Genomic DNA, 288,358 nt, shown 5'->3' with positions numbered 1-288,358 from the left:
CTCCACGTCCACTCCAACTTGCTCATACATTTTCCATTATCCGCACCTCCCCTCAATTTACATCCTGGTAACTTCAAGCCTTCAGGAAAATAAAAAGTAACTCCTCTGTTCCAAAAGTTGGAGGACCACTGCCCCTAATAAGAAAGCATAGAGGGAAGAAATAGCAATCCTTCGAGTATACATCAGCCCTACACCTCACCTCCCACACCACTCCCGAGAGAACAGATTTATTCTTACTTACAGTGAGGGTGGTTTAAACTAAGAAAAGTGCCCTACAATAGTAGTTAATATTTATTAGACCTCTTTTACTCTTCACAATAAACCTAGAAGTAATCCCGTTTACTAAATGGCCATGAGTTCTCAGACCCAGAGAAGTCAAGTAATTTTCCTAAGGTCACATGGCTCATAATAATAGAGTGAAGATTTGAGCCGTGGTTCCCTAGAACAGAGTCTCAGCCACATCTGATTCTAACTCAAGGAAATATCCTCTAATTCTTCAGCGTGCTAGTCCGGACCAGAGCAGACTTCAGTTAAAGCATAAATCTGGTCCTCAGTTTCCTTTTGAGCACATTTTTTCCACCTCAGATATCCAATCCCTTTCCCACCCTCCACTAAGTCTGTTTTCTAGAAAAGAACCAGTCAGGAATTGTGAGTTGAAGCCACTACCTTGCCTCCACTGACAAATATTTGCATTTAAAACACCTTGCTCTTAATAGCGATGGTGGTTTCCCAAGGTGTATACTTATCTCCAAATGTAACAAGGTGTATACATTAAATATCTAGAGCTCTTTGTATGTCAATCATACCTCAATAAAGAAGTTTAGAAAAAAATGCCTTGCTCTATTTTTCAGCCTAACAGTTTCTCAGAAAGTTGCCATTAGACATCTCTGAGCAAATGTGGAGTGGAGGATGGGGCCAGAAATGTGTAGGCAGGGCAGAGGATTTTTCTTACTGCCTCAGAAAGCACACCACAAGCACCTGCCAATTCCACTCAGGGTTCCTTGCCTGGAGGTACCTCTTTCAGTGCCAAATGAGGAATGGAAATTGCACCCAAGCCTGTTTAATTCAGCTTCATTATTAACTTAGGACTCTATAGGATACCCAGATACAAAATAAACAGATGATGGTTGACACCCTTGGGCACATCACTACCACAGTGGACAGATGGAGCACACATATGAAGACGGGAACCAGAGAAAAACCAAAAGTGATATCCAATGATAGGATGTGCCGACATAATTAATGGAGGCAATAACTGCTGTAGAAGATTCAGAGACTGGAAAAAATCAGTCCACGCTACAGAATTTGGAGAGATTTCCAGGAAGAGCAATGATTTGGTATAAGCCTTGAAGGATCTGAAGAGAAAACAGAAGCATTAAAAGTAGGAGAATCAAAACACAATAGTGCACATATATACACTACTATATATAAAATAGATAATCAGAAAGGACCTACTATATAGCACAGGGAACTATACTCAATATTTTTGTAATAACCTATAAGGGAAAAGAATCTGAAAAAGAATATATATGTATGTATGTGTGTGTGTGTGTGTATATATATATATATATATTTATATATATATACGACTTTGCTGTGCCCCTGAAACTAACACAACACTGTAAATCAACTATGCTTCAATAAAAATAAATATTTAAAAAATAATAGTGCAGAAATGAGAACAAAAACTTGACCATGTTGAAACTAAGCATCTATAATTCTCCCCCTATCCTCTCTGCCTTTTCAGTTATTCCACAAACGTTCAATGAGCTTCTATTTTGTGCTAGACACCATTCTAGCATAAGGAAACTTACAGATGAAGACCCTTCATCCATAGAGCTTACATTTTGCTGGGGAAGACAGATAAATAAGCAAATAGAGGAATAACATAAACTCAGATAATGATAAATGCTAAGAAAAAATGGCACAATGGGATCGAGTTAATGAGGGAAGCTGTTATGGGCTGAAATGTGCCTCCCCCAAGAATTCATATATTGAAGTTCTAACCCCTAATACCTCCGAACGTGACTGTATTTGGAGATGGATATTTAAAGAGGTAATTAAGTTAAAATGAGGTCATCAAGATAGGCCCTAATCCAATTTTACTTGTGTCCTTATGAGAAGAGGAAATTTGGACGCAGACACACAGAGAGAAGACCATGTGAAGACTCAGGGAGAAGACAGACATCTACAAGCCAAGGAGGGAGGCCTCAGAAGAAACCAGTCCTGCCAACACCTCGATCTCAGACTTCTAGCCTCCAGGACTGTGAGAAAATAAATTTCTGTTGTTTAAGCTACCAAGTCTGTGGCACTTTGTTATGGTGGTCCTAGCAAATTAATACAGAAATCTACAATATTTACTGTGGTCAAGGAAGGCTTCTCTGAGGAGGTGACAGGTAACATCTGGGCTGAAACCTAAATGAACATTGTCCCAAGCAGAGAAAAGGGCCAGAGCAAGAGACCTGAGACAGCAATTTCAAAAGACAGAAATCAAGCCGATATATCTGCGGCTCACCAAATGGGAGTATGTGTGATAAATATTGTCTCCTGGAGAGCACAGAAATGTTCTCTCCTGTTTCACAGGGATGGTACACAAGTACAGATATTGGGACCAGGAGTGGGGAGCATTGTCCTTAGACAGGAACTAATAAAAGGAGGGAAGGCAAAATATGTGTGAGCAGACACGTTAGTTTTAGGTATTCTTTTTAAAATGTATTAGAAGACAAGGCCATCAGCTGAGGAAATCAGAAGAGAGACGGCGTCACCTCAATTCGTGGAAGAGTGAAGGTATGAAAGAAGTTTGTAGGACTGACAGTCTGTGTTGGTGCCCATTCGAGATCTGTGGCTACAATTTTAAAGGGAGAAAGTCAGCACAGTTGCTTGATTTTCTCCAAAACTGCTCAGCTGTTCCATCAGGCTTGGAATAGGCAGAGTTGAATGTAATTGGGCTTGTGATATTGCAGATGTGTATGACTGGGGACAAGGGAATAAAGGGTGATTTCAAGAGAGTGGTGATAGTATCAGGCCAAGGAATGTACACTTGTCCCTTCTCTGCTCCTCTGTGGACTCAGGTGCCCAGAGGGCTTTGTGCTGCTAGGAGTCCCAGCGGCTGGGTAGAATGACAAATCATGAAGAGTCTTAAATACCCAGAATGGAAAGTAGACTTGATCTTGAAGACAATGTGTAGTAATTCAGGATATTTTGAACAAGGAAATGATGATTTTTTTAATTTAATATGGTTCATAAAAAAAGGGAAACTAGGAGGGCTTCCCTGGTGGCGCAGTGGTTGGGAGTCCGCCTGCCGATTCAAGGGACGTGGGTTCGTGCCCCGGTCTGGGAAGATCCCACATGCCGCGGAGCAGCTGGCCACTGAGCCTGCGCGTCCGGAGCCTGTGCTCCGCAGAGGGAGAGGCCACAACAGTGAGAGGCCCGCGTACCACAAAAAAGAAAAAAAACGGAAACTAGAAAAGACCAGGAGGTTTCCTCTCCTCTCTTGAGAAATCAGGATTTGTGGCAGTTTGTATATACTTGAGTTTACACAATAGGACAGAAACACTATCATTAAAGAGCATCTTAGTAAATCAATTTTACCCACTGTGCAAAGTCTAGTAAAGAGAAATTAGTGACATGTGATTCTCATATCGTAGGGACTTTTATTATAAACATGATCAACAATGATGAATTTTCCAGAAAGTTTCACATTCAAGTATTCTTCCATTGTCCTGAATGATACCCTGGATATATATAAAACCACATGTCTTCACTGTTGTTTCAGAAAAAATATTATTACCATAACAACAAGGCCAAACACATTGACATTAAAAGAACAAAGACAGAATGCAGATTAAAACCTTATGTAAAAGAGATCCCAGAATATGGGCATAGGCAGTTTACTTGTTAAAAAGTCCACCATTTAAGAATCCAGAGGTCCTTCACAAAAAGGACAATTGACTCGATATGTTCAGACCAACAAGTGGCCCAACACTGATTTTGCCTAAAAAATTAAGGAAAAAAGTCATTGCTCAGCTATCCAGGCTCTTCCTGAGAGTCAAGGTACACAAGCTCAATTTGGGGACATTGACTGGGAGTTGAAGGGGAAAAGTCATTCTGTGTCCATTAGATCACCTTCTAGCCAATATATTATTTAGGATATGGGTAAGACGCTGTAGCAAAGAGTCGCCAAAGTACAAGTGGCTTGAACAAAATAGAGGAATATTATTCTTTCATATACCGTATCTGGAAGGAGGTTGCTGTGTCTAAGAGCTCACTCAGTGGTCCCAGTTGAGTCCAATGTGTAGCTCTGCCAAAACTGAAGGCAGGGGTTCTCAAATGTTTTGGTCTCAGGACACCTTTACACTCAAAAATTATTGAGGACCCCAGAGAAATTTGTTTATGTGGGTGGTATCTATTGATATTTACTGTGTTCAAAAATAGAACTGAAAATTATCAAAATATTTATCTATTAATTTCTTTTTCAAACAATTATAAACCCACTGAATGCTAACATAACTAATTTTTTAATTACGTCTTTTAAAAAGAGTGGCATTATTTGATATTTTTGAAACTCTTTAATGTCTGGCTGAATAATAGAAGACATGATGATGATGGTGTAGTGGTGATGACTGAACGTGTCTATATTCAATCTAGTGCAGTAGATTGTTTTAAAGTATGTGAAGAGAATCTAGCCTCACACAACTGTATAGCTGGGAAAAAGAAGAGTATTTTAATAGCCTTTTCAGATGGCTATGAATGTTGTTCTTTGATACTGCACCAAAACTCAAGTGGTAGTTTCTTAAAAGTTAGTTGCAGTATAGAATCTGAAACCGTATCAATGAACTTTTTATACTCTGTCACATCAAAATCCACTGGTGGTGATTGCACACTGAATACATTTGTCAAAAACTATCACACAAATAAACAAAAAAGCAAATTTTCTTATTTTATACTTCATGTTTTACACACATGGGATCTTTTACCCACGTGTGATTTCATAACATCATGCATCAGTCCTTTGGGAAATTATTGGTTCACTGAGTTATGCTGAACTTCCAAATGGTGATACATTTTCTTATACTATATCAGAAAATCACGTTCATCAATATCACCACCAATCTCATGAGAAAAGGTTTTAAATATTGAGTTGCTGTCAAGTTCATAGTGGCAGATACATATTTTCCAAAATTCAAATTTCTGTCCTCATCAGTGTGATTGATGTTCCCCAGGGGAAAGTGGGAACAATAACGTACAAAGCAAACACTTTCTAAGTAAGTGATCAAAAATGTAAACCCTAATATTCCATTAGTGAACTCGTAGTTCCATGGCTTTACCTAGCTGCAGGGTAGGTGGGAAAAAGTAGGCTCTAACTCTGAGGCAGCCATATCATCTGGAAGAGGGACAATAGATGTGGGCGTATAACTAACAATCACCACACTAGTCCAATTAATGAATAAGCACGCCAAGTGCAAGGACAGTCACAACCAAGGACCTGCAGACAATTGAGGACATAGCTACTTCAGCTTCGTGCCTGGTAACAGGGTGTAACACTGAACAGAGGGAGCCTGGAGGTGGTGGCACAGGAGCAGAGGAATTGCCCCAGCCACAGCTCCAAGCCTGTGGCCAGGGGGATGGAGTACCAGGAAGAGGGTCCTCGAAAGGAGTTACCAGTATTACAGACAGGAGAGGATCACCGGAGAGACCCAGAACAGGAGCAGCAGAGAGAACAGCAGGACCCTCGAGGTCAAAAAAGAGGGCAGATCACTCACAACCTTTGGTGAGTGTATGGTAGAGCACCCAGAAACCCCTTCAACTACAAAGAACTTTGGGTTGCAGGCGTATCACTAACTGAGCTGGGCCAGAAATCGGCTGCTCTGTAACTCTTATTGTGACCTCACTTTGTCCCCAGGCTGGAGAGCCACGGTAAATCTGGGTGGTTCTATGATGTTTTTATAGCTCTACTTTGTCAAAACATATTCCTATTTGAGAGATGAGTCCAAATATTTTATTTGTATTCCCTTCTCGATAGCAACAAGCAGAGAAGGGAAGAGCCAGTTCTGCAGAAAACACGCTGTTCTGTAGAAAACCGATGTGAACTTAGCACACACAGGTAAAGAAACTAGGGGTAAAGGTAGCTCTGGCCACAGAGAACAAAATCCTAATAATCACAGCAAGCGTACTGGGAGCCAAGACGAAACCGGCTTTGCAAATCTAGATAAGTGGTAAATATGGGACCAAAAAGCTTTTAACTGCTATGCCTTATCTGATACACTGGCAAATGTACACAGTGGCAAAAGGAAAGAGCTAGAAGGCATTTGTTTTGAGACTGGATCCAGGTCAACCAAGAGGTCATAGATCCTTGGGCTCCATTCCATCTGCAGCAAACAGAAAGTCTATTATTGTTACCTGGTTAAAGGGGTTTATGACAAAATAACTGTCTAGGGATCATCCTCATTCATGTCTTTCCTGATTGTCTCCCTCAGGGCTTCTATTTTTTTTCCTGTACTGGCACTCTCTACCCTACAAGGGAAAGCAGTTTTTTAACATATGCTTCTGGTATTTAGCTCAGATTACAGGACATACAGACAATAAAAAAATATAAATGAAAGGCACATCAGAACCAAAGAAGCGAGAAATAAACATATCCTAGCCTCAGGGATTTATGCATTCCCTGTGACTGGAAATGAATTTTGAATCCAAGATTTTGTGCAGGTGTGGCAAAAAAGCAAACAATTGTTTTCATGGTTCTCGATTGTAAGAAACGAGGAAGCAAAATTTTTGTGGGCTCTAAATCCTCACGTTTTTCTTATGAGTTCTTTAATGGGAGTCACTGAGTTACATTATGGACATTACCCTCAATACCAGTTCTGTCGTCAAGGCAAATCAAGGCTCATTTAGCCCTAAGCCTACGACGTAACGTTGCTGATTTTTTGTGCAGATTTTCCAAGAACCTGCAGGAGGGTAACAAATTCCATGTAGAGTAAACTAATAATTTTTAAATTATTTCAATTGACCTGAAATAAGTCTGACCTGGCAAATACCTGGCCATGCTGGGGGGACCAATGCTACCTTGGTGCTTGGTCAGGAAATGCTGCCTCCAAATAAATCAAAAGGTCCACCTCATCACAAAGGCTCTGGGCATCTCCACTGGCCTCTGTGACAAGTATTTGATTTTACATTATAGGCCTTAATATAAAGTCCTGCCTCTGCCAGCACATCACTTAACGTCTTGGCTGTGATGCCCCCATTTTTATTTTTTTTTATTTATTTTTTTTTTGCAGTACACGGGCCTCTCACTGTTGCGGCCTCTCCTGTTGCGGAGCACAGGCTCCTGACGCGCAGGCTCAACGGCTGTGGCTCACGGGCCCAGCCGCTCCGCGGCATGTGGGATCTTCCCGGACCGGGACACGAACCCGTGTCCCCTGCATCGGCAGGCGAATTCTCAACCACTGCGCCACCAGGGAAGCCCCCCCCCCCGTTTTTAAATGAATAATAAGATAGCTACCATTTTCTGAGCCCCTACTCTGTGCCTGTCACCATTTCATTTCTGTTTTCCCAGCTGGATTATAAGTTCCATGAGAACAAGGAGAGTATTTCTTTCCACCGCTGTATTCCCATCATCTCACAGAGGTCTGGCACATAGTAGATGCTTAATAAAATTTTTTTTAACTAACTAAATGTCCATTGTCAGGACAACCCCACAAGCAAGTGTTATTCCTATCTTATAGCTGAAGAAACCACAGCTCAGAAAGTCTAAGTAACTTTCAGAAAGTCACACACCTGGTTAAACAGAGTAGTCTGTCTAGCCCCAGAGGCTGCAGCAATGAAAACAGACCCGAGCAGGTCCCAAGGCTCCTCCTGGCTCCAAAGGCAATGAATCCCCACAACTCATGGGCAGCTAATACCCCTTAGCATGGCACTGCCTGCTGTGGAAAGAGCTCTTGCTTCATGAAATTCCTCAACACTTTTCACCACCTCAGGCCCCCAAAGCTGTGGCTCCAGCAACTTTGGGCATCAGCCAAGGTGGGGAGCTCTGGTGAGGCAGGGTAATCATCAGAGCAAGTCACCCTGGAGACCTCTTCACTTATCTAAGAGGCTCTGGTCAACGTCGCCCACTTCCTGCTGCTACCTGAGGGACATCAGTACTTCACCCTCACTCCACCCTGAGACTTAGCCAAGATGAGCATCACCTTGAAGCAAATCCATATAGTAAACGTACATTGATAAAGCAGTAGTCACGTGTGTGGAGGATGACCACATGAGCTAGTTTATGGTCATTGTGTTATAAAATTCAAAATAGAAACACGTTCAACTTAGCTAGAGCAACTTGCTTTGCTGGTGCTCTTAACCTTCTCATTCCTTCAGCCACCTGTTATTTATGGAGGATAAAATCCCTCAGTCACTTCCTTTTTTTAACATTTTTATTGGAGTATAATTGCTTTACAATGGTGTGTTAGTTTCTGCTTTATAACAAAGTGAATCGGTTATACATATACATATGTTCCCATATCTCTTCCCTCTTGCGTCTCCCTCCCTCCCACCCTCCCTATCCCAGCCCTCCAGGTGGACACAAAGCACTGAGCTGATCTCCCTGTGCTATGCGACTGCTTCCCACTAGCTATCTAGTTTACATTTGGTAGTGTATATATGTCCATGCCACTCTCTCTCTTTGTCCCAGCTTACCCTGCCCCCTCCCCGTGTCCTCAAGTCCATTCTCTAGTAGGTCTGTGTCTTTATTCCCGTCTTGCCCCTAGGTTCTTCATGACCAGTATTTTTTTTTTTAGATTCCATATATATGTGTTAGCATACAGTATCTGTTTTCCTCTTTCTGACTTACTTCACTCTGTATGACAGACTCTAGGTCCATCCACCTCACCACAAATAACTCAATTTTGTTTCTTTTTATGGCTGAGTAATATTCCATTGTATATATGTGCCACATCTTCTTTATCCCAACCTAAGTTGATGGACACTTAGGTTGCTTCCATGTCCTGGCTATTGTAAACAGAGCTGCAGTGAACATTGCGGTACATGACTCTTTTTGAATTATGGCTTTCTCAGGGTATATGCCCAGTAGTGGGATTGTCCTCAGTCACTTCTTAAAAATATGTTTCCCATTTGCTGAGGACTAGTGTAAAGCATGCAACAAATTTCACAGAGTGCTAATAGGGACAAGCCACGTGTTTCACTTTCTTCTCACCAAGCAAAATTGCTAACTTCCCTTTCATCAAATGCAGGAGATTCACCATTTCATCCTCCCATCAACACAACTTACACCCTGCCTGTGACTGGGATCTAGGAACTCAGGGCCTCATTGAAGCCAATATCACAATTCCTCATTTCTTTTGGGAAGGAAAGCTGTGATTATTGTCTTCAGTGAATTTCTAAACCAGGGGAAGAAATTGTTTCAGCACTAAATTCAAATCTCTGATGCCCTATACCCCTCCCATAATGTCTTTGTTGTAGGTTGTGTCTCACTTCTTCCTCCCACAAATTTCTATTTACTCCCACCTCAAAATCCCAGGTTTCATTTCACAGAAGTAAGGTGTCACCTTATCTTTGATAAAGGAGGCAGAAATGTACAGTGGAGAAAGGACAGCCTCTTCAATAAGTGGTGCTGGGAAAACTGGACAGGTACATGTAAAAGTATGAGTTTAGATCACTCCCTAACACCATACACAAAAATAAGCTCAAAATGGATTAAAGACCTAAACGTAAGGCCAGAAACTATCAAACTCTTAGAGGAAAACACAGGCAGAACACTCTATGACATAAATCACAGCAAGATCCTTTTTGACCCACCTCCTAGAGAAATGGAAATAAAAACAAAAATAAACAAATGGGACCTAATGAAACTTCAAAGCTTTTGCACAGCAAAGGAAACCATAAACGAGACCAAATGACAACCCTCAGAATGGGAGAAAATATTTGCAAATGAAGCAAATGACAAAGGATTAATCTCCAAAATTTACAAGCAGCCCATGCAGCTCAATAACAAAAAAACAAACAACCCAATCCAAAAACGGGCAGAAGACCTAAATAGACATTTCTCCAAAGAAGATATACAGATTGCCAACAAACACATGAAAGAATGCTCAACATCATTAATCATTAGAGAACTGCAAATCGAAACTACAATGAGATATCATCTCACACCGGTCAGAATGGCCATCATCAAAAAATCTAGAAACAATAAATGCTGGAGAGGGTGTGGAGAAAAAGGAACACTCTTGCACTGCTGGTGGGAATGTGAATTGGTACAGCCACTATGGAGAACAGTATGGAGGTTCCTCAAAAAACTTATAATAGAACTACCATACGACCCAGCAATCCCACTACTGGGCATATACCCGGAGAAAACCATAATTCAAAAAGAGTCATGTACCAGAATGTTCATTGCAGCTCTATTTACAATAGCCAGGAGATGGAAGCAACCTAAGTGTCCATCATCGGATGAATGGATAAAGAAGATGTGGCACATATACACAATGGAATATTACTCAGCCATAAAAAGAAACGAAATTGAGTTATTTGTAGTGAGGTGGATGGACCTAGAGTCTGTCACACAGAGTGAAGTAAGTCAGAAAGAGAAAGACCAACACCATATTCTAACACATACATATGGAATCTAAGGGGAAAAAAATGTCATGTAGAACCTAGGGGTAAGACGAATAAAGACACAGACCTACAAGAGAATGGACTTGAGGACACGGGGAGGGGGAAGGGGAAGCTGGGACAAAGTGAGAGAGTGGCATGGACATATATACACTACCAAACGTAAAACAGATAGCTAGTGGGAAGCAGCCGCATAGCATAGGGAGATCAACTCAGTGCTTTGTGACCACCTAGAGGGGCGGGATAGGAAGGATGGGAGGGAGGGAGGCAGAAGAGGGAAGAGATATGGGAGCATATGTATATGTATAACTGATTCACTTTGTTATAAAGCAGAAACTAACACATCATTGTAAAGCTATTATACTCCAATAAAGAAGTTAAAAAGGAAGGTGTCCTTAAAATCCACATTTATTGTGATTGTGTTTTGTCTGTGTGGTTCGGTATGAATCAGAAAGGGCTTTAGGATCTGCTCTCATCAAAGCTAAGTAGCCCTGTGGACATGGCAGTGAAGTTGAGATAGAGGAGGGATGAGAAGGGGTCTTACCGTCCTGCCTATGCCATGAGCCTCCTTATTCTCCCACCACATACCTACAAGCAGCGTGAACTCAGAAACTGAGGGTCTGCAGTAGCCTCTCCTATTCTCCACAGGCACAAGGCATTGGATCCAACACTGGACAGAGAGGAAGAAAGAAAGAAAGGTGGACAACAGTAGAGAAAAAAAGAGCAGTAAATAGAGGCAAAGGCAGCAGAGGGATGGGAGAGTGAGACAGAAACGAGGTAGTAAAACTTCAGATAGTGCCAACACTAGTTATTCATTCACAAATATTTGAAAGACAAGATCCATGCCCTCCTGCAGCTGTCACCCTAGTCAGGCAATAAGATAAATTAGTCAAATACACAGTACGTTAAAAGATAATCAGCGCTAAGGAGAAAAATGAAGCAGAGAAGAGGGATACTGCTTGTCTGGGTGTGAGAGAAGAGAAGTTGCTTTAGTATGGTGTCCAGAGGAGGTGCATTGAGAAGGTGACACTGGAGGAAGACTTCAAGGACAGCAACACCAGCTTTGCTCACTCTCAGGCATTTCTGCAACATTTTGAGGCCCCCAAAACATTTAGTTTTTGAGCCAGTTGTCCTTTGTTGGTTTTCTGAACTTTTCTCTTATGATATTTCATCTATCATTTCTATGTATGCAAGGTGGAAGGGATTATCCAAGTCTGAACCCTCTGCATCATTCAGACCTGTGGTCATTTCCGTGTACCAACTGTAAAAGGACTAAAGCCTTAGCCAAGAAGAGCCAACCTATCTTGTTTGGAAATCTTGTCCTGAGGAGGAAGGACCAGTGGGTGGTAGTAGTCTTCTGTGTTTCATCCTGCTGATGTTACACAATTTAACATAGGGAGCTTCAGACCATGAGAGGAAAAGCAGAAGACATTTCATGCGAAAGTTAACCCCCTTGTTATATCATTAAAAGGTCATTTGAATCATCTTACTTGCACTTGGAATCTTGTTCAAATGTTAGGAAGGCCTTGTATAAAACTGTGGCTGGTGTCACATTTGCATAGTTTTTCACCTTCTTGAAAAAAAAAAAACAAAATACATCCTCTCCATAGTAAGCTTGCACCAGGAAAATCTGTGAGGATTAACTGGAAGGAAGGGTTGACAGTGATGGGCTCATGTCTAGGGCGATTTTATTACTGATATATGAGTCAAGAGGCTGAGGAAAGCACGTTGAACAGACACGGCTCAAGAACCTTGAAAACATTAAGAAAACGTGGTTTGCCAAAACCCAAAATGAGAGCCTGAAATAGAATATCAATTTAAGTACATATAAATATCATATGTATGTGTACACACATAACACACACACACAACTGAGCCCTAAAATGAAATCTTTCACTTAACATCTGCATTTGAACTAGTAAGTAAAAGAGTTGAAAAGAAATAGCTTGAAAATTCATCAAGGAAGCACTGCCAGAGGAAATTATTTTTTTTTTTAGCTGCACCACTCTTGAGGGATCTTAATTCCCCGACTAGGGATCGAACCCAGGTCCCAGTGGTGAAAGCTTGGAGTCCTAACCACTGGACCGCCAGCGAATTCCCCCAGCGGAAATTTTCATTGCCTTTCCATTGGTCAACCTCAGAAGTGAGCTTGCACAATTTTGCTGTTTGATTAAAGGAGAGAAGCCAGCTCAGACTGGCTCGTGAGAGCTGATCGTTCACATCTCTTCCCAACTCATCCAGGATGGTAGCCTCACATAGGCCATGAGGGGAGGTTTACACTGTGGACATCACCAAATGCTACCAGTCAGGGCCAGAACACTGGTTTCTTCCCACTGAGAGCCTGATGACAAGCCTTTAGCAGCACACCACTAGGGAAGGGAGAGGCTGCTCTAGATAAACTAGGTGATTTGTGTCAACACTCAGAGGCAAGAAGGAGAGAAAGTGAAGTAAACGCGCTGATATTAAAGGCGCTCTAGGGAGTTGAGTGTCAAATTCATTTAAAGCTAAAGCATTCCATTTAGGTACAGGAGATTCCAAAAATCTATTCAACGCAGGATAATCTTGATTTCATTAAACAGAATGAGGACCAATAGCGCCAGCTGATCCACGAAGGATGAGGACTTCTGGGCAGTTTTCTCCAACAGCTCCAGAAGCCTCCCAAAACAAATGGCTGGCTTACTCCAAGACTTACGTCATAAAGTCAGGATCAATTTTCAACTTTAAACTTATTTTTAAAATACTCTTTAATTCCTAAAGGTAAGAGATGTGAAAAAAATATGTATATATGAAATCAGGTTGATCCCACGGCTTAGCCATATACATGTCACTGTCTAAATCACCAATACAAGCCACAAACATTCCCTAATTATCCTAATTATCCTCTCTCATCAAAGATCAAAGCTTTCATCAAAACTGAAGGACTTAAACAGTGTGGAGCAACAGTACAAAGAACCACAAGAAAACAAATGTCTGTCATAAAATCTCTGTGTTCCTAGCTTAGAAATGTGCATGCTGACAGAGCTCATGCAAGTTCTGAGAATATATTAAATGTGACTTCACTCAGTACTGAACTGGAAACTTGCTAATAAATAACGTAGAGCAGGAGGAGAGAGTTTATTTGCCCTCATTTATACACAACCCCAAAGTCATTGCCTGTGTTTTTCCAGACTCCTTCAACAAAACTTTTCTTGTGAATTCCTGTAACAGGAAGAATAAAAAACTGCTATCAACTAGGGAAAATGATCATATATTTACTCAAATGGAGACTTCATTTGTGATATCTGCATTCTCTCTGTAGCTGTAATTTTTTTGAGTTGTTAGATAGTCAAAAAGCCATTATTATAATATAGCAAGATGGTTAAAAATCAGGTCTTTGGAGGCAGCCAGATCTGGGGTTTTTCTTCCTCTGCTACTTTCTAGCACTGTGACCTTGAACAAGCTACTTAGAAGAGATATTTTCCCTTTGTATAAATGGGGCTACTAACGCCTAAGCTTCATAGTTACATTGAAGGTTAGATGAAAGACTGTATGTTAAGTGATTAACACAGGGATTGGCCCAGAATAAACCCTCTATAAATGTTAGTTATTGCAGCTCTCTTAGTCAATCTTCTCTTAATCAAGCCACTAGATTAACTGACACTTGCTGATGTCCATAGAACGCTGAGCACTTACAGCTGCTACATTCACCTTTGGTACCCTCCCACATGTTCACTCCTAACTGCTGTGTTGTCACTTGTTTTTAGGTTCTCAACATTACAAATTCTGATGACATTTTATCTTAATTATGTACAATCAATGAAATTTTATGTAAACCCATGAAATACGAATGGATAAAGCTGTATACCATTTCTCTGAAAACGAAAATGATAGCTTTCAAAAGATTCATAAACACAGGTCGCTAGAAAAACTACTGCTAATATGTGAGGTACGGATGCATTGACTAGGAATACTGAGAAAATTTTTTTGACACTTTAAAGACCTATCTGGAAGGTTGCTTGAAAATTATCAGCAAATTATCCTTCCCCTTAAAAATAACTAGCAATAGGAGAGGATGCATTGTGTGTGTATGTGTGTACGTGCGCATGTTGAATAAATGAATAAAACCGAAGGCTTTGACCGATGCTTGGGGAAGAGGGAGTGAGGGGCAAAGGGAGGAGACTTGGTGTGACTCTTCCACGTTCTAGTTCTAAGTCTTTAGGCAAGGTATAGAGCCTAAGACAGGGCTGTAAACCAAACTGAAAGGCATGCATCTGATTCAATCTTTGAGGGCCCTTTCGAACTCAGTGGTTCTTGATATCAGAGATTTTCATATGAAGTGATGATGCATGCAAAATGATGCATGCTTGGTGTCCTAGCAGATGAAACACTGATCAGGAATGGATAGTCACAAGAGGCTCCTTGATTTGCTGATGGGAATACAACAAGCACCCAAAGGACAGCAGCTCCTCAAGCAGGAACCAATAGGACAAAGCCAGAGCCGCGACCTAATCCTGCTATCGGGGCACAGGGCCAGGCCAGCTTACTTGCCTTGCTGCTTCCATTTCACGATGGTGCATTTAAGCAGTTCCTAGAGATCTAGAATTGAAATCTGATCTAATTTACTTAAATGTGTGTAGATAGATCTGGTGTTCAGCAAAGGCACTCATAACCTCAAGTGAGACAAGTGTCAGATGCAGCAGCAGCGCTTGTCAGAGTGCTTCTTTGGGCAGTCAATAAATCAAAATTTAAATTTTGTGAAAATCACTCTAGGGAAGGGTCCACCTTGTTCTATCTTTGCCTCACTACAATCAACAGAAAAGAGAGATGGTTTTCAAATGTTAGATTACTGCCATTTGGTAGAGATTATCATCTGAGTCCATTAACCAGAGTCTCAAGGCACTGGACAACCTACCAACAAAATAAGATAAGATGCATTAACATCAATTTGTTAATTTTTAGTGAGGCTTCAAAATGCCCTAGTAAATTACTGAATCATTTTAAGGATGTGTTGCTGCTTCTTCACTATTCCTCTTTGCTGTACATGAAAAAGCTGACTTATTTGTAATCAGTTCCGTTCCTCCTTTCATCCCATCGAAGATTACCTAATTCTCTGCTGTTACCGTCACTCAACAAAGCAGCCCATAAAATTGAAGATCAAATATAAACAAAGAGCATTAAATAGCATGGCAGGATTTTCAAAGCCATAGGATTCTTTAACAGAACTTACCCCCCAAAACTGGACTCACAGTATTAACACTGGGAGTTAACCTATTGCGTGTCTTCCCCTTTGGAAATAATGCTTTCAGTTACTTAGAGGATGTCACACACTACTGCACTTCCAATGAGTTAAGATTATATACAAAACTGCACTTTAATTGATCATTTTCTTAATCAACTAAACTTTAGAGCAAAGTTTAGCAAAATGAGGCAGAAAGGATTTAAAGTAGACTACAGGCACACCTTGGAGGTATAACAGGTTCGGTTCCACACCACTGCAATAAAGCAAATATCACAGGAAAGCGAGCCATATGAAGTCTTTGGTTTCCCAGCACAGATGTTTACACGAGACTGTAGTCTATGAAGTGTGCAACAGCAATATGTCTGAAAAAAATGTACACACCTTAATTTAAAACACTTTATTACTAAAAAATGCTAGCCATCACCTGGGCCTTCAGCGAGCTGTAGTCTTTTTGCTGGTGTAGGGTCTTGCCTTGAGGTTGACGGCGGCTGACCGATCAGGGCCGTGGCTGCTGAAGGTTGGGGAGGCTGTGGCAATTTCTTAAAATAAGACAACAGTAAAGTTGCCGCATTGATGGGCTCTTCCTCTCACAAACAGTTTCTCTGCAGCACGCAACACTACTTGATAGCATTTTACCCACAGAAGAACTTTTCTCACAATTGGAGTCAATCTTCTCAAACCCTGCCGCTGCTTTATCAACTAAATTTTTGTAATGTTCTAAATCCTTTGTTGTCATTTCAATAGTCTTCACAGCATCTTCACCAGGAGTAGATTCCATCTCAAGAAACCTCTTTCTTTGCTCATCATAAGAAGCAACTCCTTATCTGTGAAAGCTTTATAATGAGATTGCAGCAATTCAGGCACATCTTCAGGTTCCACTTCTAATTCTAGTTCTTTTGCTATTACTCATCTGCAATTATTTCCGCCACTGAAGTCTCAAAACCCTCAAAGTCATCCAGGAAGGCTGGAATCAACTTCTTCCAAACTCCTGTTACTGTTGATATTTTGACTTCTTCCCATGAATCATGAATGTTCTTAATGGCATCTAGAATGTAAATCCTTTCCAGAAGGTTTTCAATTTACTTTGCCCAGATCCACCAAAGGAATCACTACCTAAGGCACCTATATTCTTACAAAATATATTTCTTTTTTTTTTAATTAATTTATTTTTGACCTGTTTGGTTCTCTGTTGCTGTACTCGGCCTTCTCTAGCTGCGGAGAGCGGGGGCCACTCTTTGTTGCAGTATGTGGGCTTCTCATTGTGGTGGCTTCTCTTGCTGTGGAGCATGGGCTCTAGGCACGCGGGCTCAGTAGTTGTGGCTCGCGGGATCTAGAGTGCAGGCTCAGTAGTTGTGGCGCACAGGCTTAGTTGCCCTGCGGCATGTGGGATCTTCCCGGACCAGGGCTCGAACCCGTGTCCCCTGCACTGGCAGGCAGATTCTTAACCACTGCGCCACCAGGGAAGCCCCAAAATGTATTTCTTAATGAATAAGACTTGAAAGTTGAAATTACTCCTTGATCCATGGGCTGCAGAATGGATATTTTTGCTAGCAGGCATGAAAACAACATTAATCGCATTGTCCATCTCCATCAGAGCTCTTGGGTGACCAGTGCACTGTTAATGAGAGTACTATTTTCAAAGGAAACTTCTTTTCTGAGCAGTAGGTCTCAACAGTGGGCTCAAAATATTCAGTAAAACATGTTGTAAACAGATGTGCTGTCATCCAGGCTTTGTCGTTCCATTTATAGAGCACAGACAGAGTAGATTTCTCATAATTTTTAAGGGCCCTAGGATTTTCAGAATGGTAAATGAGCACTGACTTCAACTTAAAGTCACCAGCTGCATTAGCCCCTAACAGGAGAGTTAGCCTATCCTTTGAAGCCTTGAAGCCAGGCATTGGCTTCTCCTCTCTAGCTATGAAAGTCCTAGACGGCATCCTCTTCCATGATAAGGCTGTTTCATCTACATTGAAAATCTATGGTTTAGTATAGCCAGCTTTATTAGTTAATTTAGCTGGATCTTCTGGATGACTCGCTGCAGCTTCTATATCATCACCTTGCACTTTTACGTTATAGAGATGGCATCTTTCCTTCAACCTCATGAACCAATCTCTGCTAGCTTCAGACTTTTCTTCTGCAGCTTCCTCAACTCTCTCAGCCTTCACAGACTTGAAGAGAGTTAGAGCCTTGCTCTGGATTAGGCTTTGGCTTCAGGGGGTGTCGTGGCTGGTTTGATCTTCTCTCCAGACCACTAAAACTTTCTCCATACCAGCAATAAGCCTGTTTCGCTTTCGTATCATTCATGTATTCACTGAAGTAGCACTTTTAATTTCCTTCAAGAACTTTTCCTTCGCATTCGTAACTTGGCCGTTTGGTACAAGAGGCCTAGCTTGTGCCAGGCACACAAGAAATACTCAATAAATATATTTCTTTAATTATTCCTTTAAAGGAAATTTGCTTTTCCCAACAGTTGGGATCAGTTCAAAGAATTTAATGGAAATAAAAACAGCACAGGTTGAAGGCAGTTATCAAACCTGCAACTCCGAGACAGGAAACCAGGGCTTCCCTGGAATAAAAAACAAGGCTTACACATCTGATCGAAGCAAACATAACCCACAGAATGGGAGTCAGTCTTGCTCCAGCTCATGGCAGCACCATCTTTCCAAGCTGAGTAATACGCATCCCTACTAGAGAGGTCTGTAACTTACAAGTAAGATGCAGCACTTTCGGTGGCTCTTGAATATTAAATATTTGGAAGAGAATCTCTCATTTTCTATAACTCAAAAAGAGACAAGAAAAAGCTAAAACTTTTAGATCTTCTATTTCCATGGCCATAAATTAAAGATTCGCAAAAAACTTTTCACCAAAAAAGCCACTCTAAGGAACCACGTGGGGCATGTGACAATAGTCTTCAAAGTCGTCCCTGCTAGGATGCGAGCTAGGAGGACAGGGGTCTGCACCTGTCTGCCTGCCTGTTTCCCTAGCACCTAGAGCAACAGAACAAGCATTGGAATTAAATCAGTAGAAGTGGATTCAAATCCCAGCTCTACCTCTCACCAAGTGTAAAATGAAAGTCTCTCAGAACCTCAGTTTCCTTCTCCATAAAAAGAAAATAACCTCTCCTTCACAGGGTGCTGTGATAATTCAGGCCCAGGTACCTGCGTTTCAGACAAGCAGGCAAAATGATTCTCACTCAGGTTGTCTACATAGATAATATTCTAAGAAACACCGCCTTTATCCCAAACTTCATGTTCAGTGAGGAAACTGAGCCCCAAATCGTATCATCGAGTGATTTTCTAAAAGACCTTCAGTGATTCTGAAGAAGTCTTGAGGGGCAGGGAGTGGGGTTGGCAGAGAGCAGACAGATGGGTGCCCATGATGTAGCAAGCAGAAGGGTTGTTTTGCCTCCTTTAGATATTGTAGCCATGTCATCATAGAACTGACATCCCATTTCACTTCCAGATCCATACATACGATTACTTTAAAATAAATTTCTAGCACTGGAATTACTAGGTCACAGAATAAGAATTTTTGAACGCTTTTGATACATGTTTCCAAAATTGCCTTCTACAAGGCTTATTTCAATTTTTTCTCCCACCAGTAGAGTAAGAGAGAAGGGGGACCCTTTTCAACATCCCACCAAATAATGGCTCAGGAGATAATAGAGTGCTAGCTAGGGCTCCAGGTAGAGCTACAGATTTCTGCAGAGTCTCCCGTGGAATGTAATTTTCCAGGCAGAACATTCAGTTTTTGACACAGATCTGTGGTTGCATCTTGTGTTTACAATATATTTTTGGTCAGTTGGTTGCATCCTTAATCTTTGCTGCTAATTTGGGACTAAACTGGATTACTTCACAAGACCTGTGGTTTCATGAAATGAAACCACAAATTCTTACTCCCAAGAGAAGCAAATTAAAAATGTTGCTTTGGATGATGAGCTTTAGTCAGTGAGTCAGAACAGAGCACAAACTTAACATGAAAGGGAGTGGAAATAGAAAAACAGTCAATTCCAAAGGCTAAAGTGAAGAAGCCAAATAGCTGGAATTTAACCATTTCACATATTTATACCCATTGCTTGCTGAAGAGAGAACTGTTATGTCTATTCAGTCTGCTTGCAGTTTTTTGCCTGTTTTTTTTTTTCAAAATACAGCAACTCAGCATTTTCTGCAACATCTATGTACAATATTTGAGCTTACGTAGAACTATCTAAATCAATGCTACTCAAATTCTGATGTATGTACAAATCACCTGGGGGTCTTGTTAGAAATGCAAGTACTGATTCAGTAGGTCTGGGGTGGGGCCTGGCATTTTGCATTTCTAACAAACTCCCAGGTCATGCTGATACTGCTGGTTCCTGGATCACACCTTGAGTTGCAGGAATCAACGCTAAATGTGCTGAGAAAATATGAAGGACATCATCTGTTTTAAGCCAATGGCTGTCAGCCACAGTACAGTAGAATGACTATCTCCATGAGAAGCAAAGTGATAGAGTAAGTACCCGGACTTGAAACGACCCTCGTGCACCAAAGCCTATATTATCAATGACCCAACAATTTGTTACTGATGGGGTTGTGTGATGGGGTTGTGTCGCCCATAAGAAGTTGTGAATGGGTGGATGTGTGAGGGAGGGAGGGAGGCTCTTTCTGAGCCTACTGCATGTTCTCTGGATTTCTTTAAACCTTGAAGAATGGTTTGCAATTTTGAAAATGGCCCAAAGTCATTCGAAGCAAAGAGGCAGGACAACAAATACTCTTTGGAGAAAACAAAAATAAATAACGGGGACTGATTTTCTTCTGTGGCCAGTAAATGGGTTCTGAGTACGCCCTCAAGCTGGAGCCACAGACATGTTTGACAAATAGTATCACATTGTGACGACTTGGAAGGCTAACACGTATTTCAAGGTTATTTTGTTGAAAATTGACTCATTGCTCTTAATGGGGTGTCAGCACATCCGCAGGGCTTTCACAGATGTGTTTCAGTGGCGGGATGGAGGGGTTACAAAGTTCCTGCAATTGCATATAAAACGTGATGTGTATGTCCCTTGGGGTTTCTTTTTTTTGAATCAGAGGAAAGAACTTTCTGCTCTCATCAGATTTTCAGAGATTTTCATATCTGGCAAAAAGGCAGGTTGGGAAGTCATACAGATATGTGGGCTCAAGCTGTCCACCTACTTGCAGTGTAACCTTGAGCAAGTTACTTACACTCTCTAATCCTCAGTTTCTTCCTCTGTAAAATGGCGATTATACCTACCTTGAAGAATGTGAGGCACCAAATAATAATTCGACGAATGGTAATCTTATCGATACATAATTATACAACAATAATGCGACAATCTTGCAGATATCCTATTCCTTGCCAAATGGCCTTGATTCTCCCTGTGCCAGGAAATGCAGTCTCCTTTCTTGGAAATTGGGTCCTGCCCTGAAGACCCAAGTTTCTTGAGGCTGAGAGCAACTAAACTTGGAAACGTTCCAATTATGGTGAGGAGAAATCTCCAATATAAATAAATCAGAGCTTCAATAATGCTATATATAATTCTTCTAATAATGCTATCCATATTCATAAGCAAACTAGAGCTTCAAAAGGCCATTTCATCTCATTCTATACTATACATATCTATGTGTGTGATATATATATAATATGTACACATACATACATGCAATTATTCATTAGTCAAAGATTCACTGAGCAACTTCTACACTCACATTATGTTGCTAAGCAAATGGGATACCAAAGGTGACTAAGACACGGTCTCTGTCCTGGAAAGGTTCATTACTAGAGGAGACAAATATGTAAACAAATACTTGAAACAATATCAGCTGTACTAGCTAACCCTTGTTGTTCACTTCTTGTCAGCTAGACACTATGCTAAGTGCTTTACCTGAATATTTTTATTTAGTAGTTCACAATAATATCATAGGTAGGTACTATCACAGATGAGCAAACAGAGGCTCTAAAGACGCTGAGTGTCTTGTCCACATCCATAGGTGGCAAAGGGTTCAAACCCAAGTCTGTCTAACCTGGAATGTGAGCACAGAGCCAGCACATTTTCTTGTATCCAAAATGCTACAGGAGCAAAGAGACGAGAAGAATGCCTTGGCTTGGAGAGGAAAGGGGGTTGTTCATACTCCACAGCCACATGTGGGTTTACAAAGAAAAGGGAAGCTGACTGAGTACCTAGAGCCTAAAGAATAAAAGGAAGCAGGGAGCTGGGATCCTGCCAAAGTCAGAGGCAGGGCCCTGGGAATCACCCTGTCATGCAGCCCAAGCAGCTTGGACATGAGCGGTGGGCACATTAGGACTCCCCCTCCACCCTCTGTAGCTTTCAGTTAGGTTCACCAAGGGCTTAGACATTTTTATCTGGATGATCATTTCCGTTTCTCACTACGGTATGAGTCACTGCTTCTCCATACTGCTCCTTTGAAGAGGCAATGCACGTCACACCCATCTTACACTGGTCAGTGGCGCTGGTATTGAGGAACAACCAAGGACAGTTATGCAACTAAAATCTCTAATCCCATGGGCCTGATAGCTGCCTTGTAAAGCTGTTCTTAGAGGGAAAAAAAGAAAAAAATTAGGTGTTTTGAGAACCTTCAAAAGGGCATGCTGAATACCTAGTAACATTTGTGTACTTCTTATAAACACTTTTTGCTAACATACCAGTTCTTATGAAAGGTGCAACAGGTTCTTTATCTATTTAGTCTTTCATAAAATGTTTTCTGAGGGCCTACCACCTGCCTGGCACTGCTCCAAGCACTGGAGATATAGCTATGAAAACACAGACACAAAAAAATTAAAATATCTGACCTCAGAAAGCTTACATACTTGCAAATACAGCTGGACAGAAACATAAAAGGATAGCTCGATAAGGACCTAGTCCTGGCAACTAATTACGCAGAGTGATAAAGAGAAAAAAATTACCATTTCACTTATCAAAAGAGTTTCAAAATGAGTTGGTAAGTGGATGAAATTGTTTTTATCAATTTGTTTTTTTTACAAAAATAATTGTCTTTTGTTTATAAAGTCAAGCAACATAGAAAATCGGCCAGAGAGAAAGCAATATATCAACCATATCCCTTTTCCCAGATTAGCCCATATTATCTTTGTTGAACACAATTCTAGACACCTCTGGGCAGCTTTAGACATAGGTAGATAAAAGTGTTATATGATTAGGATCACACTATATGTGTGATTTTTAAAAACACAGTTAAAAAAAGTAAAACTGAATGGAATTACTGAACTCCAAATTAATGTTCTTAACAGACAGTAGTACAAATATTCATCAAAGGGAGGCCTGGAAAACACAATGCACTGGGGGTGGGGGGCAGGGGCTGGTTGAGGAAGGGCGAGTGAGGACACAAGTCCCTTAACAAGGGAGCAGCAGTTCTCAGGTCCAGAATGGGCTTAAGATGGATTCCAGTATTTTCTGATCTGGATTTTTGTGTAAAACTTGACCCAGAAACATGGGATTTTGTGTCAAACAAAAGATCCATTATATGACTTTAAAAAGTCATATTAAAACATTGCTGTCCTTTGCCGAAAACAACTAAGCACTTTTATTTTTTTAACGTTTTTTCATTGTGGTAAAAGGCACATAATGTAAAACATAGTATTTTAACCATATCTAACTGTACAGTTCAGTGGCACTAAGTACACTCACATTGTTGGGCAACTCTCACCATCATCCATCTCCTGAATTTTCCACCTTCCTAAACTGAAGCTCTGTCCCCGTTGAACACTAACTCCCCATTCCCCCTCCCCACTCCCCCCACCATCCCCCTTTGGCCCCTGGTATCTACCAACGTACTTTCTGACTCTATGAATTTGACTATTCTAGATACCTTGTGTAAGTGGAATCAAACAGTATTTGTCTGCACCTAATGTATACTGGAATGCATTTCTAAGGTTAATTTGATATGTGTCCTGCAAACAGATTGTAAGTGGATGGACCTAGAGACTGTCATATGGAGTGAAGGAAGTCAGAAAAACAAATATCGTATATTAACGCATATATGTGGAATTTAGAAAAACAGACGAACCTATTTGCAAAGCAGAAATAGAGACACAGACGTAGAGAACAAACGTATGGACACCAAGGGGGAAGGGGTGGTGGTGGGATGGGTTGGGAGATTGGCAATGATGTATGTACCCTACTGTCTATGAAGTAGTTGACAGTTGAGTGCCTACTGTATAGCACAGGTAAAAAAAAAAAAAAAACTAAGCACTTTTAGCGCCTTTTGTTTTTCAAGTATTTATCTCCAATTCCTAAAAATTATGCTTATGCTAGTATTTCTTGATTTAATCATTTTAGGTATATTCAGTTCTTAATATCAAAGATGACAATTAGTGTCCTTTCTTGTCACCCGATTATTTATGTTTAAATTACTATGGCATGGACATATATACACTACCAAATGTAAAATGGATAGCTAGTGGGAAGCAGCCGCATAGCACAGGGAGATCAGCTCGGGGCTTTGTGACCACCTAGAGGGGTGGGATAGGGAGGGTGGGAGACTCAAGAGGGAAGAGATATGGGAACATATGTATAACTGATTCACTTTGTTATAAAGCAGAAACTAACACACCATTGTAAAGCAATTATACTCCAATAAAGATGTAAAAAAAAAAATTACTATGGCTATGTAAACTGTTTGCTGCTAAACCAAGTAGTGAGCTATAATTACGTCCTTCGCGTTCAACTTTTATTTTTCCAGAAAATGACTCTTCAATTTTTTTAATTTATTTAGTTTAGTTTTCTATGCCACTATAAGGACATAGTGAGGAATTCCCTCACTTTGAAACATCCTCTCAAAACAATCCTCCACAAATGTATCAGGTAGTCTACTGATCCCATTTTTCCCACCTGGAGATTTCCACCCTAAAGCACTTTTTTTTGCTACAGTGTGTAACTGTTTATTCTGGACATGTTTCTTAAAGCCTAGATTATATTCTTCTGATGTAAGGAAAGGAAGAATAATACCTTCTTAAGAATTATTATTTAAAGAGATATCTTAAATATTGGCTGCCTTTGTTTCATTAGAATTAGGCAGTTTTGTTGTTTTCTTTTGTTTTGTTTTTTGCTGAGATGGTTCTTGCTGACCCTTCTAGGCTCTTGACCATCTATATATATGGGCAGCCCACACCTAATCCTCTTCAACTGCAGTAAGAAATAACCCTTTAGATTCAACATTTTTTTTTAAAGTGGCTCATTTTAGGGGTTCATTTTTTTTAAGAGAGAGCAGCAACTGCTCAATATTTTACTTTGTTTTTTTTTTCCAACATTAGTTTTGCTTCCTAATGTTTGAGGAAAGTTTGATGTTTGAGTTATTTTACAGCAGAGTTTAGCTCTCTGAAGTTCAATTCAAACATTCTGTAAAGGTTGTTGTGTGCATGCGTGTGTGTGTGTGTGTGTGTGTGCGCGCGCGTGTGTATCTTCTAAGCAATGGGTCTGTGGTCTTCATCAGATTCTCAAAGCAGTTCTTGATTCCAGAGTTAAAAACCTCTGCTTTATAGAAAAGGTGTGCTTGTGATTTGGAGAATCAAAATAATAAAGTTAGAAGGGACTAGAAGAAACCATCTGGCAGTTAAGGAATTAACTCACTCATCCAAGAGACAGAGTGAGTTATCCTTTTCTGGGAATGGCTCATCCGTGACTAAAGTACACAGCTCTTCACCTGTCAAAACCACTAGGCTTCAAGTCTGCCTCCGGACTTGGGAGCACAGTTAGGCTCTCTGACGAAGAGGCCTCTATTTTTCCTTATCACACAGCTTCAGAGGCCTCCTTACAGCTTTAGGCTGTTGAAAATGATTATGGGGCAACTGAACAGGGCCTGAAAAATGTGTCTGGTACAGTTACCTAAGGATGACCTTAACAAACAAAACCCACCAAGTAGGTTCTTCTGCCAACCAACTTGACGAGCATCCCCCATGACGCAGGTCACACAAGTTACAACCTATGCAGATGGGCATCTCTCACTGTACGTGAAGCTGGGTTTCTGGGAAGTGTGTGGGATGGTGAAAAATGCATTGGACGAGGAGGTAGAATATTTGGATTTGGTCTTATTCTGCTTTAAACTTACCATGTCCTGGGCTTCCCTGGTGGTGCAGTGGTTAAGAATCCGCCTGCCAATGCAGGGGACACAGGTTTGAGCCCTGGTCCGGGAAGATCCCACATGCTACGGAGCAACTAAGCCCATGCATCGCAACTACTGAGCCCTCACTCTAGAGCCCGCAAGCCACAACTACTGAGCCTGCGTGCTGCAACTACTGAAGCCCGCGCGCCTAGAGCCCGTGCTCTGCAACAAGAGAAGCCACCGCAATGAGAAACCCATGCACCACAACGAAGAGTAGCCCCCGCTTGCCGCAACTAGAGAAAGCCCACAGGCAGCAAGGAAGACCCAACACAGCCAAAAATAAATGAATTAACAAACAAACAAACAAACTTACCATGTCCCTCACATGCAACCTAAGGGCATTTAGGGGGAAAGGAACCAGCATTTTCTTTTTAGTACTCAAAAAGAGCCAAGAGAAAGAGATAAATAGTTATGTTCAGCTAATCTTCTCAATGTTGGTACGGGATCTATTATTATTTTCATTTTATGGACTAAAAGCCTAAGACTCAGAGAGACAACTTACTCAATATTAAACAAATAGTGAGTCACAGAGTTGAAATTCTAACTAACCCCCTTATCTTTTTATTAATAAACTTTATTTTTTAAGAGCAGTTTTGGTTCACAGCAAAATTGAGTAGAAACTAGAGTTCCTATTTATCCACAGTTCCTACACACACACACACCTCCCCCACTATTGACATCCATCAACCCTTTTGGTAAACACAAGAACACAGGCTTTTTTTTTTTTTCTACCATAATTCTGAGATTCTAAACCCATTCACCTAGCACCTAATGTGTTAGAAGAATATCAGATTTTAAAGGGCCTATTATTAATCTTATTAAGCAAAAGACATTTTTGTAAAGTGGATAATAACCACTTCATTTATTTTTGAGTAAATGTAGAGTTTCCTATATAGGATGTTCCTTAATGTAGCATAAACTCTATCAAAATCTAGTCCATGTGACAAAATGACTCTCCTGATACTTAAATTTATGCACTAGGTCATATTAAATTATCTATTTTGAAGAATTATGTGGGATATACTATTTCTAAACTGTCTTCATCTGCATAAAGCTCCATGAAAACCAGGAAATGGAAGTACCTGATCTTGCTTCCTAGCTGGAGCCAGTCAATGGCAAATACTCAACAAGAGTAGCAAGAATAGAGGCGGGGAAATAATAGGCAAGAGAAATAGAATTCAAAAGTGTGTTTGGTCAAATGTAGATTAAAAACTTCAAAAAGATGAATGGTTTTAGAAGATTTTGAATAACTTAGTTAATCTGTCAAAGCTTCAGTTTTCTCTTCTGTAAAATGTAGATAATAATCAGACCTGCCTCAAGGGACCCTGTGAGAAGGAAAGGAGATGGGTTGGGGGCCGGGTGAGCCAGTACCTTCCAGTGCACATGAGCGTTAGAGGTTATCACGGCTAGTGTGTCTGCCGCTTCAGGAGGAGAACTCATTTCCCTTTTTAGCTGAATGGAGTAGAAGTTGTATTTGTGAGAGGTGGTAACAAAGTGCTTACAACCCTGAAGGTAAAAAAAAAAAAAAGAAAGCAAATATGTGGATTCATCTTGACCTTCATTTCATTGTTTCCCGGAGAATCTACTGCTTGTTCCTTTCTTGAAACAACAGTATTTTAAGTTAAACTGAAAAATCTACGTAAGCCTTCCTTGGGAGGCAGAGCGGCCTGGGCAGCCACAGCCTTGGGTCTGAAGCCCATACTTCATTATTGGAGGCCTATCTTCCCTACCACATTAAAATCACATGGCAAAAACTCTATCCTATCTAAATAGAGAATCTTTTAGGCAGAGATTAAAAAATAACAGAACTATAACTTAAACTACTTGGGTCTCTGTTAAAACCTCAAGTCACGACTGTGATCTAGAAATTTTGTCTGTCTTTGCCCCACTTTCTTCATCAACAAAGTGGATTGTGAGTATACATATTAGAATCAGAGTATCTAAAATGTAACACATAAACTGGATTTCAGATGTCATTCAGTTTGACTTTTTCCCCCCAAAAAAGCTGGAAAGAATTCCTGAGAAAGAAAAATGTAACTAAGGTTTAATTTTTCTCTACAGAATTTTAAAATTCTGTCCACATTCCTAAGCCTTGAAGAAAGAGGCCTCAAACTGAAGTGTTAGAGCCAAGAATCACCCAACAGGGGCCAAACTAGGATGAGTACCAAAATCTCGTAACACCCAGCTCAGCGCCCTTTCCAGCACCCTCAAGCTGCCTGACTCACAAAATAACATTTTTAGAAGCTAGCACACTTTTTCCCCACTCCAGGCTGTCTGGGATCATTATGTTTTGAGGTAGGAACAAAGTCCAAGAACACCAACAATTCAGCTCCAACAACTCACCCAGAAGCAGAAAATGAGGAGCTCTCTACCAAGGTTATGTAAAACCTCCCCCCAAAACAATATCCCACTGACAGAAAAAGGCAGTAGTCAGAATCTTGGCATGTGGCCGTAAAGCTCAAAGATCAACCCCATTTCCAGATGTGCCTAAAGTTGCTCAGGGAATTCTCCCCAGATGCTTAAATTCAGCAATGGAGAAAGTCTTTAAGTTACATGGGAGTAATTATTCTTATCCTTTCAAAATATGTTGCCTTCTTTGAAATATAAATTACATATACCCACTGTAATTAAATTTCTCTGATGGAGAATGAATGGCGATTGGAATTTGGTTTTCCACTTGCTCTGTTTACCACAGGATACACTTACTCTGATAAATATTCTTCAAACTATTATTCTGAAGCTGATTGTGCCATTTTCCTTTACAAGACCAATGCTTGGGGGGAAAAAAGTTTTAAGTTAAAATGCCTAGGAAGGGTTTGTATAGTTCTAACTTTAAATGATCAGTATTCATTATTCTATTTAATTTAACTAGTAATGAAAATAAGTAAATGTCTTCCCAGGAGAGCCCAAAAGAGACCAAAGTTCAGTAAACTAGATTCTAAGAAGTGCTCTTTCACCTTCTAAGTAAGCCGTCTGCTTTCCTTCCCTTTCCCTTTCTCCTTCAGTCTTCTTTTCTCCATTTACATTGCCATCACCACTTTAATCACCTCAAAACCTCAAAAGGAGTTTTATCCCTTTGAAATACAATTTGTTCCTACCTTAGGATTGTTCTAAATGTGAATAACTCCGGAATCAAACATGATGGAAGCAAACTAATAAAAAGATTCTTTTGTCATGACTACCATCATTAATGTCATAATTTTGCTAAGATATAGGGCAAATTATGCATAGCAGGTACCTATTTTTAATATTTGCAATTATTTGGGAAGCTAGATTAAATTAAGTACAATAAGTACAATAAGATATAGTCTAAAAAGTGGACCCCTCTGCCCCAGTCCAGAAAACTCCATCCATCAGTCTGTCCACTTCAAATCAGAAGACCAGATACATACAGAACATTTCATCCAACAGCACCAGAATATACATTCTTCTCAAGCACTCCAGGATAGATCATATGTTAGGTCACAAAACAAGTCTTAACAAAGTGAAGACTGAAATCATATCAAGTATCTTTTCTGACCACAGTGGTATGAAACTAGAAATCAATAACAGGAGGAAAGCTGGAAAATTCACAAATGCATGGAAATTAAACACACTCCTAAACAACTAATGAGTTGAAGAAGTCAAAAGAGAAATCAAAAATATCTTGAAACAATGAAAATGGAAACACAATATACCAAAATTTACAGGATGCAGCAAAAGCATTTCTAAGAGAGAAAGCTATAGCAAGAAACACTTATATTAAGAAAAAAGAAAGATCCAAATAAACAATCTAACTTGACACCTCAAGGAACTAGAAATAGAGGAACAAACTAAGCTCAAAGTTAGCAAAAGGAAGGAAATAAAAAAGATCAGAGCAGAAAGAAATGAAATAGAGACCAGAAAAACAATATAAAAGATCACAGAAACTACAAATTGCTTTGTGAAAAGATAAACAAAATTCACAAACCATTAGCTAGACTAAAAAAGAGAAAACTCAAATAAGAAATAAAAGATGAGATGTTAAATCTGATAACACAGAAATGCAAAAGACAATAAGAGACAACTATGAACAATTATTAGCCAATAAATTGGACAACCTAGAAGAAATGGATAAATTCTTAGAACAAGCAACGTATAGAAGGTGAAAATATATTTGCAAACCATTTACCTGATAAGGGGTTAATATCCAAAATATACAAGGAACTTATATAACTCAATAGCAAAAAACCAAATAACCTGATTTAAAAATGGGCAAAGGATTTGAATAGACATTTCCCAAAGACATACAAACGTTCAACAGGTACATGAAAAGGTGCTGAACATCACTAATCATCAGGAAAATGCAAATCAAACCCACAATGAGATGTCACTTCACACCTGTTGTGATGGCTATCACCAAAAAGACAACGGATAGCAAATGCTGACCAGGATGTGGAGAAAAGGGAACCCTTGTACACTGTTGGTGGGAATGTAAATTGGTGCAGCCACTGTGGAAAACAGCATGGAAGTTTTTCAAAAAATTAAAACAGAACTACCGTCTGATCCAGCAATCCACTTCTGTATTATATCCAAAGGAAATGAAATAGTATCTTAAAAGAGATATCTGCACTCCTTATGTTCACTGCAGTATTATTTACAATAGCCAAGACATGGAAACAATGTAAGTAACCATCAACAAATGAATAAAGAGGGTGTGCTATGTATGTATATATGTATACATACATAAATTTATATACACACATATAATGCAATATTATTCAGCCATAGAAAAAGAAGGAAATGTTACTATTTTCAGCAACATGCATTACAAACTAAGTGAAATAAACCAAAGAAAGACATACTGTATAGTATCACTTGTATGTGGAATCCAAACCAAAAAAAAATCATAGAGAAACAAGAAAGTAGAACAACTACCAGGAACTAGCGGGTGGGAGGAATGGGGAGAGGTTGATCAGAGGTTACAAACTTTCAGTTAGAAGATGAATAAGTTCTGGAGATATAATGCATAGCATGGTGACTACAGTTAATAATACTCTGTTGTATACCTGAATTTGCTAAGAGAGTAAATTAAGCATTCTCACCATAAACCAAAAATAAAAGGTAATGTGATGAATGTTAATTAACTTAATTGTGTAATCATTCCACCATGTATGCATTTATCAAATCTTCATGTTTTACACCTTAAATATATTCAGTTTTGTCAATTATACCTCAATAAAGCTGGAAAAAATTTATCATTATCTGTGTAGGTGGAAACTAATTAGAATTTAGATTGACTTTCATTTACATTTATAGCAAATAAGTCAACGTGACCTGGTCTTCCCTGGGAAAAAAACTGTATTTTCTAACTGAATTTGATAGCCATGAAATGTTGGGCAGTTCCAATATAACTCTCTTCCTTTCTTTTTAAGATAAAAAAACAGCCATGGGCTCTGTTGGGCATGGTAAGGACATAAGTTTTTATGCCCATTTGTATTTTCCCATTGGTACTAAGGGCATGGAGTCTAGAGTCAGTGAGCCTGCTTCGTTTTAAATCCCAACTCCCTCGCTTACTATCTGTATCTCAGCAACTGTTTCCTCCCCCACTGCCCTTCTGCACCACAGAGAGCACAGCCCTGCCTTGTGCTGAGCTGAAGAACCCAGGAAATGCTTGACTGCAAGGCTGTTCTTTGTTCCCTAATTTATATTGAAGGAAAACAATTCTCCCACATTACAGAAAGGCAGGCAAGAATCCCGGGAGTCTCTTTACATCTTTATAACAACCCACCCTGGTGAGACCTGAGACCAGAATGAATTAAATCCAGTACCCAATACACACATCCCTACTACATGCAACAATTCTGTTTGCTATTCTAGAAAAGCCTTGCTAAACATATCTGCCTTATGATGACATCTGCTGGGAGTTTCTGGCACTGGAAGAAAAAAAGGCCAGATATTTGATATTAACAGCACTGCCCAGGGAGAAGAGAACTTAACAGGATCAAGAGTCAATGTCTTAAATGAGCTTTCAAACTGGGAATTGCATTGTTAAAAAATAATAAAATAGACCACAGGTGAGCCCAAAATACCAGATGCTGAGCTATGAAACTGAACACAAAACACAAATTAACATTCTAACACTGTTATCCAGCTTTTAAACATCCATCTAGAAAGAAAAGGATGAAATATATGACATTCTTCTTGGATGTGCTTGTACTTCAAAGAGTTTCTCACGCTAAAAATTGTCATTTTCTTTCAAAAAAATCAAAGTATTTATTGAGCTTGATTATTCTCCATATTTAAAGAACAACTGCTATAAGTTTAGGTCAGACATCTTCAAGGGTTGGTTAAAAGCATGCTCCTTCTAACCTCAGGCTTAAATTCCAGTTGAGGGTGTGGCCAAGGCAGAGAAAGGAAAGACCATGAGAATGAATCTTCCAGCAAGCCACTGACCTGTCCCTTCAGTGATGCTTAATTAAGATGATGCTTAAATTAAGATGAATACGAATGTTTCCCTGAAGAAGTAACCTAAGCTACAATAGAGCACACTGTTGGGATGGGGTCTCCTATCATTCTCTCCCATGGAAGAGCAGACACTTGAATGAAGGAGGAATTGTAGGAGTCCATAGATGAATCAGAAAGTCAAACTGTATTATAACATGGACAAGTTATAATTTGACTTAATTGTCCCCGCTAAGGCAGATTAACGTCAGATGCAATTAACCTATGTATTAGCTCAAAGTCCAATCTTCAGCTGCGGGTCAAAAGATTCATGTACCTAGATAGTTTTCATCATTCATTAAGGAAAATTCAAATTGGTATCATGTATTTGAGACGGTTAGACAAACTCTCTTTCTCCTGTTTTGTTCAGAGTAATAATTGGGACCATTCTTTAACATGTGATTGGAGATAAATTTAAACTAAGAAACGCCTGAACGTAATAACGCTGCAATCTTGGGATTTCCAAAAAGAATGAAAAAAGAAATTATAAGACAAATTGGACAAGTCTTCTGAGAAAATGCCCTGGGCTATAAGAAAACCTCATCCCATAGTCCTTTGCTTCTACTTTAAGAGCTAGCATCCCATAACTGTGATGTCCAGATTTCAGTTTCATGTTTGTATTTAAGGACATGAAGAAACACAGTATTGAATCTAATAAAGTCTGAAGGCTTTGCTTCTAGCAAGACTCAAGTTATTCATCCATGACCGGCATGGGGTGAAAGAATGTAATATATTAGTATACATTCTAAAATCCCCCTTTTTTTTTTTCCCATAAATTGAGCTCATTTTGAGGCAAGGCTGTATAAGACCAAAGACTGTGTCCAGCTTCATTCAGTGCCATATCCCCACTGCCTGTGCATGAATGTCTGTGGAACTGAACCGGAAGCCTCTTCCTATGAAATAGCTACTTTCATACTTTTCAGCTACTTTGTAAGCTGCAGACCTGATATATCCGCATCTCAAAGCAAATTTTTCCAAGTCCTTTCTGACTCTCACTGCTTCCCCATCCTTCTCCAAGATCTACAGATTCCAGACGTTCCCCCTCACCGTCCCCCTGCCCAGCTAGTCTGGGTCTCTCTTACACTACTCTGGTTGTAGAAAGAGGCCTCTGATTCTTACATAGGCCATCTGCTGCCTTGAACCAAAGACGTCTCTGCTGAATGAGTCCTTTGGCATCAGGACTCTGGGAGTGAGAGAAGAGGAACAAGGAGTAATTGCAGCCATCAGACTGGAGGCAAGCCATACAAAGGAGCCTCCAAGGAAAGAGTCACCCAAGAGGTAATTTTTGAAATGCCTCTTGAAAGATAAGTAGGGGCATGATGGGAGGAAGCCAGGAAAATTCTAGCCTGTCTGTTGAATCCATGTCAGACGTTACTATGTGCGTATAAATCATTTAAAAATTACAAACGGACTTCCTTGGTGGCGCAGTGGTTGAGAGTCCGCCTGCCGATGCAGGGGAGACGGGTTCGTGCCCCGGTCCGGGAAGACCCCACATGCCGCAGAGCGGCTAGGCCCACGAGCCGTGGCCGCTGAGCCTGCGCGTCCGAAGCCTGTGCTCCGCAACGGGAGAGGCCACAACAGTGAGAGGCCCGCGTACCGCAAAAAAAAAAAAAAAAATTACAAACATTATGCATCACGGAAGAAAAGACTATTCAAACAGCTTTACAGCTAAGTATACTCATTTCTCTTACCTGATTATTCACAATACTCAAATATCTGAATGCCTGTCCGCTTCCTATACAAACAAAAAACTAAAGTGACTGTATACTCAGATTAAGTTGAAAAAGTTTTACCTCTGAACATAATAAAAAATTTTGTTAATGCTGTGTCTGAAGCTTTTTGCTGATCAGTTTTAAAAGCAGCCAATTTGACTAAAGAAGTTATTTTGCAATTGTGCAGACAGTTATTTTATGCCTTCCTCTGCATGAGATGGTCTCTTCTTAAGGAGCAAATTTCTAAATAATCCTCAAAGGAAATAGTGTTCTTTTAGGCTACTTCTATACATATTTACCAAATCTGCCCTTCTGCTATTTCCCAGCCGCTACCAAATGCTATCTCCTTATTCTGCATTACTGCCACAGCCTTGGCCCCTGAACTTGAGCATACCCTACCAAAATAAAACGTTAGCCCTTTATTCCTGGGCACACACAAACATGTTGTAATGTTTCCCAATTTTTTGCAAGTTCAAGCCACTCCCTAGACCTCAATCCACTCTGTGCATTTTATTTTCCACTATTTCCCACTACATAGGCTTTGTTCTGTTACCACACTGTCCTACTAGCGTGGACGTCTAGGGTCCATTTTAATCACTTCACTCCTTCACTCACCTCACCTAGAATTCTCTGCTCTCCACTCCACTACCTATTCAGATACTACCCATACTTCAAGGTTCACCTTAAGCTATATCTGAGAGCTTCAAGTGTTGAAGATCTCTCCTGCCCTTCTCAACAAGACTTAGGCCCGTGACCAAATATCTACTGATCACATGCAGAAGCTAATCGTAAAACAGTGAAACGAACAATTTTAATCATCTTAATCAAACGAATATTATTTCTACAGAGGCAATTCAGCTTCACTTAGTACCCAATACTAGTAATCAGCACTTCTCCCCATTAGTATAACTCAGATTCTCAAAATAAACTGCCTTGCAAAATCAACTATAAAGCCTATAGAAGGATAGAGGTCGTGACCCCTCCCTAAGATCATGATTCAGAAGGTCTGGGGAAAATATATTTTCAAGTAGCTCCACAGGTGTTTCTGATATCCACCTAAGTCCAGGACATTATTTTTCTAAGAAAGATTCCAGCTGACTGTTTGTTGACACACAAATGACTCCCCAGGAGTCAAAGAAGCCATACAAACAACAGGAGATTGGGGTTGATCTACTGATTAAACAAAAAGCGAAAAGTTTTGCCTTTACATACCAAAATTCGGCAGACCCTACACGGGTGACCAAATAATTCAGGATAGTTACTTTGTTACTACAGTTACTCATACTGGCAGAGGTTCCCTATCATGACTGTGCCCAGAATAATCTGGAAACGAATGTATATACACACTGACCCACTGAACCAGAAACTCTCACAATGGGATCTGGGGATCTACACTCTCATTAATCTCCAGGCGATTCTTCTGAGAAGAAAGATTTGGAAATCTCAGGCCATTCCAAGTTAATAGCTATATTCCCTTGAGTCAGATTTTTGCCTTAAAAGAGCAGCCTGGTAAGTCTCCAGCCAATTCCACTAGACCTTCCTGCTATGAGTTCTTCCCAACGGCATTCCAGAAATCCATATTTGGACTGCTAACGACATAAGGAAGTAATAAACGATTGCTGTGGACAAATACAAAAATTTGGTTTTGGTTAGCTGATATTCTTTCATCTTTCCAATGGCCATCACAATGACTGCTTAACTAAGCTATTTTAATGGCATGAGCATTAGTGTGTTGTTCTAAAATCTTTCCATTGGCCATGACTCCAGTGTATATACCATTCCCCTTGCCTAGAAATAACCTAATATCCCGCTGTACAGATGACAGAAAAAAGCAGCTGAAAGGTTTACTTTAAGTGCTTCATAGAGTAAATATCTTAACTGGGTATTCATATCGTGAGCTATCCCCCTCTTGAAATTCACTTGGAGACAGTTTTCTCTCCATTGCAAAAATAACCATCATGTAACTTCTATTTTAATTACAACACAGGAGATATTTTGCTGTACACCAACCAACAAAGACGTGTGTTTGCCAGTTGGTATTTTGCCCTTATTATACAAAATTGGAAATGGAAACTGTGGCCTTGATGAAAACACTGAAATTCCAGTAAGTAGGATTAGTCATACTTTTTGGGTACCAGGGTTAGATTTCAAACGGCAAGTAAAAGTTCCCTGAGCTACTAGTAGAAGAAAACATTCTCAAAGGAAAATAACAAGAGCCAAAGCGGGATGAGTAACGCTGGACCTTTGAAAGGCCGGGATCTGAGCAAACGGCCTTCTCCCAGAGAAGAAGCTTCTCACCGAAGAGCTGGCCCACGGTGCTGTCTAGCTTGCTTTGAGGCAGCAAGCCTAAAATCTTCAGGGAGAAGGCAAGTTAATGAAAACCTTTTTGGCTTAACTCCTCACAGCCTGGGAACTGCGGCAATCAAATCAAGAAGCTCTGAGCAAGGGAGTTTTAAATTAGACCCTGGCCAGAGAAGGGGGAAGGGCACCAATTGTAACAGACTGCTGACAGGCCTGGGGGCCTCCAGCTGCCTCACTCACTCTTTTATTGAGTGTCTGGGGGCTTTTTACTTCCACTCTCAATAAGGGCTCATTTTGGGGAGGCAACATTTGGACCTCCTTCTTTGTTTTGTATATTAGGGCAGTTATCATTTTAACTGCAGAAAAAAATTTTCTTTATAAACAAAAGGGTAGGTAGGTAAAAGGCTAAGCCAGGGATCAAAAAATCTGCACTGTCACCCACATAATTCAGAGAGAGAAACAGACAAGCAGAGAGAGAAATAGGGTAGACATTTAGAAGTCCTAAGCATTTAATTAAAATAAGATTTATACATGTTCCATACACCTCATAATCCTTCAGAGCAATGGAGTATAAAAGAACCCTGCTTCAGTATGATACTAAGTGTCTTAAATGCCAATGGCAAAGGTTAGAGTATTTATGTGTTTTTCTTTCAAACCATCTATGCGCTCCAAGTAATCTCTTTCGAAGCCATCAAATCCCCTCACAACTCACACAGAAAATTCAAGTCTTACTGTACTTCTTCTACTAAATCCTTCTCAATCAGATGAGCAAAAATAGTAAGCTCTTGGTAAACCTGAGGCTAGGCCTGCTGCCGTGCCCTGTTCTGCTCTGTCTGGGTGGCATTTGTTCCCATCCATAGCAGGATAAATATGAGAACAGATTGCCCATCTATCTTAGAGTCTGACAGCGTCCACGAATTTTCATGGTGGCACACTGCTCCTTACACGCCTCCTCCTCTTACCGAGTCAATCTCTAATACGTAGTTCTGCATAAACGCTTGGGTCAGTTTCCTAGGGCTGCCATAACAAAGTACCACAAAATGGGCGGCTTAAAGCAGAGATTTATTGTCTCCCAGTTTTTGAGGCTAGAAGTCTGAGATCAAGGTGTTGGCAGGGTTGGTTCCTTCTGAGGGCTGTGAGGGAAGGCTCTGTTTCAGACCTCTCTCTCTGGTTTGTAATGGCCATCTTCTCCTTGTCTCTTCACATCATCTTCCCTCTACGTGTATCTCTATCCAAGTTCCCCCATTTTATCAGGACAAAAGTCACATTCGATTAGGGCCCACCTAATGACCTCACTTTTATTTGATTACCTCTAAAGATGCTATCTCCACATAAGGTCACATGTTGAGGTCCTGGGTGATAAGACTGCAATATATAAATTTTGGTCAAAATTCAACCCATAACAATCCTCTATCCAACCTTATACAGTAAACACTAATGCTAGGACTTCCCTGGTGGCCCAGTGGTTAAGACGCTGCACCTCCACTGCTCGGAGCATGGGTTCGATCCCTGGTCAGGAAACTAGGATCCCACATGCCACATGGCATAGCCAAAGAAATAAATTTTTTTAAAGTTTATAAAAAAAGAAAAGAAAAAAAAAAGATTCAAACAAAAAACTTAGTCCCCGGGGCTTCCCTGGTGGCGCAGTGGTTGAGAGTCCACCTGCCGATGCAGGGGACGTGCCCCTGGGAAGATCCCACATGCCACGGAGTGGCGAGGCCCGAGAGCCATGGCTGCTGAGCCTGCACGTCCGGAGCCTGTGCTCCGCAACGGGAGAGGCCACAACAGTGAGAGGCCCGCGTACCGCAAAAAAAAAAAAAAAAAACTTAGTCCCCAACCTGATCCAAAAATATTACTAGACATGAAAAGAGGCAGGGAAATATAAACCATACTGAGGAAAAAATCAGTCAGTAGAAACAGATAAAAAATACAGTATCAGAAATAAAAATTTTACTGGATGGAATCAACAGCAGATCAGACACTGCAGAAGAAAACATCAGCAAATGTGAAGACAGCAGTAGAAACTATCTAATATGAAGCATAAAGAGAAAAAAATACTAAAAAAAATCCCAAAGCTTTAGTGATCTATGGGACAATATTAACAGCTTTAATATAACTGTAGTTGGAGTCCCAGAAGGAGGAGGAAAAGTGAAAAGAATATTTGAAGAAATAATGGTTGAAAATATTCCAAAATTGATGAAAAGTATGAATTCACAAATTTAAGAGACTCAACAAAACCTAAGGAAAAATACAAAGAAAATCACACTGAAGGAAAACATAATCAAATTGCTTAAAGCCAGTAATAAAAAGGAAACATTTAAAAAGAGCCAGAGGAATAGACACATTAAATACAGAGGAACAAAGCTAAGAATATCACAGACTTCTCATCAGAAGCTATATAAACTAGAATCCAATGAAAGAGCATGTTAAAGTGCTAAAAGAATAAATGAATATTCACAGGAAACATAAGCAAAAATGGACAAATGGTCTGCATCAAACTTAAAAACTTTTTTTTTAACATCTTTATTGGTATATAACTGCTTTACAATGGTGTGTTAGTTTCTGCTGTATAACAAAGTGAATCAGCTATACATATACATATATCCTCATATCTCCTCCCTCTTGCATCTCCCTCCCACCGTCCCTATCCCACACCCCTAGGTGGTCACAAGGCACTGAGCTGACCTCCCTGTGCTATGCAGCTGCTTCCCACTAGCTATCTATTTTACATTTGGTAGTATATATAACTCCATACCACTCTCTCACTTTGTCCCAGCTTACCCTTCCCCATCAAGTCCATTCTCTACATCTGTGTCTTTACTCCTGTCCTGCCCCTGGGTTCTTCATAACCTTTTTTTTTTTTTTTAGATTTCATATATATGTGTTAGCATACAGCATTCATTTTTCTCTTTCTGACTTACTTCACTCTGTATGAGACTCTAGGTCCATCCACCTCACTACAAATAACTCAATTTCATTTCTTTTTATGGCTGAGTAATATTCCATTGTATATATGTGCCACATCTTCTTTATCCATTCATCTGTCGCTGGACACTTAGGTTGCCTCCAAGTCCTGGCTATTGTAAATAGAGCCACAGTGAACATTGTGGTACATGACTCTTTTTGAATTATGGTTTTCTCAGGGTATATGACCTGTATCAATTTACATTCCCACCAACAGTGCAAGAGGATTCCCTTTCCTCCACACCCTCTCCAGCATTTATTCTTTGTAGATTTTTTGATGATGGCCATTCTGACTGGTGTGAGGTGATACCTCATTAAACTTAAAAACTTTTATTCATCAAAGTACACAACAGAATAAAAAGGCAACCTATGGAATAGGAGAAAATATTAATATTTGAAAATCATTTATCTGATAAGAGGTAACCAGAAAGCCATTAAGACAGCTTCTATTAAACAAAGGAAACAAGTGTTGGTGGATATGTTGGAGATGTTGGAACCCTTGCTCCAACCCTGTTGATGAGACTGTAAAATGGTACAACTGCTACGGAAAAGAGTATGACAGTACCTAAAAAAATAAAGCTACCATATGACTCAGCAATCCCACTTCTGGGTACATATCCAAAAGAACTGAAAGCAGGGCCTCAAAGAGATATTTGCATACCTACACTCATAGCAGCCTTGTTTATAATAGCCAAGAAGTGGAAGCAACCCAAATGTCCATCAAAAGATAAATGGATAAATAAAATATGGTATATACATAGAATGGAATACTATGCAGCCTAAAAAAGAAAAGAAATCCTGTCACATGCTGCAACATGGATAAACCTTGAGGACATTATGTTAAGTGAAATAATCCAGTCACAAAAGGATGAATACTATATAATTCTACTTATGTGAGGTTCCTCAATAGTCAAAATCATAGAAATAGAAAGTAGAATGGGTTTAGGCTTGGGGGAGGAAGATAGGAAAACTCTTTTTAATGGGTACAGAATTTCAAATTTGCAAGAAGAAAAAGTTTTACAGTCATGTAAATATACTTAACACTACTGAACTATACACTTAAAATGGTTCAGATAGTAAAATTTACATGTTTTTTTAACCACAATAAAAAAAAGAATAAACAAATGTTAACCTAGAATTATATACCCTGTGAAAATATCTTTTAAAATGAAGGCAAGATAAAAAGCCTTTTTTGAAAAATAAAAGCTGAGAGAATCACTACCTAACCTGCACTTTAAGAAACATTAAAGCATATTTTTCAGGCAAAAAGAAAATGAGAGCTTCCCTGGTGGCACAGCGGTTGAGAGTCCTTCTGCCGATGCAGGGGACACGGGATCGTGCCCCGGTCTTGGAGGATACCACATGCCATGGAGCGGCTGGGCCCGTGAGCCATGGCCACTGAGCCTGCGCGCGTCTGGAGCCTGTGCTCCGCAATGGGAGAGGCCACAACAGTGAGAGGCCAGCGTACCGCAAAAAAAAAAAAAAAAAAAGAAAATGATACTAGATGGAAATCTGGATCCACACAAAGGAATAAAGAATGCCAGAAATAGTAAATATGCTGGTAAATAAAAAGCTCTTATTTCTCATTTGTTAATTTCTTTAAAAGATAATTGACTAAAGCAAAAACATTATAAGGATATACATAGAAATAAAATTTATGACAACAAAAGCATCAAGAATGGGAGAGAGAAATGAAAATATACTGCTGTGAGATTTATAAATTATATGCAGAGTGATATAACATTATTTGAAAGCTGGTTGTGATAAATTAAAAATGCATATTATAACTTGTAGAGTAACTTCTAAAAATATAAAACAGGAATAGCTAATAAGCCAATAGTGAAGATAAAACTGAATCCAGAAAAATACTCAATCCAAAAGAAGGCAGAAAAGAGGGGGAAAGAACAGATGGTACAAATAAAAACAAATAGCAAAATGGAATATTTAAAACTAATTCATATTGTTATTTGCATTAAATGTAAATAATCTAAACACTAATTAAATGGCAGAGATTATCAGACTAGATAAAAAATTATATGGTACCAAGAAATTCCTTTAAAATATAAAGATACAGATAGTGGGAAATAAAAGAAGGGAAATAGAGCTACCACACAAAAGCTACTCATAAGAAATCTGGAATCTATATAAATATTAGAATGGCTGTCAGTGGCTCCATTAGCTAAGCATTACCAAGGTTTCTGCCTCATTCTGTTTTACTAGTTCAACTTTGCAGGCGCACCTTCTTCTATTCACACCACAAATAGTAGCCAGCCTGGCTCAGCCTTAAAACGTGCACCCTGAACTTCCTAACCCCTAGTCAATTTTACTTTGAACCAGACCTCATGCCACTGCAGGGTCTTGTTAGGCCATTCTGCCTTGTCAGGGCCACATGTCTTCTTGGTTAAAAAAAGAACTAGCCCCACATTAAGTCAAACTCTCCATCTGTTCCCAACCATCCTTACTTCTCTAGCCCCAGGTATTGAGTTCTAGGTCAAAATCCACGTGGCTTTATCCTAGGTAGCACTGAAGTACTGCCATACTCTCTAGAAACACGCTACAGCAGGAATTAGTTTCTGCTTCCACCCCTATGGAAACAAATGAGAGACACGTGGAAAGACAGAAGGGCTCTATCCTTTGCCTAGCACTGCTCAAATTCTAACTAAGCTATTTCTACCAAGATGCCCACATTGGTAACCATATTTTCCTTATATCTGTATAGCACATTGCATGTTTCAGAATAGTTTTAGCTACTTCATCATTTCTAGTGTCCTCCTCAGACTAAGAGTGTAGAGGCAGATTGCCAGGGTTTAAACACAGGGTCTATCATTTATTAGCTTTGTAAACTTTGGCTAGTTACTTAAACTCTAGGTTTTAACTACTTGTATTGAGCAGTAGGTGAGCAGATTTTCAATTAAAAGTCAAAAAATGAAACCCAGAGGTATTATACAGGGTGCCTGAAGCTACCTACAGAACAATGGATCATGGATTACAACGCCAAGATTTTCTATGTATTTTGTTACCACTTCTCACCACTCCCATCACTACTTCTCTAGCATCATCTCTTGCCAAGGTTGTTAGTTTTTGAAATGGCTGGCAATGATTCCCACCTCCTGATATTCACACCCTTGTGCAAACTCTTCCCCTTCAGTGTGTGCTGGACTTATGTCTTATTTCTGACAAATATGACAAAACTAAAGGGATATCACTTCAGAGTTTAGGTTTTAAAATACTTTGACTTCCAAATGAATCTCTCTCTCTCTCCCCCCCCCACCCCACCCTCTGTCTCTCCTTACCCATTTGTTGCTCTCCTGAAGTAAGCTGCCATGTTCCTCCTGTAAGCTCTCCTACGAAGAGGATAGTATGGCAAGGAACCGAGGGTGGTCTTTGACCAATATCTAGGGATCAGTCCAACAACCCACAAAGAACTGACTTCCATATGAGTGAGCTTGGAAGCGAATCCTCCCCTAATCAAGCCTTGAGCTGACACCTTGATTGCATCTTTATGAGATACCTTGAGTTAGAGGACCCAGATAAGCCATGCCTAAATTCTTGACTCACAGAAACTGTGAAATAATAAATGTTTGTCATTTTAAACTAGCAAGTTTGGGGGTAACTTGTTATGCAGAAATAGATAACTAAGACACCTAGATGACTATAACAGCCTTCTAATTGGTCTCCTTACTTCTACTGTTGATCATCCAGAGAAGAGTCTAGCTTATCCTTATAAGCAAGCCTGATCAAGTTGTCCCTCAGCTCAAAATCCTGCAATGGCTCCCTTTTCTTTTAGAGTCAAAGTCCTTATGGGACCTAAAAGATCCTAAACTCCACTCTGCTCTGACCTCAAATCCTACTACGCCTTCACTTGCACACCAGCCCCACAGGCTTCTTGGCTGCTCTCACACATGCTGAGTGTGGCCGCACAGGGCCTTCTCATTCCCTGAAATGTTCATCCACCTCCCCCACCCGACCTAGATACCCACACGACTAACTCCCTTGCCTCCTTTAAATATCTGATCAAAAATCACCTTCTCAGGGAGGCCTAATCTGACCATCCTACTGTAAATTGCCATGTACCTCCCACCCCTCACTCCTAATTTCTCTTTCCCCATAATATCATTTTTTATTCTTAACACTCATCATCTTCTAACTTAGTGCATATTTTACTTATTTATTATGTCTATTGTTTATTGGCTTTTTCCTCTACAAAAATGTAGACTCCAAGAGAGAAATCTTTTTTTGTGTTTTTTTAGCAGAGGACTAATGAATATTATTCCTGTACAAAGATCACTATAGTTTTCTTTGAGCACGTAAAAATAGTTACCATGGACCCAAGTCAGATGCACTACTCTTTATAATTACTCTTTATTTAACATCACAGTTTTCAAGACTTTTGAAGCACTAATGAGATTTTATAGTGCCGAATTCTATAGAGTCTATGGTGATCGTGTGACAGAAGTAAAACATCTCTGCTATAATTCCCTTTCCAAGGGGCTTTTATCACCACCAGAACTTTAGAATTAAAAGGATAAAGATAGCTTAAAAACTAAAACCACTGATATAAACTAAAAGTTTGAATGACATGTCCTTATTAGATGTATTAAACAAAATAAAAGCTCACACTCACCTATGAGAATATATGATAAGAAAAAAAGATATTTGGCTGCCAGATGAATTTTGTACTATTACATACTTGCATTGCTGTGTGGACGTATGGAATAGTCCCAAAGCATCCTTTATGTTTATCAGAAACTTGATTGTGAAGCAGTAATTCAATTTCTTTGTCCAGTTTTTATGGGCTTATATCAAACCTTGATTCTAAAACCAATTTCCCTGGTAACAGAAGCAGGATTCAGCTTGTCAGGTACCCACAAATAAAGGCCTCTTTCATTCTTACTTCATTCTAAGTTGAAAGGCCCTCCCTCATCTGTGGTGAGCAACCTGATTCCCAAGGCAGCCTCTGTGTCCAAGTAGGGGTGCAGTATGTTACTTCCAAGTAGGTGAAGGGCAACGACCCCCCCCACTATGTGTGTTAATAGGCTGCAACGCTTAACAGTCCCAACTGAAGCGACACCTTTGCGTTTTGATACTTGAAACCTGACTGCCATGTATCTGTACCTCCATCCCTGCCCTTTCCCTCCCAACTAGGTACACAAGGCTGCAAACACCACACACCCCCCCCCCACACACACACAGAGAAGTAACGTGCTTTCCCAAAGATGCTGTTAGACTCGCTTACATTTCAACAGCTGTGTGGCAGTAAGAGAGAGCAGGGGAAATTGAATGTTTTATACCTAACTGTTTTTAATGCTAATGCAAATGCTTTCTGGGCCCAGCCACAATAATCCCTCTCCCTCTCCCTCTCCCTCCCCCTCTCTCACACACATACACACACACACACACACACAAAGGAGAAAATGAAGGCTTGTCCCCAGAGAGAGCTGTTTATGAGTGACATCAAATGAATACAGTATGAGTCAATGGAGGCCACACATTGTTTTGGGCTAAACAACTTGTAAGGCCCCGGGATGAGATCCAGGACACTGATCTGGGGACATGCAGGCCCTGCCGACATCACTAACTCAGCTAGCTGCGCATGAGAGGAATGCAGTTACCTGGATGTACAAGCAGATCCGCCTTGAGAAGCTTCTCCCAGAGCAGCCCCCGGTCCCCCGAAACCCCTACGTAGGTGAGGGAAGGGTGGACAGAAGGTGAAGAAGGGGAAGCACAGGTGTGAGGGATGGGGGCAGCCTGCGTATTATCCTTGAAAACAACAAATCACACCTGATTGCTTGAGAAGAAGCCGGTCCCAGTAGCTCGCCTCAGCCCCATCTCAATCTTTGATGGCCACTGCCCCTCCTCGAGGCAGGGACATCACATTGCAGGCTGATCATTCATCTATTCAGAAAATATTTATTGAGAGCTTAGTATGTGTTGGGGGTGGAGGCGCAGTAGGAAAGCAGGCAGTCGAGGTTCCTGCCCCCGTGAAGCCATAGGTGCAAATGCTGGAGCCACTCAGCCTGGGTTCCAATCATGACTCTCCCACTTATCAACGGTGTGAGTTTGGGGAAAGATTTGCTTGATTTTTCTAAGCTTCAGTTTTCTCCTTGATAAAATAGGGATTAAAATATTACTTATCGCCAAAGGCTATTGTGAGGATCAAGTGACATAAACTTCGCTTTAGAACACTGCCAGGCATGTGCAGTCAGTGTTAGCTACTGTCATCTATTACTGTCACTGTGGTCACCAGCCTAGGGGCTGGGTGTACAGAAGAAGACAAAGCACGTGGTCTGTGCCATTATGACGCTTATACTCCACTGGAGGTGACAGACAACAAAGAATCAAGGAAATATACAGTAGGTCAGCAATATGGATAAACATAAAGGAATAAAGAGAAATAAGGAAATGAAATGAAGCGACACTGGGCAAAAGGAAGGGAAACATGATTAGTACAAAGCACCTCCTCTTCTCTAACACACCAGACCTCCAACCGCTGAACAGAATCACCGGGCTCTGCCTTTTTTTTTCACGCAGAAGAAAATAACCCCCCTGGAAGCCACCCTACAGATTCCTGAGAGTTGACAGTATTGTCCTATTTATTTTCTCTTAGAAGATTACCATTATTGTGCCACTCAGCAACTATAACTGTCAATCTACTTGGTATCCAAGCAATTTCAAGACACTCCAGTTTAAGAAGTACTGCATGGAACGTGTAGTCGGGCACAGTTTTTTTCTTTTGACTCCATTCATGACAAAAGGCCTGAAAACGTGAGCACCAGCCAATGTCATATCCACCCCGTAGCCACACACCCTTGAAAAGACACGAGACCATAATGCTGCCCTGACTTTGTAAGAAACAGCAGGCAAAGCGGCTTCCAGTTGACGAGGTAAACCAACATACATGGTACATCTCATTGCTCTTACCAATATAATCCCCAGAGAGTACCTTTAAGTGGCCTCTAAAATTGTATTAATTATTAAATGGAAGCCTCAGGGGCAAGGAGAACCTTCCAATTACAGTTTTATTTACCCTCCTCACCCGCTGTTTGCTCAGGGTTTATTTAAAGTCATAATCACGTCTCCTGTGATGGAGGATTATGGGCAGCTTTGTGGTCACATGTGGAAAATATTATATATCCACATCAAATGTGCATGTGGTCTCCCTTAGTAGAAACCGCTGTCATGTCCCTTGAATTAGACCATGTTACCCCTGTGCGCATCTAAGACTGAAGTCCACGGGGAGTCCTCAAGAAAAAATAATTCCTTAAATGATCCACAAGGAGCGAAGAGTTACTTAGACCTTAAATAGCGCTGTGTAATCATTGCTCACCACCAAAACACAAACAAAAGAACAAAAACTTAGAGAGTAAAAGAATAAAAACATGTTCTGATTTGCAATATTATTTTGGTCCAAAAGTTTGTTCTGCTTTATCCATGCAAGAACAATGAGGAGATTCCTCAACACCTGTTAAACACTGAAAACCCCAAAGCTCCCTTTGTGTCTACTGGAGAGGAGAAAAAGGGATTTGTCCCTAGACTCCGGGCACGTTTCAGGGGCCTGTGACCAGTGTGGTCACACAGGATCTCTGGCTCAAAAGGTCCCAGAATTGGTATTTAATGCTTTTTAGTCACCATCTTGAATTTCCTCATAAGCTGGGCTTTAATTTTCCGCAGGTAATTTAGAGCCTCAGCTCACACAGAGTCCTGCCTCCTGCACCTCCCCACGGTTCCCGGATGGGCTCTCAGTCAGCTGCCCGACCCCTGACAGCCTAGACCCCATCCCTTTCCCCTTCTTCTTGCACCATCGGTCCACTGCGGCCCTCATACGCGGGCCACTGGGTCAAGTCCACAGAGCAGGGCTCGCATTCCACCACCGTGCTCCTCCCCCCAGGAGATGCCTGGGCGCTGGGAGGTCAGGGTCGGGCACACCCAAAGGCCCCAACTCCTCCGTCCACCGCCGCCCCAGCACACACACGTGGCCGGCAGCGCCACCGTGCACTGAGCAGGTGACTGCGAGGGCCAGCCTCTAGCCCACCGGGATCCAGCTCCTGCGTGCGCCCCAGGGCACAAGCTGCAACGCAGTACTCTTGGCGGTCTCCATTTCTGACACGGGGGATGTCCCCACAGAAGGCATAAATATTCCGTCTCTTCCAGGACCTCACTGTTTCCCTTCACCAACCCGACTTAAAAACTCCATCGCGGGCTTCCCTGGTGGTGCAGTGGTTGAGAGTCCGCCTGCCGATGCAGGGGACACGGGTTTGAGCCCTGGTCGGGGAGGATCCCACATGCCGCAGAGCAACTGGGCCTGTGAGCCATGGTCGCTGAGACTGCGCGTCCGGAGCCTGTGCTCCACAACGGGAGAGGCCACAACAGTGAGAGGCCCCCGCTCGCTGGCAACTAGAGAAAGCCCATGCACAGAAACGAAGACCAAACACGGCCAAAAATAAATAAATAAATAAATTTTTTTTTTTAAAAAAACAAAAACCCATTGCTATCACGAGCACGTGCCCGTCTCCTTTGGAGTCTGGTAACTGAATTCAGCCATAATGCAGCTGGGACTTAGGAAGCACCAAAGGGTATAGTTACCTCCATCTACGTTGCTTGAGAGAATTGTCGGCACAGGTGAAATACTGATGCATCTCAAGTGCATATATATTAATGCATCTGAGCCTAGTCAGGGTCAAGGTCGGTCAGGGGCCAACTCCAAGCCCTTCGCGATCCCCCCACCTCATACCACAGCCAGGAGAATCACATGCTACTTATGTGTTTCCGATGATCACAACCGGCCTTAGGTGAAATCCAGCCACAGAGAATTCTAAATATTCATCACTTTTCAGTTAAATGTAAGAACACCAAATCAACAAGGGAGTAGCAGTGATCAGACCAGGAGAAAATATCATCTCTTAAAGAGAAGCTAGTTCCTGTTTCTCAAAGCTTAATGTTCAGACATCTGCAGTACTGTATCTGGAGTAGGGGGGGCCCAGGAAAGGATGTTTATTAAAAATGCAGATTCCTGGCCTCCACCACAGACCCACTGGATCTTAAAGTCTCAGGGGAGCTCACTGAATCTGCATCTGTTCAGGCTTTCTAGTTGCTCTTCACCCCATTGTGTGTGGGTCATTCTCATCGTGAGCTTTCTATCACTGGAACAGCTATTCTCAAAAATTCAGTATTTATAGGAGTCGACTGGAATTCCTATTAAAAATCCAGATTCCTTGAGCACCAAGCCCCTCAGAGATCCTAACTGAGTAGGTCTGGAATCTCCGTCGTAACAAGCAGCTCTCCCCACCCCCATGCCATCCCATCGCCCACATTTCTGATGCAGGTCTCAGAACACACCTTGAAAAATACTAACATTTTAAAAATCCCCCAATTCTTAGCTTTCTATTATTTTAGCACAGCTACAATTAAACTTCAAATCTTTTGACATCCAACTAATGTTATTTCAACACCTTTTATATGCTAGAGCCAAGGATGGGAAGATGGATTGGTCCTTTTCTAAAGATTGGAGCTCAGGAAGGAAAAACTGCCAAGTAGGCCACAGCTGCCACACACTTTAAATGTGTAAAGCCATAAAATGTTGAATTACGTTATTGTTTACATACCATGAATTACAAGAGAGCAGAATCCAAGTTCGTACAGTAACAGTAGCTGCCATGTATTGAGTTCCCACTGTAGGCTAGGTACGGAGATAACAAACAGTAAGTACCCAACGATTTAAAAAGTAACTACCCAACGATTTATACATTTTTTGAGTTTACAATGTATCTTCAATTATAATGTTTTAGCTGATCTTTATTGCAACAGTAAAAGAAAAAATTATTTTTATTTCTATCTTGCTAATGAGAAAACATTTCTTAAAGGAGGAGCATGCCTATGAAACATGAAAGATCAAACTTGAAACCAAGGCTCTAGGAAATTGATGGAATTCCCATGACACCATATAAAATCAATCAGCTAATTTATGCTTGGTTGAAAACAAACAAACAAAATGATCCCATAATCTTTGCGGTTTATAACAACAAAGGTTTACTTCCTGCTCACATTAGTGTCTACTGCAGATGTTTTTCAGTTTCAACTGTCCATACCTTCTCATTCCAGGGCAGCCCTTCAACTGGGAGGTGAGGGCTGCTGTCGTGGCAAAAGGAGAAAAGCAACGGTGGATCACGCAACAGCTCACAAAGCTCCCACTTGGAAGTGACATATGTCACTTCTTGCTATTTAAATGGACAAAGCAAGTCACATGGCCAGGCTGCTGTTCAGGTGCTACTGAGAAGCGACACTTCTTTCCTGAGTGAATGGATCTGACATCGCTAAGCACTTCTGCCACTGAAATTCTGAGCTCTGAAGTAGCGTCATTCTCTGATGTCAGCAGGAACACTAGCTCTCAGTTTCCATGGCATTCAGACGTGGGTTATCAAGGATATGGGATGAGGGACAAGGAGAAGTGTTTCTCTAGAGACAGTGTCAATCACAAGAAAATCTGTTCGGATTTGCATGTTGCTCTCTGCCTGAGACAAAGGTACTCACAGGCTCTTTGTATTTGTCTGCGTAGTTTGCATTTGTGCGTGTATTTGTGGGGTCCAGCCTCAGAGTAGTATTACTAACCCAAGCACCGATTATTGCATAAATCAGCACCTTTCAACATCTAAACTGTGTGGGCAGTCAGTCGTGAAGTAATTCATTACTAAAGACAAAGTACCAGAGTTTTTAAAAAACTGGCATTTTAAAATAAATGTGAATAAATTTAAGGATATTCTTTAAATACTAGCATGCTTGTTCACTTGCATTCTGTTTTTGTGAACAGGAGAGAGGGGAATGGGGTTACAGCTACTTCCTAAAGAACTGTTTGACCATGATTACACACACGGATGTGCATCCCATCTGTGAACTTCAATTTACATGTGTTGAGGCAGAAAAAACAGGTGGAGAGCCACTTACCTAAACCACGGCCACATTTATCACTTCTATATCATCACAGATAATTCCATGTGTGTTCTCACTAGCCAAACAGTAAGCGTCCCAAGAACAAGAACCACATTTCCCCCTTTTCATCCTGAGCAAGTGAGGAAAGAGAGGACTTTTATTTTCTCTTAGAAAGCAGATGAGCCTCTGAAACCCTCCTCAAAACAGAAACCTGATGTATCTGTTACCATTCTTCCCTTTGAAGTCAATAGGAATTAAACCTCCAAGATACACGGTACAAAGCACGGAATTATCAGTATTCCAAGCTCGTACAGAAACAACCAAGCTCCAGACAGCTTTGCCTGGGAACAAAAAGGAGATAAATGATCCAAATACAGATTCTATTTCATCATGACACAGGCTTCTATTTCATTTTTACATTTATTTATACGCTGGCTGACTGACTACATGAAAGAGTTGAGTCAGATAAAGCCCTGCCTTTCTTTAAGAAGATAGGAGCTCCTATGCTAATTCTTCCTAAAGGCTCGGCCAACAGTGGCACATCTAATAAGTGAAAATGTATGAATAATAGAAAAATAATTTTAATTTCCAGGGAAAAAAAGCTCTTTGATTTTCTCAAGGGAATCAATTTCACACACATCCTTTAAAGTAGGATCAATGCCTGAAATTTATTTGGAAAGGCAGAGTGTTTAGGTTTCCTGGGAGGAAACTGATTTTTTCACTTAAGAAAGACTTCCACTTGAGAGAAGAAAAGAACATTCGTGCATTATTGGGTGTAATCATAGTGAGGTGACACTTTCCTATTAATTTGTATCAGGAAATGCCCCTTCTCCTTTAAACTATATCTTCCTGTCTCCTCTCTCTGGGGTTTGGCTGTACCTAAAGTTAAACCCCAATTTATACCAGTCCTTTAAAAAAAAAAACTCTGTATGACCCTTTCCATCAATCCTCTAACTAGTTTGATATGCACAAAACTGCTAGTTAATTAACCTCTCTCTCCCTCCAGCCAAACCTTTCACTGTGAACTTGGACCCAAGGTTAAAGACATGTGCATCAGTCACAGGCAGCGGGACAGAGAAAGTCACAACCATAGTGTGGAGGTAAGAAGTTTTGGGAAGCTAACACGCTCTGTAGGTGAAGACCATGCCATCATACAAGCTGTTTTCAGTGACAAGTACTTTGCATACATGACACTGTTTAATCCTCTCAGCCGGCCTAGCAGGCAAGATTATCGCCCCCATTTTAGAGTTGAGGAAACCGAGGCCTAGAGAGTTTGGATAACTTGCTTGCCCAAGTGTGGGCACATTTTTTGAGGCTAGATCTGTTAGAATTCAAATCCCCTATTTTTAACCACTCATTTTGTCCAAGGGGCTATGAGGAGGATACCTTTGAAAGGATAAACAAGAGATTGATAATAGCAGTTCCCTGAGGATTGGGAAGCAGGGAACTGGGAGAACTGGGGGGTCTGAGGATAGAGGAGAGGAGACAGACTTTTCATTGTCTGCCCCTTTGCACATTTTGAATTTTTTTGTTTTTACCCTGTACAGTTGGTCCTCATTATTCATAGATTTCATACCTGTGAATTTGCCTACTGGCTAAAATTTATCTATAACACCAAAATCAATACTTGCATGCGTTAATGGTCATTTGTAGACACGTGTCCAGTGTCGAAATATTTTGTTCACTGGAACGAGCACATTCCCAGCTGAGGTGGAACAGAGCCTGTGCTCTGCTTCTGGTTTCAGCTCTCAGAAAGCGATGAGTCGCTGAGCATGGAGCCGTAGAGAAGCTAAGAATTTAGGAATGCAACATGAAGGAGTCATGCTAGACCAGAGGCTCCTTTGTTTATGTAAATTTTTCTGGGGATAGAGTCACATCTGAAATCAAATTCTGAAAGGATTCCATGACCCAAAAAAACGTTAAGAATTTTACCAATAAAACGTACAAATACTTTTTTTTTTTAACTTCCATCATCAGTCTTAGTTCTCTTTTCCAAAAAAATTTCTGAAAAGAAACAAAGACTAACGTCGTCAACCTCCAGCTGTACGGTGTGTAATAGACAGTGACCCCAGCTGCTCTGAAATCCATTGTCATGTGTGCCATGAGGTCATGCTTCCCACTGGCTGCTTTGTGTGGGGCAGGGATACCGAGGTAGGCCTGTTCTTGGGAGACAGGGGACTTCTCAGATGGTCTCTCGGAACCTTCCTTAGGCTGGACTATGTCTAGGGCACTTCCACCTAACCTTACCTCCCATTTCTTGTCTCTCTGCATTAACGTCGCATCCCAGCCTGGTGGCCTCATCCAGCTCCATCCATTCCCTCTCCCAAGGCGGTTCCCTAATAAAACTCCTTGCATGTTTAATCCCAGCCTGGCGTCTGCTTCTCAAACGAGCAGGATTAACCAAAGAAGCCAATGTCTAAAGTTTCGCAAAAGTTACCAAGCTATGGCCCAAAAACTGGGAAGCTGCGCTCTGTGCTCTGTAGTCAGCTTGACTCACTCACTGCCCACAGGACACACTCTGCTTCCAAGACTGAAAGCCACCAAGGTTTAGATTCAAGTCTTGAACAAATTACAAGTTACTGTACGTTACACATTACGTGCATAATTAAAAGCCTTTAAAGATCACACGTAAATGAATTTAAATCCACAAATGCCATGAATCTATTCCACTGAGAATCTGGATACCTCAAAACCATGAATTAGTCTAATAGGTCCAGGTGTCAGTCAGCCTCTGAGTCATTCCACACGCACTTCCTCCACCTGGATGCACCTCCCTGCGATTTCTACCTCGTGGATTTCCACCTGTTCTTCAAAATGCAACTCAAAGTTTACCCCATGTAGGAAACCCTGCCTGATTTCCCCTGGCCAGATTACCTCCCTGTACTCTGTTTCTTTAAGGATTTGTACCTGACTTTAACGAAATACCTATCAATTAAGCTTTTTTATTTCAGGTGCTGGTAATTAATGACTGACCAAAAGTGCCTGAAACAGACAGACTGCTAGCATGATTACCTCACAGAACAAGGATGCCAGAGAAAGTCGGTGGTGCGGTTGATTCCGTCGCTCCACAGTGTCATTCAGAACTTTCTCCTGTTCCATCCGTCCACTCGATCATCCTCAGTGAGTTAGGAATACTGTCCCTCAAGCTCTAACCACTATCACCTCAAAAACCAACCCAAAGTTGGGAAGGGAAGAGGAAGCACCCTACACACTAGCCTCTCATTTTTGACTAATGAGAAACCCCTTTCCAGGTCCGCCCTTTTATCTCATTGGCCAGAAAGGGTCACGTGGCCATTCCAACCAATCACAGCAAAGAAAAATAGAATTACATGATTGGCTTAAAACAATAATGATTTATCCCTTGAATGGAGCCCACCTTCTCTGAGCACCTTGATGCCTCATGCCTAATTTCTTTTTTGAAGTCAAGGTCCTGTTAGCCAGGAAGCTGGAAAGAGTGGCTCTTGAGCAGAGAACCAGCAATGTCTGGCGCAGCCCCGAGTCAGAGTTCCCGAATGACCTGCCTCTGTCTGCCACTGCACGCTGTGGAGTCCCGTCTCCCGTCCGAAACTGGCCCACAGTAGCATTCAATAAAAGTTTGCCGAATACTGGAAACATTTATTTGTTTGTTGAAAAATAAATGCAGCACACATGAAAAACAATAGGAACGCTAAAAAATAAAAAGTGGCTTACAAAATAAAATACTAGATAAATTTTCCAACACCTCCCCTAAAAGATTAATAGGAATGCTATCACAATTGTAGACAGGAATAGACTGGGGCTCAAGAAGATAAATAACCAAGCTGAAATGACAACATGAACATTCTGACTCAGTTTCCGTAGTCAAAATCACAGACCCCTCAGCTCTCTGACTCACACTCCAAACATGGTTTTGGTGTCCCACACAGGAACACAACTATTTAAATGGGGGCCATAGAATACATGACACACTGGGAGGTGTTACACTAGATAAAAGAAACACCAATAAAATTTTACTGGTGATCACAGAAAATCACAATCAAAACATGGGTTTTGGTGTTACATAGGATGAGCTACTCACCGAAAACCTCTTGCAGTTCTCGGACTTCAGAGGTTATCAGCTAACAAATTGAATCGCTCTGTGTTGGTTTCCTGCAACAGTTCTGATCACACTCACCTGGCAGTTTTGTTTGCAATTGCATGTTTAGGTCACAGAAAAGATGGGTCTTATGAATTTGGGGGGATGAGAATTCAGGAAAAGGATACATAAGGACGCCCAAATTCCTAGCGTGAGCAACTAAGTGGATGGTGGATGGAGGAGCAAATCCGGAGAAAATCCTCTGCCTGGAACGCTCTCCCTGAAGAGAAACCATGACTCTCCCACTTACCTTGCACAAGTCTGGGCTCCAAGCTACCTCCTCCGAGAAGCCTTCCCTGACTCTACCTAAAATGTGAACACCATCATCCTCCATCCCCTTACCCTGCTTCATCCCTTCCCGACATTACACTCTATTGTTTTCTGTCCATCTCCTCCACTAGAATATAAGTTCCAAGGAGGGAGGAACCGTATCTCTCTTGTTCACTCCTGAGTCTCCAGAGACCAATACATCTGGCACATAGCAGCTGCTTGGTAAACAAGGCCTAAAATATAGAAGAGCCAAGAGGATGAGGATAGAAAAAATGTTCTGTGGTTTACACATATATAATACAATCTCTCTCTCTAATGGAAAATATCTAATGGAAAAAACGGCAAGATTGCAGAATCAAGTCATTTCCTTTTGATCGTTAATCATAATTCCACAGAATCAATCATTTCTTTACCTTGAAATTCATATCACTTATTCTCATTAAAGTTTCCAGCCTATGTATTACTGTATTTTACAAATGTATATCCATCCATAAATATATATAATACACACGTGGCAGGAGCAGCCTAAAACAATTACTCCTAATTCATTTTCAAAGAGACATTTTAGTTCTAGGTCAGAACTCCCAGGATCCCATATAAAAAGTTCTGGAGAAAAAAAACCCTGGAAAATATTTCTGACTCCACAGGCCTCACAAGGACACCTTTCAGACTGTCTGATTCAGAACTCCCGGGAGCAAAAAGCGATCCAGCACTTGTCCTTATAAAAGCCAAAACCCTTTCTTCAGAATGTAGCAGCCTTATCACATGACCTCAGCTGGCCTGGAGGAGAGCAGGTGGGTGTGACATTAAAATGCAATCCGAAGTTCACCGAGCCCTAGGGACACTGGGGAGGGACTGGATTTGCTTCCAAGCACGCTCATCCCTTTGAGGTGTAGATGGGGGTCGGCCCTGAGAGAATGATTAATCTCCAGAGCAGCTCAGAGCTGAATTCCTCTCCAGCAGAGGGCTTCCCAGGTCTTTGTTTCAGGATGAACTGGTGATGAGAACAAAGGAGAGGAGGGACAAGGTGGTGTCCTTCCAGCCTGTTACTTGCCTTTCGGTTCACAGTGGTGCTCAGGCTTGCTGTACATGGCAATCACCTGGCAGCTTTTAAAATGCTGCTGTCGAGGTATGGGGCCCAAATAGCAGTTTAAGCTTCCCAGGTGATTGCAGTGTGCAACCTGACTGAGACCTTTAATGCAACTGTCTAGCCTGAGATGGCTGCTGGGAGGACACTTGCCAGACTCAGGTATCACTGATTCCGCAGAGAGAGCCATGGTCACGGCCGAATGCAGGAACAGTCCCTGACCTTGTCATTGAATCCTGCAAGCTGCTGCAGTTTCATTTTCTGCATGACCCCCAGTCAGCCCAAAAGGGAAGCAGCCACTGTGGCTGCAATGCCGCTTAAGGCGAAGGAGCTTTCCCTTATGTTACTCGTTCATCCAAATAGAGCACACACTTTTCTGATCGATCCTAAAGAAAGGTCTGGGGTTTTGAGAATGCAGTCATTTTTCCATAAAGCCTTATGATTTAAAGGGTGGTCCTCTAGTATTGGCATTTGGGGGAAGCTTGGTGGAAATTCAGACCCACCCTGGACCCGTCTCAAACTATAAATCTGGCTAGATGGCGCAGAACGTATTAAAATATTTTTACTGTATTAAAACATACACAAGAGAGGGAGAAATACTCATAAACTGACAAATTTTGAGAGAGACTTGGGGAAAGAGGCAAAACAAGCATCTCAAAAAGGAGAAAAGTAACATAAACTTCGGTTCATCTGAAATTGACTTTTGTTGTTGTTATTTGTTTTTTTTTTGTTTTGCTTTATGATTACCGCCAGGAAGTGGCTAAATCTGGTAAAGGTTTCGTTAAACTTAAAGGAACAAAACTGGGTGAGCAACTAAAATCTTAAGAGCAAATAATTTAAGAATTTCTATAAATCATGTAATTAGTTTGGCGGGTCTAAAGGATTTTCCCTAAGTCACCATCTTCTCAGGCTCAGAAAAATACATTTAAATTGAATCATAATTATTGCCTCCGCTTGCTCAACGTTTTACCATCTGAAGATCCTTAAAATCAAATATCCCATCACAATAAAAGTATTTTTAAGTCACACAGTCTTAAGGATTATGTTACCACTAGGTGGCAATGTTGACCAAAAAGTGCTAGAAACCTAGGTAAACACCCTCCTTTTAACCATATTTTGCGGTTTATTTAAATTTGTTTTTCAAAGATCAAGACATCTGGAAAGGTTAGAAATTGCACAACTGTGCAGTGAAGACCAAGAACTGAAACATGTAAATGTAGAAAATCATCAATGAAAGACAACTGGAGGAGAAAGAAAGGGAGCTGCAGGAAGTAACAGACTGTCTGAAACAGCAGGCGGCCCGGGAATTCACGGGATGGACCTGAGAAAGAATTCAGTGAGTCTGGACAACCAGAGAATTTCTGATCGTGGTAATGTCCCCAAGGAGATCGCTGACCTGTGGAACTCGATGCTAATATATCTCCTTTGCTTAGTAGCTTGAGAGGGCCCAAGAGAGACATATATTATGAGGTCTGATTACAGGCAACCACACCATTCATCAGAATTTTCCTGACTTGCCCTGTACCTGATTCCTAGCTATTACCTTCAATGTCTGGCTTTGCCTGTGGATTCCTGACCTTGCTGTGCTCTAGGACTTAGGACTTCAGCCCTCCCCTAGGAATCCATGCTACTCCCCCTACAGCCTCACCTTGATGTTACCTCCCGGACCTTAGAAGAACTTGACCGTAACTCAGACGATACTTGCATCCCTCTCCGGACCCCACTCCTGCCAAATCTTGTTGCACCTTAAAACTCCCCACGCAGTTGCTTTGAGCAAAGAATCATCAATTGTTAGAGCTGGAAGTAATTTAGAGGTGTCATCACATCAATCCCTTTTACTTTTCAAGAGAAATCAAGGGGAGAGGAACAACAATAATAAATACTTAATAAATTTCAGGCAGAAGTGAATTTACTGTCTCCTGGAACAAAAGTCCTGATGCGGGCAGCTCCCAGGGGAGTTGATTCAGTGGCTCAGCCACATTATCAGAAGGCAGCTTGCCTCCACTTCCTCTACTCTGCTGTCCCCAGCGTGTTGCCTAAGATGTCTTTGTGGTACCAAGAAAGCTGTCTCTACTCCAAGCACCACATCCTCACACACTAATGGCCTAGGCCATTTTCCCCTTGCACATCTCTTACTAAAAATGAAGAAAACTTTCACAGAATCCCACTAGCTGATTTGCCTTCACAATTCATTAACCAGTACTGGGTCACCTGCCCAATCCTCCTTGAGTCTCAGATGAGGGAATGGAAGTATCATAATGGGTTGTGACAAATCAGAATCTGACTTACCTGGAGGAGGGGCGGGCGCTGGAAAACAATCTTAGGTACTGCCAGGATACAGAAAAGGGGAAATGCATCTTGGGTCAGTCGGCCGGCACTGACAGCTGCACCGGGGCAGTGAAACCAAGCACGAGGATATTGATGTACTTGAGAAATGGGAGAGATGAGAAAACAGGGACATCCAGGCAACTCAGAGTCAAAGAGCATCCCTTAACAAAGGGCATTAGTCCCACCATGACCTTCACTAGTCAGCCGATAGGAAGCTGACGGTCCCTGCTACGTTTCACATCAATTTCTCAGCACCGGCGTACATTGCTCAGTTGCATGCAGCATCATTCACTTGTCAAGCTGCCGTGAGCAGTAGTTTCTCACAATGAACCTGATGAGAGTGGAAGGTCAAAGGCAGGCTTCTAACAATTCATCCATTGATTCATGCACTGAGATTGGGCAGGCATTACTGCAGGCTCACTTAACAAGAGTGTAACTAAAAGCCCTATTTTATAGCTGAACCGACAAGTGTCAAGACTGAAAAGAAGCCCTCCTAGAACTCCCTCTAAGCCAGTGGTTCTCACACATGGACGTGCATCAGAAGCATCTGGAGGGCTGGTTAAAATACAGATCGCTGGATCCATGCCTAGAGTTTCTGATGTAGTGGGACTAGGATGGACCCCCAAATTTGCATTTCTCACAAGCTCCAGGAGATGCTTATGCTGTTGGTCCAGGGATCACACTTTGAGGACTACAGCTCTAGGAAAGTCTGAGAGACTCCAAAACTGTCCTTGGAGCCTAGAGCTACTACAGCCTTGGCTGTAACCATTAATGTAGTTGAAACTTTCTAAATCCCAAAGGCTGCCACAAGACCTAGCTCACTCACACACAGTTGATTTAACTTTTACATATTTCAAAGGCATTACATTATATCTGGTGGATCCTAAACCTTGGGTACATTTCTAACTCTCTCTCTCTCTCTGTCTCACACACGCACACACACACATACACACAATTATTCACTTATTTATTAATTAAAGAAAATATTTACTAAATCCTACTGTATGCCACACACTGTGCTAGGCTTTTCTAGAAGAAATTATTACACATATAGGCCCTTCCCAAAAGGCCTTATATGACATTAGAGAAGACCAAGGCCTTATATGACATTAGAGAAGACCAAGCATGTTCACACATAGTTACATGGATAACCACAAAATGCAAGCTTTCAATGAAAGCCATAAAGGAATTACAAAGTGATATGAAATTTTAGAAGGTGAAGCAGTGTTTTTAAGGAGAATAAAAGAAGATTTCAAGAAAAGATGTGATAGTTAAGCTGGACCTTTAAAGAAAGGGTAGAATTGGGACACAGGAGACCAGACAAAGGCCACTTCAAAGTGTAAACATGAGTCAACATAAGAAAAAGTGTTATAAGGAAGTATAAAAAGTATATAAGGAAGATAAGCAGCCAATATTACTGAGGTGAAGATGAAGATAAACTATATAAGGAAAGTGTTGGAAAGGCTTTTTAACACCAAGATAAGAAAATGAGTGAAAGTTTTAAAACAAGGAATTGAAATACTAAGGAATATTAACCCAGCAATAAATAATATGGGAAAGACACACTATATGAGGGAAGGACTTGGAGTCACTTGGGAGCTAGCTACTTTTAAAAAATAATCAAGATATAAGAATAAATAAAAAATTCAACTGAGAATTCCCTTGAGATAGTTAGGAAGTCATTCAATGCATGATACCTATTTTTAGATGAAAAAATTAATACTAAAATATCTATACCTGGCCCAGACATGCAAAGAAACCCTAGACTAAAATTTAACTTACTAAAAAAGGCATTTATTCAGGGCCACTATAATATAAAAGGACAGCATATCAGAAGTTAAAACCTTCTTGAATTTTAGAGGAAATCACGTATTTAATGCTTTTTTTTTTTTTTTTTAGCATTAAGTCAAATGAACGAGTTGTGACTTTCTCATGGTGATATCACAGTCAACCAGAAATGCCATTCTGTAAACAGCAGCTTTACACCTATGGGTTTTCAACTAAATTTCCCCAGAGCTTTTTTTTTTTTTTTTTTTTTTTTTTTTTTCGCAGTACTCAGGCCTCTCACTGTTGTGGCCTCTCTCGTTGTGGAGCACAGGCTCCGGACATGCAGGCTCAGCGGCCATGGCTCACAGGCCCAGCCGCTCCACGGCATGTGGGATCTTCCCGGACCGGGGCATGAACCCGTGTCCCCTGCATCGGCAGGCGGACTCTCAACCACTGCGCCACCAGGGAAGCCCGAGTAACTATATTTTTATTTTAATAGTTACATATTTATTTTAACATGTAATGAAAAAATATAACCAGCCTACCGAACCCCTTAGTTCACAGATATTATTTTTTTAAACATATATAATTTTAAAAGATGAGCCAACCTAGAGAAAACATTAAGTATATAGTAGTATTATAGACCTATTAAATACCAACTATTCCAGACCAGTTTTGTCAGACCTTTGACACCTCTGGGGATATCATATGGCCCTAAAACAAGAGTTGGAGATGGTCATTTTATCTCATGCCAGTATGGAGACCACGTAAAACAGGGATTCCACTTAAGGGCTGTGAAGGGGAAATTACCTTAAAGTTCTTTTAGTATTTTCTTTTTAAGCCTGATTTGATTGAGAAAAAAAAAAAATTGCGAAGACCTCTGGGTGTGCAAACATGTCCTGAAGCCCCTTGAGGTTGATGTTGCTGTTTCTCTTGACGAGGTTACTCCCAGGATAACAAACAAACAAGTCAATTAAAATAAAAAAATAATAAAAATTGTCATATTTTTTCAGAAGCAAATGCTGCTGTATAACACCAACTGTCCATGATTGGTGGACTGTTCAGTCCACCAGCCATGGAATTCACATGGAATTCACCCCATGAATTCCTGAAACTTAAAACACTTCACTGGTCCTCATATGACAAGACTCTATGTATTAGTCAGCTTGGGCTGCCATAATAAAATACCACAGACTGGGTGGTTTAAACAGCAGAATTTTTTTCTGACAGTATGGAAGCTGTAAATCCAAAATCAGGACGCTGGCCGTGGTTGGGTTCTAGCGAGGGCTCTGTTCCTCGCTTGCAGAAGACCACCTACTCACTGCGTCCTCAAATGGCCTTTCCTCAGTGTGCACATGAAGAGAGAGATTTCTCTCTCTCCCTCTTCTTATAAGGTCACCAGTCCTATAGAACTAGGATCTCATCTTCATGGCCTCATTTGACCTTCATTACCTCTTTAAAGGCCCTGTCTCCTCTACAGTCACATGGGGGTTGGGTCTTCAACATACGAATTTTAGGGGAACACAATTCAGTCCATAGCACCCAACTTTATAGCCTTGCTGTAATGTCCCAAGGACTCTACCTCCCTCTCAACACACACATGATTCTCCACCATCTGTCCCAATGAATCTGGGAGTCCATTTTTCCAGCTTGCTTTCCATTCACTTTGATAGAGTGAATTTTGATGAAGAGAACTACTGTACTTGGAACCACAGGATTCCAAAGGCTCTCCCAAGAGCTGTAAATCAGCAAGAATTCTAAGCTACTGCAGGTGTGAACTAACTGGCAGTTTTCCCCAACCCTTCTATGTCGTGGCAGCCACAGCGATTCTTGGAACACATTGAGATTCTCCACTTCTATCTGGTTTACAAACAAAACACTCAAACCCAGGAAGATAACCTTGTTGAAAATGGTGGTCACCTCAGCCAGTTCTCAGATGCCCACACTACCCTGACCCCATAAATTCAATAAATTGAAATCATTTTCCTGATGAAACAAGATAAAGCCACACTTGCCAGCCTTTCACTGCATTCATGATCTGCTCAGCTTTGATGCTAACCTGGGAGCTTCACCCTTTCTCTAATAGTATCTTAATGCGTAGTCAATTTATTCTCAAGCCTTTTTCAAAACACAGATATTCTCTGCTTACTTATAGGTCATTCAATACTGGCTGAAGGTTTAAGCATTTAATTGTGTTATTTGTATGGTGTGCTGGATTTTAAAATCAAATAGCTCTGTCTTTAATTCAACAACCTTGAGAAGTACATCAGGAAAAAAAGTAGATTGCTTTTATCTCTAAGTCATACAATACCCAACAAACAGTAGCTTAAGCAAAAGATAATAAATTATCCCATATAAGCCAAGACTGGAGAGAGGCAATACCTGGCATTCTTTGAACAGCCTTCACTGTGTTAGGACTGGTGCCTAAGATTCTCCTGGCCTCTTCTTTGGGGCCCCCAATATTAAATCTGGCCTTAGATTCTCTTTTGATCACTCAAAAAATATTGGTTGAACACTACTACATTCCAGGATGATGCTAGGCTTTTCTGGGGGAAATACACACAAAGGCCCTGCCAGTAAGGCCTTATAGGACAGCAGAGATGAGCAAACATGCACACACAGAACTTCAGTGAAAGATTGCATTGAGAACCAGAAAGAAGATATAGATAATATGTTGTGGAAGTATAGGAGCTGAAATATAATCACTTTATTCAGGAGGGCCAGGAAAAGGTTTCAAGGAAAGAGGTAATAGTTGAGATGAGCCCAGAAGTCTGAGTAGGATTGGGACATGGGTTGAGGGTGAGGATAGGGCAAAGGCCACTCCAGAGAGGATAAATGCCATGAGCCAATGAGCATCATGGGAAAAGCATTAGGGACACTGGGAGGAAAAGCTGCTCGGCATTGCAGGTGTGTGTTGCCTGAAGACACAGACATCCTCAAGACGGGAAGAAAAGGGTGATAAAATCTCCTGCAGAAGTTTCCATCACCCTCCTACTTGTCTCATAGCCAAACACTGTGTCCCTGGGCCACCCCTGGCCATCAGTGAGGCTGGGAAAGTGACTCTTTAGCATTTCCAGTCTTTACAAAGGAGACAGAGGTGAGAGAAAGAAGTGGGCGAGTGTTGGAGTTTAGAAGTCAGCGATGTCGATCACAAGAAGATACCTCATCTTTCCGGACCTCTGCTTCCTTGTCTGAAGCGGGGAATAATGGTGCCTTTGTGGGCCTATTATGAGGATTAAATAAAATGCAAAGCACCTGGGTGTCCCAGCACCTGGCGTATAACAGGGACTCCATGTGTTCCTCTTCTCTCCTAGTTTATGTCCCTCCATCATATATAGTTTCTGCTCCGGGTGAATATGGAACAATGTGACATTTATGATTATGACAGGTTAACTGACAGGCTAACTTATTTTGTTCTCACTACAGAGTGAGTCTTCTCTTTCTTATTCTAAGAGGGTAGTCAAGGTTTTTCTTTCCTTATCTCAGAGGTTTTGTGTTACATGGATGCATGCAGCATTGTCTGGTATCCCAAAATCCATGTCCCACCACCACCCTACCTCACTCCTACTGGCCTTGGATATTTCTTTATGGAAAACTCAACCCACTCAGAAGAATTATACCAGATAGTCTGAGGGGTAGAGGGTATGAAAGAATGGACTTGGACTAGAATACGTGGGCATGTCTGAAGGAGGCGTAAGATTTTGATGGTTTTATCTCAAGGTTGGGAAGGGGGTGGGGCTTTGCTGGTCTCTACAGTATACCTTAGTAAGGCTCCTTGTCTTAACTCAGCAAAGCCCATGATAAGGCTTGACCAAAAGGCAGACAAGCTAAGCAACTTAAATGTCCATCAACAGAGGAATAGATAAAGAAAATGTGGTACAAATGTACAATGGAATATTACTCAGCCATCAAGAAGAACAAAAGAATGCCATTTGCAGCAACGTGGATGGACTTACAGATTGTCATACTGAGTGAAGTCAGACACAGAAAGACAAATATCATATGATATTGCTTATATGTGGAATCTAAAAAAAAGGTACAACTGAGCTTATTTACAAAACAGAAGTAGAGTCACAGATATAGAAAACAAACTTATGGTTACCAGGGGATAAGTAGGGGAGGGATAAATTGGGAGATTGGGATTGACATATACATATATACATATTGTACATATCCCATATGTATAATATGTACATATCCCATACATATTGGGATTGACACATACACACTACTGTAATAAAATGGATAACTAATAAGAACCTACTGTATAGCACAGGGAAATCTACTCAATACTCTGTAATGGCCTACATGGGAAAAGAATCTAAAAAGAGTGGATATATGTATATGTAGAAGAGTGGATATATGTATATGTAGAAGAGTGGATATATGTATATGTAGAAGAGTGGATATATGTATATGTAGAAGAGTGGATATATGTATATGTAGAAGAGTGGATATATGTATATGTAGAAGAGTGGATATATGTATATGTAGAAGAGTGGATATATGTATATGTAGAAGAGTGGATATATGTATATGTAGAAGAGTGGATATATGTATATGTAGAAGAGTGGATATATGTATATGTAGAAGAGTGGATATATGTATATGTAGAAGAGTGGATATATGTATATGTAGAAGAGTGGATATATGTATATGTAGAAGAGTGGATATATGTATATGTAGAAGAGTGGATATATGTATATGTAGAAGAGTGGATATATGTATATGTAGAAGAGTGGATATATGTATATGTAGAAGAGTGGATATATGTATATGTAGAAGAGTGGATATATGTATATGTAGAAGAGTGGATATATGTATATGTAGAAGAGTGGATATATGTATATGTAGAAGAGTGGATATATGTATATGTAGAAGAGTGGATATATGTATATGTAGAAGAGTGGATATATGTATATGTAGAAGAGTGGATATATGTATATGTAGAAGAGTGGATATATGTATATGTAGGAGAGTGGATATATGTATATGTAGAAGAGTGGATATATGTATATGTAGAAGAGTGGATATATGTATATGTAGAAGAGTGGATATATGTATATGTAGAAGAGTGGATATATGTTAACTTTACTGCACACCTGAAACTAATACAACATTGTAAATCAGCTATACTCTAATAAAATGTTTTTTAATTTTTTTTAAAAAAGCTACTTACCTTCATGGAACCAAATAGGTCAAGATAATTTAAATACCAGTATTGAATACTATAAACTCAGGAGACCACAGGGCCTTATTTAAATGCTCTGGACAATAAAATGCACCTGGGATCACTCATATGACCCTGGGGTCAAGGTAAAGAAGACTCCAAATGACAGAGAAGTCCCTACCTACCTTGCTGAACAAGAAAATAAGTTAAATTTGATTTAAACAAATAAGAGAAGCATGACTTTTCTTATACCTTGTGTTATGAGTGACATTAATACCCCCTCCATTTTACGCATAGTCCCACTTTTTTATTTTTGTTTTTGTTGCCTTTGCTTTTGGTGTCAAATCCAAAAAATCATCAACAAGATTGCCTAAGTTTTTTTTCAGGAGTTTTATGGTTTTAGGTCTTACATTCAAGTGTTTGATCCATTTTGAGTTTATTTTTGTGTATGGAATAAGAGAGTGGTCCAGTTTCATTCTTTTGCATATGGCTGTCCAGTCTTTCCAACACCATTTATTGAAGACACTGTCTTTCCCCATTGTATATTCTTGGCCCCTTTGTCATAAGTTAATTAATCATACATGCATGGGTTATTTCTGGGCTCTCTGTTCTGTTCTGTTGGTCGATGTGTCTGTTTTTCATGCCAATCCCATACTGTTTTGATTACTATAGCTTTATAATATAGTTTGAAATTGGGACCCGTGATGCCTCCAACTTTGTTCTTCTTTTTCAAGATTGCTTTGGCTATCCAGGGTCTTTTGTGATTTCATACGAATTTTAGGATTGTTTATTCTATTTCAGAGAAAAATGCCATCAGAATTTTGATAGGGATTGTATTAAATCTATAGATTGCTTGGGTAATATGAACATTTTAATTGTTTCAGTCTATGAGCATGGTGTTTCTTTCCATTTGTTTGTGTCTCCTTCAGTTTATTTCATCAATGTCTTATAGTTTTCAGTGTACAGGTGTTTCAGTGTACAGGTTAAATTTATTCCTGGTTATTTTTTGATGCAATTATAAATGGAATTTTTTTCATAATTTGTTTCTGGTAGTTCATTATTAGTGTATAGAAGTGCATCGATTTCTGTATATTGATTTTGTATCCTGCAACATTACCAAATTTATTCATTAGTTCTAACAGTTTTTTTATGGACTCTTTAGGGTTTTCTATATATAGAATTATGTCGTCTGTAAGTAGTGACAGTTTTACTTCTTCCTTTGTAATTTGAGTGCCTTGTATTTCTTTTTCTTGCCTAATTGCTCTGACTAGAACTTCCAGTACTATGCTGAATAAAAGTGGTGAGAGTGGGCATTCTTTTCTTCTTCCTGATCTTAGAGGAAAAGCATTCAGTTTTTCATCGAGTATAATGTTAGCTGTAGGCTTGTCATATACAGCCTTTATTATGTTGGGGTAGGTTCCCACTTTGTTGAGTTTTTAGCATAAATGGATGTTAAATTGTGTCAAATGCTTTTTCTGCCTCTATTGAGATGATTGTGACTTTTCTCCTTTGTTTTGCTAATGTGGTGTATCACATTGATTGATTGTGGATGTTGAAACATACATCCCTGGAATAAACCCCACTTCATCATGATGTATGATCCTTTTACTATATTGTTGAATCTGGTTTGCTAATATTTTATTGAGGATTTTTGCATCTGTGTTCATCAGGGATATTGGCCTGTAATATTTTTCTTGCCATGTCCTTGTCTGGTTTTGATGTGAAGGTAATGCTGGGCTTGTAAAATGAGTTTGGAAATGTTCCCTCCTCTGCCATTTTTTGAAAGAGCTTGTGAAGGATTGGTATTATTTCTCCTTTGAATGTTTGGTAGAATATACCACTAAAGCAGTCTGGTCCTAAACTTTTGTTTGTTGGGAGTTTTTTGATTACTGATTCAATCTCTTTAATAGTAATATTTTTACTACTCAGATTTTCTATTTCTGTATTATTCAGTCTTGGAAAGTTGTATGTTTCTAGGAATCTATCCATTATAGGTTGTCCAATTTGCTGGCATAAAATTGTTCATAGTTGTCTCTTATGATCCTTTGCATTTTTGTGGTATGAGTTGTAATGCCTCCTCTTTCATTTCTGATTTTATTTATTTGAGTTCTCTCTTTTTTTTCTTGGTGAGTCTAGTTAAAGGATTGTCAGTTTTATTTATCTTTTCAAAAAGCCGTCTCTTGATTTTATTAATCTTTTCTATTGTCTTTTTAGTAAATATTTCATTTATTTCTGCTCTGATCTTCATTGTTTCATTCATTCTGATAACTTTGGGCTTCATTTATTCTTCTTTTCCTACTTCCTTGAGGTGTTAAATTAGGTTGTTTGAGATTTTTCTTATTTCTTGAGGTTACCATTTATTGCTGTGAACTTCTCTCTTAGAACTGTTTTTGCGGCATCCCATATGTTTTGGTATGTTATATTTCCATTTTTATGTGTCTTAAGGTATTTTTATTTCTCTTCTGATTTCTTCATTGATTCATTAGTTGTTCAGGAGTCTGTTGGTTAATCTCTGCGTATTTTCCAATAAATTTTCCTGTTTTCTTCTTGTAACTGATTTCCAGTTTCATACCATTGTGGTTGGAAAAGATGTTTGATATGATTTCAATCTTCAAGAAGGTAAGTCTTTATTCAGTTGCTAGGATTATCATTGTCAGTTTTATCTTTATGAAATAATGATTACAGATTTATCTCCTGGCTAATTTGGAACAGTAGCCACACATAAAAAGAATTCTCTCCTTTAAAGAATGTGTAAGTTAGAATAAATCCTTTATGCAATAAGATGTATTGGTGTGTTTTAAGGTGACGTCTGTCAGTATATGATTCCAAGACTTTCACCTGGAATACTTCCTTTTGGAAAACTTTCATCTGGCTTCTCTGAAACTCATTTTCCCCAGCTCCCAACCCCATCTGTCCTGAGACTACTCTAAGTTTCTATAGTTGATGAAAGCACAGTGGGCTAGAAAGAATAGCATAGGGAATGTGGTTTAGAAAGTCATTTCTAGAATTATTCTTGGCATGAAGCACCACTGGTATGGTAGGTATTCAGGACTGAATCTACCGGGTTTTCCTCATGCTGTGCACTCAGACAGGTCTGAGATGGGTGATCTAAAGCCACTGACACTGCACCGTGATAACATTACTTCTCATTATAGCTGCCATCCTGCTCAAGTAGTCCTCAAAAAACAGAACCATTTTTAGGTAGAAAAACATCTTCCTTGTTGTGGTCTAAAACCACCTCTCTCCTCTGGGTTCAGTTACAAGGCACAGGGGGAAGTGCATGTCTCTCCCACGCCCCACCCCCTACTCTGGCCCATCCCCCTTTATTACCTGACCTCTAGTCACACCCCCAGGTATTTTTATCCCAGACCAATTTAATGTCTTAAGGGAAGAAGAAATATTTTGGCAGTCACCTTCTGTCCAAAACAACAATGATAAAGCATACATACACAGGGCGTACAAAGTGCTCCCACACATACAATTACATTTGATCCTCACAATAACCCTATAACTTTCTTACCTGTAAGACTGTCTGTCATAAAATTCTTATATGTATATGTCCTTGCAGGCATATATCTGCCATGTGACAATCCTCCCCCTTGAGAGGGAAAACGATGCACTTGACATCACCAGAATGCATAATACTCCAAGGCTTGGGCCATTCCGTTTACAAGAGATAATTTATATATATATATAAAAAGGGAGGAGTGGAAAGTACACAATTACTGCAGTCTTTGCTTTGCCTTGTGTCATAAAAGTTTTTCCAGGCTCATGTCTCAGAGACCCACATGAGAAAGGAAAGCATTTCTAAGAAGATACCATCATGGTACATCAACTTAAGCACAAAGGAAGGAGGCAGTCACCTTACCCTGGGAAGAAGAAGTGAACAGGTCACATACCTGGAGCTGCACCGTGGATGACACTCTCCATGTGTGTCTCCCAAGACTGGTGGGTGGAGGGAAGATATTCGTTATTCCAACATGTGAACCAAAGTGGAGAAAACTTCACCAACAGAAGGCTGAGGAAACAGTATGGGCAATGTCTGATGTTAACTAATGTTTTTGAGTATTAAAGACTTTGTTTAAAATAAAAACCCTTCTACCTGATGTCTATCTTTTAGAATTCTGAACCTTTTATTCATGTCTTATATAAAGAACTTGCTAGTTAATTTAAGGCTTGACAAGAAGAGAGTCATGCTTGAGCTTTAGCCTAAACTAGTTACGAGCTATTACATTTATTTTGCAAATGAGAAAACTGAGGCTTACAAAGTCTAGAACTTCCTCTTTCCTCACATCCTTCTCCACATCAGGGGACACACAGAAATTGATCACTTCGGTACAGTTCTTCCTTTCTCTCATTGACACAGCAATACCAAATTCTCCAAAATAATGCAAGTTGACTTTCAAGACAAAACAAGTTTTTTACATCAAGTATTTACCGATAAAGATAAAGCTCTAACCTGCAGAGGTGCAGGCATTGTTAGAAGAGTCAGTGAGCATGAATCCTATTAAAATGACCCATCAGCCAAAATGGGACAGAAGTATCATAGATATGGAGAGAGTAATTAGAAACAGGCAGGTGGACCACTGCCCTCAGGAGTCCTACTCAGAACGCCCGTTCTAGCCCCACATCCTCCTGACCACCCACACCTTGGGCTGAGCTCTGTACATATTTGGGCATCTGGAACATGAACCACCCCTCTGCCACAGACCATGGGCCACTTGTCCATGATGGGCGTGGTCCTGCCTGTCCCCGGCTGCTGAAGAAGTCCTATTGGCGGTACACAGAGTGTGACAAAGGAGCCATGAATGATGACATAGCTGACAATGCTCACCTCCTGAGATACCGTGCACCTGGAACACTGTAGACTCTCTTAGGTCTGCCCTCGAGGTGGCCTGGACAAGCCTGTTGACAGTCAAAGCTGCTCTTCCTCGGGGCTTCAACCACCAGGGCCCTGAGTGACCCCAAGGGTGGGAGAGATCATTAATTTGAAAAACTACTTGTAACTCATTCAACACTGTGTTTGGGAGGCTCCAAGCTCTGTCTCACAGATAATAAGGGGTCGCTTTACGATCAATGTTTCTGATTTCTGATCTCATCTCTTTCCACTGCACCTTTATGCTACAAAGGTACTGAGAGTGAAGGCCAAGGTCAAAGGAGTGATGGTCTTGGAAGAACTACAAGAGTTGGCAAGAAGAAGAAAAGCCGAGTCTCCTTAGCAGACAGTGTGGCTCATAGCACCCAGTACATTGACTTCAGAAGCAACCCTGCATCAAGAGATGCAGTCAATCAGCAAATGTCAACTAGACAGTCACAACCGAGGGAGAGGTGTCATCCCTCTAAAGCCTCGGGGTAGGAGAGGCTATCAAGCGGGTTATATTAAGTCCCTCTCACAGCCGACACTTTCCTTTCCACACTACTTCTATCTTCTCTGGGTGTCTACAGTCGCACGCATTTCATTTAGTTCATCTCGTTTGTTTGTAGTTCAGAGGTGGTCACTTTCAAGTGTCCTGATCTTTCAAAGGAGGTAAATGGTTGTTGGACGAACTGAGCAAAGTCTTGAAGAATAAATAGGGATGGTCCCTTTCGGAAGAGACAGGTGAGATTTGCAGGCAGGTGTTGCTGAGCAGCCCCAGGTGCTCTCTCATAAGAAGAAACCCTCCGCTGTAGTCCACTTGGATTCTACAACGCTCCCTCGTGCAGAGCTGAGCTGTCACTCAAAGCAGATCCCCTTCTCCACGGGTTGGGCAAGGGTCCCCCCCAGCACAGGAGGCCATCGAGCCCCCTCACCTAACCTCTCATCTTTCTATTTTCATGCTTGTTGGTTTTGCTGTTTGGTTTTGCTCTTTTTATTATTGCTGCTATTATTATTATTATTACTGAAATATAATTCATATGCCATAAAAGTCTACCCTTTTAAAGTGTACAATTCAGTGACTTTTGCAGTATACGCACAAGGTTGTACAATCATCTCCACTGTCTAATTCTTGAATCTTTTCACCACCCCAAAAGAAATCCCTTACCCATTAGCAGTCACTTCTGCCATTCCCTGTCAACCAAGAATTTACTTTCTGTCTCTATTGATTTACCAGTTCTGGACATTTCATATAAGTAAAATCATACAATATGTGGTCTTTTATGTCTGCCTTCTTTCACTCAGCATAATATTTTCAAGGTTCACCCATGCTGTAACATGTATCAGTACTTCATTTTCTTTTATGGCTAAATAACATTCCACTGTATGGATATACCACATTTGTTTATCCATTCATCCATTACTATACATGTAGGTTGTTTCTACCTTTTCCCTAGGAAAAATAATGCTGCTATGAATGTTTGCATACAAGTTTTTGTGTAAATACTAAAAAACTTTCTGATTTGCTTTTTATTTGTTTACAAAATCTTTTTAAAATACACTCAAATAGAAAGCTTTAGCTTTTACATTATATTGTCGCTTAAGTTTCTTTTGGTCCTATTATCATGTCACAGCTGAGCAATCTTCCTTTCTTATTCTTAAGCATCTCTAGAAACGTTGTTTTCCCAAGGTAAGTGATTGAATTGAGGAAGATTTCCTATGGAGGCATTCACAAGAGAAAGGATATTAATATACTTCAAAATAGCATTAGACAATACATCAATGATGTTCTTTCAAAATGACACTTGTGTCCATTAAGCTAACCAGCAATTCTCAAATTGCAGAAAACTAACTAACTAGACACCAACTCCCATGCCTTAAATGCGCTTTTTAAGAAAAACCAAAGCAAGATGTACTTTTGATCTGCTCTACAACATTCATTACAAAGCCCAGCAGTGTGCCAAAATAAGTTTGGAATAAATAATTGTCAAATAAAAACATTAAAAATGAGTAAATGAATGTACATTTGATAGGTAGGAGACTCGTCATGGGGGAAATTAAAAACGATTTAGGCACAATTTCTTTAGAAAAATGCCAATCAAACACTAGGGATTTTTAAAATGTAAAATTTTATACGTTAAGGTAGTATTTCTAGAAATACAAAGTATTAAGGATTAGAGAATGTTGTTGTCTTTCAGATCAGTTTTGCTGATACTCTTTTATTGTTCGTAAGAATAACGATGAGCTGTACAAGCTTGTTAATACAAGCGGTAGGTCCTTCACCTCCCGGACCAACACAGGCTTCCTGATGGAAGAGCCATCACGCTTGCTGGGCCCAGCTCATTGCCAAGAGTTAAGAATCAATGAAACATAACATGGAAGACAAGAGGGAAGGGAACAGAAGAAGATACTGGGAGAAATGGAAGGCAGCTCGTCGTGATGTCAGGAGATGTTCACGTGTCACAGATACATTGTCTCTGCTCATTCTATTTGTTTTTAATTAATTTTTATTGGAGTATAGTTGATTTACAATGTTGTGGTAGTTTCAGGTGTACAGCAAAGTGACTCAGTTATACATATACATATATCCACTCTTTTTTTAGTTTCTTTTCCCATATAGGTCATTACAGAGTATTGAGTAGAGTTCCCTGTGCTACACAGCAGGTCCTCATTAGTTATCTGTTTTACATAGAGTCGGTGTGTATGTGTCAATGCTCATTCTATCCTTGACATGACCTGCAAGCTACTTGGTGGCACTGAACACATCACTTCAAGTTCTGTTGCCTCAGTTTCTTGGTGTATAAATTCAGGCTAACATCACTCCCACTTAACAAGTTCCAATAGCATGCGAGGAAGAAAGTTGGAAAGGCTCAACCTGTCCCTGTAAAGATTTACAGCTCCCTGGAGCGAGGCAGGTTGGAGCTAAAAGTATCATTATTTTTGTAGTTAGAAAGTCAGAATCCACCCTCCATCATGCTTTAAGCATTTGAAAGAGCTCTTTGTTTTTCTGCCTAAGCTTTGGCCCACCGGGAAAAATATGCTGTCTTTCAAAAAGTTTCTTTCATAAACAGGTCATTCTTTTTAAGTGGATTTCACTGACTGTGTTTATTAACATGTAGTAACACTTAAGGAAGGTTTCATTTGGTCCTGGGAATAAAGCGATGTGGGCAGCCTGCCACCCCTTAGCCTAAAAAGAAATATTGTCTAGAACAAGGCCTGAAGCGTTTGGGGAGGCCAGCACTGTTGCAGGTTGCCGCCTGGGTCTTGCATCACTCAAAGCAAAGCAGTGCAAACAATGATGCGTGTCCCGGGGGGGCCGTCATCCTGGATAAGGCCAGTGGAGGAAGGCTTTCTTAGTCACTGAAATGATCTCACCAGAGAGAAATCTCTATCAGTTAAAGGGAAGATGAAGATATTCGAGTTCACAAACAGCAGAAAATTTAGCTTAACAAGCTGTCGGTCCACGTTTTCTTTCTGTCTGCATTGTTAAATTCTTCCTCTGTTCTCTAAGTTAAACATTCCCATCTTCGATTTATGTCATGATTGAGTCTGTTAACTCTCCCTGTTATTTTTTTCTGATCTCACCTCTCACTACTTGTCTTAATTCAGGCCTTTTTTTCCCCCAACATACAGAAATCTTTTTGATGAAGGCCATCCTTAGAGATTCCTGGGACTTAATAAATCTTACAGTAGGGTTACCCATTAAATTCTTTACAAAGGTAAAGTCAGGTTAGAATGTGTCTCTAGAGCTCTCTGGAATGAAGACTGTAAGTGAGGAAGGGCAGCCTGTTGCCCAAGGGGTGTGTGGGAAGAGTGTGGGTACAGCAGAGGAGCTGAAAAGAGATGACCAGCTGGGAAGGCCCTTCGCTTCCTTTCCACTGGGTCTTTGTCTCCAAACCTAGTGTTTGAAGCAAATGTTCTGCGTCAATATAAGGATGTGCACTGCCTGTCCTTTCAAGCTCCCACCCCTTCCAGTTTCATTCCAGAATCATGAAATTCTGCCCTGCCATATGAGCTCAGAAACTGACAGAAGATTTACTGGAAGCCAGAAAGTTAAACTCTGACCAAGATTTTTATCCAACACCCTCCCAGGGCTGGATGAAGATCTTCAGAAGTCCTGAGCCTGAGACCTGATGCTCACCACCACCTACCATATGTAATAGCATATTTTTTTAAAGATCTAAACCCCGAAGTAAGTAAAAGGAGTTTCAACAAAGTTCAGAATGTTAACAAGATAATGCAATCCCTTCTCTAAAACATCCATTTCCCCCCAGTTTTTGTCTATTTGTTTGTATGTCCCTACCTACTGGTGATCTAAGCCTAAGCTTGGCCTTTCTACCGGGGATTCTCCATCCGCCAACACATACCCACCAAGTGTCTTTCATTTGATTGGTTATTTGTACCACAAGATTTTCCACTGGAACGACCATCCTTGGCATGACCATCTCTTTCTAGAAGGAACTCCAAAGAAGTAGGAGATTTTTTTTCTGACATTTTAAACATAGATTCAGTGTATTTATTTAATACATATTTCTTGAGCTCCCATGATGTTCCAAGGAGGACCCAGAAAGTCAGCTACATTACAAGGATCATTAATGCTAGGCACAATGTCACATGTGGACAAGATCTTGAAAGATGAGAAGTGAGTTAAGTGAAAACGGCGTATGACTCTCCCCAGTGCAGGGAAAAGCATCTGAAAGGAACTGTTTTAGTCTGCTTGAGCTGCTATAACAAATATATCACCCATAGTCCGGGTAACTTAAACAATAAACATTTTTTTCTCACAGTTCTGGAGGATAGTAAGTCCAAGATGAAGGTACAGGTCCATCATATGGGTTCAACCCTCATGACCTTACCTAAATCTAATTACCTCCCAAAGGTCCCACCTCCTAATACCATCACATTGAGGGTGGATAGGGCTTCAAAATATGAATTTGGGGAAGGGGGAAAACAAACATCAGTCCATAACAGAGGCAAAGATAACATGGAGCATTGAGGGACTGAGAAGAGATCCATAGAACTCAACAGCAGGGTATAAAAATGGAGCTCTGAAGACAATGGAGATGGCACCATATTAGGAATTATCTTACAGGCTTTCAAAGAAATGTTTTCTGAAAACAATGGGATGCAAAAGGATTTTAGGCAGGGCACACCATTAGCAAGTTTTGAGTTTTATAAGAATCATCCTGACCAGCTGCGTGTGAAGATGGATTGGTAGGATGTAATTGAACTAACCTAGTGGAAAGTTGGCCACAATTCTCCAAGAAACTTTTGTACCAATCAGAAAAAGTCACCAAGGCACCCTCTGTGGGCAGAGGAATTAGAGGAAAAGATCTTCTTTGAGCAACACAACACTGAAAAAGAGCCCCTTTGTGAAAAGAAAGATTGCCCTTCCTCCCACCCGAGACGGACTTGTGCCAGGTGCAGGGCTGGGTCGTGGCTTTCAGACACATTCACCCCGTCGCCCAGGTGACCTTGCACAGTACACACACTGTACACGTCTATGCACGGTGGTGAGGCTCACAGACAGAGGCAACAGGATGGAGTAGCTGAAGGATGGGGGGAGAACAGAGATGCCTGGGATGACTCACAAGTCCACAGCTTGGATTTCTGGGTGAGCCTGATGAGTCTAGACTTGTGTCACACTGCAGGTGACTGAGACATCCAAATGGGCCATCAGATATGATCTGCTCCCACTAGACTGTAAGCTCTGTGAGAGCAACGACAGTGTTTTATACGGGGTTGCCGAGTAAGGCTGTACAGTGGGCAACCCACATGACCCTGAGAAGCAGCCCTAGAAATGATTCTTAATACACGGCACTGAGTGAATAAATAAGTAAAAGGAAGCTCAGGAGAGAACTGGGCATTAACACCTTAATTCCTCATAATACATCATTGAACCAACCTCCAGTTTCCGATTCGGCCATACACACTTTTCAACCAGGGCTTGTGAAGTCTGGCCTTTTGACCAGACCTAAGCATTGGGAGATAGAGTGGGGAAATGGGGTAAAACAAACAAATATGGTCAATCTGGGGGAAAGATGATATAATTAGGTCAATTGGTAATTTTTAAAGCACACTTCAGTCAGCAACTTAAAAACAGACAGGGGAGGGCCTCCCCTGGTGGTCCAGCGGTTAAAACTTCACCTTCCAATGCAGGGGGTATGGAGTCAACCCCTGGTCGGGAGCTAAGATCCCACATGTCCCGGGGCTACAAAAACAAAACATAAAACAGAAGCAATAGTGTCACAAATTCAGTAAAGACTTTAAAAATTGTCCACATCAAAAAACAATCTTAAAAAAAAAAGAAACCCAAAACAGACAGGGTAGGGTGTAGGGGATGGCAAGAGACAGAACAGGAAAGCAAGAGGGAGAAGCACTCCTCTCCATTCCATAGTTTCAATACCCCCTTTCCTCTTGAGTAAGGCTCAAACACTGCAGAATACCCTCTCACTATTCCCTTGCTTAACCTTTCTTGACTTCTTACATCTTCATTCTTTTACAAATCAACGTTTTCAGGGGGAAGAAGGATAAGGCTCAGGGAATAGAGATTAAAAATGAGAGTCGGGCTTCCCTGGTGGCGCAGTGGTTGAGAGTCCGCCTGCCGATGCAGGGGACACGGGTTTGTGCCCAGGTCCGGGAAGATCCCACATGACGCAGAGCGGCTGGGCCCGTGAGCCGTGGCCGCTGAGCCTGCGCGTCCGGAGCCCGTGCTCCGCAACGGGAGAGGTCAAAACAGTGAGAGGCCCGCGTACCGCAAATAAATAAATAAAAATGAGAGTCAACTTTGATGGTTGAGAAACTCTCCATGTTCAAATGTTCATCACAATACCAGTCTATCAATTTGATGGAACTGCTACATAAGTGGCTGCTGCCTTTAAGGAGTTACATCCTGTCTTAACCTATAGCAATAACAGGGCTGAGCCAAGACACAGAGAAAAGGACTCCAAATCGTGTGCGTTAATAATTCCCGAGTTTCTCTGGTCCTCTGGTTTCTCGCCCACAGAAAGGAGTGGGAGTGACTCTGACAATAAACTGAAATCTACATCGATTTTCCTGCTTTCATGCATCTAGTCCATTTCCTGCTGTCATGAAGCATTCCTTACTAACACCACACCTGGTATTATTTAACTACACTCAATTGGCGAAACACCTTGAGGTTTTAGAAATCTAAGAAACATTAAATTACTGGGGGGATGGGGAGGCAGGTCGTGATTATGAGAACACCGGAAATGTTCTTGTTCTTTTAAGATAAAAACTTAATATCGGGGACTTTGTGAACCTGGGACGGCAATCTGTGGTAAAAACAGGTGGGTCACAAAATTTAGGTACCTGTTAGACTATACAGTTTTGTTATAAACAGACAGCAGCAGTGGCCCTGAGGGTACTTTTTCAAGCCGGTCATTTTTTGAGTTTTCCCACAAGAGGGCAGTGATGCGTAACAGTTGTAGCCTTTGTGTGGGACGTTGAGGGCAGGCTGGGCAACTGTGCCCACCTAGGTAAAACTGAAGACTTTGGTTTTGTCCGTGGCCATGTCTTAGGGAAAAATCTTAGCAAAAGTTACCTTTTGTCGTCTCAGAAATTGACAGAGTGATCCTGGCTTAATAAATAGCTACACATTCTCTTGCTTCAACGCTGGAAATGAAGAGAATTGAAAGAGTATCATTTGGTTAATGACAGGATAAGTTGCGTTACTGAAACCCTTTTTGGTGATCTAATGCACTTTATGGGCACTTTTGGAGACTGTAAAAATTCATGAGATACACATAAGTATCCCTGAGACATGAACCTATCCTCAGAGGAGAGCTAAAAAACATTTTACACAAGTACATTTTACAGGACAATTTAAACCTTATAACATTCTGACTATGTGAACAAAAGGAAAGTTACTAATCAAACTTCTGAGTTACAGTGACTGAAGTCTAAAGAATAAGACAGTTTCCAAATGCTTTTAGAAATGAAAGCTTTTGTGTGTCTCTCTTAGTGTGCACTAGCCACGATTATGTCACTGACAACTTACTACAAGGATGAATACATACGCTAGACCTCCTCTAAAAAGAGCAAATTCAATTTCAGAAGTATGAGTTCAAATTTTGAACAGTTACCAAAAATTACCTACGTGGCTTTAAGGTTCCCTCTAAATTCTTCATGTCACAACAATCACGTTTTCTGTTAAGCCATATTTGAGAGTGAATTTCTGAGGGCTATTTCTATCATATGTAAAGGTCATATCTGGTCAAAATAGAATGTGTTCTCCAGCAATGAACAATCCAAACCTTAAATTAAGGCAACTACTCCATTTATAATAGAATCAAAAACAATAAAATTTAACAAGTTAGGAATAAATTCAACAAAAGAATTGCTAGGCTTGTTCACTGAAAACTAGAAAATATTATTGGAAATTGAAGACCTTACTAAATAGAAAATTATCCCAAGTTCATGGGCTGGAAGACATTGTTAAGATCTTCCAAACTTCTTAAGATGGTAACACTTCACAAATTGGTCTACAAATTCAACACAATTCCTATAAAAATTTTAGCTGCATTTTTTGCAGGAATTGACAAGCTATTCCTAAAATCCATATAGACATGCAAGGGATCGAGAAGAGCCAAAGCAATCTTGAAAAAGAAGAACAAAGTTGGAGGTCTCACTTCTTGATTTTAAAATGTACTACAGAACTACAGTAATCAAAACTGTTATTGACATAAGGATAAACATCGAGTAATGGAAGAGAATTGAGAATTTGAAAATAAACTTATACACTTACGGTCAACTGATTTTGACAAGGGTGCCAAGATAATTCAATGAGGGAAGACAAGTGTTTTCAACAAATGGTGCTGAGACAACTGTTATCCACATACAAAACAATTAATTTGGAGACTTCCCTGGTGGCACAGTGGTTAAGAACCCACCGGCCAATGCAGGGAACACAGGTTTGATCCCTGTTCCAGGAAGATCCCACATTCTGCGGAGCAACTAAGCCCATGCACCACAACTACTGAGCCTGTGCTCTAGAGCCCGCGAGCCTCAACTACTGAGCCCACATACCACAACTGCTGAAGCCTGCACGCCCTAGAGCCCGTGTGCTTCAACTACTGAACCCACATGCCACAACTACTGAAGCCCATGTGCACTCTAGGGCCCACACGCCGCAACTACTGAAGCCCACGCACCTAGAGCCCATGCTCCACAATAAGAGAAGCCACCACAATGAGAAGCCCGTGCACCACAATGAAGAGTAGCCCCCGCTCACCTCAACTGGAGAAAGCCCGTGCACAGCAACGAAGACCCAAACACAACCAAAAATAAATTTTTTTAAAAAAAGAATGAAATTGGACCCTATTTCATACCATGTACAAAAATTAACTTAAAATGGATCCAAATGTAAGACCTAAATGTAAGAGCTAGAATGATAAAATTCTTAGAAGAAAACATAGGTATAAATCTTTGTGACCTTGAATTAGGCAATGATTTCAAAGATATATATCAAAGCACAAAATGCATAAAGAAAAAAAATACATACATTGACTTCATCAAAATTAAAAAGATTAGTGCTTCAAAAGGACACTATCAAGAAAGTGAGAAGACAACCCAGAGAATGTGAGAAAATAATCACAAATCATATATCTGATAAGGATCTAATGTCTGGCATAATTAAAGCACCCCTAGAACTCAACAATTAAAAGGCAAACAGCCCAATTTTAAAATGGGCAAAGGTTTTGAACAGAGATTCATCCAAGAAGATATACAAATGACCAATATATACACAATAAGATACCCAACATCATTACTTGTCATGAGGGAAATTAAAAACAAAACCACAAAGAAATACTACTTCACACCCACTAGAATGGCTATAATAATAGTTTTTAAGAAGACAGTAACAAGTGTTGACAAAGATGTGGAGAACTGGAAACCTTATGTTGCTGATGAGAATGTAAAATGGTACAAACACTTTAGAAAAAAGTTTGGCAGTTCCTCAAAATTTGAGCCCAGTAATTCCATTCCCTAGGTGTATACCCAAGATAGTTGGAAACATGTGTTCACACAAACACTTGTACACAAGTGTTCATAGCAGCATTATTTATAGTAGCCAAAAGGTGAAAACAACCCAAAAGTCCATCAACTGATGAATAGCTAAATATCGTATGATATATCCATACAATGGAATAGTACTCATCCATTAAAAAGTAATGAAGTGTTTATATATGCTACGACATAGATGAAGAATTGAGCTAAATGAAAGAAAGAATTTATTTTAAAAGGCCATATATTGCACTCCATTTAAATCAAATTTCCAGATTAGCCAAATCTGTAGAAACAGAAAGTAAACAAGGGCTGGGGGTAGGGTGGAATAGAAGTGACTACCGATGGATGTGGGATTTCCTTCTGGGGTGATGAAATGTTACAGAATTAAATAGTGGTGATGGTTGTATAATTTTGTAAATATACTAAAAACCATTGAATTTTATGCTCTAAAGAGTGACTTTTATGGTTTGAGAATTGTATTTCAATTAAGAGAGAGACAGAGAGAGAGAATGAACTTTGGCATAATACTGCCAACCGTGAAGGAGATGCAAGTGAAAATGAGGTCATTAAAATTTTTTAAATATGGCGCAGTGGATGAGAGTCCGCCTGCTGATGCAGGGGACACGGGTTCGTGCCCAGGTCTGGGAAGATCCCACATGCCACAGAGTGGCTGATCCTGTGAGCCATGGCCGCTGAGCCTGCACGTCCGGAGCCTGTGCTCCACAACGGGAGAGGCCACAACAGTGAGAGGCCCACACACCACAAAAAAAAAAAAAAAATTTAAATAAGGAATAGCACTGGAAATTTACTCTCAGTCCAGGTCCCAAGAACATTGTTTGCTGAAGACAAAAGCTTGACGTTTTTCAATGTATACTGATTAGAAAATGACAGCTATTGACCTAAACAAAAACCCAAAAATTGTATTATGGTTTCTCTTTTTTTCAGCAAATATTTCTCTTACTAGTTAAAATAAACAAATACTCCTGAACAGGAAAATTGATTAATATAATGTATTAATGTAATGGAGTATTATACAGCAGTGAAAATGAATAAATCTGTATTTCATCAACATAAACATGACCAAAAAGCAAATAACAGAAGAATATATATATACAGTATGAGATCATTTATATAAAAATTTTAAAATGAAAATCAATACTCTACACACAACACATATCACTTACAGAGTTATATATATATTATACAGTATTCACATATTTATATGCATACACTAACACATATATAGTATATATATTTACACTATATAACATATATAGTATTAAAGAATTAAGTAGTAAGGGTTATACATAGTAGATGGTATAATGTGTATATACTGAAAGATTAAGTTTTAGATATATATGTAAAGTATTAAGAAGTTCATGCAGTGATAAGCATCTAATTGAAGAAATGGATACTCTTGGAGGATAGAGGAGGGTTATGAGAAAAAGGAGTAGCACCCACAGGACTATTTCAAGAACATTAATAATATTGTTTTCCTTAATCTGGGTCATAGGCACATGAGTTTATATTACTTTATTCTTTATGGTTTTGGTCTGTCAGAAACTTTCTAAAATAAACTCAAAAAAATTTTTTTAATTTAAATAATTAGCATGACAGCTTTACTGTTCACCTTAAAATCACAGCCATCACGCTACAGATGAAGCACTAAGAGCTTCTCCAAAATACTTGGCAATTGTCCAGGGGCAAGTATCAAAGCTTCAGAATATTTTAAAAAACGAAAGCAAGAAACCATGAGGTGGCCTGTCTAGGGTTCTCTTTCCATTTTCATCTACTGAAAATATTTCTTAGTGCTTGAAAACCAATAAAGAGCTGGTACCCCAGAGCATCAAGTCAGTAGTCAGATCTCCTGGCCTGTGACTGGATTCGCTCCAGCTCTCTGGTGCTGTGTCCATCTCCTGCAACCCAATTCTCAGTCCCACACCCATTTGCAGCATTTTAGAGGACTGAGCCAGAATGTATCCAAACTTTCGATCAAGTGATGAAAAGACTGTTGTTAATCTAAGTGTTTGCAAATATATGAAAGACATGTGTGTACAAACTGTCTACATGAAACCAGTTCACAAAATTAAAATTTTTTTTTAATTCAGTGATCTACCATTTTAGCTTCTATGACAAATTATCTAACTGCTTGCATGATTTTTTTCTCCAAACTGACCAAATTTAATAATACTGGGGGATGTTTTAAAAAGTATTAATGTGTGTCTCTGTGTGTCTCTTATGAATGTTAATGGGTGTTTTTTTTTATATTTTTATATGACTACTCTGTAACGTATACTTTTTAAATCAATTCATTCAAGCTATTACTATGTAAGTAACCCCTAGAAGTAGCCATGGAAAAGTTAAACAGCAAAAATCCCAGGGCAGCAGCAAGTAGATAGCCTTGGCTGTCAGGGCTCTTGTCAGGGGCATATTTGTTAGCAATAGACTAGAAAACAACCGCAGCTGAAAGGACTTCTGGGTGATGCCCAGCCCAGAGGTATCTTTTTTCTTGTCGAAAGCTAGAGAGATTTATAAAATTTCCATCTTCCCAGCATTCTGAACCAGCAATTTTTCCCAAGACCTCAGTTGAGTGCAGTGGCACTGGGAAAGAGCCCCTCTTCCTGTAGGGATCTTGTTGACAGCTTTGCAAAGTAACAGTGATCAATGCAAACAGCCAGTACAGATGAAATCCAGCTGTTGATGTCTTCCTAATAAAACCCAAAAGGTATTTCTGTATTTCAACATCTCCAGCAATTACAAACCAGACCTCAAGTCCTTCCTGATTGAAGAGGTTGCCGACCTGATTGAGAGGGAAGGATGGAAGCAAATTAGAAGACAACACAGGGTCAAGTAAGAGTGGAAGAGAAATGAGACTAAAGCAAGATATTGATAGAATCCCTCTCTCAGTCTCTGTCCCAACTGAATTTTTCAACTATAGTTTTCATTAAAGTCTAACATGCATATAGAAAAGTACATAAATGATACAAGTAGCGCTTGATGAATTTTCTCAAATCAAACATACCCCATGACCACACGTAATCTAGCTGCCCGGAAGCCTCTTTCGTGCCTCATTCCAGTCACTTGTTCTTCTCCAAAGGCAACCACAATTCTGGTTTCCACCATCATCAGTCAGTTTCACCTTCCTTTGAAATTTAGTGCACTCTTTTGTATTGGGCTTCTTTGCTTGACATTATGTGAGTGAGATTCATCCATGACCTTCTGTGTGGCAAGTTTGGTCATTGTATGAACAAACCGCAGTGAATATCTTCATAGTCCTGTGGATGAGCATTTGCTCATCTCCGAAGAACCAAAGGTGCTGACACCCTAGATTTTCTAAGATCGGAGGATTTCTTCTGCAGTGCCAGAGCAGCCTTGATTTAGCAGGTTTGGGCCTCCAGGGTTGGAACAACAAAGAAGCATTTCTTTCCGTTTTTTAGTTTCAAAGGATTTCAAATGCACTGAGTCAAGTTGTTCTTAATATCCTCTCTCTCTTTAATGTCTGTGTAGTAATATCCTCTCTTCAGCCAATAGGTTGGTGAATTTTGCCTTCTCTAATTTATTCACGATCAATCTTACTAAGAGTTTGTCAATTTTGCTAGTTTTTTTTTAAAACAACTTTTGGCTTTATTGATTTTCTCTCTGATACATTGATTTTCATTGTCATTAATTAGTACTCTTGTCTTTAAAATTGTTTTCTTCTCCTTTCTTTAATTTGGTGATTTTCCTAACGTTTGAGATGGAAACTCAAAAGTTAGGAATGATGGAGATCACTGATTTTTCAGCCTTTCTGGTTTCTAATATTAAGTTTTCTAAATTAAGGTGTTCTTTTTTTCCATCTTCAAACTGTACTCTATGATGCTGGAACTTTTACTATGCAAATGACATTTCCCCTCCCCCAACAGGTTACACTCTGCAAATAGGGGGAGTTGGAGGAAGACAGCAAGACTGGAGAAGAAGGGCATCACTCCTTCCTGTCCCCTTGCTCTCCTGTCAGCATCTCCCCAGCAACAATGGCCTCTCATCCCAGCAGCACCCAAAAGCACCTGATTCTTTTTTTTTTTTTTTTTTTTGCGGTACGCGGGCCTCTCACTGTTGTGGCCTCTCGCGTTGCGAAGCACAGGCTCCGGGTGCACAGGCTCAGCGGCCATGGCTCATGGGCCCAGCCGCTCCGTGGCATGTGGGATCTTCCTGGACCGGGGCACGAACCCGTGTCCCCTGCATCGGCAGGCAGACTTTCAACCACTGCGCCACCAGGGAAGCCCAGCACCTGATTCTTTTCAGTTCTCCTGGTCCAGCCTCATGATCATTTCTCAGCCATCTATCTCGACTACATATAGCATCTCTTCCTTGGTCTAAAGTCTCCAATTTCTTCCCTTTGTTCTCTCAACCCTAGGATGGAAGCTGTTCCCTGCCATTGCTAGCCCTGTGTCACCTAAGTGTCCCTTATTAGCTTTTTCTTAAGTAATCCCTTTATTAATTTCTTTCCACTAAGATAATTGGTTTGGTTTCTGTTTTCTAACTGGACCCTCACTGCACTTGCCCCAAAACCACATGAAACAAAGTGAAGCATATTCAAAAGTGGACTCACAATCTCATTTTCCTCTCCCCCAAAATTGCTTTTCCTCCTCTGTTATGTATCTTTGTTGGGAAGCAGCCAACCAGAAATCTGGGAGTTTTTTCTCGTGTTTTTCTTCTCCCTTCCTCTGTATACCCAATGTCATCAAATTCCATTGACGTTGCCTCTTGTATATTTCCCTGGAATCTCTTCCCTCTTTTTATTTCCATTGCTACCACTTTAATTCAGGCTCAGGTCATTTCTCACCAGGCCCAGTTAATTAGTCTCTTGGCCTTAGGACTCACTATATACCAATCCCTATTTTGAGCTGTTCTCTTTAAAACACTCCAGAGGCGCCCCATGGCTACAGGGCAAAACTCAAATGCCACAGTAACACATTCATCTTCCAGCCTCTCGTGGGCTGATCTTCACCCACTCCCTCAGCTTCATCTGTCACTAATCCCCACCTCCCACCAGCGCAGCCTGCCCATCCCACCACACACACCCAGGACTCCTGTCTCACCGGGCTGTGGCTTTCTTGAGATAAGGAGCATCACACACACACAGCTTGGCAGTCACGGCATCAAGAAGCTTCCATGATGAGAAAATGATATTTTCCCTGTTTCTATATCGTCTTCATATTCATAATTTTGAATAACTATGATAGTTCACTAAACTGATGCCCACAAATTGATAAAACATTTCTCAGTTTTTAGGTATGTAACTATACTAGTTGTGATGATTAATGTTAAGTATCAACTTGTAGCCACAGTACCCAGATATTTGGTCAAGTATTAGTCTAGGTGTTTCTGTGAAGATATTTTTTATTTTATTTTATTTTTTTGAATTTTATTTTATTTATTTTTTATACAGCAGGTTCTTATTAGTCATCAATTTTATACACATCAGTGTATACATGTCAATCCCAATCGCCCAATTCATCAGGTATTTTTTAGATAAGATTAACATTTAAATCAGTAGACTTTGAGCAAAGCAAATTACTTTCCATATGTGGGTGGACCTCGTCTAATCAGTTGAAGGTCTTAATAGAAAAAACCCTAACTTTCCCACAAAAGGAGGGAATTCTGCCAGCAGACTATCTTTGGACTCAAATTGTGCGTCTTCCCTTGGTCTCTTGACTGATGGACTACCCTGCAGATTTTGGACTTGCCAAGCTTCCAAAGTCACAAGAGCCAATTTCCTAAAATCAATCAATATCTCTCCCCCATATATATGTATATGTACATGTATATGTATACACACATACACGCAACTTGATTCTGTTTCTCTGCAGAACCCTGATTAATACACTGGTCTTTATATTTTAGGTTGTTTAGTGTGTTTGCTATCATAAATACAATTTTATACTGGTGATGTTTATCTCAAATAATCATTTAGGATTACTATCTAGTACTAGGTTTCAATTTTAAAAGGATGAATGTTACAATGCTTTTAAATAAATATTCCTTGATTTCCCTCCAAAAATGATTGCACCAACATATGATGCCTCAGTGTTGTGTGATATATGTTGGTCCCCACAGTCTTGTCAGCACATTTCACATTTTAATTTATAATTCTTTAACTATTCTCTAGGTAGAATATGGCTCTGTGCATTTACTTATCGGGTATGTTTCCTATTACATAAACTACTTTTTTACATATCATTTGGTCATTCGTCCCTGGAGTTTTAGAGGTGTTATATGATTTCTTCACGGGAACATTTGTTATGAGAGAATAATCCTTATAAGCAATAGGTCTACATGTGTCATGGTTCAAGTACATGAGGAATCTGTTCTCTGCTTATGCAGGACACCTTCTATACAATGACTGGGACCCCAGGCCATAGAGGCTATGCCATCTTCAGCTCTAGGCTCCCAAGTTGCTTTGCAGTACATCTCCATTCCAGTCAGCCAGAAAAGGGAAAAGAAAAAGATGAGTATTCATAGGATAATTTTTTTTAGGTCAGGCCTGCATATGGAACACTTCTTTCCACCATCAATCCATTCAGTACACTCAGTCATACGGCCGACTCGGCACAGAGGTTCTGGGAAATGCAGTCCAGTTGTGTTCTTAGGAAAGAGAAGATAACATGGATCAAGTGAGCAGCTGATGGTCTGTACATGGTGTGGAACCTCTGTGCTTGGTGGTAAGAATGTAGACTCTACAGTCAGACACACCCATCTGACTATCGCATCAACTTTCTGGTCCTGAAGTTTTAATTTTTCCAATCTGGCCATAAAAATAGGGACTTGTGGGGCTTCCCTGGTGGTGCAGTGGTTGAGAGGCCGCCTGCCGATGCAGGGGACACAGGTTCGTGTCCCGGTCCGGGAAGATCCCACATGCCGCGGAGCGGCTGGGCCCATGAGCCATAGCCACTGAGCCTGCGCGTCCGGAGCCTGTGCTCCACAACGGGAGAGGCCACGACAGTGAGAGGCCCGCGTAACACACACACACACACACACACACACACACACACACACAATAGGGGCCTTGTAGGGCGATTGTAAGGACTCAGATAAATATGTGCAAATTCCTGGCCTATAGTATATATACATATATACTTATGTATGTCATATATATATACATATATGCATATATAATACATAAAATACGTATTAGACTCCTTTCATAATTTTTCAGTTATATTTTTGGTAAATGTGTGTTTATATTTTGAACTTTTTGTCATTTGCATTCATGTTCTTCTGTTTGGGGATGTTAAATTGTCATGTTTCTATGAAGTTTTTAGTCATCTTTCACTTCGTGATTTCTTATGTTATTTCTAAGAGTTCCAAGCTATCATTCCTCCACTGTGGAGTAGGATGTCTGCTCCGTTCCTTCCAGTTTGTCTACGGTTTGAATTTTTATTTTCTTCTTTGATTCCCGTGAACTGCATGTTCTGAAACACCATCAGGATCCTTCCAAATGGCAAATTCCAAGGGTCAACTATGAAATAAGTTGAGTATCTCTCCTACCAGACTATACCAGGTAAGTTTTTCCCTCCCTTTTTTCCTCCCTTGAGTGTTGTCCCATCTTCCCCCCGCCCCGTCCTGAGCGCCCTCTAGATCTCTTCCCCACCGAACATTTGCCCAGTTACAGCGGCCCAGTTATGACAAAATGACTACTAATGGATTGAAGTAGTAACAGTGATCTTGTTGGGAAAAAAAATCACCTGGGAGCTTGTTAAAACGTAGAATCCCAAACTTCTGATTCAGAGGGTTTTGGTACCAAATCTTTATTTTAACAAGTATCCTAGGTAACTTTAAAACAGCTAGTCCCACACTTAGAAAAAGTAGCTTACCTCCTTCCAGAGACATGTGTACATAAGATCTTAAACTATATAAAAGAAAAAGTAATACCATTATTTCAGGCACTTGACAATGAATAAGAACGCTTTTCTGAGGAGAGTGTAAGTCTCCTTTATGCCTTCAAAACTGCAGATTCTCTTCTTTATGCTTACCCAGTACTGTAACCACCTCTTTTTCTTATAGCTAAGAATAAGCACTCACTGTCTGTGGCCTTATCCACGATCAAACCACGTGTTTTCCAGTCAACCTCTTCATGGGCTATGTGATTTACTGCCTAAGAAAACTAAAACCACTAGACCTCTCAGTTGCTTTGTGATGTGCTATTCTTATAGCCAGGAGGGAAATCAAGCAGGAATAGCAAGTTACATGTCCAAATGTGTATTTCTCTGAATGCTGCAGCCACTTCAATCTTATTATTGAGTCCTCTAACAATTTTTCTCATTCTAAAGAAAAGATGTTCCTCTCATTTTCTTTTTTCTAAAAGAAAATACAGGTTTTAAAATAACACATGCTTGTTTTCTTTCTCACCACATGAGACTTACATTTCCCAAACCCCCTTACGGGGTTGAGTAGATAAAACAAAACCTTTCTTAATAGCACAGTGAGTGTGACCATAGAAGAATCGCAGGGCTTGACAGAGTCAAGTTACATGAGTGGCTTCGTATAGTACCAGAGGCGTTTCACCCCAAGTGACTGCCATTTCAAGCATCACCCAACAGAGGCCTGATCTTAAAAGCACTAAAGGAAAAGAACAATAATTTAAATAGTACCCCGATGTGGAAGAAAGTGCATACACGGTGCGCTAAGACCTGTGCTGCTGACAGAGTGAAAGAGGACTGAAGGCCGAGAGCCTGCGGGATATAAATATTCTTCTAAGGACCGTCTAAGACATCTCTAACAGAATTATTAGTGGCTCCGTTTGATCATCAAATGAAAGGCTGTCATAAATCAAGAAGATAAAGGACAGTTTTTATCCAGAGGACTGAGAAGTCTTCAAACATCTGGTCTGGAAAAGTTCAGTGCAGTGAGTGTAATTCGGATATCCTCTTGGAAAGTAGATTGAAGGATTGCAGTTGGCGCTTGTCTTTATTCAAGGTACAGGGATTAATGACCAGATAGGAGAGCTAATGACCCAGCCGGAGTGGATTATTATTCAGCCTGGCTGGCAGAAGTCCCTTTGAGGCTATCCTTTGTCCCACATTGTTCCATTTATTAAATTATCTCTTTTTTTTCCTTAAAAGGAAAATTCACCTGTATCCCCAGCCCCAATTATTTTTAGTTTTATTGTGGTAAAATACACATAACATAAAATTTACCATCTTAACCATTGTTAAGTGTACAGCTCACAGGCATTGAGTACAGTCACATTACCGTACCTCACCCTCCCCAATTTATTTTTAAATTATTAAGCAAACTACTGCACTGGTCAAGGACAAAAGAGAGGGTCCCAGTAACAGTGGAAAATGGTGTCTCTGTCTCTCTCTCCACCTGTGATCTTAGGACAAATAGACAGTTTTAAGTGCTTCCTCCCATATACCCTCCCCCCCACACACACACAGACACACACACATACACCCCACTACATAATGATGGAGTCCCAGGGGAGTCTCAGATGACACGGATGCCACTTGTTCTGTGTTCTGTCACTGCCAGAACTGCTGGCACCAGAGTTGCCAATCCACCAAAGCAAGGCTACAAGATTCCTTCTTCTATTTACACAGTTCCCAAAACATAGGCATCTCAAGTCCCTAATGGCTTGGTGAGACTTTCTGTGAACCCCTCTCTTTCTGCTCTGCTCAAAGCCTCTTCCCGTGAAATCAATTTTGTGGGCTGGGCTGGAAGAGACCCCAAATGACGGTTGCCATGTTATTGTCAGTTCTACCCTCCACTCCCAAACCAGAACCTTCTTATTAGAACAGACCTGTGTCTTCTGAATCTCTTACTACTCAGGATGAATACCTTTCTTCTCCTGCAACCACTCACTTCAGGACCCCCTGCCATAACCTTGGGTATTGCTAGGCATTCCAGAGCAAGGGGAGCCCGCCTAGGCACAAAGCTGATCTCCAGTCTGCTCACCTACCATGGGCTAGTGGTTGTGGATCTGAAGATGTGTGCTTCTAGCAGTCCTTTTACCCAGAATTGAAAGTAATTGTCAACATGAATTGATATTAATAATGACTTATTTGCTACCGGAAGAATAAAACTGAATCCTTGGACACTTTCCGGTTTTTAAATAAACAATGACTTGAAACAGTCACCATATGCCATCATCTCAAAGGTCAAACCTCACATTCACTCCGCAAGTGCTACTCCCCCAGCCACCAAAGTAAAAACTGTACGATGGAGTAGATACAGAAAACATACAATAACATCGTACTGCTCTGTAGCTACAGCAGTGACAGAGTGCCTTACATTTATTTCTTTAGGTCTTTGGAGTATCCCTGTTGCTTGTCTATAGATAGGCACAGTATAATTTAGCACCTTCGTCAAGGTGAGAGGGGAAATATGAGTACCTCCATTTTACAGATGTTGTGAAACAGAATCTGAGATAAAATAGCTGATAAGCAACCAGGCTAGGAGAATGGCAACCTCTTCAATCTCTGTAAAAATACGGTAATGCCTTAATGTGAGACTTGAAGACAGGAAAGTTGACCCCCAGATTATTCCACTCGTCTCTCCATCCCATTTCCCACGCATCCTCACCAGTTCACTCCCAACATTTTCAGTTTGGACCAACTGTTATTTATAGAGGTGAGACCTAAGGTAAGTGTATGAGTGTCGCCGAAAAAGATTTGCAACAAAGGTTTGACTTTGGGTTTTCCTCAAGAAACCACTGGGATCTGACCAGAAGTCCTCATTGCCTAAGAACAGCATTGTTTACACTTAAACCAACTGCAGTAGGTAAAAGGCCACTTGTGGCTGGCACATACACAAGAAAACAACCTAGTCAATGGGATTTGGTTTTGACATATTTAGGCTTGAGCAACAGAGCTACCACGTCATAAAATTCTTCTGACAGTTTTCTCTTTCTGATAATTTACTGGAAAACACCATAAACCTTGTAAACTTTCCACAGATGAGAACTGATCCTGTAAAATAATTCAATAAAAACAGAGTAAGAAAAATTGAAAAGGGTTTTAAGCATGCTATATAAAAATTTTGACCAAGTAATTACATTGAATTAAAGAAATTTGTGAAAGGTCTTCAATGTCGGTACAATTCCATTAAAATGTAATCATCGATCATTTCTTAAAACATTTTCATTGTGAAACTGGGGGTGTCCCAAACATGAATGTGTGAGCTTGATTACAATGGCTGGTGGGAAAAAATATTATAAATTTGCCCTGGGGAGGTGGCAAATGATATCTTTTAAAAACCAGTGCCTCAAGAACTGGAATCGCTAGGTGAGGTAGGTAGGGCTCGTTAAGTAAGAAGTCAACCTGGGAGAAGGCAGAGGGGACCTGGAGGATGTGTCGCACCAGAAGGAACTGGAGAAAAGACCTGAGTCATAGACTCTCACTCAATTCCCCAGGAAGAGGAAGTCGGCACGGTCAGCACCCTCCATTCTCCCACACACACAGTTTCAGGGGTCCTGCTTTTGAAGCAGGTGCCAGTACTTTTACAGCACTATTGTCATCAAATCCTGTGAGGGAGTAATTATTACCCTCACTTTATAGATGAGGAACTTGAGGCTCCTAAAGCTTAAGAAACCTGTCCCAGGCTAACAAAACAAAGCAAGACTCCATCCCATTAATCCCCTGGATTGCAACATCCTTTAAAATGTAGTGTTGAGAGAGCACCAAATCCTAACCACTGGACCACCAGGGACTTAGAGATTGTCATACTGAGTGAAGTAAGTCAGACACAGAAAGAAAAATATGATATGATATCCCTTATATGTGGAATCTAAAAAAAAAAGGGGGTACAAATGAACTTATTTACAAAACAGAAGTAGAGTCATGGATGTGGAAAACAAACTTATGGTTACCAGGAGATACAGGGGGTTGAGGGGTAAATTGGGAGATTGGGATTGACATATACACATTACTGTATATAAAATATGTAACTAATAAGAACCTGCTGTATAGCACAGGGAACTCTACTCAATACTCTGTAACGGCCTATATAGGAAAAGAATCTAAAAAAAAAAAAAAAAGAGTGGCTATAGGTATATGTATAACTGATTCACTTTCCTGTACACCTGAAACGAACACAACATTGTAAATCAACTATACTCCAATAAAAATTTTTAAATATATATAGTGTTGAAAGCTCCAAGATAAAAAGATCTTTAGCGTTATTCTAGGCTCTGGATTCCGTAATGATATTGATTAAATTAAGGAGATGCATCTTTTTTAAGAAGTTGATCTTACTTTCCAGTTGTCACCAAGAAGTGGAGAAATCAAGATTTTGTTTGTTTTGCTTTTAAATAACTGCTAGTGAATAATACATAGATCAAATAATTGTTGTTGACCATTGTGTTAAAGAGATACACTCAGAATAATAGGTACACTGCTGGCCATTTGATAAATGATTAAAATAACTTGAAAATTATGGGTGAGTCCACATGAACTTTACAACTGTGTTCTTATAACATAAAACTTAAAGGAAAAGTGCCAAGATACATCTGTGCTGGATTATAATGTAGCAGTTGTTTGTTACATGCAGAAAGAGGCCCAATTTAATAATGGCACTGAATAACGTTTGCTTAATGGTATCATTCTTATTGGTTATAAAATCATTAAAGACCATGGGAAGTCAAGATGTAAAGAGATCACATCAGCGCCTCTGGTTTGAACTAGGAGCCCAGTCTGGGGTGTGTGTGTGTGTGTATGTGTATTTAAGGGGACAAGCAGGGGTTGGGGGAGGGTCTGGAGGGGGGATGGGGGCACCCTGTGAAATGAAGCTCATCACTTCAAAGGGGTGGCTCTCAGAGAGCAGGTGGGCAGCTCTCTAGGGAATGTGCGGGGACAGTTGCTGTGCAGCAGCGCACATGTGGCCGGGCAGCAAATGAGGGGGGCTGGAAGATCAAAAGGAAACCTGAAAATCACAGGTCACCCCCAATCTGTACCTCTCAACTAGGATTACAATGTCAGACATTTGAAAGGGAGTGCCCGATCTTTACAAGGTCAAGAGCCACAGACTCCGGTGGGTCTGTAATGGATCTGATTCAGCAAGTTTCATTACTGCCGAGTACAGAATACATCCTGGCCTGAGAAATCAGGTAGTTCCCAAAGCCCTTTAAAGTTTGTGGAGGAAACCTGCATTCCACAGGCTTCCACAGGCTCTTTTGAAGTATCTCCAGGAGCTAAACAGCCTTTCCAGAAGGCTATGCTCATAAAAAGTGATGAAAGCTCTCTCGCTTGGCCCCATTTTGTTCCTCCAGTGCTGCCGTCCAGGTAGAAAGAGGACAATCTCCTGCCAGTTTGCCCTAAAACAAGGTCACCAGTCATGCAGTGATACCATTTCCAAATATTTCCTGTATAAGTGACATCCGATGTCAATATACTACTCTTTGAGCCCTGGTCTTTTTCGTTGGTTAGGGAAAAAAAAGACTATGTTTCTAGGTTTATGTAGATAGAATTTCTTATACGCAATTTTAGCAGAATCAAATCCATGAACAGCCCATCTTATGCCACTCTGTGGTTACAGCAAAGGGTCTGATGGGGATTGTTTCCTTATACATTATGAAAAACAAAATAGTCTAGTCATTGATTCTGTTAATTAACTTTATGAATACAAGCAATTCTCTATGGCCCTCTGTGTTCTGGTTTCTTCCTTTTGAAAGCCCCTTACCCAGTCTCAATGGAGGTATTTATGAAACATTTTGCCTAGTTCAACATAACATCTTAAATGCTGTGTTAAGGATTAAAAAGTCAGTTCAACGTTTTGTTCATGTAAGTCTTATAGATTCCATTTCCAAAATTACATTTTTCGATTGACTTCTACTGTTTTTCTTTAACTAAATACATTGAAAACATCTGCAAAATGTAGTCACAGTTTTGAGGTTCCTTGGAGAAAAACCCCTCCGGCTGAAAAGAATCCATTTTTTTCTAGCTGTAATCACACTTGTACGGGTAATATAAGCCAGCATTACTCAGGCCTTTTCCTCCTCAGGTGGTGCTAAAAAGTCTGGAAAGCTTAGATAAAAGTATATTTTGCTCTGTGGCTAATACGTGAAGTTTATTACATTTCATATCTCATCTTGCATGGTTCAGTTTGTCCATCAGCACAATTTCACAAAATAACAAATCCAGTCTAATAAATGTTTAGGTCATGTTCTCTCTGCTTGGGTACCTAGAAATGTTAGCTTATTTGATTTAATTACAAAAGAGCAAATCAATAAACACCATCACCAGAAAATTTTAAGCTATGCACACTCAATAAATGTATTCATTTAGTTGCCAACAAACATGCCAAATACTCTGGCAGAAAATTCAAATTATCTGATTATATTTGATTAAAACTGAAGTAAAACCAATGGGGAAAAAACATCAGTCGTTTGTAGTGAAACCCCAACAGGGAAAGAGCTTACATAATAATTAAGTTTCCTATTGGATAATGTTTAAGATTCATTGTTTGAAAAACCAGGTCTTTATAAACAACAGGGACTGAAAAAATTCAATTCAATTAAAAAGGTCTCTACTTCTGAAATGCAAGTATTATTGACTTTTTATGATTTTCAGCAAAGAGTAATGACGAGACATCATTACCCAATGGATGCGTGAGGCGGTTCGACATGGGGAGGGACGTGGCAGGAACAGTGGGGCCAGTTGTCTGGGGACAGGTACAAGGTGGCAAAGCTACCAGCAGTGATATCCTAGGTAGACCATCCTGTGTCAGAATTTTGGCTGTGATTTGCCTGTCATGGTTTTTGCCCAAGTTGTTTTTCCAGCTTCCCCATAGATTCTGTCAGCCTAGGTAGAGTTTTAATAAATTCAAGTTTTACTTAAGTTAGTCACAATTTTACCATCATTTGCAACAAAGCATCTTTTTTTTTCTTAACATTTTTATTGGAGTATAATTGCTTTACAATGGGATGTTAATTTCTGCTTTATAACAAAGTGAATCAGTTATACATATACATATGTTCCCATATCTCTTCCCTCTTGCGTCTCCCTCCCTACCACCCTCCCTATCCCACCCTTCTAGCTAGTCACAAAACACCAAGCTGATCTCCCTGTGCTATGCGACAGCTTCCCACTAGCTATCTATTTTACATTTGGTAGTGTATATATGTCCATATATACACTACCACTCTCTCACTTCGTCCCAGCTTACCCTTCCCCCTCCCCACGTCCTCAAGTCCATTCTCTAGTAGGTCTGCGTCTTTATTATTCCCATCTTGCCGCTAGGTTCTTCATGATCTTTCTTTTTAGATTCCATATATATGCGTTAGCATATGGTATTTGTTTTTCTTTCTGACTTACTTCACTCTGTATGACAGACTCTAGGTCCATCCACCTCACTACAAATAACTCAATTTTGTTTCTTTTTATGGCTGAGTAATATTCCATTCTATATATGTGCCACATCTTCTTTATCCATTCATCTGTCGATGGACACTTAGGTTGCTTCCATGTCCTGGCTATTGTAAATAGAGCTGCAATGAACATTGTGGTACATGACTCTTTTTGAATTATGGTTTTCTCAGGGTATATGACCAGTAGTGGGATTGCTGGGTCGTATGGTAGCTCTGTTTTTAGTTTTTCAAGGAACCTCCATACTGTTCTCCATAGTGGCTGTATCAATTTACATTCCCACCAACAGTGTTTGAGGGTTCCCTTTTCTCCACACCCTCTCCAGCATTTATTGTTTGTAGATTTTTTGATGAAGGCCATTCTGACTGGTGTGAGATGATATCGCATTGTAGTTTTGATTTGCATTTCTCTAATGATTAATGATGTTGAGCATTCTTTCATGTGTTTGTTGGCAATCTGTATATCTTCTTTGGGGAAATGTCTATTTAGGTCTTCTGCCCATTTTGGGATTGGGTTGTTTGTTTTTTTTAATATTGAGCTGCATGAGCTGCTTGTTAATTTTGGAGAGTAATCCTTTGTCAGTTGCTTCATTAGCAAATATTTTCTCCCATTCTGAGGGTTGTCTTTTCATCTTGTTTATGGTTTCCTTTGCTGTGCAAAAGCTTTTAAGTTTCATTAGGTCCCATTTGTTCATTTTTGTTTTTATTTCCATTTCTCTAGGAGCTGGGTCAAAAAGGATCTTGCTGTGATTTATGTCATAGGGTGTTCTGCCTATGTTTTCCTCTAAAAGCTTGATAGTGTCTGGCCTTACATTTAGGTCTTTAATCCATTTTGAGTTTATTTTTGTGTATGGTGTTAAGGAGTGTTCTAATTTCATTCTTTTACATGTACCTGTTCAGTTTTCCCAGCACCACTTATTGAAGAGGTTGTCTTTTCTCCATTGTATATTCTTGCCTCCTTTATCAAAGATAAGGTGACCATATGTGCGTGGGTTTATCTCTGGGCTTTCTATCCTGTCCTATTGATCTATATTTCTGTTTTTGTGCCAGTACCATACTGTCTTGATTACTGTAGCTTTGTAGTATAGTCTGAAATCAGGGAGCCTGATTCCTCCAGCTCCGTTTTTCTTTCCCATGATTGCTTTGGCTATTCGGGGTCTTTTGTGTTTCCATACAAATTGTGAAATTTTTGTTCTAGTTCTGTGAAAAATGCCAGTGGTAGTTTGATAGAGATTGCATTAAGTCTGTAGATTGCTTTGGATAGTATAGTCATTTTCACAACGTGCAACAAAGCATCTTAAATGTACAAAATATGATACAGGAAGAGGAGGTAAGGCAAATAAAGGAATGTAAAATGTGAATTTATTTGAGTGGAAAATGTAAGGAAGAAATAAATGAGAACCCAACTAATTTTTTAATCTGAGAAATTGGCAACTTATGAAGTTGTGAAACAGCTGACAAAACAGATTGATTTTTTAATCTTTAATCTGACAAAACAGATTGATTTTTTAATCTTAGGGTGACAAGGCTGATGTATAAAGAGAAATAGGAAAATTTTAGGATGTTGGAACATATGACATATGACTATTTCTCACAAAAAAAAAAGAGGAAGGAAGGAAGGAAGAAATCTGGGCAGATGGTAGCCTATTTGGAAGCAGAAAGCTTAAACATGTTTCAACTGCTGAATCCACCAACTTCTGGACTTTCTCTTACCTGAGTTAATACACTTCTGTAATGTTACACCAAATTGTTTTCAGTTACTTTTCATTGTCTATCTGAAGTGCCTCAGGCCCATAGCCCATGCCTCTTCCCTCCTCCCCCAACTTCGCCATTGCTGCTAAAGCGGGAGAAGCCAAGGACCTTCTTAAAGATCAAGCGAGTACACCCTGGAAATATGGAGTTAATATCTTGTGAAGAGTTAATATCCTGTGAGGTAAATCTTTGACCAATGGGAAATGGGGCTTATCAGATAAATTCTTTCCTAAAATGAAATGTGGCCAGCTCTGCAATGCACTTCCTGGCACTCCCCCGCCTCTCTTCCTCTGCCTCATTTTCTATTTTCCTCTCTCCTTCTTCTCTGGGATTGCACTCCCAAATAAAGTACAGTCTTCTCACATTGCTGGGGATGCGGGACCCGGGGAGGGGCGTTGGTGGGGAGGATGCGCCAGGCCAAGTGCGCTATGCTATTTTATAGAAGGGACTTGAGCATCCACAGAGTCGGGTATCTACTGGGGTCCTAGAACCAGTCCCCCCACGAATACCGATGGACAACTTGTATTCAAAGATGAAAGCGTCTGCTGCTTCTGTTTTCTACCAAGTTTGGGCTAAAATACCCCCAGATATTTAAAAATAGATCACATACTTCCAATCATCTTATAAAATTTCAACCTTGGCATCTAATTTGCCCCCTAAATTAAAAAATGTACAAGCAAGTTGGATCTGTCAGCTTTATATTGAAGGTTTACGTATATCTAATAATTTAGGGGACAGTCTGGGAACCAAAGCAGTATTTATGTGGGACCAGATCCCAGAAGAGGCCACAGGAAGGTGCCAACACTACCCGTTTACAGCCTTGGGTTGCTTGTCCCTGTGGTCAGGCTGTGCCACACACTCCACCCAAAGCTTTTGTATATGTGTTCCCAATTCTTGGAATGCTCTTTAACTACTCAAGACACTTCTTCTCCAGTCTTGCACACACATGTATTTCAACTAATTATTCCCAGGGTTCCTGACGGCTCACCACCCTACCCACCCCAGAGATAGACTCTGACCTTTGAAATTATATTAGCCTTTGGAACCCACATCCTGACCATCTTGTCTTTATTCATTAAATATTAGTCTGAACTGGGCTGATAGTGAGAGATTTCATCACCAGAAGCCACTATGGTGTCAGAGCTTCTTAATCTTTTCCAGTAGTTCAGAAGACAAATTTGTGAGTACGTGTATCAACTGCACTTTCTCTCCTCATTAACTTTTATTTTCCCGAGAACATTGATAAGAAATAATAAAGTGACTAACGTTTGTTGTTTGTTTGTTTTTAATATAAACACCTCTTGTCATAGGAGAGGTAAGGTTAGAGATAAGTTAAAAACAGCTTAAGATTTCTATACTTGAAGCATCTCATTTAATATGGGCCTGGTTATCCTTACCAAAACTTCTTTTACTGAGGCACTAACAGTACTTCTTTAGTTATTAAAGCCATTACACAATTAGAATACATTTGCCTGAAGTCTAAATAACATGCTCTTTTGGCCACATATTACATATTTTTGAGTCTAAATATCACCATCAATAACATATCAACAGATCTGAATCTCGGGGAAGAATCAACATTTCATTTCCAAATGATAGAGATTAACAAAGACATTGCTTTCACCAACAAATATTTGGACTAAATGGCTTCTTTCTCTCCAACATGTTGATGCTCCAAGTTTCTGCTAGAAACCATTTATCTCCAGATAGCAATTTCTATTTTCAGAAATAATCAGATACTGAAAGAGCTTAATTACTCCTACATAAAAACAAAACTCTGGTAATCAGTCCAAGAATTCAAGGAGTGGCATGACAAACTGCTAAAAAATAATACATGGTTGGCTCAATTTCGGAAATTGAGAGGAAGAGACTTATATAAAGTAGAAACTGTGCATAAAATCTTTGAAAAATCAAGGTCCTAAGTTATAGTGGGGCAGAAAATCACCATAGATGATGGCTGTTCTCTCAGCCATTCACACTGTATACATCCTGGGAAGAATCAACCAGCCCCAAACTCCCATCCTCAGAGAGCCTCCCTGCTTGGAAGCCAGCCATCAGGCTGAGAGCACACAGCAGGCAGATTTCCTGAGAAAATACCTTTCCTCTAAAGTGGACAGCAATACCTACTCTTGATTAGGCTGTTGATAGGATCAAATAAAATTCAAAAATGTAAAATAATAATCACAGAGCCTGGCACAAAGTAATTCTTCAATAAATTATACCTCTTTTATTATTGTTATGATTATGGAAAAATCACATATGCTCACAAAGTTTCTTATTTCAAATAATGTCCTTATTGCTAAGTGCTCTTGCCTGTCCCCTACCCTGCAGTTATGGTCTCATTTGGCTCACATTCTCTGTTTATATGGAAATAAAACAGATTACTCTTTTCTGGCCTTTCAAAGAGAACAACTAAAGCTACATGTTTTGACTCAAGTCTTCTTGATGGGCCAAAGCAGGGGATATACTAGTATTTATAATATAAATTAATCCAATATTTCTCAACAGGGACAGTGCCCTTCATGGAAAACTTTGGAAACTTGTAGACACGTTTTTTGTTTGCTTGTTTGTTTTGTTTTTTTGCGGTATGTGGGCCTCCCACTGTTGTAGCCTCTCCCGTTGCGGAGCACAGGTTCCGGATGCGCAGGCTCAGCGGCCATGGCTCACGGGCCCAGCCACTCTGCGGCATGTGGGATCTTCCCGGACCAGGGCATGAACCCATGTCCTCTGCATCGGCAGGCGGACTCTCAACCACTGTGCCACCAGGGAAGCCCTAGACACGTTTTTTGATTGTCCCAATGTCTGAGAAAGACTGTTGCTATTTAGTGTGGGACCAGGGATGCTAGACAGTCCAGCACTACAAAAAAGTTGTCCCACATTCCTCCAAATATTCAAATATTTCTCCAGACAGTCATGTGGATAAGAAAAAAATACATTATACCTGCTCACAAACATCTGAGCCCAGATTCTATTTCTGTTCTATATGTAAACACAAAGTATATCTGAACACACTGCTTTAAAAACTCTGAGACTCGGAACAGAGGTTATTTACCAACTGGAATGGGAATATTTCATTATTTAACAACTGCTATGTCCATATTGGAATAAACCAGCTCTCAGCTCTGCAAAAATAGCTGTGCTTTTTTCTGCATTTTTTTTTAATCTGAAGAAATGAACCTGACAAGATGAACTGAACATTTTATAAGAAACACATTAATAAAGTTGGCAAAAAAGTTATCAATCTTTGTAAGAATATAAAGAGAAGTTTGAAAACTGTAAATATTGCCACTGAAAGTTTTAAAAAATCTTCTAATCAGAAGGATCATCAAATAGCACAAAGGATCACGGATGGAATAAGGCACCCAATGTTGCAGAAAAGGTGATCCTACTGGGTGTATGATAGCCTTCTTAATGTGAAGGAGGAAAACAAATCTAAGTGAAATAATGTATTGTCTTCCATTAATGAATAGTACTGTTTTAAGAATAACCAATAACATGGTGAAAAATGGCAAAAGTCAGCTGTGTAATTAATAGTCAAATGAGCAAGACTTCTATGTAACAATGAGGACTTATACAACAGTTTTAAGGAGAAAAAGTAATAATAAGAAATGACTTTTTGATTACTAATAATATAGAAAAGCTGTCAATGTACAAAACCTTTACAATTAATTAACAGGGAAAGTATGTTACTTATACAAAAGGTAAAGTTGCACCTCATTGTTTAGCCACATAGGTTTACAGCAGCTTTTAAAAAGTAGAACCAAGTGTTTTACCAACTCTTAGTATTATGCCTTGACCATTAATTGCTAAGAATTGTAGTGAGAAACTCAACACATCAGTAGATGATATTAGTTTTATTCATAAAATTAAGAGTAACCCCTTAAATGATAGAGTATTTTGTAAAATACTCGAAGATATGAAGAAGAGTTTGTATATCTTATCCTACCAAAGGAAATAAGTTGATCCTCCAAAGAAAATTATTTGAGCTTGTTGGTTTCATGTTTGATACTACTGTTGAATACTATTGTTGATTTTTTATTCTATCAAATGAAAAATTAAGGAAAAGAATGAAAATGTTGTGAAATTACATGAATTCCTCTAAAATATATTTTAAAACTTAAATAAAATCCTTCTTAAGCTGGAAGGAAGTGAGATTATTAAAGTAAAAGAAAGTTTAATGGGAGTTAATAGAGAGTTTTACACAATTTTAAAGTTAGCTTGGCCACAGAATTCCCGGATCTTCTGTTTTTGCAATTAGAAAATGATTAGCTTAAACTATTGATTTGAAAATGCACTCCCAATTAAAAGCTCTTTAAAACATTTGATGATGACATTTAAACATCTATATGTCCTTTATAATACCATTTTCTGTGATTTATTCATTTTTTTAAAAAAATGGAACATATTAGCTAATATTTTCAAGAAGAATTAATTAAGTGAAAAATTGACTTTAGGAGTAAAGCATAATTTTACTAGGGTAACTGAAAAAGAATTGGATCCATTAAGACTTTTATACTTATTTCTTTAGAAAGAATCTAAATTATTTATTTGTAGCATTTTCCATTTACATATGTGGTTGAAAAAAAGTTTCACTGAAAAAGTGAAATTATTGCAAAATGCCAAAGCAATAGTGCATTGTAACAGAAGAGATAGGAGACTCCTTCTTTTACAGATTTACAACAAAATATTATTAAATTAGCACAAAATGCTGGGATATCATTGAGTTTTACTGCTAAGATTGCTTTTTAAATATTTCACATCATTGTCATACTTTAAAAATTTTTTGAAACATATAGAGAGGGTGTGGAGAAAAGGGAACCCTCCTGCACTGTTGGTAGAAATGTAAATTGGTACAGCCATTATGGAAAACAGTATGGAGGCTCCTTAAAAAACTAAAAATAGAGTTGCCAGATGATCCAGCAATCCCACTCCTGGGCAGGTATCTGGACAAAACTATAATTTAAAAAGATACAGGCACCCTATTTTCATAGCAGCACTATTTACAATAGCCAAGACATGGAAACAGCCTCAATGTCCATCAACAGATGAATGGATAATGAAGATGCAGTACATGTATATAATGGAATATTATTCAGCCATAAAAAAGAATGACATAATGCCATTTGCAGCAACATGGATGGACCTAGAGATGACCATGCTAAGCAAAGTAAATCAGAAAGAGAAAGACAAATACCACATGATACCATACATGTGGAATCTAAAATATGACACAAATGAACTTATCTAGGAAACAGAAACAGACTTGTGGTTGCCAGGGGCAAGGGGATGTGGGGAGGGATGGATTGGGAGTTTGGGACTAGCAGATGCAAACTTGTACATATAGGATGGATAAACCAACCAGGTCCTACTGTATAGCACAGGGAACTATATTCAATAGCCTGTGATCAACCATAACAGAAAAGAATATGAAAAAGAATGTATACACATATGTATAACTGAGTCACTTTGCTGTACGGCAGTAATTAACACAACACCGTAAACCAACAATGCATCAATTTTAAAAAATTAAAAATATTTTTTTGAAACATAATAAGCAACCTAAGTTGTGAAAATTCTATTTTGAGATTATTTCTTTGTATTACCCATTGTTTTTCAGTGTTGCTCCACTAACACTGGCGGGGACAGACGTTCGACCAGACAACTTTTCTATTTGTGCTTCCATTTCCTTCTCCAATCCACACTCTGTTCCCCATTACTTTTCAAAGGTTATGGTCCTCAAGGCCTTTTTCTTTTTTCATTTTTAAATACTTCTCTAACTGATAAATACATTTTAGAAATACAATCAATGCTCCATTACCACATCTAAAACTATGACCATAAATTGTTTGGTCAAATTTGATCATTTCGTTTTTCAAATATCCTGCGACATTATGGGTTTATTTCGTACACTTGTTCTGTTAGTTACTGAGCGAGATGTATTACAGTCTCCTACCATATCTGTGGATTTGTCTACTTTTGTCATTTGTCCTGTCAAGTTGGTTATATATACTTTTAAGCTGAGGCTATATTATTAGATGCATACAAATAAAAAGTATACAACTTCCTGGTGTATTGATCCTTTTATCATTAGGAGGTGTCCCTCTCTATCTCAAGAAACACCTTTACTAAAAGAAAAGTAAAAGAAGCTTCAGGAGATAAGCTTATCTGATATAAGTATAGCTACAACAGCTTTTTTTTTCTTGGTTACCATTTGCATGCACATCCTTTCATCCATTTATTTTCATTCTTTCTTTTTCTCCATACATAAGGTGTATTTCTTGAATGTAGTGTTTTATTTTTAAACCTAGCCTGATAATCCTTGACTTTTTATTGAATTGCATTTATATTTAATACAATATGTGTATTCAGGTTTGAGTCTAACATCTCACCTTTTTTATTCTATTTGGTCCATTTGTTTTGTTACTTTTTCCTTCCCTTGTTTGCCTTCTTTCGTATTAGTCAACTATTTTTATCCGTTCATTTTCCCCTTCTGTTAGCTTGTTAGTTATATATTATTTTAATCTGCCCTTATTTGTTATTAGAGACTATAGCATGCATCACTGACTTATTACCTTTATCAGTTCCCAGACATTTCAGGAATCTTACAACACCGCGACTCCATTATTCACTTTCCTGTCTTCTGTGCTGTAATTATCAGATATTTGCATTCTTCCAGTTTTAAGCCCCTAAAACATTATTCCTAAATGCTGTAAATAGTTATTTAAATTTACCCATCTATTTACCCTTTCTGTTATTCTACAATCCTTTTTGCACTTCCATCTTTTCACCTGGGATCATTTTCCCTCTTTCTGAAAACTCACTTTAAATTTTTCTTTTAGTGTAAGTCTAGTGGTACTGGCAAATCCTCTTTATTTGTGAATACATTCACTTTGCCTTCATTTTTGAAAGATCTATTCATTGAATATATTAGTCTAGGTGGGCATCTACTTCTTTTAGGACTTTAAAGGTGTTATTACCTTGTCTTCTGTTTACCATTTCTGTGGAGAAGCCAGCTTATCGTTTCTTCTGTGAAGGTAATATATTTTTTCTTTTGGCTTCTCTTAATATTTTCTCTTATTCTTTGGTATTTAACAGTTTTACTAGGATGTGCTGAGGTGTGATGTCTTTATATTTATCCTACTTGAGGTTAATAGAGCTTTTTTAATGTGTAGCTTGATATCTTTTATCTGTTTCACAGAATTCTCAGTCAGTGTCTTTCCAAATATTGCTTTTGTCCCATTTTGTTCTCTATTTTGGAGACTACTATTAAGTGTACATATCTTACACTTTTTCAGTGTGTCATGTACTTTCTATCTTTTTCCTCTTCACCTGTATGTTTTCTCCTATTTTATGTTTCTGTTCATTAATCCTGAGATGCCTTGTTAAACTCAGCTATAAAATTATTTTTCAATACTTGAATTTCCATTTTATTTTGTATAAACCTTTTATAAAAATAAAAGTTTTTGATGAAATACCCTCTCTTCTCTATTTTATTGAAATAATACGTACAGTTATTTTTAAATCTGTGTTGGAAACCTCCAATTGAATCACCTATTGATATCTAATATATTTTTCCTTTCTGTTTTTAGTCATTTATACTTTCTTGCACAATAAAATGAATGAATGGAATGATACATTCTAGAGATAATTTGAGCCTCTGGTTGACGTTTTATTCCTCCAGAGAGGATTTATTTTAGTTTTTGGAAGGGAGGACATGGAGATAGACATAGTATTGGTAGATCATCTTGGTCCAATCTGGGCTTTAACTGTTTCAAAGCTGGGTTTCACTCTTTATAAAGGCTGGTATTTTTCTAAATACCCTTACTCCTGGGTATAGTTCCTTTTGATATCCTTACTGGAAGTGTGGGTGTTTCCAGTGTTCCTACTTTTTGGTGGATGCTGAAATCTTCATTTTCATCTCTGCACCCTTGTGAGATAGCTCAAAGCTCTACTCCATTTTCTAGCCTCTTAGGAGCAGCTGTCTGACTTCTAAGCTTCTTGGTTTAGTGTCACAAATGCACTATGTTTTGAGGGGCAAGGTACACACCTCAGGGAGCTTCTCTTCTCCCTGGGCTCTTGGTGCCTCAATTTCTGATTGCCTCTGTAGTGATCTAATGTCTTAAAACCAACGTTTGTTTCTTTTGTCTAGCATTCCTAGATGTGCTCAGTGAGAGAGTTTGTCTTCAATTAACTACTCTGTTATTGCCAGGAGCCAAAGATCAGTCCTGCTGTTTTAGTCCCTACTGTTTTCACTTAGAAAGCTTCAGGATGGAGTCATGCTTTCTCTTACCATATCCAACAATAATGTGCACCAGGATCCTACAGACAGGCTTTATCACAAAGCAGTTCCTCAGCTCTGCCCGTTTATATCAGTGTATAAAGCATCTCTTTGACTCTCATCCTTTGGAATGGGGTTCAGTAAATCAAGTTTTCATGCTCATGGTTTAAAGGTTCTTCCATTCAGGGTCCAATTCAAGATCCCATCTTGCCATTTCATATGAAGATTTAATAATAAATTATACTGTGGAATAACACTGAAGGCTATCAAAGATTCTACTCTCAGGTTCACAGAGCAGTCACAACTTTAACGATAATAATGTATTTGTAGTTTGAAATTGCATTCTCATCTATTTTTATATTAATTTCTTATAGGGGAAATGAGACACAAAGAGCTTAAATTTTCTGATCACAAGGCTAGCTAGTGAGAGCTAAGACTGCAATCTATTTGATAGGCTGTTTTCCATATTCAGCTACACTCTATTTTTTGAACTGACAGTGTAGTTTGTTAGGTGGTCTCTGCTTCCATTTCAATAAATCTGCGTAAGAGGGCTGTGACATCTGTTATCTAATGGTAGTCACTGCAGGAGGTATCATGTGCACAGAGGCCTAGTACTTCTCAGACTCCAGCATCTCTTCCCTTTGTAATTCCTACCAGGGCTCCCAGTTAGGCTTCTGCAGCTCCGATGTTCTTGCCATTGCAGCACATACCAGTGCAAAGTGGGGAATCCCACGCACACAGCTTCAGTCTCCCATGCTGTCGCCAAACATTTTCTGGCTCTCTCAGTAGTGTCCCACACTTCCTTAAGTGATTTCACTGCCTTTGGCCATGATCTAAAAATGGAAGTGAAATCCCAGTGGGGCAATATGAACCAGGCTTTGTGCTCCCTACTCCTTTTGAATGCAACTCAGTGGCCCATGAAGAAGCCTTTGCCTTGCTTCCAGTACCATATAAACCTAGCCTGGCATTTTGTTGAAAGATAAGAATCTCTCTCTAAGCAAGTGGCATTCATAAACTACCCCTATTTGGGCTTCCAGTTCAGTTGTGCCAACATTCACATCTGTACGAACAGCAACCAAGCTGCGAGTTCTCAGCCCAAGGTTTGGTGTTGGGCGACACAGAGGTGAGACATTCAAAGGAAAACCGCAAGAATCTTTTCTGTGTAGGCAGGACTTTCTGCCCAATTGGGGTGTCCACATGTGTGTGCCATTATGAAAAGGGCCTCAAGTTCGTTCGATTTTTTTTTAAGGATTTAAAAATAATTTTTATTTTATATTGGAGTATAGTTGATTAACAATGTTGTGTTAATTTCAGGTGTACAGCAAAGTGATTCAGTTATACATTTACATGTATCTATTCTTTTTCAAATTCTTTTCCCCTTTGGGTTATTACTGAATATTAAGCAGAGTTCCCTGTGCTATACAGTAGGTGCTTATTGGTTATCAGTTTTAAATATAGCAGTGTATACATGTTAAGTTCATTCAAACACTGTTTTTTGGAAGGAAAGTAGAACATGCCCAGTACTGTTAATGCCAGTGGATACTTTTTAATATTTTCTCTTTGGTTTCGTGGCTCTGTCACTACCACCATGTGATAACTGGTTAGTCAGTAACTAAAATTGCTAAAAGTAAATGATCAAACACAGAGTCAAACTCTAACATTAACCTGTCAAAAACCAGGAACTGTTTTTACTTCTCCCCAGGCATTGCCATCAGGTTCAGATAGAAAAAAAAAGTGGATCCTGTATGCTCTGGATTAGCAGACTCTATGAGACCACATGGTCCCTTGGGACACATAAAAAGGAAAAGGTTTAATGAGTGATTGGTATTTTCATGCTTTATTGAGAAAGTTTAATTTTCACTTTTCTCAAGCTGTCCAGTTATAAGGATGGAGGTGGTAACAAGCAGAAAAGTTATGTGTGTGCAAAAATCCCTTGAAATTAAAAAAATTAATTTTCTTTTGCTTATTTATGGGTATCCCAAGAGAATTTTAATACTTTCTAGAAGGAGGAATATACCTCTAAAAAAAGATAATGGATTCATACCAACAGTGGGAAAAGGCAGTCATGTGTGGAGAAAAAAGTGTCAAATACATATTTTTATATTTAAATGTGCTATGGTTTATCATAAGAGATTTCACTCAGTTTGTTCCAGAGGTTTCCTTAAACCTTACTAATAGTTCATTTATCTGTGAATAAAAAGGATTTGCTCTTTCTCATTATTTCTGCAGATCAAGTTGAGCATTTCTCTTGAGAAACAACTCATGTTTTTAGGACCAGCTCTCACGTCATGGGAAATAAAAAACACCATGTTGCAAAACAAAACTCCTTCCACCAAATTTCTTTTCTAGATTAATTTACCCCTTGTTCTTGATTAGAGTCAAGAATTCCAGTCTCATGTGCATCCCCCAGTGTAAAAGCAGAAAGTATTCTGTTGAATTCCCTGAAGATAAGGAAAATGATTATTGGGACATAAAGTTTGGCTTCAAAAAATTCTAGAATTTCTGTCAGTGAACGTTTATGGGGACATTTTTAGTGTGTGTTTATTACAAAGTACGAGGTTTATAGGATAGCTTGTAAGTTAATTTTTGCACCAGTAGAAATTTAGAATTGCAGAGTAACTCAGAATGACAAAAGAAAAAACCCTGATATTCTGTCCTATGTATAAAAAGTTAACTTAAAATTTATACTCTCAAATACCATGATCTTCATTTCTAAGGACTTTTACACATTCATGCATCTAGAAAGCACTCGTAAAAATTTTGACAACCATGCTATTCTCTGCACTGCTAAAACATTATGGTAAATATTAACTGTTTATCTTTTTTTTTTTTCCCGACCGGGGCACGAACCCGTGTCCCCTGCATCGGCAGGCAGACTTTCAACCACTGCACCACCAGGGAAGCCCTTAACCGTTTATCTTAATCTATTTTTTATTAGCTTTGCAACAAAGAAGGGAAGAAAGGGTAGTGACATAAATATCAATGAAAATTTGGGGATCTGTTTATTTGGGATATGTACTTTAAGATTCGAATTGCTTTTATGCTTCCTATATAATGGTGACTGTTATGAAACTGTGGAAAATCAAACCTTCGTTGTTGGTTTTTTTCATTAAAAATGATGTATTTTCTCCCTAAAACATGAGGATCTTGAAGATATTGATATCAAGTTTACACGGTATCCTGTATGGATTGCATTACCAATTTATGTAAACTTGTATAGGAATCTCTCCACATGTACATAGGCTCAGTCATATCATATCTGGGATTGTGTTCATCAAAGTATGAAATAATGTTTTCCTCTGGTGGAAAGACTTGAGATGAATTCTAATTAAAATTTCCTATTTCTCTTGATTATTTGACTAGCTTTCAAAGGAAGACACATTATTTTTGTCAGTATAGTCAAACCATGTATTGGATGCCCCCAAATGAAAGTATCGTTCCTTGGGCCACTGCTGTGGTTTCCAACTTGAAGCAAGGCCTCCTGGTCTCCTCCTGAGACAACAGGTAGGGGTCAGCTTCTTGAACACAGTAGCTCTCTGAGCACCTCTGGGGCCAGAAATGTAATAATTTCCCGGGAGCTTCTTAGTTAGCAACGCCTGTTTGCAGGAACCTGTCAATTATCATCGGATTCTCTGCCCTTATCCCACCCAGCTGACAGCACCAGGCAATGATGCTCAGTTTTTGACTCTGTGTCTGGGGTGAGGTCTGGATATCTGTATTTTCAACAAGATTATCAGATGATACTGAAACACATGAAAATTCCAGAGCATTTGGACTCAGCTTTTCCCAGTGAATGTTCTCTGCCATGGAACAGAACTTTATATGTCCCACACATCAGTCCATCTCACCAAAGTCTTAGCAACCAATGAATAACTCCAGCATCCTGAGATGACTCCTCAATGAAGTGGTGAACCAGAGTCATGTCAGAATAATCTTAGAAGCCAGGCCTGACCATTAAGAAATAGCTCCCTCCCTAGCAGGTCTAAGACCACAAGTGCCTTGTAAAAGCTACCTCAGGTTCTCTCTCTAGCTCAGGAAAGCCTTATAGCATTAGAACATTCTGGTCAAGAATCCAGGCTTTGGATTTGACAGACTGCTTTTGAATTCTGGCTCCATCACTAGTTCATTTGGCCTTTGGGAAGGAGCAGTTATTTTGTCTATTCAATAGAAATAATACCTACAGCATAAGATTTTTTGAATTTTCATTTATTATCAGCTTTACTAATATATAATTTGCACATATAATCACACGTTTAAAGTGTACAATTCAGTGATTTTAGTATATTCACAGAGTTGTGCAACCATCACCACTAATTCCAGAACATTTTCATCACCCTGAAAGGGAACTCCATACCCATTAGCAGTCATCCTACAACTCCCTTTCTTCCCCCAGTCCCTGGTCACCACTAATCTACTTTCTGTCTCTATAGATTTCCCTATTTGGGGCATTTCATAAGAATGGAATCATGCATTATGTGGCCTTCTGTGACTACTTTCTTTCATTTTGTATGTTTTCAAGGTTTATCCATGTTGTAGCACATACCAATATTTATTCCTTGTTATTGCTGGATAATATTCCATTGTACGAATATGCCACATTTTGTTTATCTGTTCATCAGCTGATGGACATTCACGTTGCTTCCTACTTTGGGCTATTACGAATAATGCTGCTATGAACATTCATGTACAAGATTTTGTGTGGACATTCATTTTCATTTCTCTTGAGATTATACCTAGGAGTGGAATTACTGGGTCGTATGGTAACTCTATGTTTAACATTTTGAGCAACTGCCAAACTGTCTTCCAAAGTGGCCACATATATTCTCACGAGCACTGTATGAGAGTTCTAGTGTCTCCATATTTTGCTGTCTGTATTTTTGATTAAAGCTATTTTACAACTGAATATGAAGTGGTATCTCCTTGTGGGTTTTTTTTTGTGTGTGTGTGTGGTACACGGGCCTCTCACTGTTGTGGACTCTCCCGCTGCGGAGCACAGGCTCTGGATGTGCAGGCTCAGCGGCCATGGCTCACGGGCCCAGCCGCTCCGTGGCATGTGGGATCTTCCCGGACCGGGGCACGAACCCGTGTCCCCTGCATCGGCAGGCGGACTCTCAACCGCTGCGCCACCAGGGAAGCCCCTCTCCTTGTGGTTTTGATTTGCATTTCCCTAACGACTAATGATGTTGAGAATCTTTTCACATGCTATTGGCTATTTGTGTATCTTCTTCAGAACGATGTCTATTCAGATCCTCTGCCCATTTTTTATTTGGGTAATCTGTCTTTTTTTCAGTGAGTTCTTTATATTCTGTATACAAGTCTCTTATCAGATACATGATTTGCAAATATTTTCTCCTTGTGGGTTGTCTTTTCACTTTCTTGACAGTGCAAAACACTTAATTTGGATGAAGCTCAATTTATCTATTTTTGCCTTTGGTTTCTTATGTTTTTGGTACTGTTGCCTAATCCAAAGTCCTGAAGATTTATTTATTCCTCTGTCCTACAGAATTTTGGTGAAGATTAACTGAGATTATGTATGTAAATTCTAGACATGTAAATATCTGCAGAAAGTAGTTATCATATTTAATATTACTATTCAGAAAACTCTGGGCTCTGCCTTCCACCCTTATCTGGTTTCTCTTGTTCCCACCCCAGTGCCTTTCTCCTGGATTGTCTTCTTAGTTGGACTGGCTATCTGGCTTTGATTTCAGACTCTTTCTGAAACACTGCCTCTGGAAACCACATGACTTTTAACTTGAAGCAAGTGAGCTGACCCTTGCTTAATCTAAGTTCTGGACTGTCCAGGAGGGGGCATCAGACAACCAGAATAGAATCACCTGGAAAAATCAGCTTTAATCAAATAATACCTACTATTCACTGAGCACCTGCTGTGTGGCATACTCTTTACAAATATTATCTCATTGGAATAACTGTAGGCATTAAGTATTATCATCCCGGTGTTATAAATGAGCCAACTGATTTTAAGGAAGGTTTAGTAACTTTCCCAACATTTCTCACCTTAGTAATTGATGAGCTGAGATTTGACTGAATATGAAGCCTGTGGTCTTTCTTGCATGCCACCAAGTCTTGCTCTTACAGGGTGGCAAGAAATCTTGAAGCAGCATTAGAACTTCCTTCTTTCTTTAGTAGCTCTAAACAGTATGAAAATATTAATAAGAATGACTGAAGAGAATATGTCCTGGACTTGGAGGACACTGAAGAAACTGGAAATCAAATTCATGGACCTCAAGGACTTGCAGTATAAATTAGAATACAAAACACTAACAAGCAGCCTATCTGAAGGCAGTTACAAAAGGGTACTGCCTCAATGAACTCAGCATTTTCTCTTCTGGACTGGTTTAGGATGTTTGTTAAACACTGGCTTAACTTTTAAGAAACTTGAACCTGACCAATTTCTCTAAGTCACTATGCTTACAATTCAAATACACAGCCAGGGGACGGTTAGCAGTACTTTCTCAAATTCTTGTCTGACGCTTATTCAAGTGCAGATTCCAGAGCTGCTCTCCACATTTACTGACATCCAGGCCTCCTGCCTGTCATGCTGCCTTTCTAAGCAGCTCTTCACTAAAAAGCAAGAAGCAGCAAGTAAGAGAGTTATTTCCTCATCGCTGGATCCCACTTTTTGCCCTTAGAAAACAGCATCTCCCCGTTAAGTTCTCTTTTACTGAGAGTCCTAAACATTATGAAATCAGATGTTGATTATTTAAAGCCAGTAAAATGTATATTGTTTGGCACATAGTGACAATAACTAAGACTCCCATAGCAATTATCATGGGCCAGGTACGATTCTAAGTCCTTTACCTAGATATTATCACATTGAATCCTCACAAAAGTCTCATCTTGTTGATACTATTATCATCAAACCCATTACATACATGAGGAAACAGAGAGGTCCAAGGTCAAGGTCAAGCAGCTTGAAATTGATAATAGCCAAAATCGGAACCCACAGGCAATCTGGCTTCACAGTCTAAGCTCTTGAACATTACAATTCTTTTTCTTAAAAAATGATTTAAAGCAAAAGAGTAGAAAACAAACGCATATGTCCATTAATAGGGGACTGGGTAAAGAATTACATATTCCCCAAACAATGAAATACAGAGGGGAAAAGTATGAAGCAGCTACCACTTAAGTAAAAGTCAGATGCAGAATGTGTATCGTGTACTGCCTTTATGCGTAGAATAAATCTTCTTCAAATTCATTTTTGAAAGATCTTATGTACTGGGAATTTAGCCTTTGGTTGTTACAATTTTCTTTCCAGTTTATCATTTGATTTTTGATATGGTTATAGTATAATTTGCCATGAAAAGTTATTTTTACTTTATGTACTTGAGTTAATCTTTCCTTTTACAGCTTTTGGATTTTGAGTCATCACAAGAAAGACCTTCCTCACTTCAAGGATACAAAGAAATTCTCCCAATATTTTCTTGGTGCTTTTAAGGTTTGCTTTTTGGTTTTGTTTTTTTTTTTGCGGTACGAGGGCCTCTCACTGTTGTGGCCTCTCCCGCCGTGGAGCACAGGCTCCAGACACCCAGGCCCAGCGGGCATGGCTCACGGGCCCAGCCGCTCCGCGGCATGTGGGATCTTCCCCGACCGGGGCACGAACCCGTGTCCCCTGCATCGGCAGGTGGACTCTCAGCCACTGCGCCACCAGGGAAGCCCTAAGCTTTCTTTTTAAATATGGGACTTTTAATGTATTTTAAGTTTATCACGATACACAGGTGAGCTATGAACAAGCTATTTTTACAACACCCATTATTTTTTTTAATTAATTAATTTATTTATTTGTGGCTGCGTAGGATCTTCACTGCTGCGAGCGGGCTTTCTCTAGTTCTGGTGAACAGGGGCTACTCTTTCTTGTGGTGCGCGGGCTTCACATTGCGGTGGCTTCTCTTGTTGCGGAGCATGGGCTCTAGGCACGTGGGCTCAGTAGTTGTGGTGCACGGGCTCTAGAGCGCAGGCTCAGTAGTTGTGGCGCACGGGCTTAATTGCTCCTCGGCAATGTGGGATCTTCCCGGACCAGGGCTCGAACCCGTGTCCCCTGCATTGGCAGGCAGATTCTTAACCACTGCACCACCAGGGAAATCCCACAACACCCATTATTAAATTGCCTTCTTTGCCCCACTGGTGTGAGATGCCCTGTTTATCATAAGTTGAATTCTCTTATGTATTTTGTATTATTTGTGGATTTATTCTGTTCTTTTGGGGACAATGTTTTTGATTTACAGGGCAGCCAGAAGCCATTGCCTTTGTACTCAAATATTATTATTTCAGTCTTGGAGATAAATTTATGGCCTATTTAATGTACCATATTACTGCCAGCATCCCTCATGGTCCTGGGGAAGTTACAGAACTAACAAACAGTGGGTTTATAGTGATGGCTTCAGAAGCAAACAGATCTAGGGAAACACTGGCCCTGTTGATAAAGATATTGTGCCATTCCCCCGATGAGATTTTCTAATTCATATCATTCTGTCCACTCAACTCTACAGGTACCTTTGGACAATAGCAGCCACGAGGATTGGGATTAGATTCACATTGCCTGTGGCCCAGAAGAAAAAGAACCACCTCCATCCATTCGCATGTCCTTGGCATTGTGTGAAAGTGCAGGATCAAACGCAAACATTTCAAATTTCCAGACTCTTAATTTGGTGTGTGTGTCTGCTGTTGGCTTCCAGGATCTGCCCATATTCCCCCAAAACCACTACAAAATGGCAGCTTGACTCAAGAATATGGTGAGAATGCCACAGGGCCTACTTAACCTAAAATCACTTTTCATATCACAAAGCTCCTGCATGGGCCACTCTGTGACCCAAAGTCCCTTTAATCCCCTAGAAAGCCTGTTTGAATGGCATAGACTTTCTGACAGTTTTTGAACTTTACAGACTCCATATCATACCCCAAGTCTAAAGTTACCCACGAATAGTGGGACAAGGCAGTGGGAGAGCTGGGTCACAAGACCTGCATGTGATGGAGCCAATGTTCTTGGTTCAACCCCTGCCCTGTGTTAAGCTCCAATAACCCTGAATGAATGTGTGTGCCCTCTTTAGGCCTGAACAGCTGGGAGGAAGGGGGTCCGTCACAAATTGAGTAGGTGTAAAATGCTGTGGGAAGAAAAACAAACCAAGATGGCAAAAACAGGTGCCGAAGGGCATTTGTTCACAATTCCATCACAATTTCATTTCTTTGTATACGATAAGCAGCTAAGCTGCATTAAGGAAAATTTCATGCTTCTTTGACCCTTTGATGTCCTGAAGAGAGAAAGAAATAACACCTGTTGCTGAAAGATTTTACAAGAGAGTAGTAGGCTTTGTTCACCAGCAATCTCAAGTGCTTGACTATTCAGCACTGTGTATGAATTTAAAGATGTCTTTTTTTTTAATTTTTTTTTTTATCATCTTTATTGGGGTATAATTGCTTTACAATGGTGTGTTAGTTTCTGCTTCATAACAAAGTGAATCAGCTATACATATACATGTTCCCATATCTCTTCCCTCTTGCGTCTCCCTCCCTCCCTATCCCACCCCTCCAGGCGGTCACAAAGCACCTAGCCGATATCCCTGTGCCGTGCGGCTGCTTCCCACTAGCTATCTACCTTACGTTTGTTAGTGTGTACATGTCCATGACTCTCTCTCGCCCTCTCACAGCTCACCCTTCCCCCTCCCCATATCCTCAAGTCCGTTCTCCAGTAGGTCTGCATCTTTACTCCTGTCTTACCCCTAGGTTCTTCATGACATTTTTTTTTTCTTAGATTCCATATATGTGTTAGCATACGGTATTTGTCTTTCTCTTTCTGACTTACTTCACTCTGTATGACAGACTCTAGGTCCATCCACCTCATTGCAAATAGCTCAATTTCGTTTCTTTTTATGGCTGAGTAATATTCCATTGTATATATGTGCCACTAAAGACGTGTCTTTTAGATGTGTCTCTTGAAGCACTAGCTGAACAGTATAACTGTCCCTTTGTTATAATATTCCAATAGTCTGAGGATTATTTATTCTTAAGCCTGAACTTTTTATCAGAGAGACTTTAGAAAGTTTCAAGCTTACATCACAAGAGCACTGATTGGTCTGTCGTGGTCCAAAGCATCTCTCACAGGCCCCTGATGATTCATGAATTGTAAGTAGGAGACCCAAAGCGCAACACTTCTAGAGAACAGCCACACAGCTCTATTCCCAAAGAGCTTTGCCAGCACAGCCTGCAAGTAAACACTGGGTTGCAATATAGCCACTAGTGATTGGCTCTCTGGCTCCACTCACCCTTGCTGGGGGAGCTGCACATGCTTCAATTTTCCCTCAAATTGCTCTAGGAGGCATCTCATGTGTCCCTTGGCCTGGTCTTCCTGGCTACCCTCCAGCACTCAGCCTTTTCTTCCTTGCCCACTCAGCTGCTAATTAATGTCTGTAGAAGGTACCATCATGGCTGCAGAAGGTACCATCATGGCTGCAGAGGCCCTCATGGTCACATCTGTGTCCAGATTGCAAACCAATGAGCTCCACACTGAGAGGTTGCCTCTTGGTGCTGACACCCAAGTTCCTGACATTTCATGCCCTCAGGATCATGGGTTGATTAATTTTTGACCTGGTCTTTCATTATAGCCTTTACGTTCAGACTCAAAGTGGAAATAGGACTTGAGGGCCATCTAAATGAGTGATAGACATCCTACTTTTCCCTTGAACCCTTTACCCTTAGAAGAGGTTCTAAGAACTTTCTTCTGTCTCAGAAGGCTTCTCAGTCCTTCATGCCAAGGGAGCCCTGGCCAGCCTGTTCCCAGTCCTTTACGTAAGTCTGAGTCCCAGGACAAACTTATGTAGGCCTTCTGCTTTGAGATTAAAAGCAACACCGACATGAAACAACTTTGGAAATGTTATTTCTTCTTGAAACTGGCATTCTGAATATATAATCCTATGGGTGTAGAACAACAGTTTTATTTCCTTTCAAATCATTGGAGGGGAGCAAGAATCGGTAATTCAAAGGAAACGGTCTGCAACCATGACTGTCACTTCACAGAAATAGGCCCACTAATTGATATGCAGCATTAATGATGTGTACATTTCCCGTGTGCAGACCAGGTTTCTAGAAGATATTCTCTTTAAATATCAGATATTCACGTGGCCTCCCAGATCCATGAACCAGTCAACCTCATAGGCTCAGACCTCATGGGCCATGGGTTTTCTTGTCCTGGCCATTTGTCCCCACTGTGATTCATGATCCAGTCCTGTTTTCAAGCTTAACTTTCCACCCAGTGGCATTCACCTCACTACTCAGAAGCAAGATGGAATAGTGATTAAGAGCAACTTGGAATTCTTGGCTTAACCGAGTCTTAAATATATGACCTTGAACAGAGTACGTGCCTTGTCCCTGTAACTGAGTCTCTGCCGCTATACAGAATGGGGATAATAATAATAACAATAATAATACTTACCTCATGGAGATTTTTCAAGGATTACACAAGGCAAAATATGTAAAGCACTTCAAATGTCAAGCACTCACTAAATGTTAGTTAGGATTATTCCTCAGGAAAACGTAAGCCATAGCTATCGATAAAGAGCAGTCTTGTGAATCAACTCTGAAGGGCCACTCTGAAGTAGACAGTAAGAGGATATAATGTAAAAATAGCTAGTTATTTTTTTAATAGTTTGTGAACTGCTTCATGGTAAACTTATTTCCATGACAACTCAACAGAAATAAATGACTCCATAAGTTAAAGGCTGTATCATTGTACCCTTCACGCACCAGCGTGACAGGGTGGCTCTAAGTACCAGCTGCAGATGAAATGAAGGAGAACAGAATCACTCATTTCTTTACTGTTTATTATTTGATGCTGTTCTATCCACATAAGAAATCCCCCCCAAGTAATCTGTAAGCCCAGCAATAATTCAAGAAATAGAAATGGCTCTACAAAAGAATGTGTGGACATCATCTAGAAAACCTAGTTCCTAACAGGTGAAAAGTCTCGAAAGGAAAACAAATGATTTAGGCTAATAGGAAAATAACTCCTAAAGGAATGCACACAGGAAGAGCCAGGGCCCAGAGCTCTGCTGGGCCTTGCGTCCATCAGGGCTGTGCTTGCCAGTGGTTCACAGGTGCCCGAGAAGTGCTCTGATCTTTAGAGCCCCCAGCGCAACAAAGTGGTCCTGCTGAAGTTAGGGGAATTCATCTCAGCGCCGTTTCTGAGCTATGCTCTCAGCTACATGAGTCCCAGATAACTGTCTGTGACTCCAAGGTTTTGCAGAGATTTGGAAAGTTCCGTCTTTGAGATGCCCTTTCTGATCAATGGGTAATGGGCAATGTTATTTGACCAAGCTTCTAATCCAGCCTCCCTCTTCACTTGGGACACATTCTCTTCCAGCAGGTTCTTAAGGACTCTCCTTAAGTCAGTTACACATGCCTGAAAGCATCTGATTCGAGAATGAGCACAGCTGGGGCTCAAGCTGCCCCAGCCCCAGAACGGTTTTGTCAGTGACCAGGGTTACAGAGTCAGTGGGTTATAGAACTATTACTGAGAATCTTATCCCAACGTCCTTTCTCTCTGTTTTCCCCCACTGCATACTGCCTCACTCTGTGAAATATCACAAGGCAAGTACAAGTAGGAACAGTAGGCAGGAAGGAACAAGGTCTCACTACAGCTAATAAAGGAGTATCTTTCCCCTCAATTACCCTTCAGCAGAGGGGATTAATTAGTGAATTCCTTAAAAGCTGTTTTCTATGTACTGACTTCAGACAAGCGTAGCTTTGGTGGGATGTATGATGCTATTGTAATAGGAACCCAGACCTGGTGTCTAATCTACTAACTACATGATTGTATGTATCACTTAAACCATCCTCTGGCTCCTCAGAGGTAACTCTATCCTAATTCTACCTCATATAAATTCTAGGTAAAATGTAAGTAACTGTCTCCTATGAAGATATGGACACCCAGAGGATGGATGAGCTTCTCTACAATATTTCTGGGATTTAGGACAGGAGTATGAAAATTATCTTATTTCCCTCTCCCAAAACTGATTTTGGTTTTCCTACTTTGCCCTCCCTGGTAACCTGTATTGGACAGGAGTTTGCCATGCTTGGGATCCTGGCTGGCCATGCCTATGACATCTATCAGAAATCTCCTTGCCTCTGATGCCTGCTGAGACAATCAGCTATAGGCACTCATGCTCTATACTACAAAGCCCTGCCATAGATGACTGGACAAAGAATGGCTCCTGACCCAAGGCTAACTTCTGAGGTGGGCTGTCCTGAAATCTCCACCCAATAGGAATGCCCTAAACTGGATGCTGATTGGATGAATCAATCAAATCCTCTCTCCTGGACTGAACACAAAGAGACCAAGGAATGGAAACAAATCCCAGAAATGTGTTATGCACATAGACACATGCATGTCCACATACAAATCTAGACACATCATAGTCAAACTGCTGTAAAGCAAAGATAAAGAAAATAATCCTGAAGACAGTAAGCATTTTTTTAAAAGGATGCAATTGTATATAAAGAAACAACAAAAAAAGAATTACATCAGACTTCTCATCCCAAAACATGCAAGACTGACAACAGTGACATTTAAAAAAATTATTAATAGACTTTATTTTTGTTAGTAGTTTTAGATTTACAGAAGTGAGAGACAGTACGAAGAGTTCCATATACCCAGCCCCTCCTCAGCCTTACCCTCCAACTCTGCACACAGTTTTCCCTATTATTAACATCCTACATTAGTGTTGTACATTTGTTACAATTGCTTATTGTAATATAATAATTAATGTAGTTAAATATTATGTAATGTACATTATTAATGTACAATCATAACAATGTAAACGATGGACTACATTAACTATAGTTCATGGTTTATACTAAGGTTTACTCTTAATTGTTGTTCTGTGGGTTCTGACACATGCCTAATGACATGTATCACCATTTGATTTGTAAAAATTAATTTCCCTACCCTAAAATCCCCTCTGCTTCACCTATTTATCTCTCCTTTCCCTCCTCCCAAACTCCTGGCAACCACTGATCTTTCAACAGTCACATAGTAGCATAGTTAAAATTCTGGGTGAAAAGAAGCATAGTCAACCCAGAATTCTAAGCACAGTGAAAATACTGTTCAAAAATTAAGGTGAAATAAAGACTTTTGTAGACAACTCAATGACAGTAGATGTGTACCACAGCAATGTTAATTAAAAATTTTCAGGCAGGAGTATTATGACCAAATGGAAACTTGGATTTGCACAAAGAAATGAAAAGTACCGTAAATGGTAAAAATGAACATAAATATACTTTTTCTTCTTTTTAATTACTTTAAGAGATATTTGACTAACATAAAATAATTAACAGTTTACTGTAGGGCTTATAATATAGCTAAAAACAAAATGTACAACAACAGTGAAGGCAGAAGGAATTCAAAATATACTGTTGTATAATTTTTACACCACACATAAAGCAGTTTAATATTATTTTAAGGCAGCTACAGCTATGATAAGTTACAGTTATCCATTTTAAACCTTAGAGAAACCATTAATATTTTTAAGAGATAAAGCTAAAAGCCACAATAGAATATAAAATGGATTCATAAAAAAATAATGCAAAAGAAGAGGAAAGAGGGAATAAAGAACAAACGTGAAAAAATAAAAACCAGCAAGATGATAAATTCAAGCATTTAATAATTAAAGCAAATAAAAATGGTTTAAATACTCAAATTAAAAGGCAAAGATAAAAATACATAAAAAACCAACAATAACAACAAAAACAGTCAACTACGTCTTATCAACAAGAAACTTTCTAACACAGGGGTCAACAAGGATTAAGGATTTAGCTCATAGGCTAAATCTAGCCTGAAGTATTTTTTAAAGGCCTTTATTAATATTAGACAAAGTAGACATCAGAACAAAAGATATGAGCAGGGATAAAGAGGAATATTAAGCAATGATAAATGGGTCAATTCATTATATAGACATAAAAATCTTACATATGTATGAACAAAGCCTCAAAAACATGAAGCAAAACCTGAGAGAACCAAAAGGAAACATAGAATCACAACTGCAATCGGAGACTTCAGTACCAACACTCCTCTTTCAGTAACTGAAAGATAAAGCAGGAAAAAAGAGGTAAAGATATAGGCCTGAACACAACAACCAAACAACTTGACCTAACCAACAATCACTGAACACTCCACCCAATTACAACAGAATATACATTCTTTTCAAGTGCACACGAAAGATTCACCAAGATAGATCATATTCTGGGCCACAAAACAAACCTCAACAAAGTTAAAAGAATGGCAAGTATATAAAGTATGTTCTCTAACCAAAACACAAATAAACTAGAAATCAATAGCAGATATATGGAAAAATCCCAAAATGTTTAGAAATTAAATACACTTCTAAATAACCCATGGGTCAAAGAAGGAGTCAAATAGAAATATCTTTTTAATTGCATGAAAAAGAATAAAAAGCAAACCCAAATTTATGGGATGCAACTAAATCATACTTAGAGGAAAATTTATAGTATTAAATGAACATATTATGAAACGAAGTTTTCAAATTAATAATCTAAGCTTCCACCTTAAAGAACTAGAAAAAGAACAGCAAATTCAACCTAAATCAAGCAGAAGAACAGAAATAGTAAAGGGCAGAAATAAAACTAAAAGCAGAAAGTCAATGAAACCAAAAGTAGTTCTTTGCAAAGATTAATAAAATTAATTAAACTCTCTAGCCAATCTGATGAAAGAAAGAGAGAGGAGGTAGAGCAGGAAGAGGATGGAGAGAAGGAAAAGATACAAATTACCAATGTTATAAATAAAAAAGAGATCCCACAGATCTTACAATACATTAAAAGATCAGAGGGGAATACTAGGAGAAACTTTATGCCAATGAACTTGTTATCATAAGTCTGTGGTTCCCAACCAAGAGCAGACACTTGGCAAAAATATGTGAAGACACAAGTGGGGGACTTGCTCCTGGCATCTAGTGAGTAGAGGCCTGGGATGCTGCTAAACATCCCATCATGCACAGGACACCCTCCCACAACAAAGAATCATCCTGCCCAAACATCACTTTGGTTGAGAAACCCTGACTTAAATGAAATGGACAAATTCCTTGAAAGACATCAACCACCAAAGTTTTCTCAAAAGGAAACAAATAACCTGAATAATAATTCTATGAAAGACACTGAATTCTTAGTTTAATATTTTCCACCAAAAAAAAAAAAAAAATCCCACAAAACTCTAGGCCCTTCTGGCCTCACAGGTGAACTCTAACAATTAGGAAGAAATAATACCAATTTTATATACATTCTTTCAGAATGTAGAAAAAGAGAGAATACCTCCCAACTCATTTTATGAAACAATTACCCAGTTACCAAAACCAGACATTACAAGAAAACTAATGACTAATACCCTTCACGATCACAGGCATAAAAACAAATGTAATAATAGTGGTTCAAATCCAACAATTTATAAAAAGGATAATAAATTATGAGCAATTGGGATTAATCTCAGGAAGACAAGGAGTAGTCAACATTGGAAAATCATCAATGCAATTTGCCATGTCAACAGACTAAAAAAGAATAACCATGTGATCACTGAAAATGAGGCAGACAAAGCATTTGAAACCCTTCAACATCCATTCGTGATCAAAACTGTTAGCAAATAGGAATAAAAGGAATCTCCTGAGTCTGGTTAAGGGTATTTACAAAAAGCCTACAGCTCACCACCAAACTTAATGGTGAGAGAACAAGGAAGGGATATCCACTCTCATCATTCCTATTCAGTGTTATACTGGAATTCTTAGTCAGTGAAGTAAAGCAGAAGTGAGGGGGTGAGGGAGGGAGACGGGGAAAGGGGGCATACACATTGGAAATGAAGATTTAAAATGGCCTTTATTTTCTCCCTTTCCCCAAAATCTCAAAGAATCTTTAAGCAAGTTTAGCAAGGTCACAGAATATAAGGTCGATATAAAATATTGTATTTCTCTATACTAGTAATGAACAATGGGAAGTTAAATTATAGTACCATTTTCAATAACATAAAAAATGAAACACTGTTAAATCTAAAAAATGTAAAAAACTTGTTCAATGAAACTAGAAAACACTTATAAGTCATACCAATTCATGGACTGAAAGATTCAATATTAAGATGTCAATTCCTACCAAATTGAGCTAGTGATTAAATACAATCCCTATCAAAACTCTAAGAGGGTTTTTTGGTTTTGTTCGTTTTGTTTTACAGACAAGCTGATTCTAAAATTTGTACAGAGAAGCAAAGCAGTCCAAACAACTAAAACTATTTTGAAAACTAAAACCAAGTTTAAGGACTCATACAACTTAATTTCAAGACTTACTATAAAGCTACTCAGTATTGACATAAAACAGATATATATAGCTCCTTGGAACAGAAATCTAGAAATAGAACCACACATGTATGGTCAATTTATATTCAAAAAAGGTGCCAAGGTAATTCAATGGGGGACAGGATGGTCTCTGCAACAATGATGAAGGAATAATTGGTCACTGATATGCTAAAAAACTTCAATTCATACCTCACACCATATATAAAACTTAATTTGAGATGTACCAAAGACCTAAATGTAAAACCTAAAACTATATAAAACTTCTGAAAGAAAACACAAGAGAACATCTTTGTGGTATTGAATTAAGTAAGGAAAGCTTTCTTAGACAAGACAGAAGAAACAAAAAGGAAAATTTGATAAACCACACTGCATCAAAATTTTAAAATCATGTTAGCTGAAAGACACTGTTAAGGAAATTAAAAGATAAAGCATAGACTGGGAGAAAACCTTTGCAAAACACACATCTGTTAAAGAACACGCTTCCAGAATATAAAAGAATTCTTAGGACTTATTAATAAGAAACCAAACAACCCTATTAAAAAGAAATGAGCAGAAGATTTGAACACACAATTCACCAAAGAGATAGGATGGCAAATAAGCATATGAAAAGATGCACCAAATATTAGTCATCGGGAAAATACATATTTAAATCACAAAAATGAGACAACCATACACATATTAGAATGACCACACTTAAAAAATAAATAAATAAAAACCTTATAATACCAAATGCTGACAAAAATACAGGGAAACTGAAACTCTTGTAAATTGCTAATGGAAGCGCAAAATGCTACAACTACTTTAGAAAATAGTTTGGCAGTTTCTAATAAAATTAAATATATACTTATCATATAGCCTAGCAATCCCTCTCCTGGGAATTTACCCAAGAGAATGAAAGCATATCTCTACACGTAGACTTGTACTGACTGCTTATTCTGACACCAGCTGGTGTACTGCAGTACAATTTTGGTGCTAGCCACTAACAGTTAACATCACATTCCACAGGTTTAAAGGCACAGTCTCCAACCTGACTGCCCTTACTCCTGATGCCAGCCACACTTGGGGGTGCCCAGGCCACTGGTACTTTTGATTAATTGGCTACAAATCCAGGGGTTACCACAATTCCCTCAGGTTTGGTAATTCACTAGAACAGTTCACAGAGTTCAGAAAAGCAACAAATTATGATTACGGCTTTACTATAAAGGATAAAAATTAGAACCAGTCAAGTGAGAAGACACAAAGAGTGAGGTCTGGGAGGTCCCACAATATGGAGCTTCCATGCTCTCTTCCCTTCCCATGGAATCAGGGTGGGTGGTCACACTTACTGGCACAGCAATGTGCTCTCCAACCAGGATGCTCTACTGAACTTCGATGTCCAGAGTTCTTATTGAGGTCATCACAGACAGAGATGATTGAAATCACTGGCCATTGACTGAATTCAATCTCTAGTCCTCCTCCTCTCCCCACAGGCCAGCTGGCTCAAAGCCCCAAACCTCTAATCACATGGTTGATCTTTCTGGTGACAAACCCCATCCTAAGTCAACTCATCTCCTTAGCATAAACTCAAAGGATTGAAGGAGCTCATGAACAGCAAAGACAATCCTAATGCTCACAAAATTCCATGGATTTAGAGTACACCTCCCAGGAACCAAATTCTTTATTATACAACAATATTTATAGCAGCTTCATTCATAATTACCAAAACTCTTAAAATAACCAAATGTCCTTTAACTGGTGAGTGGATAAAATAATTGTAGTATGTCCATATTATGGAATAGTATTAACAAGAAAAAGGATGAATTATGGATACATGTTAACAACATACGTGAATTTCAAAAGCAATATGACAGTTTTTTTTTACATAGGCATTGTAAATGCAATAACTATCTACATAGCATTGTCTTATGATCTGTAGCATCCGAGGAACATATCCTTTTTCTATAATAATTACATTTAGTTCAGGATTTTGCAACCTCAGTGCTATTGACAATTTGGACCAGATAATTCTTTGTTGTGGGGTGCCATATATAGGATATTTAGCAGCATCCCTAGCCCTACTAATTAAGATGCTAACAGTAATTTCTCCAGCCCTGACAGTCAAAAATGTCCAGATATTCCCAAATGGTCCATGAGGGGTAATTCACCCCCAGTTCAAAACTGCTAATTCAGTCAAACACAGTTTTCATAATCTTAAATATTTTGTGGAGACAAACATAACTTACATCAATGTAGGAAGTTGATAGCATTCAAATTATGCTTTCCATTGGAAAACTCATCCAAATTTTGTATAAGTTGGAAACTTTAGAATAATGTTACTTTTCACACCAGAGCAAAAACATAGTCATTTTAAACCAAAATTATTAAAACTGTCTAATTTGTCCAAGTATTCCCTTTGTTTAGTAATATTATCTCATATTTTTCTACATTTACATACCTAATTATTAAAACAAGGACTAGCACTTTTCTTATTTCTTCCTGTTATACACATACAACATATGTATACTTTTGTTTCTTATGTTGTATCCTAGGCAATCAAGGCCATTAATTTAATGAACGGCTAACTTTTTTCACTCACCTCCTTCAACAAGTATTTGAGTTTCATTAAAGTGCTAGCAAACTTGCCCACTGGACTTCTTTGCTTTCTCTCTGAAAATTATTTTGTTCTTTCATTTTCAATTTATTTAAGTCTGGATTAGTTTATTTATGCAATCAAAGCAAGAGCTCCATTAACTTTAAGAGACTTTATAATTAACTTATTATCTATGGAGATAGGCAAAGGCATGTAAGTCTATCAACAAATACATTTAGAAAATACTTCATACTCATGTGATAAAAGAATTTCATCCAACTTTGAGCAAGCTGAGGGGACTCTAGAGGAGGTGACTGATGGATTTCTTGTTACTTCAGTATATATGCGTGTGTATTTTGTTTTGTTTGTTTTTAACACAAAGCTCTTTTTCATGTTTTTACCTGGCTTATCATGGAGTTTTGTTTTTAAAGAAATGAGAAAGAAAAATCAGGCTACTCAGCACTCTTCAGGTTGCATAGAAAGTCATGAAGCTTGTAACAAACCAGAAGTAATCTTTTCCATTCAACCTGCAGTCCCATTCCACCATACATACAGACCCATTTATAAAACTGTTATAAAAACCAAGAAAAATGCTTAATTTCAACCACTCTTACTCTAAAACCACATAAAACTAATTTCAATTTTCCTTAAATTTTTGTATGAACTCTCTATTTGATGGTTAATCTGTATATCTGAATTAGATATCCTCAGTAGTGCATATAAATGATCAATTGTTGTGCTCACTCAATTCCCAGAACTTGAGACAATTAAGTGGATGAATGCCACCGGCGTATATAGTATTACAATTATATAGAGACCATTTGTAAAAGGCTAATTACTTCTCTTCTACAAAGACAGAAAAGGTTCCCCCCCCACTTACACACACACACACACACACACACAAGTAGCAGGCTTACTTTACAACTTTATCCGTGAATCAAAAATAAAGAAAAAAACTCACCGATTTGTTGTAGCAGCTTTGGAAGGAGGGAGGTCAGAAACACAAAGGATTGCAAGGAGCCACCATCTTTCAAGCAGGCACAAAAACTTTTTTTCTTTCATGTCTTTTTTAGCTTTTTGTGCTGTGCAAATAAGACAAACAACATGGAGGATTCTATCTGTGGCAGAAGAAACACCATTACTGGTGTAGCCTGCAACGTGAACTTCTTAATCCCAAGGCGAGACCTGCTATTGGCCAGACTAAACCTATGTCTGAAATGCCAGTACGTTTTCTTAAGAATCCTCAAGACGTGCAAACAAAAAAAGCAAATGGCTGCTTGACAGAGAATCAGAAGGTCAGACCACAAAAAAATCAGCCTCCCAACATTGCTTCCACAAATAGAGAAATAAAAAATCTGTGCACTAATCAAAATCAGAACCAGATTGATCTAGACTCAGAAAAAGAACCAGAGGGAAGAAAAGTAGGAAACAGTCAGCAAGGGTGAAAGCTCTAATTGTTGAAAGAGGTTCATCCCTGGAGGCAAACTCAGTTCACCTGGGCATCCCAGGGGAACTTTCACTTGTCAAAGGAAAACGTAGATACAAGAGCACTTTAGGAAAGCTTTTACTTATAAAGAAGACTGCAAAAGAATTTTCAGGCTCTAGAAAGACTGACTCACAAAATAAAAAGGACAAGAGTTGAAAGTAAAATATTCCACCAGTATCAACGTTACTGAGTTAATAGCCTGGTCATGGGAGTAAAACAGCAATTTTCTCATGTAATCATCTCACATCTTTAAACATCAAGAAAAACCCTGCTTTTCTTGTTTATCTCAGTTGCAAAGTCCCTCTCTTCCCTTCCCCTTCTTCCCAACTATGGGATGCCTACTTAAATCAAGACAAGTTAAAATATTTGGTTTTGCTGCCTCTAGCTCTAGCCTTCTCCTCCTCTTAAAGCAGGGCTAGGCATCCCATTTACATTCTCCCTGTGACCACCTAGAGGGCTGGGATAGGGAGGGTGGGAGGGAGGGAGATGCAAGAGGGAAGAGATATGGGAACATATGTATAACTGATTCACTTTGTTATAAAGCAGAAACTAACACACCATCGTAAAGAATTATACTTCAATAAAGATGTTAAAAAAAAAACACAAAGAATTCTGTAACAGAAAAAAAAAAAAAAAAAAAAACTAGCCGCAGATTCGTCAGGTGTTAGCTTGTAGAGAAAAAACAATACCCAGAACTTAAGTCTTCAGTTCCTACTTTATTTTGTAAGTGAGAGCACAGATCAGTGGTTCTCAGCTGGCGGCAACTTTGCCCCCAGACATAATTTGGCAACGTCTGGAGACATTTCTGGTTGTCATAGCTGGCGTTGGGGGAAGTGCTAGTGGCATTATGTAGTAGGTAGAGCCCAAGAATGCCACTGAACATCTTTAATGCACAGAACAGCTCCCACAACGAAGAATTATATGCAGCCCAAAATATCAATAACGCCAGTTGAGAAAGCGTGGCACAGACTCGAGTAAGATCACCTGTGTTGACATTTCAGCCTAATCACTTACCAGCTCTAAAACTTTGGTATGCTTGAGTTTTCCCATCTATAAACTGAAGAAGGTAATAGTATCTACACCTCAAAAAGTTGATTAGTAAGTGCTGTATAACTGTTGCTACGGGAATCTTTATTGGAAATACACAAATATGTTCCTCCAGCTTCTTGGATTGCAACATACTTTCATAACATTATCACCATCTTTTCCCCTTTCATCTGCATCTGAATTGTCATGTTTCCACTTCCAGGTGTGGAGGCTTCTACACAAGGATAAATCTTAAAGATCTTCAGTGCAACCCATTGCTTTCTGTTAGCCATTTCTTTGAATCAAGGGGTTTAGTTGTGTAGAAAAGAGTTAACATAGCAGGTATGACTGCTGTCCTTTGAAAGGCCTGCTTATGAGGTTGGCCTTTGTTCTCAGCTATCTGAGAACTTAGATTTTGGGAGTACCCCTACCATTCCCAAAACTGATAGAAGTGGCTCAGTATGCATAAACCGTTTGTACAAAATATATGGTTTATGTGGAACACATGCTTTCCTTCCAGGAGTCCAGAATTTTGGTGTCAAGCAGAGAGTGCCTACATGACCTGCCCCCAATAAAAACTGTAGGCAGGGCTTCCCTGGTGGCGCAGTGGCTGAGAGTCCGCCTGCCGATGCAGGGGACACGGGTTCATGCCCCGGTCCGGGAAGATCCCACATGACGCGGAGCGGCTGGGCCCGTGAGCCATGGCCGCTGAGCCTGCGTGTCCGGAGCCTGTGCTCCGCAATGGGAGTGGCCGCCAACAGTGAGAGGCCCGCGTACAGCAAAAAAAAACCCAAAAAACAAAAACTGTAGGCAGTCTTGAATTAGCTTCCTTGATTGGCCATGTTTCACACGTGCTGTCACAACTCATTGCTGGGGGGAATTAAGTGTATCCTGCAAGACTGCATTGGGAGAGGAACTTCGGAATCTCGTGCCTGGTTTCCCTCAAACTTCACCCCATGCACCCTTTCCCTTTCATCTTGTTCTATATCCTTTTGCTGTAAGAAATCTTTGCTGTATGACTAAAGGACGAACCCTGAGAGGCCTCCTGGTGAATCACCAGGGGGGTGGTCTTGCAGTTTTCCAACAATTAGACCTACTGTTTTATTCCACTCAATTATATGTAAAAGTTCATGTTTGCCAACTTAAAATGTCACATTTCATACAATTCTCATACACCGTGCATTGGGAAACAGACGTTAAATATAATTTCCATTCTATTAATTGTTTTTCTTGTGAAGTACTAGGTTCTTAGCTGCTGCCATTGTTCCTAGATCAAACATAGCATCTCCCTATTATATATGGATTAATGTCTGGCACATAGTTTAAAATCTGACCTATATTACATTTCTCTCTCCTCTTTGCATTTCCTAGTTACTACTATTTTGATCACATCAGCAAGATAAGGATCTTTAAGAAGTAGCAAGTATTTTTCCTGCTTCTCAGGAGACATAACTCTATTATCCCTCACTGAGTTCATTATTCTGGTATCCAGGGCCAAATTCAACTCCAATATCTCCTGTTAATTTTTCTAACTGTCCTTTTTCTTTCAAACACTGAACTTCGTATATGAATGACAAGCTAAAAAAACAGGAAAAAAAAAAACCCAAAACACCATCTCCCAAATTCATGGGTTTTTCTATATAGAGTTTAACTAAAGATGCCTCACCTTTTTTTCTCCCCTACTAAGATTTTTTTTTTTTTTTTTAACCACGTTCCTTGGGAACACTATCCTCAAGCTATTAATAGGTATTTATGACAAAAGATTCTGTAGTTAACTAAGTTTGGGAAGTCAGGAAAACAAAGTTAAACAGAGTTATTCATTATAGAACTTTTCAGAACCTTTGATACAATCATTTGAATTGTGAAGGAACATTTTAGGGTTTTGAATAGCATGTAGATTTACGTTAAGTTACATAAAAGTATAAACTTATTCCTTCAGGAACATCTTAAAGGGACCACTATTTTACAGTATGCATTTTGAGAAACACTATGCCTGCCCCTGGTAGGGTAGGAGTAATCACACCGATGTCTGAGAAGTCTTTGGATATAGATCCAAGAAGCCTGCAAAGACTATCGCCAACTAGGCAGAGCTACATTTCTGAGTATTGAGTCTATTGCCTTTAGAAACGAAACCTCTAAAATAGCAGGCAGGCTATGAATTTAAAATGAGATCAAACAAAAATTGTTAATGGATTACTTATAGATCTTCCTCTCTATGAGAAAATTATAATTTTGCATGTAGGGAAGTATGAAGTTTCTTTAACAAGTGGTAGTAAATTAGCTGCCCCATAAAAGGAAAAATTAAATTCAGCTAGCTGTAAGTCAGTAATCATTCAATAGTTCATCTATCAACCTGGAACTTGAATTGCTTGATTTCTAAAATGAAAGGAAAATACACACAGATAATAAAGACAAGACAAGTGAGCAAGCATTTCTTCAAGTAATAAAAATACATCACTACTAAATAAAATTCAACAAAAAGGTTTGTTAATACTTTATTAGTATTTTCTAATGGACAAAACATAACGCAAACCAAATAAAATTTTTAATCTTCTTTTTAGTTCAATAAAAATAACTGACATTCTGATTGTTGTTCCTTCTTTGTTAAAGAAGTATTGATAGAATAGCTAGGCACACAGTTGACACTTACTGTACAATGAATGATATACACAAGTTATCTTTTAACACTTATAATCCTAAAATGTGCTCTTTATATTTTTCCCTTGTAATACAGGAGCCATGCTCCTATAAGCAAAATTTACTAATAACAAAAGAATTTTACAAGGAGTGACAAAAAGACTTTTAAAACAAGTCCTTAAATAAAAGGATGCAGCAACAATGGAACGTAAGTTGTTGGGTTAAGAAGACAGCTTAAACTGGATCTCAAAACATTAAAAATTCATTTATTTTACAATTACTCAAATACACATGCATTAAATGAAAATATTGCACAAATTAAAATTTTAGATTGTGAAATTTTATATTGTTCTTAATTTTTTTAAAAATTGGTACACTTTCCTGGTAGCACTTAACTGTTTTTTTCCAAACACCAAAGCACAAACTTAAAATGAAGGAAGTGAAATATTCAAGGTTTTAAATTTAAAAAGAAAAAAAATTAAGGCTAACCAAGTGCATCCATTAGTCAATGGCACAATTGTTTTCAGCAACTATCAGAAAACCCTAATCATAGGAAATGCCCATCTAACCCTTATATATAAATCATACAATCAATTTTTTAGGTGAATTAACTGTAAGTTAGTAGTGATGGTTTCTAAAGTCTGTTACCTGAAAAGTCAGAAAACCCAAACAAAGAATGATTAATTTAGAAGGTTCTTGCCTAAAGGCACCACTGACTTAAAAACACATTCAAAAATCAAATATCAGAAGACATAAAGCCTCTTCATGTATATATTCATATATGCAGTAAATGCATTAAATGTAATAACTTTATTAAACGTAGTACACTGTACTTGACTTATGGGTTAAATATTTTACACACAGCTCGACCAAGTCATTCAAAAAGTATCTCTAATTTTAGCATGACCACGGCTCTCTCTGATGTAAAACATAGATGTGCAAGGAGAAGATGCATAACCATTTACACAGACTACCATTTGACATTTCTGCTTTTGAAATATAAACTCTTTTAAACAAAAATTATTTTAAAAACCCATTTACTCAAATAGTTTTTGGTATGATTGCAGTTCTCTTGCAGGGCTCCATGAAAATTCACAATCCTGCATGACCTTTCTTTCCCTGGTTGATGGCCAGCGTTCCTCACATTATCTAGAAATGCTTTCTCACATGTATACACTAGGCTCTTACTCTTAGATTTATTTATGGCAAAAATATACTTGAAATGGGCAGGGGTATATCTGAAAATCATTGCACTTACGGCCATGCTGATGCTTCCTACAGACATGTTTCACATATCTTTTCTTCCAAAGCCTGGGGCATGAGGAGAGACCAGGGCAGGAAGACACATTGAGAAGAAGAAATATTATATCTTCCACCAGAGTCAATATGGATCTTTTCTCATTTGGAAATTTAAATGAAAGGGATTTCATTTATGTAATTCTGAAGACATGCAACACAGGCTGAAAATATGCATACTACAAGTATGCACAACAGCATTATTAATAAATATGATTATTATTATAAAGCTTTAAAGGAAGGCTTTATTCTATTCGGCTTCACTTTGTAAGTAGGATCTCAGTGACAAGACAATAACATCTTGTTCCAATCTTAAAGCTCCCAAACAACTGGGATACCAATACTCTGTCCCTTTATCTTAAGCACCCAGACGTTCTTTTAATACCAGCATCTTGGCTCAGTGGTCTGATAAATAGCTTCACTATTTTAAGGTTTTAGTGTTAAATATTTTTAAAACAAAAAACGCTGACACACCCAAACCCTTAGTCAGTGGAAGTATTTAAAACTATGCAGAAATCCTGCATACAAAACATATGAAGACTTCCAAGATTGACAAATGGAGAATGAGAAAACTATAGGAAATGCAGAGGCTCCAAAACTGGAAAAGGTATTTCGTTGTTGTTGGTATAAAATTATTTTAGGGACTTAAATGTATACACCGAGGGGTTTTGCCAACTTGCTTTATTTAGTAGAATTTTACATTATGCAAAATATAAATAAAGCCTATTTTAAAAAATATTATAGTTCTGTTTATTTTCATATATGTACACTATAATAGAGTTAAGAATTTGTATGTTTACATACGACTAATAAACTCATTTAATCCTTTGATTTGCTATTTTTGCAATCACCTAACGTATGTCTAGATCACACAGTTTAAAATCATCATATAGTAACTTTCAATAGAGTACTGTTTCTTAAATTTCCACAATTTTAGAAGTATTTGGCAGTTCTTTCAACAAATTATAGCCCCTATTATATAATCAGTAATCTCTTAAAGATAAAGAAAACTGTAATAATTTTGTAACTTAGCTAAGAGCCATCATCTGCTTCTTTTTACACACAGAATGCCAAAATAAAGCTTATGACTGAGTACCGTTAAGAGCAAAATAGAGCCCTTAAGACACATAAGAATCAATTAAAATCTGTTTTCTACCAATGAATAATAAATCCAATGAAATTTTTGTTTTGACTGGTTTTATTTTATACTAGGTTTTTACTTTATGTCACAAAACTGTAATTTGGATATAATGTTACTTCATACTTTAAGGGCATTCTGTCACTTTCCCTAGACCTGAAAGAGATGTTCCAAAGATCACTCACCTGGCTATCTACACTATATCAAAATTCTGAAAAAGACCTATAAAATCATTATGCAAAACAAATCCCTCCAAACAGTACATTGCACAGTTTCCCACTGTTAAACAAATCAGCCAATTTATCTGTGAACTCTTGTTCTGTGCTTTCCTTAGCTCTCATATCTACACTCTGGCATTTTGTCATTGCTGGAGAATGCTGATTAGCTTGAAACAGAAGAGACCAACGTCATTCTTGCTTGAGATGGGGGCAGTATCCTCTCAGTGTTGCAAAAATATGCACCAAATCATTTAAGACACAGAAATCTCTCTTGGTAGTGGCTGGATTATAGACAAGGATGAGAAGAACCACAGTCTTATGGATGTATTAATAATCTATTTTGAGACACTAAAAGACTGGTGCAGACACAACAGTATATGAGTTAAGCCCCAGAAGATCCGTCCATACCATCAGTCCTGGACAAAACGAACACCAGCTTCATAGATTGGAGTGTCACCTTTTCTGTAAAGAAGGCGCTTGAGTAGTATGAAGTTTCTGTTTATATTTCTGCATCTGCTTTGACCGTGAATGCAGTCTGTTGAAAAGTTCACGGAATTTATACTGTGGAAATAAGCTTTCCAAAAAGCCTTCCAAAAAGACATAAACCATCCTCCTATTTAACTGGTTGTGCTGAAACATTTCAAATACACGAAGAATACCTTTCCGTGTTGTCTCAGCCCCAATAATGTGCTTCAGTTCATCTAAATGAAGCGGGGGAGAGGGGAAATAAACACAATTCATTATTCAAAGGAAATCCAAGGCCTAAACTATGCTAAGTATGTAAAGTACAAAGCAGAGTAACTGATAAGTAGCAAGTATTCAGTTAATGACCTTAATGTAAGTTTAATAACTGACTTAAAACTTATATACGTTTGCAAGCATGCATGCACTTACACAATAGATACTGTGAGACAAATACAGCACAGGAGAAAGCAGGAAACCCCAAATTAGAGTTGTGATCTTGTCCCTTAATACCTATATGATAACTTACCCACCCTGAGTTTGCATCCTCATCTGTAAAAATGGGAATTTATAATAACCAATATTATTATAACTGTAAGAATTTATAAAGCCTTGATGAGATAATGTGAAAAGTGATCTGTAAACTCTAAAACACTATACACATACTTTTACTACATTTAATGCAGTCAGAAATACTATAAGAAAATGTGTGAAAGTTGATCTATGATTTCAAAAAACTTGCAACACAGAAACAGTGCCATTAAAATACTAAAAGCATAAAGACACTTACAAGGAGGGAATGCAACATGAGATAATAAGGAAAGGTTCCCTTCAAGGAAGTAACAACTGAAGTAGATTTTGCTACCTGGGCAGTATTTTCATAGGTGCAAACAGATGAAGGATTTAAGAACAGGAATGAGCAAATGAGCACCAAGTGGAAACAAAAACAAGACAGGCTCAAGAAATGGGGTAGTAAAGTTTGGTTGAATTTTAGGATTCCTGTAAGAGAAAGTGGTGAAAAAAATGGAAAACTGACAGTGCTGTGACTGTCAGGGTAAGCAAGTTTGGAGTTTACTCATAGGCAACATGAAGTTACTAGAGACACGTAAATATGGAAGCACCAAGTATTATTCTTTTTTTTTTTCTCTTTTATTCTTGAATTTCATTTTATATTTTATACAGCAGGTTCTTATTAGTTATACATTTTATACACATCAGTGTGTACATGTCAATCCCAACAGCCCAATTCATCACACCACCACCACCCCCCCCCCACTCCTTTCCCCCCTTGGTGTCCATACATTTGTTCTCTGCATCTGTGTCTCTATTTCTGCCCTGCAAACCAGTTCATCTGTACCATTTTTCTAGGTTCCACACATATGCGTTAATATACGATATTTGCTTTTCTCTTTCTGACTTACTTCACTCTGTATGAGTCTCTAGATCCATCCACGTCTCTACAAATGACCCAATTTCGTTTCTTTTTATGGCTGAGTAATATTCCATTGTATATATGTACCAGCTCTTCTTTACCCATTCGTCTGTCACTGGGCATTTAGGTTGCTTCCATAACCTGGATATTGTAAATAGTGCTGCAATGAACATTGGGGTGCATGTGTCTTTTTGAATTGTTTTTCTCAGGGTATATGCCCAGTAGTGGGATTGCTGGGTCATATGGTAATTCTATTTTTAGTTTTTCAAGGAACCTCCATACTGTTCTCCATAGTGACTGTATCAATTTACGCTCCTACCAAGAGTGCAAGAGCGTTCCCTTTTCTCCACACCCTCTCCAGCATTTGTTTCTTGTAGATTTTCTGATGATGCCCATTCTGATTGGTGTGAGGTGATACCTCATTGTACTTTTGATTTGCATTTCTCTAATAATTAGTGATGTTGAGCAGCTTTGCATGTGCTTCTTGGCCATCTGTATGTCTTCTTTGGAGAAATGTCTATTTAGGTCTTCTGTCCATTTTTGGATTGTGTGGTTTGTTATTTTAATATTGAGCTGCATGAGCTGTTCATGTATTTTGGAGATTAATCCTTTGTCCATTGATTTCTTTGCAAACATTTTCTCCCATTCTGAGGGTTGCCTTTTTGTCTTGTTTATGTTTCCCTTTGCTGTGCAAAAGCTTTGAAGTTTCATTAGGTCCCATTTGTTTCTTTTTGTTTTTATTTCCATTTCTCTAGTAGATGGGTCAAAAAGGATCTTGCTGTGATTTATGTCATAGAGTGTTCTGTCTATGTTTTCCTCTAAGAGTTTGATAGTGCATTTTGTAGTGCATATAGTGGTCTTGCATTTAGGTCTCTAATCCATTTTGAGTTTATTTTTGTGTATGGTGTTAGGGAGTGTTCTAATTTCATTTTTTATGTGCAGCTGTCCAGTTCTCTCAGCACCACTTATGGAAGAGACTGTCGTTTCTCCGTTGCATATCCTTGCCTCCTTTGTCATAGATTAGTTGACTATTGGTGAATGGGTTTATCTCTGGGATTTCTATACTGTTCCATTGATCTATATTTCTGTCTTTGTGCCAGTACCATATTTCCTTGATTACTGTAGCTTTGTAGTATAGATTGAAGTCCAGGAGCCTGATTCCTCCAGCTCCGTTTTTTTCCCTCAAGACCGCTTTGGCTATTCGGGGTCTTTTGTGTCCCTATACAAATTTTAAGATTTTTTGTTCTAGTTCTGTAAAAACTGCCATTGGTAATTTGATAGGGATTGCACTGAATCTGTACATTGCTTTGGGTAGTATAGCCATTTTCACAGTATTGATTCTTCCAATCCAATGACATGGTATATCTCTCCATTTGTTTGTATCGTCTTTAATTTCTTTCATTAGTGTCTTATAGTTTTCTGCATACAGGTCTTTTGTCTCCTTAGCTAGGTTTATTCTGAGGTATTTTATTCTTTTTGCTGCAATGGTAAATGGGAGTGTTTCCTTAATTTCTCTTTCAGGTTTTTCATCATTAGTGTATAGGAATGCAAGAGATTTCTGTGCATTAATTTTGTATCCTGCAACTTTACCAAATTCATTGGTTAGCTCTAGTAGTTTTCTGGTAGCATCTTTAGGATTCTCTATGTGTAGTATCATGTCAACTGCAAACAGTGACAGCTTTACTTCTTCTTTTCTGATTTGGATTCCTTTTATTTCTTTTTCTTCTCTGATTGCCATGGCTAGGACTTCCAAAACTATGTTGAATAATAGTGGTGACAGTGGACATCCTTGTCTTGTTCTGATCTTAGAGGAAATGCTTTCAGTTTTTCACGATTGATAATGATGTCTGCTGTGGGTTTGTTGTATATGGCCTTTATTATGTTGAGGTAGGTTCCCTCTGGGGAGTTTTTATCATAAATGGGCGTTGAATTTTGTCAAAAGTTTTTTCTGCATCTAGAGATGATCATATGGTTTTTCTTTTTCAGTTTGTTAATATGGTGTATCATATTGATTGATTTGCGTATACTGAAGAATCCTTGCATCCCTGGGATAAATCCCACTTGATCATGGTATATGATCCTTTTAATGTGTTGTTGGATTCTGCTTGCTAGTATTTTGTTGAGGATTTCTGCATCTCTACTCATCAGTGATATTGGTCTGTAATTTTCCTTTTTTGTATTATTTTTGTCTGGTTTTGGTATCAGGGTGATGGTGGCCTTGTAGAATGAGTTTGGGAGTGTTCATTCCTCTGCAATTTTTTGGAAGAGTTTGAGAAGGATGGGTGTTAACTCTTCTCTAAATGTCTGATAGAATTCAACTGTGAAGCCATCTGGTCCTGGACTTTTGTTAGTTGGAAGATTTTTAATCAGAGTTTAAATTTCATTACTTTGTGATTGGTCTGGTCATGTTTTCTATTTCTTCCTGGTTCAGTCTTGGAAGGTTATACCTTTCTAAGAATTTGTCCATTTCTTCCAGGTTGTCCATTTTATTGGCACAGAGCTGCTTGTAGTAGTCTCTTAGGATGCTTTGTATTTCTGTGGTGTCTGTGGTAACTTCTCCTTTCTCATTTCTAATTTTAATGATATGAGTCTTCTCCATCTTTTTCTTGATGAGTCTGGCTAATGGTTTATCAATTTTGTTTATCTTCTCAAAGAACCAGCTTTTAGTTTTATTGATCTTTGCTATTGTTTCCTTTGTTTCTATTTCATTTATTTCTGCTCTGATCTTTATGATTTCTTTCCTTCTACTAACTTTGTGTTTTGTTTGTTCTTCTTTCTCTAGTTCTTTTAGGTGTGAGGTTAGATTGTTTATATGAGATGGCTGTTGTTTCTTGAGGTAGGATTGTACTGCTATAGACTTCCCTCTTAGAACTGCTTTTGCTGCATCCCACAGGTTTTGGATCGTAATGTTTTCACTGTCATTTGTTTCTAGGTATTTTTTTATTTCCTCTGTGACCTCTTGCTTATTTAGTAACATATTGTTTAGCCTCCATGTTTGTGTTTTTTATGGTTTTTTTCCCTTAATTGATATCTAATCTCATAGCGTTGTGATCAGAAAAGGTGCTTGATATGATTTCAATTTTCTTAAATTTACTGAGGCTTGATTTGTGACCCAAGATGTGATCCTGGAGAATGTTCCGTGCACACTTGAGAAGAAAGTGTAATCTGCTGTTTTTGGATGAAATGTCCTATAAATATCAATTAAATCTATCTGGTCTATTGTGTAGTTTAAAGCTTGTGCTTCCTTATTAATTTTCTGTTTGGATGATCTGTCCAATGGTGTAAGTGAGGTGTTAAACTCCTGCACTATTACTGTGTTACTGTCAATTTCCTCTTTTATAGCTGTTAGCAGTTGCCTTATGTATTGAGGTGCTCCTATGTTGGGTGCAAATATATTTATAATTGTTATATCTTCTTCTTGGATTGATCCCTCGATCATTATGTAGTGTCCTTCCTTGTCTCTTGTAACATTCTTTACAGTCTATTTTATCTGATATGAGTATTGCTACTCCAGCTTTCTTTTGATTTCCTTGCATGGAATATCTTTTTCTATCCCCTCACTTTCAGTCTAGATGTGTCCCTAGGTCTGAAGTGGGTCTCCTGTAGACAGCACATATATGGGTCTTATTTTTGTATCCATTCAGTGAGCCTGTGTCTTTTGGTTGGAGCATTTAATCCCTTCACATTTAAGGTAGTTATTGATATGTATGTTCCTATTACCATTTTCTTAATTGTTTTGGGTCTGTTTTTATAGGTTCTTTTCTTCACTTGTGTTTCCCATTTAGAGAAGTTCCTTTAGCATTTGTTGTAGAGCTGGTTTGGTGGTGCTAAATTCTCTTAGCTTTTGCTTGTCTGTAAAGATTTTGATTTCTCCATCGAATCTGAATGAGTTCTTTGCCAGGTAGAGTAATCTTGGTTGTGTGTTCTTCCGTTTCATCACTTTAAATATGTCATGCCACTCCCTTCTGGCTTGTAGAGTTTCTGCTGAGAAATCAGCTGTTAACCTTATGGGAGTTCCCTTGTATATCATTTGTTGTTTTTCCCTTGCTGCTTTCAGTAATTTTTCTTTGTCTTTAATTTTTGCTCTCTGAGCTTCCTGGACTTCGGTGGCTATTTCCTTTCCCATGTTAGGGAAGTTTTCGACTATAATCTCTTCAAATATTTTCTCGGGTCCTTTCTCTCTCTCTTCTCCTTCTGGGACCCCTGTAATGTGAATGTTGTTGCGTTTAATGTTGTCTCAGAGGTCTCTTAAGCTGTCTTCATTTCTTTTCATTCTTTTTTCTTTACTCTGTTCTGCAGCAGCGAATTCCACCATTCTGTCTTCCAGGTCACCTATCCGTTCTTCTGCCTCAGTTATTCTGCTATTAATTCCTTCCAGTATGTTTTTCATTTCAGTTATTCTATTGTTCATCCCTGTATGTTTGTTCTTTAATTCTTCTAGGTCTTCGTTAAACATTTCTTGCATCTTCTCGATCTTGGCCTCCATTCTTTTTCCGAGATCCTGGATCATCTTCACTACCATTATTGTGAATTCTTGTTTAGGAAGGTTGCCTATCTCCACTTCATTTAATTATTTTTCTGGGGTTTTATCTTGTTCCTTCATCTGGTACACAGTCCTCTGCCTTTTCATCTTGTCAGTCTTTCTGTGAATGTGGTTTTTGTTCCACAGGCTGCAGGATTGTAGTTCTTCTTGCTTCTACTGTCTGCCCTCTGGTGGATGAGGCTATCTACGAGGCTTGTACAAGTTCCTGTTGGGAGGGACTTGCCCACCAGAACAAAAGAGCTGGCTTTTCCTCTGGTGGGAAGAGCTCAGTAAAACTTTAATCTGCTTGTCTGTTGATGGGTGGGGCTGCGTTCCCTCCCTGTTGATTGTTTGGCCTAAGGCGACCCTACACTGGAGCCTACCTGGGCTCTTTGGTGGGGCTAATGGCGGACTCTGGAAGGGCTCACGCCAAGGAGTACTTCCCAGAACTTCTGATTCCAGTGTCCTTGTCCTCACGGTGAGCCACAGCCACCCGCCACCTCTGCAGGAGACCCTCCAACACTAGCAGGTAGGTCTGGTTCAGTCTTCTACGGGGTCGCTGCTCCTTCCCCTGGGTCCCGATGCGCACACTACTTTGTATGTGGAGTCTCTGTTTCCTCCAGTCCTGTCGAGGTCCTGTAATCAAATCCCGCCAGTCTTCAAAGTCTGATTCTCTAGGAATTCCTCCTCCTGTTGCCAGACCCCCAGGTTGGGAAGCCTGACACGGGGCTCAGAACCTTCACTCCAATGCGTGGACTTCTGTGGTATAAGTGTCCTCCAGTATGTGAGTCACCCACCCAGCAGTTATGGGATTTGATCTTATTGTGATTGCGCCCCTCCTACCATCTCATTATGGCTTCTCCTTTGTCTGTGGATGTGGGGTATCTTTTTTGGTGAGTTCCAGTGTCTTCCTGTTGATGACTGTTCAGCAGTTAGTTGGGACTCTGATACTCTCACAAGAGGGAGTGAGACCATGTCCTTCTACTCCGCCATCTTGAACCAATCTCCTATTATTCTTAATTATTCATAGTCAGGACCGTACAGCAGGGGCCTCAAAAGCAATACTTTATTGCTCTTGAAAGAAACATGCAACTTCCAAAATGTATACTTCTAACTAGGGTACAATATAATTTAAAGCAAATAGTTTTTAAATTTACTAAAAAACAGGTAAGGGATTATGTATATATAAATATATATGCTTTTACATCTATCCTCACTTCCTTCAAGTCTTCACATAAGTGTCATCATCTCAGGGAGGCCCCCAATGGCTACCCTATCTGCAACTGCAACTCAACTGACACCTCCCTTTTCCTGCACTATCTGTCTCCTCAGCACTTACCACTATCCAACATGCTGTGCTTTATCTATTTCTTTCATCTGTTTCCTGTGTCTCCCTAGTAGAATGTAAACTCCAAGAAGGCAACGATAAGTGTAAAGAATAGTGTCTGGCTCATGAAAGGCTCTCAATAAATATTTACTGTATAAATGCATTAAGATTTCTTCCAGCCACATAACTGAGTCAGTCTATAGCACCATCTGGTTTATTCTAACAGTATATTAATATCTTACATTATTGTTTCTTTTTATTTTTCTAAAATGTTATTTCTGTCACTTGCTTTTTATCTCCAAATGCAACAGTATAGTCTATAGGGCAGAATAAATAGCTATGTGGCAAATTTCCAACTTGTTAGAAGACAAAGTTGATTAAAATCTATGATGAAAATATAGTTTAAATTAAAAGTAAAATTATATGAAAAGAAATAGATATTGAGAACTTAAATATTTTTCTATTCTCTACATCCACAATTAAAATGTGGAGAAGAGATATCTAGGTATTTTCAAAGATATTTATAACCAAAGAAGAGATCAAACAACCACCCAACTACACAAAACTGCTCTTATTGAGAGAAGACAAAACGGACAAAGTGAATCTAAATTAGTGAGACAGCAGTGTTCTAAAGTAACTCAAATTAGACCAACAGAATGCCACTATGTACACTTTCTTTAGGATCATGTTTTAGTAAAGATTAAGAATGGGCCAATCAACTGTTTCAAAGGGATTCTTTGAAAAAATGTGTTTGTTCTCTTAAGTAGAACAAATATTCTTCCTGAAAACCTCATACTTCATATACTTTTATCAGCCCTTTCATCTGTCACAGAATTTATCATCAACTTCATTCTCAAAATGTTTCAAGGCAGCAAAGTGAAGTGGTTAAAAGCAACACTTTTTCTTCAAGTGGTTGAAAGCAATGGCTTTCGGGGAACTCAGAGCTGAGTCAGAGTCCCAACACTCACTTACTAGCTATAAACCTTGGGTGACTCATTTAACCCCTTTGAGCTTCTGTTTCCTCACATATAAAGCTGTGATGTTAACAGTACCTAGGCTTCATAATGTTATGTGGGTTAGTTAAAGATATATGAGAAATGCCTAGCACAGTGCCTAGTATATGATAAGCCATCAAATGATAGTTATTATAGTCAAAAGGCAGCTATACTTAGCATGCTCGATGCCTTAAATTCAGAAGAAGTACAAATTAATAAGATTTACACTAAAAATGTTCACTTACCTGGCATAATTGAAAGTAATTTAGTTTTTCCTGCAACTCTTGTTCTCATTCGAATAGCTTTATCTCTGCATGGAACAGTCTCTGCTAAAATGCCATTTGGCCAAAAGGCATCTCTATTTAAGAAGATTAAATAAATTTTGTAAACATTTTCATTTTCTAATGATACAAGTTGGTAAAATTATTCCAATTTTCTAGAGAAAACACAAATGTAAACAGAAAAAGGAAACACTTCTGCAATTTTATATAGGTGTGATATTCAACAAACAGTAACTACATACAGGGTTCAATTTTAGGTGTAAAAGGATATATACAAGACAAAATAACAGAAGTATGCCCTGGGACAACTTAAAACTAAGCCAATATAAAACAAATTCTGCACCCACACCTTAGAGCTGTATTGATTACAATGTTTCTTTCACATACTTAATTCATTCTCCTTTACTTTCACAGTGTGCTTGATTCCTGTTCCCTAGTTCTCAGGCCAAAGGTAGGAATTGAGCACTGTAACTAAGCTTCCATCTGGGAATTTGGTCTGAGAGAAAGAGACTGCCCAGAGTAGTCCTTCTTAACTCTGACTGCACATTAGAAAACACCTGGGAGCTTTAAAAGAGCTTAAGGACCAGGGCCTCCACCAGATTAATTAAATCAGACTGTTTGCAGATGGGACCTAAGCATTAGTACTTTTTAAAGCTCTCCAAGTGACTCCAGTGTGCAGGCAAGGTTGAGAATCAGTGCTCCAGAAGAACAATATTTACCCACCCTGAAACAGAATGAAGGTGCCAGGGCAGGTGGTACAGCTTTTATAAACAGTATGGTATTGTGAGGAGAAATTTAGCTTCAGATTAGAGAGTCCTGTTCCCCACTGTCCAGCACACGAGGCTTTGGGCAAGCTGCTTAACTTCTCAAACCCTCAATTTCCTTGTAACAAAACGGAGACAAAAATCCCTATCTCATAAAATAGGATAAAATCAGAAAGTGTACATAAAGTAGTTAGACAGTGCCAAGTAAACAGTGTTCGTAGTTCCCTTCTTTCTGTTACTTCAAAGTACGTGATGCCATGAATGTTTATGCCTTGCTTATCTCTCGCTTTTAGAAAAGTTGTTTATTTGTCTGCCATGGCATGCTTTCCTTGAAGGGACTGAACCTTACCTCTCAGTTCCTGGTAAGAGGGCTAGACACAGAGAAGGGGTTCAGAATATTTTCGTAGAATGAACATATGAATTGGAGTATCACTACTATTAATCTGAACCTTTTCAGAGGCTCAAATAGTTAATAAAAATTTAGACCATGGACATACATATTTCTAAAATTCTTCATTTAAAATCAAGGTTAGCAGGGACTTCCCTGGTAGTGCAGTGGTTAAGAATCCGCCTGCCAATGCAGGGGATATGGGTTCGATCCCTGGTCTGGGAAGATCCCACATGCCATGGAGCAACTAAGCCCATGTGCCGCAACTACTGAGCCCACGTGCCGCAACTACTGAAGCCTGCCCACCTAGAGCACATGCTCCGTAACAAGAGAAGCCACTGCAATGAGAAGCCTACGCACCACAATGAAGAGTAGTCCCCACTTGCGGCAACTAGAGAAAGCCAGCATGCAGCAATGAAGACCCCATGCAGCCAGCCAGCCAGCCAATCAATCAATCAACCAATCAATCAAATCAAGGTTAGCAAATACAACTGAGAAAAATTAATCCTGGAAACTAGGTAACCTGATTATATGACCATGCCATGTCTACATTAATATTTCAATTATTTTAAAGCCACATTACTATGATAAAATATAGCCTAACATCTTAAAGATTTTTCATTTACACTTTTTTCTATTCTGGTTTTAAAAAAACAAAGATGAATAGGTCCATGGGACAAATATTTATAATTCTTGCAAGTCTTTTTGCTCATCAGTGATGACTAAAACCAACTTTAAGGCCAGGAAGAGAAGGAATGCAATGAAAGTTAGTGATAACAATGCTCAACTCTGTACTATCTAAAAGAAGTGACTGTGTCTTAAGACATACCTGAAACGTTTCACTAAGTCGGCTACTTGCTCAGGTGAGGTCATCCAGTCAACATGGTCAACTATTTTTCTGAAAGTAAAGAAATTCAAATGAGTACGGTCAAGATTTTAGAAGGTGAATAAAATAAAGAAACATTACTTTCATGAAGTAAGCAACTTAATTTGTATGAAGATTATCTCTGAGAGCAATAGTCTGCTTTAATGATCTTCAAAGACCCAGAGAAGGAAATTCACCTACAAAAGGTTGAGCAATCTACTTCCAGAAGTAAAACTTCAAAAGCTAAGTAAGATCAGCTCTAAGTAGTTTAAGAAAAAAAAGTGGTACCTATTAATAGTATCACCATATGTGGCTCTAATAAGCTGTTGAAGTAGGTTTTTGATATTCCTTCGCAACCACTGATTTCTCTCTTTTAAGTCGAATACTTCATCCATGAGAAGCAGCATTACCCTAAGTGGAATATTGTCATCCACCTGACAAAATATGGGAAGAAATAAGGATACGTTTATTTGAGTTACCTATCTACTACGAATGGCTAATTTTGCTGCTTTTACCAAATGACTGTTACTATTTACAGGTTGGAGAACAAGTTCTACTATAGCCTTTGTAACCAACATTTCATTCTAATTTAGAAAAAATATTTTTAACAGCCATTTTGACAGAATACAGAATTTTACAACTCTACAATGATGAGTAAATTCCAAGGCTGTAGTGAAACAAACTTCTCAAACTGGGTTCATGATGGTCTTAGGAAAATATGATTTGGGATCTTGCAGTAGAATCTGTATTAGTTTATAAGGCAAAGGCTAGCCCCTTTGCCTATTCTCTGGGGCATCTTTTTCAAATGAACAAAATATTCTCAACATTTCTCTTTATTTAATAGAACAAAATACAATCTACACAGAGCAATCTGTTTTGCTCGGTTACTGCGTTGTATGTATATAGGTATTTTCATGAAAAAGAAGCTGAAATAAAATCCAGCTAACATTACAAAAGGCAACTAGATTACTAGAATTTTCTTTTTATTTTTAAGAAGTAAAAATTTGTACACTTTCATCATGGGAATATTCAATTAATGATATAAAAAGTAAAGAAAGACAACTAGAATGCTTTGATGTCGAAATATATCAATATACAATAGGGTGCAGGTTTAGATATGCAACAAAACTGCCATAATTGCCAGTAATTTTGTAATTCTTTCATCACTAAGCTACTCTTTCCAATTATTTCTTCATCAATGTTATAATTTAAATACTTAAATTTTTTCATGAGAAAACAGCATGAGTCATACATTTTTCACTGTGTTGTAAACATTTTCTTAGCATACCTTCTCTTTCACATATTTTTCAATAGCTTAACCACTTTGGAGGCAAAAACCACTACTGCTCTATTCTCTGATCAAGTATAGTCATGAGTCTGATGCCACATGACAATTCTAATAAACAGTTAAATTATAAAAACCCTTAACAAAAAGTATAATGTTATGGATATTACAACAGTACAATGCATAATAAACATTCTAAAATATTCTTGAAAAAACAAAAATATTATCTTTAAGACAGTTTATTATAAAGAAATTCAATGAGAAACTGAAGAGAGATAATTATAACTTTAAAATAACTCTGCCTAATAGAATAGAATAGAAAGCCCAGACCCAAATATATAAAATAAAAAGATTTGTGACAAGGAAAAAACATACACTGGGAAAAGAGGGTCTTCTCAGTAAATGGTGCTTAGGTCAACTGGACCCCTACCTCATTCCATACACAACAATTGAGCCTAGATGAATGGCAAATCTAAGTTTTGGCACGGTAAACAAAAACAACTTTTTTTTTTTTTTTGCGGTACACGGGCCTCTCACTGTTGTGGCCTCTCCCGTTGCGGAGCACAGGCTCCGGACGTGCAGGCTCGGCAGCCATGGCTCATGGGCCTAGCCGCTCCACGGCATGTGGGATCTTCCCGGACCGGGGCACGAACCCGTGTCCCCTGCATCGGCAGGCGGACTCTCAACCACTGAGCCACCAGGGAAGCCCAACAAAAACAATTTTTAAAGAAAATCATAGGAGAACATCTTTGTGACCTTGCAGTAGGCACAGATTGTACACAGAGCATAAAAGCACACAAAGCAGAAGATATTCACAATACACAAATACTTATATCTGACAAAGAAACAATATTCAGATTATACAACGCACTCTTACTAATCAAAGACAACCAAGCCAACAGAAAAAAAATGGGGGAAAGAGACAGACATGTAAGACAGGACACCCAAATGGCCAATAAACTTATGAAAAGAGGTTCAACATTTTAACAGTCATCAGAGAAATGGAAATCCGCATGAGATACAACAAAGAGAATGGCTAAAATTAAAAAGGCATTAACATATTGAGTTTTGGCAGGCTGTGAACCACTGATTCTCATGCATTCCTGATGGCAGCGGAAGCGGTACACACACTTCGGCAAATTATTTGACAGTATCTATTAAAAATGAATTTTTGCATGACCCCTGACCAAGCAATTCCATTCCTGGGTACAGAAAGAAATACGTACTTATTTGTTTAATCAAAAGACAAGTACCAGAATGTTCAGAGGAGTACAGTTCGTAATATAGCAAACATATTGTACTATATTTACAAAATGTAATTGTACTATAATTACAAAATTGGACTGTAAGGCCACAAAAATGAAGAAACCACAATCACACGAAACAAACATGGAAGATTATCACAATGTTGAGCAAAAAATGCCAGACTTAAAGGAGTACATACCTCACCGTTTCATTTATATAAAGTATAAATGCAGGGTAGAAGTCAGGATAATGTTTATCCTTGGCAGGGGAGAGGACAGTGACAGGAAGAGAGCATTAGGGGCTTTCTGGGGTACTGGTAATATTCTGTTTCTTGTTTACAGTGCTGATTACACGGATATGTTCAGTTTGTAAGAATTCATCAAACAATGTTTACAATATATGTACATTAATGACAGACATACATATTATACTATATTGAAAAGTTAAAAAGATCTGCCAAGTATGATGTGAATTTCAACTGAATGCTACCAAAATAAAATTAACTCACAGTATCATCAAGTTGAGCTGAAACTCGACAATGTTCAGGATCTGAATCAGTCTTTGGAATTAAAGGAGGAACCTAATATTTAAAAAAACAAAGTAAACACACTAAAGCAGAAAATGAAAGAATACAATAAACTAAAATTAGTAGTATCAAATATAATGAACAGCATTTGATTTGATTTGGGGGACAATATATAAACAAAATTTATATAGCATTAACAAAGTATTGACAATCTACAGTTAGAAACCCAATATAAAAGGGTAATTATTTCATTACCAACAGATTTTCTTTCCTTTAAAAAAGGATTCATTTTGAGGTGGATGGAGATATTACTCAAACTCCCATACTTTTTAGAATTTAAAGCTAAGTAAGATTAAATGATTTAAAGACCAAAAGTTAGTAGCACAGTAGGGGAACAGAACTCCAATCTTTTTTCTTTACCATAAAGAGCCTGACAGTATGCTAAGAGGCTTAAAGGAACTAATTAACTGACTGTTATATAATGTAAGTTATGGGGGAAAAGGACAGAAAGACCAGTGCTAGTTGATAACCATTTCTCAGCACAGGAAGGACCATCAAGATCACCTGTTATAACCCCTTCACATTACTGGTGAGGAAAAAGAAGCCTGGAAAAGTTCAGTGACTCTTGTAGGAAGTCCTATGGGTAGCTATCAGCAGAAGCAGCACAAGACAACCCTCACTGCAGTGTTAGTGTACTTCCCCATGATTAGAAATTAGGATGAAACACCCGAAAAGGTATGAGAATCAATAGAAAGTATGATTTACACACACTATATTTCAGGAGTTGCCTCTTACAATAAAGAAATTCTATCAGTGTTTATATATATTTCCTCTTCACTGAAACATTCTAATAGTTACATGATTTCTTTTATAGTCTTGATTATAACCTTAAACAACTAGGTCAAAATTATTTAAAAAATGTAAATTAGGAAGCAAAAAACTACTTGGTCAACTACCTATTCTGCTAGCAAAATGAATAAGCTTCCCAGGAAACTCTTCTATGCCTCTCACAGGTATATACACAGTAAGATATGGCTGCAGAGATTGATGATGTTGAAAGACTTTTCCTCTCTTTGATCTCGTGAATCTTGATCGTGTGACTCAGGAGAAATTAGACTTTATGTCTGCTGATGAATACTAGTAAAACTAATTCACACAACAGCACATACCTGTTTTGTTATAAATTTTAATGACACTATAGAATAAACATGGCTAAATGGAATAAAAGAGTACAAAGAATGTTAACTTTACTAATTTTAAATATGTGCTTTAAATGGATTTAAAAATTCTACTGTAGTAGAGACTGAGGAGTGACTGGATTTTACAGTATCCATTTTCGATAAGAATTAATTCTCTTTAGTTTTTTAATTCTTTATGAGACTATGTGTCTATAGGGCTTTGGACTTATAAAGTAAAATAAGGTAAATCTAAGCAAGAGCTCAGTAAATCTTAGTTGACCTAAAAATAGTTTCCTTTAGGCATTACTGAAAACATCTTACCTTGAAAAATGATTGCCTTATGTCTTGACCTAATCTCTCTGACATTTTGCCCATGTTGTCTGACATTTTAGTCATTCCCTCTGCGAAGCTATCAGGAAGGGATTTAACTGCATTTGAAACATTCCTCATAGAATTTCGAAGCGGATTTACAAAAGTGTCCATCTAAAGGGGAAAAGATATTATATATCATGACTTCACTGTAAAAGATTTTTTATTCAACTGAGAAGCATGGGAAAATACAGAGTGTAACACATGAAAGATGTAATAATTTTCCAGTCTATATTATCTCACTGCATTTTAAAAGGATAAAACTGTTGTCTTCAGTGTGTCTTTAAAATCTATTTTCAGACATAAATATATGAATAAAATTTTTGAGTGATATGGTTATTGGTAGAAATGAATATAAACCTTGGGTTGCCTTCTTATTAAGAAAAACCCTGAAAAAATGAAAATGTTTCCAAACTAGAAATTGATGCAAGTATAAACAGCTACAACATACTTCTGGCACAAATTCAAGGCAACAATGACATAGATATTTTGAGGTGATATTAAAAAGCAAACAAGCAGATAAACAAACAGCTCAAATAACTAACAAGATTTATTTTTAAAAAAATAATTTTTAGGATATGTTACATGCTCAATTACAATATATGGAAGGAATCTGGAATCCATTAGGAAGAAAAGAAGCTGCAAATCAGACACGTAAGCCATACTTTATTAAGGGAGAATAGAAAAACCATAAAGAAAATATGACAACAGATATAAAAAGAAATGATCTCAGAGGGACAGGAAGCTTTAAAATTGACATTCTGAGAGGAACTTCAAGATGGCGGAAGAGTACGACGTGGAGATCACTTTCTTCCCCACAAATACATCAGAAATACAATGAACTACATGTGGAACAACTCCTACATAACACCTACTGAACACTGGCAGAAGACCTCAGACCTCCCAAAAGGCAAGAAACTCCCCACGTACCAGGGCAGAGCAACAGAAAAAAGAAAAAACAGAAAAAGAATAGGGACTGGATCCGCACCAGTGGGAGGGAGCTGTGAAGGAGGAGAGGTTTCCACACACTAGGAAGCCCCTCCACAGGCAGAGACTGCGGGTGGCGGGTGACGGGGGAAGCTTCGGAGCCACGGAGGAGAGTGCAGCAACAGGGGTGTGGACGGCAAAGCGGAGAGATTCCCGCACAGAGAATCGGTGCTGACCAGCACTCACCAGCCCAAGAGACTTTTCTGCTCACCCGCCAGGACGGGCGGAGGCTGGGAGCTGAGGCTCGGGATTCGGAGGTCAGACCCCAGGGAGAGGACTGGGGTTGCTGCGTGAACACAGCCTAAAGGGGCTAGTGTGCCACAGCTAGCCGGAGGGAGCCTGAGAAAAGGTCTGGAGCTGCCGAAGAGGCAAGAGACTTTTTCTTGCCTCTTTGTTTCCTGGTGAACGAGGAAAGGGGATTCAGAACACCGCTTAACGGAGCTCCAGAGACGGGCGCGAGCCGTGGCTATCAGCGTGGACCCCAGAGACAGGCATGAGATGCTAAAGCTGCTGCTACAGCCACCAAAAAGCCTGTGTGCAAGCACAGGTCACTATCCACACCTCCCCTGCTGGGAGCCTGTGCAGCCCGCCACTGCCAGGGTCCCAGGATCCAGGGACAACTTCTCCAGGAGAACACACGGCGCGCCACAGGCTGGTGCAACGTCATGATGGCCTCGCTGCCGCAGGCTTGCCCCACACTAGGTACCCCTCCCTCCCCCCGGCCTGAGTGAGCCAGAGCCCCCCGAATCAGCTGCTCCTTTAACCCTGTCCTGTCTGAGCGAAGAAGAGACGCCCTCAGGCGACCTATATGCAGAGGTGGGTCCAAATCCAAAGATGAACCCCGGAAGCTAGGTGAACAAAGAAGAGAAAGGGAAATCTCTCCCAGCAGCCTGAGGAGCAGCGGATTAAATCTCCACAATCAACTTGATGTACCCTGCATCTGTGAAATACCTGAATAGACAACGAATCATCCCAAACTGAGGAGGTGGACTTTGGGAGCAAAGATATATATATATATATATTTTTTTTTTTTTCCCTTTTCCTCTTTTTGTGAGTGTGTATGTGTATGCTTCTGAGTGTGATTTTGTCTGTATAGCTTCGCTTTTACCATCTGTCCTAGGGTTCTGTCTGACCGTTTTTGGTTTTTTTTTTTTTTTACTTTTAAAAATTTCTTTCTTAATAATTATCTTTTCCTTTTTATTTTAATAAATTTATTTTATTTTATCTTTCTTTCTATTTTTTTCTCCCTTCTATTCTCACCCGTGTGAATGAAAGGCTCTTGGTGCTCCAGCCAGGGATCAGGGCTGTGCCTCTGAGGTGGGAGAGCCAACTTCAAGACACTAATTCACAAGAGACCTCCCAGCTCCACGTAATATGAAATGGCAAAAATCTCCCAGAGATCTCCATCTTAACGCCAAGACCCAGCTTCACTCAACGACCAGCAATCTACAGTGCTGGACACCCTTTGCCAAACAACTAGCAAGACAGGAAAAAAACCCCATCCATTAGCAGAGAGGCTGCCTAAAATCATAATAAGGCCACAGACACAGACACCCCGAACACACCACCAGATGTGGACCTGCCCACCAGAAAGACAAGATCCAGCCTCATCCACCAGAACACAGGCACTAGTCCCCTCCACCAGGAAGCTTACACAACCCACTGAACCAACTTTAGCCACTAGGGACAGACACCAAAAACAACGGGAACTATGAACCTGCAGCCTGCGAAAAGGAGACCCCAAACACAGTAAGATAAGCAAAATGAGAAGACAGAGAAACACACAGCAGAAGAAGGAGCAAGGCAAAAACCCACCAGACTTAACAAATGAAGAGGAAATAGGCGGTCTACCTGAAAAAAAAATCAGAATAATGATAGTAAAGATGATCCAAAATCTTGGAAAGAGAAGAGACGAAATAGAAGAAACGCTTTACAAGGACCCAGAAGAACTAAAGAGCAAACAAACAATGACAAACAACACAATAAATGAAATAAAAAATTCTCTAGAAGGGATCAATAGCAGAATAACTGAGGCAGAAGAATAGATAAGTGACCTGAAAGATAAAATAGTGGAAATAACTAGTGCAGAGCAAAATAAAGAAAAAAGAATGAAAAGAACTGAGGACAGTCTCAGAGACCTCTGGGACAATATTAAATGCACCAACATTCTAATTATAGGGGTCCCATAAGAAGAAGAGAAAAAGAAAGGGACTGAGAAAATATTTGAAGAGATTATAGTTGAAAACGTCCCTAATAAGGGAAAGGAAATAGTTAATCAAGTCCAGGAAGCACAGAGAGTCTCATACAGGATAAATCCAAGGAGAAACACACAAAGACACATATTAATCAAACTATCAAAAATTAAATACAAAGAAAAAATATTAAAAGTAGCAAGAGAAAAATAACACACAAGGGAATCCCCGTAAGGTTAACAGCTGATCTTTCAGCAGAAACTCTGCAAGCCAGAAGGGACTGGCAGGACATATTTAAAGTGATGAAGGAGGAAAACCTAAAACCAAGATTACTCTACCCAGCAAGGATCTCATTCAGATTTCATGAAGAAATTAAATGCTTTATAGACAAGCAAAAGCTAAGAAAATTCAGCACCACCAAACCAGTTTTACAACAAATGCTAAAGGAACTTCTCTAGGCAGGAAACACAAGAGAAGGAAAAGACCTACAATAACAAACCCAAAACAATTAAGAAAATGGTCATAGGAACATACATATCGAAAATTACCTTTAATGTAAATGGACTAAATGCTCCCACCAAAAGACACAGACTGGCTGAATGGGTACAAAAACAAGACCCATATATGTGCTGTCTACAAGACACCAACTTCAGACCTAGGGACACATACAGACTGAAAGTGAGGGGATGGAAAAAGATATTCCATGCAAATGGAAATCAAAAGAAAGCTGTAGGAGCAATTCTCATATCAGATAAAATAGACTTTAAAATAAAGACTATTATAAGAGACAAAGAAGGACACTACATAAAGCTCAAGGGATCGATCCAAGAAGAAGATATAACAACTGTAAATATTTATGCACCCAACATAGGAGCACCTCAATACATAAGGCAAATACTAACAGTCATAAAACGGGAAATCAACAGTAACACAATCATATTGGGGACTTTAACACCCCACTTTCACCAATGGACAGATCATCCAAAATAAAAATAAATAAGGAAACACAAGCTTTAAATGATACATTAAACAAGATGGACTTAATTGATATTTATAGAACATTCATCCAAAAGCAACAGAATACACATTCTTCTCAAGTGCTCATGGAACATTCTCCAGGATAGATCATATCTTGGGTCACAAATCAAGCCTTGGTAAATGTAAGACAATTGAAATAAATCAAGCATCTTTTCCAACCACAATGCCATGAGACTAGATATCAATTACAGGAAAAAATCTGTAAAAAAAAAAATACAAACACATGGAGGCTAAACAATACCCTACTAAATAACCAAGAGATCACTGAAGAAATCAAAGAGGAAATCAAAAAATACCTAGAAACAAATGACAATGAAAATACGATGACCCAAAACCTTTGGGATGCAGCAAAAGCAGTTCTAAGAGAGAAGTTTATAGCAATACAATCCTACCTTAGGAAACAAGAAACATCTCTAATAAGCAACTTAACGTTACACCTAAAGCAATTAGAGAAAGAAGAACAAGATAACCCTAAAGTTAGCAGAAGGAAAGAAATCATAAAGATCAGATCAGAAATAAATGAAGAAGAAATGAAGGAAACAATAGCAAAGATCAATAAAACTAAAACCTGGTTCTTTGAGAAGGTAAAGAAAATTGATAAACCATTAGCCAGACTCATCATTAAGAAAAGGGAGAAGACTCAAATCAATAGAATTAGAAATGAAAAAAGGAGAAGTAACAACTGACACTGCAGAAATAAAAAGGATCATGAGAGATTACTACAAGCAACTCCATGTCAATAAAATGGACAGCCTGGAAGAAATGGACAAATTCTTAGAAATACGCAACACTCTGAGACTGAACCAGGAAGAAGTATAAAATATGAACAGATCGATCACAAGCACTGAAATTGAAACTGTGATTATAAATCTTCCAACAAACAAAACCCCATTACCAGATGGCTTCACAGGCGAATTCCATCAAACATTTAGAGAAGAGCTAACACCTATCCTTCTCAAACTCTTCCAAAATATAGCAGAGGGAGGAACACTCCCAAACTCATTCTATGAGGCCACCATGAGCCTGATACCAAAACATGACAAGGATGTCACAGAGAAAGAAAACTACAGACCAATATCACTGGTGAACATAGATGCAAAACTCCTCAACAAAATACTAGCAAACAGAATCCAACAGTACATTAAAAGGATCATACACCATGATCAAGTGGGGTTTATCCCAGGAATGCAAGGATTCTTCAGTATACACAAATCAATCAATGTGATACACCATAACAACAAATTGAAGGAGAAAAACCGTATGATCATCTCAATGGATGCAGAGAAAGCTTTCGAGAAAATTCAACACCCATTTATGATAAAAACCCTGCAGAAAGTAGGCATAGAGGGAATTTTTCTCAACATAATAAAGGCTATATATGACAAACGCACAGCCAACACCATCCTCAATCGTGAAAAACTGAAACCATTTCCACTAAGATCAGGAAAAATACAAGGTTGCCCACTCTCACCACTATTATTCAACATAGTTTTGGAAGTTTTAGCCACAGCAATCAGAGAAGAAAAAGAAATAAAAGGAATCCAAATCAGAAAAGAAGTAAAGCTGTCACTGTTTGCAGATGACATGATACCACACATAGAGAATCCTGAAGATGCTAACAGAAAACTACTAGAGCTAATCAATGAATCTGGTGAAGTAGCAGGATACAAAACTAATGCACAGATATCTCTTGTATTCCTATACACTAATGATGAAAAATCTGAAAGTGAAATTAAGAAAACACTCCCATTTACCATTGCCACAAACAGAATAAAATACCTAGAGGTAAACTACCTAAGGAGAAAATAGACTTGTATGCACAAAATTATACGACACTGATGAAAGTAATTAAAGATGATAGAAATAGATGGAGAGATACACCATGTTCTTGGATTACAAGAATCAACACTGTGAATATGACTCTACTGCCCAAAGCAATCTACAGATTCAACACAATCCCTATCAAACTACCATTGGCATTTTCCTCAGAACTAGAACAAAAAATTTCACAATTTGTATGGAAACACAAAAGACTCCGAATAGCCAAAGCAATCTTGAGAACAAAAAATGGAGCTGGAGGAATCAGGCTCCTGGACTTCAGACTATACTACAAAGCTACAGTAATCAAGACAGTATGGTACTGGCACAAAAAAACCAGAAATATAGATCAATGGAATAGGATAGAAAGCCCAGAGATAAACCCACACACATATGGTCACCTTATCTTTGATAAAGTAGGCAAGAATATACAGTGGAGAAAACACAGCCTCTTCAGTAAGTGGTGCTGGGAAAACTGAACAGGTACATGTAAAAGTATGAAATTAGAACACTCCCTAACACCATACACAAAAATAAGCTCAAAATGGATTAAAGACCTAAATGTAAGGCCAGAAACCATCAAACTCTTAGAGGAAAACATAGGCAGAACACTCTATGACATAAATCACAGCAAGATCCTTTTTTGACCCACCTCTTAGAGAAATGGAAATAAAAACAAAAATAAACAAATGGGACCTCATGAAATTTAAAAGCTTTTGCACAGCAAAGGAAACCATAAAGACGAAAAGACAACCCTCAAAATGGGAGAAAATATTTGCAAATGAAGCAACTGACAAAGGATTAATCTCCAAAATTTACAAGCAGCTCATGCAGCTCAATATCAAAAAAACAAATAACCCAATCCAAAACTGGGCAGAGGACCTAAACAGACATTTCCCCAAAGAAGATATACAGATTGCCAACAAACACATGAGAGAATGCTCAACATCATTAATGATTAGAGAAATGCAAATCAAAACTACAATGAGATATCAACTCACACTGGCCAGAATGGCCATCATCAAAAAATCTAGAAACAATAAATGCTGGAGAGGGTGTGGAGAAAAGGGAACCCTCTTGCACTACTGGTGGGAATGTAAATTGATACAGCCACTATGGAGAGCATTATGGAGGTTCCTTAAAAGACTAACAACAGAACTACCGTACAACCCAGCAATCCCACTACTGGGCATATACCCTGAGAAAACCATAATTCAAAAAGAGTCATGTACCAAAATTTTCACTGCAGCTCTATTTACAAAAGCCAGGACATGGAAGCAACCTAAGTGTCCATCAACAGATGAATGGATAAAGAACATGTAGCACATATACAGAATGGAATATTACTCAGCCATAAAAAGAAATGAAATTGAGTTATTTGTAGTGAGGAGGATAAACCTAGAGTCTGTCATACAGAGTGAAGTAAGTCAGAAAGAGAAAAACAAATACCGTATGCTAACACATATATATAGAATCTAAGAAAGAAAGAAAAAAATAGGTCATGAAGAACCTAGGGCAAGACAGGAATAAAGACACAGACCTACTAGAGAATGGACTTGAGGATACGGGGAGGGGGAAGGGTAAGCTGTGACAAAGTGAGATCATGGCATGGACATATATACACTACCAAACGTAAAATAGATAGTTAGTGGGAAGCAGCCGCATAGCACAGGGAGATCAGCTTGGTGCTTTGTGACCACCTAGAGGGGTGGGATAGGGAGGGTGGGATGGAGGGAGACGCAAGAGGGAAGAGATATGGGAAAATATGTATATGTATAGCTGATTCACTTTGTTATAAAGCAGAAACTAACACACCATTGTAAAGCAGGTATACTCCAATAAAGATGCTAAAAAATAAATAAAATAAAATTGACCTTCTGACTATACAAGTGTCAGATAATTTCAATTAAGAGAGCCATCTAAAGAAACCAAAGTAGATGCATATGGATCTCTCTGAGATTTTTAACAGACTAAAACAAACAAAACAAATGAAAGAAAGAGAGAAAAAGGAAGGGAGGGAGGGAGGGGGGAAAAGAAAAAGGGGACACAATAACCAAAGTCAAACAAAACTGTAAGACTATTTTCCAGAAAGTACTGAATCTCATAAAAACTACCACAGAAATGAGTTATGTTGTATGCAAAAAGAAAAAAAAATAAAAGCATTAAGAGCAAAAAAATGGAACCCCACTGCTTAAGGAACACAATGTTAACAGATGATATCAAGAAGATAAAATTCTTTAATATGCTTTCATGGTTTCCAACAAGAAAAATTAGAAAAGGTGAAATAGGTACTGTAATAAACAATAACAACAAAGAGTTTACTTCAAGATAACTGTAAAAGTTTTATTAATTCCTTGGGTTAAGCAGAGCCAACAGTCTTATAGATATGCTTGCTGGAATATACAACCTTTAGGAGGGACACTATCACAGTACAACAAATTTAAAGAAGAACCAAAGGACAGAAAGGAAGAAGAAGGGCTTGAAAACCACTACCACTGGTGAAGAGAGATACAGAGATTACAAAGGGTAAAAAAGATGAAGTTAACTCTCTTGTGTGTGCACACACTTATGTGTACAATTATATATATATATTTGGGTGTAAAATTATATATATGTGTGTGTGTAATTCTAATTCTATATACAGTAGTTCTGAGTTAACCAGAACAGTGTGTTCAAATCAATCAGGACATTATTTCCAACATTGACATTACTGCCAAGTGTTTTTTTTAACTGTAATAACTCTAAGTCATAAGAACACAAGTAGAATTTTTAAGAGAGGTAAACATGAGAATACCACACTTAAAATATACATTTTGTATGACGTAGAATTTCAGAAGCATAAATGGCAAGAATTTCACTTTAATCTTAACCTACATTAAAAACTGAACACCGTCAAAAATATTTTAGAATTTTATGTATCTTACACTTCGCAGTAGAAACATGGGTTCAACTAACATAACCTTAAATTGGTTAAATGAATACAACCTCAAATCCTATCTAGGCACAGGGCTAACTACCACTGACACTCTTTCAAAATAAGAGAACTTAAATCTATATCATGAATTAGATAACTGAAAAGAGTTGCCTGTGCACCAGTCCCAGACCTACAGAATCCATTTTTTTTCTTTCCTTTTCTTTCTTCCATGTTTTTTCCCTCCAATTCCTGAGGACAAAGCTTAATCATCTGTGTTGGGGGTGGGGAGTGGGGGAACCAAGGGGAGTGGAAAAACCTCCATACGTGATTATGACGCTCAACCCTGAAAGCAGCAGAATTTAGAAGCATAAAAGCAGCCCATCACAATATGATGTTTCCAGAATCAGGATTTGTCTTAGATGTTTAAAGCAAAAAAAAAAGAAAGAAAATTGCAAAATTACCAAGCAGGTGTAAATTATGGATTGCCAGCAAAAGTGTACACTTAGCCTGACATACATAGATGTTGTCTATTCATTCAATTATCACCTCAGTTATCTGTATTGGTAAAAACACGAACAAAGGAATTTTAACTTAAATTTAGGTCCCTATCTATAGCTTAAAACTGCCATCACACCATGATACAAAACTGGATAGAAAGATACTGTGTACATGGAGGAAGACTGCTTGTCAATTACTTCTTCTAGGAATTGGCCCATAAATTTTGCAAAGCTAGACAAATTGTGTGGCCAAGTTAATGTGTTATAAAGTATTATTTCTCAACCTGAGTAGCTACTAATAAAATGTTTACAGGTGATTTTCTCTAACAGCTATTTCATTTCCAATGAAATATAATTAAGGAAAATATTAAACTACAATTTAGCCAAAAAGGAAATGTAGCTGAAAACTCCTAATTCTTGATATGCATGAAAATTATTCTGACAATCTAAAAGAGGTCAAGGTGAACTTGGTAATTACCAATATGATTTATGAAAAATGTATGTTACTGTGGATTTCCAGAAATGATTGAGAAGGATTTTTAGACTCAATTTTTAGACTCTAATGTGTATATGTGTGTGTGTGTATATATATATATATATTGGGTTGGCCAAAAAGTTCCTTCAGTTTCTAAGTAAAAATAAAAGCCGTATTTTTCATTTTCACCAAGAACTTTATTGAACAACGTACTTATTATCCTTTTGTTCCACTACCTTTTGCCATTTTTCAGGCAACTTCATAATTCCATCCTCCCAAAACTTTTTATCTTTTTGAGCAAAGAACTGTTCCAGGTGACTTTTACAGTCTTCCAGGGAATTGAAATTTTTTCCATTAAGAGAATTTTGTAATGATCTAAATAAATGGAAAGCTGAAGGGGCAGATGAATCAGAATTTCCCAGCCAAGCCGTAACAGTTTTTGCCTGGTCATCAAAGAAACATGCGGTCTTGCATTATCCTCATGGAAAATTATGCATTTCCTGTTGACTAATTCTGGATGCTTTTTGCCAAATGTTGCTTTCAGGTGGTCTAACTGGGAGCAGTACTTGTTGGAATTAATCGTTTGGTTTTCTGGAAGGAGGACCTAATAGAGGACTCCCTTCCAATCCCTCCATATACACAACTTCACCTTCTTTGGATGAAAACCGGCCTTTAGTTGATTGGTGGTGGTTCATTTCGCTTGCCCCACGATCTGTTCTGTTCCACATTATTGTACAGTATCCACTTTTCATTGCCCATCACAATTTGTTTTAAAACCGGAACATTTTCGTTGTGTTCAAGTAGAGAATCACACATGGAAATATGGTCAAGAGGGTTTCTTTCTCTCAACTTATGTGGAACCCAAACATCAAAGCAGTTAACATAACCAAGCTGGTGCAAATGATTTTCAGTGCTTGATTTAGATACTCTGAGTGTGTCAGCTATCTCCCACATGGTACAACGTCGACTGCTCTCAATTAATGTCTCAATTTGATAGCTATCAACTTCAATTGCTCTAACAGACCCGACTGTGGAGCATCGTCCAGCGACAAATCTCCAGAACAAAACTTCGCAAACCACTTTTGACCCATTTAGTCACAGCACTTTCTCCATACACTGCACAAATCTTTATTTGCGTTTCAGTTGTGTTTTTACCTTTCTTGAAATAATAAAGCATAATATGCAAAAAGTGCTGCTATTTTTCTTCCATCTTTAGTATTAAAATGGCTACACAAAAATTTACCAATTTTGATGTTTTTTTTTTAATGCACGCTGATATGACAGTTGTCACAATACAATCTAACGAAGTTGTTTTGAATGAAGTTAAAGACAACTAAGCACTACTAGAGCCATCTTACGGAAAAAACAAATGAACTTTTTGGCCTACCCATTACATATACACATGCACAACTGCTGGATGGTAAAAAAGACATTGTCTACATTTAATATAATGCTTCTTTTATCTCAAAAAGCTCTTATCAATTTATTAGTTTATCTTAAAATTGATACAACCTTGAGAGAAGATAAGGTAAACATAAAAAAGATGGAATACTGAAATGCATCTCTATTGACAATAAAGCCATTTAGAGCTGGAATTTAAACTCAATCACTTCAATCACGAAATACAAAGATAATGCCACCATATTTTTTTCCTACCATTATAAGGTACATAACCTGGAATTTCTTATTAAAATAAAACATTCCACTTAGAAATGTTAACATTCACTTGGATGTTAAACCGTAGTATCCTTGAGAAATCACATGAAGTTCTTATGCTTACAGTTGTTAATCTTATTTTGTACCAATTCCTTAATCTTTTTTAAGCAAGTTAGCCTTTTCAGAAGAACGAGTGGTGGGGAAGTCTTTTACTTTTACTTTTCATTTTGAAATAATTTCAGACTTTTAAGAAGTTGCAAAAATAATCCACAGAATTCCCACTTCCAGCTTTCCCAACTGCTGCTACAGCTCCTGCTACTACTGTTACTACTTCTAAGAGCCAACATTTATTCAGACAGGCACTGTAATACATAGATTATCTCATTTGATCCATACATGCTCTACACTGAGGATTAACACCTTCAATCTTTAGAAAATTAAAAGCCCAGAAGGTTAAGTAACATTTTGCAGGACACAGCTAATAAGTGGCAGAACAGAAATTGGGCTATCTTGCCCAATTTGAGCAGTAAATCATTTATTGCCTCAAGCTAGCATCTTAATAGGTCTTGTGTCCGCAGAATTTTAAACAATACATACTTCACTCAAAAGGCACAAATACTTTCAGGAACATATCCTATTTAACATTTTTCTTATCCTTACTCCAAATAAAAGACATTTCCTCCCAATAAGAAGTAGCTCCTACTCAAGCTAACGAAAGCTTGTGACCTGTCTTAGGCCAACTCTCCTTACTGTATCATTTCAAAAGCTTTTTTTTCTTGCAAGCTTTTGCTACTTTTTAATCAATATGTAAAGACAGGAGTTTATATTTATTAGATATACTTCTATAGTAGGCTTAATAAAGCATAGAAGATAAACATGCCAAGCTGCATTTAATAAAGTTTTCTAGTTTTAAAACATACACACAAATACAAATTTATCTTCTTTTATTAAAAACAAAGTATGAAAACAGACCTATAAAGAAAACCAATGCAATGGTCTGCTTACCTTACGAGCAAAATCCCCTTTCCCTTTACTGTAGGCTTTGTTCTCAAGGAAATCATACACATAGTGAGCCAAAGCCGGGGATGCTTTCATCATTTCAGGAGTTAACAGTAACTAACAGGAAAAGAAAAGAGGTATCTTATATTGATAGGGTACTGAAAATTAACTATTATTTATAATTTCATCTGCTAGAAAGTTAAGAATGTATAGTAAAAATGTTATTTTTTTAAAAAAGTTTTAACACATTTTTCTATCTACCTGCCTATCTATCTATTGATTTTGGCTGTGCCACGTGGCATGTGGGATCTTAGTTCCCTAACTAGGAATCGAACCCACACCCCCTGCAGTGGAATCACGGAGTCGTAACCACTAGACGGCCAGGGAATTCCCCCAAATGTTATTTACTATTCCATTTTCAGGTTTTATAGCTTATACTAAGAAGACCCACATCAGTAAACTGTTATGTTTTTCACATTCTAATTTTAAAGTTAACATTAATAGAAAGTATATAAAATAACTCAAACAAATTTTTTTAAGTATTAGAAGGCCCAAAACAAAGTATTGCTTTTACACTGTTAATGATACAGTCTAACATTCTACCTTAATCTCTTCAATTAAAGATGTTTTGACATATTGAGATCATTACCTAAGAAGTAGACAGTATAGCCACAATTAAAATACACATTTATGGCCCCAGATTTGGAAGAAACGTGCTTATGTTCTAAATTTTATAAATAACTGATATAGATTTTAATGCAACTCAAGTTAATATTTTAAAAAATCAAAATGTTTGACAAGAGTCATATAAATGATTTCAGATATTTAGCCTTAAGCCAGAAGACAAAGGTGGATAATAGCAGATGTATACGTTTATCCTACCCTTTCAGTAAATTATAATGCCATGGAATTACAATTATGGTTATAAACAAACCCAATTAAACCTATAAATGTTTAAGAGAGAGAAACCTTCCAAACAAAATATCAAGTACAGTACTAGCTAAGTTTCACTAAATATAATACTAAGACATGGTCAGCAAATTTTTCCTGTAAAGGTTCATATAATAATTATTTTAGGTTTTGTGATGCATGGAGTCTGCTGCAACTACTCAACTCTGCTGTAGTAGTGTAAAAGCAGTCATAGACAGCAGTAAACTAAATGGGTGGCTGTGTTCTAATAATAAAATAAACTCTTAATGAAACAGGTGGCAGGCTGGATATGGTCTGCTGGCTGGAATTTGCTGACCCCTGTTCTAAAGAGAGAAGTGGGGAGCTAATAGATGAAAAAAGTTTATAAATCATTCATTACTATAAAAAACCATAAAGTGATACTATTAAAATCTGGCATTTGGGTACCCAGGTCTAAAACAAAGTTATTTCTGATAGTCCCAATGGCTTATGCAGTACATAACCTATGAGACACGTTTTATTATCCCATTATTCCAGAAGAGAAATCTACATGCTTAGCATGCTACACTTCTGAAAAGTCCCTTGGACCTATTCCTCTCTTGAATTATCCTGTAATTTTAGAAGCTTTAGAATCATTCTGGACCATGGCAGGCAGCTATTCACTTTATCTGAGAATAAAAATCTATACAAGGGACTATATTTAATACCATGTAATAAGCCATATGGAAAAGAAAAAAAATCTACTAGCTTTGGATACATCATGAAGAGCAACTATTTACTGAACTGGGAACATTTAACTGTCTGCTGTAAAATACCTAGACTTCCTAGACTTTACAGTAGTGTAGAATGGATGTGTGCCTGCCGGTGTGTGTGTATATTCATCCAAACCTGAAGAAGCAAAATTCCTAGCACTGAGTGTCCAGAAAACTTCTAAGTTAATAAACAGAGAAATAATATTTATAAATTACTGAGCAGATTGCATGTCACATCTCAGCACCTCAAAAGTGGCTGCTATCCCACTACTATAGTACAAACATTCTCTAATAAAGAAATCAGCTATATTTCTATGCTACAATGAAATGAAAATCTATGGGTAATAATAATGAACTTACCTGCAAATATGCATTTAGATCCTTTTTTCTCTTTTCTAAAAAATCTCTATCCATATTATTAAAAGTCTTTTTACCGGGAAGCTTTAATATGCTTGACAGATTTTCAAACTAGAAAACAAAATACATTCAGTAATCTTAATTTTTTTTTCAAAAACAGAAAAGTATTTTCCAACTGACAATTTCTCTACATATCAAAAGCATCTAGAACAGATTCTGCAATATATTAAGCCAAAACCAGAAAATATAAAATACTGTCCAAATATGTCCAAACCACAGTTCGAATGTTATTTATTATAAAGAAGTTATTTTCTAAGAATGACAAACATGGATTGCTGATGAAGATGGGTGATATCCACATGGAGTTTCATTTTATACTCTCTCTGATTTTAAGATTGTTCAAAATTTTCATAACAAAAGGTTTTAAAAAATATTTTGCTATTCAATTGGCTAAAAAGAACTTATGATACAGTACTGAATACTCTATTATTATTTGTAAATTATGTGTCTTTAATATTATTAAAATTAATAATAAACATAAAAAAATATCTTGTTTAACAACGCTTTAACTTGTGAATAAAGTATTAGCCAGTAAATTTTTAATAATCAAAGTTATGAGTTCCTGGTTTGGTAAAAAAAACTCAAAGAAATATTTTATATAGATGACTTCTAATCAGTTAATCACTGTAATAGCTAATTATTAAAGGAAGAAAAATCATATTTCAAAATATAGATTACAGCTATATCATAACTCTCTATATACAAACAGTACAACACATACTTCTCCTACATGAAACTGCATGAAAAATAAACTCATAGATAACTAAGAAAAAAAAAAATTAAAAGCTATCAAGTATGTATCTTATCTTTGTAAAGCCACAAACAAAAAAAACTAAGTGTACATACTTGAAATCTAGCATTTACAGACTCCACCTTCAAAAGTCCAGATATGTACGAATCTACTGTGCCTTGACGAAGCACAGATTTTAACCATACTAGCTGCTAACAAAGTGGAAGAGCAAAGTCACTGAGCGAAGACTTGTGCTTGGCCAGCAATACCTAGTATCTAAAACTTGAATGAGCAGCCTCATTGCTTTTCCTTTGTGATACACATTCAGAAGTGCAACAAACTTTCTAAAACCATTCTTTGTTTAAAAACAACAATGCTTCTGTAAAGAAAACTCATTCCTGGTGCAGAGATTGAAGAAAAGAGGAAATGAAAAGGTATAGGATAATTTTCATCCCTAAACTGGAAGATTCTGATAAATTATTAAATGGAATGGCAAATCAGATGGTCGCCTGGAGCTATAATGAGAACAAGTTCATTACATGTTAATGCATGAAACTTAAAAGCAGTTCTTTCGTCCTAGCCAAGGCAAAAAAAAAAGGGGGGGGCGAGTGGGAGGTCATTTACAGCAGCGGTCCCCAACCTTTTTGGCAGCAGGGACCAGTTTCACAGAAGACAATTTTTCCACAGACCAGGGCGGGGTGGATGGGGGTATAGTTCAGGCGGTAATGCAAGCGATGGGGAGTGGCAGATGAAACTTCACTCCCTTGCCCTCTGCTCACCTCCTGCTGTGCGGCCCGGTGGCAGACCAATAGTGATCTGCGGCCTGGGGGATGGGGACACCTGATTTATAGGGCAAATGTTATGCTGTAGTAATAGTCACAAGTTTGGTGGTTCACAAAATATTACAATGGGTCAACAATGAATGAATGTACAATATAGAGTACCTGGTTTTATGAATTAATTTTTTTTAAAAATGACACCTTATAGAAGTACATTTACAGTTTTCAAGGTGTCCTAAAAGATATTTAGTTTCCTAGAATAGGACTTATCCATGGTATCTTAAACTACTGACTCAATGTTATAGAATGCATAGTTTATTCAGGCATTACCAGTATGTTTTATTCCCTCAAAAATCGTATGTTGAAACCTTAACCCCCAATACTCCAGAATGTGGCTGTATTTGGAGACAGGGCCTTTAGAGAGGTAGTTAAATCAAATCAAAGCCCTTATAAGAGGGAATTTGGACATACAAAGAGACACAAAGGATGCGAGCACACAAAGAAAAAGTCATGTGAGGCCACATCAAGAAGGGGGCCATCTGAAAGACAAGGAGACATGCCTCAAGAGAAACCAAACTTGCCAACACCTTGATCTTGGGCTTCTAGCTCCCAGAACTACGGAAAAATAAATTTCTGCTGTTTAAGCTACTCAGTCTATGTTATTTTGTTATGGCAGCTCTAGCAAACTAATACACCAAAGCAATATAACAGTACTCAGCAAAACAACAATTTATTTCCAAAACTTTAAAACATTAAAACTTATTAATAAAAAATTAAATGTAACAGTTATTTTGTTAGAGTCTAAATTAACCAAACTCCTCTTAAAATTCTCTGTCTGGAACAGAAAAAAATTACAAGTATTCACAGAAAGAAAATTTCATATTATACCAAATTCCCATAAATTTGCAAGTAAATAAAAAAAGAGATATATGAGCTATGTGATGTTTTTTACACTGTATATCTTAATTTAATTTTACTTTTTTAACATCTTTATTGGACTATAATTGCTTTACAATGGTGTATTAGTTTCTGCTTTATAATAAAGTGAATCAGCTATACATATACATATATCCCCATATCTCTTCCTTTTGCATCTCCCTCCCATCCTCCCTATCCCACCCCTCTAGATGGTCCAAAGCACCAAGCTGACCTCCTTGTGCTATGCGGCTTCTGCCCACTAGCTATCAGTTTTACATTTGGTAGTGTATATATGTATATGCCACTCTCTCATTTTGTCCCAGCTTTCCCTTCCCCCTCCCCGTGTCCTTAAGTCCATTCTCTAGTAGGTCTGTGTCTTTATTCCCGTCCGGCCCCTAGGTTCTTCATGACCAATTTTTTTTTTTTTTTTTAGATTCCATATATATGTGTATGCATATGGTATTTGCTTTTCTCTTTCTGACTTACTTGACTCTGTATGACAGACTCTAGGTCTATCCACCTCACTACAAATAACTCAATTTCATTTCTTTTTATGGCTGAGTAATATTCCATTGTATATATGTGTCACATCTTCTTTATCCATTCATCTGTTGATGGACACTGAGGTTGCTTCCATGTCCTGGGTATTGTAAATAATGCTGCAATGAACATGGTGGTACATGACTATTTTTGAATTACGGTTTTCTCAGGGGATATGCCCAGTAGTGGGATTGCTGGGTCTATGGTAGTTCTATTTGTAGTTTTTAAAGGGACCGCCATACTGTTCTCCATAGTGGCTGTACCAATTCACATTCCCACCAGCAGTGCAAGAGTGCTCCCTTTTCTCCACACCCTCTCCAGCATTTATTGTTTCTAGATTTTTTGATGATGGCCATTCTGACTGGTGTGAGATGATATCTCATTGTAGCTTTGATTTGCATTTCTCTAATCATTAATGATGTTGAGCATTCTTTCATGTGTTTGCTGGCAGTCTGTATATCTTCTTTGGAGAAATGTCTGTTTAGGTCTTCTCCCCATTTTTGGATTGGGTTATTTGTTTTCTTGATATTGAGCTGCATGAGCTGGTTGTAAATTTTGGAGATTAATCCTTTGTCAGTTGCTTCATTTGCAAATATTTTCTCCCATTCTGAGGGTTGTCTTTTGGTCTTGTTTATGGTTTCCTTTGCTGTGCAAAAGCTTTGAAGTTTCATTAGGTCCCACTTTTTTACTTTTGTTTTTATTTCCATTTCTCTAGGAGGTGGGTCAAAAAGGATCTTGCTGTTATTTATGTCATAGAGTGTTCTGCCTATGTTTTCCTCTAAGAGTTTGATGGTTTCTGGCCTTACATTTAGGTCTTTAATCCATTTTGAGCTTATTTTTGTGTATGGTGTTAGGGAGTGTTCTAATTTCATACTTTTACATGTACCTGTTCAGTTTTCCCAGCACCACTTACTGAAGAGGCTGTGTTTTCTCCACTGTATATTCTTGCCTACTTTATCAAAGATAAGGTGACCATATGTGTGTGGGTTTATCTCTGGGCTTTCTAACCTGTTCCATTGATCTATCTTTCTGTTTATGTGCCAGTACCATACTGTCTTGATTACTGTAGCTTTGTAGTATAGTCTGAAGTCAGGGAGCCTGATTCCTCCAGCTCCGTTTTTCGTTCTCAAGATTGTTTTGGCTATTCAGGGTCTTTTGTGTTTCCATACAAATTGTGAAAGTTTTTGTTCTAGTTCTGTAAAAAAATGCCAGTGGTAGTTTGATAGGGATTGCATTGAATTTGTAGATTGCTTTGGGTAGTAGAGTCATTTTCACAATGCTGATTCTTCCAATCCAAGAACATGGTATATCTCTCCATCTATTTGTATCATCTTTAATTTCTTTCATCTGTGTCTTATAATTTTCTGCATACAGGTCTTCTGTCTCCTTAGGTAGGTTGATTCCTATGTATTTTATTCTTTTTGTTGCAATGGTAAACGGGAGTGTTTTCTTGACTTTACTTTCAGATTTTTCATCATTAGTGTATAGGAATGCCAGAGATTCCTGTGCATTAGTTTTGTATCCTGCAACTTTACAAAATTCATTGATTAGCTCTAGTAGTTTTCTGCTAGCATCTTTAGCATTCTCTATGTACAGTATCATGTCATCTGCAAACAGTGACAGCTTTACTTCTTCTTTTCCGATTTGGATTCCTTTTATTTCCTTTTCTTCTCTGATTGCTGTGGCTAAAACTTCCAAAACTATGGTGAATTAAGAGTGGTGAGAGTGGCCAACCTTGCCTTCTTCCTGATCTTAGTGTAAATGCTTTCAGTTTTTCACCACTGAGGATGATGAGGGCTATGGGTTTGTCATATATGGCCTTTATTATGTTGAGGAAAGTTCCCTCTATGCCTACTTTCTGCAGGGTTTTTATCATAAATGGGTGTTGAATTTTGTCAAAAGCTTTCTCTGCATCTATTGAGATGACCATATGGTTTTTCTCCTTCAATTTGTTAATATGGTTTATCACATTAATTGATTTGCATATATTGAAGAATCCTTGCATTCCTGGAATAAACCCCACTTGGTCATGGTGTATGGTCCTTTTAATGTGCTGTTGGATTCTGTTTGCTAGTATTTTGTGGAGGACTTTTGCATCTATGTTCCCCAGTGATATTGGCCTGTAGTTTTCTTTCTTTGTGACATCCTTGTCTGGTTTTGGTATCAAGGTGATGGTGGCCTCGTAGAAGGAATTTGGGAGTGTTCATCCCTCTGCTATATTTTGGAAGAGTTTGAGAAGGATAGGTGTTAGCTCATCTCTAAATGTTTGATGGAATTCGCCTGTGAAGCCATCTGGTCCTGGGCTTTTGTTTGTGGGAAGATTTTTAATCACAGTTTCAATTTCAGTGCTTGTGATTGGTCTGTTCATGTTTTCTATTTCTTTCTGATTCAGTCTTGGCAGGTTGTGCATTTCTAAGAATTTGTCCATTTCTTCCAGGTTGTCCATTTTATTGGCATAGAGTTGCTTGTAGTAATCTCTCATGATCTTTTGTATTTCTGCAGTGTCAGTTGTTACTTCTCCTTTTTCATTTCTAATTCTACTGATTTGAGTCATCCCGCTTTTTTCTTGATGACTCTCGCTAACGGTTTATCAATTTTGTTTCTCTTCTCAAAGAACCAGCTTTTAGTTTTATTGATCTTTCCTACTGTTTCATTTCTTTCTCATTTATTTCTGATCTGAAATTTATGATTTCTTTCTTGTCGGTCTCCTGTAGACAGCATATATACCAGGTCTTGTTTTGGTACCCATTCAGCCAGTCTATGTCTTTTGGTTAGAGCATTTAATCCATTTACATTTAAGGTAGTTATCAACATATATGTTCCTATTACCATTTTCTTAATTGCTTTGGGTTAGTTATTGTAGGTCTTTTCCTTGTCTGTGTTTTCTGCCTAGAGAAGTTCCTTTAGCATTTGTTGTAAAGCTGATTTGGTGGTGCTGAATTCTCTTAGCTTTTGCTTGTCTGTAAAGGTTTTAATTTCTCCATTGAATCTGAATGAATCCTTGCTGGGTGGAGTAAAGCGTTGTAGGTTTTTTCCTTTCATCACTTTTAATATGTCCTGCCTCTCCCTTCTGGCTTGCAGACTTTCTGCTGGAAAGTCAGCTGTTAACCTCATGGGGATTTCCTTGTATGTTATTTTTCCCCTGTTGCTCTTTTTTCTTTTGTGGTACACAGGCCTCTCACTGCTGCGGCCCCTCCCACTGTGGAGCACAGGCTCTGGACGCGCAGGCCCAGCAGCCATGGCTCACGGGCCCAGCCGCTCTGCGGCATGTGGGATCCTCCCGGACTGGGGCACAAACCCATGTCCCCTGCACCGGCAGGCGGACTCCCAACCACTGCACCACCAGGGAAGCCCCCTTGCTTTTAATATTTTTTCTTTGTATTTAATTTTTGATAGTTTGATTAATATGTGTCTTGGCGTGTTTCTCCTTGGGTTTATCCTGTATAGGCCTCTGCGCTTCCTGGACTTGATTGACTATTTCCTTTCGCATATTAGGGAAGTTTTCAACTATAATGTATTCAAATATTTTCTCAGTCCCTTTCATTTCTCTTCTTCTTCTGGGACCCCTATAATTCGAATGTTGGTGCCTTTAATGTTGTCCCAGAGGTCTCTGAGACTGTCCTCAGTTCTTTTCATTCTTTGTTCTGTATTCTGCTCTGTGGTAGTTTTTTCCACTATTTTATCTTCCAGGTCACTTATCCGTTCTTCTCCCTCAGTTATTCTGCTATTGATTCCTTCTAGAGAATTTTTAATTTCATTTATTGTGTTGTTCGTCATTGTTTGTTTGACCTTTAGTTCTTCTAGGTCCTTGTTAAACGTTTCTTGTATTTTCTCCATTCTATTTCCAAGTTTTTGGATCATCTTTACTATCATTACTCTGAATTTTTTTTCAGGTAGACTGCCTATTTCCTCTTCATTTGTTTGGTCTGGTGGGTTTTTATTTGCTCCTTCATCTGCTGTGTGTTTCTCTGTCTGCTCATTTTGCTTAACTTACTGTGTTTGGGGTCTCCTTTTCAATGCAGGTTCATAGTTCTCGTTGTTTTTGGTTTCTGCCCCCAGTGGGTAAGGTTGGTTTGGTGGGTTGTGTAGGCTTCCTGGTGAGGGTACTGGTGACTCTGTTCTGGTGGATGAGGCTGGATCTTGTCTTTCTGGTGGGCAGGACCATGTCTGGTGGTGTGTTTTGGGGTCTCTGTGACCTTATTATGACTTTAGGCAGCCTCTCTACTAATGGGAGGGGTTGTGCTCCTGTCTTGTTAGTTGTTTGGCATAGGGTGTCCAGCACTGTAGCTTGCTGGTCGTTGAGTGGAGCAGGGTCTTAGCGTTGAGATGGAGATCTCTGGGAGAGCTTTCACCATTTGGTATTACATGGAGCCAGGAGTTCTTGGTGGACCTATGTCCTGAACTCGTCTCTCCCACCTCAGAGGCACAGGCCTGACACCCAGCCAGAGAACGAAGACCCTGTCAGCCACACGGTCTGTTCCAGGCTGTTTTTGGTGCAGGTGACAGAATGGAGTACAAGAGAGATGAGATCCTTGCCTCAGGGAGCTCATGGTCTCATGGGCAAGATGGGTAGGAAAATCTGGAATACAAGACAGTGGAGCAAGGGAAGTTCTCAAACTCAGGAGATGAGCCTCTTGGTTACTTAAATCGAGCTCTGAGAAGCAGTGGCAGGCTGGCATGTGATCTGGGAGGAATGTAGGACATCAGTAGCACTGGTGATGTTCTAAGCCAGGGGTCAGAAGACGTTTTTAGATTGCTGGTTTGTCGTAAAAGGATATAACTCAAAAACAGCCAGATGGACAAGATGAATAAGGCAAGATATGGAAAAGGGCATGGAGCATCGATGCCCTGTCTGAGCATACCACGTGTTTGCCAACCAAGAAGCTCCAAGCTATGTGATTTTAAAACAATATGAAACAGGTAATAATATAAAAAGTAAATAAAGCAATTATTTCTTCAACGTGGGGCAGAAAATTCTTTCACCTCTACAAGCTAAACATGAAGAAAAGATCTATTCAACAAGAACAATAGAACAGTTATGTCCAAAGTTATTAATTTCCTTATGAATATATAAAAACAGTCCTGTTAATATGGGCTCAAAAGTGTTTAGAGACCAGGCTTAACGTTTAAGTTAAGTTTATCTCCCTCTATTCACGAAGTACTTTAATGAGATTATCATGGTGGCAACCATATATTTTCCACTACCCTAATTGAAAAATATACTTTCTGGGGCTTCCCTGGTGGCGCAGTGCTTGAGAGTTCGCCTGCCGATGCAAGGGACATGGGTTCGTGCCCCAGTCTGGGAAGATCCCACATGCCGCGGAGTGGCTGGGCCCATGAGCCATGGCCACTGAGCCTGCACGTCCGGAGCCTGTGCTCTGCAACAGCAGAGGTCACAACAGTGAGAGGCCCACGTATAACAACAACAACAAAATATATATATATATATATATATATATATATATATATACTTTCTGATTACTTAAGTAGTAAACTGTCATTTCAAAGCTTTAGTCCACCCAATCAAATGTCACCATTAATTATTATTATTTTATTGGCTTAATAATAATTGTTTATTTTAAAACCCTGAAAGAAAGATTCTCATGACTTAAAATAAATGTCACAGAACACCTATTCCAATTTATCCTGTGATAAGTTATTTTGTTCTAAGTTAAAAAGAAAAGAATATTTAATAAAAAATAAAACAGAGAGGGCTTCCCTGGTGGCGCAGTGGTTGAGAGTCCGCCTGCCGATGCAGGGGACACGGGTTCGTGCCCCGGTCCAGGAAGATCCCACATGCCGTGGAGCGGCTAGGCCCGTGAGCCATGGCCGCTGAGCCTGCGCATCCAGAGCCTGTGCTCCGCAACAGGAGAGGCCACAACAGTGAGAGGCCCACGTACCGCAAAAAATAAAATAAAAATAAAATAAAACAGAGAAATAGTTTGTTTACATTCATTATGTTTAAGAGTCCTCATACTTCTATGAAACAAGAGGGTTATATTTGGTAAGAATTAAAAACATTATTTGGTTAATGTTAAACTTAATTTAGATTTTGGTTCTTCATAACTTAATGGATCAAGGATTTAACTGTTAACACTTGGAAAAGGACGCCATTTTAAATAACCATAGCTTTAAATTATACTGCCAAAAATAAAACCACCAAATGTCCAGTGATCCCCATCCCTACTTTCAACCAAACCCAAATACCTCTGCAAAGCACAGCACATACACACACTCTTAATATCAGAAATATACACTTACTCTAATTTTCCAAGGTATACCACTGATACTTCGTAACTAGTCCACAATGGTTAAGACTGGTTAAAATTTGATTTATTGGTTAAATGTGCAAAATCATTATAACATTCATGTTGCTTATAAAAAAGTTCTTACCTTATTTACTTAGCTTTGGTCAATACCTTAGCATCCCTCAGAGCTATTTAGAATCAAACATGGAATCAAGAAACAATGTAAAGTACACAAACTTTAAAAACCTCATTACCTGTTCGGTGATCCTCATGTGGAAGTCGTGGAAGTCACTATAACGACGGTAGGTTTTCCACATCTCCTCACTGTTTAGACTGCGCCGGTGTACAGTGATGGCATATAATGCGTATGTCTTGCCATGATCATTACAAACGCCTGCCACAGCATATGGGTCATAGTCAGCATATACTAGTCATTTAAAACAAAATGAAAAGGAACAAAAGACACAGAAAGGAGGAAGATGAAGAACAAAAACAAACAAAAAGGACAACATGAAATGAAGAAGAATTTGAAATGACAGACTGAGACAAAAGGATGTCACCAAAGGATAAAATAGATTCTCATCCTCTGTACTCACATCCATAATGCGTTATATATGATGGCTACATTACAAAATGACCTACAAGTTTATGATGATACTGCCAACCACACAGTGATGTCTACTTTGGACTCTCTTCCCAATGAGCTTTTATTTATTATCAGTTATGATAACACAGTACCACCTCATACTATAGTATTAGAGTCTCTTAAATTTAATAGAAGAAAAACAACAGAAACAAAATAATAACCTCTGTACTAACCTTCACTATTCAGCTCTAACTCGATAGCTTTTTAACTGAACAGCAAGCAAAAGCTATAGGATAAGACCTATCTTCTCTTTTGGCAAATCTCTTTCTTGTTTAAAATATTCAACAATTTACAAGTGTAATTTATTCTGAAGACTGTTCTAAATAGTTATTTTCCTACTTAATTGACACAAACCATCCAAGTCAGGTAGTCTCAAAAATCAAAACCTATTCCTATTCTGTACTAATCTTAAGTAAAAAGACATATTTTGAATCATTTTGTCTTTCTCATGTTCCATTTTTTCCCTCTGTGTTGTATTCTATTCTAGATCATCTCTTCAGGTCTCTAAAAGTTTATCAGTCTCCACTCATTTGTACCTGGTCTATTTCTTAATTCAGCCACTCACCTTAATTTCAAAAAGTAATTTTTTTTACTTGTATAATTTCATATGGTTCTTTTTTGATAGTGTGGTATTCTTGCCTCGTTTTATCTCTACAAATATTTTTAACATACTCTTGGGCTAGGAAACCCTGTGGTACACAACCACTTCAGGATGGCTGAATCTAGACACACCAGTATCGCGATACAAGACAGGCTTTCAATTTCATATGGGTGATAGATACCATTCCCAACCACAACCTTGACATTCTTTGTTCTTTCCTTTGACAGTAGGCTAAGTTCTGGTTCCTCTTTCACATCAAGCCACCTCTGTGACTCTGGGCTTTATGCAAATGACAGTGTTCCAGCTTCTCCTTGTCTTAGCCCATCCTGCCTCTTCTAAACTTGAGGGCATGAAAATGCTGTCAAAATCAAGACAGCAGTCTTCACGCTCCTATAAGCTCCTTGGCTTCAACTCCTCTTCATTTCCCTAAATTTGCTTTTCCTCATGGTCTATTACACCTGTAGATTTCCCCTTTTAGCTATTTTTATTCTGTTGTTTTCAGCCCTTAGATGTGTGGGAAGCAAGATTTCCCACAGCAGTTTAGACTACCATGTTGACCAGAAGTATAAACTGCTCTTCTAATAATAGATTATACTGATCCATAATTACAAAAAAAAAAGTGGCCAAGCTTTGGAGCTGACTAAATATTTGTATTTTGTATATAATTAGGCAAAGAAGGGTCTGTGCAGCTTCTTAGTAAATTATTTTAATAATATAATAGCTACAAATCTATACTGGCAAACGTAGTTGGACAGGAACCTCTCCCAGCCTTTCATTAAAATTTTTCTAAGATTTGCACTTTCTATTCAAAATTGTCCTTCATTCCCTTACCATCTAATATCAGTGTTCCTGACTTGACAAAATAGAAGACTAGGGATAGACCTGGGTCATCTTGCTGTCAGAGGCTTTAACTCTAATATTCACTGTTCACCTCTTTCAAATATCCTTCACTCGGAGACCTATGTGGAACAAAGTGTACAGCAATTTTTCATCACCCAAGAGAACCACCATCACTCAACAGAGTTAGCAAGGCAACAAGGGAATGGATTCACCTGTTGTGTTCAAGATACGTTTGGGAAAGGATAATAGGAAGCAGGGGCCAATTAGGCAGCAAACCATAACCAATTAGGAGTTAATAAGAACAAGGAGAATAGCAAGAAATAGAAAAGGAAAGAAGAAAGGAATGTAAGAAAGCATTCTAAAAAAGAATGATCAGATTTGTCACAAATTGATAGGCAAGGGAGATCATGACTAGGATGCATGCACAATAGGAAGAATAATGGGGCTATTATAAAAGAAGCACTAAGACAGAAAGGTAGTTTGATTTTAAAAGATAATGAGGTTACATATATTTTGAGATGATGGTGAGATATTACAGTGGAAATAACAGGTTTTGTTTGCATTAGGACAATGTTACTACTCATAACAGGTGATGTGCAACCTCTTTGTTCCTAATCCATAACCAGACAAGGAACTAGGATCAGAATATAAATAAATCTCATCACTAAACAAATTGCCTAACATAGCCAATATTTTTTAAAACAAGATTTCTCAGTGAAGAAGCCAGTACACTGTAGTCTATGGATCACTCCTTAAATAGCACTGCATTGGACTCTTAAGTTCTACTTCCCGTCATACAGATGTTAAGGACATGGGATCCAGACTCAAAGAGACTCTGAAGTCCAACTCATAAAAGAAATCTTTATTGAACAAACACTAATATATAATGCCCACCATGTAATTATGAATACAGTTAATTAGTCCCATAACAATCCTATGAGGCAAGTATTATTATTATTATCATTAATATCCCATTTCACAGATGGGGAAATTGAGATACAGAGATGTTAAGGAACTCATCCAAGTTCACCCAACTATTAGGTGGAAGAGCTGGAGTTTGAACCCAAGCAATTTGGACAAAAAGCTGTGCTCTTAACCACTATACTATGCTGCCCCTTTAGTGTTTATACATAAATTTGTCTGACAGAAATTACAATTTATTAAAAATGCTTAGTATTATGCTTCCGTATCTTTTAAGAAGCTAATAAATACTTGTTGAATGAATGGACAAAGCAGCTAGAAAACTAGAACCCTCAGAGAAGAGAAAGATCCACATAAGAAAGATGGACATTAGTATCTTCTTCTACACACAAAAGTTTAAGGACTTGAAGAAAGAAAGAAAAGGACAAATTCTAAATGTTGCACTTTAACAAAGGCTTTCTTTCATATTTCAAAGACAACTCAACAAAGAAGATAGTTTTTTAAAAGAATTTTAAAATTTTAAGGAAGGAAAAAGTGAGACAAATGTATCAAAAGCTAGAAAGAAACGCAACTAGACCCTCTGGTTTTATTGACAACAAGGTATGCACCAACTATTTGTAAAAGATAAAGGAAAAACTGAAAGAGCAATTATAGATAACTTATTACAGAAATCTGGCAGAAAACACAATGGAAAATTAGACTCCAGCTCCAGTGAAAAGAAAACAAGATCTTAAAAAAATAGATGCAAATGATCTTTTTAAAACTACACTTGTACTATTAAATCTCTTTCCAAATTATCTAAATTATAAGTATGAAATTGAACTCAGGTATTTATCTGTACGTTTATACTTCAGTATGTAATCTGACAAACACACTCTTATATTGTAGGAATACTGAGAAGCCAAATAAGAAAATCGGCATTGGCATTATCTAATAACCCAATAACAATGATGGAAATTGATTTTTTTCCTCAGTTCACTAGCCACTTTGCACATATGCTGATTCAGTCATGAATCTCACCTCATCTAAGCATTTGTTGAACTTCTATAAACTCCTATACCAAAAAGCTTCATTTATCCAGATATCTACTCTGACTTTGCATGTATGAAAACAAATATTAAACTAAAATCTGCCCCAAGACAATTTAATAAGAATTATGCAGACAATTATCAGCTAGACTCAAAGAAAAAGAAGATTGGTTTCAAAGTTTACTAGCCATGACAAAATGCTTAAAATTTAACCTTTTTCAAATGATAACAGTGACAACCTTAAAGAAAGGAAACACCCATGTAATAAACATCATAGAATTTAATGAAGAACATGTTACAGAAAAAAAGTAATTTGAAAACATGACTACAGAACAGAAAAATGGTTTATAAAAATAAATGTGGAAAATAATGTAGGAGTAATAATAGTCAATAGTTTTTAAGTAATAATTAAACCACGAAGTCTCTTACCAGTGTCTGAAATGTAAGCATGAAGTTGTACTGAGTCATCAGAAGATACATTTGAAAGGTCATCTAAAGACTGGGTGATGGAGGGGGGGAATCAGAACACAAAATTGTTAAATTTTACAGGAAAAAAAAATGTTAAAGAATTCTACATCATATACAACATTACTCATCTTTGCCCTATGTAAGCTTTATATTATTTGTATCTTTCCCCCCAAACAATAATCTTCTTTATTTATACTAATAGGAGAGAGAGAACCTAAGATTAAGAACTATAAAACAAAGTAATTTAGTAATCAACTTAATACATCAGATTATTTCTTCCTTCATTACCTGTCCACATACTATAATTTGTTTCTTCTCAATTATATATATTCAATACATGGCAAAAAAAAAATGTGGATAAAAATAAGCAGACATATTCTTAAATCAACATTTCAATTTTAATGCTGAAATATACTAGAGCCAACTTTGTATTCTTTAACTTAACACTTTTGTTAACTTAGAAATAGTTTTAGTAAATTTAGATTCCTTATCTATAAAATGAGAACAATCGTACCTACATCAAAGGGTTATGTGAGGACTAAAGGAAAAGACATGTAAAACATTTAGAAAACTGCCTAACATAAAAAATGTTAGCCATTATTATGATTACTTACTAAATGAAGTGAATCCACAGTTTAAGATATTTTAAATAATTTTCAAAAATTATTCCATAAACAAAAAGTATTACTGATCGATTCAGAATAAATCTTTTGTAACTATGAACTTCAGCTCTAAACTTAAAACTTTTTTGCTACATATCCATACACCCACACATACAAAGAAGGGAACACAACGCATATAATGAAGGCAGACTGTATGGAAAAGAACTAACACAACAGACTTGAAGTTGCTCTCGTTAGAAAGGACTGCTTTCAAGGTTGGCCCTTGGACAATATCTGGGAAGTCAGATTTAGAAAAGGTTCCCTCCATTCCCTAACTGCTAAGAGTGGCTCACTCTACGTAACTATCTGCACAAACAATGTGGTTTATGCTGAATACCTGCTTTCCTTCTGGGAGTCATTTTAGTATATGCTAGGCAGAGGGTGTCTGTGTGATCCACCTCCAATAAAAACCCTGGGCACTTAGTATCAGATGAGCCTTCCTGGTGGCAACATTTCACACATGTTGTCATATTCATTGCTGGTGAAATTAAGTCTGTCCTATGTGATTTCCATGGAAGAGGATTCTTGGAAACTTGTGTCTGGTTTTCTCTGCACTTTGCCCCATGCACCTTTTCCCTTTCTTGATTTTGCTTTATATCCTTTTGCTGTAATAAATTCTAGCCATGGGTATGACTATGCCGGGACCTGTGAGTCCTCTTAGTAAATCAATAAACATAGGAGTGGTCTTGGGGACCTATAACACACAGACATTATATGATTCAGACGTATTTTACACTTAGAAAACCATAGGATTGAATGAACTTTGGAGTATTAATGTGATATTACCAGTTATTACTAAGAGTCATCTAAATGACTTAAATGAAGCCATGCATATGACATAAAGCCATTTAAATTAAGCAATTACAGTCTAAGAAGAAAGCCAAAACTCTATCTACTAAAGACTGATCATCAGGAGAAGCAAAATTTGATAATTCCATACAGATTAACCACAAATCAAGTGGGAGAACCATTCAATTAAATTAGGTCTAGTCCAGGCTTCACCACTGATACCTTAAGAGACTTTAGCCATATCAACTAGTCTTTCCTGTTTCTCAGTTTTCCCAATGTTATAATGGTGTAATACCTGTTCTACAATTCTATCAGGATATAAAGTGAATGAAAATACTTTGAAAAGAAATAGAATGCACTTATTTTTTTAAGTGCTCACCTGACCTACAATAAAACATTTTGACAGAAACAGCACAACTTTTGTTTTAGTATTATTTTTACATGATAGAAGCCCCAGAGGAAATGGAATATTCTACAAAATTTAAGATTGTTATCTACTGTAATCTTCTTCTAATTACAAGCTAGCACCGAGAATATAAAACAATCACCTTTTTCAAAAAAAAACATCATTATTATTGGTAACCTTCCCTTGCAGGTAACATTTAAAAAGCTAAATGCCGCTTACTTATTACTTTAAACATGTTAGCATCTTATATACTATGCAACCCAGAAGTTGTTGAAAAACTCTGTGTAATATATAAATGTCTTTTTAGCACATTTAAAATATGCAAGTAATATTATTTTCATTAAATATGATTTAAAAAATCCAATGAGGTATCTCTTAACCATTAGTCACAGTTACAATGCATATGTAACTATCAACTAGACTACATAAAGTTACAACTGGTGAAATAATAACTACAGAACTACATTGTGATTTAGAACTATAAGTATTGATTAGTCATAGAAAACTGTGATTTCAAAAAAAGTGCATTAATGCTGTCCTGAAATAAAATCAGTTTGTAAAGTAATTCTTGGGTTAAGATTCTTGAATTCCTTGCCAAAAAAAAAAAAAAAGTGGTGTTTTTTTTAACACTATGCTAAGATAAAAACCAAAAATTCTAATTTACTATGATAATCAATTGAGCAAACACAACTACAATGGCACTTCTAAAAATGTTTATAATTTATGTGTCAGCTTCAATCACAAAATGAGTAACCACCACATTAAATATTTTCTTTACTTAGTATACTGGAATAAACAATTATGATCTAGTTTATAATTTTAATACAATTAATAAATGTTATCTTCATCAAACATGAAAAATATCTGATGGTTTTTAAAACAATTCTTTATAATCTTAAACTATTTTTTAAAATGCAGCTGTTCATTAAAATCTATGTATTAAAAAAAAGAATTGAAAACAGTCTAGCTACTTAAAAGCTTAGATTTAACAGATGTGAAAACCAAAAAACTGTAAGTCACTGACCTCAAGTGTGACCTTTTTCAATCCACACTGTTCTGGTTTATATCACTATGTGATAAAAGGGATCTCTTTTACTTGAAAAAGCATTTATTCCCAATAGGGAATGAAGAAAAAAAATATTTTTTACTAGTGTTCAAACACTTGTACAAGCACTACAAATGTGAATATTAAAAAACTTCAAACCAAGGAAAAGTTTCATCACATTTGGAAACTTTCTATATAATGGGCATTATATTGCTAACACTCTTCATTCTCTAGGACCTATTCCTTTTCATTATAACTCTGTGGAATATGAGAAGTAAATGGTAATGATACCAAATAATTTAGGAAAACATTTAAAATGTTACTAAATATATGACGTAACGCTATGGCTGATTTGCTTTAGTGTTTTGTTAAAGGTTATACTTTGCACAATAATAGAACATTTATACAATAAAGTAATTTTAGAAATAAATGTAGTAGTGAGGAACATAAGACAATGGACCTCTAAACTTTTTAGCTATCACAAAAAGTTTGAAAGAAAATGTGTTGTAGGTAGAAGGAAAAACAAAGCAAACAATCTCCGCCCATCCCCCACAAATTCTGGACTGAAACTTTCATAGAACACTAATATTTCTTTCCAGCAGCATTTTATGAAATAAGGTATTCAATGGCAAGGATGGATATATAAAAGAACTGAAATGTTCATTGTTTCACACTTCACCTTGAATATATGAAATGTCAATGACAGTTTATATGCTAAAAACATGCCATTCTTAAACCTGTAATCATAGAATACAGTTGCTTAATTCTTGTAAAATCCTCTAAGCTTAAAAAAAGGGTTTTTTTACAATAACTTGAATCTTTTATAGTGTAGACTTTAAAGAAATATCTTTTAAGTTTTCAGATATCCCAACTAATTTTATATTTCTTTTCTAAATACAAGAAGAAAAAACTAATTCCAGTGTAAACATTTATATGTCACAAATTTACTGCCCATCATAGCACTGATCAGAGTCATTTTCAAATATTAAATACTGGGGTTGAAAATAATAAAATCATTTTTTATCACCTGCAACTAAATCATTCAGGTGTGGCTTAAGCACATTTTTTAAAATGAAAAAAAATTTCATGTCATTTTTAAGTTCTAATTAACAGATCCCTTATTTGTGAATTTAATATTTCTTTAAAAGCATAACAACTTCTTACAAAGGATGACTTGGGGACTTCTAATACATCACTTATTTACATGTTAAGGCTCAGTCTTTCATATTGTTTTCAGGCCACCGTATTAATTAAAGTACTCATAACAGTACTTACCAAATTTATGCTTCCTGTAGGAGACCCATTAAAAGATTCTGTGAGAAGGGAAATTCAACTTAGTATACAGTAAAAAACTTTTGAAACAGTGCTTTATCTATCTAAGGTTCAAACACCAAGAACAAAAGTCACACAAGCCAAGATATAACAGAACAGTAAATTGTGGTACACTATTCCCAAACACCTATTCCCATTGTTTTCCAAGCCAGATATTTCAGTGAAAATAGTTATGTACCTAAGTTGCTCCCCGCCCCCCCAAAAAAGGTATTTATGTACAGGAAAGCAATTATTATATATTTTATTCTCACAGTATCATATTAAGTTGTCTAATACAATGTAGATATGAGGTAAACACTGCAAAGTGAAGTCCACTAGGAAATGTCAGAGGTATTTTGCTATTTCTGTCCCACTGGATTAATATTACAAATAAAATTATTCTTTAATATGAAGGATAAATAGATTGACTTTTAATATATCTATAAAGTCTACTTATTCTTGGTTGATCTGGATCAAAAATATTCAAAATCTAGATTCTTAAATGAATATACAATTAATAGAACAAAAGATACATAAAATCCCATGTGTAATGTCATTTAATTAAAAAGCAACTAAAATTATTTTTAAAAATTAACGTTAGAGAGTAAGTAAATTATTAAAATTAACATCTTTCCCTCAGAATTTTAGTCTATATCTGAGCAAATTAGGTTACCAATTAAGATATCCGCCTGTTAAAAACACAAATGAACATATGGTAAAGCAATATTCATAAACAGTTTAAAGTTAATGTATGGCTTGTAGCCCTTAAGAGATTATTTATAATTTGGATCTCTAGATGGGTCTTCAAAGGAAATTTCTATTACTCTTGAAATAGGCAGTTGGTGTTGCTTTCCAACTTCAACAACTCTAAATGCCCAAGAACATTTCTCGGTTCCTCAAAACTTTGGTCACAAAAATAGGAAATCCCACCTAGGATTACCCCTTGGTTAACAGCAAGGTGAAAATTAAAATGAGTAAACAAACAGTTCTCTAACCTCCTTATTCAATTATATGCCTCCTACCTCCTTCTGTGGTCTGCCCACCTCTTAAGTCTTCCCACCAAAGACATGTCAAATTAAAAGAGAAACTAGGAGTAAAACAAGGCATAGTTTACTTTCTTGATCAATAATAAGATCCAGAAATAGAGTCTAAAGCCAATCTAGGTCCACATTTAATCAAAACTTTAATAACTGGTTATTAATATTAGAAAACAAAAGAAACTATTGTTTGACATGATGAGAAACGTGACTGAAATTAAAATTTAAAACAGCACAATTTAAATATTTTTAAAAGGCTGTGAAAGTATGTAGGAAAAAATATCTACTCTTAAAGTAATTTAAAGCTGAACTAACTAAAGAAGGCAATTACGAACAAAGAAAAAGAAAAGGAAGAAAGGGGAGCAGAGGAGGACAGAGAGCATGGGTTAGCACGCCATCCAGCCACCCACCTACCTACCTACAGAAGTCTAGTTAAATAGGAATGAAATTTCTTCCACAGCAAAGAAAAACCACCAGCAAATACTATTACACATGGTAAGATTTGGCCCACTAATTCTGTGCTCAGTTTAGGCTGCATTTTCTTAAAATCAGCTACGCATTAAACACTAGATTAGGTAATTATTTCAAAATGTCTAAAAAGTAGCCAAAACTTCAGGACTTTAAAAAATACACAAAGTGCCAGGAAGCTTAATTTGAAAAGTCAGACAATAAATTTATAACCAGAAGATTTAAGAAAGGCCTATTTTTAATTAAACAATCTTATAAAGACAAGAAAATCATAAGCATCACTATTTGAAAAAGTTGTCACAAGTGCCTAAAACCTAAACACTGACAAAGATAATATACCTAACTGCCATTTTTAATAATAATGTTTCATATTATACCCATCATTCCACGTACTTTTTTCAAAGCATTTCAAAAAAGGGTTAGGCAATTTCTCAGTTATAAAATATATAAAAGCTCATCAATTAGGACACAGAATGTTAAAAAGCAATGTCCTAGAAAGACGAAAGAGATATATATATATATACACTAATTCCAAACTACAATCAATGATTCCGATGTGAGGGACTACTCAATGACTGATATATAATAGAAGTACATTTACTTCAGATCAAAACTAGTTGCAGAAAAAAAACTTTTAAGCTACTCTGTGTTTTAAATAAGTATGAGGTTTTGAGAAGTTTGAGACAACATAAATAATTTGCTTCCATTAGTTGCATACAAGACAAATATAAATGGAAGCTAGAAGTCAATTTAGAAGATTTTGAAGTTCTTACACTATAGGATCAAAACCTACTCCCAGAGAATATACTGTTACTGCCATCATTATATAATATTTAGACACTCATACATTAGCTGATTATGATTCAATTTATCCTCTTTCATTCTGGGTCAGAAAGCAAATCTGGTTCACAATACTAAGGAAACTTCTAAAGTAGACAAAATCAAAATAAACAATAAAAACATTTTAAATAGTCCTTTCTGGAAGTAGAGTTCCTACTGCAAATTTCATAGCAGCTATGCAAAAGATTTTTCAAGAGACAGTAAATAGATATACTATATAACATACTTGAGGTACACTGAATTTTACTATTCATCTCCCACAGAAGTGTTCTTAAAAAAAAAAAAACACTTCCTCAATTATGCAATCAAATCCAGTTAATAAAATATTATCCCCATTTTACAAATAACCAAGATATTAGATCAACAATCAATATAAAAGTTATTACAACATGGAAACTTCTGTAACTAGATTTCTTAGATTATTTAAAAAGTAAAATCTTGCTGGAGAGGGTGTGGAGAAATGGGAACCCTCTTGCACTGTTCGTGGGAATGTAAATTGATACAGCCACTATGGAGAACAGTATGGAGGTTCCTTAAAAAACTAAAAATAGAACTACCATACGACCCAGTAATCCCAGTACTGGGCACATACCCTGAGAAAACCATAATTCAAAAAGAGTCATGTACCACAATGTTCATTGCAGCTCTATTTACAATAGCCAGGACATGGAGGCAACCTAATTGTCCATCAACAGATGAATGGATAAAGAAGATATGGCACATATATACAATGGAATATTACTCAGCCATGAAAAGAAACGAAATTGAGCTATTTGTAGTGAGGTGGATGGACTAGAGTCTGTCATACAGAGTGAAGTAAGTCAGAAAGAAAAAAACAAATACCGTATGCTAACACATATATATGGAATCTAAAAAAAAAAAAAAATTGTTCTGAAGAACCTAGGAGCAGGACAGGAATAAAGACGCAGACGTAGAGAATGGCCTTGAGGACACAGGGTAGGGGAAAGGGAAGCTGCGACGAAGTGAGAGAGTGGCATGGACATATATACACTACCAAATGTAAAACAGATAGCCAGCGGGAAGCAGCCACATAGCGCAGGAAAATTAGCTCGGTGCTTTGTGTCCACTTAGAGGGGTGGGATAGGGAGGGTGGGAGGGAGATGCAAGAGGGAGGGCATATGGGGATATATGTATATGTATAGCTGATTCACTTTGTTATAAAGCAGAAATTAACACACCATTGTAAAGCAGAAATTAACACACCATTGTAAAGCAATTATACTCTAACAAAGATGTTAAAAAAATATATAGAAAAAAAATTTTTTAATAAACAGTAAAATCTCACTAATATAGACTAGGGAGTGGGGAGGATAGGTAGCGAAGAGGGGAGGCTGGAAAGCTTCCATAATAGAGGTATTTTTTAAAGCAGTGCTCACTATCTAATACATCTATTATATCTCCAACTTCAAGTGGTCCTGTCCATAAAATCTATTCATAAGTAAATAAGCATAATTAAAGCACTCTCTTAAAATAATTCCTTAGTTCAATCTTTCCCATTTACTTTGTATTTACATTGCTTATTTGCTGGAAAGTTTATCAAATACTAGATATTTAATTAGAGTTTAATAAGTACTTCTGAATTGAATCACAAGTAAAATGGTCATCGGGTCTAAAATCTGCAAACTGTACTCTAAGTGCTGCCTCTCCCATTATCCTTAAATAACAAATTATTTACTACTAATAAAAACTGATATTTGCATTTTAGTTTATATTTCATTTTTATATACAGAATTCCATTAAAATATGACAACTCTGAGGTAAGATATTATTATGAGAGAATATTATTCCAGATTTACAGCTGAGAAAGAGGCTTAAAGAAATTGTTTGGCCAACATCACACAGGCAATAAGAAAAGGATTAAAATCTAAGTATTATGACAAAGTCTGCTTTCTTTACTATAACATGTAGATAGACAAAAACTGAACGATTGGAATAAATGACTCTTACAGCTTCTCCCAGCTTATACTGGGCAGGATTTGGAAAAGGGTACAATTAAAGAGGGAAAAAACTGTATTTTTATGTTTTATAGTTTATGGTACACTCTCAGATTCATTACTTGTTATTTCATTTAATCTTCTCAATAATCCTATTGCTAGTCATGACTATTATTACTTATAAACAAAAGGGAAACTACCATAAAAACATTGGGGTGACACAACTCAAGAAAACACGCTTCTTTAAGAATTCTATTTTCAACAGTTACATTCAAATTTGTTATTAAATTTTAACATTTTAATTTAGTATAGTAAGTAAACTTTGTCATTTAATTACAGATTTTTAAATATACTACAATTTATATTTGGGTTTCAAGAACATTTTTTATCTTATTTGAAAGGACTTTTTTTGGTAAGCAGAATATATACAGGAATATACATATACACATAAATGTACAACGTGTGCCACCTTACCTCCATCACCATCATCTGATCCTCTGAAACTAGGATCTTTTAACATATCCAGCTCAGCTAACATGCGCACATAAAGTGCATTCTGCCTGAAGGAAGGATAAAATCTTTCATCTCGTAGCATCAATTCATATACCTTATTGAAAAATCAAGATATTCAATCATTAATGCAGATAATGCAGTGATTTCCACTAATAAGATTTCAACAAAAGCTAGATAGAGGTCTTACTGTAATAAATTACAGGTTCCATATTAACAAGATGTCAGTAATAAGACTATGTCACAACCAATAATTTTTTTCTGGTCCCTCCAGCACCCAAATTGTACTGAAACAGGTCCTACTGCAACACAAGGCACACGACAACAGGTTACATAAAATGTTCCAGAAAGTAGTACTCTCTAAGAAACAAGTACACATAAGGCTCAAGACATATATTCAAATAAATGAATCATGTTATTCATACATCATCAATTCATAAAATTCTAGAATCTGTATCTGGCCCTTCAGTCAGATTCAAATTAAACAACCCAGCTAAGGATTTTCCTCATTTGTCAATTAAATAAACAAAGAAAAACTGGCCTACCTTTTTTGTAATTGTGAAGTACTGATATTATTACCATAACTCATCTTTTTAGTTACCACTGTACTTTCTTAATGCTTCAATAACCTTTTATAAACAAATTCCATGCATATAGAAATATACATTGTTTTCGAGAAAGATATAATGATAAACGTTGTACATAATACCTTCCTTTGAATGTCATCAAAGATTTCAGGTGTTGGATCTTCATGATTCAAAGTATCTGCTAATTTTGCTACCAAATAATCATCAACAGTAACTCTTGGAGATGCCTGACAAACAGAAAAATAACAGTAGTATTGATCTTTGGAATTTCTAAATACAAGTTAAGCCTTAATAGTAGGAGAATAATGGAATCATATTATTGAAAGTAAATGCCAGAAAATCCTTGGTTTGTAAATGACACCCTGATGATTAAAGGCTGAAATAAGAGCTAGAACCTTCTTGTCATCAGGTACTACACAGTCGACCGTTCGACAAACATGGATTTAAATCTTGACTTTTGCCGAGCAACTTACCTCTCACTAGGCTTCACTTAATCTGCAAAATGGTGGTAAATACCACATATGGTTATTATGAGAATGAAAAGAGATTTACGTAAGGCATATGTGTCTAGCACATAGGAAACTCTGTCATTAGGAGATAGTGTTGAGCACTCAGTAGTCCTAGATGTGTATTTAATAGAATACCAAAAGAATAATCCATTTGTTATTTATCATTTAACGTTAGAAACAATCCTTTTGAATGGCATTTAAAAGAGACTATGCTTATCTTAATTTGGTTCTATAATACTGCAGCAAAGTTCCCACATGATACAGGATGGAAAAAATCTGAAAAGTTAATTTGTTCCAACAATTTCCATCTCAAGGTGCATAATGTGACAGATACTACACAGAAATATAAAATATCATGTTCAATGTGAAAAATTACTGAAAGAAAATAACGCTGAGAAGCTAGAAATATTGTCATCTTTGGCATGTCAACTTTTGTATTTTTAGTTCTGAAGGCTCTAGAGAATAAATGAGCAACAAGGATGGTAACTTTTAGAGAAAGTACCAAAAGAATGCATTGTTCAAGTGATTTCTCTATGCTAATAGACTATCTAAGGAACAGAAAAGAAGATATATCAAGAAAAGAAGAAAAAGTAAAAGTAAGTAAGTAACCTGGGTATATATACAGACAAAACTATAATTTTAAAAGGTACATGCACCCCATGTTCAAAGCAGCACTATTCACAATAGCTAAGACATGGAAACAACCTCAAAGTCCAACAACAGATGAATTGATAAAGATGTGATAAATATATACAATGGAATACAACTTGGCCAAAAAAAAGAATGAAATATGCCATTTGCAGCAATGTGGATAAATCTAGAGACTATCGTACTAAGTGAAGTTAAGTCAGAAAGAGAAAGACAAATACCATATGATATCACTTATATGCAGAAGATAAAATATGACACAAATGAACTTATCAACAAAACAGAAACAGACTCATAGACATAGTGAACAGACTTGTGATTGCCAAAGGGGAGGGGGGGTGGGGGAGGGATGGATTGGAAGTTTGGCATTAGCAGATGCAAGCTATTATATATAGAATGATAAACAACAAAGTCCTACTGTATACCACAGGGAACCATATTCAATATCCTGTGCTAAACCATAATGGAAAAGAATATGAAAAAGAATGTGTATATGTATAACTGAATCACTTTGCTGTATAGCAGAAATTAACACAACACTGTATATCAACTACACTCGAACAAAATTTTTTTTAGTTTTCTTTCAAGTAAGTAAACAGGAGGCAAACGGCTACACAACTTCTAATGCTCCCTTGTTAATTCAACACTCCTGGTAGTAAACCCAAGTAGGTTGTGTGGTGGTTGTTTTTTGGTTTGTGTGGGGTTTTTCTGGAGGAGGAAGAGGATACGTACCTACTATTTGTTTGTGTACGAGTGTGGTGTTTCGTTTTTTTTTTTTTTTTGCGGTACGCGGGCCCCTCACTGCTGTGGCCTCTCCCGTCGCGGAGCACAGGCTCCGGACGCGCAGACTCAGCGGCCATGGCTCGTGGGCCCAGCCGCTCCGTGGCATGTGGGATCTTCCCGGACCGGGGCAGGAACCCGTGTCCGCTGCATCAGCAGGCGGACTCTCAACCACTGCGCCACCAGGGAAACCCATGAGTGTGGTGTTTTTTTGTTTCCCCCGAACTAAGAACAGGAGAACTAAACTTCAACTATGTGACAAAGATCAGAGAGGAACAAGATTTAAGTTAGTTTTGTCCTTTCATTTGCCCTCTAAGCTCAGTAAAACTCAGTTTCTAGGAAATAAGAGAAAAATTTGAAAATAACATTATCTATTTATCTAGTTTAATTTTTTCTATAATCTCTGGAATACAGAATTGGATTAAGCCTCATCCTTGGAAGAGGGTGACCAAAACTTTCAGAGAGCCCACCTTTCAAAAAAAGTAATGTGGAAGAAATATTAATACATATGTTACTTCTTTAACATAAAGATACAAAAATGGGTGTTTTTCCAAAATTATCTATTAATCTGTATTCTTTACTTTTCTGTTACACAAATGTAGTTACACAAAAGGACTAGTTAACAGTGGCAATTAGTAATTAATTGGACTAATCAAAAAAATAATGTCTGAGAATATTAAACAATATACTTAATGTTTCTGTACTCTGATACAGCAACTTATTTTAACATATTTTAAACTTTTTACTTTTAAATTTAAATATTGGAGGCGCTATATTGTATCTTCTTAAAATATAAAAATGTAAGACTTTTTAAAAGATTATACCTATAATAGGACTAATTAAATAGATATATCTATATTTAATAAAAAGTAAACAATTACTTTTCTTTTTATTCCATGATCTTGTAGGGTATTTTTGTGTTGCCCTTTTAAACGATACTTCTCTGATTTGCCTGCAGCCTTCAGGATATTATTTTACGCAGTGGTATAACTAAGTACAATCAACTATAAAATAAAATTCACTATGACTTTCAGCTCTGCTCTTAAGGCTATATATCACACAATTATTTCTCTAACCAGTGCAATGTCATGACATCAAGTTAAATATCCCTTCAATAAAACCATTTAGGCAAAGAATAATGGGATTTTACTCACTAAAAACAGCAGGTTTTTAGACCTGTAGGGATTTGTATCTCCAGATTTGTTTCATAGACTAGCTGTTTGTCTATCAGGTCCTTTGCATCTATGAATTCATCATACAGGATACCCATGTCTAAAATGCCCATTTTTAAGTACTTCGAAGCATAATGAATGTCATAAGTTAAACCTCTCCTTTTCAAGGAAAATGGTTTTAAAACACACAGATCATTTAAATGTGGTAAAGGTGCATTCCAAATAAATTATAGTTTTAGTAAAGAAAGTGAGAAAATCCTCTTTAAACTAGCTGTTCCCTTCTGGTGATATTTGAGTTCTCAATAGCCTTAGTTCCAAAAAGTGAGTCATTTTTTTCATTATATGAGTTTTTGTTACAGCCTACACATAAAAAACTCAGTTCAGTCCATCCATTTCAAGGTTTATTTTAGTCCCTCCAAAAATCATTCAATAGTTTTAGAGAAAGCATATAAATTTCTGTTTACATTCATTTATTTCACCATACTCATTCTTGATGCATTTTCAAATGAGAGGACATTATTCTTGTCCCATTCTTTGAAAATATGATTTACCGCAGGCCATTGTTGGCATCTTTACTGTGACTGGCAACAATGATAGCCATCTGGAAGGCAAATGTCTAAAGTTTTCTCCTGACATTTTGGTAATGTCAAAAATCTCAGAAAGCTGAAGCAATAATATTGTTCAGAACATACAGGTATAATAAAACTGTATGGGAAAGCAAGTGAATAATTACAGAAAATGGGCTTCATCAGGAAGCAAGGAGAGGTAAAGAATATATAGAGATCTTTAAAACTATAATGAATGTTCTACTTCTAAAGCTGGATGGGGTATAAAGGTGTTTGCTCTACTATTATTCTAAAAACTGTGTACTCTTTTAAGTAGGGTATATTTCATAAGGCAAAAATGTAAGCAAATGCACAAATAAGCAGTTTCCAAGTAACATTCATACTTAAAATTCAAATACAATTTGTGTGTTAAGTATAAATTAAAAGGTTATTATAGCATAGCCATTAAAAGTACTGGAGTGTGAGTAACCTTGAATCTTGAGGATTTTTGTGTCCATATTCATGAGGGATATTAGTCTGTAGTTTTCTAAATGATGTCTTTGTCTGACTTTGATATGAGAATGACACAACTCATAAAATGAGTTGGGAAATGTTAATTTTTCTCTATTTTCTGGAAGAGTTTGTCAAGTATTGGTATTATTTCTTCTTGAAATGTACGACAGAATTCATACCTAGTGAAACCAGTTAGGCCTGGGCTTTTCTTTGAAAGATGATTTTTAATTATTAATTAAATTTATTTACTATATTTTCTGTTTCTTCTTAAGTCAGTTTGGCAATTAGTGTCTCCCCAGGAATTTGTCCATTTCATCTAAGTTGCCAAATTTGTTGTTTTAAAGTTGTTTGTAATATTTCCTTATAGGCCCTTTAATTTCTATAGAGTTGGCAGTGATGCCTCCTCTTTCATTCATGATTTTGGTGATCTGTATCTTTTTTCTGGGCCAATCTAGCTAAAGGTCTGTCAATTTTGTTGCTCTTTTCCCAACTTTTGGTCGTACTGATTTTTCACTATTGTTTTTTCTGTTTTCTATTTCACTGATTTCCATTTTGATCTTTACTATTTTATTTCCTTCCTTCTGTTTGCTTGGGTTTGTCTTGCTTTTCTTGTCTTGCTTGTCTTGCTTTTCTTTTCCTAGATTTTTAAGGTGAAAACGTAGATTGTTGATCTGAGATCTTTCTTCTTTCTAATTAGGCACTTAAGGCTACACGTTTCCCTGTAAGCACTTCTTTAATTGCATCCCATAAGTTTTGATGTACCGTGTTTTCTTTTTCTTTTCCTTTTTGGCTGCGTTGTCTTCGTTGCTGCATGCAGGCTTTCTCTAGTTGTAGCGAGTGGGGGCTACTCTTCTTTGTGGTACGCAGGCTTCTCGTTGAGGTGTCTTCTGTTGTCGCGGAGCAGGGGCTCTAGGCGCGCGGGCTTCAGTAGTTGTGGCTCACAGGCTCTAGAGCTCAGGCTCAGTAGCTGTTGCACACGGGCTTAGTTGCTTTGAGGCGTGTGGGATCATCCTGGACCAGGGCTCGAACCCGTGTCCCCTGCATTGGCAGGAGGATTCTTAAACACTGCGCCACCAGGGAAGCCCCGGAAGTCACTTTAAAATAAATGTCTTTAAGAATAAAGGAGTCTGGAAGCCTGGGTCACCCTATTATTCACTGCTTCTCACTCTCCACTCCTCACCCTGCCTCACTGACTTTCATTGGACTCTGGCATGAAAGAGAAATAAACCTTTGTTGAGTTAAGCCACTGAGAATGTGGAGAGTTCTAACGGGTTTATAGGGCTGTTCAATTCTTGTATATCCTTGGTCATTTTCTGTATAATTGTTTTATCAGTTTTCGAGAGTGAGTATTGAAGTCTCCAACTATTATTGCTGAATTGTCTACTTCTCCCTCAATTCTGTCAGTTTGTGCTTCATTTATGTGGGGGCTTTGTTGTTTTATCATCCTCATCAACTGACCCTTTTAGAATTATAAAATGTTCCTCGTTTCTCTAGTAACAATTTTTTGTCTTAAAATCTATTACGAATATTGGTGTAGCCACTCCAGCTCTATTTTAGTTACTGTTTGCATGGTTTACCTTTTACCATCCTTTTACTTTCTACCTATTATCTACAGTGTGTGTGACCTTGAATTTTAACTGTCACTTTGTAGCTGCATGACCCTGGACAAGTGAATTCAATTTTCTAACTGAATCAGTTTCTTCACCTATAAAATGAGGATAATACACAATAATACTATTACCAGGATTAAATAAGGCAATGTAAGGCAGTTGTGCATAGCAGCATGAATAATGGATATTTACAAGTACTACAAAAATCATTATCAATGATACTGCCAGAGAAGATAAGAAAAAAGTAATCAAAATATATTCTCACCTTTTCTGATAAATACTGTTCATAAATTCCAACAGCAGCTGCTCTTAAAAGACCTTTGGTTTGGTTGGTTTGATGTCTTCCATCTTTCTGACGACTTGATAAAACTTCTAGCTGTTGTTGGGCTGTAACCCGGTATCCTTCCACTGTCATCCAAAAGAAGAGATGTGCCTGACCTCCAGTTTGCTGCATGTAATCTACCAAAATCCATAACAACATAGATATTAAAGTCACACATTTTGGGGTGCATACAGCTGTATGACAAGTTAAGAAGGATTAAAGTTTCAAATACTTAAAACTCCACATTTTGAACATGTTTAGAAAACGCTTGAGGTTAAAAAAAAATAGTTATATCATAAACTGGTTAGGCTGAGAAGACCAGTTATGCAGAAAAAACAAATGGAAGCACATATTTTTTTTAAAAAATCTGATTTTTCACTAAAATATCTCTAGGGGATAAAACTGCCAGGGAAGGTTTCATCAGAAATAAACTACTTCACCAACATTCAGCTTCCATTCTCAACAAAGATTATTAATCACAATATTACTATTATCATAAATATTAAAAATAACGTTTGGGCTCTTCAATAAGCCATGCATTTGTTTTTGATCGTGAAATGAAGAATCAGGGAGTTTTGCTGGAAATGTCCCCCAGATAAAAGCAATTTTGATGTAATATTAATAAAATTAATAAATATTTATATATTAAAATGGCATAAAAACAAAGCCCTCTCCCATTCATGCACCAAAATGATATACACAGGTTATACACACCAAGTATTCCTGATAAAGTATTCTTTCTCAAATAACTTAAATTTAAATTCATAGTAGAATCTCCTGGGGTTTATTTAAAAGCAGATTAGCAAATGCACATTGGAGTTAAAATAAGCATTTATTTCCTCGACAACAAAATAAATCTCTGGTTTCCAAAGAAAAGGAAGTATTTCAGAGAATGAGGGGTGGAAGAGAGATATATATGCCACACCTAATACCAGGTATTTAAAATTTAACAATATTTACAATTATTAAAAATTTCAAGGGTTATATTATTTTTATAAAATGGATTTACCTACCCATAAAAAATTGTAGTGCAACATTGTCTACAAGAATGCTGTCCAGGGGGACTGTGCAAAGTTTCCCAAAGTTTGCTGCCAGTTTCACAGTATTTATTTCCTACAAATAAAAGTCAATGTAAATTAATACTTCATCTATTCACTCACTAGGTTAAAGATCTTTACACAGATGTAAAAATTTAAGTTAAAATGGAATAAAAATAAAGGTTTCTCTTCTTGTACATGTGGGTGCCCAATAAAAAGTATCAGCTCACTGAATTTCCTAGAGTTATTTTAAGAGCTGCTTAGTAAATACACATTAAAAGTATGATAAGCACTCATTTCTTCTAATAAAAAAATAAATCTAAATGTATTTTCATGGATTCTCTATCTCTATATATTCCAAACAAAAATGAACATTTTAGGAGCTAAAGGGGATATCTGGATCACCTTAATATGTTCAAGAATAAACAAATCCCAGTATTTTCAAGTACAGATTGAAGTCTATCTACTGGGAAAACAGAAAATATTCCCGAGTTAATCTGCTCCTAATGGAGTAAAAATTCTATAATCTTTATAGAAAGTGTAATTCTTTTCAGTCTACCTAAACAGTAAATTACATATACTTCAAAGCAAGAGAGCAGGTAACTACCTACATAGGGTGAAAAAAAAATTTGTTAACAGGTTCAAATTTAGAGAATCTACATGTCCAGCATTGTGCTAGGTGCCTTATACACATTAATCTCCACAGCAATCCTATTGGATAAATATTACCAATCCCACTCAACAGATAAGAAAGTTGAGGATCGGAAATGTTGCCTGGGGTGACAAGGCTGGTTAGAATGAGTCAGTGTCCTCAAAACCTGCTGCCCCTTCCACAAAGAGCCATAGTGTTTCCAGGAATGATTTTCACCAGCTTCTCTGCGTTCCCAAATCCATGTCTCACAATCCTCTATTTTTAAAAAAAGATAGACAGGTTTTCTGAAAGTTAGATAGGCTGCCTTATTCAGGAGCAGATACTAAATTAGGCATAGGAAAAGGAAGATGTTTTGAAAAAAGGAGAAAAAAGCTTTCTCTGTAATTAGTATCTCTCCTTCATATAAGTACTTAATAATAACAGATTACCAACTTAAAATGTCTGGGGTAAAGCAGTCTAGTCCCAGCGCATGATTTCTCCTAAGTCTGCCTTCCTCAGATTTTATCACCTCTTTTTCCTGTCCGGCAGCACCTCTATAGATAGGGAATGGAAAAGAGTATTCACTATCACTTTATTTCTGATAAAAAGAACAAAGCACCTCCTAAGACTTTAAGATAAGTAGCATGGTTAAAAAACTACATCTCTGCGAAGAGTGTGAGTTTTCTTCCAAAGGAAAACACTATGACTTGAGCTATTAAAAAAGGTAAAGCTTGATATTCAAAATAGAATTGACAAGCTTCCAAACAAGGTTTCAAAATTTCAAAAGGATTCAATATCGGAAAGTGTTTAGGCAAACAGACTTTAAATAATGATGGGTACGGATCATTAACTCTTAAGATCTAGGTAAGGTAACTAGATAAAGAAACAGTAAGAACAAGTGAAACCATATTATTCTTCTATTCTGAATTTACATGCATGTATAAACTCACTTTAAAATATAGTTAACTGAAACAAAGACAGACAGACATACACCCGCACACACATATAAATAACAAATGTGGGCCTCAAGTAATGTAAGTTATAATTAAACTAGCAAACTGAACTCAAGATTTTTAAAAATAAGTCTTCCATTCCTCAAGGAATTTAAGTACAGTGCAAAATTACAAGACCAGAGAGTCACAAATAAATTTCCAATAGAAAACCAGCGTGAAAAAGGTGACTACACTAAAAACTAAAGGTAGTAAAAAATGTTTTTGTTACGTTTTAAAGCCCCAAATCTCTGCTTCTCCCTTACAATGAAACTCTTCCAAACAGCTACCTATAATCACAGTTTCTAATTCACTTCTTCCCATTTTCTCCTGGACTGACTCCAGTCAGGGTTTCTCTCCACTATTCCACCAAAATGCTATCATCAGATCACCAATAATTCCCCTGCTGGCAAACCCAATAGTCAATTCTAAATCTTCATCTTACTCAACTTATTAGTCGCCTTTGATATACCTGATCTCTCACTTCTTTAAACATTTTCTACACTTGGCTTCTAGGATATCACACTCCCAGGTTTTCCTTCAATCTCACCAGTCACTCTGTTTCTTTGGCTAGATCTTTCACTTTGTCTTAAACACTAAGTAACTGCAGGGCCTCAGGACTAAGTCCTTGATATCTTCTTACTTAAACTCATTCTTTTAGGTAACCTCATCCAGTCTCTTAACTTTAAATAAACATCTGATAATCCTGAGGATTCTCAAAGTTTGTTCCATCACTAAACATTCCCTTGAACTCGAGTTTACGAATTAGCATGTGTACTTGAATGTCAAACCGGGATCTCAAACTAAAACATTCAAAACTTGATTCTCTCTTCCAGACTTCCTCCTCCCTCAGCTGTATCCATTTTAGTAAACAACAACATTGTTCATATAGTTGCTCAGGCCAAAATACTCTGGAATCATCCTTGGGTCCTTTTTTCCTCTCTCACCCTGTATTTAAAACCATTAGCAAATCCTGTTAGCACTATATCTAGTCTCTAATTACTTCTCACATGAACCTCCACAGCCATCTCTTATGGAACTAATGCAACAGTCTTGTAAGTGATCTGTTTCCATTCTTGTCCCCACCACTCCACCACAATCTATTCATCACAGAGTCCAAGTAATCATTTTAACTCATAAGTCACATCATGTCACTTGCCAGGGCAAATCTCCAATGAATTCCTATCACAATTAGAATTTTTTAAAATCTTACTATGGCAGTAAACCCCAAGGTTCCTCTCTAATTTCATTCCTCCTACTACAATCCTTTTCATGCATTCCATACCAGACACAATGACTTCCTCTAACTCACCAGGCACTTTCCTATTCCAGGGCTTTTGCATGCTCTCACCTTTGCCTGCAAGATTCCTTTAAAAAAAAAAAAAAAATTCACAGGACCCTCTCCTTATTCACATCTCTCTCTGCTCAAATGTCACCAAATCTCTCAGCATATATCTAAAACACTCCCAGACATTCTCTATCACCCTACTTTGCTTTACTGATTTTTTTCACATTTACTTATTTTTTACATTTTTTACATAATACATCAATTTATATATTGGTTAATTTTCTGATTCTACAACTACTGGGTTGGCCAAAAACTTCGTCCGGGTTTTCCTGTAAGATGTTATGGAAATGTAAGCTCCATGAGAGAGATTTCTGTTAGGTCCATCTAAAAAAAGGTGCCCAATGTACAAAATATAATAAATGTTGAATTTTGAATAAATAATACATGAGTAGATAAATATATAAATCAAGAAATAAAATCTTTAATTACTTCAGTATTTTTCATGCAGCATTTTTATCTCTTTAGTTTGTTTTAACAAATACACTACATTGTGTAAGATAAACTTTTTTCTAAATTCTTAGTTCTTTTGTAGAGTGCTACACTGGTTAATATTCTACCTTTTGTCATTTGCTAGACGTTTTAATGAATATAAAGTATTTATAACTAAATATTAATTCAAAAGTACTTTACTTACCTTGCCTGACTGCAACCGTTGTATTCTTGAGTCACATACTTTCTTTACAAATAATAAGCTATTTATTTGATTTTTGATGGTGTTGATATCTAAAAACAAACAAATTGATTATGAGGTAGAAAGTGGCAGTGTTACTTGTGAAATACTTTAAACATACATTTACTAAAATTTAACATAATAACCAATGAATAGAGCAATTATTTTATTTAATAAAAGAAATAACTGGAAATTTTACAGTGAAATTATTTAATTAAAATTAAACCATGCCAATTATCTTTACTTCAGAGATAACTGCAATAATAAGAGTCTCATATTCAGAAAATTATCGTGCTTTAGTCTCAGCACATATTAGCATAATAAAAGTCAGATTTACTTAAGGTGAAAACAACTAATAGCATCAAATGACACTTAGGTAAATTAAAGTTTTGTTTGAAGACACAGTAATCATTAAAGAAGTAAAACATTCTTATGCTTAAATAAATTATCAATACTTACCATCACCAGCTGTATCTAGAGATCGAAGATATTGTAATTCTTCTGCTGCTTTATCTCGGACTGCTTCTAGCTCTCCAATATTGTCACTCAATTTAATAATGTTCATAAAGGCCTCATAGTTGCAGTTAGAATCACGGATCTGAAAATAAAGTTTAAAATACAGATGGGAGGGAGACTCGCTTAGGTGAAAACAGAATCTTGAGTGCCTACCATGGGCCAGGCACAACTTTCCTCTATATCCCCACTGTTTATAACAAAACAAAATGAAAATCTCTGTACTCTTGGTACTTAAATTTTCCTGTGGGTCACAGACTATTAAGAAAGTAAGTAAGATATATAGCACACTACAAAGTAAAGAGCATGCTCAGAATGTCTGATAATAGCAAGGAAGCCATGATGGCTAGAGCTAAACTAAAGAAGTGTAGAAGAGTAATGGAGATCAGTGGTAATGGAGGGCAAATATGGTAGGGTTTAGTAAATATTTTGGCTTTCACTCTGAATGGAATAGTTACTGGAGAGTTTTAAACAGAAGAGTGGCATTCTCTGACATAAATTTAACAGAATCACATAAATAACATCACATAAATAACTGTTACTTCATCTTTTTTCTCCAGCCACTTGCTATTTAAGAATAGGAACGGAGTAGAAGGTTAAGTTGGATTTAACCAGAGTGTGGTTTCACCAAGCAAATAATAAAGTGAGAGAGAGAGGAAGGTAGTTGAGGATGTTGTGAAGGAATGTATGACTGCCAACAAAATTTAAGCTAAGTGAAACAGTAAGGGGAGCTATGAAAAGGTAGTCAACTTGGGATACTGTCCATTCTAAACAAGGAGTCAAAGCACTGGGGATTTGTGTAAGTCCGGAGCTACGGAAAAAAAAAAAAAAAAAGGCCAATAAACACATGAAAAAATGCTCAAAATCATTAGTCGTCAAGGATGTGCAAGTTAACCATAACAAAATGACAATGCCAAATGTCTATCAGAATGTGGAGAGACCAAACTCTCAAACAGTGTGAGTGGAAGTACGGAATTATAACACAACTTTGTAGGACTACTTGGCAGTTTCTCTCACTTGGTATAAATTTTACTTCAATAATACAACAAGAAGTAGGCTTTTAAAGACCTGATTTTTCTAAGAATACATTAAGAAACAAGTTACGTAGCTGTTCACTTATCTGCTCTGTGGGGGGGTGGTAACAATATGAACCAATTAGGTACTCTATTCCACAGTCAGAGATAGGACTTAACATTAACTAGTTTGTCTTAAAAAGAAATAAAATATATATTTCGAGATGAATAATGCAAATCCGTCCACACTGTTTTTAGAAATGACTTAAAAATTTTAAACTATTGTTGGGTAACACGAACACTTTATATAGAGAAGATGTATGTTACTACTACACTGCTCTAAACTTTTCCTTTCAAATAGAAATAAACTATACAATTAGATATCATTAATATGAAATTTAACTGGGTGAAAGAGTAAGAACTGAGCCAATTTTAATCTTTATAATACCTACACGTGTAAAGGGTTTTCCACACAAATAATGCCAAAAGTGTGCAAACCAGACAACAAAGTAGGCTAAAGATCCTTTATTGATATATTCTTCTCTTTTAAATATATTTTCTGATATTTTATAGCTAAGTACAATAGTGATCAATTCCTGTTCATTAAATAACAAAAAGACCCACCCATCATACACAATAATAGTACCAGCCCAACTGTGGGGAGAACAAGTAAAAATTTGATGGTCTGAATTCTTTTTTGAGTATGTGTTAAATCCCCCCAAAACATTTTTCCCATATAACTAATTATATACTTAATATAAGCTTAGCAAAAGAAATATTGAAAACTGAAGAAAAATATAAATAGGAATAAAAATAATTCCTAACCTCATGAGTGAGAGATAACTATAAGCATGCATCCTTTTCTGTACTATAGGTAAGATTATACAGTACTGTACCCTGATTATTTAAGGTAAGTATACAATATCCATTTTTGTGTTACAAAAAAAATTTTTTTAATGTCATTTACTCTTGCTTTATTACTTGTTTTTAAATTTGACCTGTGTTTCCTACTTCTTAAAAAATCATTTTGTTACATAACCAATACTCCTTGTGAGTAAAGTGAAATATATAAACAAAAGAGAAAAATTAAAACTTTCAGGATCCTACCTCTCTATTAACATTTCAGTCAGTATACATCTTATCAGAATCACAGTCATTCATAAATATATAATTACTTATATGTTTATTTTTTAAAAGATTAGCTATCTATACCTACATCATATTTAATTATGCTTTTCACATAAAAATATGCATATCTTTTCATATTCATAAAGATACACTACCATAATAATGGCGGCATAGTATTTTATTCTATCAATATGCCTAAATTATCCCTCTATGTGGGACAATTAAATTGCTTTCAATTTTTTAGTATTACTAGCAACACTGTCATTAATGACCTTAAATCGGATTGTTGCAAACTTGCTTATTAGCACTTTAGAATAAATTTCAGGAGTAGAATTCCTAAGCAAAGGACATGTATTGTTTAAAATTTTAATTAAGCGGATATGCATATTTTTAAAGCTCTTAGTAAAGCCTAGCAGGACTCTGAAGAAGCTGACAAAGGAAAGGAAAAATCAAGTTCTGTGCCCTCCATGAAAGGCTCTAGGAACACAAAGATAGTAAGATAATTTCTGCCTGCAGGTAACCCACCATCTGATGGGAGAGAGAAATACTGCAACAGGAACAGCAATAAAAAATGGCAAGTCTGATAATGGATATGGTTAAACAAAGAACAATCAAGTAGTTCCTTCCTAGGAAAGCTAGACTGAGTTAACAGAAGACACTGTGGGGAAGAAATTTCAGATTCAAAAAAAATGAATCAAAGACCTAGAAGTACCTATCAAAGTATTCCCAGTAATAGCCCATTTACACTCTTCCTCAGCCATGAATTTATTGAAAGCATATATAACCAGAAAAAAAAAATCAGAGCTAGTAAACTTAATAACCACTAACCAACCCTTTGATATATCTGACGAATAAGAAAACTGAGTTATCTTATAGACATACTAAGCAACTTACAGAAACAAATTTAGAATAAAATGTAAAGTACATACTATTTAAGTAGTTCAGAACACAGCTGTATTTAAAATCAAATAGTTTTTAAAAATACTCATCATCTATATACACAAAGACAATAAAATATCCTTTTTTAAATTTAAATAAGTAGAAACAGCACCAAAATTGTAAGGAAGATTACCTTATCAACAAACTTTCTTACAGAGAATTTGGCTGGTACATTCAACACATAAGCAAATAGAAATACTGAAAATATAAAGATTATCTTTAGATGTATTTTTACTTAATTTCTTGAATAAATTATTGCTTAATCATCCTGACCTCCAAATCATATTTGTACATTTTAAAATACTGTTTTAAAAACAAGAGTTGTAATTTTACAAAGTACATACCATCCATATGATATATTGATTAATATAATCAGGATCACTGAGTTGATTTATTAATGGAAGAAGAATTCCTCGTGCAAGGATTTCCTGGACAAAAATTTTAAAAACAAACTTAATCTAATATACTTCTCAAATCAAGAGCACAAAGTAAATTTCCTAACACAATGCTGTTACTTAAGAAAGGTAAGGTACATGTAAAAGCAAAACTTGATAAATGACATGATTTTACAAAAAGGTGAGCTAGTACACCTCATTTAAATGAGATGAAGCCACCTATATCAACTTGGATACATGGCTACAATGATAAGTAGAGTTGAGTGAAAAAAAGCAAAAGGATACTTCTAATATGTTAGCATTTATACTCATTTTTAAAAGGCAAAACATGGCACTATAAGTGTTTATGGATTCCTACATCTACATTAAAAGTATAAAAACAAAAAAGAAAAGGAAAAGATACCAATCTTAGAATAGTGATTGCCTTCAAGGGAGGGACAGAGCAACTACAGCAAAATATTAAGTGGTTAAATCTGGGTTGTTGGTACATAAATGTCTATTGTATTATTCTCTATACCTGTCTGAGTTTGAAATTTACCTAATAGAAGATAATAAAAATAAAATAACATATGTTAAAACAATTACTCAACATTCTTTAGAATATACCTTCCCATTCTTTGCAGCTGTTTATGCTCCTACCTATTAAGATTCTGCCTCTCCTTCAAGGACTGAATACAGAATTAATTTTCCAATTAAATAAACCCTGATCATTCTAGCTGAACACTTTTTCACTTATATGTTTAAAATACACTAATGCCCTGTATTTAAGCCATTTATCACATACCATTCTCTATGTAATTTTGTGTCTTCTACTTCTTTCATACACTACAGCTCTTCAGGAACTTTTTGTATATGAGTGAGATTAGTTAATCTATTGATTTATGTATCTTCAAAAATATTTAGCCTCTTCTTCTCAAGGTCATTGTCTTAAACATGGCTGGAATTTTATAAATATTAAATGATAGAAATAAAGGAACTAAGAATTTAATGCTGATTCTACTAAGACAATATTTTTACCTGTTATTACTCTTCAGTCCTTTATGCCTGTGAAATCTAAATTTATGAAATATCATTTCTTATGAATACTGGAGAGGCTAAATAGCTACAAGTTTAACAGGATGTTTCACTTTTCTAAGTAAAGGACCAATTTATTTACTTATTTCTTTCCAGATCTCTAATTTATCTGTGCCATTTTCTGGTGTAAGTTCACAGAAGGTAGCCTTCACTTTATTTTCCTTTAAAGAAATATGTTATTTAAATTCTACTTTTGTAAGTTGTACAAGTCTTTTGACAACGTTTCCCCCACGATGAATTCGTATTTCCAAAAGGCACTAATGGAGGCTCCAGTAACTTTCTGAAATCTCTTTTGAGACACCGTACAGTCTCAAAGTAGAAGAAATTGCTTATTCTTTCAAGGTTAGCTTTAACTCTAACTTCTTAAAAATTATATTTATTTATAGAATCCCTTCCTTCAAATTATGTATCTGACCACAGAAGCTCACATTTTAAAATGTACTTTGTAAGGAGAAAATTCACCAACAAGTATTTTTTGAAAGTTTCTTTTCAAAGTGAGAGAAAAAAACACGTGGACAAAATTTTTGAATAAATCTAGTGCTTCTTATTAGTTAATGCAAACAGTCAATATATCTCAGAAAACTACACTGATCTCCTAATCTGCCTCATGAAAGGGTTTGGTTAGTCAAGATGTAATCATATGACTCAACAATTCCTCTACAGGTTCTAGTGAGAGTTCTAAATATTCCAAAATATGTAGCAATTTCCAGATAATTTTCATATACTTTAAGACAAGCACCAGCTGCCAAATATGAAGGCTCAAAAGATAGAGTCAATGAGGCCATGAATCTCTAAATCAATAAAACACGGTAATGGAAGAAAGGAGTAGCAATTAAACAGCAATTATCTCAGTCAAATACTGTGATCTGTACAATCCATACAAAGGATCCATCATATAAAGGAAAGAACTAAGAACTCTCTAAACTGTTATTTAATCTGAACAAAATGTCTTTTGGGAAAACCTAGATTTAATTATCAACAAAAGAAAATTGATAAAGAACTATCAAGTTAAAAGAAAAACAAACTGATTGCAGTGCTCTAACAATTATACTCAACTCAATTAGACTCAAGCAAAAATAAATAAAATATTGGTCTAAAAGAACAATCTATGGCAAAACATATTTGCTCTTTAAACAGTCCTACTTATTTTAAACTATAACCCCATGTAACAAGACTCATCTTCATTCCTGTCTCCTAAAAGTCAATTTAATCTTTAAGGAGCAGCAATAGCATGTCCACCACAGCCAGCAAGAAGGACAAACAGGTTTCCTTTGGCATTAAACCCAATTCTCTGATTGGGTATGTGCTATGTGGCAGGTACTGTGATAACCACTAAGTACATAACCATGATAAATACAAAATATGGTCCCTGTCTTTATAGGACTTAGGATTCTACTAGGGGAAAGAGGCATCAAGCAAGTAAATGCAACAACCAAATTGTCATTTTAAAATATGGTAAATGTTATGAAGGAAAACAGTACTTACCTACACTAATAGGGAATTATGAGGGGGCTTTTAGATTGGAGGCCTTTCTGAGGAAGTGAGATATGTGGGACAAATACAACTTAGCCAAGAGAAGAAGGAGAATCATTCTAAGCAGATGAAAAACAGTACAAGAGTACAAGTCCTATGCTGGGGAGAAATGGCACTTCTGGAGAAGCCAATGTAGCTGGAACATAGTGACGGCATGGCATGAAGGCCAGAGAGGTACACAAAGCCACATCATGCACAGTCTTATTGTAAGCCTTTTAAAAGGACTTGAGATTTAAAACATTTCCTGGATAGTTATGAAGATGGGATGAAGAAAAGACTTATAAAAGGTAGACAGGATTTGGAGGCAAGAATAAGATTTCCATCTTGGGCATTTAAAGTTTACAAGGGCTGTGAATCTATCAAATAGTGATTTTAGTGGGCAGCTGTCAGAGGGGCCTAGAGCTCAGAAGGGAATCTGGCCTATAGACATAAATTTTTATTAGCATTTGGCTGGTGTTTAAAGCCATGGGAATGGATGAGCAAGAAGAGGGCTAAGAACTGAACAACTTGGATATCTAAAAGTTAAGAAGAGGAATTAAAGCATATAGAGGTGACTAAAAAAGAGACCGAAGGAGGAGAAAAAGAGAAGACAGTAATGACGTGGAACCCAAGAAAAGACAGAGTTTCAAGAAGGAAGACATGGCCAGCCATGTGAAATGCTGCTGAGATACTGCCTAGCAGTGGCTATCTGGAGTACCAGGCAAAGACTCTGGTGCCAAATAATCAGCATGAATGAGTATGATGACTGATTAGAAGTATCTTCCTTCAGTGGTAGGTGTGAATCTAGTGATAGACATGCCAGATATTTACTTCCCTTGATAATGACTAGCCCAAATGATTGGTCTTCACTATATATAATCTATCAGACTCTTCCCATCAAAATCAAGCATTTTCTTCTCACTTCACAGTACCATTACCCTACCTGAGAAGTGCACTGAACTCAAGTTAGAGAGCTATTAGGAAATTGATACTGCTTAAATAATAACAAACAAGCATTAAATAACAACAGACACCTTAGGAATTGGTGTATCTGTTCTGCAGAATGGTAGACTAAAGAGATCATAAGCTTTCATTTTTAGAAAAATTAGAAACTTCAATTTTACCCATTCAGCCAGGGTAAGGGCTAATGTTAGCATTAGCTAGCATTTCTCAATCACAACCAGTAGCCAAAGCCAAAATGTTATTCCTTTACCTGTGCACAAAGAATTTTACTCCGAAGGTTTATACCCAGGGAATAAATGAGTCCAAGACTACTGCTCTCATCTGACTTATTTTCCAATGACAAGAAGTAGAATCTTAGCTACCCAGGTTTTTTTGAAAGTTTCTATCCAGAAGTGTTACTTTAGTCAGTCTAATTTAAGTAAATTTATAGGTGAAGCTATATTAAAGAAAATTTAAAACATGTCTTTGTTATAACACAAAATCCAAGTATCTAACTCTAACTCAGGCAGCTTTCAAGGTGTTGTCCAGGAACCTCTGGGGTGTAGGGGGAGACAAGCATACAGTGATATTTTCAAAAAGGAACATGATGGTGTGATGATACCATTAATGGAATGTGGGCTTGTGTATTTGTGTTCTAAAATTTCTTAGTTTTAATTTACAATACAATAAATACTGATAGATAAAGCCCACATAAACAGAAGCTCTTTGGGGCCCTCGATAATTTTTAAGAGCGTAACAGGGTCCTGGGACAAAAATTTTAATAATTACTACTCTAAGTTTCTTTACAGCCATGTATTTTGTATGAGCTTAGGCTTACCCTGACAAAGTATCGCATGATCTTGTTCTGGAAATCTCCAGGAGGTAGCAATAAATATAATAAGACCTCACACAAATCCCTTAGGAATCCTAGAAATAAAAGAAGTAGCTATAACAACATTAGAAAATATGAAGTCTCCACCTACTCTTGATATAAAACACAAATAAAGGTAGAAATAAGCAGTTGCCTGATTATACCAGCTTATTACCTTAGTAATCAGTATTCACTAAAAATTCCTTTATTGTTCTCCAAATAGCAACTATTCATTAATCAAATGAATACATATTTTTTATTCTGCCCAATTCTAACCCACATTTTGAATTGTTGAGAAACTTCAATTACAAAAGTGTTTCCCCCAAAAAGTTTTAGTTGTACCATGTATTCTACACTTCTACCACACATCTTTGCATACTTAAAAGTTATTTGCACATTTAAAAATACACTTGTAACTATTTTTTCAGGAAAGAACTTCCCACTGTCTTGGCAGGTAATAACAAGAAGAGTATGCGCTTCTATTGGGTTGGTCAAAATGTTCGTTTGGGTTTTTCTGTAACATTATGGAAAAACCCGAACGAACATTTTGGCCAACCCAATATTTTACTGATTGAGGAGGGCTTGATTTACATAAAAGGACTGTACATTATTATATCTATTTCTTACATTTAGTTATTTCATATTAGTGCTAATGAAGTAGCAGTTAAGAACTGAATTGCACAATAAATATAAAAAGGAAAGAAGGAAAAAGAGAAAAAGCGGAAAGGAAGGCAAAGAAAAAAGCTGAGCACATTTTTAAAAATCTAAGAAAACAATTTCCACAACGAGAAATGCGTTTCTGAATTGTTCATATACTGACACTTCCCGGGAATATAATTATTGGGTCAGAACGAACTTTTTGGCCAATGCAATAAACAGCTAATCAGAAAAATGTGCCAAGTAGCACAGACTCCTAGTTGTTGTAAAACTAGGAAAAGACAACATCCTCAGCTAAAGCTTATCGGGTCTAACCTCTCAAAAAGAAAAGTACATTCAACTCTATAAATTTCATTTGAAATATTATAATCATTCCCTTAGGAAATATTCAGGGTAACAGGTGTACTCTTGAAATAGAAATAATAAATTCAAGGGGAAGATAAATTACTATAGATCAAAAAAAGTAAATTTATAATTATATAATGTTTCAGTTTGCTGTATTTTAAAAGATGATGAAAGAGGTACTCTTTAATTGCCATCTTTAAATTTTAAAGATGACCCTTAAAAAAGAAAAAAGAATCTGGAAACTATTTTTAAGAATTAAAAAATACAATAAAGTGAATAGTAGCAGTGTCTTTACCATGCTGCCTGTCCTGTAAGAATAATTTCACTCTTAGATTTTACACTTATATTTGTTCACTGATTCTGCTAACTTGTCTCCAACCAATGTGAACAGTTACTGTTCTGAAAAAAGTTAAACTGAAAAGAAAACCTTCTTCATCTTTGGGAGATGTGCACACTAGGTCACGGCAAACGTCCTTCTCCATTTCAACTTCAACTTCAAAGAAGGTATCTACAAGATCTTCTGCTGTACCTGGACAAAGAAGGAACAATTCAAGACATACAAAATAATAAAGAAAAACAGATTTAAAAATCCAAATTTTCAAAGGGGATAAAGATATTACCTTTTACTTGATCATCTTTCTCTGTTATCTTCTGTTGAGCCTTTCTGAATACTCGTAGGTGTGTGCCAAAATCATCTACAATGCGTGTAGTAAAATAAGGTTGCCAGTCTATTTCTTTTGACCTTACAAAAAACACATGACATAAAAGCATTATATAAATGCTTTTTTAAATCAAAAAATAAGTTTATTTAATGACTACTGAAAGACATGATTATCAAAAGAGACTGAATTTATTTATACTGAGATTTTACTCATTTAACCACTATTACACCTTAGCATTCCCTTTCAAGAGACCCAGTTTATCAAATCTACTTAAACGCTCGAACAATATTCTTTGAAGTATTTTATATGCCAAAGCTTAAAAGTACTATCTAAGTGCTTAAAATAAATAAGAGAAAAAACAACAGGTATATTATGCAATTTCTCATCCCAGACATAACAATATATTAGGAATTCAGAATGTTTTTTGCTTGCTTTTAAAAGAGCAGTTGAGATATTTCTTGGTTCCTTCTGAACCCTTTCTGAATTCTCCACATTCTTCCTTTTAGTTATACGGTCCAAGTTTTGAACCAAATATCTTTGGTATGAGCCTGACTGGTTTCTGTTTGCATATACAAACACTTAAAAACTTAACTATTTGAAATAACTATAGTCACATGGAAATGGTTTAAAGAGTAATGTAAAATACCACACTTACCCATGAAAAAGGTGATTACTAAGTTTATTAAATTACCTAGTACTCTTATCTCTAAAGCAACAGACCTCAACAAACATCACTAATTTAGTAAACCAGTGAAACAGATAACAAATACAACAGATAAACCCAGATTATACATCTCCTTGGATTAAGTGATATTTTTAAACAAACATGTTATTCAATGCTGTTTTCCTTAAGTTAGCACTAAAATTAATTCACCCCTTTAGGAACATACCAAATGAATAGAAGATAAAGAGGCTACTCATGAAGATGCTAGACAATGGGGGAGCAAAAAAAAGTTACCATAATTCATTATGCTAATTCACCATACCTGTATAATAAAGAAGCTAGTGAAAAAGTTGACTTGATTACTGTCTTTTGAGAAAAAACTTTTAAATGTGGTAATGGCATTGAGGAATATAACAGCTATTTTCAAACAAAAACATAAATTATTAACACTCATAATTTCTAATGCACAATTATGATTTTGTTATATACATGGAAAGAAAGAGTAAATTATAAGTACATGAATAGAAACAATTTAACAAAAATAAATGTAACCTGAGCTCTGGGATCTGAGGAGGAGTTACCATTACTCAGAATGTAAGAGCTATGTATATAAGCATACACTAAACTCGGTAACAATATTGAGTCTCAACATAAAACCTAAAATAAAAACTTAAACCTAGAGGTCTCTAGAGTCTCTTTTTGCCCTTATTTTAAAAAGAAAAGCACAATCTGTGTAAGCATCTTTCAAAACTCTTTACATGAATATTTGTACAAAATCATCCAAACCTGAAAATTTTATAAGAACCAAATTTAGAAGAAAGCAGAATACATAATCTTTCAAATTACATATGTTCTGTTTCATGGTACAGTGCTATTTATAGAATTTACTGAAATTTTCAAACAAAACAAAATTTATTAATTTTAGAAGGCATTTTAAAACCTATCTCAATTCATTATGGAGGATGTAATGACATTTAAAATGACTGAAAGTTAACAAGTAATGCAAATACATGAAAATTATTTTAAGTATTAAATACAGATTTCTACTTTCAATATACAAATATATTGAGGGTGGGGAAAACAGGGAACACAGTATTTCATATTCTCTATCCAAGGTCATCATTTTCCCTCTGCTTGACTCATTTACCCTGAATACATGCAAATCTATTGTAAATCTCAACTCAAAGGAACTGTTCTAGGTTAGGAAGATAAGAACAACAGTAGTACATGACTTCTCATTTACATAATTAGGAAAATATCTACTAACAATTTCTAGTAGTATTTGTCTTAAAATTTGAAAGGCACACTTCCTTCTATTGATCCACAGGTAGTTTTCTATTAGAGCTCTTAATATTATTTATTCTTAAATCATGCCTACAGTCAAGGCTCTTTTTCACTTTGTTTAAAATATTCCCCCACATGACTCCTAGTGAAAACACCTGGATTATTACACAATGAATCCTATTATCTACACTTTCATTTTATTATTACTTAGAGGCTTTCACTTCTTGAATTTAAAAATGAGAGCATACTTCCTATATGACCAAGAGAATAAGGGATATATTCAACCCTACCCTGAGAATATACAATTTGTATTAGGCCCCTGAAGCTTATATATCTTGACAGAATGCTTGTAAGAATTACGATGGTTAATTAGGAATGCAAATAAGCAATGAAGTCTTAATTAAAGAACAAAAGGAAAAGTCAAACTACTGAGTGTAGCTCTCTGATACATTTGGCATGCCTTATCTTCATCTCTAACACCATCATCTTATTCCTGGCCTTTTAATTGATCTCCCACGTCCACTCTAGTCTACCCTCCATTCTAGTTTCCATACAGCAGCCAGACTGATCTTTTTAAAAATACAAATATGATAATACAAAACAAGAGCCGTAAAAACCCTTTAGTGACTCTCCAATCATACATAGCTGGGACCCTGCTTACTTCCTCATCATTTGTTCCACTGTCCTTCCTTTTCTGTTCTGTGTTTACCTCAATGCCTCTGGACAGACTATTCCCTCTGCCAAGTTTGCTCACCCTGTCCACTTTCCATAAATTTACCTTCGCTCCCCCACATTCCTTTGACAATTCTCACTTATAGAGTTCACCTACAATGTCAATTCCACATGGCACTCTTCGTTGACCCTCACCCTTTGCTTTATTCCTTCAGACTAGGTCTGGATCTCTGGTTACATATTCTCATAGCAGCACATTTTTCACTTTTTATAGCACTTACAACCTGCAGTTAAATAATTCAACTGCTGAGATAAAAATCTCAGGAAGTCAGGGATTTTGTCTGTTTTATTCCACTATGTTTTATTCACTACTGGTGTTCCCCAATGGCTAAATAATATGTTAAACACTGGAGGCACTTGATACATACTGATTTATTGATTTCTCTTTCAGGGTCAGAACACTGTTAATAGGTGCTTGGAGAATGGCCACATGAACCACATACAGCAACTGCTTCTTTACTCCTTAAAGTTCTGAAATAGGACATATACTGAGAAGCTCTTTTTGCATCTCTAAACCCCAAAGCTACTTAATGCTAATGCCAAAAAAAGGCAATGAATGTCCCAAATATGTGGGCTGAGACTGAGATTACATAAATTGCTTCACTGGGGCCATCTATTGTAAGCAGTATACAGCTCATCATCAGTAACACAAAAAACACATCAAAATCAACTAAGACTGAACTGGACTGAATACATGTCCTTGATTCAAGTAAAAGATACACCATTTCATTAGCTGTGAAATTCAGCAAGTCACGTCACCGCCCATGGTTTTTCTCTAGGGACACTTACAGCTTTAAGAACCTATGATTAACTACATACCCATCCCAACACACACACACACACACACGCGCACGGGCGTGCGTGCGCAGGAACACAACACAGAAAAGTGGTAACTGGTAAGTAAATAGAAATATTTGATCACTCTCACCACTCTTATTCAACATAGTTTTGGAAGTTTTAGCCACAGCAATCAGAGAAGAAAAGGAAATAAAAGGAATCCAAATCGGAAAAGAAGAAGTAAAGCTGTCACTGTTTGCAGATGACATGATACTATACATAGAGAATCCTAAAGATGCTACCAGAAAACTACTAGAGCTAATCAATGAATTTGGTAAAGTAGCAGGATACAAAATTAATGCACAGAAATCTCTGGCATTCCTATATACTAATGATGAAAAATCTGAAAGTGAAATCAAGAAAACACTCCCATTTACCATTGCAACAAAAAGAATAAAATATCTAGGAATAAACCTACCTAAGGAGACGAAAGACCTGTATGCAGAAAATTATAAGACACTGATGAAAGAAATTAAAGATGATACAAATAGATGGAGAGATATACCATGTTCTTGGATGGGAAGAATCAACATTGTGAAAATGACTCTACTACCCAAAGCAATCTACAGATTCAAAGCAATCCCTATCAAACTACCACTGGCATTTTTCACAGAACTAGAACAAAAAATTTCGCAATTTGTATGGAAACACAAAAGACCCCGAATAGCCAAAGCAATCTTGAGAACGAAAAAAGGAGCTGGAGGAATCAGGCTCCCTGACTTCAGACTATACTACAAAGCAACAGTAATCAAGACAGTATGGTACTGGCACAAAAACAGAAAGATAGATCAGTGGAACAGGATAGAAAGCCCAGAGATAAACCCACGCACATATGGACACCTTATCTTTGATAAAGGAGGCAGGAATGTACAGTGGAGAAAGGACAGCCTCTTCAATAAATGATGCTGGGAAAACTGGACAGGTACATGTAAAAGTATGAGATTAGATCACTCCCTAACACCATACACAAAAATAAGCTCAAAATGGATTAAAGACCTAAATGTAAGGCCAGAAACTATCAAACTCTTAGAGGAAAACATAGGAAAAACACTCTATGACATAAATCACAGCAAGATCCTTTCTGACCCACCTCCTAGAGTAATGGAAATAAAAACAAAAATAAACAAATGGGACCTAATGAAACTTCAAAGCTTTTGCACAGCAAAGGAAACCGTAATCAAGACCAAAAGACAACCCTCAGAATGGGAGAAAACATTTGCAAATGAAGCAACTGACAAAGGATTAATCTCCAAAATTTACAAGCAGCTCATGCAGCTCAATAACAAAAACAAACAACCCAATCCAAAAATGGGCAGAAGACCTAAACAGACATTTCTTCAAATGTCTATTTGAAGATATACAGATTGCCAACATACACACGAAAGGATGCTCAACATCATTAATCATTAGAGAAATGCAAATCAAAACTACAATGAGATATCATCTCACACCAGTCAGAATGGCCATCGTCAAAAAATCTAGAAACAATAAATGCTGGAGAGGGTGTGGAGAAAAGGGAACACTCTTGCACTGCTGGTGGGAATGTGAATTGGTTCAGCCACTACGGAGAACAGTATGGAGGTTCCTTAAAAAACTACAAATAGAATTACCATATGACCCAGCAATCCCACTACTGGGCATATACCCTGAGAAAACCAAAATTCAAAAAGAGTCATGTACCAAAATGTTCATTGCAGCTCTATTTACAATAGCCCGGAGATGGAAAGAACCTAAGCGCCCATCATCGGACGAATGGATAAAGAAGATGTGGCACATATACACAATGGAATATTACTCAGCCTTAAAAAGAAATGAAATTGAGATATTTGTAATGAGATGGATAGACCTAGAGTCTGTCATACAGAGTGAAGTAAGTCAGAAAGACAAAGACAAATACCGTATGCTAACACATATATATGGAATTTAAGGGGAAAAAATGTCATGAAGAACCTAGGGATAAGACAGGAATAGAGGCGCAGACCTACTGGAGAACGGACTTGAGGATATGGGGAGGGGGAAGGGTGAGTTTTGACAGGGCGAGAGAGAGTCATGGACATATACACACTAACAAACGTAGTAAGGTAGATAGCTAGGGGGAAGCAGCCGCAAGGCACAGGGATATTAGCTCGGGGCTTTGGGACAGCCTGGAGGGGTGGGAGGGGGAGAGTGGGAGGGAGGGAGACGCAAGAGGGAAGACACAAGGGAGCACATGTATATGTATAGCTGATTCACTTTGTTATAAATCAGAAACTAACACACCATTGTAAAGCAATTATACCCCAATAAAGATGTTAAAAAATAAATAAATAAATAAATAAAAAGAAATATTTGATCAAAAGAAGGAATCATGAATGTATTTCATTTTAACTTAAATCATATAAATCTTTCAGTGTAAGACTAAGATAAGACCTTTTGATTAATGTTTTGCTAAGTGTTATTAATGTGGCCTTTGTCTTGAATAAACCATTCTCACATTGAGGAAGTTATGGTTTCCAGTTTCTTTTAAATGGCATTAACAACTAACGACATCTGTGAACAAATCCAAATGCAGAGTAAGAGTCTTTCAAGGCTTTTCACCAACATTTTATAGTTGTCTTTTACACACCTAATCCTACTGTGATCTATTTAGCAACTAGCTGAGTAAATTCTAAAGCAAGTGACCTCTTTTTCATAGGAACTACCCTGTCATACTCATATTCTTTAAACTATGTAGAAGTAAATTAAATTATATGATTATAATAAAAAGTATAAGCAGAGTACACAGGTTCAGAAACAAATACAACTTCCTTTTTTAACACACTCAATTGTCTTCCTCCTCTAAAGCATCCATGCTCAGCTCATACCACAAAACAATTATATCAGACTTTCTGTGCCCAGGAATCGACAACTAACTTCTGATAAGTTTAAAAGTCAAAAGGTAGGGACAGAAGTGGACAGAAGTACTAGAACATAGCCTATTAGCCTAGCTTTAATGCTAAGGGCATGAGTCAGTATGTCTTACAAAGGGAATGGAGAATAACTGGCTAACTAAAGAGAATTTCTATTACAGTAGTACAGAATTGGTACCATTCCAAAAATAGCTTACAATTTTTTTTGATGATACCCACACACAGAAATAAGTAGAAGTTAGTTAAGTGCTATGTCATAAGTCAAAAAGGATTAAGAGGCCACACTACAAACATACTTTGATGAATGACTAGTATTTAAATGGGGTAAAGAAGGATATAGGAACAGACAAAAGAGGGATATGAGCATGGCCTATGCAAGAGTCATCATGTAGACCTGCCGAACTAAAGAAGTGGGTGACCATTTGGCAATAGAGGCAATCTTCACACACTGGGCAGAATACTGCCCTGGAAAGGTCCTTTATGTCAAAACGATAAAAGTAAAAACTGATTTTCCCACAGAAACAATCCTATAATAAATGTTACATTCCTGATGCTGTATTATTTTTTCACAGAAATGACTACTAAGACCTTATTTTAAAACAGAATGACATAGTAGGGACCTCCCTGGCGGTCCCAGTGGTTAAGACTCTGCACTTCCACTGCAGGGGGCATGGGTTCGATCCCTGGTTGGGCAGCTAAAGATCCCACGTGCCGTGTGGTGCGGCCAATAAATTAATTAATTAACTAATTAAATAAAAAAAGAATGACACTGTATCTGCATAGTATGTATGTACGTATATGTATGTGTGTGTATATATATATATATACACACACACACGCATATATAAAGACTTTTTAAATGTGTATTAATCAATAAAGGTGATATAATAACCAACTGCATAAAATTACAATAATATGTATTAATCTCCTATATGAGGTCTTTTACCTTCTAATTACAAAATTCAGACATTTAAAAAAAATCATTAGTATAGTAAAATTCCTATACTAATGATTCCTAGTTTTTCTGGGTAGATTTTGACAAGCATCTTTGAAGACATTTTGAGAAGTTTTATTCCACTAGAGGATTTTTAGATCGCTGACTCAGACATCTTTTGCTGAAAGTGGGTGTCCTATCTGTGAAAGAAAAAATTCCTTCCTTGAGTCACGGAATCAGACAGTAACTTCCCCCTCAGACTTCACTATTATAAAGGATATACTCTTTAAAATACATAAACCTTTACACGTTTCCATCCTTCAAGAGTCCTTGAGGGAGTACGTTGTTAGCGTCAAAAGCTTCGGCCTAAAATTGAATTTGAGTAATATTTTAAAAGCAGAGAATTGTAAACTTGCTCCTAAATCCATTAAAAGATTTCCCCTTCTTCCAGTCTCAATTTGCTCATATTATAAATACTTCACGTTACCATAACCACCTCCCTAGAGCACCTTTGTTTCCCTTTTAAAATCTACTTTAAGGATGTAGTTATAAGGATTGAGTATAAGATAATGAAACTGAACTTACATTAAATTTACTATTACTCTATACCATAATTCTTAAAAATATATGGAGAATTACTCTTTCATGGGAGCTAAATTAGCAACCACACGAGGTAACAACTTTCATTACTTCATGGTTGCTAACCTGTCTGCTCCCTTCCCTTGGCTGCACTGTTGTATGCTGAGTGGGAGAGCCAAATGTGCACATCTCTCTCCTAACTCCACATTCAGTGACTTCATACTGACAGCTTAAAATCAACCATGGTGGGAGTATTTACACTTCACAAAACTTAAAGTAGTCGACTTATAAAACTACAAATTTATTGTTTTCAGTATTCAGTACAGAATAGTACTAGTTTGGATAATCAAATAAAAATTTTTAAAGTTTCACTGATACAAGACTTTTAACTACAGAGAAAAGACTGGTCTAGTAAATATCTTTCACGTTTAAGTCTTGTATCCTTTCTGACCATGCAGAAATACAATAAAAGGTTTAAATAAAGTTTATCATCACCCTACTCTAAGATCTCCTATCCGTAAAACAACAGACTACAGGAGTACTTTAATCCCGAAGTAAATTAAATCTAATTAGCCACACACTATAATAACTCCCCAAATGGTATTCAAAATGTGGGGTGTGATAGAGAATGTGAGTGAATGTTTTGAAGAGGAAATATGAGTGAAAACAAACAAATCAAGATTAGTACCAACCATACCAGGGAATCTCAGTCTTTTAGAACTGAAAGAAATCTGAAATAATTACCACAAACCCCTATAATTACAGAGCCAAAACTTAAATTACTTATTCTAGATTATATAGTTATTGAGATCAAGGCTTTGTTTAAAAAAAAAAAAAAACAGGGCTCCTAACTTTCAATTTGGTGTTTTCTCTGCTATACCTTAACAACACAAAACCTTTTGACTCATAAATGTTATAAACAAATTGGTAGAAATGGAGAAAAATTTAGGCATGCAGTTTTATATAACCATAGTAAAGGAAATGGTATTTAGTGAACTATAACTCCACCTAAGAAATCCATCCAGTTCTACAACCTGTGCCCCAATGCTTCAAAGAGGTCAAGGATGCATAACTTTTAAAGAACTTGGATCTTCAAATATAAAGAAAAACTTAGATAGAGGAACACACATGAAGCACACTCTATTTTAGGGGTTGATTATAAAGAACACAGAGCGGGAAGCCTTAATCAAGCTACAGGAAAAGAAAAAAAATAACCTGGGGCTAAGTGTGAATCTTCTTAAGTATAATGTTAAGTATTAAATATTAAATTCATGCTATTAAGTATTTTAATAAATAAGGTTTTCAGTAAAATTTACCTGATAAATGAAAAATTCCTAGACCCAACAGTGAAATATATTAAATTTTGTGGAGAAAAATTACCAAGGAAGTCATAAATGGAAACTCGATTAACAATAATTTATTGAGTATTCACTACCTTATCATGTACAAAACACTATATTTAAGCATTAGTTTCAAGATAACTTCCCAAGGAAATAAAGATTCATTGGCTACCTATACAAAACATGTCATCTACAGCTGAAAAACGGTTTCTTTTATTTATGTGTTCGCAAGAATATAAAAAACAGAGAAACAGGAAAAGGAATTTAGTTGCAAAGTCATTCTAGATATTTTTATTGCTGAGCAACAAATGTTTCTGTCTTGGGCTATAAGAATAATACATGCCCGTTTTGTAAAATGTAATTTCCTTCTTTAGATTTTCTGTATCAGCTACAAATTAGCCTTAAATCCACAATCCAAAGATCACTGTTAATATTTTAGTGTTTTTCTTTTAGTCTCTTTGCTATGCTCACATACTTACAACTTTTTACACAGCTAAAATCATATAGCGTACACTACTTTGTGTGCTTTTTATTCTAATGTATTTCCTACTTCTTTAATACTACATAATATTTTAATGTATGCAAATCTATGTATTCCAGGGGTCAGCAAACTCTTTCTCTAAAAGAGCCAATTAGCAACTATTTTAGGTTTTGCAGGCCACATCATCTCAGTCAACTCTGTCACTGTAGCACAAAAGCAGCCATCGACAAAATGCAAACAAATGAGCACAACTGTCCAATAAAACTGTACTTACAAAACCAGGCAGCAGTACAGTACACTCAATAATAAAATGACAAATAACCTAATTTTAAAATAGGGAAAAGATCTGACAGACATTCTCTATATACAAATGACTAATTTGCACATGAAAAGATGTTCGACATCGTTAGCTATCAAGGAAACGCAAATCAAAACCATCATGAAATACCGCTTCACACCCACTAGGATGGATATAATCAAAAAGACAGACAATAACAAGTACAGGAAAGGATGTGGAGAAACTGGAACCCTCATACATTGTTGGTGGTAATGTGTAGCCACTTTTTAAAAGTTTGCAGTTCCTCTAAAGGTTAAACTAAGTTACCATACGACCAGAAACTCTACTCCTAGGTGCACATCTAAAAGAAATGAGAACATTAAGTCCACACAAAAACATGTACATGAGTGCTCATAGTAGCATTCTTTATAAAATCCAAAAGATAGACGCAACCCTACTGTCTGCCAACTGATGAATGGATAAACAAACTGTGGTGTATCCATACAATGGAAAATTATTCAGCAATAAGAAGCAATAAGTAATAATATATGCTACAACAAGGATGAACCTTGAAAACATTACGCTAAGTGAAAGAAGCCAGTCACTAAAGACCACATATTGTATTATTTCATTCATGTAAAATGTCCAAATGCATAGAGAGAAAAAGTATATAATTGACTGCCCAGAGCTAGAAGCTTTGTGGGGGATACGGGGAGAGACTGATAGCGGATATCAGGTCCCTTGCGGGGTCATTAAAATGTTCTTAGGGCTTCCTTGGTGGTGCAGTGGTTGAGGATCCACCTGCCAATGCAGGGGACACGGGCTCGATCCCTGGCCCAGGAAGATCCCACATGGCACGGAGCAACTAAGTCCATGAGCTGCAACTACTGAGCCTGTGCTCTAGAGCCCACAAGCCACAACTACTGTGCCCACGTGCTGCAACTACTGAAGCCCGCCACACCTAGAGCCCATGCTCTGCAGCAGGAGAAGCCAATGCTGAGAAGCCTGCACACTGCAAGGAAGAGTAGCCCCGGCTCACCCCAACTAGATAAAGCCTGTGCGCAGCAACAAAGACCCAACACAGTCAAAAATAAATTAATTAAATTTATTTTTTAAAAAAAGTTCTTAAATTGACTGTGATGAAGGCTGCACAACTCTGTGAATATACTGAAAGCCAATGACTTTAAGTGGGTGAACTGTACAATATATGAATTATAAAAATATACAGTTAAGCACCCCTGGTCTGTTCTATAGATATAAAAACTTTAACTTTTTCTCCCCTTTTAAATATTTAGATGGTTCCTAATTCTTTCTGCATCTTTCTGATTAACATCTCTTTTGAGCTAAGTTTTCAAATGGCAAAGAATATAAAATGACAATAGTATAAAACTTCACTGTTGCAAATGTCCATTACTGTCCATTATTGTACTTGCCTTTTGGACAAGTCTAGGAACATATGATTTACATTTCTATGGCAAAAGGGAGTGAGAAAAATGGAAAGCAAACTAAAATCAAGCAGGACCCTTGGGACCTTCCCTAGACAGATCCCACCACCACCACCATGTCTTCCACCTGCCTCTTGTCTGGAGAAAAACTTCAGGCAAAGAATAAATTTAATCAAAGAAATGAGAAAATACAGAAACAAAGGAAAATAGTCAAACAGGACAAAATAATAATAGTTCAGTCCTTAAAGTCAAGGACCTTTAGTTCCTCCTCAAGGGCTACAGATAATATTGAGCCATATCCTCTGAGCTGTTTTACAGATATTAAAACCCCCACCAGGTGGAAAAAGTTAACTACTTGATGACCAGACTGTAGCCCTGACATAAGCTGCTCCATCTTACACAATTCTAAGAACTGACCTCAAGGAAATGGGAACAAACTGACCCTGGAACTGAAGATTCACTGTACTTAAAGCAATCAAGATGATGCTAATCAGACCACCTCATGACCAATTTCAAGATGACTGTCAGAGCTTACTATGCTGCTCTGCACAAAGCCCCCTCCCTCTGCCTATACACCCCTGAAACTCCCTTTTAAAAGCTCTTGCCCCCTGATCAGCAATGGGGAGTTGGCTTCTGGACATGAGTCCACCTTCTCCCCGGGTTGCCAGCTTCCTGAATAAAACAACCTTTCCTTTCCAACCAAAATTTGTCTCTCAAGCAGCGAGCAGTGGGACCTGAGTTCAGTAGCAAAACCCCCTGTCATTCCAGGAACAGTGATACCATCAGCATCAGAACCACTGAATCTCAGAACCTACATTTCTTATGTCCTTACACCATGGGAAAACCCTTCAGGAAGGAACACAGTAGCATTAGAATATATCTCCTTTCCACTAACCCTAGGGTTCAGGGAAACAGATGTGTAGAGTTAGTAACCACATTTCACTTTTGAGAACAACAAGGTTCCTTGTTCACTTGTACCTCCACATACACTAACCTTATCCCCCTTCTGAGAACTGTGCTCAGATTATTCCTTTTGCCTAACATGTCCTTTATCCCTCCCTCTCCATCTCAATACACCCATTCTTGAAGTCCAGTTTTGGCCTCAATCCACATGAGGTCTTCATCAGTGACTCTGGTCCATTCTATCTCTAAATGAAATCCTCTAAATGCCACACAAATCACCACTTTATTTCTCTCCATTTCATGTGCTTTAATTTTGTCTCCCTTTCCCTTCCCCCTCAAAAAAAAAAAATAGAGCTAAGAAGACAAGGTCAAAGAATCTGTGTATATATCCTAGGAATGTAACAAAGACAACAATAATAACAAAGAAGTTAACATTCACTGAACACATACTATGTGCCAGATCCTATGATGTTTTACATGCATTTTTCCCCCATATAATCATTACAACAATCCTATGAGAAAATTACCCCATTTTACTGATGCAGAGATTTAGGCACAGAAAGTCAAATAACTGGCTCAAAAAGTCATTTATTGGTCGACAAATACTTTATGAAATATTTCATGCACATCATCTCCTTTGCCCCTCACAACTCAGAGTGTGCTACAAGTTCAGCATCACTGCTGTACAGAGTTGTTAAGAAATTTTCTTTTAAGTACACTGTAACTTAATGGTACAGGTAGAATTATAATACAAATCTCCCAGGGCTTTCTATCCTATATCATATTATTTGAAGAGAGAATAAAAATACATGGGTTATCACAGATTCATCTGCTAAAGCTCCAGCCTAATTTATGCCCAGGCTCCACAGAGAACTCAAGTGCTATGGGAAGGTTTCCTTCCCTAAACTGTTACTAGAATAACAGGTACTAATGTTAGTATGAAGTATTATCATTACAAAGTACTCTCTCACATGCGGTATCATTTAATTCTAACAACAACCTGATAAGCAGACATGGGTTATCACTAGACTCAAAGAGTTTATGGTTTTTACCCATTCAAGGCCATAGAGCTTAATAAATAATAGAGCTAAAGCTCAAAACCAGAACTTCACACTCTAAGTATATCCTTTTCTTCCTGTTATATCTCAAAATGAGTATTTTTTTTTATGTTGATGTTCTGTAACTGTTTCCCCAAGCTGATGAATAAATATGAACACTAGAATTTGGTGGTTCTAAATCTCTTCTGGGTTCATAGGCCCTTTTTGAAAATAAAATCTATGGAATCACTCAATAGGAAAAATAACAGACAATTTTGCTTACATCTTCAGGGCTTCATGGGCTGTTGGTTAAGAACCCTATGCAAGATTGTAATTTGAAGGAGAGAAGTGATAACTTATGCTTCACAGTGCACAGCAGACAAGAATAAGAATGTTTAAATTATTTGAGAGATTATAACCAGGCTTAATTTTCTTGATATTCACATTGGAAATAGTCAAGGAGCCTCTGTGAAGACATACATTTTAGTAGTAACAGAAAAAGCCAATGACGGACAAAAATAAAGTCATTCACAGAAAAGGCACAAACAATAACTGAGCTTTACTGTATGCTACAGGTTTTACATCATACTGTTTTTTAACCTGAAAGCAGCCTCAAAAGTAGCTTATTATCAGCTCTTTACAAATAAGGAAACTAAAGCTCAGGAGAGGCTGATTAATTTGCCCAAAAACTTAAGACCAATGAACAAGCAAAGATATAAATTCGTATCAGTCTAGTATGGAAGAAACCTGGCTCTTCCTGTAATCACCCAAATACTTAGCTTGAAAGCACAGAATATTAGAGAAGGGGGAAAAAAAAACTTACGACAGGAAGTTTAAAGAAAAGGTGGTTATAAGATCAAAAACAGGGAAAGCATTGCAATGATATGAAAGAAAGGCGGGAGAAACTAAGATGAATAATCTAGATCATAATATATCTGATAGCGAGTGGAGGAAAAATACTAACTATTAAGAACAATCTGATTCTAATTCTCGCTCTGCCCCCAACTCAACAGATAATCCTACACTAATCGCTTAATCTTTCTGGAATTTAGCTTCCTTGTCTGTGAAATTATGGATGTTGGATGGCATAAAAACTTAAACTTCTAAATTCCTTCACAACTTTGAAAACATTTTCACAAGGACTATTTTCATTACATTCCACTGAGCAGGGATTTTGCTTTATTCATTGCTGTATCTGTAGCACCTGGCTGGTACAAAGTAGACACAAAATATTAGTTGAATGAATAGATGAATTTGATCATGACAATAACCCTGTGAGGAATGCAGTACTGGGCAGGTATTTATTATTAGGCTTATTTCACATGTGAGAAAAACCAAGATCCAAAAAATTTTTTAATACTTGCTCACAGTACTGCGGCTAAATGGTAGAGCAGGATACAAACTCAAGTCTTCCAATTACTAGTTCAAAGTTCTTTCTAGGTCTAAAATTTTTTATATTTTCATATACTCTTAAGCAGACACAAGAATAATGAACTCTTCTTATTCCCACTCTTCCAAAGGGAGAAAAACATCATTAGGATGGTGTTACCATAAAAAGCAGTGAATGACCGATTCAAAAGAATGATCTTAAAAAATACCTAACACACAATAATGTTACATATATGAAATAAGGAGATAAAATCCAATTTCTGACTTCTTTGATTATACTTTATTATATTTTCTGTGTTCCACAGTTAAGTCTACACTCCTAATTATGACTGGCTACTTTACAATGTTTGCTGTTAATCATAAGGGAGAAGGAGCTCAAATCTATCTAAGTAAGGTTAAAATTCAAACCATGAAACTTACTGTAGGCCTCCTCAGTGACCTCAGGCTGAGGAACTCACCTCACACTCTAAAGCGTAAGATCAACTGAATTATAGAAGAAAAAGTCTTGACAGGGCAGCATGAGCTAGAAATATCTAGCTAGAAATTTCTAGCATGACCTAGAAATAGCTATGTGAACAGAGATGGAAACAAAGTAACAGCCCTAGGGCAAAGCTCTATTCTCCAAGCCTCTCAAAAGTACAAAAGTATATTTCAAGAACCTAATTAGGGAAGAAGAGGGGTTGGTTGGAGAATAATACCTTCAGATTAGACAGTGTACTCCTGGCATAGCAATGCAGCCTCCTGCCTTGAGGCCACAGGCTCATAGGAAAATCACTCTGTGTACTGGGTAGCAAACTCTTTTATTTAAAAAAAAAAAAGATTGCAAATTCGCCCAAAGATAGAATCCTTTCTTTCAAAAATAAGTAATTTCTGCATATGAAATGCCCTCCCCAAAATCAAGCAGTTTAAATACAAGGATATAGACCAAAATATTTTGTCATATGGGAGGCAGTATGTAAGGGGTGTTTGTAAAGTGAGAATTTTTGTATACCTCAGAAAAGTTTCTTAAAGGAAACTCATTAAAATACACTTCTTTTCTGAAAGTAAACAAATAAACTGAATACGTATTCTCCACTGACTTATGCTCCTTTGGTTTCTTCTTCCTCTAAGAGGACCCCGCTAGATATGTGCCAAAAGTGAGCAGTTATGCTGAACTATTTTCAGAGCGTTTGAATAAAACAGAGTATCTGGGGTCATGACCTTGGCATCTCAGTGAGCCCCAGTCTATGCTGTACCGGGAACCGCCACCATGGCCACCTACAAGGTGGTGCTGATCCCACACAGGAAAAGCACATGGAACCTGTAGAACAGCTTCAGTGGCTGGAGCAAAGCCAACATGAGCCCAGGAGGCGTGAGGAGGTGAAGCACCACATGCAGGTGCTACAAGATGCTGGCTAGGAGTTTGACATCTCCTTCACCACGGGGCAGAAGAAAGCCATTTGGATCTTCTGGACAGCACTGGATGCCAATGACCAAGTGTGGCCGCCAATAGTGATGACTTGACTTCAATAAAGCAGAAACTGCTGCCAAGCATGATGAAACCCAGGTAAAGATCTGGACATGCTATTATGTCCTACCACCTCTTATGAAGCTCAACCATCCTTCTACAGCAACATCAATAAAGACTGAGGTATGCAGACCTCACTGAAGATCAGCTACCCTCCTGTGAGAGTCTGAAGGACACTATTGCCAGGGCTCTGCCCTTTTGGAATGAAAAAATAGTTCCCCAGATGGAGGAGGGGATGGGGGTACTGAATACAGCCCACGGCAATAGCCTTCAGGGCACTGTCAACCCTCTGGAGGGTCTCTCTGAAGAGGCTACTGTGGAGCTGCACCTGCCCACTGGTAGTCCCACCGTCTATGAACTGGACAAGAAGCCCATGGAGTTCCTGGGAAATGAAGAGCCCATGTGTGAAGTCATGGAGGCTATGGCTGCCCAGGGCAAGGCCAAGAAGTGAAGGCAAGCAAGCAGCCTACTTTCCCAAGGACACCCCCCTCCCACCCCATTCCTCTGCACCTCTTCCCTGCACATGTCTGTGGGCATCTTAAGTTGTAGCTCCAGATGGGGATCAGTGGCTCCCAATTTTCTTTTAGCCATTTTGTCTCCTGCTCCCATTTCCTTCATACAATCTAGTCAGAACAGCACCTATGGGGCAAAGGGTCCTCAGTCCAAGCCAAGGGAAGACTTATTCAAGAGGGTGGAGAGGAAGTAACTCTGGGACTTTTTGCTAGTGCTTTGTTTATTACTAAGGCCCTGCTTGAGTAGAAGATAGGCAAGAACCATGCTAAGATGTGACCAATGAGGAGGAACAAGAGAGCTTATTTGTGTTCCCAAAAGCTAATCCTGTACTATTTTATAGTCATGTGACTGTCTGGGAGGCTCTAGTTATTCCAGTAGAAGATGAATATAACCTGCATGGTGATTCAAACAAACATTTCCTCCATTACACCAGAGGAACTCGCTCCAGAAGATTAGGATCAATCCTGAATGTTTAAGTGCTGCATTTACTTTTACAAAATATATATATATAATACACATATGTTGTGTCTATATTTGTACATATTATATATATTTCATATATTATTTATATATAAATATTAATATTAAAAATACCAACAACAACAAAAAGCTTCCAGGGATTTTAGTGGTGGTTAACAGAAAACAAACTATTCCTTGCACCAATATGAGATAAGCTCCCCGACTCCTAAGGTACAGGACTTCACCCTGTTGTATGGTTCAGAACCCCTCCCCTGCCTTATTGTTTTATGGCCATAAAATGCCTCTTGATCATGTCCAAGCATGTCTTTCACTGTGTCAGATTTCCGAATCATGTTCCAGTTGTTTGGCGCTGCCACTTGGCCCAGTACTCATTTTGAGCATAACTGTACTAAATCCTATTTCCAGAACAGTATAATAAGGGAGTGATGCAACTAAAAACAAAATAAAACAGAACAAGAGTATCTGGGTAAGAGGGGGAAAAAGTATTATCGGTAAGTGGGATGAAAGACTTTGAACAGTCACGATTGGACAACTGGACCCTGAGGAAGAAACAGACGTACAGACTAAGAGAACAGGGATTAGTCAAGATAAACATTCTGTAAATGTAAAGGAACAAAGGTTTTTATGACTCTAGTTCTATAATCTAAGAGTTATCCCACAATAATAATCTACTGTTCTACTTACCATGTAATAAATCAATTTTCTCCTTCCATTTGAAAGTTATTTTCCCTATTGATACAAACAATATTTAAATTTTTCTGCATAAATACAATGCAGTGACCTTACCTAGTAGCAAACTGAATGAGTGCATTCTGAAGAGTCTGCCTAATTTCAAGAAGAAAAGATTCATCATCACTTAGTGTATAATACCAATACTGGACATAATCCCTCAAGGAAAATTGGATAACCTAAAACAAAAATATGGAAAAAAATACAATTTTTTAGGATTTAAAAAGTAACAGTGGCAAAGTAAAACCTGAAAGGATTATTTGCGATTTATATTTACTTGCTACATACTAAATTGTAGTGGTAAATAACTGCCTTCATTAAGAAAGCATCCGTATACTAAAACACATTTCAAAAATTTTTCAATTATTTTGGTAGCCCAATTCATCCACTGCCCAAATTTTTTTTTAATTTAAAGAATTATCTATGGCGAAGCCCCACCCAATTTCAGGTAAAGATGAAGCCTGCAGAAAAAATAAATTTCCAATGCTATAACATAATGAAGTTTTAATCAGTTTGATGGAATGAGATGCAAAATAATGTCAAGAGACGCTAATAATCTTGGAAATATGTTTTCTTTTGAGAATATCATCAGATTCATTGCATCAAATTATAAAAATGACAATTCACTTAATTCTAATACCGGTGATGCTGCCAACAGCACTGTTAGCCAATAAATAGCAAATAATACAGTTTAATGTATTATGTTTTTGCAAATCAGACAAAGTAAATATGGGTTCATCTAAAAAATGGTATTACATTTTAAAGTATACATTATTTGTAATAATCACAAAATCAAGAATCGATGAAAAATATTTTGGAGAAGAATAATTTTAATTCTAATTTTTAAAATATTTTTGAATGAAACCATAAATATCCATTTAAAAAAGTAATTAAACTAGTAGGAAAAACATCTGATTTATCAAACCACTAAGCTTGTTCATTAGCTGAAGAGTAACATTTGAACTATAAAATAATTAGAAACATTATCAGATGTCAGTAAAACCTTTTTTTCCTAAATGTAAATTCAACCAAAAGGCTTTAACATCGTATTAAGCAAACACCTTATTATAAATAAGTTCATAAGTAAGGCAGCGTCTTTATGTACAGACTCCAAGGACAGCATTATAATGAGTTTCCAGCATATTACACAAATAGCAAAAATTCTTCTTTAGTATTTTCAAAAGAAATGCACCTAGCACACAACATATGGAATTCAAATACCACATACTGAAACTCACTTGCTGGAGAGGTTCATCAATTATATTGGCACCTGTCAATCTTCTATCGATCTTTATAGTCCTGGCTTCCCGTTTCATTTCTTCTAAGCACTGAAAGGAAACCATAACATTCTATAACATCGTTTCTTGATTTAAAGTCTCTGTAGTTTACTTCTAACTAAATATTCATTGTAACTTCCCTGTCATTATCTTCAATTTAATAAATAACCTTATTTCTTGAGACTCGGGTATAAAGCAAACACTATTTCTCAAATTAACAAAACTAGACATCTAGAAAAAAAATCTTGTGTCATCACCAAAAACAATTATCAGCAAACATTATTTAGAATGTGAGAAATTGAAAATATCAGATATAATACTGCCATATTTCAATGAAACTTTAAAATCATAAGTTAGTGTTTCAGGTGAGTCAAATAATTGTCTTTATTAAACACACCCCTATTTCCTCCTTCTCCCTCCCAGCCCAAAACAGTATACCAGCTGCCAAATGAATATATTTTAAATTAATTTTACTTAGGGATGGTTTTTAGCAACTAAAGAAAATGAATATTTCTCTGTAGTCTTCAGAAAGACCAGTGACCTGGAAATCGGGTGAAAAGTAGTAAGACACTCTTCAATTAAAAATACAAACCAAAGCACACATACATATAAAAAACATATGCCTCGAGTTAACACATGCAACCTCTAAGATTTTTTCATAAAATATACTTAGGAATCATTTTAGAAATAGCAATCAAAATCACCATTTTTATACCATATACTAAAAAACAGATTATAAAGACTTAACCAGTCTTGACTATGATTTATTACTGTTTAGGATCTTAATTCTTAAAATATTTTGCATCCTATGTACCACTCAAGTGAGTGGAAAATATGGATGGCTAGGAAATGATTCAAAAAGAAAAGGCAAAAAAGCAAACAACCCAATAGAAAAATGGGCAGAAGATCTTAATAGAGATTTCTCCAAAGAAGACACACAGATGGCCAGTAGGCACATGAAAAGATGCTCATCACTAATTATTAGAGAAATGCAAATCAAAACTACAATGAGGTACCACCCACCTTACACCAGTCAGAATGGCCATTATTAAAAAGTCTACAAATAACAAATGCTGGAGAGGGCATGAAGAAAATGGAACCCTCCTACACTGTTGATAGGAATGAAAGTTGGTGTAGCCACTATGGAAAACAGTATGGAGGTTCCTCAGAAAACTAAAAATAAAGTTACCATATGATCCAGCAATCCCAATCGTGGGCATATACCTAGACAAAACTACAATTCAAAAACATACACGCACCCCTACGTTCACTGCAGCACTATTCACAATAGCCAAGACATGTAAACAACCTAAATGTCCATCAACAGATGAATGGATAAAGATGTGGTACATATATACAACGGAATACTCCTCAGCCATCAAAAAGAATGAAATTATGCCATTTGCAGCAACATGGATGCAACTAGAGATTTTCTTATTATATAAATGAAGTAAATCAGAAAGAGAAAGACAAATAGTATATGGTATCACTTATATGTGCAATCTAAAATATAGCACAAATGAACCTATCTCTAAAACAGAAACAAAAATCACAGACAGAGAGAACAGATTTGTGGTTGCCAAGAGGGAGCGGAGGAGGGAGGTGGGTGGACTGGGAGTTTTGGGTTAGTAGATGCAAGCTATTACACTTAGAATGGGTAAGCAACAAGGTCCTACTGAAGAGCACAGGGAACTATGTCCAATCTCCTGGGATAAACCATAATGGAAAAGAATATTTAAAAAAAGAATGTACGTATGTGTATAACTGAGTCACTTTGCTGTACAGCAGAAATTAACACAACATTGTAAGTCAACTATACCTCAATTAAAAAAAAAAAGGTTCATTTCCTCAGAAAGATCTGTGAGCAAACTCAAAGAATACACACTAAAGGGAGTTTTAAAGGGAGACAGAAGTAAGTTTCAGAGATTACTTTAAAAGTTACAGTAAGTATTAGAAAAAAATGTATTTATTTATCAATATGAAAGTCTTATTAGCACATAATGGATAAGATAATAATTGTAAAATTCAGTTACTGGCATCAACTCCACACCATTTGCCTCTCTTCAGACAAGAAAAAACATCCTAATTCGACAGTAATAATTGAAGGCAATGAGAATCTGAAGCCTACTTCTAGTACACAATTCCAATTTTATTTAGAGTATGATATTGAAAACAAAAGAATATGAAAGATAATATAAAATTGGACTTGAATTATTAAAATTATAGAAACTGCACAGCCTAATCGCAAGCTCTATTTTTCAAGTGAGTTAAAGAGAAAGTGCCCATTTTCCTCCTTCTGGTTCCGATGCATTTATTTCATTCAAAACAGTATATTCATTGACATTTCCACAAGTCATACACACGATGCACTGAAATTCTAAGTTAAGACAGCAGGAAAAGACCCCAAATTTCTATCTTTTCCTCAAATTTGCATTCTCACCTTTAACATCTAACATGCATTTTCTAAGCCTGATCAGAGAGACGCTCATAAATTTACAGTGAGCATTAGTGAATTATAGGAAAATCTGTCAAGCCATATAAAGATGATCACATATCATCACTGCATACAGCAGGACTTTAAGGTTTCATATTCCTTTACTCTTCTTACCTTAGGAATCCCAGTTGATGTTGGAGGAAGAAATGAGTGTTCACACTGCTCTAGGTCCTTCTCTGAGTTTGTTTTTCCAAAGAGGAGAGTAACCACAAAACCCCTGAAAGAAATTTAATTATAGACACAAAAACAAAACTTCACTACAATTTAACACATCTATTTATTACCAAATATATTTTTCAGATTTAATTGATGGCTTACCATTCACTAAAAAGTCAGTTTGTGACTTTGACGAGGCGCAAGGAATTGACAGATTTTGTTAAGTTCTCAAGTTTAAAACAACTATAAACATTTTGTGAATTTATACAATAATGCCTTTACAAGTTTTCATCCAATATATTTCATAAAGAATCTCAGGCAACATTTTCAAACTTTAGAAAAATAAACCTTCATTAAATAAGTAGGCAAGCTAATAACCAAAGACAAATGAGATGTACATCTATAGCTATACCCACATTTCTATAATTCTGTTAACTAATTAAAGAGAGATATAACTTGCCACTATGAATACAGAATAAACAAAGGCTATACAAGGAAAAAATAAAGATCCAATTTACGATTTGTTTAAAATAAGACTGGAATTTTAAAAATATATCCCCAAAAGTTAATTATTTTTAAAACAATTATGGAGTCAAGGTAAGATAAAATACTGGTTTAGAATACTTTGTATTGACTAAATGCTATCAGTATTTCCTACATTTAAAGTTTCCCAAATACATCTAAGCACTACTAAGTAGATAGGAAATCCATAAAAGAATGTTAAATTTTAATTTTATAATGATTTACAGTAATCTTACAATGATTGAAAGAGTGTAGTTGGGGACTTCCCTGGTGGCGCAGTGGTTAAGAATCCGTCTGTCAATGCAGGGGACACAGGTTCGATCCCTGGTCCAGGAAGATCCCACATGCCGCGGAGCAACTAAGCTCGTGTGCCACAACTACTGAGCCCGCGTGACACAGCTACTGAAGCCCGTGTGCCCTAGAGCCCGTGCTCCACAACAAAAGAGGCTACTGCAATGAGAAGCCCACACACTGCAACAAAGAGTAGCCCCCGCTCACCACAACTAGAGAAAGCCCATGTGCAGCAACGAAGACCCAACAGGGACGGACGGACGGAAGGAAGGAAGAAACGAAGGAAGGAAGGGTGCAGTGACAAGAAAGGAACAGTAAAAAATTAAACACAGTCAGCCTTAGCTATTGAAAGGAAGATTCTCAAGGTCCTCTGCTTTTTGTGGCTATCTGCCATTTCACCACTCTTCAGTACAGGCACCACATAAGCAAGGAGGAGGTTGGAGAAACAGATAAAGTCAAATCAACTCATGTCATCAATTCTGTTTCTGTTTCTTTTTTAAAAGGCTGACCTCAGAATTATCAGTAAATTTCACATATCTGTGTTGTATCTGACATTATTACTAAGAATCAGGTTGGCCTTGTATTTCAGTTTTACCTAGCTGTAAGCATATTTAGACACAATAAAATGCTGATATTAAGTTAACAATGCATTTCTAAAAACATTATCATAAAATAAACTGATAAAACGTTCACCTTTGCCCACAGTGTGACAGTAGGAAGGTAAGCTAAGGAACAGTATGATCTTAGAAAGAACCTAATTAATAGCTTCAGCCTTGAGGTTTAAGTAAAAACAGGTGCTACGAATGACTGCATAACCAAACAAACATAACGGGAATGCCATTAAATAACTCATATCAGTATTGAAGGTATCCCAAAATAACCAGAAAAAAAAAACCCACCAAAATTCAAAAAAACAAAAACCAAAAACTTCTGAGTGGTTTTCTTTCCAAAGGGTTTCTTTATTTTAGAAAATAAGGGATTACCATTGACTATAAGCAAAACATATACATTATCAACACTGTATACAGGTAAACTGCAGAACTCAAAAACTTAACTTTTACTAGCCAAAAAAAAAAAAAAAAGATAGTTTCCATAAGAAAATGTATTAATTCCTCTCTGACTTGCATTTTAACTAGGAAAAAGAACAAAAACAAATCTTTAAAACTTACACAACAAAAACAAAAAAACACTAAAACTAAGAAATGATTTTTAGTTATATGTAATATAACTACTTTATTTAAGATTGATATATAAAAGCCTATTTTTGATCTTAAAATTCATAAGGCACTAAACTATATAAATAAAGCTACATTAAAGAAAGGACAATCATTCTTCATAATTAGAGCCAAAATTAGAAAGATTTTTGACTCAGGAATTGTGATACTCACTGACTGTAACTGAGTAACCTGGGAATGCTTAATTAACTAATCCTCTGAGATGTTTCTGGATGCTTGTTAGTATATAAATTGAAGTCCCCTTACTGTGGCACTATATTTCCTGACATCAGTAGTCTGGAACAGAATATCAAATCAATTTATGACATAACATGAACTTGGAATTTCAGATCCTTCCATGTGACTTAATATTATCTAAAGAGTTTATAGTGGCCCTCCCACACCTACCAATATCCCAACTTATCTAAAAAAATTCACAGAACTTTACAAATATCCAAAAACTTTCTTGAAATTATTCCTTAATAAATTAGCAGACTCAAAAAGGGAACAACAAAGGTTCCTGAGACTTCGAAATGAATGGACTCGTGACCCTTTTCCCTTTCCCAAATTTTATATGGAGCAGTTGAGTCTAAGAGAAAGGATTCTCACCCCTCTACCTTCATCTATAACGCTGCAATTTCTTCCCTTTCTAAAGTATTGTAAAATATTCTGAAATCCTTCCTCACTTTTGCCAAAGGCTTATTCAATTAGTGAAATAAAAGAAATCTTTCCTTTGTGAGAGAAACATCTCCTCAATTTCCTTTCCAATCAATAAAAGTAGCCATGACCTTGTTGGGGAGTGGTGCAACCATGCAGCTCTGGCCTTGATTAGTGACTAAAGAATGTAATTTAGGAAGCCCAAATGGCTGCAGATCTGTAAGTCTTCAATCATCTTTATAATCAATAAAGATATTCAGAACTCCATTTATCTGATTCCTATGGCTTATTTCTTAATTGTCTCAGTATATAATACCATATCCAAGCAATTATAAGGAAAATATTAAATCTAATATAAAATACAGTTTTATGAATAGTCCTCGATGTAGCTTCCCAGTTAAATTAATTCTCACTTGTTCAACAATCAGTGGGTGACCTCCCTATAAAATGGTTACACATGATTTTCAAACTCATAACCTGAAAAATGTGACAGGTGGTATATATATTCAGAAGCCATCCCTTCAGTGTCTTACACAGTCTCTCTCAGGCCACAGTTTATATATGCTATTCAATTCAGCTAAGTCCTCTAAACCTATAGGCTCAAACAATTCCTCCAAATATTTGGGGTCTCAAAAGATTTTTCTGAAAGAACTCATAGGTATTCACTGCACAAATAATTACATAAGTGTATTATACATATACAAATACACATATATATACATACACACATAAACATTAACAACAAAATGCTCATTTCAGCTAAACTACCTTGTTCAGAGTACCTAAGTAGCAAGCATCTCTCTTGTTTATACATTTTCTTACATATAATTCATATCTGATACCAAACATTCTACATAGGAAGCTATACTAAATCATGACTGAAACCTCTCCTGTAAAGTTTCATCAACTCAAGGTAAAGCATAAACACTGTAAACCAAATAACCATGAAGAGAAAAATGGCAAAATCAGGTGTTTGTTGGAATTTTCTAGAACAAAATGACAGCATTCACTAAGGGAAATAATTAACACAATAATTAACATTAACATAATAATTAACATTAGTGTCTGAAATCTAATCAATGAAACAGTATCTTCTAGTCTGTAAAACTTGATGTGTCATCTCAATTTAACTTATTTATCTTATTATTATAATAGATAAGGAAATTTCAACCTTAAAGGGGAAATAACACCAAAAGGAATAAAAAAATCTTAAAAAACTTTTCAAGTTACACAAAAAAGTTTATATCATCAGAAATTGAAATTTATTTTTAAAGATGATGACCCATATTGCTGGTACAAATCATAACCATCATCGTTTTTATTTCTATAGTTATCTTAATTTTACTATTTTTAACTCTGGTAAAAACAATTTGCAAAAATAGCATTCACAAATAAATCATACTGCCATTTCTCATGATCATTTTTTTCCTTATTGAGGTCTCATGGTCATTTGTTTCCATTTTGAACAACTGAATATGACATGAATTATAAAATTATCATTGAGAATACTTACCCACCCACAAAGCAGAGGATATAAAATGCCAAATAAAATATTACAAAGGGTCCAAACGTTATTAGAGAAAGGACAATGCCAAGGCTTCCCCATCCCCATATGGACAGACTGGTCTGAAATAAAGCAGGAAAAAAATCTTTTTAATAAATAAATAATTTTCCATAGGAACTAGAAAAGAACCAACAAAACTTTTACATAGTTTATGTTTCTCCTTTTAAGCATTCATGGTATTGTTTCAGTAATTTTAAAAATATTTACTTTTGAAAGTGTTAAGTACATTCTTGGAAATTTATCTCCCAGAAACAATATACAAAATCTATATGTAGAAACAAATTTATAGCATATCAGCAACGATTTTAAAAAACAATCTATTGGCAATATAAATGAACAAATTACATAAATTGTTGAATGACATGAAAAGTGATAACGTATTTATAATAAAAACATTTATACATTTATATATGCAAAAGCATGTATGAAAGCTTAAGTAGACAACAGATTGTACTTGTTTATATTTCATCTTAAAACTACAGCATGAGACTTTCTAAAAATTAAAATTTCAAGGTTAAAAAACCCATGTCTCACTAAAAATTATATTTTTATTTACTCAAATTATTTGCAGAAATTTGTAAAATTATAACTGCACAACTTCCAACTTCCCGTTACCAAAATTTACCACGAGTTCAACAAAACATCTCTAAAAATTCTCCATCCTGTTTCCCTATTTCATTTAGAATTATACTGTATTATCTATTAAAAATACTCCTTTTGTTGAAGGCAAACTGAATTTTAGCAATTTAAGTCATTATGAAATAAATAAATGTATTCAGTTCAACAAGTTCCTATATCCATTTGCCTTGTACTGTGAGGTATACAAAGGATGCATCTGTCCCACTCCTGCCATCAAGAAGCCCAGAGAAGAATGTCTTAGAGGAATGAAACAATTAGACACTGAACCAAAAGAAAATAATAGAAAGCATTATAAGATGCTAAACTGAACGAAATTAATGACAAAAAAACTACGGAATAGACAATAAGTGCTATGGACTATGAGAGAAAGCACAGTTTTACTTATTTATTCATTCATTCATTCATTCATTCACCAGTCATTGACTGCTTCCTATGTGCTGTAAGTTCAAAGTGCTGGGGATATCACAAGGAATAAAGTATACCCTCATAAATCTACATTTTAGTAAGGGAAGAACAACAAGCACACCCTCATGAATTTACATACCTCCGTAAGTTTACATTCCAGAAGAGGAAAAAAGACATATAAATAATATATATCAGATGGGGATAAATGCTATAGAGAAAAATAAAACAATTGCATGTGGTTGATCTAAGAAGTTTTCAATGATTACGTGACACATGAATAGAAATCTTAGGTAAGATATACGGAAAATTTATAATACTCTTCCTACCCCCAAATAATATTTTTCCATTTATTCATATCTTCTACGTCCCTCAGTGAAGGGTTTTTTTTAATTTCTTCTATATAAGGCCTTCACAACTCTTGTTCATTTGTATTTTTATTACCTTTTTTTCCTCATCCTGGCCACATCTTTTTAACCAGAGGACAGAATGCCTACTGATGTTTCTACCCTGCCTTCATGATCTCCTCCTTGAATCAGATGGGGATACTATTGCACCTATGAAGTGGTCTCCCCTGACTTCTTTCCAAGAGCTGAAAGTAAGCCATGGTGGTTTAGAATAAAGTACAGAACATTTCAGTCCCTCTGACAATAGTTCTGCTGAACATCTGGGACCTGATCCACACTATAGTACCACCAGATGGCCAACTATAAAAAACAGATGTGATTTCCCAAGATTCATTCAAAACCTTTTCCACTGACTTTCCTGAAAAGAGTTCCTACAAACTCTCAGGAAAGCTCAGACCAGACTATGACCCAGATACTTTATCCAGCCTACCTTCTTCAATGATATTTGACCTAATATTAGCAATATTACTCTTTCTTTACAAAGTTATATTTATGCTTGCTCGCCATTTTTCACAGCTAAACAACTTACTGTTTAAGGATCTATTCAGAGGTTTGAACAATGAAACCAAGCAAAATGGCTATCTCTGGAGATAAAGGAAAGAAGGGAGCATGCAACTGGAAGACAATACACAGGGGGCTTCTCAAATACTCAATACTCAAATGTTCTATATTTTTTAACCAGGTGTTTGCTCTAAACTCTATAAATGTGTTATGGCTCCAACTGTATGACTATCAATTAAAGAAATTTAAAAATTAAATTTTCAGGGCTTCCCTGGTGGTGCAGTGGTTGAGAGTCCGCCTGCCGATGCAGGAGACACGGGTTCGTGCCCTGGTCCGGGAAGATCCCACACGCCGCGGAGCGGCTGGGCCCGTGAGCCATGGTCGCTGAGCCTGCACATCTGGAGCCTGTGCTCCGCAATGGGAGAGGCCACAACAGTGAGAGACCCGCGTACCGCAAAAAATAATAATAAATTTTCAAAAAACAATCACAATTATATAATGTGGGAAAGATTATTAACTCAATTATTTAACACGGGGAGATGCTCAATTGTCTAAAAGCTCAAATTTTCAGAATCTTACAAGTCTCTTCTTACTCATTTGAAAATGGCAGCAAAAATCATCAAAAAACAAACTCTTATTCATTCAACAAATATTTGGGAATAGCTACGTGCCAGATGCTAGTGATTTAACAGTGAACAAAACAGACATTACCGTCACATGAAAAAACAAAAAAATCTATGGAGAAGAACCTTTCCTTAATTAAGTCTGAGAGGAATTTCTATATTCCAGGGACTAATAAAATTAAACATTTCTAATCAAGCAAGTCAGGTGCTCATTTGTTTTGTGGTTAATTTCATAATATTTAACTTCAAATGTTAAACTATTCAATGAAATATCAGAATAGAGAATTGTCCAAAATTGAGAAAGTTTCATGTTATATTTAGTGTTCCCATTTACATATTTAGCTAATATTATAATCTTAACTGGTGAGATTAAGAAGAACATTTGATCTAAAACAATTTAAAATTTTTGAGTTCTAATTATTTCCTAAGATGATACAGGATGATAAAATTTACAAAAATTTTGCACTACATCAGAAACTTTTTACAAATTCAGAACGGAAGCCAAAAAATATAAATAAATCCACTTCACAGTGATTTACATTAAAATAATACTTGATATGTTACTATTTTCTTCTCCAAACACAACAATCAACACTGAAATATTCATGTGTCTGGTTCCCTAAAATCACCGACACACCAACTGTGAGATGGAAGAAACCTTCGTGATCATCTACTGCAGTACTTCTCAGACTTTAAGAATCTTAAATGCAGGTTCTTAAAATGCAGATTCTGATCCATTATATCTGGGATGGGGTCTGTGATACTTTTATTTCTAATAAGCTACCAAAACTTTCAGAACTAAGGACAATTATATATTTATAATTCTCCTAAATTAGCCTCTAGGTCCACAAAACCTTACAATTCGAGAACCCAAAACCTCTGAAAATCAAAATTGTACAAAGTATTCTACATACCTATCTCATTTACTCCTCAGAACTTATGAAGTAATCAAGAAGGTAATACAGCATAGTGCTCAAAAAATATGAACCCTGGAGTTTAACTGAGTGCAAATCTCACGTTTACTATTTATTAGCTGTGTAACCACTCCACGCCTTCATTTCCTCACCTACATTACGTGGTTTTTTGGAGAGTAAATAAGCCCATGGTCTAGTGGTCGATTTTAGCTTAATCGTTATTATTATCCCTAGTTTAACAACATAGAAACTAAAATACAGAGAAGTTTTTTTAAAAATGGCCCAAGGTCACACAGTTAGTATGAGAATGGGATTTGATCCTATTCAAATCCTGACTCCTTAATGAACCTTAAAATTTGTCAGCTGACAACTGCCTGAAATTAAAACTCACAATAAGAAAAAAATGTTAAAATCATAAATGAGTGCTTTCTTTTATTTAAATATTCATCAGCTTAATATGCCTCCCAAGAAATTAGTCAGAACACTACTTGTAATGAATGTTATAAATTCCTGGTTTGAGTATCAAGTACATAAATATAAAGTGTAATTTTTATTAGACAATCAGTTTATCTATAAATAATGAAAATAATTTCAGTTTCAAAGGGTATCAATTTTATTAGCATGCCCTGGTTCTTATATGTATCAGTTTGGCCTTGAGCAGAGGGACACACAGACATAAAAAATGACTCCTGCTGCCAAGATGCTTAAAATCGAGAAGTGACAATGTAAAAAATCTTAAATGCCTCCTGACAGTAGAAAGCAAATAGAAATAATTTACATTGATATGTAAAATAATTTACATTGATTATGCCTATCAATTCATACTACCATTTATCTTATTTCATCCTCATCACAGACTTTTATTGGGCTGGCCAAAAGGTTCATTCAGTTTTTTCCGTAAGATGGCTCCAGTAGCACTTAGCTGTCTTCAACTTCATTCGAAACAATTTTGTTAGATTGTATGTGACAGCTGTCCTATCAGCATGCATTTTAAAAAAAGACTTACAAAAATTGGTGAATTTTTGTGTAGCCATTTTAATATTGAAGATGGAAGAAAAAAAGCAACATTTCCGGCATATTATGTTTTATTATTTCAAGAAAGGTAAAAACACAACTGAAACACAAATAAAGATTTGTGCAGTGTATGGAGAAAGTGCTGTGACTGACTGGGTCAAAAGTGGTTTGCACAGTTTCGTGCTGGAGATTTCTCGCTGGACAAGACTCCATGGTTGGGTAGACTAGTTGAAGTGGACAGTGATCAAGACATTAATTGAGAACAATCAACATTATACCATGTGGGAGATAGCCGGCACACTCAACATATCCAAATCAAGCGCTGAAAATCATTTGCACCAGCTTGGTTACGTTAATTGCTTTGATGTTTGGGTGCCACATAAGTCAAGTGAAAGAAAACTTCTAACTGTATTTCTGCATGCGATTCTCTACTTGAACGTAATGAAAACGTTCCGTTTTTTTTTTTTTTTTTTATGCGTTACGCGGGCCTCTCACCGTTGTGGCCTCCCCCGTTGCGGAGGACAGGCTCCGGACGCGCAGGCTCAGCGGCCATGGCTCACGGGCCCAGCCGCTCCGCGGCATGTGGGATCTTCCCAGACCGGGGCACGAACCCGTGTCCCCTGCATCGGCAGGCGGACTCTCAACCACTGCGCCACCAGGGAAGCCCAAACGTTCCGTTTTTAAAACAAATTGTGATGGGCGATGAAAAGTGGATACTGTACAATAATGTGGAACAGAACAGATCGTGGGGCAAGCGAAATGAACCACCACCAACCACACTAAAGGCCGGATCTTCATCCAAAGAAGACGATGTTGTGTATATGGAGGGAGTGGAAGGGAGTCCTCTATTATGAGCTCCTTCCAGAAAACCAAATGATTAATTCCAACAACTACTGCTCCCAGTTAGACCGCCTGAAAGCACCATTTGACGAAAAGCATCCAGAATTAGTCAACAGAAAACGCATAAACTTCCATGAGGATAAACGCAAGACTGCATGTTTCTCTGATGACCAGGCAAAAACAGTTAGGGCTTGGCTGGGAAGTTCTGATTCATCTGCCCCTTCAGATTTCCATTTATTTAGATCTTTACAAAATTCTCTTAATGGAAAAAATTTCAATTCTCTGGAAGACTGTAAAAGGCACCTGGAACAGTTCTTTGCTCAAAAAGATAAAAAGTTTTGGGAAGACGGAATTATGGAGTTGCCTGGAAAATGGCAGAACGTAGTGGAACAAAAGGGTGAATATGCTGTTTAATAAAGTTCTTGGTGAAAATGAAAAATGTGTCTTTTTACTTAAAAACCGAAGGCACTTTTTGGACACCCCAATATGATAGGAAAGGTAGCAGAATACAGTACTAAAAACACAGAATCAGAAATTACAGGTTCCAGTTTGCCACTAATGTTCTATGTAACCACTGCAAAATCACTAACCACTCTTTGATCCAGAACTCACACTAGCGCAATGAAGAAGCTGAGCTGTGAGACCATCCCTCAAGTCAAGTCTATCTAAAGCAGACTTGATTAAGTAACTAGGATGCAGAGCTAGGCATAGACTCTCCCGGCTACGTGTGGAGAGTGGGGCTAAGTGCAAACAGCTATTTTATATATTAATAGATCACATGAAGAACAGATTGTCAGAGCTCCCAGAGAACGGACCTTGGACTCTCATAAGAGTCTTACTAGAGTGAGTCAGCCACTCTCAGTTATATTCACCTGATATGTCTCAACACATTACATGGCATAGGGCAGCCAGATAGGGCTGAGAATCTTAAAGCTGATATTACTTCAGGGCCAACGTGGATCACAGAAATTATATAAAACAATTCAACAACAAAACCAAGTACCCATAAGAAGAGTCGCTTTATTGAAACTATAGATTGTTTTCCTTCCACCTTATTCCACCTATAATAAATTGGAAGTTCTTCTCCAAGTAATTTCAGTAGAATGTGCTCCTGACACAGAACTTTGGCTCATTCAACATTACATAGTAATTTAACCAAGGCCTGCTACAAAGAAGCTGCTCACTAAATACAGAACTAATTAATTAATTTACTAACTAGAGAAATTAAATAAGGGAGGGAATGGAAAGAGAAGGTAGGGGAGAAAAGAGAGAAAAGGAGAAAGGGCAAGAAAAGGAAAAGGGGAAGGGAAAGTGAAAAAGAAAAGAACGCTAAATTGAAGTCCTGCCCCTCACTCCCACCTTAGGACTTTAGGCAGAGTTATACGTTCCTACCAGCACAACCCTCACCAAGCCGCCAACCTCCAAAAAAAAAAAAATCTCCCAAGAGCTTGGTCCTTTTTCTCCCATAGGACTGATGTACAGAAATAACATACTTTTGACTGTCTCAACATAACCTACATCAGCCTACATGACAACTTCCCTTTCAGGGAGGCAGCCACGAAGAGGCAGCCACACAGGGATCATCAGTACATTTAGCTAAGTTGGTCCCAAAACCCCTCTTTTCATACTCCTGGGACACGGAAGTAAAGATCCTCTTCCACTCACGTGTATTTAAGATACCTAGTATATCCTTGTGAGGATGATTAAAGACTAGCAATGATATGGTGCACATTTTCAATCCAGCTGTTGAGCCAGGAGGGATAGAGGGTCTTGTCTCCAAGATGGCTAACTGCCCAGCTGGCAAAGATAATGGCCACTGGCTACCTGTGGAGATTATCCTCTCTCTCCCAACTAGGGGTGCCCAGAATAATTAGGTTATATACACACATATACACCAGCCCCATGTATTTTTAGTTCTTTGGTAACAGAACCCTCTCCCTTAAAACAGAAATCTATTGTTCAACTTTTATATATTTTCAAGAATTAATTATGTACACATATGTAGGTAACTACTTTAACAAACCCTTCAATGTTATATTAGAGCAGTAGTTATAAAAGATCATACACTACTACATAATTAGGACTCCTAGCATCCAATGATGAAGAAAATACAAGAAAACAAAAAAAGCTACAATTATTTCAGTGTTTTTTAAACTAGATACCATCAATTACGAAATAACTATACAGTCTGAAACAACAGCAGGTACATTCATATGCACTTGTTTTTTCAGGACACAAACTAAGTTAGGCTGCACAACCCCTCCCCAGTCCACAGCCCATACATTGGGGATCACTGGAATTAGAGTCTAAAAGAAATTACAGTACTGAAAAAACAAAGGACTGTATTTACTGAGTGCTTTCCCTTATAAAGAATAATACAAGTATTTAAAATGTGGATGGAGCAGTATAGCAAAGAACAGTCCTGACAGGCTTCTAGTAGACTCAAAGCCTCCAACTTCAAAACCATGTTAACAAGGTTTCCTGAATTTCCAATTAAAGGTCCAGTAGATACACAAAGCTGAAATAAATTAATCAAAGGTGCTTTTTAGAAGCTGTGTTTTTATAGTTATACATAATGTTTTTGTGCCTTAATAATAAATAACTGCAGGACTTCCCTGGTGACACAGTGGATAAGAATCTGCCTGCCAATGCAGGGGACACAGGTTCGATCCCTGGTCTCGGAAGATCCCACATGCCGCAGAGCAACTAAGCCCAACTGCCACAACTACTGAGCCTGCGCTCTAGAGCCCATGAGCCACAACTACCAAGCCCGCATGATGCAACTACTGAAGCCCACACACCTAGAGCCAGTGCTCCGCAGCAAGAGAAGCCACCGCAATGAGAAGCCCGCGCACCGCAACAGAGTAGCCCCTGCTCTCCACAACAGAGTAGCCCCTGCTCTCCACAACTAAAAGCCCGCGCACAGCAACGAGCCAAAAATAAATAAAAAATAAACTAAAATTAAAATAATGAAAAAAACTGCAAAAAATCATAGCAAAGACTTTTTAAAACAAACATTTAACCTAGAGGGATGGGATAGGGAGGATGGGAGGGAGACGCAAGAGGGAGGGGATATGGGGATATATGTATATGTATAGCTGATTCACTTTGTTATAAAGCAGAAACTAACACACCATTGTAAAACAATTATACTCCAATAAAGATGTTTAAAAAAAAAGAGAGAAATAAAATATTTTCCTTATGTTTCCATTTGACATATGTCTATTTTTAATTTACATATACATCAGTCTCATTCCTAAACAAATTGTTTAGGAATTTGTATGTATACATGTATGTATACATGTATATATAGATAACATACAAAAAGAAAAAGTATTCCCTTAAAAATAACTGATTAAAGCAAAATTTTTAAAGCTACTAAAGAATAAGACAGCTAAATTTCTAATTATGTGAACTAAAAGAGTCCATCAAGATATCAGAAAAAATATACCAATCCTGGGCATTTTGAACAAATTTTTTTGTATCAGCATACTTACCCTGATTATTTTTTTAATTCAATTACATACCAGTAGAGGAAAGCATGTATAACTATCATTCATCTAAGAAAGGGAGGGTGAGAGTGATAAATTTATAAACAGTTGCTTATTTTTTTTTAATATAAGGATATACAAAAATTTTTTTAAATGACGATCTGTAAGGAATGGAGAAAATGGGGTAGAGGGGACAGGGATAAGAACTGGACACTGAAAATACCTTGCTCTGTAAATCTGACTTTGTATCAGTATAAATATTTTACATATAAAAAGAATTTCAAAAGCAAACTCTAAATTTCAAAAGCAAAGTGAAATTTAAAAATCTAACTCAATATACTAACAATGTTGGAATAACCACACAGAGAAAGCAATATAGTAATTTTACTATGAATCATTGCTTCGGTAAAAAATAGTGTTGATAGTTCCACTAAAACGAACTAGGGCTATTGGAGGAATGGCTGATTCCAAGTCTGGAGCAGGAACTGAGTTTAAGATGGGCCTGGAACACTTTGCCATACCAAAAAGCTACCAAAGATTACTAAGAATATGTCAAAACTCAGCAGACAACCTGAAGAGGCTTCACCTGGCTAAAGATGGAATCAGTAACACTAACAACTGCAATGTATTGGAGCACTTCAAATATTTGAGTTCATGAAATCATAGAAAGATTTTTAAATTTCATTGATCACCTTTGAAGGGTTCTAAAGAACCAGCTCTTTTTGAAAAGTGGTAGAGAATTAGGCATTTATCAGGCTAATCAGAGAGCTGATGAAAAATCAGTTTCTCTTTAAGGAAAAAATCCATATAAGAAGAAGAAATGACAGAATATTGCCATATTGCAATCCCTAACATAGTTAGGGATCTACCAGTCTAACACGTGCAAGGAAGGGATGGAGAGAGGAGGGGAAAGAGAGAGAGGATGAAAGAGAGAGAGAGGATGAAAGAGAGAGAGAGGATGAAAGAGAGAGTATGAACCAGACATTACATGCCTCTTGAAATAAAAATACACATCGCCATCTATCAAAAAGTTTTGTGGGGGTGGGGGTTGGGGGACTCGAACCTGAATCTGACTGAGGAAAAGCAGAAGACTGAGAAAATGTTACAATACATCAGGGAGATGAACTTAGCAAAATTCAGACTGTGAGAAACACTAAAGGGCAAAAGACCCAATTCCTTCAACAAATAAAGGGCAAAGGGAAAAAAAAAAAAGAGAGAAAGAGGGAAGAGGAAGGTTGAGGAGAACCTGTGGGTTAAAACTACAATATGTAGAACTTATTCAACTTAATTTTAACAAAAATACAGTGGAAAAAGAAGAAGAATGAGGAGAGAAAGAAGGAAGAGAAACTGGGTAATTCTAAATATCTTCTGAATATTTAATGACATTAACAAGTTACTGCTTAACTTTTAGCTTAAATAATGAATGGTGCGAGCTATTATGTTATAGCAAAAAGAACCCTTATGTTTTAGAGATGCATGATGAAATATTTAAAGATGAAATCATGTATCTCGAATATGCTTCAAAATAATTCTGCAAGTGGACAGTAGAGGAAAAGTGAAAAAGGATATAGACAAAATATAATTAGCCATGAGCTGGTAAATGTCTAAGCTGGGCGTGACAGAGGAAGTTCATTATACTAATCTTTCTACTTGTAATGTTCAAAATTTTTCACTAAAAACATTTTTTAAAACACACACAATAATCACAAAATTCACTTACATAGTAAATGTACTTGCATTTCTTAAGGAACCAATGCAGGAAATAAACAGTGCACAAACATGCTACATGTTCACAGCCCAGAGATTAAACTGGGATTAAAAATTTCCTGTGATTAGTTGATAGTAGAGCAATATACACTTGGCTATTCAATTAAGAAAAAGATTCTTTTAAATATGGAACTACTGTGAGTAATGACTTAATATCCTATTCTATGTGTGGGTCATATATTTATTTTATATAAGAATTACTGCCTTTCAAAATAATTATTTGGAGGGGTGACACTGATCCTATAATTAGATAACCATGTATTGGACTTTAGTTATACAAAGATGAATCAGGCAGTTTCTGCCCTCAAAACGTTCATAAACTAAAAAGGTAAAATACACATGTAATGATAACACAAATGTGGTAAATGCCATAATAAAAAGTTACAAAGTGTTTGGGAATACAAAAAAGATAAATCCTCCAGAGCTTAAACAGTATTGACACTCCCTTAAAATTGGTTTCCAAAGGCAGTTTTGCAGTTGAACAAGAAAAATCAATCTCTTTTCTTTTCAGTTACCCACTTCTTTCCATCAAAATGGTATTACCCGAAATTAATTACTCACTTGATTTACTAAAGTTTTGGTAATTTCCAAAAATAAAAATTCCAAGTGAACAAAGATTCACAACTGCTAACGCTACATAAGAGTGTGCCACAGGGGAAGTAATCTTTCATGCAAAAGTAGGACAGAGAATATCATTTGTTTACTAAACTTCTAAGCCCAATGCTCAAGGCTATTTATACTGTTATGTGTAAATATATTTAAAGATTCCATTTATAAATGGCAACAAAGTAAGTTGTGAGAGATAAATGCACTATTGAAGAGTTTCCAAAAACTACACATAACCAAATACAATCTTTTCAACAAATGGTGCTGTCACAGACATCCACAAAGAAAAAAGTTAATCTAAGATACGGATCTTATACCTTTCACAAAAATTAACTCAAAATGGACACAGACCTAAATGTAAAACATAAAACTCCAGAAGAAAACTTAGGAGAAAACCTAGACAACTTTGGGTATGGTGATGCATTTTTAGATATAACACCAGACATAATCCATGAAAAAAATAATTGATAAGCTGGACTTCATTAAAATTAGAATCTTCTCTGTACTTTGTACTTTCCTTTTAATTTTGTTATAAATCTAAAACTGCTCTTTTAAAAAAGTCTTTAAAAAAACTACATAAAATCACAAATACAAGATGATTTTACAACAGGAGAGAATGGTAACAAGACAGCACCAGTCATGAATTATAATAAACTGATACATAGTCATTATCAATGCACAAAAGTATGAAACTCAATCGTCAATCTGCTCAAAATTCATTCAACTTTATAAAAATGTAAAGAAACCTATTTTTACATAATGTTAAAATTAACTATTTAGGGGCTTCCCTGGTGGCACAGTGGTTAAGAATCCACCTGCCAATGCAGGGGACATGGGTTCGAGCCCTGGTCCGGGAAGATCCCACATGCCATGGAGCAACTAAGCCGGTGCACCACAACTACTGAGCCTATGCTCTAGAGCCCACGAGCCACAACTACGGAGTCCGTGTGCCACAACTACTGAAGCCCACAAATCTAGAGCCCCTGCTCCGCAACAAGAGAAGCCACTGCAATGAGAAGCCCACACACCGCAACAAAGATTAGCCCCCACTCTCTGCAACTAGAGAAAGCCCGCGTGCAGCAACGAAGACCCAATGCAGGCAAAAATTTTTTTAAATAAAATTAATTTTTTTTAAAAATGTGTCCTTTAAAAAATAAATTAACTAGATTCATTTCATAGATTTCATAATCTCTTATCTTAGGACAGGAAACAAGAGGTCAACATCTCTGATACAGAAAACCTTAAGAGAAACGATAAACATACACAAAATATGTATAATGTAATTAAGGAAAATTGAGGATCAGAATTTTAGTTGACATAATACATTAGCACATACTTCAACTACCTCCACCTAGACTCCCCTCCTCCCAAAGAAAATCACACTATCTTTATTCAGGATACCTAGTGTATGAATTCCTCTCATAATCTACTCTAGTGTGGTCTAACATTCTAACATTTTGTGGCACAGTTTTTTAAATATAATTTTTACTTGTGAGATCTAATTTTTAAACAAATGGAATTTAATTACAAGGGAAAGCTGTTGCTAAAAGGGAACATGTGCACTCAAAACTATGTAAGTTCCACTTGCAGGAATCATTACTTTTCCCTCCCATGGAGAACAAATAGAAAATCCAAAGGTCAGTTCCAACATATCTCCCTGATTTTCCTATGGAATGAGGATATTTTCTATAAAAATTCTTTGACTCAACAAAAATAAATAAATACAGTAAGCCCTAACAAATTATACTTTGAGTACATTGAGTAAATCAGGTGTTCAGAACTTGAAACCCACCAAGTGACAGAAACATTATTATTCACGTGGGTTACATTCTGGTGGCAAAACACCAAAGCTGGGTGTGGGGATGGGGGTGGGTGTGTGTGTTTAATTTTGTACTTAAATATGCATGATAAAATAATAGAAAAATATCCTCCCTAACTAAACACTCCAGTTTCAAGTCACTGATCATGGTGCCCAGGATCAAAACCTCAGCAAATAAGGAACTGAAGATAGGGAGGATTCATTACCAGAATACTTACTGCAGATGGGATGGGAGTCAGCCCATCTGATTTCATGACCCTTTATTACTCAATCGTCCAAATCAAGAGATTGAGCCTGTCTCCTTTTCCACTACAGTCTTCTGAGGCTTCCAAGTCAAGTTTCCTCTCTTACCCTAGTATGCAGTAGAACCAAACACACCTCAAACATCTCAGTAGGTGATGATGGTTGGTCTTTGTTACAAAGAATTTAAGGTTTGAGAAAGGGATCAAAAACTGCCAGCATAGTATTTTTTTTAATTCAATAAACATTTTTTAAAAATCACATAAAAATCAGGATTTCTGACTTTTCTTGAAAAACAGAAAAATCTGGCATCAGTGGAATCACCTCCCTGCAAGGCAATAATGGAATGAAGCTGAGTGGCAACAATCCCCATGAAAATGAGCCACAAACTCCTCGTTAGTGCCACAGTCCCAAAATTTGCTACAAGGTGTACCAGATGTGAGTCCAAGATGTGATTTATCACCGTAACTTTACAGTTGTTTTAATGAAAGAAGCAAAATATTTATCTGTATCTATGTTACTATCAGAAGAGGAAAAACAAAAGATAAACCAAGAAAGTAATATGCTTAAAAAATGGCAGACAACCAATTTCTTAGTGGAAGTAAAGTTAGAAATACATATCCCCATTTCATGAAGGGATGTGAATTCACATTAAGCCTTTTCTTTTCCCTAGTCTGACAACAGACACTTCAAAGAGGAATAAACTAATAGCCTCAAGAAGAATCCAGTGGAGTAAAGAATGGAAGGAACAAATAGGGGCTGCAAAGGGGAAATTTCTGAAATCTGTTAAAGTGGGAAAGAATAAAAGGAAATTAAAGAGATCAAAAAATTTTCTACTGCTTTGCAAGTATACCAGATTATCTTTAAGCAGAAGAAAGCCTGCAACGCCCAGGATTCTGTTTTCACTCTCCTACAGTCTTACTATATATGCAATCCCTGAGTAATTTTGTTTTCTAATCTACCACTTTTAACTACCTCATACGTACCATGACTTCCAAAATTGTGCCTCCAGCCCAGATATACCTCCTGAATTTCTAACACTTATATTCAACAGCATACTGAACGCTTCTGCCTGAATTTCTCATGGGTACCTCAAACTCATCATGTCTAAAATTAAATTCATTCCATACCCCAATTTCCTATATTCCCTCATTTAAATTAAAAGGAGGAGACGTCGACATAGAGAATGGACTTGAGGACACAGGATGGGCAGGGGGAAGCTGCTAAGAGTAGCATCGACATATATACACTACCAAATGTAAGATAGATAGCTAATGGGAAGCAGCCACATAGCACAGGGAGATCAGCTTGGTTGCTTTGTGACCACCTAGAGGGCTGGGATATGGAGGGTGGGAGGGAGGATCAAGAGGGAGGGGATATGGGGATATAGGTATGCAGATGGCTGATGCACTTTGTTGTAGAACAGAAACTAATACAGTATTGTGAAGCAAGTATACTACAATAGAGATGTATTAAAAAATTAATTAATTAAAAGGAGGCATCACTGCCTATCCAATCACTGAAAAGAGAAGTCGTAAGAGTTACCTTGAACTGTCTGTCCTCTTAGAACTCCCACATCCAACAAGTTAGTTATATTTTACATCTTAAATATCTCTTGGGGCCCCCCTTCACCACTAAAGCCTTGTACAAGACCTTCATTACAGCCTGCAAGACTACAATTCCTGCCTCTCCTCTGTTACATCCTCCTCACTGCCAAAATGACTTTTGAAAAAAAGAGTCTGAAATACCTGGCTTTTTCTTGAGTAGGACCTGTTCTCTTGCTTTTGTTCTCTAGGATGGATCACCTTTCCTCTCTAGCAAAATCTCTATCAAGTTCCCTTCAAGAACCAGATCAAATTTATACCCTCCATAAAGCGAGTCTTCCCTCATAGGCACCTCTCCCTCTTCCCAGATAGAATGTTCAGTCCTTGCATTCTCTGCCTCCACTGCACTATTTAAAGTTCTATAGTAATTATTTATGATTATCTGCTTTTTCTAAACTAGAAACTTCTTTCATTCATTGGTCAAACATTTATTAAAGTCTAGCATGTGCCCCCTATAGCCAGGCTCTGCAATAAAGGATTGTTCTGGGCCTCAAGAAGCTCACAATCTTGTGGAAGAAGAGAATTACATATAAAATTATACAACAATACAGTAAGAAAAATGATAGACATGCATCAGCTATTACAAGGCTCTAAAAAGAAGGAGCAGGTAATGTGACCCAGCCCGAAGGGGAGGAGGGGCGGCAAATCAGAGGAAGCATCCTGAAAAAGGTAACACCTAAGATTAATTTCAGAGGATAATAGGACTCAGCCAGGTGAAGAAGAGGGCAACTGATAAAGAGAAGACAACAGGAGTGGGCACTGAAGCAAGAAAGAGGGCCCCATGGGGAAGGCACTGAAGGTTGTTTTTAAAAGGTAGATTGTGAGAAGCATATGGAATGTTCAAGTTAAACCATTCTATCAATTATGTGCAAGATTTGAAATAGGCAGGAAAACCTATGAAAAGCAATTACAGTCATACTATCTAAAAGCCAGAAACAGGTCAGAAGTAGTGGGTATGAACACATGTCTGCATAGTGGAGAGATATAGAGATGACCGACCAATAGATCAATAGATTGCATGGGGCATGACAAAGAGCCATCATCACAGCTCTTTAAGCTTGAGTAGTATCTGGCTGAACAACTAGTCATTCCAAACAAGATACAAGAAAGAAGGCTGGGGGATGGTAAGTTTGTTGTTTTGCTTTGTGGATGAAGTAGTGAAGTTCAGTATGGGACATGTTCCAAGCAAAGATACATACAGATCTCAAGTGAAGACAGACAGCAAGCAAATGGATATAGTGATACAAGTTATTTTCAAGGGAATCCTCAGGACTACTAATACATAGAATCAGAACTGATTACAACACAGTCATCTAAAAAAAATGAGATGGGCTTCCCTGGTGGCACAGTGGTTGAGAGTCCGCCTGCCGATGCAAGGGACACAGGTTCGTGCCCCGGTCCGGGAAGATCCCACATGCCACGGAGCGGCTGGGCCCGTGAGCCATGGCCGCTAAGCCTGCGCGTCCGGAGCCTGTGCTCCGCAACGGTAGAGGCCACAACAGTGAGAGGCCCGCGTACCGCAAAAAAAAAAAAAAAAGTAGTTAGGAATTCTAATCCTAGCTGGTTTCTACTCCTAGCTCTGCTCAAAGATCATGTGAACCTGAGCAATCAAAATGTCTCTCAACCTTTGTTTACTCACTTCTAAAAGGAAGTGGGTTATAGACTTCTTATATATACTTAAATGGCTTAAAAATTAACTTGAGATGATAGTATGAGGGGTGTGTGTATGTGTATATACAACAAATTCAAAGATATACTCAGAGCAACTCTGGAAGTCTTTTGTGAATTTCTGTAACTGCAAGAAGAATGTAAACTTGGAGTATAAAAGGGCTCTTTCCTAAAACGCTTAACTGGATTATATGTAATAAATTATTTTTCTATTGAGATCATCACTAAGGCTACCAGAAATCCAAAAAGCAGTACCCGAAGAAAAATGTAGTATCTATGTGAAAATACGAAACTGCCGTTCAGGACAAAGTATTCATCTACTACACTGCCTCCCTTCTTGGACTTCTTAAAAATGCCTACCTACTATGGTTTAAACCATCTTCTGAGAGACTCCTTAAGTACAGATCACCATGCTCTGAATTATAAGAATGACTCCCACCACACTGGGCCACAGTTACAAGGGTGGATTTCTAAGGCTGGTTTACTGGTCTGTTAGACAGCCTGACAAAACAGCTCTATCAAATAATATAGGTAACCCAGAGTAAATGGTGACTCTGATCTGGCCAATAAAGTCTTCTCTTGGGGCTGTCAGTTGATGGTGATGGGAATAAAAGCAGCAGTGAGGCAGTAACAGAGTCAGTCAGGATGGCACAGCACCAGCACAGGCACTTACAAAAGCCTAATGCTAGGAGTGTCACAGGTTACCCACGTAGCTAGATCTGTATTATATATATTGTACATGACCTTTTGGTGGCCAGATATGTGTTGTATCCGTAACTCCAGTCTACATCTCAATCTATCTGAAACCATTCAAGGCAGCCGTTTCTGTTGTATCGTGAAGTCTGGCTATCTAATAAGGCTCTTCTTTCACTGATTTCACCACTACCTTATAATAAAATTCTTGTCGACTAAGGGATTATTCCAGAATTCCTCTGTGCCTTACATCCTTAAAAAAAATAAAGTCTACCATACCTAACACTTTTCAAAAAGCTAAATGCATTCTATGTACCTTTTAGTAGGTCTCTATCTTCTAAAACTACAGAAATAAAAATAATGACCTTCAGATTCTTTCCTCAGTACTAAAGATGTAAGTTTATACTCTGTTTTCTCTGTTAACAGAAAAACTCAATTAGATCTTCCAGAGCTGACATTAGCTTCTTAACATTTTTTTCTTTCTTGGCAAACATAATTTAGTGAGGGTCATTTTATGATAAAAAACAAATTAAAAATGAAATATTGAAAGAAATAGGCAGACTTCAATAATGTCAGAAGGTCATTATTTAGTCCAAATTAAATCAAAATTAGCCTTATCTAAAAAACCTCAGATATCTGATGACTATTTAACCTATCTTAAACCATTTACTTTAAATTTTCTACAGTATCCATTTATCAAGTATAATACAAGGCACTATTTTCATAAAGATGTTACAGTGATAGGATGGCCCCCAAATGTAAAGAGACTCAAAAAACAATTCCCAAACCCTTGGCAAAAGTAGAAGACAAAGAAATGTGACCTGCACTAAAGTCAGTTAAAACCTATAAATAACTTCTTGAAGGTTCCCAAGACTATTTGTGTTACTGTTTCCCCTATTTTTTCTTTTTCATTATTTTCATTTTATCTTGCACAGTAGGGAGATTTACATTTACTTAGACCTCTAAAACCGTTCTCTGGGTTCTATGAACATAAATATAGTGAGAGAAAAGAAATGAAGGAGCACAACTTCACTTCAGTTTGAATGACATGAACAAAGCAAAATCATATTCAATAAACAAATAAACCACTGGAACAAAGATAAACAAACCCGTTTGAAAAATCTACTGTATAAAATGTACTAAATAAGAGTTGATATCCTAAAAAAACAACAACAAAAAAAACGTGATCTTTGGTTCATTTTCTTTTTCAAGTCACCATGATCTTACATAGGAGAGCAGAAGGGAAACAAATAAACAAACAAAACTGGGGTTATGTAAAATGGTACAACCACCGTGTAAAATGGTTTGACAGTTAATCAAAAATTTAAACATACAATTACCATATGACCAAGAAATTTCACTCCTAGGTATATATCCAAAAAGCCTAAAAACTCAAATACATATACATACATGTTCACAGCAGCACTATTCACAATAGCCAAAAGATAAAAATAGCCCAAATGTCCACTAATGAATGAATGGATAAACAAATTGTGGTCTCTACTTACAATAGAGTATTTATCATACAATCATAAAAAGGAATGAGGCAGTACTGATATATGCTACAACACAGATAGCACATTATGCTAAGTGAAAGAAGCTAGGCACAAATGGTCAAATACTGTATGATTCCATTTATATGAAATACCCAGAAAAGATAAATTCATAGAGACAGAATGCAGAAAGGTGGCTGTCAATGGCTGGGATGAGAATAAAATGGGGAGCAAGTGTAATTTGGGGTGATTAAAATGTTCTGAAACTATATAGAGGTGGTGGCTACACAACTTTGTGATTGTACTAAATGCCAATAAATTGTTCACTTATAAAACGGTAACTTTATGTTATGTCAATTTCAATTTCACCTCAATGTTTTGAAAACTTAAAAAAAAAACTGGGTCAGTTGTTAGAAGACACAATTTCTACACCCAGGTTGTAGGCCAGCCACTTATAGCTGACCTCTCTGAGCCTCAATTTCTTCATCTGTAAACACATTGGGAACAGATGATATCCAAGCTTCCTCTCATTAACTGATGCTCTATACCTGCAGCTCTGAATTTTTAAAGAATTGTATCATATAGGAATATATCTGAAAAACAAAGCATGAAGTACTGGTTAATGTTCTCAGCAAGTTTTACACGAAAGTCATTAGAAAGTTTAACAAAATTGCTTCTCCTAATGACTTTCAAGAAAGTGGACATAAACATTAAAAGGCACGTCAATGAAGGCAACTCTGCAAGAAGTAAAACTAATGTGTTCTAAGATTGTAATTTTCTAGTAGTCAAGCTATATCCAAGGATACAAATTAGAGAATCTAACCACAATTATAAATAAACAAATAAATAGATGAAATTTGAGAATCTAAAAGAAAGACTGGATTAAATAACTCTCAGGCATTTTCCCCTAATATCAATTCTTTCAGGCTTTGAGAGGTGCTGAGAATCATATAATCTGAGGTCACTGAATGTGGGTAGTCTATATTCCGATTTAGAGTTAATCTATATACGCCTAAAAATAAGGTAAACCATAAAAATTAAAGAGCCTAACTAGTGTTCTCACGACGCTACTTCTACAAGTTAGCAGACTAAAGCCACATAAGCAAGCCAAAATTTTCCTCAGGAAGCAGCTTTGGATATATACTCTAACATAATAAATGTTAAGCTGAGTTATCAGAATTTACCACCATACAGTATAGCAGAAATAATTTTGGCCTAGAAAATTTAAGCCAAATGATGTCAGCTGCCACAGCCAAGGAAAAATCTTATTAACATTCCTATGAATAGTCTAAATCTGTATTGGCAAAACTAAACTATGAAATGTCCCCACAAATGACTGAGACAACTGACTAGCTGTGCAGAGTTTTTTAATAAATATCAACTGACTTCTAGAAAAATGAGAACCATTCATACCCACCTAAACATAGGTAAATCAATTAATGCAATCCAAAAAGAGAAAAGGAAATCAAGCACCATTTAGCATAATTGCTCCTCAGTTTTCATCTTGCTAATAAGCACATCTGAAAACTATGAATACAAAAGATACATATAAAAAAATACATGTCACAACCCAGCGTTAAAAGCATCCTTTTGATGTAACCTAAATCCCTATGATCCATCATAGGTATCATATGCTTGGTGTCACAACCTCAAAAAGTTACTTTTACTTTCATAATTCAAACACACGTGAAATAAAGTCACTGTATACAAAATCATCTAATTTTTAAAAGTACAAAAGCTTTGGGCTTCCCTGGTGGCACAGTGGTTGAGAGTCCACCTGCCGATGCAGGGGACACGGGTTCGTGCCCCAGTCCGGGAAGATCGCACATGCCGCGCAGCAGCTGGCCCGTGAGCCACGGCCACTGAGTCTGCGCGTCCAGAGCCTGTGCTCCACAGCGGGAGAGGCCACAACAGTGAGAGGCCCGTGTACCACAAAAAAAAAAAAAAAAAAAATGTACAAAAGCTTTATTCAGGGACATATATTTTGCTCAGTAAGGGCATATGGGTTTAAATTACTTGGTGACATGATATACTGTAATTATGCAAAAGTACATTTTCCACTAAGCACACAATTTTCTTATTTCTACATCAGGCTATTACCAAATTTACTACTTACCCTATTCTGACCAAAAATCTATTAAAAATTTTTGATAATGTTTTTGAATGAACTCATCATTCAAAAGTAATTCCACAGTTCATTTGCATAACTAGGGTAGCTCTTGAACTCTGCAAGTATTATACTTTAAAACGCTTTCTTTAATTTAAAAGAAATATAAATTTTCTGCACTCCACTGACAGTGATATCTGATGTTCTCATCTTCCAAGTTTAACAATGCAAAAAAATCAAGTTACATGTCAAATTAATCAAATGAGTTACGGTAAACCAATTTATTCTGACAACAAATTTGAATCAGTGTAACAATTATAAATTTCTAGTCTCATATATAGTTTATACTTTAATCTAGGGTGAACGGTTTCTTTGTGAAACTGACTTCAATTCTCTATGCATAAAATTCTAACATATAAATAAAGGAAGTTTGTGTAAATAATATACAAGGTCCCTTTTCACTGTTTCTAAGTCTATACCATTTCTTCAATGTTGAAAAAAACCTGGAATTGGGCAATTAAAATTGTTCCTGAAAAGCATCAAGTGCAAAAGTAAAGAAATAGCAAAGGCTTTGCCATTGTTAGGTACAGCAAAGTGTCAAACTCACACAAGCAAGCACACTGGAGTGAGCAGAGCTATGCTCTGCAGACCTAACCAAGCCTTGACACTCCAGAGCCTCCTCCTGCCAGTGTCAGGACAAAAGAGACCAGGCCCCTAACCACTCACCCAGGAGCCTGTGGAACAGCAGCATGAAACTGTGGGTCTCTCCATGGATCTTAGGCAACCAGTCCAAACCCCTTAACAAAGAGAAGAATACAAAGCTAGGACTTCCTATTAAGTTCAACCCCAGGTCTTAAACTGACTCCTGAGAGCCACTCACCCAATTCCCAACTTTCATCCACCATGGGACTGCAGAATGTATTTTCCAGATTCATTATGAACCCACTATGCCCTGTTATCTTTGGTCACTACCAAAAGATAAATTTATTACAGTTATCAGTCCTCTCCTGGACTCTAACCACTGTACTCTTGTTTTTTCCCCCTTTATCCAACCTCCCACTGCTTACCTTCCTCCCAAAACCTCCCTCTAGGTTTACTCTGCTCCAGGGTAAAAATAAACGGATCTGTATCACCAACAATTTCACTGTTTGCTTTAAGTAAAAGCTGCTTCTCCTGCCTCATTCTCAAATGTTGCTTATTCTTTCATTTATCATGTACTCCAACTTCATGATGCAGGGCCATGTTCCTAACCGTAACTCCCAGCCAGTTTCCCGTAAAAAAACAAAAAACAAAAAAACCAAAACCCTGCCACTGTGCAATTGCTGCACATTAGAATTCCCAGGGGCATTTTAAAGCCCCCATTGCCCAGGTTATACCCCATACAAATTAAATCTGAATAGCTGAGGATGGGAGCTAGCCATCAGAATTTCCAACATGCAGCAAAGTTAGGGTAAGAGCATTAGTAGTTTATAAAGTTCCCCAGGTGATGCCAAAATGCAGTCACAGGTGCAAACCACTGCTCCCCAAGGCACTCCTAATCATTCACTCAAAACTCTTGACATGCTTCTGTCCTAAGTACTACATAACCTTGAATTATTTCAACATGCATCCACCCAACATTCTTTTTCTTTGTTTTTTTTGGCCACGCCGTGCAGCTTGTGAGATCTCAGTTCCCCAACAAGGAATTGAACCCGGGCCACAGCAGTGAAAGCGCCCAATCCTAACCACAAGACCAACAGGGAACTCCCAACACTCTACTTTTAATATCATAAGCATTTCACCTCCACCGACATTCACTGCAAGTCCATTTTGGCCACTTTAAGACCACACTCCAGACTTCATCACCCTGTTTTCTCTGAATGGGAAATGTGAAAATTAACTATCTTACTCTCTGATCACAATCTTCCACTTCTAAATTAGTTAAACCTACTGGATCTATTTTTCGTTATCATTCAGAATTGCAGACACTTAATTCTACTTTCTCCTTACTTAGCCCACTTCTGCATTCACTTCCCTATCTAGACTGGACTCCACAGTTCACCATTTCAACCACTCCCTTGCCAATATCTTCATTTATCACATTACGTTGGCACTGTCTATTTATTTTCCTGTATATACCATACACCTAAGTCTCATGAGATCATAAAATGTATATGCTTTATTCATTGATGTATTCCTGTTGACAAGTATAACATCTGGCACATCCAGTATACTCTGAATAAGTATATATCGAATCCACAGATCTTCTCAGTAATCATCTAAATCAATGTGATATACACATCAATATTTTTTCCTAGTGACAATCTTCACCAGATTATCTTCCTTTCTTATCATTAATTGGCATCTTAATACTTCAATTTCACTTGCCCTTTGTTTCTGTGTCAAATCAATTCAGTGAGCACCTATATATATGGCAGAGGGAAGGGGAGAAGACAGGAGTATAAAGTGTAACAATAAACACTACTGGAAAAATTAGATAAACACTTGAGAAACTTATAAAAGTGGGAAAAGATAATTTACAGCACCACTTTTAAGAGTAATTTTTTTAACTTAATGAAAATTTTCTCTCATGTGTATTAAATATAAAGAAAGGTATAGAAGTATGTACCCAGACTGCTTTTAAAACAGAAAAAGCAAATACTTTCACTTCTTACTAAATACACTTCTGCACTGGTTTACTCTTCAAGCAGCATGAACTTTTTAAAAAATATATATTGCAAATAATACTTTATTCTTTTTAGATTACACATACCACTTTTCCTACAAAAGACACACCATATCCTTAACTCATTTTATTTACATTCAAATAACAGTCATTTAAAATGTTTAAGTGAATACACTATTATGGATGTTTATTTCTATCAAGCAATGATCATAAAGGCTGTCATAAAATCTGTACTCCAGCAAGTGAAAAACATGAAACTAACATCTTGTTTGAGAAAGCGAGACAAAACAATTGGTCAAATTACGGTAATAACAAGGGAATAGCTTAACACACATAACCTTTAAAATGAACTGGAAAATCTTAAAAAACAGATATGTATTAGTATATTGTCAAAGTTAATTAGGTAGTAAATAAAATTTTTAAAACGTTAATAAGTATAAAAGAAAGTGGAGATGATGAGAGCAGACACATTGCTGCAAGTGACTATGAAGAGGCAGCGGGACCATAATCAGAGATGATCCTCAAGAATATCATGACTGAGCTGTGATTCCTGGACATGTAGTGTTGCTGAAAGAATAAGCCGGCCTAGTTAGGGATCTGCAAAGTCAAGACCCAGAGACTCAGAATGTGCCGGGAGAAAAAATAATGGATAAGCACACCAATAATCATGAAATAATAGAGCCAGGAATTCAGGAGAAGGTAAACATTATTACAGACAGAGAGAGAGGGCAGGACTAGAAATAAATAGTCTCTGCTTTTGGAGGATTCCTCCTCCTCTAGGGGGTGCGGTTAACCATGAAAACACTCAAAGCATGGCAACTGAGGATTGGAACACTGCAAAATTTTAGGTTACTGTAGCTAGCTACTCCACTACAGAGCAGAGTGGTTTTTAATTACCTAGCACTGCTACAATGTAAACCAAATGCCTCATCACCCTCAAATTCTCAGTAAAGTCTTCTATCAACACACACACACATATCTAAATATGATAATAAAATTTAAGAAAAAAATTATTTTTTCAAAATTCAAGTTGGGGAAAACTATAATGGCTTAATTTCAGCTCTATTTTTATGTATTTAGTTTGTCTTGTTTATGTGATCCTTGATACCATTTCCTGAAGCTAATTACAGAAAATATATTACGAAATTTAAATATTTTTTGACACAAAAAGCACAGTCAACAAAAGAAAAATAAATTGGACTATGTCAAAATTTTTAAATGCTGTGCTGCAAATGATACCCTCAAGAAAATGAAAAGCCAACCCACAGAATGAGAAAAAATATTTGTAAATCATATACCTAATAATGAACTTCTACCTGGAATATACAAAGAACTGTTAAAACTAAGAAGGACTTCCCTGGTGGCGCAGTAGTTGGGAGTCCGCCTGCCAACGCAGGGAACACAGGTTCGATCCCTGGTATGGGAAGATCCCACATGCTGCAGAGCAACTAAGCCTGTGCGTCACAACTACTGAGCCCGCGTACCACAACTACTTAGCCTGTGTGCTGCAATTACAGAAGCCCACGGGCCTAGAGCCCATGCTCCGCAACAAAAGAAGCCACCACGATGAGAAACCCGCGAACCACAATGAAGAGTAACCCCCGCTCACTGTAAAGAGAGAAAGCCTGCGCGCAGCAACAAAGACCCAACACAGCCAAAAGTATATAAAAATAAAATAAATAAATAAAAACTGACTAAGAAATAAATAATCTAATTTTAAAATGAGCACAAGATTTGAGTACACATTTCTCCAAAGAAGATAATATAAGTGGTCATAAAAAGCATATGAAAAAATGTTCAACATTATTAGACATTAGGGAAATGCAAATCAAATACACTACAAGATATCACTTCTCACCCACCAGATGGCTATAATCAAAAAGACAGATTATAACAAATATTCTTGAGGATGCAGAGAAATTAGAAGCCTCCTATATTGCTGGTGGGAATAAAAATAGTGCAGTACTTCTGAAAACAATTTACAGTTCCTCAAAAGGTTAAACATAGAGTTACCATATGATTCAGCAGTTCCATTCTTAGTATATACCCTAGAGAAATGAAAACATGTCCATACAAAAACGTGTACACAAGTGTTCATAGCAGCATTATTGATAATACCCCAAAAGTGAAAATCACCCAATATCCATCGATAAATGAAAGAATACACAAAATGTGGTCTTTCTATACAATGGATTACTAGGCAATAAAAAGAAATTTGAAATACTGATGCATGTTACAATATATATGAAACTTGAAAACATGTTAAGTGCAAGAAGCCAGTCACAAAGACCACACACTGTATGATTCCATTTATGTAAAGTGTCTGGAACAGGCAAATCCATAGAGACAGACTTGTGATGATAGCCTGGGGCTCAAAGCAGGGAAGATTTGGGAGTGACAGCTAAAGGGTAAGGGTTTTTTTTTTTTTTTTTTTTTTTTTTTTTTGCGGTACGCAGGCATCTCACCGCTGTGGCCTCTCCCGTTGCGGAGCACAGGCTCCGGACGCGCAGGCCCAGCGGCCATGGCTCACGGGCCCAGCCGCTCCACGGCACGCGGGATCCTCCCGGCCCCGGGCACGAACCTGCGTCCCCTGCATCGGCAGGCGGACTCCCAACCACTGCGCCACCAGGGAAGCCCAGGGTAAGGGTTTTTTTGAGGGTAATGAGTTCTACAACTTACTGTGGCAACAGATGCACAACTCTGTGAACATACTAAGAGCCACTGAACTGTATTCATGAATGGTATATAAATTACATGTCAATAAAGCTGTTTTTTAAATTACTACTTACTAAACAGCAAAGAGAAGTAAAATAAATAAGCAAAAGAGGCTAAAGTCCAGACACACAGATCAATGGAACAAAACAGATTCGAGATAAAAACAATTCTAGAAATAAGTATCTAAAAAAAGTGCAGAAAAGGCACTATCTTTACTGCAGTGGTTCTCAGCCAAGGGCAATTATCTCCCCAGGAAACATTTAGCAATGTATGGAGCAGGTTATCAAAATGGGGGGTGGGTATCACAGAGGCTAAGGATTTTGCTGTGTGCATCCTACACAGCATCCTAATGCACAAGATAATCATCCACAACAGTGAAGAGGAGAAAGAGGATGAGAAAGAGGAGGAGGGACTTCCCTGGTGGTGCATTGGTTAAGAATCCGCCTGCCAATGCAGGGGACACGGGTTCGAGCCCTGGTCTAGGAAGATCCCACATGCCTGTGAGGGATAATACAGGTTATGCTATTCCTGTACCTAGGTCAACGTATATGGATAAAGAAGAGAAAAACTAGATTTCCACCAACAGTTTGTGAGAATTTTGAAACGGATGAAAATTATGTTGCTAGTAATTTTAATCATATTCTTAGAAATAAACACACTAAAACTTGTACTTCTTCTAAGACATTTAACAACAAAAAATGATTTTTTAAATTACACTTAAATCATTCCTTTAAAAAGCTCTCTTTCTGAATAACAGAGTTCTAATTCATTACATTTCTTGAAACTACTACGGGAATATTTTAGTGAGGAAGGGAGCTTTATTCCACTATATTTTTCAAGGCCAGAAAGAAAACATCAAAAGGAAATTAAAATGTTGAATGCCCAGGTTTCTCAACAATTCTCCTCCTGTTCCATAAATATCTTGTTCTCTTTAGATTCTGTCACTTTAACACTACTAAAATAAAATGTATTATTTTGATATAATACAGTATTGCACTTGGCATTTCTAACCCAATAATTTGTCTACAGCCTACCCACTCTATTTGAGCCACATTACAGTAAGTACATGAAGATCTTCAGGGGCCTCCCTGGTGGCGCAGTGGTTAAGAATCTGCCTGCCAATGCAGGGGACACGGGTTCGAGCCCTGGTCCAGGAAGAACTCACATGCCACGGAGCAACTAAGCCTGTGCGCCACAACTACTGAACCTGCGCTCAGCCCACGAGCCACAACTACTGAGCCCACGTGCCACAGCTACTGAAGCCCGTGCGCCTAGAGCCCGCGCTCTGCAACAAGAGAAGCCGCCGTAATGAGAAGCCCACGCACCACAGCTAAGAGTAGTCCCCACTCTATGCAACTACAGAAAGCCCACGTGCAACAAGGAAGACCCAATGCAGCCAAAAATAATTTTTAAAAAAAATTCTTCAAACACCAAGGTCATTCTCTATCATTACCTCATACTGAAAAATAAACTCAGTCACACAGCAATTCACCTTAAGCTCCTTTTACAAAAGTGAATCCGAAAGAATGAATTTAGTTTATACATTAGAAGACTGTAATTTACCAAAGTGTTCTCTACTACAGTACACAAAACTTTTACTACGGCAGTTAAATAGTGCAATGCAAGATAAAACAGGCCATATTCATAAGTGGCCCCCCTTCGCCTCATTCATATAAGACTGTAACAATACAAGAATAATAGTCCCAATATTGACAATTCAACTTCTGCTTTTCCCCATAATATATAATACAAGGGGAAACTACAGTAAACAGAGTTAAATGTCAAAGCACAGCCTAGCACTGAACTGTCACCAATCTCCTACCTCTCCCTTTCTTCTTATGAAAAGGAGCATCCTCTGAAACAGTAGGAGCCATGATGTATTAAGTGTTAGTATTAACTGTTTAGTGCTTTGCTAACCACTTTATATAGATTTCTAATTCTCACAACCCTATGACATGTTATATTACTAACTCTATTCTATAGATGAGGAAACAGCGAAGTCACAGAAGTGGACCATGAACTGATCTTGGTTTAAAATTTAAGCACGGGGCTTCCCTGGTGGCACAGTGATTAAGAGTCCACCTGCCAGTGCAGGGGACATGGGTTCAAGCCCTGGTCCGGGAAGATCCCACATGCCATGGAGCAACTAAGCCCATGCGCCACAACTACTGAGCCTGAGCTCTAGAGTCTGCGAGCCACAACTACTGAGCCCAAGTGCCACAGCTACTGAAGCCCACGCACCTAGAGCCCGTGCTCTGCAACAAGAGAAGCCACCACAATGAGAAACCCGCGCACCGCAACGAAGAGCAGCCCCCACTTGCCACAACTAGAGAAAGCCCATGCACAGCAACAAAGACCCAATGCAGACAAAAATAAATAAATAAATTTTAAAAATAAAAAAAATAGGGCTTCCCTGGTGGCGCAGTGGTTGAGAGCCCTCCTGTCGATGCAGGGGATGCGGGTTCGTGTCCCGGTCTGGGAAGATCCCACATGCCGCGGAGCGGCTGGGCCCGTGAGCCACGGCTGCTGAGCCTGCGCGTCCAGAGCCTGTGCTCCGCAACGGGAGAGGCCACAACAATGAGAGGCCCGCATACCGAAAAATAAAAAAATAAATAAAATAAAATTCAAGCATGTCCTGAACCATTATTTTACACCGACTCTCAAGTAGACTTTTTTAAAAAAAGGATATGGAGGGGATGGGCAAAATTCTGCACATATATCTAAGGAATCAAATAAAAGTGATTTATTAAGATTTAAAAATTCAATTTATTGGGCTTCCCTGGTGGCGCAGTGGTTGAGAGTCCACCTGCCAATGCAGGGGACGCAGGTTCGTGTCCCGGTCCGGGAAGATCCCATATGCCACGGAGCGGCTGAGCCCGTGAGCCATGGCCGCTGAGCCTGTGTGTCCGGAGCCTGTGCTCCACAACGGGAGAGGCCACAACAGTGAGAGGCCCGCGTACCACAAAAAAAAAAAAAAAAATTCAATTTATCAGAAAAACCTGAAGTAACTAAACTGACACTAATATCTTAGTCCTTGGTACCCCTTAAGAATCTGGTATAGATTTTGTAGGTATTAGTATTCAGATAACTTTCAAGGTATATTCTAGACTTGGTACAGGTTCAAACAAATTTCCTTCATGTTCCTCAAGGCTGTACAGTAACAACTCCACATCAAAACAATGACCCTGAAAGTACTACAAGATGCTCTTAATTCACAATAAAAAATAAAGCTCAACATTGTTCTCTGATAACTCAGAGATTATGAGGCTTTTTAATCAAGATAAGTTCAGACAAGAGGTATACAATTACAAAATGAAATTATACTGAACTGTATTATTTAAAAATATATATAAATTGTTGTATACATTCGCCTTTTAAATTTTTAAGCAATGGAAAGTATTTTTAAACCCATTAAGTGGAGTATAACTTAAAAAATAAAAGTTAAATTATTGTGGCCTCTTTAATTGCTGGAAGTGGGGGAAGGAAAGGGTGATGGTTAGGGGAAAAAACTGAGAAAGCAAGCACGCCTACAGACATAGAGGAGAATAATAAAAGAGGTGAGGGAAAAAATCAACACATCCACAAAGCAACAGCGACAAGGGGGAAAAAATAAGTATAGTAAGGAAAATAGAGACAGACACAGATTCACCCACAAAGGACCTTGATGGTATAATCTTCAGCTAACTAAAATGTTATTATCACATGAACACTCCACTGTTTTTTTTTTTTGCGGTACGCGGGCCTCTCACTCTTGTGGCCTCTCCCGTCGCGGAGCACAGGCTCCGGACGCACAGGCTCAGCGGCCATGGCTCACAGGCCCAGCCGCTCCGCAGCATATGGGATCTTCCCAGACCGGGGCACGAACCCACATCCCCTGCATTGGCAGGTGGACTCTCAACCACTGCGCCACTAGGGAAGCCCAACACTCCACTCTTTGACTATAACAATGTATTGTACTATTACATGAATGCAGATAAGCAGCTCCTGAATAAAGGAACTGAATTTACATTCTTAATACCCATATTTAGATGTATAAGTACAAATCTTATTTGTAATAACTTAGCCCTAAGTCTTTTTCTTAACCTACTACACAGTATACTAATACCAATCAAGCTAACTACATAATTTTTTTAAACAAAGGATTTTAACATTCCTCATCTTTCTATTCCCAAAGAAAGGAACAATTCAAGAGAAAAGCTTAAATAAATTCTGAGCTACTTTACATAAAACTTTATCAAATTGACAAGAACCTTAGTACTTCCCGTAGCAGAAAACTACACAACACTGGCGTCTTTTTAAAGCATAATGTGAGATTACACTACAACTTTTCCCTTTCACTTCATCTACTGTAAAAGCTTTAGTGGGCAGAAGAAATTATTGTTCAGTCAAAAGTTCTAGTTATTAAAAAAAAAAGTTCTAGTTATGACCACAGTATACAAGTGTCACCTCTCTGGATTTCCTCCTGATATTTAGTCTAGATCTAGCTCTTAGTGCAATACATAATTTAGAAAGTTAATAAAAACTGAGAAAGGGAAGAATTAGATCATCTGCATCAAAGGGGATTATTTTGTTTAATTTTACATTTTAAAACTTCCTCAATAAAACAAAGACAAAATACAAAAAACAACTTCAAACACATTCTAAGTTATAAAAAATAAACCACTTGTTATTTACTTCTGAGGAAACAATAATTAAAATCTAGTTATTTCTTGAGTTTTATTGTGGGAAATACTGTGTGCAGTACTTAACATGTTATTTCACTTAATACTTAGAACAACCCTATACGGTATCATTAATTTAAAAGTTACACAGATGATAAAACTGAGGCTCAAAAAGGTTAATAACTTTCTAAGGTCAAAATACTCTGAAGTGACAAAACAGATTCAAATCCAAATAATCTGACACCAACGGCCAGTCTTAACCAAAAGCATACACTCTTCTTCAGAAACTAAGAATGTCCAATTTGTGATTAGAAGACATATATGTGGCAGGGTTGGGGGGAGAGAGAGAGAAGAGAGAGATAGAGATGATTAACACTCTGAGTCCCAGTACAAAGGCAATCTCACTAACTTCTGGAGTTCTATAAATTTTGCATTAGTGCCTATTATTTGATCGAATATTCTGAGCTATCAGACATTAACTGGTAGAGCTTTTATAAATTATAAAATATTCTTAAGTCTAATTGATTTTTCTAAAATTTTTATATAATCAACACACCCACTATTTGTAAAGTCCATTATTTCAGTTTCTTTTTCTGTACCTTTGTTGTGTTCCACCTTTCAAGTTGTCGCCAACCTCCCTCTAAACCACTTCCTCTTATTCTGCTCTTACCAGGATTAGACTATTGCAACGGTTTGAGTGTTGAGCACTTAGGTAGTACTCAAGAAAAAGCATATGATGTTAGTAATTAACACTGGACATTAAAGTAGCTAGTTATACTAACAGTTGTGATCTGATTAAACACCCTGAGGAAAGTTCTGAGGAAGAAAAAATGCCACCTCAAATAATCTCAGGAAGAGAAATCAAGAACAAATTCTGAAGTACAATATTACGACTTGGAGAAACATTAGATAATACATAATATCATAGTATCTTAAAATCAGACCATTATTTCCCAAAATCTATGTAATAACTAAACTGAGGTGAAATTTTATTTCAGACTTAACTCTTCCATTAAAACTGTACAACTTCAGTTTTATAACTTCCAAGCCTCAAATGATCGTGAATCCAAGAGCCATTCTCCATACATATCCTGTTGTCACACAACTCTGGCCTGAAAATAAAAGATGTCACAATACAAAGAATCACAGACTCGCTCACCTGCCAAACCACAGCCAGGCTAAAGATAGCTCCAGGGTTCCAAGAGCAAAACCAATTCACGTTTAAATAGAGTAACATTCAAGGACTCTCCAATAATGCAGGGCTAAGGTCAAAAGCAAAACGGGATTCACCATAGGAATTTCACAGCTGCATCAGAATTAAAAGGTCCCTCAGGAAATTGGAGAAAACAGTGCAGTAATCTAACAATGGTGAATTATTCCAGGTGATTGTATATGAGCCTCTGGCACTAACTGAAAGATCATTAAACCAGCTGCAGAATTATTTTATTGAACTTTTCTGGTACATATTATTTCTGAATATACAGTGGAATTATAGATGGGTGAAATGATCTAACAATTCTCTAAGAGTGACATTGAGAGGTATTTTAGGTAAGAGATCGTGGTAGCAGCTGCCCTCCTAGAAAAGGTACCCCCCAAATTTCCAACTTTTTGAAATTCATGACTGAATTTTTACTCTTACTTGCAACTTCGAGACAACATTAAAGGTCATACAAACACGAAACACTCAACAAAGCACCACAAAAATCTGCATTACTGTACTATTATAAACAAAGCTTTAGGTTTATCTAGTTCAGGAATACAAATGAAATCATAAAAAGTAAGTAGTAAGAAACACAAAATAAAATCCAAGTTGTTCTTGCATTTATGATTTGTCACATGAAAATAACATCAATCTAATCAGATTCTTCTCTGTAGGAAAAATTAAAACAGAATTACATTCTAACTAAATGCTTAATGTTCACCTTTTTTTTTTTTTGGTCTAACTTTTGTATGCGTGTTTTGTGATCCCAAACATAGTATTCAACCACAGTGTACTATTTTAAAAAGCCTAATGGACAGAGATAATAACCAATCCTTGAAGGGTAATTAATGTGATAGTTTAAATTTATCAAAGACGATTTTTGTCTTAGTAATTTTTCAATTTTACTTTCATTTTGCTGGAGGGAGTATTCAACATTCTTTTATTGACAGATATTTAGTGAGGGCTAAGCGTGAGGCTCTCTTCCAGGCACTGGGAATACAATGGTAAGCCGCACATTCAGGAGTTTACACGAATATGTAACATACGGGGTAGGGACCAAGTACTTCTTTTACCAAGGTAATGGAACTCAGCTACGTCTTTCAGTAAAATCTGGTAGACCTCTTAAGGAGATATAAAGAGTCTTTTCATAAAAACAAAACAAAAGACAAATTCACTTTTTTTTTTTTTTGCTCCTCTGTTCTCTTGTGGGTTTTTTTCCACTTCTCACTGTGAATTAGCTTGGAGCGAATAGAGACAGTAGAAATGGGCTGACTCTTCAGTTGTAAGAAGCAGCTCATTTTAGAGCAGCCATGTCATCCAAACTGGTAGTTTTACCTGGAGTTAACTAAAGCAAATGCAAGTAATTACCTTTTAATTACATTCTCCAACCTTTTATCCCTCTTAATTTTTCACCTTTTAATTACGTAATTTGTTTTATTCTGACAAAAGACCTCAAAGCTTCACCTGAATGATGGCCAAAGTGGCACCAGTTAGCTCTGATAGTGAATTTTCTGAGGGCAGGTTTCAGGTCAGACACAACTGCAGCACCAGAACTTAGCATGTGCCTACCACAGAGTAGGGGTATTTATGTTTGGTGAACAAAGTGATCCACAAAAATTAATCTCCATTAGTACAAGTTACAACCAAAGCCTTATAAAAATTGTATTAAACAATTAAGAATTAAGAACTTATTAATTTATTTCTTAAGAATCTACCAGGATTTTAATAATTTACCAGGGTTGATTAAAAATAAAGGATTTCTTTTCCCACGAATATTTCACACTGTGTATAAACAAATGACTACTAACCCTCAAATAAGTAACCTTTTTCAAAATATTTTTTGGAACTGCCCTTTCAGAAATTCTCTGGAATCAATTTACCAACCACACAAGAAGCTATCCTTATTATTACTCGGCAAGACATGCTCTCAGTCTATTTTTTTTCCTTTCCCTTCTTTTAATCTAGTCCCTGCCTCTCTGTAACTGCACCAATGGCCAGAGGACACCCTCTTTCTCCTGGGATCCACTGAGAAGCTAGTGAGCCATAAAGCTATGGAGCCTAGAACCTGAATTCATATTAGTGCAAGACATATAGAGAACAAAACTGATGTATTAACCACTAATATTTGTATAATGATTGACAGTTTACAAAGAATTTTACTCTCTATCATTTTATTTGATCTTCATAACAATGTGAGAGTAGCTAGGAAGGTGCTATTATTATCCCAATTTCACAAAGAAGGAAACTAAGGGCCAGAAAGTTCAAACAATTTCCCCAATGTCACATCATAAATAAGTGGTGAAGTTAAGACTCATCCTTAGAAATGCCTAACATATAGGTCATATTCGTGTAACCTCACTATTGTGGTAGATGACAGACAAAGTATGCATCACCATGACTTCAACCTATTACTCAAGTTTCAACCATTTTTTAACATGATAAAACAGAGCTGTCCACTTGCTTTAATTCAAAGTTCCCTCTCCTCACAAATATATAAGGCATTGTAATATGAAAATTAAACTCGACTCAGAAAGTCAATGTTAGAGTTCCATCAACTGAGGGAGCACTTGATGGTCTGTGAAACCGCAGAATTTCAAAACACAATTTAAAAAGCCATACCCTGAGAACCTCACTCAGGAATGCCATAAAGTCACTTAGCTTTGCCACCAAATGGCTAATTGGTGAGTAGCCAGCATTGGAAACTCTTAACGATGATAGAACCTGTTTTCTTCCTCTTCCAGAAGCTCATGCTCCCTCCTTTTCCATTATTACTCAGCTAACAGAGCTTACCTGATCCACCTAAAACGATCTACTTCAAACATCCTCGCATACCCCTTTTTTTCTCTCTTTACTCTAGACAATACTCTTTATTCCACAGTTAAACTAGAAATGACACTAAACACAAGCATGAGCACATCTAACAACGTGATTAAATTAAGAGATAAAGCACCCTTTATAATCTGTAAAAGTGTATACATGTGCTGGTAGTTACTACACACAGAAATGTAAACCCATACACTTTGCAGTGGCCTTATGATTCACAAACCAATGCCTTGTACCTTTAAAACTACAAACGTCTGTACTTTAATTCCGTATTTCCTCAAATAAATAAAAGTAATTTTATAAACGTGTAGCAATTAAGGCAAAACTTTTAAACACAGTGGACTAGTTAAGAAACTTTTATCAATTTCTATGAAACACTGGTCAACAAACTTTGGAACAATCCATCTGAACACTAGTATCTCCCTACCTAGGACTCCCAAGGATGGTTATGGAAATCTAAAACCTCTATTTTAATATTCTGAAATGCCAAATGGAAGACCTACGTTTATCTAATATAAAGTTGTAGAGTTTAACTAAAAAAATCACACATTTGCTTTTGTTTGCAATTCTGTCAACCAGCTAGCTAGGTGATAATCAGAAGTGATGAAAAAACGGTATATGCGTGCTAGAATAAGAAAATATAATGAAAATAAATACTAAACAAATATGGTTTATTTATAAGCTCTCTGAAAGTCTGGAATCAGTGGGGGGAAAATAAAACAAAGGCCCTTTAGAATTCTTGAGAAATGGTTGGCAATACTCAACTTGGCTTGTCAAAAGATGTAGAGTGGCAAGCCAGCCTCATTCTAGACAGTAATGTCCTTCTACTTCCCTTATAAAATCTCCTTCCCACCTCTTAACATCCTTTGAATAGCAATGGGCCTATGCTTCTTGTTCTGGTTAGTAGCCTTTATAATGTCATTAACTAATAATTAAAGGAATAGCTCACGTCATTTAAGGAGTAACCCACCCCAAGAGTATTTCTCTTAACTAATGTATTAACGAACAAAATCAAGTCATAATTTTTTCTTAACCACTTACTATGGGCAAGAGTGTGTGTGTGTGTGTTTAAAAAGAGCTCTGAAAGTCCAAAGACTCTCCCTTAATGCACAACTCATCACATCTCAGGATTTCCCAAAGTGAAATACAAGAAACTCTGTAAGTATCTGTATTCGTCAGGGTTATCCAGAGAAACAGAACCAATAGGAAATTTTTTTAAGGAGATTTATTATGAGGGACTGGCTCACAAGATTATGGAAGCTGAGAAGTCCCACCATCTGCTGTCTGCAAGCTGGAGAGCCAGGAAAGCCAGTGGTGTAATTCAATCCAAAGGCCTGAGAATCTGGGGATCTGATGGTATAAATCCCAGTCCAAGGGCAGGAGAAGATGAAATGAAATGTCCCAGCTCAAACAGTGATGCAGAAAAAAGGGAAAATTCTTTCTTTCTATTGTTCTACTCAGGCCCTCAAGAGATTGGATGGTGCCCACCCACACTAGGGAGAGCAATCTAGTTTAACAAGTCCACCAATTCCAGTCCTAATCTCATCCTCATCCAGCTGCACCATCACAGTGGTACCCAGAAATAATGTTTAATGTGGCACCCCAAGGCCAATCAAGTTGACACATAAAATTAACCATCACAGTCTCTATGCAATTTGACACAAGTTCTAACACATTCTTTGACAGCAAATCACCTATCAAAAGCTATAAGAAGTCCTTTTTAAGTTCCGTTAGGCAAATCTTCCAAACTTATTTGAACTACAAAATTGTACTCCCTTAATTATTAACCTGGGACCTCTAAAAGTGCAGCAGTTTATGCCTTACCCATCTGTACCATATTTGTTAACCACAAAATCCAAGAATGAGTGTTAATATATTAAAAAAAATCAATAAATCTAGATGGAAATAACTTAGCACAACTACAATTTTTATGTAACATTTACTAATGCTCCACGTTTACACACAACCCAAACAACTACTAAGTTTAAATAAGTACGATTTTTATTCACTATTTTTAAAAGCACAAGTGTCAACAGGCTGGTAACTGGTTTTTATGCACAGACAATCTCTAGAGTATGCCACAGCAGTGGTGCAAATTCAGCATATTTTCCTACATCTTCTATTAACTTTAGTTCTCTGCAATAATACATGCTCAGAAATAATAACCCAGTAGCTTTTTAAAGTGTGTGTAATGAAAATTCACTAATAAATATTTCATTATAGTTGAATGTTGTGAAAATTCAGATTAATTGAAACAAGTTCTCAGGTAAACATCCTATACCCTAAGTCTGATATGTGGAAGTTCACTCCTATTTAAAAAAAAGAGTGGGTGGGGCTTCCCTGGTGGCGCAGTGGTTAAGAATCGCCTGCCAATGCAAGGGGCCAAGGGTTCAAGCCCTGGTCCAGGAAGATCCCACATGCCACAGAGCAACTAAGCCCGTGCACCGCAACTACTGAGCCTGCGCTCTAGAGCTCACAAACCACAACTACTGAGCCCATGTGCCACAACTACTGAGCCTGCACTCTAGAGCCTGTGCTCCACAACAGAAGCCACAATGAGAAGCCTGCGCACCGCAACAAAGAGTAGCCCCCACTCTCCGCAACTAGAGAAAGCCTGCGCGCAGCAACGAAGACCCAATGCAGCCAAAAATAAATAAATAAAAGATAAATTAAAATAAATAAATACAATAAAATCTCTCAAGAAAGCCGAAAACTATTCATAGAGAGGAAAATGGTCAGAGTTCTATACTGAGAGTCAGGAGATGGGATTCTAGTTTTACCTTTGCTTCTAATAATTGTTTGGCCTTGGATAAGTCTCTGGGCTTCAGTTTTCTCATCTATAAAATGACTACTCACAACCACAGATGAGATCCAAGTACCATTTAATGTGGGCCTTACTTTGGAGAGGTAATCCAGTGTAGTGGTTAACGATAAACTCAGCAGAGACTGCCCAGGTTGGAATCCCGGCTCTTCCACTTAAAAGCTACGCACAGCGCACGCGCACACACGCACACACACACACAAACACACACACACACACACAAACACACACACAGCAATAAAGCACATCTAACTACTATCACTGACTTACTGTTTAAAATATTTCACTGAAAGATGAAATTATTTTAAAATACAGAAGCTTCAGGGAGTTCCCTGGTGGCCTAGCGGTTAGGATTCCGCGGCTTTCACTGCCGTGGCCCGGGTTCAATCCCTGGTCAGGGAATTGACATCCCGCAAGCCACGTGGCACAGCCAAAAAATAAAATAAAATAAAATACAGAAGCTTAGAAAGTTCAGCCTTTCCAAATCAAGACTCTCATTTTACTAGCAAGCACTGAGTTCATGTGAAAGCAGTACAACTCTTCAAAGGCTGCTAACCTAAGCCAAATTTAACCAAAAGATTATCTCATAAAATACTGTACATTAGCAACACCACTAAAAATTTATTATAAGGCTAATTATTCCCAACAAAATATCACACTAAAGGTAAAAATAGATCTTCTGCTACTTGCCTTTTTTTTTTTAACCTAATACTGCTAATGACAACAGAGCTTATGATATACCATAATCTCTGTGAATAAAATTAACCATGGGAATAAAATTAACTACAGGAAAGAAAAAAATAATCTGTAGAATTCAGAAATATAAAGTGAACTACAAACTACTAGAAATAAGTAGTTCATGAGTTAAAAATCAACCAATAAGTATTTACCAGGCCCTCCTACACCAGGCTGTGTGCAGATTATTAAGTACAAATACCAAAGTATGAAGTTCCTCAGAGCTAATAAGGCTGGAAAGGCAAGTCCTTTATTATCACATTTTCACACAACAAAAGCCACTCATCTACAAACATTTTTATGTCCTCCTTAGCCCAAGTAAGAATACTTCTCATTACCCATTAAAATTGTTTGCTATCCTTAGTTCAGCCCACAAAGATGCCCAAACTAGTCCGTGACAGCTGACATTGGAAGCTTCACAGGACTTAAAGTGAGTATAGCTTCTAAGATATTTCCTCAAATCCACAAGCTTCAGAATTTATCTTCAATGACACCCACACTAACATATACCACAGCACATAACTGTTAACTCAGGTCAAGTACCTACTTACAACAATTTCGTTCTTCCCCTTAAAGTACTGCTAGTAAAGGCAAACTCTACTTCTTCAAAAAGTCTGCTTTTTGCAATGGTCATCAAGCACTAGAAAAGGGAAATTGATTGGCTAGTCACAGTTGCCCTACTTCCATTTCAGAATCAAGGGAAAAAACTGTTCCACTGAGAGTACCAAGGAAGTCTTAAGCAAATCAAGAGGATAGATGCTAAACTCAACTTTCAGATTCCTACGATTTAAGCTAAAGGTGACAGGGTGTGGGAGAGGGAGGTGATGTAACTGGGCTATCTAAGTATTCCCCTGAGAAAAAGAGGTCCTCTTCACGAAGCAGTCAAGGTAGGGGGTGGGAAACAAACCGGTCTGGCCGAGTGACAAACCCAGGATGCTGACCGAGCTTGGAGGTGGAGGGCCCTGGAGGCCAGGGACCCGCGAAGAGAGAGACCTCGGGAAAACCGTAGGGGAACAGGAACCAGCAGCAACGCGGAGAGACCGACACTGCCACAGACCAGCGTGTAAGGGGACGCCACGAAGGGAGCGGCGAGTTAGGAGGCAGCGACGGCAGGAGGGAGACCAGTGCCAGGGGCGACGAGAAGTGGCAACTGCGAAAGAAGAGGCACAGGCAGCCGGAGGTGGCGGGACTGTTGAGTCAGCACAGCTCCTCTTCAGGGGGCACTTGTAGGATCCCCGCTCTGCTCGGGCCCCGGGGCCCGCTACCAAGGGTCGAGCCCGCAGGCGGCGGAAATAATGTTATCCGACAGGCAGGCGCCGGCCCCTTCCCCATTTCACAGGTAAACACTGGCCGCCGTCGCCGCTTACCTCTGTTAACATTATTACACCCCGGGGAAGTGAGCTCCTCCCTAGCCTCGCCGCATGGCAACAGCCGTAGCAGCAGCGAAAACTGCCTGAGCCGCCGCCAACGGCGGCAACAGCTCCTTCAGTCCTCTCCCGGGCGGCGGCTTTACTCGGCTTCGCTGGCTTCCCCCCGGCCCGGCAGCTCTCGACGGACGCGCCGCCATCTTGGAAGAGCGACGTCCGCGTCTCCCCGCGACGTGCGCTCCCATTGGCGGGCGCAGGGGCAGCCGGCGTCTCGTGACCGTCGCCATAGCGCCGGCGCGAGGGGAAGTGGAGGCGGGTGGCCGGAGACCCAATCGGCGCCAGCTGAAAGGGCCCTGGGGCAGGGCGCAGAGGCCGACTTGGGACCGCTGGGAGGGCAAAGAGGCCCCCGCGCGATGCCGGCCCGGGAGTCCGCGCGCGCGTCCGCGGCGGCCGCTGATCCTCCGCCGCACGCCGGGGTCGGTCGGCCCTGGGGTACAGCGAGACGGGCAGAGGCCGAGGCTTCCATGGATGGCGCTGCGGACCTCGCGCGTCTCGGGGACAAGGCGGCAGATGTCCACTAGAAAAACTTCCCTCTCGCATATCTCCGGCCCCGCGGCGACCCAAGAGCAGGAGGGGGATGTTCGGCTTTCTCCACTGTCTGGGGCTTAAATATGAGCTGAAAGTGCTCCCTCCTCAGCCCCTCTTTCCTTCTGAACTTTGACAGAAACTTTCCTTTGTCCTTACCAGTCCTCAGCGAGTTCTCTTCTGGGGTGCGCGACAGGTAGTAGAAGTGATACAGGCATATCAGCTTTACGCCGGTCGTAGCAGAGTGTCGCTGATTCGGTGTTTGGCCAGCAACTGTATAACAATGAGGGCTTGGTTTTGCTCTTCCTAAGAGACCTCTAAAAAATGTAAAGCCAATTTTACTTTTTAACTGCGGTCTGTACAACTTCACTGGCTTCTTGATACAGTGTGTGCGTGTGTGTGTGTGTGTGTGTGTGTTTGTGTGTATCATGATGAGCAAATTTCAGCACGTGTCATTGTCAATAGTCCTAACTTAAATGGGACTGAACTCTGGAACGCAGGGTGCATAGAAGCCCCTGTTACTGACACCGTTCTGAACCTGCCACTAGGCGAGTTACAGTGTGTGAAACTGAAGGCAGTCACTTCTACCTGAATTGTAATGAAAGTAATTTACCTGAACCTGCTGTCAAAGTGAGTTACCCTGTTGTATGTTAGAAACCAGTTTCCAAGGAAATTGACAAGTAAATTTTCAAATTTGACACGCAGAATCCATCCACCTCTTTCAAGGGGTTACAGAGGCATTTGGGAAAGAAGTTCCTTCCCCTTAACAATAGTACTGTTGTGTAAAATGAAATTTACCTAATACATTACTCTTATATTCTCAAAACATTAAGGCATTAGAAACTTTGTGTTACCTCTGTTGTGTCCTTATCAAGGAAAGAGAATGATTCATTTAGGTAGCCAGGTAGAAATTCAAGATAAATCCTGATTTTACTCAATTCAACTAAGTGAGGCAAAGTAATTTTGCTGTTGTTTTAATCTACATCTAATACATAATTTTCATATTACTGGGCCAGCAAAATTCTGACCTCTGCAACAGAATAAAATGTGTTACAGGGATTGACAGAATAGCCATGAATAGAAAATAAGATTGGAAAATACTCTCTGGCCTAAGATATTAAGGAAACAAAGAGATACTAGAGACAACAAGGAACCTGGAAAAAGATAACTGTTCCAACCTATAAATAAGAAAACAGAGGAGGCTCATTAATATTTAAGATACCAACTAGTAAATTAAAACTGTAATTTAGGTGTCTGGCCTGAGTATTTAATTTTCTTTTCACATGTTTTGCCCATTCCAGAAGGAAGGCATTTTCACTTATTTTAAAGGTGATAAATTAAGTGTAGGCACAACTTGAGGTTTGTACCAACCTGTAATATGACATGGCTATGCTTTTAACATTTAGAAGTTTGTCCGTAGACCTAGGAGCAAGCCAAAATCATTAGCTCCAAGTTTTCTCAGCCCGAGTTCTTTCTGTGACCTAAAAAACCTTATGTTATCTAGCCTCCCCAGTCCCACCCCACATCCACCTCTCTGACCTCATTTCTGCTAAGCGCTGCTCCTATAACAGCAAGGCATCCTCTAGCCCTGGGGCCTTTGCACTGAATATTTATCTGGAAGGATCTTTCCACCAGGTACCTGCATGGCTAGATCTCTCACTTCTGTTCCATCTTTGCTCAAATACCACCTTTTTCAAGGAAGCCTATTCTGACCATCCTTTTAAAATGTTGCCCCTCCCCCAGTGTCCTCCTAAAAGACTCCCAAGGAAAAAGCCTAATTAAAAATGAAAACAAAATCCTTTGTGTTGAAAGAATTTTTTTTTCAATTGACCATTGTGTGTTCTTATCTTGCAATTAATGGGGGAATTACTTTCACTGTCACTAGAATGCCAGAGAGAAGTTTATGACAGAATAGTAAGCTGAGCCTTTCCCTTAAGCTTATATTACTGCTGATATTTTCAATGGTGATAATGGGATGGGGGGATAATAAAGATAAAATATGTTTAGAAGAAAAGCTTTCTTGCGCTTCCGTGGTGGCGCAGTGGTTGAGAGTCCCCCTGCTGATGCAGGGGACACGGGTTCGTGCCCCGGTCCGGGAAGATCCCACATGCCTCGGAGCGGCTGGGCCCGTGAGCCATGGCCGCTGAGCCTGCGCATCCAGAGCCTGTGCTCTGCAACGGGAGAGGCCACAACAGTGAGAGGCCCACGTACCGTAAAAAAAAAAAAAAAAAAAGAAAAGCTTTCTTATGTATATATACATTGGCATGAGTCAAAGTTAATTTGCTAGTAAGGGAAGCAACAAAGTAAATAAGGTATGTCATTTCAGAGATTTATAGAAGTTGGAAAGAGAATGCTTATAGAAGCAGCTAGCTTCAAAAAAAAAAGTAAGCATCTGATTTGGCACAGATTACAGTTTCATACCACGTGGTCTTAAAAACATCCTATCAGTTGTTACAGAGGAAACCTGGGACAGGCTGACCTGAGATGCCACGTTCTTTGGCTATCAATCAGAAATTTGAAACAAAACAAAACTATCCATCTTAAGAAACACATGATAAGGATACATCTGTGGTTGTTGTTGCAAAAGGTTTGATTCCTCAGCAAGCAGTGTCCAGTCTAACACAGGAAAGGATGACAAAAAGAGGTCAGAGGCAAAAATCAAGTGTGTGATGCTTTTAAACAGGCCACTGCCAGTGATTTCCAAACCTCCGAGCAACAATTCCGAATATCCAATTTGCCTAATTTTTAAATTTTAAAGCAAAGAAAAAAAATTCATCTACATATTCAGGTTGTCACATGTTGACTATAATCCTTTTCAAGAAACTGTAAAAGTATAGCATCAATCTCCCAAGCAAATTGCATCTATCAAACAGTTGTCACATTTCATCTTTTGGTTTCTTAAACCATATTATTAACTGCAGTTTCTTCATAATGCAATGTCATCAGTGTCACCTACCACCTGTACTGAGCATTAAATAGTACATACATTCATTAACAAGGTCCAATATCACAGCCAGTGAATCAGTATTAAAATAATGCATTGGCAACAGAGAAGACACATTCTAAGAACAGACAGCAGCAGGATATCCTGATTCTTACAGCTTTAGTATGACAACAGTAAAGCAGAAATTTCAAGGCATTTAAGAGTGTTCTGAAGTCTAGCTTCAAATAGCTCCACAGGTGCTTTTTTCTTACACAGTATTTTTTGAGGAAATACTGATGCAACTCAAGACTAAGAGAGAAGCAGTAATAAGGTGAAGTTTTGCTAACAGCAGATGCAGCCATAAAATAATAATATTCACAAGTCCACAATGGTACCAAGATCTCAATAGAAAGGACCATATTACAAATATGTAGAGTCTGTAGTGTATTTCAGAGATTTTACTAGATCACTGACAGCCCCAGTCAATAGTTTTTAAAACAAATATTTTTACACCATAAAAATCAGCACTTTTCAAACAGTTAATTCTCAATTTTGAATACTATTTTTCAATATATGGGCCAGGTGCTGTGGGAAGCATTTCGCATATACTGAACAATTGAAAAAGACCATCACAGTAGATCTTATTACCCTCCAGGACGTGAGTTTAGTAACATTCCCAGGATCACCTATCAAGGATACATGCTATCAACAAGATCTTGAAGCTGACCTCAGTCACCTCCTCCTCTTTGAGTATAGATCTACATAAATTATTTCAAATTATTTTGCATAGGTGACTTGTCTCTTCTCCATTTTTTATTGATTCAATCATTTCTTTATATGCGTATGTACTCGTAGATATTTATTTTATACTTTGGGTTAAATCCAATACTATTTTATTTGGTTGTTCAAATTGCCTCAGCTTTGGCCACTGGGAGCTCTTTCAGTTGTCCTATGTCCTTTTAATATAATCCCATCAATGTGGGATGGTTTTTTGTTTTTGTTTTTGAGTACTTCCTTAATTTCTCATACTACAAGATACTTCAGGCTCGTCATACCTCTGTCCTAGAATCAGCCATTTCTCTAAGGAACTTTGGTTCCTTTACTGGAGAATGGTATTAGAAATCAAGATCTGTTCTTGGTTTCTAGAAACTAGAAACTAGGAACACATCTAAAAACTAGATGTGTTCTTTGCTACTGGTGGTGCCCTTTCTTTTCAGCCCTTGCAGTTAAGAAAAGGAAATATATGCATGTACACTAACCTATATATATATATATACACCTATCTATATATATTTCTGTATGGAACCATCTGTACCTATATTAAACTAAACACAAATTCATAGTGATGTCTACAACTCTAACGCATTACCAGAAGGATCATTCTAGCCTCCTTCCTTGACTTATCTGTAAATTTTCACTCCAGCAGTGAGAAACCTGATTCCTACTATCAGCCATCCATTTATTTACTTGTTCAATTCCAGTATGCATGTATAGCTGTATCAGAATTGTTAGCCCATAACCCCTTGTGAAATCAATTATAGTACAGTCTCTAGGTGCAGTTTCTTTTATCTTTAGTCTTACAAACTTCAGTCATTTCCAAAGTTACTTAGTTCAGTACCTTTCCTCCCACCCTCTTCAGTGAGGTCGTTTCTTATATTGGTAATATAGTTAGATTCTCTTGTTGCAGTCTACTTTCTTTCTTGAGATTCCCCCAACCTCCTAAATAATTTGAATTTTTAAATTCGCATACCTTAAGTTTCACTCTTTGTGCTGATTTCTGACAAACGCATAATGTCACATCATACAGAATAGTTTCACAGCCCTAAAACATAAAGAAAAACGCATAGTGAAATTACTTTTACATTTTCATGCACAGACCCAAACAACTAATGATTTTATAGAAGAAACCTCACTTGGATATAGAGATATCATAAATTTATATACATCTATATTATATACATATATAATATTAGATATATTAGACATATAATCCTCTATAATACCTGATATTAAATTCTTACCACGTGCCAGGCTCTGTTCTAAGTGCTTCACAACAACCCGAGAATATAGGAACTGTTATTATTCCCATTTTACAAATGAAGAAATTGGGCCCCAGAGAGTTAAATTTTTTTTTTTTTTTTTTGCGGTACGCGGTCCTCTCACTGTTGTGGCCTCTCCCGTTGTGGAGCACACGCTCTGGACGCGCAGGCTCAGCGGCCATGGCTCACGGGCCCAGCCGCTCCGAGGCATGTGGGATCTTCCCGGACCGGGGCACAAACCCGTGTCCCCTGCCTCAGCAGGCGGACTCTCAACCACTGCGCCACCAGGGAAGCCGGAGAGTTACATTTTTTGTCCTAGTTGCACAACTAGTAGTAGAGAAAATATTTAATGAAAAAATTAATATATGCATACATGTATGTATATATATATATACACTGTATAGTTATATATTTCAGAATTATATGTGTGTATATATTGTGTTTTCAAGTATATTAAATCAGTTAACTTTAAAAACTAAAATTTTTCAGTGATCCTGTCCCCAGTTTCTTCTGTGAATCATAAGAATAGTGACTGGCCTTTGACCTCCTGTTTCTGCCTTCAGCCAAAGGAGGAAATGAGAAGAGGAATCAGTACTCACAGACAGAACCTAGTATGTCCACTTATTTAAGACTTACCTCAGCTAGTTCCATTTTTACAGAGTAAGAGTGAAATCAAAGACTGCTATTATATTGCTTCCTACTTTACTAGCTTAATAACTAAGGTAAAAAAAAAATTGTTCTGAGTTACCAGTGTTTTTAAATGGTTACATATTACATTAATTGGCATAAAGTTAATGAGACCTGCCTTCACCCTTGCATATATGGTAATCTTTCTGTTTTCAATAAAATTTTTAAATTTAAAAATAACTGTAATAGGCACTTCCCTGGAGGTCCTGTGGTTAAGACTTCGACTTCCAATGCAGGGGGTGCGGGTTCGATCCCTGATTGGGGAGCTAAGATCCCACATGCCTCGCAGACAAAAAAACAAAACATAAAACAGAAGCAATATTGTAACAAATTCAATAAGCACTTTAAAAATGGTCTACATAAAAAAAACCTTTAAAAAATTAAAATAAATTAAGAAAAACAAAAATAACTGTAATAGATGTACATACAATTGAATGGAAGAGATATTAGACACATGCCCCATAATATTGGCCATGGAATGAGAAGAGTAGAAGCCTGAGAAGATTTGCATTGTGGTCCTGTCTTTGCTATTAAATAGGATTAAACCTTGAAAGTGGAAATTCATCATTTTTTGAGCTTCACTGTCTTTTTCTGTAAAGTTAAGAGCTTGAAACATAGAATTAGATTAACATTAATATACTGTGTACATGAATACAGTCAGTTGTTGCTTGAAGCATTGGGCAATGCACTGCCGCTCAAGATCAAATGCTCTCTAAGGTTTCTTTCAATTTTAAAACTGTGGTACTTATGATAGCAAGTTTTCCTATCACTTTCCTTCAACAAGCATATTCATCATCACCTTTTTCAAAAACCTTGCTACCAAGCAGAGGCTGCTGTGAACTGTTTGTAGTAATGAACTCCTTGAATTACCACCTTTCCACTTAAAATGAGACACCTCCTACCTTGGAACAGCCATGTCTGCAAATATCCATGAACAGAGAAATCAGCAGAAATGTCAGGAAGAGTTCTGGTGTATAAAAAACAAAGCAAATAATCAAATAAAAAGCACCTAAAATCACACTATTCTTGAAATCTATAGGACATTCACCTATTTTGGATAGATAAGATTTATCATGTTCACTTAATCAGCAAAATGCTGAGGGTTTCACATTTTATCTTTAAAAATAGATGTCCTTTTTGGGTTTTCCTGTTGCTGGGGAAGTGTACTTTCTGTTGCTAACTGAAAGCTAAATGTTCTGCTTTGAATGGAAGATGTTTGTTTTTATCAGTAGGAGTGGCAGAAGGATGAATGAAGGAATCCCCCCTTTTTTTAACTTGTTTCTGTAAGTGAAATGTCTGCCTTCTGGGTAAAAGCATATGATTGGCTATTTACCAGAGTATCCTTTAATAGAATCATGGAATTTGCTCATTTGTTTACACATTACTTTATTCACTAAACCTTAAATGAGCTAGCTATTCAATTTTTAAAGATCACAGGGTTATGGAATTCTTATTGAAACACCTGTTATCACTCAATCTCTAATGGTTAGAAGGTACAAAGAGATTATCATCTTCGCATTTTTGTCTGATATAATTTAGTCTCAAAAGGGGGAGGAGAATAAGAAATAGATGAGATCTGACTTTCCTTTCAAATCTTATGATCATATAATTAAAATACAAGGCATCTTCCTCTTCATCTTTATGTATTACTGTTTGCACTATTTAGGGCAGGAAACTGAAAGGGGAAATATCACAGGCAAGCAAATTTGAACAAAATAGTACTTTGGTATATTTACTTTCATGCTTAAAACTGCATTAAAAAAATATATACCCATTCTGGCTATCCTCAGCTTAAGGTAAGAATTACAGAATTATTTTTTAAATGTAATTGTCTTAACTTGAAATTAAATTCTATATTATCACCATCTTAATTGCATTGTAGTACTCTGTGAAAAACTGTTGATTTCTTAAACAAGGACTTTTGTTTTGTTTGAAGCTGTATCTCTCGGTAATTCATCAAGTTTATACTTTATGGTTATGCCAGAAATTTTGGTTACACTGAAACTCTATGCTGTGAAAAATGTAATTGAGTTTCCATCTTCCAAATTTCATTTTTTGTCTTTAGAAGTAAATTGTTAATCTATGAGCCACTGGCTTTTGGGAAAGAGGGAATATTTCATTATATCTCTCTAAATCATTCTGTGGCATGATGATGTTGCCTTGGCCTAGTCACTTCATTTTCCTCCTGGGCATTGAGGGAGATTACAAATCCTGCCTATCTAGGTGGGGTCCAGTAACTAGCTCAATGGAATGTAGCAATCTTCCTCTCTTTCCACCTTCCAAGGTGACCTTGGATGCTACGCTAGATAATAGAGACTTGAGTTGGAAGGAACCACACAGGAGAATCTGCCCACCAGATCCAAAAAGAAAATCTTCAGACTTTGCACAAGTGACAAATTCTTTTGTTATCTTGGGTTGTTGTTACGGTGTTAAAACCCTCTCTCACTCTACTTACTGACAGTAGGAAGTGTCTAACCTGAGAAATGCCCCCCTCCTCGCACCCTCCCCACCCCCTGCAAATGAGGGGACTGTTTTAAGTGATATTACTTAAGTAGATCCTCAATAGTTCCACTTTTTTTTTTTTTTTTTGCGGTACGCGGGCCTCTCACTGCCGTGGCCTCTCCCGTTGCGGACCACAAGCTCCGGACGCGCAGGCTCAGCGGCCATGGCTCACGGGCCCAGCCGCTCCGCGGCACGTGGGATCTTCCCGGACCAGGGCACGAACCTGTGTCCCCTGCATCGGCAGGCGGACTCTCAACCACTGCGCCACCAGGAAGCCCAGTTCCACATTTTTTTTAAGGAGAACCATTTTAAAAGTTACGGCCTGGGTGTTACATATTAGACAGACAAACACACACACAGGCGTGCGCGCACACGCACATACACCAACACACACACATAGGCACACAGAGACGGCTCCCAGAGACTTCTGGGAGAAGCGGATGAACTGAAGACCCTGTTCCATCCAGTCTTCTCAGAAAAGAAAACCAGGTAAGTTAATGGAATAGAAAAAAGAGTGAGTAATATACAGGCATGAACCAGAATCAAGGACCAGTTGCTCTGAAAATCCTGAGAGCCTTCCAGGAGAGTTCTAATAGCCACTGCCCAAGTATGCAGCCAAATTAGGAACCAAGGAGGATGCAGACCAGACCAGTGTTTGACTCAGGAATTCCATCAAAGAATGACTTCCTGGTCACTTGGAAGGTTTTGCCCTGGGGATGTCTTACAGGTACTCCTCACCTCTGACAGAGTCTCCCACACTGAACAGTTCACCTGGGAACAAGGGAACTAATGTTTTAAACACCTCCTCTGTGCCAGGTGCATTCCGTACCCTTAACTTTAAACCTCATGGTAAGCAGTGTTAGCCCCATTTCTAAAATGAGGAAATTATGGCTCAGAAGGTTATTTAATTTGCCTGAGTCTTCTGCTAATAAACAGCAAATCTATTCAACTTTCTGACTTGAAACTTATCTCGTTTTTACCCACGATACCTCCCCCAAGCTCAGCCTCAGATCTAGGATACCCTTCGAATGGCCAATAAAAACCTGTCTCTTTTCCCAAGCATTTCCTGCTTTTTACAGTCCAGATCTCTTGAGGATCTCTTGGAATAAACTATCATTTACCTAATGATGACTTGTTTTTCCAGTTTACTCACTTTTTCCTCCCTCTCATATAAGAAGAGACAAGGGTATGAGCCCAATAGCATTTTACCTGATTTCTTCTGTTAATTTGTCAAATCTAACCATAGTTCTTCTCTAATGTAAACACGCTTTACCTCTCCTGGTTGTAAAATGCTAATCTCACATATTTATTGAATTTTTCTTATTGATTACCATGCATTCCACGTTCATTATTATCTTACAGAGCGCACTCGAGGCCTCTTTATCATTAACAGCAATATGATTTTCATATGTCTGCCTCAGGCCTATTGACCTCTGCCTATGCCATACCTGTACTATTAGCCAAGGGTATATGGTCTGTTTCTTTCGCTCTGCCTTCCTTTCCAAGTGAGGTGCCAGACTTTAGCTGTGTCGGGTCTGTTCTCCTTCACTTTTCTCCCTCAGAGGCTTATGGTTTTGTGTTTATCCAGACGAATTACATCTCCCTCTTCTCACCTGCCTCTGACATTGACGACTCCATCATTAATCAATTCTTCCTCTTTCTCCTTAGGCCAGTCCCTAGTCCCTAAAGTATCCTTCATGACCATGGTCATAAGCTGCCTCTGAGCCCCGTTAGAGCAGAGAGGGATGACCCTGTGATTTGTAAACACCAGAAAGAGCAAACCACAAAGTAGAGGTTGTAACTTCATCAACAGGCCTATTTCGCTGAAGCCCATCGACATTTATGAGAAGTTAAGTCCAGGTGGTTTGCAAAGTCTCCCATTTTTGACATCACAGACTACTAATGTAAATTTATTTTCAGTCATTTCTGGTGATTTTTCTCCTAAGCTCCAGATAATCTTTCCCTATGTATTAGTCTCATTCATTATCCCTTTTCTTTTTAACCAATTCCTCAGAAACACGTTTGGTATAATGTATTTCACATAATTGTATGGGTTTTTTTTGCTTTGCTTATCTTTAGAAATAAAGGCACTAAAATGTTAAATGTACACTGAGGAAACCAATAAGGTTTTACAACTGTGCAACATTTAAAAGCAACAAGTCTATATACAACATCAAGGACAAAATAATTACTAAATGACACAATTACTATCCAGTTTCGAACTTAATTTATTTAGTAATTATTCTCATTTATCCACTTCTTTTACTGATTAAAGCACATGAGGGTTTGAGTCACCAGAAAGCCAACAAGTAGACACCTCTATAGTCAATGCTAAATACATAAAAGTAAAGTAAAATATCGAAAGTGTTTCTCACTGTTATTTTCCTTTATTCCTATTTCTTGGCCAAAGCATACTCACTAAAAGACAGCATTATATCTGAGATAAACAGCATTTTCCTAGCGTTCATTGTCCCACTTTGTCTAGTATTTTAGAAAATTATTAGAGTGTGAGATTCTGATAAGAGTTTATAATGTGAAGAAACAGAAGTCAGATTTTAATCACATCAGTGAAGGAGCAGAAAAGGCTTTCAGAGATTCTGCTTTTGCTTCCTTTTCTAAGTAAAATATAAAGCTTATGGAATTTACACTTTTTGCAAATGTGATAAAATAACCTGTCAATCACTTGCACTAATAAAAAGAGAAAATGGATTTGAAAAATCCCAAATAGTGAATAATCTAAAACTTGTCAAACTATAAAGTAAAGCCATTGAAATTTGAATGTATCTAATGCTGGATACCCACCTAGCTATATTTACTGAGTATACTGTTTTAGATAAATCTAGAGATTTAGAGATGCCATGGCAGAATCTTGATGTTACATGTCGGCTCTCTATTTTACGATAACTTCAAGTTATTATTTCTTTTTTTTTTTTTTTTTTTTTTGTGGTACACGGGCTTCCCACTGCTGTGGCCTCTCCCGTTGTGGAGCACAGGCTCCGGACGCCCAGGCTCAGTGGCCATGGCTCACGGGCCCAGCCACTCTGCGGCATGTGGGATCTTCCCAGAGCGGGGCACGAACCCGTGTCCCCTGCATCGGCAGGCGGACTCTCAACCACTGCACCACCAGGGAAGCCCAAGTTATTATTTCTTAACTGCCGTTTCTTCATAGTAATCATGGAAACCATCACTAGTGGTGTTCTGGAGCTGGTACAGACTGACTCATGAACTCGGGGAATTGTTAGATTGTTAGAATTGTTAGAACTCGAGGAATTGTTAAAATTCTTAGAATTTTACTAGTTAATTTTTAGATACAGTAATTCTTAAAAATTAAAGTATATAAACTTATAATTAGATACATTATCTATAAAACAAACATAATAAGTACTCAAAAATCTTCACTTCCTAATTATTTTACTACCTTTTATTATTATCTGTGTTTTGAGGTTATTTATGCTTAGAGTATGATGAAAATACTACAGAATAGTGTGCTAGTTCTCATTTCTTCCCAACTCTCTGTTTACTGATGTCCTATTAGTAGCTTAAAATAGGCTGTGGTGGGAGTATTTACACCATGGAAATTGGCAGTTATTACAAGTCAAGACGAATTATTGTTTTGCTGATTTTCTAGAGTTGAGGAAGTGCTTGAGAACATGTTAATAATGCATATTAAACTTTAAAAGTGTCGTGACTAGCTGTTACATTGTGAATAACACACAAAAAAATTGAGGAACTATCCTTCCACTATTCAAAAATTATTATCCAATTCAGCAAAGAAATCGTTCACACAACTGACCAATGAGTGAAGTTCTGGCATTTTACTAGTTAATGAAAAAGAAAGTATCAGCCAATATTCTTGTTCTTCAAACACTTGTCAATTGCAACCACAGTTTAGCCAGGATACAAGAACAGCAAAAATCAGCAGAAGCATCAAATGAGAATCAACTGGCTATATTCAAATAATAAAAGTCTTGAACACTGTATCATTTTTAATAAGTTGTGTGCCACTCATTCTTTATATCAATAAAACGTGTAATAAGTTTATATGCATCTTTTAATATATGCATGCATGTTTTCCAGAGAGCCAGTGTACAAGCTCACTACTGTCTAGCACTTACACTCTGACCCCCTTCACACAGCCTCAGTTTATTAATCAGTTGCCAGCTTACTCCCCTCTCCTCCAGTCTCACATTTGATTGGTTATGACTTGAACGATAAAGTCCTTCTCTGGTTTTGATACCTGGCTGCTCAGGAGCGCTGTTCTTCCTGGGGTTGCCAAGCTGGATCTGCTGGCAGGTATGTTCTCAGCCATATGAAGAAGGCATTCCTGCAACAGGGGAAAATGAGATTAACATGCCAAGAGAAGTAGAGACAAGCAGAAATATCTGCACTTCAAGGAGTGCAGATAGAGTATGTCCTGGTGATCCTGAGTTCCCAGATCCAGTTCGTCCTATAGGCATTGCTTCCTATATCCATTTCTTTGAGTTATTTCAATATCTTCCCAGCTACATGGCCCAATACCTTTATCTTTGCCTTAAGATAATATGAGCTGGTTTTCTATCACTTGCAATTATAGAGCCCTGACTAATACAAATCCCTATGCAGTTAATGGACAGACTTCAGCAAGTCTGTAAACTGCCTGAAATTGTATGCAAGATTTTGTGTGTTTGTGTGTAAGTGCATTTTCCCCCCTGAGAATAGGGTTCATAGATAGAATAGAATCCTCAGATTCACAAAAAGATCTATAAACCCACAAAAGCTTACTTAAGTTAATGTGAATTGAAATAAACTAAACCTATATCTTTCTGTGTCAAAACTTGCTCAGCATATATACTACACCAACCTAGAGGTGATTACATTCACCTGAGTATGAATTTGAGTTTGTCTTTGTCTGATGTTTTTAACCTAGATTTTAAGGCCTCCTAAGAGTCTTAAATCCCAAAGGCACTTAATTTTCACTTAATTCCTTCCTTGTTGTTACATTCTTCACATACTAGCCTATTTCTCTATGTGTGATATTGTGAGCATAGTGCTCAAGAGAGACTAAAGTGGGAGACACTTGTTATTCATTTGACTTTTACGAAACTTCAAGGAAGATGAACATCTGATAAGAAGCCGGTATCTATATTCTATCAAAGCTTTAAAAATGACATTTATCCACCTTTAGAAATAACTTTCAAGGAAGTAATATCAGGCATTAAATCCAAATTGGATAAACACATATCAGTTGTTTTAAGATTATTTTCTAGGTTAAGAGGTTAAGGAGATTAAGTTATAGGGCAGGAAATATCTTTATTGGGGCAAATTAGAACTGGGTTCAATATGAATAAGAAAACAGTAAAAGGTAAGAAACCCATCTTGTTGTCTTGTGATGTTAGTTCTCAAGTGGAAAATAACTGTATTCGATAAAAAGCAAAATAAAGTGTTCCCAGTACTAGGCATTCAATCCCTTCACTTCAGCAAAAGCTAAAGCAATTTCCGAGGATGATTTTTGTCTAAGAAAAGTAATTTATTGCTTGGATAAGCATGACCTAGAAGGCTGTGCAGGTACCGCTCACCTAACTGAAGCAGTATTTTGTTAGCCTCTGTAAGAGTATTGGTTGATTGTACCTATTGCACTAAAAAGAAATTATGTAAATCGTATTTAAAATATAACAGACACAATAAAGTAATATAGTCAAAATGTCTTTGAAAAGAAACTTGGTTTGAAAATTAAAATGTGATACATTTAAATTTCTAAAAAATAAAAACACTCTGTCATCAAAGCCAATAGACAGCATTATAAATATCCCATCAAGACAGAAGTGAATAAACAATGTTTAAGGCTTATACGAATACAACTAGACTAAGATATCTAGTCTAGTAATGAGAGCTTAAGAGCTAAAGCTATCAAGTTAAATGGACCATTTTAAGAAAAAAATGACTACATTTAAACTTTACTCTTAGTTGAAATTTAGTGTTGCTTCTTTAAATCACATAAACTATTAAGTTGAGAGTGATTAATCAATGCACAGAAAAAGAATTCTAAACTTAGTTCTAAGGTTACAGTAGGTTATACCTATTTAATGGGTAGTTGGGTTAGTCCAACCTTTAAGGCCAGAGTTTATAACTGCCTTGGAGTCTATAATTGTCT

General features: G+C 37.6%; 1 protein-coding gene and 1 pseudogene across 4 annotated transcripts; one reads left to right on the top strand and one right to left on the bottom strand.

Annotated features, from left to right (window-relative positions):
* Positions 1 to 133,488: 133,488 nt before the first annotated feature.
* On the bottom strand, positions 133,489 to 273,692 carry SNX13 (sorting nexin 13). Of its 4 annotated transcripts, XM_065883656.1 has the most exons (27): positions 273,547 to 273,692; positions 252,861 to 252,870; positions 233,626 to 233,738; positions 229,387 to 229,489; positions 226,740 to 226,829; positions 225,559 to 225,680; positions 207,441 to 207,562; positions 207,248 to 207,349; positions 205,786 to 205,874; positions 201,369 to 201,452; positions 197,891 to 198,029; positions 197,396 to 197,484; positions 193,770 to 193,869; positions 192,700 to 192,893; positions 186,780 to 186,884; positions 186,035 to 186,167; positions 181,225 to 181,262; positions 177,009 to 177,078; positions 172,798 to 172,937; positions 163,272 to 163,379; positions 161,257 to 161,367; positions 148,627 to 148,788; positions 147,110 to 147,181; positions 144,360 to 144,505; positions 144,036 to 144,104; positions 142,019 to 142,131; positions 133,489 to 133,736 (listed from the first exon to the last, which is right to left on the bottom strand). In XM_065883656.1, the coding sequence occupies exons 1-27, from the start codon at positions 273,690 to 273,692 to the stop codon at positions 133,489 to 133,491; spliced, it is 3,018 nt and encodes a 1,005-aa protein (XP_065739728.1). The 4 variants fall into 4 exon arrangements, with proteins under 4 accessions (XP_065739728.1, XP_065739730.1, XP_065739729.1 ...); XM_065883658.1 differs by lacking the exons at positions 252,861 to 252,870; positions 273,547 to 273,692 and having other exon boundaries at positions 172,798 to 172,970; positions 233,626 to 233,729; XM_065883660.1 differs by lacking the exons at positions 133,489 to 133,736; positions 252,861 to 252,870 and having other exon boundaries at positions 142,011 to 142,131; positions 172,798 to 172,970; positions 273,493 to 273,660.
* On the top strand, positions 223,522 to 224,230 carry LOC136128199 (phosphoglycerate mutase 1-like; annotated as a pseudogene).
* Positions 273,693 to 288,358: the final 14,666 nt, after the last annotated feature.

Source organism: Phocoena phocoena, chromosome 9, assembly GCF_963924675.1.
Source record: "Phocoena phocoena chromosome 9, mPhoPho1.1, whole genome shotgun sequence".
Taxonomy (NCBI): Eukaryota; Metazoa; Chordata; class Mammalia; order Artiodactyla; family Phocoenidae; genus Phocoena; species Phocoena phocoena.
This window is presented reverse-complemented; position numbering and strand designations above follow the sequence as displayed.

Excerpts from the sequence above, each read along its gene's own strand:
- SNX13 (XM_065883656.1), bottom strand. The coding sequence starts at position 273,692 with ATGGCGGCGCGTCCGTCGAGAGCTGCCGGGCCGGGGGGAAGCCAGCGA. Across the intron at positions 197,485-197,890 it reads TCTAGATACAGCTGGTGATG|ATATCAACACCATCAAAAAT; the intron begins GTAAGTATTGAT and ends GTTTGTTTTTAG. Across the intron at positions 142,132-144,035 it reads GACTTAGTGAAACGTTTCAG|AGATGCCTTTTGGCCAAATG; the intron begins GTATGTCTTAAG and ends CTTCTTAAATAG.